The 288,358-nt window shown below is 42.8% G+C and overlaps 5 protein-coding genes and 1 pseudogene across 25 annotated transcripts; 4 read left to right on the forward strand and 2 right to left on the reverse strand.

The window, feature by feature from the left end:
- Nucleotides 1-20,112: 20,112 nt before the first annotated feature.
- On the reverse strand, nucleotides 20,113-124,363 carry SPAG9 (sperm associated antigen 9). Of its 5 annotated transcripts, XM_079797898.1 has the most exons (30): nucleotides 123,534-124,363; nucleotides 100,843-100,963; nucleotides 87,645-87,715; nucleotides 80,861-80,955; nucleotides 75,171-75,321; nucleotides 60,898-61,105; nucleotides 60,041-60,140; nucleotides 57,220-57,341; nucleotides 51,881-51,938; nucleotides 50,923-51,075; nucleotides 50,376-50,427; nucleotides 48,940-49,070; nucleotides 46,669-46,725; nucleotides 45,445-45,618; nucleotides 43,606-43,735; nucleotides 42,803-42,892; nucleotides 42,392-42,559; nucleotides 41,788-41,959; nucleotides 40,148-40,366; nucleotides 39,683-39,878; nucleotides 37,941-38,066; nucleotides 36,622-36,702; nucleotides 35,874-35,941; nucleotides 33,228-33,376; nucleotides 32,188-32,359; nucleotides 30,492-30,605; nucleotides 29,039-29,077; nucleotides 27,940-28,116; nucleotides 24,992-25,141; nucleotides 20,113-23,154 (listed from the first exon to the last, which is right to left on the reverse strand). In XM_079797898.1, the coding sequence occupies exons 1-30, from the start codon at nucleotides 123,834-123,836 to the stop codon at nucleotides 23,039-23,041; spliced, it is 3,963 nt and encodes a 1,320-aa protein (XP_079654024.1). In that variant the 5' UTR covers nucleotides 123,837-124,363; the 3' UTR covers nucleotides 20,113-23,038. The 5 variants fall into 5 exon arrangements, with proteins under 5 accessions (XP_079654024.1, XP_079654025.1, XP_079654026.1 ...); XM_079797899.1 differs by lacking the exon at nucleotides 29,039-29,077; XM_079797900.1 differs by lacking the exons at nucleotides 100,843-100,963; nucleotides 123,534-124,363 and adding an exon at nucleotides 93,824-93,898.
- Nucleotides 124,364-149,002: 24,639 nt separating this feature from the next.
- Nucleotides 149,003-153,858, forward strand: NME1 (NME/NM23 nucleoside diphosphate kinase 1). 2 transcript variants are annotated; one of them, XM_079797674.1, is made up of 5 exons: nucleotides 149,003-149,081; nucleotides 150,487-150,616; nucleotides 152,314-152,415; nucleotides 152,981-153,093; nucleotides 153,551-153,858. In XM_079797674.1, the coding sequence occupies exons 2-5, from the start codon at nucleotides 150,491-150,493 to the stop codon at nucleotides 153,666-153,668; spliced, it is 459 nt and encodes a 152-aa protein (XP_079653800.1). In that variant the 5' UTR covers nucleotides 149,003-149,081; nucleotides 150,487-150,490; the 3' UTR covers nucleotides 153,669-153,858. The 2 variants fall into 2 exon arrangements, with proteins under 2 accessions (XP_079653800.1, XP_079653801.1); XM_079797675.1 differs by lacking the exon at nucleotides 149,003-149,081 and adding an exon at nucleotides 149,230-149,354.
- A 2,676-nt stretch (nucleotides 153,859-156,534) lies between these two features.
- On the forward strand, nucleotides 156,535-160,304 carry LOC307114840 (nucleoside diphosphate kinase B). Its single transcript, XM_079797673.1, has 5 exons — nucleotides 156,535-156,693; nucleotides 157,046-157,175; nucleotides 158,092-158,193; nucleotides 158,907-159,019; nucleotides 160,052-160,304. The coding sequence occupies exons 2-5, from the start codon at nucleotides 157,050-157,052 to the stop codon at nucleotides 160,167-160,169; spliced, it is 459 nt and encodes a 152-aa protein (XP_079653799.1). The 5' UTR covers nucleotides 156,535-156,693; nucleotides 157,046-157,049; the 3' UTR covers nucleotides 160,170-160,304.
- Nucleotides 160,305-162,877: 2,573 nt separating this feature from the next.
- Nucleotides 162,878-163,549, forward strand: LOC307114842 (large ribosomal subunit protein eL38-like; annotated as a pseudogene). The gene has a single exon. The product of its transcript is annotated as a large ribosomal subunit protein eL38-like (transcript).
- Nucleotides 163,550-163,632: 83 nt separating this feature from the next.
- On the reverse strand, nucleotides 163,633-210,886 carry MBTD1 (mbt domain containing 1). Of its 15 annotated transcripts, none has more exons than XM_079797670.1 (19): nucleotides 210,423-210,886; nucleotides 209,428-209,491; nucleotides 205,376-205,473; nucleotides 198,265-198,440; nucleotides 195,745-195,884; nucleotides 194,333-194,447; nucleotides 192,282-192,364; nucleotides 184,066-184,183; nucleotides 181,279-181,413; nucleotides 180,913-181,001; nucleotides 180,475-180,709; nucleotides 179,815-179,870; nucleotides 179,374-179,478; nucleotides 178,366-178,513; nucleotides 177,387-177,469; nucleotides 176,707-176,941; nucleotides 176,130-176,207; nucleotides 171,613-171,804; nucleotides 163,633-166,821 (listed from the first exon to the last, which is right to left on the reverse strand). In XM_079797670.1, the coding sequence occupies exons 4-19, from the start codon at nucleotides 198,416-198,418 to the stop codon at nucleotides 166,703-166,705; spliced, it is 2,085 nt and encodes a 694-aa protein (XP_079653796.1). In that variant the 5' UTR covers nucleotides 198,419-198,440; nucleotides 205,376-205,473; nucleotides 209,428-209,491; nucleotides 210,423-210,886; the 3' UTR covers nucleotides 163,633-166,702. The 15 variants fall into 15 exon arrangements, with proteins under 15 accessions (XP_079653796.1, XP_079653785.1, XP_079653782.1 ...); XM_079797659.1 differs by having other exon boundaries at nucleotides 195,751-195,884; nucleotides 198,265-198,466; XM_079797656.1 differs by having other exon boundaries at nucleotides 198,265-198,466.
- UTP18 (UTP18 small subunit processome component) lies at nucleotides 210,859-236,952 on the forward strand. The gene is made up of 14 exons (XM_079797672.1): nucleotides 210,859-211,229; nucleotides 212,860-212,972; nucleotides 215,863-215,961; nucleotides 217,730-217,797; nucleotides 219,565-219,653; nucleotides 221,384-221,509; nucleotides 221,614-221,788; nucleotides 225,045-225,145; nucleotides 225,430-225,520; nucleotides 227,739-227,862; nucleotides 228,658-228,832; nucleotides 233,965-234,107; nucleotides 235,434-235,472; nucleotides 236,743-236,952. The coding sequence occupies exons 1-13, from the start codon at nucleotides 210,891-210,893 to the stop codon at nucleotides 235,456-235,458; spliced, it is 1,668 nt and encodes a 555-aa protein (XP_079653798.1). The 5' UTR covers nucleotides 210,859-210,890; the 3' UTR covers nucleotides 235,459-235,472; nucleotides 236,743-236,952.
- The last annotated feature ends 51,406 nt before the right edge of the window (nucleotides 236,953-288,358 follow it).

Here is a 288,358-nt window from a genome sequence, read left to right on the forward strand (position 1 = left end):
GGCAGAAGGTCTGGGCATGTGCCCCGAGCCCTTCAGTTGGACACAAACAAGCTGGTGGATTTCGAAAGCTATTTAATTCCTGGGTTCTGACACACCCGGTTCACCACCAGGCAGGATCTAGTGCCCACGGATCTGATGTCAGAGGGTGGCCCTGGCATAGCGCCATCCTTCCTGCCCGCATGCAGTGTGGCAGCACCAAGAGAGAGAGAGAGAGAGAGAGAGAGAGAGAGAGAGAGAGAGAGAGAGAGAGACCCCCAGAGCCTTCGCCTCTTGAGCCACAACCTTTCGGTTCATGCTAGGCCTGCAAACATCACCTTGTAAGAAATGATATTGTCAAAGAATAATAAGGAAAAAGTGAAGGTAGCAAACAAGCAAAACATTATAACCTTGTGTTTATTTTAAAACAACAATAAATGCACTTGGGCAGAGGGGGGGTGGACTGGAAAAACGAACAGTGACTATCTTTATAAATTTATCACTCAACCAATATTTACTGAGCACCTAGTATTTGTCAGACTGTTCTAGGTGCTGAAGAGACAAACCCTTAGGGATCTTATATGCTAGAACATTCACAGACAGTAACAAGGTCAATATGGAGTATGCGAGATGGTGGGAATTACAATGGGAAAAGGGCTATGAGGTATTGGGGGGGGGGTTGTAACGTTTAATAGATTTTTTTAAGAGAAGTTTTAGATTTACAGAAAAAAAAAAAAAGAAATAGTAGAGTTCCCCAACACAATTTCTCCTGTTAGTGACATCCCATAGTATGCTGGTACGTTTTTATAATTAACAAATCAATGTTGGTTCATTCTTGTTAACTACAGTCTACCGTTGATTCAGATTTCCTTGGGTTACCTAATTTCCTTTCTCTGTTCCAGGGTCCCCCTCAGGACACCACACGCTGCCCAGCTGTCCTGCCTTCCCGGGCTCTCCGGGCTGCGACAGCTGCTCAGACTTCTGGTGACCTCGGCAGTTCCGAGGAGTCCTGGTCAGGTGCTCTGGTCTGGAATCTGCCACATGGTTTTCTCATGACCAGACAGCGGCTACAGGTTTCCAGGAGCAAGATTACATTTGCATCATGTATCATATCAAGGGTACATGCCATCCACATGATGGATGACTGTGGATGTTGACCTCGGTCACCTGACTGCAGTCGTGTTTGCCATGTGTCCCCACTGTTAAGGTAGCCCCCGCCCCCAACACTGGCCTATGCTCCCCTCCTTTACTGAGGGTGAAGTAGCTACACAAATTATTTGGAATTCTTCTCCCCCACTTGTTCATTTAGCCAGTCACTTACTTCTAACAGATTCGTGGATGTTTACGTTACAGGTGGGTTATAATCCAATAATATTCTGCTTTATTGCTCAAGTTATTTCAGCTCTGGCTGATGGGAGCTCGTTCACACTTGGCTCCTGTGCCTCTTTGACATGCCCCCCCCCCCTAATTTTTTGTCAAATAAATGAGTAGCCCTCTCTCACCTCCTAGAGTCCCCTAGGACTGGCTCAGGCCGCCCTCCTCAGGTCCAACCAACGTGACTCTCAGAGTTCAGGCCCAAGTACATCCTGCTGAAGATGGGAGGGAGTCACCCAACGCTGCAGAGCCCAGTCACAGCCTCCTGCACATCTGCACCCCCCGTCAGGCTGAACCCCCACATCTTCCTGACGCCTCCTGTCTCCACGCCCCAGAGCCAGCCAGGCCCAGCCCCTTCCAGAACACCTCAGAACATCTCCTTAGTCCCCCTCTTCTCCCGTCCCACCGCCCCCTTTCTTATCCGCTCAATGTCTCCAAGGTCTCTGGTCTTCCCTCCAGTCTCACCAGAGGCCAGTTTCCACAGGGATCCAGAGCGATCTTTCTAACAAGTACCCCTGACCTACACCCCCTGGCCCCCCTCTCCCACTCCCCCCGTCCCTGCTTAACTCCCTTCATGGTCCTCAGGATAAAGCCCAAAGTATGGAGGTGGCTGCCTGGCCCCACCTCCCAGGCTCTCCTTCCTCTGTGAGCTGCTCTCAGGTCAGCCCAACACCTGCCGCCTCCCCCCTGGGCCCTCACACGGCCCCTCCGCTCCACAGCTGCCTTCTGCATGGTTACAGTTAATGGCGTCCTTGCCATCCGCCTTCCCATCCTGAGTCCTCGGTGCAGCCTGGCTGGCTGGCTCCTGGGCCTCTGTCTTGGGTCCTGGTTACACAGCGAGCCTGCTGGTCCATCTGGAGTTTATCGGGAGTGGCTGCCACGGGTGAGGGGTCGCTGAGGGAGGTCCCGGAGGGTGCTGAGCCCCCCTGGCCTCTCTCCGGGCACCACCACTGCTGCCCCGGCCCCAGCACCCAGACAGACTCCATGAGGTCTGGGTCTCGGGTGAGACCCACGAGAGGCCTAGGAAACGTCCCCTGACGGTTGGTGAAATGCTTGACTCTTAGTAACCCTGAGTGATTGTTTTTTCTTCCTGCATTTTCCAATCCTTACCATAATGCACGTCCCTCATTTTTTAGAAGAAAAAACAAAACCTTCCTTTGAAAAACCGTTCTAGCCCGTCCAGTGTAGCTCTGTGGTTGATCATCGACCTATGAACCAGGAGGTCACAGGTTCGATTCCTGGTCAGGGCACATGCCCAGGTTGCAGGCTCGATCCCCAGTAGGGGGCGTGCAGGAGGCAGCTGATTGATGACGTTTCTCTCTCATCGATGTTCCATTTCTCTCCCCCCTCCCTTCCTCTCTCTATAAAAAAAAAAAAATAGAAAATGAAAAAAAAATGAAAAAGATAAACCGTTCTTATGAAAACGTTGGTTACAGAGAAACACTTCCTGTACCTTCCAGAGCTGGGCAGAGGTACAACCGGCCCCAATACCCCTGCAGGTCTATACCCAATAGAAACGCGTCCACAGAGGCACCCGGCCGGCTGGGACTGGCACATGGCCCCCGCCCAGGCCCATCCACAGGAGAATGGGTGAAAATGTTACGGCAGAGCCATCGATGGCGAGCTACCAGCAAGGAGGACAGCTGCTCCCTATACGAGTGAATCTCATAAACATAATATTGAGGGGAAGAGAGCACGTGGGGGGTGTATGGCTCGTGTGCACAGGTCCCAAGCAGCAGAGGTAGCCTGGGGGGTTAGGTAGCCTGGGGGGTTAGGGGTCGGGAGCCAGGCTAGCGCTGGGGGTGATAGCTGGTGTCCTGAGGGGCCTTCTGGCTGTTGGCCAGGTGCTGTCTTCTCTCTGGGTGCTGGTTCCAGGGACCTGCTCAACTCGTGCCAATCCATCCAGCTGTGCACTTTGATTTTCGCAATGTTCTGTATGCACGTTTAATCCAATAAAACAGGTACGGGGTGGGGGGAGCACGCATCCTGGAGCAGGTTAAATCCCCCTTTTCTGTCCGAAGGGTGGTGGAGCGCAGGTGTCTGGGGTCCCTGGGTCATGTCCCAGAGTCTCTCAGTGTCCTCAGTCCCCTGGGGGGGGGGAGGCAGGGGGAGGCAGGGGGGCTCTCTGTGCGTCAGTATCTCCCACCCGCACCCACCCCAGCAGAAGGCGGGGAGCGGGGCACCCGCTCCCTCCACGCACAGGCAAGGGAAGCCCAGGGCCTCCTCTGACCTTGCACCTCACCCCCCCCCCCCCCCCAGATCAGGGCGCTGGGGCTCTGGGGGTTCGGGTTGCAGCCGCCGGGCGGGCGGGAGGGCAGTAATCAATCCTGCGGCAGCGCAGGGGGCGCGGGGCGCAGCCGGTTATTTATAACCTCGGGTCGGGTTACCGCCTGACCTTCAGCGGGGCCGGATCGCCGCCATCGCCTCTCCTCGCCACCCACCGCGAACAAACGGCCTCTGTGCCCGCCCGGCCTCCTCGCCGCGGGCCGGGGCAGGATGTTGACCGGAGGCAGCGCCCTGTGGCCCTTTCGGGCGCCCCGGCCACGTGTGAGCGGGGGCGGCGGGGGCGGCGCGGGGGACGGTGCGAGAACTCCCTTCGTCCCGCTGCTTCCCAGGTGGAACGTGGTCTCTTCCGGCAGGAAGTTTTCTGGGCCATGCAGGGCTCCAGGCTGGCTCTGCCCACAAGGGTGCCCTCGTCAAAGCCAGCAGGAGCGGGCAGTGCTGGGGCCTGGATGCCCCCCACCCCACCCCCACCCCTCAGGCATGGTCCCCGCCTCAGCCCCTCCCAGCTGAAGCTCAGAGGGGGACTGACAGGTCCAAGGTCACACGGCTCCATGGCAGACCCCCAGCTCCTGGCTGAGGGGCATCAACCGGATGCCAGAATTCCTGATGAGAAGCCAGAGGAGGAGACATCAGACCCATTTGGTTAAGCACCTACTAAGTGCCAGGCACCGTCCCAGGCAGAAATCCTTACCCCTGCGAGCAGACAGGCTCCCGCCAGAGTCAGCCCAGGAGCCTGGGGCCCCTTGACGGAATCACATTCTAGGCGGAGGGTCTGGAGTCCCGGGAGGGAGGCTGAGGAAGGGAGCCAGGGCCCAGGCTGAAGGGGCGCCATGGGACACAGCTCTGGGGAATTGCTGCGGGCAGCCACGGCCCACTGCGGGTAACGTCCCAAACCCACGAAGGCTTTTCCTCAACAGGGGCCCCCTCCCGGCAGCTTCCCATGACCTGGCACCCAGGGCAGAGGGTGAGAGCCTCACCCTGCCCCCAATCTGGGCGGTCTTCCTGGAGGAAGCCCTGGGATTGGGTCCAGCCGAGTGGCCAGCTCTGCCCAGTGCAGGGAGGAACGGAGCCAGGCGGCTTGAGGAGGGCAGGGGGAGGGCGGGAGGAGTCTGGATGCTTCCTTTTGTGCCATGCTCTCAGGCACCTTGAAGGAAGCCCTTGGAAGAACGTTGGCTGTGCAACGTGACCGTCCCCTTGCCCTCTCTGGGCCACAGTTTCCACAAATAAGATGGAAGGGAGTGGCTGGGATGGTCTCAGGTCCGGTTGCCTGGGATTCTGGTTAGGGACGCAGAGATCTGCCCACACTCCCAGTCTGGCCCAGCCCGAGTCCAGGGCACAGGCCCGGGTGAGTCGGGAGAGGCTGAAGCTGACTGTGGGTCGCTCGTTTAGTGGTGGCCAGCAGCTCACATCGGTGTGTGAGGAAGTTCCGAGTACACGTGTGCCTGTGTGGGCCTGCAGGCTGTGCTTGCAGCCACATATGTGTAGGAGTGTGCCCTTGTGGGTAGGTGACTGTATAAAACATTTGATACACAGGAGGGAGAGTTATCTTGTTGTGCTTGTATGTTTTATGTTTCGGGGAAAGGAGGCAGTGTGTGTACAGTGTGGTGTGTGGGGGGCACAGGTGTATAGGTCCAGGTATGCGTATGGAGGGGTGTGTGTGTGTGTGTGTGTGTGTGTGTGTGTGTGTTGGAGGAGTGTCTCGGGGACGGGGTTGACTTCAGAAAGCCTGAAGGTTCGCTCTGCAAACCTCCTCTGACCACATGGTCAGCGTGCGGCTGGCGGGCCCTGACCAGTCAATGAACTCAGGGTCTGGAAGAGTCAGCGGCTTTTGGCTTTTCCGACCTCTTTGCCAAATGGGTGTCAGCACTGGGGGTGCAGGCCGGGGAAGGTGGCAATGACTTCATGACAATTGGCTGCTGAGCAGCTGGGGGCGGGGGGAGGGAGCCAGGGCCTGGCTGAGACCAGGAATCCTGCCCCCTTGGCCCCTGCTCAGGGCAGGGCCTGGGGATCCAGTCTGGGTGGGGAAGCAGCCCAGCCACAGGCTCACCTTTCCTGGGGGCCCCTAGGTTCGTGGGGGCCATGGTTACTATGCCCGGGCCTCCTGGGAAGGTGGGCAGGGACCTCTCAGAGACTGACCCCCGATAACTCACAGCAGCCCCGGGAGGTAAGGACTCTCAGCCCCGTTTTCAGATGGGTAGACTGAGGCTCAGAGAGGCAGAGGGCTGTGCCTGAAGCCACACAGCTGGAGGAAGTGCGGACCTGGCCTGGGAGTGCTTCCCGCTCCGCCCACAGCCACATGGGACGGGTGGCAGGGCGGTCCTTACAAGCCCCTCTGAACGCCTGGAAGTGCAGGTATTGGACTTGGCTCCTCATCCACCCAAAAGGGCCTCCTTTGCGGGGAGGCCCTCCACACACTTATCTACAATTTGGGGGGCGGTAGACATCAGTAACTACGCAGCGTGGCCCCCAAGGAAACAGAAGCCTTGGCGAAGGTCAGGCCCCTTCTCCACGCACAAGCCCGAGGCGGGGCCCTGTGCGGGGCAGAAGGCTGGGCCAGGCCAGGCCTCCTTGACCAGCGGGGACCAGGCTGCTGCTGCTTCTTTGTGGGTTTGCAGAGGCTCCAAGATCCCAGACCTGGGGGTGGGTAGGCGCACTGTCTTTGCACCCAGAAGCTGAAATCAGCTTTTGGGGTGCTCTTTCTTCAGCCATTTACTAGTTTCCCATCATGATAATAACTAACCCTGCCTCGGTTTTATGGTTCACAAAGTCCTTTCACAAACATTCTCTCCTCTGGTCCTCACACGGGCCCTTGGATGAGGAGCTGGTAGGTCCATTTTATAGAACAAGGCGCAGAAGCTCGGGGAGGGAGGGAGGGAGGTCGTGGGGCTGGTCTCGGGTCACGGGGCCAGGAAGTGGCAGCCTCGGCGGTCCCGAGCCTGTCCAGACACCCCTTCCTCAGCAGCATCCCTCAGAGGAGCCCGACTTCTCCAGGAGCCCCCCACCAGTGGGCCCCCCGGTGACCAGGCCCTCTGCTGGGAGCAGCGTGAAGCCGTTCCCATCCCCCTTCCTGCAGATATTGGGGGTGGGGTGGGTGGGCAGAGGTAAGAAGCAGAGTGGCGGCTGCATGAGCCCACTAGAGAGAAAGCTCTGGGGAGCCCCCCTCTCCCCGCCTTGCTGGCTGCCCTTAACCTTAGGCCCAGCGGAGGAGTGACAGGGACCAGCAGTTCCTGGAACACCAGCCCATCGGCGGGGTGCCCAGGGCCAACTGTTGCTTGTGGCAAAATGAAAAGAAAAAAAATAAGGACAATATAGGGAGGTTTTCATAAAGCTAGACCTGCTCACTCTGAACTACGGCCCTCTTACCTGAGCTGTGTATGTGGCAGCAGAGAGAGAGAGAGAGAGAGAGAGAGAGAGAGAGAGAGAAAGAGAGAGCGAGCTTAGAAGGGCCTTTCCTTTGACATGGCCTTGAACGTCCTTAACTCAGCAAAATGGAAAGCTGGTGACCAGGTCCGGCCCTAGGCTGTTTTCGTGGAAATGTCAGTGACCTGCGAAATAGAAAGCTGGAGACCGCGGAGGGGCTGTTCTTAGTTGAGGGATGATATCTGAGCAGCGGGAAAAACCCAGGGGGAGAAGGGGTGGGGTTCCTGCCCAGACTCAGCGCCCACAGCCCCAGCGCCCAGGCATCCCCAGGAAACCTGAGCAGAAGGAACATTGGAGGAACCGTACAGGGAATTTTGAGAACAGCCGCAGGGCCAAGTCTAGCCACACACCCTCAGCCTCTTCCCAGCCAGGAGGAAATGTTCCCTCACGCCTCCCCTGCCTCCCCTCAAGGCTGCTTCCAAAATAGCCCGGGCCCCAGAGACGTCAGGGCTCCGGCTGCCTGCCCGCCCCTCTGCCAGGGCACGTTGGTGTTGCCAAAGCCAAATATAGAGGGACACAGGACACCGATGAGGAACAGGGCCTGGGGTGCCCCCCTGGCTTCTCCGTGCTAACCCACCCCCTCCCTTCTGAGAACCCCTAACCCTGGCAGCTGGGAGGCCAGCGCCTCCTGGCCTGGCCGACCAGCGTCCCAACAAGCCCCGATGCAGCCGGACGCTGGCCTGAGGGAGCGCCAGGCCTGGCTGGGTGAGCGGCTGGGCCAGCCCCTCGTCCTGGGGTCTCAGCGCACTGTTATAAGCATCCGTTTCCTCGGGATGCTCCTGGAGGTCAGGGGACAGAAAGGGAGCGGGGGTCTCCCAAGTGGAACCCCTCCTGCCCTCCGCTCTGCCCTCGGAGACCCAGGCCGTAAATCCGGGCTGTGGGAGGTGGAGGGGAGGGCAGGCAGCCAGGCCTAACCCCGGTAACTGCTGCTGGAATCGGATTGCAGATAGTGAGTCCTGATTGCCAAGGCTGCCTCCGCCCTCCACTCCCAGGAATTAAAGGTCAAAGGGCAGAGCTGCTGACGCAAATGTCAGGGGAGACGCGCGGTTTGGAACAGCTGGGATCTGGCTCCCCAGGCTCCGTGGCCGCCGGAGGTCGCCGGCAGCGCCTGGACAGGCAGGTGTCCCCCAGGCTGGTCCCCAGTGCACACTCAGAGAAGGGGGCTCCCCTCCTCCCCCCAGTCTCCCTCCTACAGATTCTAAGATCCACAGAAATCCCGTGAAATGGCGCTGCGGGTGCCTGGGGGAATGGGGAGATCAGCAGCTCAGCGGCTGGTGAGCCCTCCTGCTTCCCTCCCCTGAAAAGGGAAGAACCTCTGCCCTCCGTGTGTGTGTGTGTGTGTGTGTGTGTGTGTGTGTGTGTGTGTCTGTGTGTGTGTCTGTGTGTGTGTCTGTGTGTGTGTGTCTGTGTGTGTGTGTGAGTGTGTGTGTCTGTGTGTGTCTGTGTGTGTGTGAGTGTGTGTCTGTGTCTGTGTGTGTGTGTGAGTGTGTGTCTGTGTGTGTGTGTGTGTGTGTGTCTGTGTGTGTGTGTGTGTGTAGGGGGTGGGGGCTGGCTTGGTAGAACCCTCCTTGTCCCCCTGGGTCGACCCTACAGCGGGCACTCGGGTAGGTGCACTGTGGTCTGTGCACTGGTGGCGCCCCCCAGCGGTCAATGTGGGACTTGAACTTGGGCCGGGCACTGGCTGCAGCAGACGCAGCCGGGCAGCTCACCCCCGGGCCAGGTTTGAAGGTTGCTGGCAGTAGGTGCCGAATTTTCCTAATTGAACTGGATCTTGACCTAAATGTCCCCCTAGTAGCAAATCAGCTTCAACACCTCTAAGAATGCACTTGTCATCCTCCAGCCCCAAACCTGCTCCTCCTCCTGACTTCCCGATTTCTATTAATAGCACTGCCTCCCTCCCACTCCCTCAGGCTCCAAACCTGAGTCATCTTCAGCGCCTCCCCACACTGCCTCGGTGCGTGGTCCTGCCCCTCCTCGCGCTGCAGGTCACCCTGCCATCCCTCTCCTGGGTGCTCACGGTCACTGCCGTGCACGGCAGTGCCGCTGGGTCAGACCTAGATACATGACTGGCTCCCTCCACTTACTGGCTGTGTGACCTTGGGCAAGTTAATTAACTTCTCTGAGCTCAGCTTCCTCAGCTGTAAAGTGAGGATAATAATTACAGTCCCTAGCTCACAGAGCATTGCCTAAATTAAATGTAGGTAAAAACTGTGTCACCTAGGAGATACTCAATGCATGTGAATTATTAGAAACCATCCCGTCCATGTCCGCCATTTCACAGACTAGGAAACTGAGGCCCAGAGAGCTGACATGTGGCCTTGAGTTCCAGGTGTCTTTACAACGTGCTAAAGAGCAGGGAAAGGGAAGTTCCTGGAGTCCCGAAGCCCCTCCCCCACCGCCCCCATCACATTCTAGAACCCGGAACCAAAGGCCACCTCCTGAGTTGAGTGGCCCCATCGACCTGCCTGCAGGGGCCGGTATGTCAGGGTGTTGCGGCCACTCAGCCACAGTAAACAACTTCTGAAAGAGGCAACTGCAGGCCAGGTCCATCCATCGGCCCTGCGTCAGGGCCCCCCACCTGCAGGGTGAGGGCTGAAGTCCAGCCCGCTGGCCGGGCCCTGCCGCCTGCCTCGGGGCTGCTGGGCATGCAGGGGCCTGGCCACACGTGCCTCCTCCCCCAACAACCCCACCCTCGCATCCCGCTCCCAAATCACGCCCAGCCCACCTCCAGTTCCCACTGGCCTTGCCTGGGGGTCAGAGAGATGAGGGTGGCTGACTCAGCGGCTTTCCATCCGGGCGCTTTCCCGGTAAGCAGGTGTTCTAACAGCGGCTCCGTGAATGAGCACCTGGTGGCCCCCTGAAGGTGGGGCCTTGTTCCGGGGAGAGGTTGGCAAAGGGGACTTTTCCCCACGAAGAGGCAGCAGCAGGGAGGGCAGGGGCCCAGGGCCTCGGACACCTGTCGTCTCAGGCGGCGGCTCTCAGACAGGGAGGGTTTTGCTCCCGAGGGCATTTGGCAGCTCCTGGAGGCGTTTTTTGGTTAAAACTGGGCAGAGGGATGTGCGTCCTGCTGGCATTCAGTGGGTAGAGGCCAAGGATGTTGCTGAGTATCCTCAATGCACAGCACAGACCACACGGAGGCGGCGAAGCCTGTCTGAGCCATCCGTCCCGCGGGGAGCCCCAGCCCCCCAGCTGCCTTAGGGTCACAGGCGGTGATGCCCGTGAAGAAGCCCGACTGGCCTCGCGCCTGCCCCAGGCTGGCCCGGGATCCCTCTTTCCCAGGCTTTTCCAGGCCTGGGACACCCCGCTGGTGGGTGGGGGTGGAGTGGGCTCAGGCAGTGACCATCACATGAGAATCTTCTGAGACGATCTTGGGGTTTCTGTCTCCCCAGCTGGGGCCGGGCTTCCAGACTGGAGGCAGCCCTGGAGGAGAAGCCCACCCTCCTGGGAGGTGATTCTGTGGGAAACTGGGCCCCCCTTCACTGCATCTGAGAAAGGGGAGAGGGCTGGAGACAGACTCGGGGTCCCCCGCAGGCAGGAGGGCTTGTCTAGCAGCAGCCCTGCGCAGAGAGGCGGGGACGGCCGAGATGACCTCTGAACCCACCAGCCCTCCCTGCCCCTCAGCTCCGGCACCTGGCGCTCCTTAGCTTCAGCAGCTGCGGGCTCAATGTCTCCTCTAAAACACGGGTCCCCAATGAGTCAGCGCCTTCTCCCCAGGGACGGGGGCTGGTGTACCCAGATCAGAGGCCCCACACCCAGGCCCTGAGCTCTGCTTTGCTGGCTTACCCAGCTCCGGGATAATGACAGGTTACTGGGTTATGGTGGGAGGGGGAAGATCAGGCCAATGGACTGAGATGGGGCCCTCGGACCCCGTCCGGAGCTGCCTGGGGGATTACACCACCCTCCCCCTCTGGGTCTCCGTCTCAGGCACCTGTTTAATGGGGGGACACCAGCACCTCCCAAACGTCAGCAATGGTCAGGCTGGCGTGAGGGTGGGGCTCCTGTCTGCGTCTGGAAACCCAGCTGACCCGTGGACAAGCCCAGACACGCAGCTGTTTCTGGAAGGAAGCAGCCGGGGGGTGGGGTGGGGTGCGGGGGGCGGGGAGGGCGAGCAGAGGGGAGGGGAGAGGACCAGGGACTCCAAGGCCTGGCTGAGTACAATCCAAGGACCTAATAAAAGGGTCTGTGCAGCTGTGCAGACTCAGAGATAGGAGGACAGACTGACGGCTGCCAGGTGGGAGGGGTTGGGTGGCTGGTGAAAAAGGTGAAGACTAAGGATTACAAATGGGTAGTTACAGAGTAGCCAGGGGATGTAAGAACAGCCAATAGCAATCCCCGTGGGTGGTGTCAGACGGGTACTGGACTTACTGGAGGCATCACTTCGTAAGTTACATAAATGTCTAACCACTAGGCTACACACCTGAAACTAATGCAAAATATCGATGTAAACGGTGATTGAAAAAAATTTTAATGCAAAATAATAAAAATAAAAGGAACTGTTCTGAGTCTCCAGGTAGCAGCTGCCTCCTTCCACGAGGGCCTGGTCTGAGCCTGCTCCAGGGGGAAACATTTTGTCTGGATTGCAAGTTTCTTCCTGATCTTTACCTTTTCCCCTATAGCGTGGGGCTGAGCACGCTGACGGCACACCTCCCCGCCTCCCTGCCCCGACCCCTCTCCCTCCGGGGATGCTGGGAGCTGCAGGCCTTCCTTCTGCAGGGGCTTCCTGAACCCCTCTCCCCACCCCCCAAGGCCTGATCCCACCAACTTTCAAAGTCTTACACGAGGGCTAGACCTGCTCACGTGTGTCATCTTCGCCTTCATAAACGAAACTGCTTATGTTTATTTACTTTTCCCAGGGACTCACCCAGCACTTCTCCGGGGACTGTGGCAGGGAAGTCGGGAGACCTGCGAGTGGGGCAAGTAGCACAGCCAGGGTGCTTTCATTCAGTCCCACGTTTGACAGATGTTCATTAGCCGCTTTGTGGCGGGTGCTGTGCTTTGCACGTTGGTTTTACAGAAACAAAGTATTTGAAATGCCTAACCGCCTTGTACGTTTGGGAAAGGGGAGATGTGGGAGTGAAGAAAGGCAGAATTACTGCTCCAGGTCCTTGATGGCACCAGTAGTAGAACGCAGAAGTTCTCACTTTATAATCTGAAATAGCGACACACCACTAAGTGTGTCCCAGCCTGAAATCATTCGGCCACATTGTCATTCGGAGAAAAATCCTTGCTGGGTTTCCCTTCTTGATTTTGTGGGGGCTCTCCGGGTATAGGAATTTAGGAACAACGAGAGTGGAGTAAGCATGCAAAAGTCCAGGAATACTTTCCTTATATAGCAATGTCATGGGCTGAATAGAATATGTGTGCATGTGCAAACACACAATTTGTGGTGTTCCTTTAAGGACACCTAACTTCTGCAATTATCATCAGAGTGGTACCTGTTTTAAAAAATATATTTGGCATATGTTTACTGAGATAAGTACATCTAAATGTTATAAAGTGTATATATATATATATATATATATATCCCCAAATAATAATAAACAGGTTAAATAGAGGCAGCATAGAATTTGAGGTTTACCTACCATTAGATCTCAGAGTAGGTAGTTTAGAGAGGTAAAACATCAACTCTAAATATTTCCAATAAATACATTCCACCACGTGACTCCCACGTGACCCACTCCTGCCACCAAAGCAGGATCCTGGTCTGAGCCATCTGCCCAGCAGGGAACCCCTGCCCTGTAGCTGCCTTAAGGATCAAGAGCAGTGTATCTTGTTTATCATTGTCGACCCAGCGCCTAATCTGGTAGTTGTACAGTAAATATTTTTGAAAGGAGCGAATGGAAGGGAAGAAGGGAGAGAGATGTGGGTGGAGAGAAGCTTCTATAAGGAGAGGTCTTTACTGAATGATGCATGGCGGGACTTCCTTTTTTGCTGCCCCTTTAAGAAACTAAAAGACAAATTACTTGTCAGCGCTATTTAGTCAAATTTGTATTTGGGGCAGGAAAAAAAACAAAACGCAAGATCGAGAGACTTTATGTTGGCTACGAGGGTATATTCACGTTGAAAAAATTCATTGAGCTATAGACTCCGTGTGATTTCCACATGACCCCACATGACTTCCGGTCCACCTTTTGAAATTCTCTGTTCTTTTATTTATTCTCAAGGCATCAAAATTCTCTTCTGAGCATCTTAGGAGAACTATTTCGGACAAAAGATTTAGCTAATGCTTTTGTTCATTAGGTTCAGCGTTGCTGAATTCATATTATGTTTCGCAGCAGAAAAAGTATTTCCAAGTGTTGCCCGGCCGGCATGGCTCAGTGGTTGAACATCGACCTATGAACCAGGAGGTCACCATTCGATTCCCCGTCAGGGCACTTGCCCAGGTTATGGGCTTGATCCCCAGTGGGGGGGGGGGGGCATGCAGGAGGCAGCCAATCAATGACTCTCTCTCATCATTGATGTTTCTATCTTTCTGTCCCTCTCCTTTCCTATCTGAAATGAAAATATGTTTTTAAAAAACATTTCCAAGTGTTAAACTGAAGCAGAATCTCAACATGCAAAATTATTACCTTGTGCACCCAAGGCCTGACCCATCATCAAAGTTCTGGGCCCAGGCCCCTGAGGAGGGGGGCCAGGCAGCCCCACCGCCGCTCACCCACGGTTCCTCCCAAGGGCCCCGTCCCTCTGGCTGTTCCATCTCCCACCCAGCTGCCCTGTCCTTTTCCGATGCCACACCTCGCTGTCCCTCCCCCACCAAGCTTCTCTTCCAGGCCCTTCCCTCCCCCACCAGCTCTGCACGGCACTCCCCGCTGGTGGGACCTGGGCTGGAAGCTCTGAGTGGTGTGTGGGTGGCGGGAGTCTCCCTGTCCCCAAGGGGTGAGGGCCTGCCAGCTGGAGGTTGAGATGTTTATACCCACGTCAGGGCCTGGGAGCAGCCTGAGCCCTCTCAGGGCCTGAAGATGGCAAATGCTGTGAGCCGCCCTCCTCGCCAGGGCTGTGTGTGTGTGTGTGTGTGTGTGTGTATGTGCGCACGCGTGTGCGTGTGTGCATGTGCCGTGTCCTGACACAGGGCCACCTCTGGGCCTCAGCACCTGGAGGCTGGGGGAAGGTGGCGAGGGTCCCTTACCCTGTGCTCCTTCAGGCTCCCTGCCTACCCAGGTTGGCCTCAACAACCCCGCTCCCCCCCAGTTGGCCAGCCTTCTCTCTCCCCTCTGGACCCTCACTGCCCCCATTAATGTGCGAGCATCTCACTCTCCCCTCTCCCTCCCCCTCCCCCAACGAACTCTGGTGGGGGGTGAGGCAACAAGCCGTCATCCCCACTCGTTTGCTCCTAATGTTGAGTGGAAGGGGACCCTAGAACTCTTGTGTCCAACCTGTCATTTTACAGAACAGAAAACTGAGGCCAGCGAGAAAGCAGCCTAAGGCCGGAGGCTGCTCGGAGCAGCTTGGGGCGCGTCCGAGCTCCGGCCCGCTGGAACGCGGCCGCCCCCCAGGATAAGCTGTGGCGGGGCGTGTGGGCCAGGAGACTGGGGTGGACCGATTTATTCCAGTCACATCGCTTCGCTCCCTCTAATCCTCACCCCCTCCTTTTTTCCTTTCCAGCAGCAGTTATAAAATCCAGGAAATAAATGTGGATTGATGGCCTATAAAGGGCTTAGTTAGAGCTGTGACCTGCTGAGTTATGTAACTCATTTATTATCGGCCTTGGGTGAAGTTTCTATTGAAGCAGCTCACTAAGCCGATTCCGTGACATTTCCCTTCGCCTTGTTCAGAGGTGGGTGCGCAGAAACCCCCTCCTTTACTGTAATCCCCTGGCTGATGGCTCCCTCCCCCCACCCGCCCCTCACCTCAGCCGAGGCCCCGGCTCTGACCACCTGCCTTCCTTTTGGGCCCCTGGGCTACAGCTGCTTGGAGGGGAGGCTCAAGAGCTGTTTTCCCTGCTCCTGGGGAATGAAAGGAGAACTCGGGGCCACAAGAACCTGGGGGTGGCCTAGTAGAACGAGCACAACCAAGAGGCACGAGTTCTAGTCCAACCGCAGCTGCTGAGCAGCCGCTCTGGGCCTCAGCGTGCTTGTTAGTCGAGTGAACTAGTTCACCCGTGCAGTCAGATCCCGGGGCACCCTCTGATCTGGCTTGGCCTTTGCTGGGGTGACGGCCCAGTGAGAATGAAGGGGAGACGTGAGGGGCTGGCCGACTGGGTGCTAATACCGGCTCAGCACCACCACCCAACCCAGCACCACCACCCAACACAGCACCACCACCCAACACAGCACCACCACCCAACCCAGCACCACCTGTGTTCCAAAGGGAGCCGGACCCAGCTTCTCAGCAAGGCAGCTTTCCGAACAAGTGCATTTCCTGGTCCCCAGCCTCTTTTCTGCTCTGGGGAGGGGTGGTCTTGGGAAGCCTCGGATCTCCCTAATGAAGTGTCACCTCTCAGCTCTTCTCCCCCCCCCCCCCAGTGATGTCACAGGGGCCCTGGGGAGCAGCGCTCTCGAGCCTCAGCTGCCGTCCCAAAGCAGACTTTAGACTTTGGGACTTCTTCCCAGGTCCAAGCAGGAAAAGCTGGGCACCCAGGGAACTGCAGGGCGGAACTCAACAGCCTTTCTCCTCACTAGGACATATTCCTTCCCCTCACAGGAGGCGGCGCCTGATGCCTCAGGGACAAACTGGGGCTTCAGACAAAGCAGCCGGTTTGTACCAAGTGGTCAGGCTGCATGAATCTCCTCCCTTACGGATCTGGCTGGGCACGAGGTTATTAGTTCATACAACCCCAGCTGCACGTACGCCGCCGAGCCACCCTAGAATGCAACCCTAGAACTGGCCTGGCGCTCACCTGAGCCACGCCCAGCTCCCACCGATAAGGAAAGCTGCGGTGGGGGGGGGGGGGCGGGGGAGGACTTGTGATGTGGCAGGGAGGGGCTAGAACCTACTTCTTTATCAAGACTTGGCTTTTGAAATGCTGACTTCGGGCTCTTATCATAGGGTCTTTGGAAGAAAGGACTGTCCCCCGGAGGCCCCAGAAACAGCCTTACCGTGGGGCTCAGGAGGGTGTGATCAACTCCAGCTGGGTAGAGGCCAGGGAGCCTACAGATCCGCCCGAGGTCCGCTCCTCCCCAGCCAGGCTCCTCCAGGAAGGACGAAGGCTTGAGATGCCTCCAAGGGTCAATACTGGAATCTTTTCTGGGGAAGAACATGCCCAACTTTTGTTCCTTGTTTCTTACTTACAGGTCTCCAGGTCAGCTCTCCAAAACAGACAGACTGCCTGCAAAGGCCTGTTCCCACAGCAGCCTAACAGGCGAAAATGCAAACAGCTGAAAACTCACTCCAGCAGTTGTCATTTGGCTGGGCTGGCCGAAGGCAAGGGAAAGTAAGCTGGATGAAAAAGGGCAATAAGAAAAGAAATTGAGGCCCCACCGATTTGGCTCAGTGGATAGAGTGTTGGACTGGGGACTGAAGGGTCCTGGGTTCAATTCCAATCAAGGACACATGCCTGGTTGCAGGCTCGGTCCCCAGTAGGGGGCGTGCAGGAGGCAGCCGATCAGTGATTCTCTCTCATCATTGATGTTTCTATCTCTTCCTCTCTGAAATCAATAAAAATATATTTTAAAAAAAGAAGAAATGGAGGCCTCACTGGGGGAGGGAACAAACCTTTGTTACTGTGAATAAGATGCCGTGATCACAAGCCTCCCGAGGAGCCGTTTCTGAAAGACAGCTCCCCTCTGGGTGTCTGCACCTGGGCGGCCTGCATCGATCTTAACAGATGGGTGTGCACTCCTGTGTGGGCAGAGCAATGCCAAGTGTTTTAACCTTGTAGGAAGCCCATAACCTCTTTGCTACCATTCCACAACGTGCTGTGCATCTGTTAAAATATTTTATTTAGTTCTGCATGTCTGTTCTGTTTATAAGCAGTGACTAGGAGTGTGACTGTCATACATTTAGCATTATGAGCAACAGACACTGCATAAATATGTTTTGATGGCACCTAAAAATGTTGACCTTATATTTTCATGCTTCGGTACGTCCCTCTTTGTGCCTGCACAGAAACAAAATGAATACGGCCCCCTTCTATGTTTAATTTCCACGGGACACGCCTTGTTCTTAAATCAGGCTGGGGGGGGGGCAACAGAGAAGGTATTCCCTGAACGGTCTGAGGGGCGCGACACCTCTGCTTCCCACGCAGACTTGAACTGAGAACTGTCTGCGTTCAGTGAGCACGGAAGAGTTTCTGTTTTCACCACGTCACCCAACAGCCAAAGCAGACACCATCCCTCTCTCAGGTGTTCAGCCACTGCCTCCATGGACAGCCGTACACCCGACTGCAGTTCACATTCTCGTGTCTCCTTCCCAGTCTCCCTGAGGGTCTTACTCATCCCCACACCTGGCTCCTGGGAACCGCTGCTGCTGCCGAGCGCCTACGAGGGGCAGGCGGCGTGCTGGCTGCTCTCACATCACTGGCTCACAGAACCATCACAAGAGCCAGGCCAGGGGTTTACTCTTTTCACAGTAAGGAAACAACAGTCTAATGACTAGTGAAGGGCCACAAAATTAGACAACAGCAGACCCAGGATTCAAACCAGGTCTCCTGTCTTGAGATCTAGTAGTAACTGGTTCTTCTCCCCAGTGAGGACCTCGGGCCTTGACTCATCTCAGCTGGACCTGTTTACCCATGGGCAGGGCCCCTCCTGTGACCAGGCCTCTAGATCCCTGAGGATGGGCACACACTCCAAAGGGTAGCTCTGCAAATCACCTTTGAGTTTATGAAGTAAATACTTTGAGAAAAGTTATTAGATGTTATGTAAATGCAAGCTAGTCATGATAACAACTAAAGGGTTATGGCTTTCTTCTATGAATGGGAGAGGAAATATTCTCTTTTAAGCTTTTAATGTAGCAGTAAGTTCAAAGTACCATAAGCTTCAATTATCCATGAATCAAAAAGGAAAGGACACTGGGCTGAGCTTGGGGAGAGCCTGCTGGCAGGTCACCGTGAGCTGGCAATGACAGCTAAGAATGAACGAAGACCGTCTCCGGGAGAAACACATGTTTGTGCATCCATTTGGGCTGCTCTTCAGTCCCCAGTGCAAGAATCAGAATCACCTGGGTAATTTTTTCCAAATACACATCTGATAGTCCTTCGAGGAGAGAAAGGAGGAAATAATTTCATTCTGGAACTAGCTCCGGGTGCTTCAGGCCATACCCCCCTCTCCTGGCCAGGTTGAGAACTGTGGCTTTCAAACGAAGTTGCTACCACCCCTACCCCACCACCCCCACCCCCGCCTGGGACCTGGGCTGGTTGGTCCACCTCTCCTTTGCGGCCTCAAATAAAATCATAACTACTTTTTTTTTCCTGTGGGTGGGAGCCAATGTTCTGCTTGGTCATAAAACAAAGGAGCTAAACCATCTGGCTCCTTTGTACAGAGTCGTTCTGATAAATTGGAAATTCTAAGTCATCAAATCCCACCCACCCGATACCTGGGCCTCCTAGGGGACTGGGCAACCTGGATCTGCAAGCAGGTGTGGGTGGCAACTATGCACACAACACCCGAGGCAAATCGGAGCCAGGGCCACAGAGCCAGAGGACTAGAGCTAGGATTTATTTACATCATCTGGACGAGCCCCCTACCTTTAACTCATGAGAAGCTAAGGTCCAAAGATGTTCAACAGTATCCCTCCACCTGAGCCACACAGCACACTTCCCTCTGACACTCACGTGAGAATCCGATTCAGTAAGTAGGTCTGGGTGGAGTCTGGTGACTTTCTGGGTGACTCTGGGATGCTGTGTTAGTGACCTGTCTAGGGTCACTGCAGGGGCAGAGCCGGGACAGGCCTACAGCCTTCTTTGCCTCCATTCCACTGTGTCTGCACAGGAACTGACTTTAAAACTGAACTGCAGTCATTACCAAATATTTAAAGTTCCCTAACTGCAAAGCCTTTTCTAACTAGTTGGCCACCGCAGAAAGTTATGGTCCATGCCTTCTGTGATGGCCAGGGCTCTCAAGCCTACACGGAACAGGCCTGGGGTGGACCAGGAAGAGCTTGGGGGCCTGGGCAGCCGTTCCAGTGGCGAGAACAGCACTCTGTCCTGTGACCAGCAGACCCAGAATGAGCAGTTCCTGTCCTGCGATGCTCCCCTAGCTGCTCCCGGACACTGGCTGGACCAGGACGATGACTGAATGAGGTGAAAAGAATTCACCTGTCTCCAAACAATGACTCGGCAGGCCCCAGAGGATGAGGGGCAGGTAGGTAAGGTCAGGAATGAGCCAGGCTATTAATTATATTCTGGAGCATCTAACCTCACTGGATAGATGGCTGTGCCTTTGTCTAGCGAACTGCCCTCTTCACATGCCCATCAGGGCTACTTTTTAAAAAAATATATATTTTATTGATTTTCCACAGAGAGGAAGAGAGAGGGATAGAAAGTTAGAAACATCGATCAGCTGCCTCCTGCACACCCCCTACTGGGGATGTGCCCGCAACCAAGGCACATGCCCTTGACCGGAATCGAACCTGGGACCCTTGAGTCCGCAGGCCAACGCTCTATCCACTGAGCCAAACCGGTTCCGGCAATCAGGGCTACTTTTACTATCACGTCAGAAACTCCCATTTCTTGTACACAAAATACACTGGATTACTCCCAATACCACTGCACGGAACAGGGAGTCACACTGCGCTACCACGTGATTCGTTTTATAATCATCCTTCCTTCCAGAGTCTCTCCCAGGCCACGGGCCCTGAATAAGCACACCGCTCATTGCACCTGCTTATTACTACTGAGTGATCGGGCAAATGGCATGCCATAGTATCACGTGTGGGGTGTTACTCAGCACACCCACATTTCTAGAAAGCCCTAGTGTCTATTACTCACGTCTCATGTGAACACGTGAGCCAGCAGGCGTGTCCTTCGTGTATTCCCCATGGCTCACTTCCAGGTGGTGCCAAAAGGCGGCAGTCCCCCAGAAACGACATGTTTGATTGGGGAAGATTATCAGACTTTCAAATAAAAACCAAGTTCAGTCTCCTATGAAAGGCAATAACAAACAAAATACACCGGACCTCATACATGTTTCATATACATATTTATATATATTTCATGTACAAAGTTACATTCCGAACCCCAGGGATTCCATAATAGAAATAAATACTGAAATACTACATTGCTAAATGAGCTTTTTGCTCATAGAAATGAAGCCTCAGCCTCCAAGAGACAGAAAGTAGGACAATCTAGAACCCATTTTTTCAGATGATAGAGGCAAGTAAAATTCTGGATAAAATATCTAAGACAAAAAACAAATTCAGAACATAAAATGGTTAAAATATATCTTCAAATATTGAGAAATGTATGACATTGATAATAACAACTTAATTTTTTAAAGAGAAAGAAAAAGACATTTTGTGTTATAAAACAGCATAACCCTGTTAGAAAAGCATTTATGATTTCCACATTTAATTCTCTCTGCTCTTCCCATGTTACACACATGATCAGTGAAGAAGAGCCCTAAATCTGGTTGAGTCCTTTGGTAACGGTCATAATACTCACAAGGAAATAAATATTCAATTCCACAGCATTTGCAAGACACGCGTTCTTTAGTACAGTTATATTATATGACAACTGTTTTGCTTTATGTTTCTAAGGCAGCCATTGCAGAGGGTCTGTTCTCAGTGCCGGAGACCTTTACAAGAAAGGAACACTACAGCAGCCGAGAGAAGACATTCTAACCTCTTCCATGCAAACGCACTTCACTGGAAAAGTTATGTGCTGCATTTGTTGTGCTCAAAACCTTGTACACTCTCAGTAAGCTGCCGCTATTAAGATATTCATTCCTATTTTAAAATTTTAGATCCACAGGAATCCGAGAAAAATGCTCTCAAAACTGAGTTCCTAGAGAATATCCTCCCTTTGCCTCAGGGAGTTCAGCCTGCCTTTGCAGTAACGGAAGTGCCAGGCTGATGGGTATGATACGGCCATTCTTGCAGATCAGCAAGGGGCGATGACCGCCGTGTCACGTGGTTCAGCCTCACATATAACCGAAGTGTAATAAAATGAGGAAATTCTCGGAATCCCTTATTTCTTCCAACAGGGGTAATTTTTCTTTTTCTTTTTTTTTACACAAGACCAACCCCAGGTACTCAAGCTTTTCTGCCCTTGCCATGCACGCTACAGGCAGTTCACACCAACTGCTTTGCTGCTTGCAAGAAGCTTACTTGTTAGCATTTTCTCCCCCAGTTACCACCCTGACCAAAGTGAACGCTACAAGAATATAAACCTGTTATGGGGGGCAGCGGGGGGGAGTCCTGGAAAGGTGGCCTAAGTTTCGGTGCCCTGAAGAAAAGTATGTAGCTTAAGCAAGAACATGATCCTTTTAATACAGTTTTTACCAAGAGTTTTTTCTTCTAGTCGTCTACAGTAGCCACAATTTTACTGTGTCCACGATGTGCTCAGAGACACATGTGACAAATGGACCCAAGGCCTCCTCCAGATCACTGATGGCATGTATTTTACAACCCACCCTAATCATGTATATGAAGCAAAGACACGGGCGTACTTTTCACAACCACCTTTACATGACAGCTCAGAAAGCCAGTCCCCGGTGACAACTGGGACGGTCTGTCTGCTTTCTCCTCTTTGATAGTCCTGGTCAGAGGTCGTTATCCAACAGGTTTGTATTTTAGAAACAGCACTTACATTCATATTTAGCTTTGCTTAAAGTAATGAGTAAAAAATGGTAAAGCACACATTTTCAAGAAGCTTGAGAGGGGAAAAACTGCAGCATAATTGTTCTTAAAAAATCATATTAAACAGGGTAGACTCTACTTTTTAAATGGGCATCGAGGGTGAAAAGATGTTGTGTCAACGTTCACTCCATGGTATCTTGGTTTGTCGTCGTGCCCTTCATCGTTTTCCTCTTTGACGATGGCATTTTAATCTTGCAAGGGCATAAAAGCTCAAATGTGTCATTTACATATAAAATATCAAGTGCAAGCGGTTCTGTAGTTTTATACAGAACAAGAGAAACGGCGTTTCTAATCAAGTGCCTCTCTCAGTCCGTTAGGCCACGTTCCATCACCAATACAGCTTTCCTCCTATTAACTGGTTAGGGCAGCCCAAGAACAATTAGTAAACAGGTAAATTTTTTACATGAAAAAAACTCAACCAACCGCCACCATCCTCTGATACAAAGAATCCAAAACAATTTCCTTTTTAAAAAATCCTCTCACTGCTGATGCCTATCTTCTAAGCCTTCTAAGTATAAACTTTCAGACATATTAGTATGAAAATGAGTGAAACTAGCCTCAAAAAAAATTTAGCATATTCAGAGAAGCAGGCCTCATAAACTTTAGAGCTCTAATAAGTCAGAAATAGGAAACATTTATTTAAATAGTGTAGTCTTAATTTCTTTAATATAAAACCCCCCCCATCTGATGAAAACAAAGTTTTTATATATCATATAAACAAGATTTTTCAGACTTGAAAGTGAAAGTTAAGTCATTTACAGTTAGCTTGTAGCCCTCTTGGGACATTAAGATAAATCCTGATAATCCACCCGATATTAATTTGTGTCAGTTTTATAATACATTGGGGGGAAACTTTACGACTGTACTTAATGGTACAGTTTCACTTATCAAGTGTTTCCATTAATTCCATTATTAGTGACAGCTAAAAAGTGACCCCATCAAATAAAGTGAGTGACATTCGCTGTGGCAGAATAAACCACATCTGGATTGCTTTCTAGAATTCACCAGTTTGTAGAAAGTAAACACTCTTTGATTTGTTCATAACATACTGAAATTGCCTATAACACTGGTGCAGTAAAACAGCTAGTTCCTGTATTATTACAGTAAGAGATTTTATAATGTAAAGTTAACAGGGGGAAATGCTCACACATTATGTGGTGAACCTTTTTCACAAAGAGAGCAGTAAAGAAAGAGGAAGGGGAAGAACCATGCCGAGGAGACGGCATGCCCGTCTCCACTGCGGCCCACGGGCTCACTCACTGCCATACATCACTTGCCACACTATCAAGTGACTCCTTTCCGCTCTGGCAACAGAAGGTTCAAGTGGAAGATCCTCTCCCAGAAGCTCTGATTCTCCACCTTCATCACCTGGTGGGTGGAGGATAAGGAAACTCAAGTTAGGCTGAGCATGGAGTGTGCAGGCCGCTGTCCATCAGACATGCTGCTCGTGGTCAGTGCATCAACAGGACACACGCAACCTGTCTGACGCCCATCGCAGAGAACACAGTGAGAGCAACGCCACGAACCGGAGTCTTACCTGCCTGACTTCTGAAAAGGGTAGTTCACTTTCCAGACCACACCTTAACCCTGAGTTCTCTGCACCATGTTGGAGACTCATCCCAATATGTCTGCATACGGCAGTTCACAGAATGGGAGCTAAGAAGGCAAAGCTGTCCAATTCTGTGTTTATCCAAAATGGCCAGTCTACATTTGTCTATTTCAAACGAAGAACTGAGACTAATAGAAGTATAAATGTGAAAGCTGGGGACAGACCCCACAAACTAAACCCAAACCACTTCCTGTCAGACAGGAAGTTGTCCGGTCACAGGGAACCGACCCCAGCACACGGACACTGACATCATCTCCTTGCAGCACTAGAGATGGCAGATTCATCACCTAATATGCTGGGTTTCCCTCCCCATGATGTTCAAGTTCAGGGTGGGTAAGGAATTGACGGTGCACAGTGGCGATGAAGAAATGCGGCTGAGACACGGACAGACTAGGGCTGTTTCCAGGAGTAGCTCAGTGAGGCTGACAAATGAGTCCTGAACAGACACTGCTCTCGGCGCACATCCAGCGGTTTTGCCGCTGCCGAGCGGGTTATTCTGGCACAGCCCAGGGACAACTCGCCTCGTGGGCCAGATTCTTCAGCAGAACCCTACACTTACACACAAGGGGCAAAGCTGTGACACTGATCTGCTAGAAGTCTGTAATGTGTCTCACCTGAACTTCAGCCGGGCAAAAGGAAACACCAATACTGTCAACTAGAAACAGTGGAAAAGAAAGACCCCTAAAAACGTGCATTTCTCTCTGTAGGCCAAGCTCTCCTTTACCCAACCCCTTGTGGCTTTTTCAAAGTAATGTCCAACTGTAGAGAGGAGCATACTTTAAAAGGCTCAAGACAAAATCCAGCCCTAGCTGGTTTGGCTCAGTGGATAGAGAGTCAACCTGCAGACTGAAGGGTCCCGGTTTTAATTCTGGTCAAGGGCACATGCCTGGGTTGCGGGCTTGATCCCCAGTGGGGGGCGTGCAGGAGGCAGTCAATCAATGATTCTCTCTCATCATTGATGTTTCTATCTCTCTTTCTCTCTCCCTTCCTCTCTGAAATAAATAGCTATACACTGAGTGGCCAGATTATTATGATCTCTGAACGCATAATAATCTGGCCGCTCAGTGTGTGTGTGAGAGTGTGTGTGAGAGTGTGTGTGTGTGTGTGTGTGTGTGTGTGTGTGTGTGTATCAGAGGCCCGGTGCATGAATTCGTGCATGGGTGGGGTGCAGCCAGCCTGGCCAGGGGGAGGGGACATGGGCGGTTGGCCGGCCTGCCTGCTGGTCGAACTCCTGGTCGAGGGGACAATTTGCATATTAGGCTTTTATTATATAGGATATACACTGAGTGGCCAGATTATTTATGTGTTCAGAGATCATAATAATATGGCCACTCAGTGTATAAAAAAAAAAGACACAATCCAATTTCTGAATTGAAATATAATTAGGTAGTTCAAAACAAATACACTTTAGTATAAAAAGAAATACAAAAAGGAAAGAAGGAAGGGTGGATGGAAGGAAAGATATAAGAAGTGCTTTTCCAAGTAAAGAATTCAAAGAAAAGCTCCTAGAAATAGTTTATCGAGTGGTTTGTGGTTTACTCTGAAAACCCAAGTCACAGAACCCAGTGGAATCAGCTCCCGGAACCACGGACTTACCCATTCGGAAGTCAATGTAGCCCTCTCCGCCGCTGACGACCAGCATGGACTTGAGGGGCGGCTGGCTGCCAGGCTCCTGTGCAGACGGCCCTGCTTTGTCGCCTGTCAGATCTGTGCCACCACCGCCGCTCTGGGGGCTGACGACCTGACCTGTTACAGGAACAAGTGGGTATTACCTACCACAGACTGCAGTGGGGAAGCATTTTTTCTGAATATTTTCAGAAACTTGAACCAAACAAGCAAGTAAATCCTAATACAACCCAAGTGCTGGGGGTGCCAGAAGCCTCTGCATGAAGAAAACATCTGGAGAGGCCCTAAGAGCCCGATCTGAAAACCTAAATGAAGCCATTCCGTACCACACCAGGCATCGGCCCCAAACTCAGCATGAAATCTGTGTGCAGCCAGGCTGGTCTTAGCAGCCTGCTTCAGACTTTTACAATCTGCATCTCTTCATCTGGGGGACAGTGGAAAGGCCTCTCCTGAGAGGGCACCTGTGCATTTGTGTAAAAGACTAAAGAAAGTCTCACCTTAAGCCTTATGAGTTTGGGTATTCCTTATTTATATTTATATTTATTTCAAATCCAGTTTTCCTTTCATACTTAAGAAAGTATATCTTATATTTTAGATTATGCAAATAAAATTATTGGTAAATGTGTCATTTGCTCTAAAGTTTAAGTTCTAAGGTAAAATCCTGGAGCATGAAATGGTATAGAGAGAAATCTTAAAAAATTATTCACATTATAATCTCTATGACATCTTCTTGGAAAGCTTTGACTGCGGGGTATGTTTTTTTCTTGGAGAATCTGCTGTCGTTTGGTCAAACTGCACAGACCATGCCTCTAGGACATAGCAGGACACAATCCTATGGTGCAACACACTTTTAAAAAAGAAATGTATGTTGAAGGTGGATAGGATAGTTTGCTTTATTCCTACAGTGTCTCATTCATGCAATACTCAATGATGCTCTGGAAGAAATCAGGCCTGCTAGAGAAAACTACTACAGACTGGTTAGTTCTGACACAGAAGCAAGAGCACAGAGGTATGATACTAGGGCCAACCTGAAGGTTTAATCCTTAGGGCCAACTGGTCAACAATGTTGCCAATTCTACTTCCAGATTTATACCCAACAGGAAAGTCTTTCCCATATACTATTTTTAATAGTGGGGAGGGGGGAGGAAGGCAGAAAAGATCTAGAGGTCCATCAATAGGAGAATGGAGCACATTTATTCAGATATTAGAACCATAGTTAATTGAATAAACTAGATTTTTATGCATAAACATAACAAATCTCAAAATGAGAAGCTGCAAAAACTATATATTAACTAACATTTAAGTTAACTTCAAAACCACAAAAATACTACGTATTGTTTACAGATATGTCAAATATAGTAAAAGTCTAAAAACACGGGCGGGATAATGGTTACAGATGAAGAAAAAAGGGGAAGGGAATGGGACTAGAGGAATATAAAAGAGGCTCGAAGGGGACTCTGAGACATATTTTTTCTTTCTTTAAGAAAGCAAGAAAACACTATTTGCAGCAGATCCATTTCTAGGGACTTATCCTAAGGAAATAACTATACAAATACAAGATGTTTCAGGAGGCTCATTACTATGCTGCTAAGAACACTGAGTAACCAGAGTACCATGTACCAGCCCTGCACTATGTACACTAATCACCTAATCTTTGTTTGGAACACCTTGGGGGAAAAAAGTGTGATGGTTAATTTTATGTGTCAACCTGGCTATGCTATGGTGCCAAGATATTTGGTCAAACGTCGGTCTAGATATTGCTGTGAAGGTATGGCTAACATTTAAGTCAGCGGACTCTGAGTAAAGCAGATTACTCTCCATAAGGTTGGTGGGCCTCCTCTCTTAAGTTGCTGATCTTAAGAGAAAAAGATAGTACCCCAAGGAAGAGGGAATTCTGTCTCCAGAATGCTTTGTACTCAAGCTGTAATATTAACGCTTTTCTGGGTCTCCAATATGTCAGCTGCCCTGCAGATTTCAAATATATCAGCCTTCATAATCACATGAGCCAATTTCTTAAAATAAAATAAAATATCTACACTTCCCCTCTCTCCCCCTTCCTCTTCTTTCTCTCTCATACCCCCGCCCCCTCCCCCCCCCCCCGGTTGGTTCTGTTTCTCTGAAGAACCCTAATAAATACACTAAAACACTATGTCCAACGTGACACAGTGAGTTGGTGTGGTCAAGTCATATTTAAAATCTGTCTAACTCTTAAACTAGTCTCTTAAGGGGGAAAATTCAAAACATGGACCCTGCTTACAGGTGGTCAGCAACACCATTTAGTATTCCCAATGGGCAGAAGGCTTTCCATTGGGCATCACACTGTTACCTTTCATATCTCATGCACTTTACAGTCCCCAAAGCACTTTCATTAGTTTTCACAACAAATGAGGCCAGCAAGGAGCAGATACTAAAATCATGTCCCTGTAAGAAGATGAGGAAGTGAGTCTGAGGTTAAGCAACTTGCTCAAAGCGACCGGCGAGGGGCGAGGCGGAGGCCCCGACTCCCGAGCCCCTAGTCCACTGCTCTGGCCGCAGCACTGACAACGGGGCCAGAGCACCTGCCGCCTGTCCTCCTGCACCGAGCCTGATGACAGGGGCTTCGTTCTAGCCATCTCCTTTACTAGGCCAAGACCGTTTTTGGTATTCTGTGGTGATAAAATAATACACGGCTTTAAAGAGTAAGCAGGTTCGTTGCTTAAATAAAAATCAAGTAGTCTTTTTTGGGGGGTGGAGGAGATTCCAAAACAATTTCATTAAATAGCCCTACAGTGCTTTATTCTTACCTCCACTGTAGAACTTCTCATATATATTAGTGAAATGATCTGTAATTCTAGTACTTAGTGTTTGAGCGGGTAGTGGAATTAGGGACAAAAGAGAGACACTGACATACACCTTCTCAGCAGGATAATCAGCCTCACCTGGGACTGCCACGAAGAATTTCACAGCATCCCGATGCCCATGGAAGCACAGCTGAGCATGTGCCATTGAACAATAGGGTATAAACGTCCCTGGAGTCACTTTATCGCTGTTTTCATCACCATACACGCGGATCACACTTCCAGGGCGATTTCCTGGTGCTCCTGAGGTTTTATTTGCTGCAACAGAAAAACCAAATATCAACTATTTTCCCCTAGAAAATTGTAATGATGCAAAAGGTTACTGGTTAATCCTTATGACAGATATTATCTAAAAGCTACAGCCAGCTGAGATAAAACAAAGGCAGCAATGCCAAATCAAGACAAAGCTGGAAGAGGAGAGAGAGCATGCTAGTTATTTTTAAGTACCTCAGTAAATGGAGCAGGGGATTTTGCCAGTCTAGCAATAACTAAGCTCACTTTTTCAACACATCTAGTAATTTTTAAAAAATCATTTTAGTTAACAAAAGAAAACATATTTGAATCTTAGGAATATCTGTTTTGTTTTGTTTTTAATCCTCATTTTAGAAAACTAACCAGTACATAGCTAAAAGTAAATGGGCATATTTTAAAATAAAATTTTTATAGTTTATCTTCTATTTTTCTCCTCTGTGGTAAGAATATCTCCCTTGAGGGAGTGGTAAAAAGCTGTGCTTAAAAGGACTCACCCACTACAATACAGTCACTTTTACTGACACCAGACCAATGATTTGCTGGATTGTTTTAGAATGACCAGACTCACAAAACATCCCCATTCCATGGGCTAGTAAGTGAATGAAAGAAACATAACTGGTAACAAGAGTAAACAATGTAGATTAATGACAGTTTTAAGAGATGTTTCGTGTTTTTATTGGAAAGGAAAAAGTCTGAAAAGGAAGTTCAGCTGCAACAAAAGATGGTAAACAGACTAAGCTGCTGAGCAGTAGTTTGGTGGCCATGTAACAGACGTCAAAAACAAAAACAAAACACCTGCTGCGATGCAGTGACTGCCAGTGGGTGACATTGAGAACATTCAGAGGCATCTAGAGGCGTGAGACAGCCTCACAGTGGCTATGGGAAGCCAGGAGGAAGAGTGGGGAGGGGGATCAGGATCTGCACTTACCCCTCAGCCCCAGTAAACGTCCCTGGTGGAGGATTACAGCTACAGCGAGAGGAGGAAAGGGGACATGGAGAGGTGCATGACAGGGGGAGAAGAATTACTATAAGCCACCACGCTCGGCGTCTCCTATCTGGTAACTTGGTGCCCGAAGCGCCAACCAAATCCAACTTGGTATAATACCAAGTAACACTCAAAAGTTCTTAACCAAAGCCTCGCTCTACAATTTCTCTGCCCAAAAAATACAATTTGATTCACTGTGATTTTGTTTTTCTCAATCATAAAGCAATTGCAGTGTTTTATAAGAACTTAATTAATGGGGAGCATTTCCTAAATGCTAGTATTTCCCCTTTTTCATCAAGAAAGCCTGTTCAAAATAACAGTGCCAAAATGGAACTCTCTTTTATAAAGAGCTGAAATGAAATATCCTAGGATCTCTTAGGATATAAGTGGTCTAAGCATGTAGATTTTTAAGTAACTGATTAAGAACGTAGGTTCTTTAAGGCTCCAGATACACCACCTTCCAGCCCTCCTTCCTTCCCCTGAAAAAAGGTAGGGCCATTCTGAGGTGTTTCCTTATTAACTTATCTTATGGACTTATGGCACTTGTTTCCAAACCATTCCCTGCCTGTGACTTTTGCAACAAAAAACACTTATTTAATGAATGATCAATGTAATGAAACATAATGAGAGAAACACACAATGTACATTTTGTTCATAAAAATAATAATGGAACATAATATAAAAAACATACAATGTACATTTTGTTCACATTCTTTTCAAATACAGGGTAGATGACTTGTCTCCAGCATAAGGAAGGGCTTGCTGACCTCCTGAGAAACTTCCCCCGTGACTTTTTCTAAACCAAACAGAATCTCCTAAACTAACTGCCAGGGAGACATGAAAAACTAGAATGAATACTAGTAGTGTTTCTGGATACTGGTATGAAAAGCAGAAAGAAAAATGGACTCTGACCTTTATTTAAGAGGAAACAGGCGCTGGCTAGTGTGGTTCAGTGGTTGGAGTGTCAGCTCACACACCAAAGGGTCGTGGGTTCGATTCCCAGTCAAGGGCATATACCTGGATTGCAGGTTTGATGCCTGTCCCCAGTCAGGGCCCGTGAAGGAGGCAGCTAATTGATGTGTCTCTCACATCAATGTTTCTGTCTCTCCCCCTTCCTCTCTCTCTCTCTAAAGAAAAAAAAAGAGAAAATAGGACTGTTACTCCTGAATTGCGAAAAAGTGCCTCTCAGAATGAACTGTTACTTGCTGCAGTTCATAAGTTTCCATGGAAAGAGTGAAGGAACAATAGTTGGATCTTTGCCACCAGCTTGATTTTCTGAATTACCACCGAGCTGCCAATACCAGAGCAATTCCTTCTGCCTGAATTCTGAACAGGACCGCTCCCTGCAGCTCTCCGATCTGCACTGTGACAGTTTGGTGAGTGAAAATATACTTACTTTCTGTCAGTGGGATGGAGATAATGACACCGTTTCCCGTGCCCACCCACAAACGATTGCAGGACACCATGAGAGCTGTGATCCTCACAAAGGAGAAGCCCAGTTTTCCGGTACCTGCACAGAGGGGGGAACATTTCATTAAGAAGCTGGAGCAGATGATGTCCGAGATGCTAGGTCCCTCAGAGCAGTGGGTGAATAGGAGAGAAAACTCTCCTTTGGCTTTCATGCCTAATGGGAACAGAAAATTCTAAACGTGGCTGCCATCACATTATCATTTAGAAGGAAGATACTGTGGCGCAGGAAATATGACACAGGATTTAATTAGGGAGCTGCAAAACCAAACCAAAACAAAAAACCCTCAATAAAAACAGTGTTTACTAAATTGGGAAATTAAATGTCCATATTTATAAGCTGAAAGAGTTCTGGTTTGCCTTAAATTTCTTTGTATAGATGAAAACAATTTTTGTGAACAAAACCTACACTCTTCTTATTCAATGGCAGTTTAGAAATTTTAGGAAACCACAGGCATATAATTTAAGGAGAATCAATGCACTTGGTTATTTCAAGAGAGTTTTTACAACTGACTTTATTTTCTGGGATTTGAGGGGCAAAATTATTAAACAGATAATGCATTTAAAACAAACAGCATTTAGTCACTCATATTCTACTTGTAAGAACTGAAGAGTATGATCACAGAATCATGTTAGGAATATTAACTTTATTCAGAAATAGTCTTAGAATCTTCATAGTCTAACCCTATGGTCAAAGTCCACCCCTGAAATTAGTTTGTGCCTATGTGTACACAGGCCTGATTCCCGGGAGGGTACCTAGCTATCACCAGGCTTTCTGAGGACAAAGGCCCTAAAAAGGTTAAAAACCACTGGTGCAGCTCAACCTCTCTTCATAAAGGAATCCTTAATGAACGACATCTCTAACAGTCACCCAGCTCTGCATTAGGAGCTGAGGGTACAGCAGGGAGCAGGCCAGAAGTGGTCCCTGCCCTTCATGCGTTTAGGGTCTGTGGGAGAGAGAGGCAGGAGACAGGAATCACGTAATAGCAGTGCAACCACAATAATGAGGAGCCCATGAAGAAAAAGTATAAGATGACCTAAACCAAAGTGGGAGACAAGAAAAGGTCTCTTCTGGGTGTGACACCTAAGCCATGGTCTGAAGACCAATAAAAAGGGACCAAGAAGGACTTCTCAGACAGAGGATACAGTGCATGGGAGGCCCTGAAATGAGAAGGAACTTGTGGAGGTTGAGTCGGTGTGGGTAGAACAGAGTGAGTGAGGAGAGTGGTCCAGGCCACTTACATTCCTCTGCTCATGTCACTTCACCTAAAGGCAGTAATATTCTAAAATTACGTGGAGTGGGGATAATGCATCCTGGTTCCTATGCAGGGCACAGACTGGAGTGGAAAGAGGGAGCCCAGTGAGGAGGCTCAGGTGATCCAGGCAGGAAAGGATGGCCCTGGCCTACAGGGACAGGGGGAGAGATACGAAGTAATTGCTTGAAGATATTTTGGGGCAGACTTGACAGCTCCCACAGGGTAGATGGAGTGTCTGCCTGACACCTTCAGTAATAAGAGCTCACTAACCTCAGGCAACTTATTCACTGGTTCTACCCAGCATATGAGAACATTTAAAAATAAAACACTTTATTTAACTGACAGAAATAAAACACTTGGGAAGCTTACCTAACATTTTGCTGACATAAGGCTCAATGTCCACATCCTGTAGATGTTGATAAGTGTGCGCATGATAGAGACGGAGTGTGGAATCCAAACGAATGGAGACCCACACACCGTCACCTACCCACGCAAGCTGCCGCACCTGGCTCTCCTTCCTGGGGTGTGCATCAAATGATTTCTAGGAAAGATTGTTCAATCACAATGTTACTTTTAATATGTAGGAGTTTGTGTTTAAAAACTGCTAATTTGTACAAAATTTGGAAGAATATATATTAAAAGAGGAGCCTAAATAGTGTTCACTAAATATGATCATAGCTTTTATCCCAGACTTCAAAAGAAAAAGAAAAACAAAGAACTGAAGGATGCTGGATTTTAACACTGTACAGGTTATCGACTTATGGAAGTAATACTGGCACATCCATGTTATGTGTCAGTGTTCAACAAAAAGACTGAATTTGATCTCAAGATTTTGTTGGATTGCAGAGAAATTACATGAAGATCCTATTTATAACTAAACAAAAAGGAGCCTGCATTGTTGTGTGTGTGTGTATATACGCATGTATATACACACGTATATCTGCATGTAAGAAACAGATCTGAAAAATAAACACCAAATGGTTAACTTTAGGACTTTTAGGTAAAGGACAAAGGGAGAAGGAGACCTTCCACCTTAAAATTTTCCAGGTTTAAGTTGTCTTAAAAAGAAAAAATTACATCTGGTTGCAAAACTTTTTTAAAGAAAGCAATGCTAAGAGGTCCTCCTTCCCCTCTACCCGTACATAATTAAACAAATCCAGAACCATATATTCAAACACATATGCACTTATGGATACTCAGACACATTATTTCAACATTTGTGTTAATCTTCTTCCTTCAAAAAGAACTCAACACTTTCCATTCTCATAGTCAAAAGTGGCAAGATGTCATCAATTATCATTAAAACACACAGATTCAGAAAATAGTTTCTAAAGAAGCTGAACATAATTAGTCTTAGAATCTTCAGGAAATAGAAATTCAGTACGCAGAGAAAACATAGGTTAACTTGCCTCGATTTTCATGGCCTTTGGCTGAACCACATAGATTTTGTTCCGATAGCCACACCAGACTTTGTCATGTACCACAGTCATGCATCGGATGGAATGGTGTGGCCGCCCCAGATCTAACAGGTGATAGTTTGACAAATCCCACTGCCCATCTTTAAAATAAGAAATAGATTACTAGTTAATGTATACCACCTTTTACTAAATTTTAACACAAGAAACATTCTATCAGGGTGTATAATTAATTTTATTCATGAAGCACCCACAAATACCATGTATTCAGTATATCCCTTATTTGCAGAAACTGAGTTCTTTTATTTTATAAACTACTGACCACTTGGAAGATAACTCAAAGCTCATCCGGTCCAACCTGCCACTCAACACCTGGACCTCCATGCTCTCAACAGTAGTGATATGATAAATCAGTTATAAGTTACCTGTTTATAATAATACCAGAGGCCTGGTTCATGAATTCGTGCATGGGTAGGGTTCCTTGGCCTAGCTGGCGATCGGAGCCAATCAGGCCAGCCGGCAGGGGAGAGGGACAGCGGGAGGTATGCCGGCCACAGGAGGTTGGCTGTGGGAGCACACTGACCACCAGGGGGCAGCTCCTGTGTTGAGCGTCTGCCCCCTGGTGGTCAGTGCACGTCATAGCAACCGGTCGACTGGTTGTAAGAATCGCTTAGGCTTTTATATATATATACACCGTATTTTCTGGCATATAAGACAACTTTTTAACCCAGGAAAATCTTATACGCCCAGTCGTCTTATACGCTGGAAAATATGGTAATTGGGTTTTTTTTTGCTATACTGATGGATGAGAGATGATAGTACCGTATTTTCCGGCGTATAAGACGACTGGGCGTATAAGATTTTCCTGGGTTAAAGAGTCGTCTTATACGCCGGAAAATACGGTATATAGATTTTAAGAATGAGAAGGGATTAAAATTATTAGGGGGATAACATATCTCACTCACTTGCATTCTGATATATTTTCTTGTGTAGAAGTCAAGGGCAACTTTAGGAATCATGTATCCTATAATTTTAATGATGACAGAATACAAATGAGAGCCAATGCCGGAAGCTTGCTCTGCTTGAACAATTTCAGTGAAAGAAAACACACTGCCTCACAAAGCAGCTGTTCCATTTTCAAAAAGCTGTATCTGTCAACAAAATACTCCCCATACCTGGCTAAAGTCTGCCTCCTCATATGTAATCTCCCATTAGTCTATAGTTTTGTCCAATGGAAACAGAATAAATCCAGTGCAGCTTCTGTTACTGACCCATGTCTTCTCCTTTCAAAACCAAGCATCCTTGGCACATGTCTTTGGACCCTTCAGCCTAATTCCTCTTTGTCCATCCATGTCCATTTCATACTGTCTAGCTACCAGAGTGGAACCCTATTCTAATATCTATGAGATTTATGACGTTAACTAACTCATACTGAATTTGTAGTCAACCTTTAAGGAATTCTCACTCTTACTCTTCTGAACCCAAATGTGGAACTTGTCATTTCTTTATTAAATGTACTTTGCTTGTGTTGCTCTGTCAATATAATTTTGGATTCAGTACACTAAAGCATTTACTCTTTTTTTCCTAGGTTTTTCCACTTACTGAGTGACTAAAACATTCTGCCTCAGTTTCCTCATCTATAAAATGAGGATGACAACAGAATCTTCCTCATAAGCTCTGGTGACGATTGCACTCAAAGTCTGTAAAGAACCTGAGCAAGATAAAATAGAGGCCTTTCCTTCTTTTTGTGATGTCGTCATTAACCAGCTATCTCTAGGTGCCAATCAGTTATAAAGCCACCTAAGTACTCTCACAGACCTCACATTTCTCCAAAAGATGGTGGAAACACTGTTTTAAAGGGCAAGAATATAAATAATGTAACATGAAAATCAGTAAACCTTATCCAATTAAAAATTATTTTAAACTAGACGCCCGGTGCATGAAATTTGTGCACTGGGGTGGGGGGGGGGGAGAGACTCCCCTAAGCCCAGTCTGCACCCTCTCACAGTCCAGGACCCCTTGCTCCTTACCACCTGCCTGCTCGCTGCTCCTTCCTTAGCACTGCCACAGAGGTGGGAGAGGCTCCCGCCACTGCCACTACGCTCACGGTGAGCGTGAGCCCGGCTTCCCCTATGGGAGCGTACAGACCACCAGGGGGCAGCTCCTGCATTGAGTGTCTGCCCCCTGGTGGTCAGTGCACATCACCGTGACCGGTTGTTCTGCTGTAATGGTCACTTAAGACTTTTATTATATAGATACTTACCAAATGTAAGTAGATGCAAATTATTTTTTAAATACTGGACAAAGGAAAATTATCCTCTCACTAAATTTCTCCCAATTGAATAAGTACATGAATGAAAAGCCAGCACCTCCGTATCACATTATATAAGAGGACCATGAAATGTTAAAACTGCTTGCTTAGTATAGTAAACATATTTTCACTGAGATATACTATAAATGTATACCTCCAACCAGGCACTACATATTTACTGCTGTCACACATTGTTAGTATTTGGTTTAAACCTTTATTCTTTCTCCTATTAAGCATCACTTATTTAAAGCATAAAAAACCAATCTGTTCAAAAATGCTTTTGCAATGCAACAAGTGAGTACACTTGTTATCTATTCATAACAACTCACCAACTCCTCTGTGAAAGATAGCAAGGGTGCCATCTGCCAGGGCCACTAACACAATTCCTTTCACGTGTCTGCAAACAGGAAAGAGGATTTCAGAACTCTCCATCAGGAATACAGAAGGGACCACATGATACTGAACTAGTTCAGAGGCTCTCAGAGGGCCAGTACATGATAAATGAGGAGCTCACATCAGAAGCTAAATGAACACACCCTCTTCTTCATTGAGAGAGCTGTGCTATAAAAATGTCAGCTGAACTAGATAAACAGCATATGTGGTGACCCAGATGTTCACGATGGGGCACAAACTCCTCTTCTCATCACAGGCTGTTGACAAAAGGTCCCCAGACCAGAGACACACACCTCGAGTAGAACTAACAGAGGCAGCTCTATCAGTTAAGAGACAAACTGATTTTTGATCGTCAACACATAGAAAGGACTAGTAAAATGATTAGTCAACATATTCACAGAGTATAAAGAATATTCTAAAACAAATATATATTCACAGGTATTAACTGGTTTCTCCCACAGAGCACTAGAGAACTCATAGCATGATGAGGTATCAACCTGGCAAATTTTTCTATTTTACTTTCTAGTTTCATCTCACTCAACTTCTCTAATTCTATAAAGAAGGTAAAAATAATCTGGATATTGATTTAGTCATGAAATACATGTTAGCTTTAATAGTCTTAAAATCTAGTTTAAACCAAGATATAGTATTTTTAAAAGAAAGAATTTCTAAAATAAAACTTACACAATACTGAGAATCGAATCTTTAAGTTTAATAGAATGGAGACATTTCCTCCACTGGGCTACAGATGAATGGACATACAAACTGCAAGAACAAAATCAAGACTGGTAAGGCATAGAGAACATCAAGTCATTGCTTATGTCTAATAATAACCACAAAGTTCCTTCAGGAGGAAAGAGGAATAACATACACATTTTAGGGGAAAAAATGAGAGTATGGGTAGGCCTAAAGCAGAGAAATAGCTGCTTAAGCAAACAGAAACATATGAAGAATAAAAGCCAGAACTAGAATGCATTGTCAGTTTCAGGCTACCCCACACTTCAGAATCCTTGGCAAAATCTTTTTTAAAAAACAATCATCCTTTTCTACTAGACTGAACTACAAATGTGTGAAGACAGTGGTTTACATACGGCAGAGGCACTCCAAAGCCTGCAGGACACACCAGCCCTCCACCCGCCTTAGTACAGTTCATAAGCTAAAATGGTTTTACATGGTTGGGAAAAATCAAAGAGTATTTCATGACACGAGATTTATATTTATGCAACTCACACTTCTGTGTCCATAGGTAAAGTTTTATTGGAACACAGTCCCACTAACCCACTTACATGTTGTCAAAGTAATGGCTGCTTTTGCACCACAAAGCAGAGCTGTGAAGTTGCAACAGAGATCGTATGGCTACAAAGCCTAACATATTTCTTATCTGACCCTTCATGGAAAAAGTCTGCCCGTCCTTCATTTTATAGTATTAGACCACTATGAAAAAGATGCACTAGTGACCTTGCTTAACCTTAGGAAAGTATAATTTTGTAAGACCACCCCCCACACACACCACTAGAAAGTGAACAGATCATGTAATAATGTTTGTTATCACCTGCTAAGCTTTCAGACTGATCTGTCTGGTTTTCCTAGTAACTCTACTGAAAAGTTATGTTTGGATTTGGGTCTTCCTGCAGCCAAATACATTAGTTTAATCCTACATAAATCTCCTATATATGCATCAATAATTCTCTGTCACTGTGCTATTCAGGATCTTCTATTTCTGGATCACTCAGATTTTAAAATTTTATTAACCTCTTCTTCCAAGAATATTATATAAAGGGGACACCATGACAGAGAAACATGTGGTTTACCATTCAGAACCAATGCAAGTCCAGTTTATGAGACTGTTGCAATATAACCTTACAATTTATGTGTATATAAAATTCTTTGCTTTAATGTGTACTTTTTGTTTATACTTACGTGTACCACATTTTATGTATCTTTAGTTTCTAAAGGAAAGGTAAAAGACTAAAGATACTGATATTAAAAGAGTTGGCACCTACCAGCCATTCTGAGCTCCTAGCCACATAGTTGGTAAAAGGCTACTCATTTTCTGGGCTTCTTCTCTCACCAGGTCTTGTTCATTTGGCAACACTGATATTTGATCTTTATATGCATCTGAGTCATTACTAGGAAAGGTGGGACAAAAGGAAAAAAAGCTGAGTGTGCTCAGTTAGTTTTCAGGGATTGGGCATTTCTATACTTTAGTGTACAGTTTAAGAAAAAAAATCAAACACTAAAATTCCAGAAAAGCCAAAGTTAAATGCTTACGTTAAATATTTCAACAATTGTACCAGAAGAAAATTAACATACTAGTAGGACCAAGTTGCAAACATGGAGTTAAGAAATGGTAATGAAATATAGCAGTTAATATCCAGACTATAATTATGCCTATCCCTTATAGTTATTTTGAACTTTATCAGTTTCTTCTTAAAGGAGAAAACAGGAAGAGATGGTTTTTTTAAAAAACCACACACATACACAGAAAGGAGGGTAAAATATAAAGAATTTTCTAAAATCCTATATGATAAAAGCCTAATATGCAAGTTGACAGAACGGCGGAACGACTGGTCGCTATGATGCGCACTGACCACCAGGGGGCAGACGCTCAATGCAGGAGCTACCCTCAGCCTGCAGGCCCCAGGCCAGCCAAGGCGGGTACCACCGGTCGCCCCACACACCGGCCCTGATCACCGGCCAGGCCTAGGGATTCAACCCATGCATGAATTTCATGCACTGGGCCTCTAGTAAATTAATAAGCTTGCATTTACTCCCAAGCCTTCTTTCTTTTAGATTGCCACATATATAATAAAGAGATATAACTGGATTATCAAATTTAACACAAATAAATGTACTAATTCTAAAAAGATGACTATTCTCTTTTTAAATTTACTTTTAGAGAGAGGGAAGGAGAGGAAGAGAGAGATTGATGTTAGAGCAAAACATCGATCTGCTGTCTCCCGCACGCCCCCTATCAGGGATCAAGCCCACATCCCAGCATGTGTCCTGCCTGGAAGTCAAACTGGCAACCTTTCGGTGCACAGGTTGATGCCCAATCGAGAACCAGGGCATGACTTTATTCTTAAACTGACAATTAAATGTTAAGGTATTTAATTGTTCTATATACTAAGAGGGAAAATACTAAATTGTGAAAAAAATCCAGTTTAGATAAACCCCTATCTGCAAGACCTAGAGTAGGCAAGAAAGAAAATTAAAGAATTCACGAAATGGACCTAGATTAACCAACCTTTTAAAGAAAGAGCCTAAAACAAATTGTCTTTTAATAAAATGTTTTCCAGAGAACTAAATTCAAAAAGGTCATCCAAGCCCACATGGGAAATTGAAACAATGGCCAATTTCACTGCTGACTAGAGTGGGAGTGAGAGTAGGGGTGGGGATGAAAATAGCAAGAATTATTAATAGAATGGAAGACAGTGAATACAATTAAAAAAAAAATCATTCTAGAGGAGAAAATGACCAGAAAAATTTTAACTAATATATTTTATAGACAAGACTTTTTTTCATAAATTGGAAGGAAAAGAGAGCAAATGGGGGTGGGGGTGGGGGGGCGGTATCCAAAGACAATGAAGAGGAAGGAATAAATGACATAGTGGCAGTAAGTAATGGCATCTAAGTTGCCACAACAATACCAATTAGTGGGAATATTTTGGCTGTTTGAGGTTATTTTGGTTCCTTGTGTGTGTGCACTGATGTGGTTTCCTAAGTTATTGATCCATTTGAATACCTTGACTGATACACTGGTGAGAGGTCTTCTGGGATTTGAACTCCCAAAGGATCTGTAAAGACGTGCTCTGTGTACACGCCCGTTTGGGAGACATCCGTGTTGTCTTCAGCTGACCCTGCATTGCCTTCTGTGGCTTCAGTGGCTTCTTCTGCCGTTGGAACATTTTCATCAATCTCACCACTTTCTGCTTCCTTTTCTAAAAAATAAATAAAACATGCTAACCATTCTGAGTTTGAACTTTTCTACCAATAACTTCCTTGTACAAACCCTTGCTACAGTATTCCACTCCCCCCTCTGCACTATATCCTGACATTGAGAATTCATAATTTCATTTAACAATCATTGCAGCATCTTCTTTTATGTTCTTCCATTCTTATTACTTTAAGATCTACAATAAGTCCATTGTGAGGCATCTGGAGTAGGCTCTGGTGCTATACAGATGGTATGTAAGGAGGATGGCTATACCTGGTGGTTTTTCTGTCACTGGAGAAGCACCGTTGGTACTAGGGGGAGTGGCACCTGCTGTCACACCTTCTGCAGAACAACCAACCACTGTGATGCCTCCCAACAGGCTGTCTGTCTCTGCTGAGCTATTGCTTGTCATGCTTCCAGATAAAGATGCTTTGTCTACCTGTCCAGATTCTGAAAGCTCTTCTCCTGCGGGGTAGTCTGTTTCTCGTGCTCCTAAAAACACAAGATAAACCTTCTTTTAATGCTAAGTAAACTCATAACTAGCTTTTTCTCCATAAAAGCAACTATGGGTTTTAAATAAGAGTGTATAGGTAAAGACAAATAGTTATTTGAATATACTGCCAAAGATAGCTTTAAAATGTTTTTAAACTAACCTTCACAAAATGGAAAGCAGCTTAAAAATTTAAGATAATACTTCTAGTAATGCAAGCAAAAGAAAACATGAAAATGTCAGAAATTATGCTTCTGCTCTTAATATGAGCTCCTAGGCAGCCACCTAATGAGGTTAAAACCAATGAAATCTAAATGTATGTAAATTATATTTGCTATTTGAAATATGGACTTCTGCCTACCACTATTAAAAATTAATCACCCTAAATGTACACAGTGCCTTAAGTATTAGTAACACATTTAAAAACTAAACATTTGCAATATAAAGATAAACCTCTTCAGTGTTTTTTAATTTAGAAAGCTGTTTTTATTCATATCTCATTAAAAATTTTTTATTGTCGTCAAATACACACATATGCATAAAATTTGCCATCTTAACCTTTTAAAAATATTTTTATTGATTTCAGAGAGGAAGGGAGAGGGAGAGATAGAAACATCAATGATGAGAGGGAATCATTGATTGGCTGTCTCCTGCACGCCCCCTACTGGGGACTGAGCTTGCAACCCAGGCATGTGCCCTTGACCAGAATCGAACCCGGGACCCTTGAGTCCACAGGCCAACGCTCTATACACTGAACTAAACTGCCTTCACCATTTTTAAACATACAATGCAAATGTCATTTGTAATGCTGTATAGTCATCAAAACTATTCATGTCTAAAACTCTCCCATCACCCCAAACAGAAAATCTGTACCAATTAAATAATAATTCGGTTCCCCAACCCCACCCCTGCCTGCCCCTGTAATCAACTTCTGTCTTCTTGAATTTGCCTTGTCCAGATAGCTCACATAAGTGGGATCATATAATATTTGTCCTCTGTGTCCGATTTATTTTACTTAGCATAATGTTTCTAAGGTTAATCCATGTTGTAGCATGTATGAAAATTTCATTCCTTTTTATATAATATTCCACTGGGTAGATATATCACAAACCTATTTCATTTTTAAACCAATGTATTTAACATCATATAAGATTTAATCTAAAACTTTAGAAAGCTTTCCCTACTAATAAATCTAAATAATCCCTTGTGCTCTGCCTTCCAGTCATCATCTAATATTAGCACTATTTTATTTTCTTCACACCGTCTGAAAATATCAGGTTTAGTCATTTGTTCCCAGCTTATTTTTGGTCTTCCCAAGTAGAACACAACTCCCTGAAGGGGTGCATGACTATATCTCCAGTCGAATTAGGGCCTGCAAAGGAGGTGCTGAAGGTGGGAAGACAGGGGCACAGCTCACTCTTACCTGGTACACTTGCTATACACAGGACGTGCGAGTTGCAAACAGTGAAACTGTCTAGAATGTTGCCTGGTTGAACAGCATCAATAATAATCACTTTTGTAGCTGCATGAGTGCTAGTACAGATCCAGACTAGACTAGATAATTCTTCTTGATTTTTTAACTCCTTCTGCTGTTCCTGCAGAAACAAAGTAAAGAAATGAATATTTAAAATTAAATATGTGCAAACAGTCAAAAAGCTGTGCCCTTGCAAACAGTCAAGGGCAACACTATTTCAAGTTTACTTCCAGATTATTTGGAAGGCTGAAAATACAGCTGTCTTTTCACATTAATCAGCACATAAGAACTAGCAGGTAAAGCAGATCAGTGACAAAATCTCGACTGTGACAGTTGTTACATACTTGCACACATCTGTCCAAACTCTGGACTATAAACATTTCAAGTATACACTTTATTGAGTGTAACATATACCTCAATAAAACTGATTTTGAGGAAGAAGCAAGGGCATAGTAATCCCAACTAGAAGTTAAAACCAGAAGTAAGTTTTGGGCCAAAGAGCTAAACTAATAGTCTCAGGCACCAGGAGCCAAGCGTTCGTACACACACTTACCTTCAGTTCCTGATCAAGCTTGTCTAAACTACTCTGAGATGCACTCCGCTGCTGACTGCCTTCTGCATCCAAACCAGCAACATCCTTGTAAAATACACTAGCTCCAACAACAGAACCGCCATCTCTGGTCTTCCCACCAGATAAATTGACTCCAACAGCACACCACAGCTTTTAGAGTTCAAAAATAAAAAAGTATTAATTCACTTTTTCTCTAAAAATGTTTAGAATTTTTCACATTTTCTTTAAAATTCTAATGATTATAAACATAGGTCTTTAATATTCAAAGTATCCCAGTCTAAAATTACAAAATAAAAAATCTGATCCACAAAAGTAGGATTTAACAATTTTGTTTAGAAAAAAAATCCACCCAGATTTTAAGAAGTAGCTCCTTTAACTTCAAAACTTATTTACCTTCATTGATGTATCTTTTTCATCTAGAGGCCTGAGACAGACAGGCACAGGTAAATTTTTCATCTTATTTTCCCCTTGACCATTGGTTACCTAATAATTTGGGAGGGGAGAGAAAGACACATGAGTTAGCTTTATAATTCTTATTTGAAAAAATGAAAAAAATGAAGTGGCAATTAGGCAAAATAAACAAGATGCTATGAAATATCAGAAGACAGACTAATTCACGTATGTGGGGGAGTGGGGGAGAGAGGGAGGGAGGGAGGGGGAGAGGGAAAGAGGGAGAGAGGGAGAGAGGGAGAGAGGGAGAGAGGGAGAGAGAGAGAGAGAGAGAGAGAGAGAGAGAGAGAGAGAGAGAGAGAGAGTGTGTGTGTGTAAGCATGTGTTGAGTTTTTTTGGGGAACAGGCAATATGGAGTAGACAGGTTAAGTTCTTGAACACCTGAACTGAGTTTTAAGTCTAGTGTTTGAAAGGCTCCATGCCAATGGCGTCTTAAAACATTTAAATAGATGCTGTTTTTCAAAAAATGAAATCTTCAAATATTAAAACAGAGCTGGATACATAAGTTCATGCACTCGGCCACCTCTGTTGACCTGTCTCCCTCCTTAGACTCAGAGGCATTTCTTTTGAGCTCTAGGGTGGAAAACAGCCTGAAAACCACTACCTCCAACACTTCTCTCAATGGATGCCAAGTGCAAGCAGCTTAAAATGAGCGGGTTTGGGGTGTGGTTTGATTCCTTCATGCCCATCCACACTCCTGTCCCCGGCATTTCCCACTAGATGCTCTGACGCCGCTCACACGTTACCTGTTTGTACTTCTGAGGCAGGCTCCAGCCAAAAGCCTGCACTCTTCCATCCTCCTTCTGAACATGTGCCTTCACCTGACGATACTGTTCTCTCTTTTGTTCTCTGCGTGAGGCTAAACTAGCTTCAGTTCTAAAAAGAAAAAACATTCCTTTTAAAATTAAGTGATTAACAGCTCTCCTGCTAAAAAAAGTAAAAATAACACCACAAAATTTACATGATTTCAGATTGGTTTACTTCAGACTAAGATTCCTCCTTAAAAAGTGTTATACCATAGCTGGTCTTTTCAAGTTATGCAGTGAATACAGTGTCCAAGTTTTAACAGGTTAGTAAGCAGCCTATTATATTGAACTAGAGGCCTGGTGCACAAAATTCAGCTCAGCCTGCACCCTCTCCCATCCAGGACCCGTCGGGGGATGTCTAACTGCCGGTTTAGTCCTGATCCCGGGGATCGGGCCTAAACCAGCAGTTGGACATCCCTCTCACAATCTGGGACCACTGGCTCCTAACTGCTCACCTGTCTGCCTGCCTGATCGCCCTTAAATGCCCCCCCTGCCAGCCTGATCACCCCTAACTGCCCCCCCCCCCCCGCTGGCCTGGTTGATCCTCCAACTGCTCCCCCCCCCCACCCTGGCCTGGTCTCCCTTCACTGCCCCCCTCTGCTGGCCTGGTCACCCCTCACGGCCCCCCCTGCTGGCCTGGTCACCCCCAACTGCACCCCCTGCTGGCCTGGTCGCCCTTCACTGCCCCTCTCTGCTGGCCTGGTCGCCCCTCTCTGTCCACCCTGCCAGCCTGGTCACCCCTCACTGTCCCCCTGCCGGCCTGCTCACCCCACACAGCCTGCTATTCGATTGTTTGGTCGCCCCTCACTAACCTCCCTGCTGGCCTGGTCGCCCCATGCAGCCTGCTGTTCAATCATTTTGTCGGCCCTCACTAACCCCCGCCCCCCGCCAGCCTGGTCGCCCCACGCAGCCTGCTGTTCAGTCGTTACTGTGAGAGTGTCCTGGCCAATTTGTATATTACCCTTTTATTAGTATAGATCATATTTCTATCAGGTTTCAGATTTTAGCTATATGAAAGGGAAAATTCTTAAATATTTTTGCTTCATTTTTTTGGTTCATTCAACAAATATATACTGAGAATTTTCTAATGCAGGAAATGTGCTAGATAGGAGTGACTCAAGACCAATAAATCAATATCTTCTTAGGAAGATAACATAGGTTAACTTCTGGATCCCATTTACTTGTTCCAGAAGACAAATACGCAAACTGACTTGGTAAGCTTTAGAGCTGTGCAGTAAAATACCATGAAAATAATTTGACTTTCTCTGGGCCAATTAAATTTTTGTGAGGTGACTTGGTTTCTTATAGTTAACAAATCTACCTGTGTGTCAGACACTTTACAGATACTATAACCTATATAATTTAATCCTAACACGTCTGAGATAAGTTATCATACTCATTTCACTGGGAGAGAAACTGGGGCTCTAAGAGGTTCATGTACCAAGTTCATGTACACCTAATGAGAAGCAGAGTCAGGCTGAAAAACCAAGTCCTTCTGACACTAAAGGAAAGTAATATAAGCCTTTAGCATTTCAATTAGTATTTATCAATGCTGTCATACCAGAAAAAGGAGACATTAAAAATTTCCTTCTCTTTATGAAAACAGATGCAATATTCCTAAAATGTATTGACTATAAATAATTTACTTATAATCGCCAAGTTGCAGACATAGTTTATATATAGATTTATCTGAAACTTTACAGCTGAGCTGTTAAGTGGTGAGAATATCAGAACTGTTGACTTATTGAGGGCATAACTACTAGTCTGGAAAATACTTACTCTTCACTAAGGAAGTCAAAGGCTTTGGACTTATCCCCAGGGAGCTGAGATAAGGTGCTGCTTCTTTTCTTGACAGAAGGAGTAACATGAGAGGTGGGTGCGTTATACTTCAGATTAACAGGTGGTTCAGGTTTCTTAGTAGTATTACTTGAGGAGCTAAAAAGTCGGCTAAAACTAAAAAGAAAAAAGTGAGTATGTGTATGTCTATATATGTATGACATGCACTGTAAAAAAACAATCCATCATTTCCACAAATTCCAGAGTGCTTTTACAAGGCAATGAGTTAAAAACTAGCAAAAAAAATGTTGTGGTCACACAGTGCAGCCTTAGCAATAACTCACAGCCAAATGCAGACATTCAGGAAAGAGAAACTATGCTGAGCCTGGCAGATCCCTGTTCTTTAATTAGCAGTTCCCATAACGAAAGGAAGATGCTCCGAAGTACCAGGAACTGCTCGTAATAAAGACATAAAAAGAAGATGGCCCCTTTAGCCAGCTCCTGCTTGGTGCCATGTGAGAGTGGCTGTTAAAGAGGAAGGTTATGGCTTCATGGCTTAAACAGAAGCCTAGTAACCAGTTCTAAAAATAGTCACAATAAAGTACTAGAACATACATTACCATTTTTAACACACATTTTCTTATTACACTCAACTTAAATAACTATTTTCACACCCACTCAGAAAGACCAATAGTTATATTAAATAGGAGATTCATAAAAAGGGGTAAGTATTAAGCTAACTAAACACACAGTACTTCTAGCATGAACATAATTCAAGTCCAAAATCGACATACACTACTCAAACCCCACAAACACTGAATTTCTAATCTTCGCTTTATAAAGGTTTTTACAATCACACAACCAGTGAAGCACCAGTGAAGCAGCCATTTATTAATGGAGATCCAGGTAATTATCAACTCTTAATAGTTTCCTGTTATTTTATTTAACTTAGCAGAGGATTCCATCAAATGCATAACCAAAATGATGCGGCTTACGACAGCAATATTTTTGTCCTCAAGAACAGCCTTACCGAGGTGGCACACTACATATCAAAAAGAAAAAGTTCAGTTTAGCTACATATCCCAAATTTAAGAAATGTAGGCAGGAAGGAAGGGAGGGAGGAACTGAGGAAGGGAGGAGATACTAACTCATTCTTGAAAATGAATTTTGACTGTAATCTTGTCTCAAAGTGCTATCTAATGTCTTTATGTGTTTTTAGATACTTACAACTGCCAGATGCTTGACCTTTTTTTTTCCTGCATGGCTGGATTTTCTCTTGATGCTCTACATTAAAAAAGAAAAAAGAAAGAAAAAAATGTGTTATCAGTGAAGTGTTCTAGCTGTCTAAGAACCAAGGACCAAAGAAGTTCTGCTACGGCTACAACTGAAGTAAAATACCATCCCTCCCTCAGAGCTGAGTCTATTGATAGAGACAAGATTGTTACCTGTGCTGGACAAATAACCAACATGCCTGAATGCTTAATATTTAACATTTCTTGTTAAAGATATATCCTCTACTTCTCTCCTTTTTTATCAAAACACTGCCTTGTAAATCCCTATCTACACTAATAAAAAGAGAAACATGCAAATTGACCGTCACTCTGCTACACCCACCAGCCAATCAGGAGGGAATATGCAAATCAGAAAGCAAAAGATGGCGGCCCCCCAGCTGCTCCAAGCATGGAGTGGCCGGGCAGGGCAGGAAGCCCACTATGGGGGGTTAGGGGGGAGGGCGCGAAGGGATCTACAGGAGCGGCACTCCAGCCGCAGCGAAGACGAAGACTGCAGACTCTGGAGTCTGCAACAAAGACAAAGATGGCAGACTCCAGCCTGAGCAAAGGCCTGGGTCCTGGGTGCTGGAGGAAAACCAGTGCACGAAGCCAAGGGAAGGAAGGCCTATTGCACGAATCTCTTCGTGCAACGGGCCTCTAGACTTTACATAAAGATCCGTATCACCTTATACTCCCAGCTCTCACAGAATAGCTTGCAATTTTACTGTTTCAATAGGTTATTTTTCACAGGACTAAAACTTTTCCATCACTGAAAAGATGACCAAAGAAAGGGATGAATTAGATTGGTAGGTAATTCAACAAAATTTTAGAAAATAAGGCATTTCAAACTGATTCAGTAAGATGGTAAGGATGAAAAACTCCCCTTTCTCTTTCTGTAAAAGGCTAAATAAAAACATCGTAATTCAATAGAAAAAGTTAAAAGTAAGATATCAGATACCATTTATCTTCACCTGTTGACTGCCACTTTCTAGAATTAAGAAGAGCAATGAGCAGTGGAGCCTACCATCCTGGCTGGTTTGTCCAGTGGTTAGAGCGCCAAGCCTGCGCACTGGAGGGTCTCGGGTTAAATTTCTGGTAAAGGGCACAGACCTTGGCTGTGCAGGTTTGATCTCCAGCCTCAGTTGGGGTGCATGCAGGAAGAATCAACTGATGTGTCTCTCTCACATTGACCATTTCTCTCTCCCAGCCACCCCCATCCCCTAGCTCCCTTCCACTCTCTCAAAAAAAAAAAAAAAGTCAATGGAAAAAATATCCTTGGGTGAAGATTAACAAGAACAAAAATGGAGCCTACCTATATGCCTCGGTTTTTAAAATATTTATTCAATTATTTAATATCCATTAAATGCTGGAGTTACGAACACATTTCTTAGGACTTGTACAATAAATACAGATTAGAATACTAATCTCCTTCCTTCTTGGTAGCTATACACAATTAAAATTTTAGCAAGCTGTAAATATTCTATACAGAAGAATTCTAGTACAACATTGGTAGAGGATATATAAACTACTAAATACATGATATAATCATAGGACGATAAAAGTTGGAGACTAGAAAATATGTTCATAAACTTTAAAAGAATGTGTATGTGTGTACTATTACTGGTAAATCTGATGTAATAGTCCAAACTCAAAAATGTGGGCAAATTAGGGGGTGACTACAAACTTTTCATGAGCTCTTCCTAAATTAAAGGAATACTGTAACTGAGAATCTGACCATTAGATGGCAGCATTAGAGGTGAGATTTAAGATCCAACTGACAAAGATATCAATAGAAGTGGCATTTGCATGAAGTCGGAAAGGGAGATAAAATTCAGCAAGACCATTTTATAGGAAGACACTGAGTAAAAATGACTGTTTCCTATTGGCATATGAAATGCTTGTATTTCCTGACATTACTGCAAAAGCAGTGTCAATTTCTATATTCTTCTGAGAAATGAACACCATTCCTAAGTAATAACAATTGTGTTTAAAAGGTTATAGGAACATTCTCCAAGAGCCCTTTACTGGCCCCAAAGATGCCCATTTTAATCACATGCTGTTGCCAATTCCAAGTGTTACTTTTGAAAGTCTCTCCTAGTAAAGAGAGCAAGGGGCTTGGATCCCCAAAGGAAGAGCTCTTAATTATGAATGAAGGAATTTCTAGGAAAAGCTAAAAAAAACAAAAAACAAAAACTAGAAAAATACCAGAGATACTTCTCATACAAACCGAATCATCTCTGTCCATCGAACAGCTTCCTGAAGCTCCATCAATCTCTCTTTATACTGGTTTCTCTCCATTAGAACTCGGGCCATTTCTACTCTAGTAAACCGCTTCCTCTGGGCTGTGGGAATATCACTCTGTAATGAAACAAAGACTACAGATCACTCTGAGAGCCTCTACCTGTTTTGGTATTATCTCAGACATAAGGAAATCTTCAAGCTTTTAAACATTCCTTAATTTCTAATCTAATGGATCACTTAAAATGACCTTACAAAAATAAAACCAATAGCCGAAACCGGTTTGGCTCAGTGGATAGAGCGTCGGCCTGCGGACTGAGGGGTCCCAGGTTCGATTCCGGTCAAGGGCATGTACATTGGTTGCGGGCACAACCCGGTAGGGGGTGTGCAGGAGGCAGCTGGTCGATGTTTCTCTCTCATCGATGTTTCTAGCTCTCTATCCCTCTCCCTTCCTTTCTGTAAAAAATCAATAAAAATATCTTTTAAAAATAAAATAAAATAAAACCAATAGATATAAACAATAACTTATTAACAAAAAGAGGTAGACAGTTTAATTTCTGAATATAAATACAGATATTTGAACATAAAAGAAATAAAAAATAGTGCAGATTTTAAACTCTTAACCAAAAAAGTTCATTGATGGCCCTGGCTGGGTAGCTTAGTTGGTTAGTGTCGGTTGGGTTCATAATGTTAATTATAATGTTAAGTTACTATCCATAACTTAGTTATGTTACATGTATATTTTATGTATCAAATATTGTATTAAAAAAACAAATAAGAGATTGAAGGGGCACCAACTAATTATTCTGCCCAGGACACCCAGATAGCTCAAGTCTGAAACTCAAGTAGCAAGCACCTGTTACAGGAATGATAAAATAGCTACCAACAGAATAGCCTCGTATGCTAATAATATTGGGAAGAAGCTTATTTATATTTTCGTATTGAAATATGCTGATGACATTATGGGCTAGTGGCCTAGTATTAAATGCTAGACTTCATTTTTTTCCCATCACCATTTACCACCCCCACCTGTACCCTTCTCCATCTCTACCCACTCTCTTCCCTTCATCTTTTTAGTGTTTAATGCTATTAAACAATTTTTATTATTAATTTTTCATATTTCTAAGTGAAAACTTGTAGCCAAACCAAAACCAAAAACTCAAAATGTCCCTGTTGGTCCATGAGCTTCAACATGTTCAACATGTTCAACAAGCTCATGGAGCCCCAGGGGAGGATAAGCACTTCACATGCGGCGAGAAAATTGTCTGGAAACCACGTGGGAGCAGAAGCTACCCAACTCCTGACCACAAGCATGCCTTCTGGCTTTTTTTAATCTTTATAATGCTCTATCCGAAGTTTAATTAGTAAGACTTCCCGCCAATACAAAATTGTGAAAAGAAAAAGGCCCCAAAAATGTAAACCTACATCATCGTCATCTTTTGCTTTTTGCCTTGCATCTTCAGCTTCTGCACGAGCTCTAGCAGGAAAAAACACACAAAACATGTTTGTGAGTTAAGTTCACCTTTTTAAAGAATGAAAGAGTAGGCAACAAATTTTAACCACCACTAAATGACTATTTTTGTTTCCAAACAGAGTCTTTATTTAGGACAACATTACCACAGCACTGTACAAGTGGGCGGGAGGTGGGGGGTGGGCGGCGTGGGGAGGGAACCCACATATTAAAAACGGTTGGGTGAAAGAAAAGGATGTTTCTAATTTCCTTATTAGCAATATTTGAATAGTTCTTTTCACTTTTTTTCACATCATGACAAACACAAAAATGCTAATATTCAGTAAATGGGGGACCTGCTCACAGCAGAGGCAATCAGTTGACACTTGACCCTGTCCCAGGTAGCTCCTGGTCCTTCCTGGTTTGAGAAGGGTGACGGCATCAGTCTCAGGGCTCTCCTTATAACCGGTGGAGGCTCACTGGCTAAGACTGTTAGGTTTAGAGCAACACAGCGAAACTTACTTCCTCAGCTCTTCCTCCAGTTCTTTGTTCTTTTCCTCCAGCTTCAATTTGGCTTGTTTCACAGCCTCCAACTCCCCTTGCAGCACATCTTTCTCACAGGTCAGTTCATCCACTTTTGCTATCAGATCGTTCTTCACTACATTCAAAGCATTTCTAAGAAACACATTTCAAGTGCATCGTTACAAATAAATATTCTTTCCATCTTTCAGCTTATTCTTTTGCAGACTAAAGTATACACAATCGTAAAGCTGAATAACTGAGTACTTCAAAGGCATTCTACCTGATGTCGTTTGTGGATAAATGTAGCATCCATAAGGGTACTGTTGTTAATAAGTTCTGAAGATATTACCTAGTCAATAAAGTAAAATTAATTCTTATATTTACCTTTAATAATGAGAAAAAAGTCTGCACTAGAAAAAAAATCTGCGATCTATTTTCCTTTTGGGTACAGTGGACATAGGAGTTCATTACAGATTCGGTCTGTTTTGGATATACACAAATGTTCCAACGTTGCTCTGACACAACAAATTAACAATGTAGCCCGGTGTTTTTCACAACTCAGGACCCACCCCACTAAAGAAGACGCCAATGTGTTTGAGGGCCTAAGACCCACAGACTGTACCTGAGAACCTACAATTATAGTGGGAACTCAAAATAGGTGGGCTGGGTATAGAGCAAAACATTTTTGCAGAAATATTAACAGAAAGCCTGGATAGCTGTATAGTGGAAAGATAAAAATCTCTGCAAACAAACTGAGCTATGAAAACTACTTATCCGTGAAATTAGGTCCCATGACGTGTGTGTATGTGTGTGTACACACAAACCCATATACAGAGAAGGGGAATAAGATGGGGTAGTTAGGCGGCATTAGTGCTGTGTTGAAATGGAGACATGTCATTGGCTTAGACAAGAACAAAAGTCAGCATCTTTCCCTTATTAAAACTCTATATATACTTACTTGGTTTCCAACAGTTGTGTATTTTCTAATATAAGATTCTCAACTTCGCGACCCATTCCTAGGAAAAAAAAAAAAAAGGATAAAAACTTTGAAAATAAATTTATCAAAAATTATATAACTTACAAGCTATCGTTCCAAATTTTATAAAGTTTATCTTTAGTAATCTCATTTTGTCTATAATTTAAATTGATATATCTACTTGAGTGGATTATAAAATTATAATTTTCCATCACAAAACAATGCTAAAGATTTTGCTAGTCAATTCTTCATAAACATTAGTCTGTATTTTCTCAAAATATCTCAAAAGGATCAAGACTCTTTTGCCAAACATTACAAAATGTAGCAGCATTTAGGGGGAGAAAAAGGAACAGCATTAATATGGATCAGAAGTCTTTTCCAAATCATAGGCTGGTATTTTAGGCTTTTGCCGAAAAATTAGACCTTATTCATAGAGAACAGGCAGAAACAAGGCCAACGAAAGACGAAACCCCAATGCAGATGAAACCTTACCAAAGAAATTATGTTCTTAAAGCCCATGCATTCCATGTAAAGCAAAAACAAAGAACAAGAAACGTTTTGTATAAGAAACAACATGAAAATAGATTGTTAATCTGTAAAGTTTTATGCATGATATGAAAACCATCTGGAATCACAATGCCATGATTAAATGCATAATGATGTGCAAAGGACAGAAATTACAATGATTTCCTTCATTCATAAGGATGCTCAGATAGGTTAGACCTAAAAAATAAATGCTTTACCAATTCTGTTGCATAATAAAATGGAATATAATTAGATTGAAAACCCCAGATCAATAATATACGTTTCCTTCAAAGTGTTAATTTTAATGAGAACGTTTGGTTGTCACTTTACAGAACCGTGTTTAGTAATTTGGTGAGTCCTCTAAGGTAGGCAGGTAGAGCACTCAATGCAAGATCCAATGTAGTGATCTTTAAGGAGAAGAAAACTAATTTATTACTCATAAGAAACAGAAGAAATAAAAGAACACAGTAGGGAATGTATCTCAAAAAGTCACAAAAACAAACAAATAAAAAAAAAAGCAAAGAAAAACCCAAACTCATTGCTCACTTACCCTAAGCTAAGGTTAGAAAATTATATACAATGGGAGAAGCAATATACATAACACAGCCAAAGAGGAAGAAAATATATCTAAAGAAAACTATGTTAACATGTCCCTTTTTTTTTTTAAGGTAATACTTCAAATGACTTAAAGATAATTTAATATAAAACCAACCTCGCAATGCTAGAAATTCAATGATTATATATGGACTCATATTTTGTCCATATTATAATTATCTCAAATATTCTCCAAGATCAGAATACTACCACCATGAAGAATTAAGTATCAGAAATAGTGCTTGTTTAATTATCTTATGTATTTTCCAAAAACTGAAAATAAAGAAAATCTAAAAAAGTTTCTACATTCCAATTCAAAATGAATTTTGGCAAGATATGTGAAAATATTTAAACACTAATATTAACTTTTCTATAAAGCTATAGAGTCAGGAGAAATAAAGTTTAGACTTATTTTAAGAAGTTTATATAATGACCTTGTTTGCTATAAACTCTCAAGCATACAGGGAGATAAGCATAAAAGCTGAAAATATGTGTAGGACACAAAAAAATAGCTGAGCAGAAAAAAAATGATGAGAAAGCATTAAATGAGAACAGCAGCCAAGAACACCTTGCTTAAAAAGCAGTATATTAAAGTATTTAAAAGCATACACACCAGAATATTCTCCTGGGTAAGCAGCCCAAGAGAAAAATGAAAGAGAACTTCAATTAGATTGTTTTCAGAAAGCAAGATCTCCACTCATTTACTTCAAAATGAGAGGAGACAATAAAATTGAAAGATGTGTAGAAACCATTAACAAAACACAATAAAGTATAAATATTATAAATATGAAAAATCAAAATATGTGTTATATGGGAATCATGTCCTATAATGTAGGCCCTAAAGTTTACACATTCCTAATAAAGAATTCTCTTAAAATCTAGTGTATAAATTTAATATATCATCAAAAGAATTGTTCAAGATTTTTATTTTGAAATATATCAATAAACAGTAACTCATAACCAAAAGAAAAACGTAACTGGAAGTGGCCCCATTTCTATTCAAGACTTCAACCAAACATAAACTTAGGTCTAGCATATTTGGAAACCTTACCTACTAAAACAAGCAAAAAACTCCCTGGTAGTTTTCAAAATCATATAGACACCTCATTTGATTTTACCTTTGAGTCTCAAGTTGGGTCCATAGATGGGTTTCCAATTTATCTGTTAACCTCTTGAGAAAGTACACACACTTTTACCCAGTTCTGTACAGGCATTTCCCCAAAAGTACACTGATCTCTCCAGGAAAGGAGTTTTAACTCCAAAAGATGAAGACTCACAGATTTAGAGGTGAAACAAAACTGTTAGAACTACTTAGGAATCCATTCACTTAGCTGCTGTGCAATGTAGGGAAGACTCGACAATGAGCAAAAGACACAGCCGTCATGGCCACATTGAGCTTACTGTCTATTCAAGAAGAAAGGTACCAGGTATATAAAAAATTACAGTAAAATATGAAGAGTGGCATAATAAATAAAATGCAGTGCTATGAAAATATATTTCAGTGACAACTAAGATTTAACTATAGGATCAAGACAGAATTTCTAAGGAGGGTGTGCCATTTAAGCAGAGCCCAAATGGAGGCAGGTAACAGTTGTGTGTTTTTTAAAGAAAGGAAACAAACAATTATTTGCGATTGGTTGTAAGATAAGGAGAGATCTAGAATGGAGACCTGAGTGGATGGTGAGGTCGTTCATTCACTGAGTTAGTACAAGTTGGTATAAGAAGAGCCTTGGAGGACAGGACAATAAAGATGATGATGAACTGAGCTTTGGGCATATCGAGTGTAAAGCCCTACAAATCATCTCAGAGCTGTCTCTGGGCTGTTTGAATGAACAGTCTGGGCTCTAGAGAAAGATCTTAGATGGAGATGAAAACTTTGGAACAATCAGCCATGAAAGCCAAGAAACAACAACAGCAAATGGGATTTCCCAAACAAAGCACAGCCTTGGGGCAGGAACACTGGCAGCTGACAGATGGGCAGAGAAGGGGAGCCTGCAGAGAAGACTGAAGAGAATGCAGGGCAGTCTGATAAGTCTGATATTCCAGAAAGCCAGCAAAGACAATTTTAAAGACAAATGCTATCTGAGAAGTCATGTGAAATAACTGAGAAGGAACCATTGGACACAGCAAACAAGAGGCTGTCTCAGGCAAGGCAAGGGTGGGGGAGAAAACCACTCAGACTGCAGCCGGCTGAGATGCAAGTGGGACTTCTGCTAAAAGTAGCCACACTTCTAAGAAGCCTGTTTTGTTCACTGATGTATCATGGCATCAGGAACTGTCCCAAGCACATAACACACCTCATTGATGTTGCTGTATAAAAGTGTGACTAGAAATGGGAGAAGAGTGAGTGGCAGCGGGGGGTAGCAACTGAAGCTAGAGAGTCAGAGGAGGGCAGTGTTTTTATTTTTAAATAGTCAAGAACTGAATATGTTTCAATAATAACATAAAGAAGTTAGTAAAGATGGAGAAGTAGAAAATACAGAAAATCAAGAGAAAGAAAATCCCAAAAGAAGGATGTATGAATGTGTAATTTCCAAGTTCTAGAGTGTGGCTATGGGGAATAAGTGACTAAGTGAATGGAGAAAGGGTTCAATAAAAATAAAGTCAGGGGATGAGATACCAATCAAGATAAAGGACAAACCGTAAGGGATAGTTATCTCTTTTAAATTATTAAAATCAGAAAAAAGTAAACTAAGCACATATATGATTACAAAAAACTTTATATCCTCAAACTAGAGAGTTTTATAGTAATACGGTAACTAGACAAATGAATAATGAGTTATATAAATGGGCCATGTACTTACTTAACCCTGGGCCCATTAACGAACCTTGGGAAACCATTTTGTTAGTTTAGGTGTATTCCATTTAGCGAGCATTAGGCCTCAGTAGCTGTCACTGAACTGCACAGAAGAGAAGCCACGAACAAATATGTGCCTTGGAATTTCATTTATCATTATTGGCCAAAAAGTGTTCATGTAGGCACAAGTTGCTACACTTATGATAATATTTTTAAATCTCCTAATCTGAAGCTTTCTAGAAATAAATATACCAATATCTGCAAAAGGGAGAAGATAGTTTATAGACTATTTCTTTTCAAAGTGGAAAGGAAGCCACAGTGTCAGGATTTTGCTTTTAACCTATTTATTATGTTTTAATTTTCTGACTTAAAGATGAAAGCTTTCAGAAAATATTTGATTTGCATTCCAAAATTCTTCTTTCTAGCATTTTTTACATCTGCCCTTCAATTTTGCCAAGGAGTTAGTTTCTTAAACTAATCAAATCTTAAAGAACTTTTCATGCATAATTTAATGCTCACTAAAATTAAACCATAAATTTAAATGTAAAAATGGAGCATTCTTTATGAATTAATCCTTTAGTCCTCCATTGAGAAATGCAAACTCGTTCAATTACTCCCAATGTTTTCCTTAGATTTTAACAGTGGGAGTCTATGTCTAACACAGAACACTTTTATTTATATACTTTCAATCTCTCTTATTAGATAGACTGAGAGCTCTATTTATACAGAATTTATGTTTCCTTCAGAAAATACTTCAAACTCTCAAGGACATGACTGGTAATCAATAATTTAACGCAGAGGCATAGATTTTTAATACTATGAGGTTTTCACTTTCTGTAAGGTTTGAAGATATACACCAAAACTACTTCACATGAGTTATAATCATGTAATTATCACTGGAAGGGACTTTAAAGATCACCTAGAGCAGGAGCTGGCAGACTTTTCTGTGCGGGGCCAGATGGTGATACTTAGGCTTTTAAGCTGTGTGATCTTGGTTGCAGACTACTTAGGCCCCCTATTGTAGTGCAAAGGCAACTACAGACAATGAGTAAACAAATGAGGGTGAAGGCGGTCCAAGAAAACTTCCTTCACACACAGAGGTGAGCTGTGTTTGCCCAGCCCCTGAGACGGAGTCCAACCTCCTCCTTTAATACCAAAAGAAACGAAGGCCCAGAGTGGTTGATCTATTTGGCAAAGGTCACCAATGAATAGTGAAAGAGCCAAATGCACTATATTCTTTTCAAACCAGATGTTCTTCAATGACAAATTCTAAAATGATTACATTTCCCATAGAACTGGAACAGAATACTCACAGAAATCTCAGAAAAATCAAGTGTTAAAATTTCTTATTTTAAAAAATATATTTTTAAAACAGTATGCTACTTCTTCAGATAAGCCATCATACCTAGTAAATCTGCTCCTTCATCCACATCTCCAATTAGGCCTGAGCCAGCTGAAGACAGTTCTTCAAAGAGTGATTCCGTGTTGCGATCAAAAGCTTTGTTCTCTATGCCTTTGGTGGGAGTGCTATGCAATAAAAACAACAAAACCAAATCAACAAATACCATAAGGACTTTAACAGTCTAAATGAATACAATAGGCTAAGTTACATAGGAATTTTTTTTTACCTATAATTTACAAATAATGCAAAATGTGATTTTTTAAAACATTTCTCGCCTGGCTGGTATGGCCCAGTGGTTGAGCATCGACCCATGTACCAAGAGGTTGTTGGTTTGATACCTGGTCATGGAACATGCCCAGGTTTCGGGCTACATCCCCAGTAGGGGGCATGAAGGAGGCAGCTGATAGATGATTCTCATCATTAATGTTTTCCTCTCTCTCCCCCTTACTCTCTGAAGTCAATTTAAAAAAATATTTTAAAAGCAAACAGCAAAACATTATGTATAATGTAACCCTTTTTTGCAGGAGTGGAGGGAAGAAGGGATATACATGTATGTTTATACATTGATGTTATAGTAATAGGAAAACAAATTTTTGCAGAATTTCCAATTAAACATGGTGAATTGAACATAGTCATTTATCACTTGAACTTAGTCATTTAATTCAAAAAGCAATTAAAATGACAAGAAAGGAATTAGAAAGAACCTGCAAGGACATAAGGAATAGAAAAAGAAACTAGGGAAAATGAAAAGTGAACAAAATTCTGTAAGATGGAAAACAGACTGGCAAAGAGTAGAAACTGACTTAACAGACAAAGAGTAGAAACTGACTTAACAGACAAGAGAAAGCTGACACCTAAGCCAATGGGTTAGGGAGGAAGTCAGTATGCTGCCAGAACCCCTGAAAGGCCCGGGAATGGAAGGAACCAGGAATCTTTGGAGAGGAGCATCCATGGGGGACATATAACAGAAACTGGGCTGAAAGATGACACAAGAAACAGTATGAGGCCTAGGCCAATCCTCAGACCTCCCTTCTTGCAACATAGCTCCCTGAATAATGGAAACCAAGTTGAAATGTTATAGGGAGGACACCGGAGAATAAGTCATTTACTTCAGTCTGAGCAAAACAGTCGCAAAGCAGACATTTAAAGGCATCTCTATATAAAAGAACCAAAATAAATGGGTTATGACAGAGGCACTCAGAGCAAAAGGAGACAATGCAGGCAGCAGCAGGAACTTGAAAACAAAAAAAATTAGTTTTTCCAGGATAAATATATTTTTAAAATATTTATTATTGAAGGTATTACAGATGTCCTCTCTCTTTACCCCCTTCCCCCCCAATTTAGCCCTGCTAGCCAGCACCTGCACCACGCCCAAAATAAATATTGAAAACAAAAAACTTTTAGGGGGAAAAATATCAATGAGGGTTGAAAGGTAAAGTTGGATCAGTCCAAGATGTTCAGTGTCCATTAAAAGGTGTTCAAGAAAGAAAGAGGAAGAGAAAACAATAAGAAGAAATAAAGAGAAAATTTCTCAGAACCAGGAGATATGATTTTTAAAAAATATATATATTTTATTGATTTTTTACAGAGAGGAAGGGAGAGGGACAGAGAGTTAGAAACATTGATGAGAGAGAAAATTCTATCAGCTGCCTGCTGCACACCCCCTATTGGGGATGTGCCTGCAACCAAGGTACATGCCCTTGACCAGAATCGAACCTGGGACCCTTCAGTCCGCAGGCCGATGCTCTATCCACTGAGCCAAACCGGTTAGGGTGAGATATGATTTTTACAGATGAAAAATTTACTATATACAAGATACAAAAAAAGAAGACCCCTATACACAAGAACATCATCATGTTCTCAATTCTTCCAAAGAAAGTACATACATAGCTATTACTATTTTAGATGCACAGGAGTGTTAACACATCCATTAAATATATGAGATGCCTTAGCAGTGGTCGGCAAACTCATTAGTCAACAGAGCCAAATATCAACAGTACAACGACTGAAATTTCTTTTGAGAGCCAAATTTTTTAAACTTAAACTTCTTCTAACGCCACTTCCTCAAAATAGACTCGCCCAGGCCATGGTATTTTGTGGAAGAGCCACACTCAAGGGGCCAAAGAGCCGCAGTTTGCCGACCATGGATCTGAGGTATTATTATAAACTCCTTTTATGGATGAGGACACTTACCTCAGATTCAAATCCACAGTCTTACCCTAGGCTTATGCTTTTAACCACTACTGCACACTGCACAATGTCTAGAAATGACCAATAAATGGCGTGTATTTTTAATGGTAATTATTAATTAAAGGATAAAATTTATAGAAGAAATGAAAAGGTGGTAGCTCCTGTTTGACATTCTTGAACATCAATCTATTTCAGATGACCTTGGTTAAGATGCTATGTAAGAATTTTCACCACTAACCATCTCCCCACATGCAATGAAACACTTTCAATTCTGAAGGGAGCAGTCTCGTCTTCCTGATCTGAGAGAAGGAATTAATTTTGCTCAAATTGTTATTTCCCCCACGCCTGCTTCTATGCTTCCTTAAGTTCCCATATGTAGGGGATATCCTTCGGCTGTCTTTTCTCCCTGACCTTGCACATGCTCTAATACCTAATTCTGCAAAGGTCATATTTCATAAAACACTTAAACCATGTACAATGTCAGTTTCAACAACAGAAACTTGAAATATAATACCAACATTTCTTCAGTAAAACATGTGAATGCATTCAGTCTGGTCGGAGACCAGAAAAAACAGTGTACTTCTGAAAGAGAGGAAAAGAGGGATAAAATGTCTTAATCCGACATTTACAGCACCTTGAGCCTTTATATCCACTGAGATCTTTGTCCATATCCAACTCAGGAGTGGATTCGATGATCGCTTGAACCTCTGACTTCTCTTCATTTTCCGCAGAGCCTTACAAAAGGACAAGTAGACTTAATTAATGAATATATCCCTTATATAAAAATCTTGTCGTTTCTATGGTTGTAAATACATAATTAGATCATAAAAAATTTTTTTAAAGAGTATATTCTAGGAAACACAAGGTTAGAAAATATGTCATATACTCAATTAAGAGTTAATATCAGAAACTAATAAATAACCAAAGAAAGTTTTCATCTGTATTTCTTGGGACACAGTGCAATGTCTCCTAGGCCAGAACTCAGACTAACGATCTGAGGCAGGGAGAGAAAAACAGGGTCCTTTGACCTTTTAGGCTCTCCAACCCTCCAGCTCCCAACATTTTTCTCGCTAGAACTTTATTTAATCATCACCTCTTTAAGCGTATGTATAATTGATTACAATGAATTATTTATCTATTTCAGCGGTCGCCAACCTTTCATAACTCACGGACCACCGGTTGGCGACCTATGTTCTATTTTATAAATGCAAAGCATCAACACAATGATGAATTTTCTCATATCCACATCATCTGGATTTATTGAAAACATTGCCAGTAAGTAATGAACTAGGATGGCTCAGTTGATTAGGGCATCGTCTCTTACACCAAAAGGTCAGGGCACAAACCCAGGGTGCGGGTTTGATCCCCGGTCTGGGCGTGTGCGAGAGGAAACCAATTGATGTTTCTCATATTAATGTTTCTTCTCTTTCTCTCTTTCCTCTACTTCTCCTCTCTTAAAGAAAAAAAAAAAAAAGAACTAGGGTCACATACCTGTTGATACATTTCTAGTTTCTTGGGCTACTTGAATTTCAATATGCTTGCTTATGTCTGCCTTATCCGGTGCATCTGCAACTTTCACAAGTCCTTCAGTGTCTTCCTTTAAGGGCGTGTCAGTAGGAAGTACTGCCACATCTGAAGCAGCTGTTGATGCTGGAGTGGTAGCTTTAGATCCTCCTTGGCTAACATCAGAAAGTTCATCCTACAAATAAAAATAATTACAAAAAAATTTTAAATAAGTAATTTAAACCATTGTTTAAGTAGGTTAAGAAATAAACTTGCTGAGAGAAAATTCTATTTAAAAAAACAACAACCAGTAATAAAGAGTTGCTAATTACCAAAGGAAACCAGTAATCTCTCTAGACTATTCAAATAATTGGGAAATAAATTTAAGTAAAGCATATTTGTTCAGACATATATGATATTCTTTCAAACAGAAAATTGGAAGACAAACATTATACCTTAACATGAACCTCAGAGTTTTTAATGGCAGTTGTGATAATGAACAACCATTTGATAACAAAGACCTGCTTCAAAACACTTATGTCCTGGGTAGTAGCTACTCTGAAATAGCAGTGGGATAACAAGACTCTCCAATCTCAGGAAAGAGCTTTGTAAACAGTGCTGTTAAAACATCCTGCATATACAGTATATCATCTGAAGTGCTTATTAAAGGGAGGATTTGTGAAATCAGGTAATTTTCACTTTAACAAGAAACTCAGGTGGCCAAAACCGGTTTGGCTCAGTGGATAGAGCGTCGGCCTGCGGACTGAAGGGTCCCAGGTTCGATTCCGGTCAAGGGCATGTACCTTGGTTGTGGGCACATCACCAGTGGGGGGTGTGCAGGAGGCAGCTGATCAATGTTTCTCTCTCATCGATGTTTCTAACTCTCTCTCCCTCTCCCTTCCTCTCTGTAAAAATCAATAAAATATATTTAAAAAGAAAAAAAAAAAAGAATTCTAGTTTACAACATAATTTAAAAAAAAAAAAAAAGAAACTCAGGTGATTTATATACTCACTAAAACTTGATAACAATTACTCTAGAATCCACAGGTAGCTCTCAAACACTACATGCCCAGATTAAGATTTTATGCAGAAATTTGTAGACCATGCATTTTTCTGGGAAAATAATCTACAACTTTTCTCAGATTTTTCAAAGAGGTTTGTGACTCCAAAATAATTTAAAACAGTTGTCCAATGACTAACAATAATAGGCAGTTCTTTTAAAGCAAAGTAGCCAGAGCCCTGGCCGGGTGATTCAGTTGGTTAGAGTGTCATCCCGTACATATTCTTGAGTGAGAATTTTAAAAAACAGCATACCCTTGGGTGAGAATTTAAAAATAATAATAATAGTAATAATAATAATAATAATAATAATAAAGTAGCCAGGTATTTGGAAAAAGTTTAGTAGTAGTAGTAATAATAATGATTAAGGTAAATTTACTGAATTTACTATTCACTAAATGTATGACTTAGGTAAGTTATTTATTATTCTTTCCATACCTACATTTTCTCATCTGTAAAATAGGAATAACAGTACCTAATTCACAGAATTATTGTTATTCTGTATGAAGAATCACAATACCAGATTTCAAGTAATACTACAAAGCCACCGTAATCAAAACATTGGTACTGGCGCAAGAACAGGCCTATAGATCAATGGAACAGAACAGAGAACCCAGAAATCGACCCAAGCCATTACACTCAATATTTGAGAAAGGAGGCAAGAACATACAATGGAGTCAAAACAGTCTCTTCAGGAAATGGTGTTGGGAAAAATGCAAAAAAATGAAACCAGACCACCAACTTACACCATACACGAGAATAAACTCAAAATGGATAAAAGACTTAAATGTAAGTCGTGAAACCATAAAAATCCTAGAAGAAACAATACGCAGCAAAATCTCAGACATCTTTCGTAGCAACATGTTTACAGGTACATCTCCTAAGGCAAAGGAAACTAAGGAGAAAATAAGCAAATGGGACTACATCAAAATAAAAAGCTCTGCACAGCAAAAGAAACCATCAACAAAACAAAAAGAGAGCCCACTGTATGGGAGAACATATTTGGCAATAATAGATCTGATAAAGGGTTAATATCCAAAATATATAAGGAAGACAAACTTAACAAGAAAGATAAACAATCCAATCTAAAAATGGGCAAAGGACCTAAATAGACACTTCTCCAAAGAGGACATACAGATGGCCAAGAGACATGAAAAAATGCTCAAAGTCACTGATCATCAGAGATGCAAATTAAAACAACAATGAAGCATCACCTCACACCTGTCAGAATGGCTAACATCAAAAAAATCAACAGACAAGTGCTGGTGAGGATGTGGAGAAAAGGGAACCCTAGTACATTGCTGGTGGGAACACAGACTGGTGCGACCATTATGGAAAACAGTATGGAGTTTCCTCAGAAAATTAAATATGGAACTGCCATCTGACCCAGTGATGCCACTTCTAGGAATAGATCCTAGGAAACCCGAAGCACCAATCAGAAAGAAGGTATTCACCCCTATGTTCATAGCAGCACAGTTTACAACAGCTAAGATCTGGAAACAGCCCAAGTGCCCATCAGTAGATGAGTGGATAAAAAAGGCTGTGGTACATTTATAGCATGGAATACTATGCAGCGGTAAAAAAAGAAGACTCTCTTACCCTTTGAGACAACATGGAGGGACCTGGAGAGTGTCATGCTAAGTTAAATAAGTAAGTCAGAGAAAGACAAGTATCACATGATCGCACTCAGATGTGGAATCTAAATAACAAAATAAACTGATGAATGGAGTGGATCCAGAGGCATGGAAGCATGGAACAGAGTGCGGAATCTCAGAGGGAAGGCGGAAGAGGGTGGGTGGGTGGGTAGTAATCAACCAAAGACCTTGTATGCACATATGCGTAACCCATGGACACAGACAATAGGGTGCTGAAGGCTTGGGGCGGGAGGGAGTTGGGTGGGGGGGGGGGAGGGGGCTGGCTGAAGGGGGTCAATGGGGGAAAAAGGGGGGACATATGTAATAATTTCAGCAATAAAGGATTTTTTAAAAAGACATTTTATAGTTGACATAGTCGGCTACATGTGCTATGATGGGCAGCAAGCACAGGAAAGCAACCTCACGGACTTCATCACCTAAAATCTTAGTGTGTGTGTTTTTTTAATCCTCACCCGAGGATATTTTTTCTAGAGAGAGTGGCAGGGAGAAAAGGAGGGAGAAAGAGAGAGAAACATCAATGTGAGAGAAATCATCAATCAGCTGCCTCCTGCATGCCCCCTATTGGGGATGGAGCCCACAATCTGGGTATGTGCCCTGACCAGAAATCGAACTGTGACTCCTGATTCATAGATTGATGCACAACCACTGAGTCACACAAGCCAGGCAGTTTGTCTTTTAGACTCATCAATTTTAGGTCCAAAGAAAGTAAAGACAAAATTACAAAAGGTAACTTAGTCTCATGATCCCACTATAACACTTATTACCTTATACTTTAAAATTTTTTTTAATTTCTTTATTGATTAAGGTATCACATATTTGTCCTCATGCCCCCATTCCCATCCCACACCCCTCCCCACACATGCCCCCACCCCCCTGTTGTCCTTAACCGCTGGTTAGGCGCATATGCTTGCACACAAGTCCTTTGGTTGATCTCTCCCCTTTACCCCCACCCTCCCCAACCCTCTCTCTGAGGCCCGACAGTCTGATCCGTGCCTCCTTGTTTCTGGGTCTGTTCTTGTTCATCAGTCTATGTTGTTCATTATTTCCACTAGATGAGTGAGATCATGTGCTATTAGAAATACACTTATAAGAACCAAAAATGAGACAAGCAATAATGGTTATGGTGACAGGAAATGAATCAGTCTGTAGTATACTTTAAATTTTATGTTGACATTTCTTTCTCCCCAAGAAAAAGATAAATGTCTAAAGCAGTGGTGATAAACCTCTTTTGATTTACAACTCCATAGCATAACAGAATCACAAAATTCTATGTGTACATGTATTTTGTGGAATTTTATAGCTTCAATTTGATTCCTAACAGGAGTCTGTGATTCAAAGAAACAATGAGGACCATAACTCTAGACACAGCTAGACAAAATAAATCTAGATGTAAATTATGTTATAGGTTCAAGAAAATTCAGATTATTAAAGGAGATATGAATGTCCTAACCCTGAGGATATTTCTGAAGAAAGAGGACACTGTTTCACCTTACATCCTGCCTGCTGAAGGGCTTCCAGGCACTGGGTTAACCGTGACCTAGTGGTTGGAGATGTCTTATTTGTCTTTCTATCCCAAGCGCTCAGCATATTGAGCATAAGATGAAGTAGGCTCTCAACAGATGTTTGCTGTCTGAAGCTGAATGGGGCCCTGACTGAGGCTGAAGAAATCAGCGAGGACGCAGCCCCTGGTGAAATGACACACTGAGCAGTCTGTCTCCAGGATGCATGCAGGTTATGCACCTTCTGTCCTGAGCAAGCTATTTGTGCAAAGCATGCTAGTGTTCTTACCGAGCACTGTGTGAGTGTAAATTGGCTGCATTTCTACATGATTTACTATATTTTTCTCTCCCTTATTTCAAAATGCTGTCTTCAGAGGAGTAGTAAATTGCAGATTATAGTTAAAGCTCTGGCAACCAGTGTGAGGAAATAACTTTCTTTTATGTTTCAGTGAATAGCATTAGTAGTCTTCCAAATTGAGCACTTGAGGTCCCGAGAATACCAGCTGAGGAGTAACCAAATGATTAATCACTTTCGTTTACTTTTTACAAAGTGTTTTGAAACACCATTCTCACCTCCAGGTTCAGGACTAGTGCTGATCTGGTAAGAGGGAAAGATTATAAGAGAAAAGTATCATGTCATGTATTTACTAAATGTTAGCATAGTTCTAAGTATCTTTGACTTATACTACCTCAGGATGAAAAGACCCATCTTTCTATCACCAACTATGTTAAAATGAGGGATTGGGGGCTTTGTTTTATTTTGATTTAAAATCACACTTCCTTTAAGCCTTTAGTTTAAGCAATATGATTCAGAAGTCACCATGTGAATTATGTCTTACCTTATATTTTATCAATAAGCAGTTCATCATTTAACCCTTTTTTCTATTCACACAACTGTATGAAATCTTCCTGAAATTTATTCTAATCATCTTTTTTAGCATACTAAATATTCCAGGCTAGCATATATGGAAACGTTTACTGCACCTACCTTTCTCCCCTACATTGTTTCTGAAACTCCTAAATAAACACAAATAATCAAAGGGCGACCAAGATTTGTGCATAGTCTTTATTTCTATCTGCACACTTGCTTACTATGAGACAAAAGTATTTCTCTAAAACAGAAAGCAAGTGTTAGATATTCTTGGTCTGGAACTTCATCAAAGACTTTTTTTAAAATATATTTTTATTGGTTTCAGCAAGGAAGGGAGAGGGAGAGAGATTGAAACATTAACGATGAGAATCACTGATTGGTTGCCTTCTACATGCCCCATACTGCAGACTTGGGACTGAGCCCGAAACCAGACTTGTGCCCTGACTGGGAATCAGACCTGTGACCTTCTGGTTCTTAGGTAAAAACTCAGCCACTGAGCCATGCTGGCTGGGCTCATCAAAGGCTTTTTGATAATTCCCTCAAAAAGCCATAGATTAGTAAGACATGATTCACTTTACAGAGACCAGATTGCCTCTCCCTTAATGTTTGTTCATGTGATCTTTGATTTTGGATTCTCATCATCCTTAATCCTCTCAATTATTCATATAATCAAAAGTTAGATGGCTCTCTCTCTATAAAAATGAAAAGATTATGAACATTCATTTTTAAATGAAAAAAATGAAACATAATCTGCAGAAAAATACATAGAACATAAACCCATCATCTTCCAAAGACATTATTAATATCATTTTTGTGCATATATAAAGAAAAAGGTCTGGAGGATACGCCAATGACTAGGGAGAAAGGGTGAATTTAGGGTTGAAGAAACTTACCTTTTACTTTAGATTCTTTAGTACTATTTAAAATTGTGAAACTTAATATAATTTTAAAAATCATTAAACCTGTTTTTATAAACTATGTGGACTCTGGTTACCTTAGCAGCATGTCTAGTATTTGGCATTGTGCCTGACACAGTGGGCATCAACAAATATTTTTACATGCAAAAAACAAGGTCACTTTTCTTCAACAGGAAATATTTAAAGCTATTTTTCCCTATTCTAAAAGCTTGTTTAAACATTAAATGTCAATAAGTATGTAATAAAATTACGTGCCAATTACTTCAAAAGAAGCCACATTCGATACAGAAGCTTTAAACACCATCATATCTGAATATATTGTTTAGTTTTACCAATTTTCATTCTCAATAGACAATAGCATCTTTATCAACATATACAACCCAATAAATTCTTGCCAAAAGGAAAAACTCACTTATAAACACCCACTAAGAAAGAACTAATTCCATTTCCCCTTCTCTAAGCATGAGCTTAAAGGGAGAGAAAGTATATATCTTACAGTTTTATTTGTCAATTATACCTCAATAAAACTGAATGAATGAATGAATGAATGAGTGAGTGAATAAATAGGGAGAAAGTACAAAAAATTAAAAGGAGTAAATCTTCACCCTTTTTTTCCTTTCAAATCCCAACAGTCATCTGTGTTTGGTTTCTAAAGTTATCAAATAAAGATATATGTGAGGAAAGAAGTTAATATATAAAAATTGATGTTATAGAAGAAATTTCTTACCCTCTATAACAAGCAAAAGCAACATGAAATATTACAACATATAATCCATTTTTCTTAAAATTGTATTTCTATTTTACCCTACCTTAAACACTAATGCAAAACTTCAAAAGGAGGTAATGTATAATATATAAACAAATGAAAAACCAAACTTATGCATCAAAAAAAAGGTGCCTAGAAGTAACCACTTTCCAACCAACAAGCACACTTAGTGCCTAGATCTTGATTCCTAAATACCATTCTCCAATAGAAGGAACAAGGGCTCCTTGGAGAAGTAGTCCATTGTGGGGCTGGGACAGAGAAAATATAAGAGCTTGGAGCATCTTATGGTGGAGGTGGGAGGAAGGGAGGACTAACAAAAAAAAAAAAAAAAAAAAAATGGCGGGGCATGTCAAAAAGGTACAGGAGTCAATCTGAAAGAGCTCCTGATGCCCAAAGTTGGAACAATTAAAGCAACAAAATAAATGACAGTATTAGCTAACCTACATAATAAAATAAATGCCCAGGAGTACAAACAAGAAGGAAGGAACGAACAAAACAAGGAAGGGAGTGAGGGAGGGGGGAGGGAAGGAACACAGTACTCCCTTACCGAAGAATTTTGGTTAATAAATGTAGAAGATGGAGAAAATAGAAAAATTACCATTGGAACACCACAGTAATGACTGTAGATAAGAGCCACTAATGGATACTAAAATCAGTGGATGCAAAGTTTGGCAAACAGGATATTTGCACAGTCCTCAAGTATATCCACCATGAATATTTATTTATTTATTTTTAAAATATATTTTATTGATTTTTTACAGAGAGGAAGGGAGAAGGATAGAGAGTTAGAAACATCACTGAGAGAGAAACATCGATCAGCTGCCTCTTGCACACCCCCTACTGGGGATGTGCCTGCAACCAAGGTATATGCCCTTGACCGGAATCGAACCTGGGACCCTTCAGTCCGCAGGCCGATGCTCTATCCACTGAGCCAAACCGGTCAGGGCATATTTATTAATTATAAAACGAAAAATAGTAACTTTACAATGGAGAGATACGACACGCCCCAGATGAAATAAGTGATCAAGGTTAACATCACCCCTAAGGCATATTGCCTTTGCAGTATTCTTGCCAAAAATCCATAACCTCGATCTAATCATGAAAAAAACCAGAAAAGCCCAAATTGAGAGACATTCTACAATATGATTAACCAGTGCCCTTCAAACCTTAGGACATGAAAGACTGCGGAAATGTCACACAGTGGAGGAGACTGAGGAAACATCAATTCAATGTGGGATACTGGAACAGGAAAAGGAAAGTCGTGGGAAAACCAACCAACGCCAAATCAAGTGTGTAGTTTAGCTAATGGTATTGTACCAATGTTAATTTCTTAGTGTGGATAACTGTACAATGGTCAGTTAACACTGGTGGGTGCTGGGTGCTGGATAGATGAGAACTCCGGACTATTTCTGCCATTTTGCTCTAAGTCTAAAATATTTCAAAACAAAACATTTTTAAAACCTGGAAGCTTTAACTGTTTGAGAATTTGAAATTACAGATGCATTTTGTAAGAGGAATATTTAATTATAAAATATACAGGAATAAGGTTCAATTGCTATAGAGATTCAAGTTTGGGAAGACTATAGAAATAGAAACAATTTAAGAACTTAAGCACAAGTGGAGGAGGATGGAAAATTCTTCCGAACAAGAATGCTGGCTCTGCTCAGACATTCCCGTTCTGCATGCTAAGCACATCCCCTGAAGAAGGCAGCACCCACTGACTACTGGCTTTACATACCAAACCCTGCGAACCAGAGCTTCTCACAACAGTTCCACTAAAGTACTTCAAGTCATGAAAAAAACAGAATTAAAAGAATTCTTTAAAAGAATTCTTTAAAATTTTCACAAGTAGGTACCAAATACAATTGTTTTTTAGTTAAAATTGCTTTTCTCAGTTATAAAAGTCACATTCTAGCCTGGCCAGTGTGACTCAGTGTTTGAGCACTGACCCCTGCACCAAAAGGTCACTGATCTGATTTCTGGTCAGGGCACATGCCTGGGTTGCAGGATCGATCCACAGTGGGGCCATGCACGAGACAGCCAAACAATGATTCTCTCTCATCCATGCTTCTATCTCTCTCTCTCTCCCCTTCCCCACTCTAAAAATCGATAAAAACATTTTTTTAAAGTCACATTCTAATAACAATTAACCCAGGAGACTCTTCAAAGGAAACAATATACATTTTTTAGAGTATATACACACATGCATTCACTCACACACGTGTCTTTAGGCATGTGTAGGAACATATATATGTACAGATACATATTCACACAGATGTGTATATCTGAAACTAGATGAAACCTGTGAAATCATTGCCAAACTGATACCAAACAAGGTCTAGAAAAAGCATATATTTTAAATGATACTTAAATCACTTCATTCTCTCTTTCCATATTTGGGCATAAGGGAGGGATATCGGAACTCTAAACTTATAAAGCAATAAAGAATTTATACAGCATTGCTAGTGAAAGTACAAATGGCTACAATCCCTTTGGCAGGTAATTTGGCAATATCTACCAAGATCTTAAATACATGCTTCTACCCAGCAATCCCACCTATGGGGATTATAAAACACAAGTACAAAATTATGTACACAATTATCTACTGCAGCACTGTGAGTAATAGCGAAAGACTAGGAAAAACTGAGGTGTCCCGCTAATAGGGCAGGTATTAATTCCAGCTGGAATATGTGATCCTGCCCACCTGCCCTTCCTCTACTATTCTGATGTATCATCTTCCCACATACCCTTGTTTTAAATTTCTCTATCTATTGGACTCTTCTTCTAAGCCTACAAACAACCCAGACTCTCCCATATTAAGAGTACTTTTTCCTCCACCCTGCCAACTCAAGTTATCCCTTTCCTCTGCTCCCACTACAATACTTTTCCTGAGTAATCTATGCTTTCTATTATTTCCTTCTTTCATAATTCACATTCACTCTAGTTAATGGCCCTGCAACTCAAACTGCCTACACCTACAAATTCAGTCCTCACTCGACTTCTCCAGACAGCTGACGGCTAATAACCCCTTCCATTCTAAAACTTATTGTCCCTTGACTTCCAGGGGTGCTGTCTCTGTGGCTTCTCCTCGCTGGCACTACAAACCCCCCGCCCCTGCCAATGCCTTTCTCTCTCCCTGTACATCTTCTGTGTCTCCAGTCTAGACTGCCCCCACCCACACCCCTGGAGGATGCTGCATGAGGAAGCATCAGGCTTCCTCACCTGCTCAGACTGACACCCTATGCCTAGAGCCTTTCCTTAGGGAGACCCTCATCACCTTGGTTCAGGATCCGACACCCCTCCAGCCAGGCTGTCCCTGGGCAAGGATGTCCTTCACCCCGCCGACGTCCTGTCTACAGCAGGCTATCCTGACAAGGGTAGCCTCCTAACTTTGCTTGGGTTATGACACCTCCCCCTACCGCTTCCTTGGACACTTACCTTACTTTACCCTACCTAGTAATTTTAGGAATGAAATGTGCAGAAAGAAAGGAAGAAGGGCAGCTAATGCAATACTACACCACCTTAATAATTAATCTTATAATACGTCATGGTAGCTAGGAGGGCAAATTCTTGCAGTGACTGCTCTTCTTCAGGACTGTTGTGGGTTATTCTTGGCCTTTTATTCTCCAATTCCTTTATTTTCATCTTGCTCATAAATATAATTCAAATGGATGAACAACCCTACCTTAACATTTTTTGCTCATCCCCAGCCTTAACTTTCAAAATACATTTTAAACAGCACTGTTTTGGTCATTTTACATAAGACACTGCTTTTTACCAATTTCACAAGAAGCCCCTCACCAAAAAACTTTCTGTCAATGATGCAATATAAAACTCCGCTGCTTTTTGCCTTGAGCTAACTTCTGAACTAGACTTGAAGACCATCAACTGGGTATCAGAGGAGGCTTCATGTAAGCTGTGGCATTTAGAATGGTCTTGAAGGGTGGTATTTTTAGACTAGTGGTAACCTAAGCAGGATACAAATATTTATGTGAGAAACCCATAAAGAAAAGCAAGTTCAGGGAAGGAGTCAAGATTGGAGATTCAACTTTTTGAACATGGATGTGTGGGTCGCATTTATAGATATGGAACTTGAGTGACCCAGATTAGGTAGAGAGGAAGGCTGAGCTGTAAGCCCTGGGAATTCCAACCAACAATGGGGAAGGAGGAGCAAGGAGTAGTGTCCTGTGAGCAGAGTTGATAAAAGCATTTCAAACAGCAGAGTATTCAAATGTGTCAAATGCTGCTACAACGTAGGGTAAGAATTTTTAACTTTCCATTAGATTTATAAAGGTGATGTTTTGGGGGAACCCTGAGAAAAGGGATGTCGGTGCTAGGTAAGACTGGCAGTCTCAGAAGTAGGGTGAAGATAAAACAATTGTTCCTCAAATGTGCCAAAGTCTGTCCCCACCACAGAGCCCTCATAGATGCTATTTGATTATCCTGATACACTCATTCATCCAGACATTTCCATGTACGTACACATCCCTCAGGTCAATGTACCAGTCACCTCCTCAGAGAGGCCTTCCCTTACCATCCTAAAATAAGCACCCTCCTACTAATTACTCTCTATCCCCTCACCTTGCTTTCTTTTAATAATATATAACAATACTTGAAATCCTATTATTTCATTTATTTACTTGTTTGTATATGATAAATGAATGAATAGTATGTAGAAATACTTCTTTTTAAGGACAATGTGGACATTTCTGTAGGTGTATTATTCCTGGAAGATTTTCCAATACCGGAAGATATAACCTTATTGACTACAAATCTCTTACAGTGAGAAATTTTCGATATAGCAACAGATAAGGTCTATCACTTTACAATCACTGGCAAGTCCCTTTGACTGCCATTCTTCTGCCACAAGGTTTCCCACAGTTCTGTTTTTTCAGTTATAACCCATCATGTGGTTTTCTCACAGAGCATTTTCATCTTAACCTTAATTCACAGGAAAAAATTGTGCTGGTAAAATTAATATTAATTATAATTCTTACCTGGCATGCCCTAAATATACCTAGTCATTTCCCAAGTTCTCAGGGAGAAATGAAAGTCGGCAATGACTTTAGAGATAGTCTAGTTTCCGTCATGCACAGGAACCAAGACTAGTGGGTACATGCAACACAGTCCACAGGTGAACTCTAAACTGACTCCCAGCCTTTCACAAAGTTAGAGAAAAAGACATCTGGTTAATAACAGGGCTTGGGTAAATAATATAATATGTCCTAATAGACATACTTGACAAACTAGACTTTAAATACATACACACACACACACACACACACGCGCGCGTATATACATATATATTTATATATATGTATTTTTTTATTGATTTTTAGAGAGAGAGGAAGGGAGAGGGAGAAAGATATAAACATCAATGATAAGAGAGAATCATCGCTCAGCTGCCGCTGCCTCCTGCGAGCCCCCTACTGGGGATTGATCCCACAACTCAGACATGTGCCCTGACCAGGAATCGAACCAGTGACCTCTTGGTTCAGGGGTTGACATTCAACCACTGAGCACACACTGGCGACAAACTAGACTTTTGCCATTTTTTAATGCACCACTCCAGTCCTGGAAATCCCTATCTGTTGAGGCTTTTTCTTGTTTAGTGGCTCAGAGTAGAGTGAGACAGGACTTTAATTTAAAAACTCTCTGAGGAGTGCTTGCCTTAGTATCTCTGGGAGGACACACAAAACACATATGCTTAAGTCCCTATTAATAATCTGTTAATTAGTTTATAACTTGCCAGTAAAGTTCTATTATGGCTTGTCACTGGATTAAACCTACCAGACCTGAGGCCCTGAACCTAACTGTCCCCTATACCTGGGCTCCTGAGCATTAAAGAGAAAAAATCAACATGATATAGAAAAATGTTAGTTACATGAAAACAAGTGGTTAGAATAAGATGGAACTTGGAGACATTGTAGAAAATAGGTCTAGGCAAAGTACCAAAAATTAGGTACAGCGGTATAGCGGCAGATTCGGAGATTACCGAAAAATCGCTACATCAGTCTGGTAGGGTTAAAACAAGAGAATTACAACAATCCTCTCTTAAGGTGCCATTTTGATAGTAATTAAATATTGCTACCATGTGACATACATTTTTTATGTACTAAAAGTATCCCTCCTACTTAATTTTGTTTTAGGAAAGGGACACAGCAAGTAGGCGATGGAGGGATGGGTGATTGGGAAGATCTATTAATCCTACAGGCAGGCTAAAAAAGCCAGTGTGGCCGTAGGAGTAAGAATGAGAGTTTCCCGCTGGCATCACTGTGGACTGGTATCAAACAAGTGGGCTGATACTGAGCAGCTGCATGATCAGATTCTAGTAAAATGAACAACAAGCAAAAGAAAAGGGGAAAAGATGTGGTCAGTCAATGTTAAAAATAGTTTTCAGGGGAAGAAAAGCTATCAAATATTGATTGGCTGCTTAAGTGTTTTGAGCACATTTCAAAGGTCAATGGTATGATTCTAAATGCCTCCACCTTCTAGAACTGAGAAACAGGCTATTTATATTAGCCTACAAGTCTTTCTAGCAACTAAAAGAAATAATTCATTCAACAAACGTGTTCTAATTGGTCACTATGGGCCCGACACTTTTCTAAGTGGCAGGAATACAACAGTAAATAAACTGCATGGATTTTATGTTCTTAGTGGAGAGAAACAAAGTCAATAACTAAATGCCAACTTCAAGTACTTAAGAGTATGATAGGTAATTTGGAAAAAAAAAAGAGAGAGAGCAGGAAAAGGAGATAAGATGTAAATAACTCATGTGTGTTCGTTGTACATGGCCTGTTTACATTATGACAGAGTAGATTTTATAATGTAACAATATTCTTTTATAACTAACATTCCCTATATATGTATATAAATATTCCATGTTATAAGATAGATTACAGCTTTAATATTTTTAAAAACTAATTATTAGTATATCTCCACTCCTAGTGTATATTATTTATATATATATAGGTGTATATATATATATTACACTATATAATATATACTATATATATATAATATATGTAACTTATTGATGACAAGTTCTTGGTCAAGAATATAACCTATAATAAATTAATACCCGGCTTTTTAAGTGAAACACAATGTACTTTTGGATATTTCTTTATGAAGGGTTTTGAGGAAGGAGCCGGTTTTTAAAAAGTAAAACCCTACTGAATTGTAAACCAAGGATTTCAGGTGGCAATGATTTTCAACTTTAAAAAAACAAAATTAAGTTCACTAGTCCCCCGACCCTAAAGTCATATAATGTAGCCTAAATCAAATAGAAATGTTGGTCATTAGTATCATTAACAACTTGAGAAAGAATAGTAAAAACTAAAACTCCTTGGGAAGAGCTCATTTCCAAAAAAAGAAAAGACATTAGTTTTACAACTAAAATGTATAACTATTTCATTTTATTATGTTTTGGTTGTCTAGTACTTCAATTTTTACTCATAAAATATAAACTGAAGTTTTCAGCAGAATAAAGCTTACCTTCAGGCTGGTATGAGAACGTGGCTGACTTAATTCCTGAAATTTCCATTGCTCCGATCCAGGGGTCTCTCCACCTTTCTGAGTGTCCGGTGTAAGCAATCCGTCTCCCGCAGGTAGAGGGAAAAGCCCTAGTGATATAGGGCGTTCTTTTCTATATGGAGAGGGGAGAAAAAATTAAGCTTTCATTCATTTTTAAAAATTCTTTATTCATTATGACTATAAGTAATACTCCTGGGCAGTTATTACTTTAGAATCATTACTCTTAAATAGTATTGTCTGCCTATCTGAACAATCAGACTTACCAAGAAAAAATATAGGTCCACAGAAGTTTAAATTAGCCCGAAGCAATCAACTAAGAAAAGCAGTAAGAAGTGGTTCAGGAAACTTTATGAAGTACTGATGAGTTCCTGCCCAGAAAGCAGTTGGGGTGGGGGGAGGGGGGGTCTGCTTGCACAGAGAGAACAACTGCTAAGTTTTCACTCACGCTTAGGTTCATCCTAGAGAAACTTGTAACCTCCTCCTTTGGCAGCGATCCCAACCTCTGCTTCTAGACTTCCCAAGTCCTCACACTAACCCCAACCTTCTTCAGGGTATTCCTTTCCTGCCTAAAGGAAAATCAACATATGATCTAAATCAGGGCTACTGATTAAACAGTAAAAAGAGCTCAAAAGAGTTTTATCCCATAAAGCAAGAGCAGAACGAATGTATGAGTTTCGATCACAGTACATATGAAAAAAACCATTGTCAGTTTTTCCAAACAAGGAGGCCAAAAAATTCTATGAAAGACTGTAGAGTTTCCACTGCTTTGTGGGAAATTTCAATGAACAAGGGTTACAATTTCAATAATAATAGAATTGCAACAAGAAACCTGTCCTTTGCTGATGCACAGAAGATTCAAAATCAAAGGGATTTGGAAACAACCCTACCACAAGGTCATCCTAGGTCACTAACTCAAAAGTGTGGAAACCGGCAAGAAATGAGACACTAAAAGTTTGGAGCTCTACCTCTACTACTAAGACTGAATATAACTTAGAATAGAAACACTGAGGTTATAAATAAAAGTGGCAAAATATTCTGTTTTGCTAAATAAGTACTTTATTCTGTAAATTCATTTTTATACAACTTAAGCCACTTTTGAAATGTGCCCTCACTTAACACAAACAGTTTCGCTAATGACAATCAGAAAAAGATTTATAAAACTATCAGAAAACTTTAAGAAAGTTTAAAAAATGTTAAGAAAGATTAAGTGAAGCAAAGGGGTCCAGAGACTGCATTTTTAAAATATATGTATTTTATTGATTTTTTACAGAGAGGAAGGGAGAGAGATAGAGATCATCGATCAGCTGCCTCCTGCACACCCCCTTACTGGGGATGTGCCCGCAACCAAGGTACATGCCCTTGACGGGAATCAAACCTGGGACCCTTCAGTTCACAGGCCGACGCTCTATCCACTGAGCCAAACCGGTTAGGGTCAGATACTACATTTTATTAAGTTTGTATGCACAAGAAAATAAATTAGGCCTTTATCAGTTAGAGTTAATTATTCATCACTTCTTCACACTCGGGCTACTTTTCCTGTTTAATTTGGGAGGAAAATTCAAATGCAGGTAGTACACAATTAAGTACTAGATAATAATTAACGCCAAGCCCAAGTTTGTGACAATGAGCCACCAAAATAACCAAATGACAAAATTAAAGTAACTCGTCTACTATTCTGTTTATACTAGTTATTCCCAAATGCTGGTTCAGCAACAAAGTTTTCATAATTTCACTACAAAAATAGGCATTATTTATATCCTTAATGGATAACATAGTACATCCTTTACACATATTCATTTCCATATATCATAGAATCAGTTCTTTCTTGAGAATGACCCTTTTCTACAGCTCTGCTTCTTTGATTTTAAAATGCTCTTTCTTTCATCAAATGATAATGACAGTAATTGGAAAGTGATTTTTTTTAATGTCCATATTTGGCAAAACAAAATGTTGTTGGCTTGATGTTTATCCCTCAACATCAAGTTGAGGGATAATTTAAAGTTCTAACAGCTACTAGATGACCTTTTTTTTAAAACATCTTAATGACATAAACAAAAAACTGACCGGGAATTTAATAGATGAAATTTAATAGAAAGCTCTCTAACCCAAAATGCAAAGACAACCAGGAAGATATTAAAAACATCATGTAAACCCATCAAATTGCTAACAGAAATCAAAATACAGGCCAGTCATCAGAATTATCTTCTATATGAATGACAACATATTCATTTTCACACACATCAAATTCTACTGAAAAAGTGTAAAACTACTGGGGGAAGGAGTCTGCTGTGCATACAAATGTTACTTTCCTACTCCTGTTAATTACAAGAATTATTCACACCTCTTTATCTTGATTTTATTAATCATTCAGATACTCTTCTATAGGGAGGGAACTTTCTTCAGAGATCGGTAGCTATCTGTCACTATCTGTCAAGAGGGTTAATGATGCTCTGGGTTACATTGTGCCAACTCTTGAAAAATAATCTTACTACATATATCTTCTCTCCTCCTTTTACTGATAAATTACGTAAGAGTTAGGGGGAGGGAGAAGGCATGTAATTAATTATGCAAGCCAGTTAGAATCCTACTTTTGAGAAGAAACCCCGAAAGGTGAACATTAGTTCTGTACTATGTTGGTATGCATGTTTAGTACTCTATGTATTAAATGCTGCGGTAAAATTCACAGAAGAAACTATAGAATGGAACACATGTGGGAAAGTATCAAAGAGGCAGATTTAAACCTAAGATGTTTCAATGCCATTATTGTCTAAAAACAAAGTTATCATCAACTATCGTAAATCCTTGTTACATTCTTTTTAAACTGACTTAGATCAATATATCCATTTTTAGTTACTTTACATGCATAAATCACAAATATTCTTCAGTTATATTAACATTTAAAATAAATAATCATTAATAAAATCTACTATATATATAAAGGGGAGTAAAAAAAAATACATTTGTTCAGTACCATGTGGCAAGCACTGAAATGGATGATTTATTTATATTATTGATTAATCCTCACAAAGAAATAGGGATTATATTCCCAGTTTCCAGATTAGGAAAATCGATGATCAGAAACTTTAGACACTAGTAATTGGCAGAGATAGGATTCAAAGTCAGACCTGTTTGACTCCAAGGCCCATGTACTTTCCTTGAACTACCTGCTTCTTGACCATTTAATCTTCATATTGAAGACTTTGATATTTTTGTTCAGATTAACAGCAACTTTTGTGTCAAGGAACTTTTCAATTTAATCATGTTATTTGATCAATAAGATGGCTGGAGCTAAAATAGTTCTTCTAATAAAGGGGAACATATAAGTATAAATATTATTTACTTGTCTAATTTTTTATATATTGCAACTTATAAAGTATAAAATAATTATTTCACCTGATTTTTAAAACCACCCTAATCGGGTAAAAAACCTCCAAGGAGGAAACTCTGGAACAAAGAAATTAAGCAATTTGCCAAAGGTCTACCAGCTAACAACACGTGACAGAACATGTGTATCCAACTCCAAAGCCTCTTACCCTCCGTACAGCACAGCACTGACTTCTCAGACAGAATGGAAACCTGAGACAGCCTTTAAAATCAATCTCATTTTAATATTCTACATATTCTTGAGTTAAGGTGTATTTAATTTCCTAAAAGCTTATATATACATACACACACATACAAATCTTTTATATACTAAAATATACACAAGTAATGAGATTGCTCCTGATTTTTATAAAATCAGGAAAGGAAATAAATGACCAACCATAAAATTCAATTTCTGGGTCTTAAGCTAATGTTGAACATGAATTGACCTGTGAATTAAAAAGAATACATAGAAGGAATTTACTACTTTAATTCTTCTTAATTTAGTAGTTAAGTGTTTTAAACATTTAAATAATAAAATAATAAAAGCTATGCACTATGAACCTTCATTTAAAACCATAGGCAAAGTAGAAAGCTGAACAAGTCAGATAGTTTTAGTTTGATGAGTTAGAAACAAAAGAAATCAAAACCTTACATCTCTAAAACGTACAAGATGGTTCTTATAGGGTGCAAGTAGAGCGAACAGCAGAAAAGCAAAAGAGATTAATGACTACCCCCACAAGCAGGCACGAATATTTGTCACCCAAGTCTACAAAGAAAGGGCAACATCTGACTAAACAATAGTGAATAGGCTTTGTAAAGCTTTCACAACTTTGATGTGTAGATAATGGAGGAAAATGCATTTCTTGCCCTAAAAGGTTTATATCCTTTCACTTTAAAATACAATTTAGAAGGAAAATTAATTTAAATTGTCAGTTCTCATGAGCTGCTATCAAAATTTGCAAAAAATAATGACTGAACCTCTACCAATTAAAGGAAAATTGAAACAAAATAAACAACTACGGCCTGTGTCTAATAGACTGCAAGTCCCAGCATGAAAGCTATTTGCCCCTAAATGCTCAGGTGCTAAACCAGAGGTTGTATGAACTTGGACTGGAACTCGACTTCTGCTCTCCCCTGGCTCTTTCAACACCCTGCTTAAAGCAAACCACATTGACCTTGCACTTGCAGGTTAAGTACAATATGAAAACCCTTTTCCTAAGTCCAACGTTTCCCAACACAAAGCAGCATCCCTCAGTGATGGCCTACAAATGAATACAAATAAAAATAGAAATCCTCGCTTCAGGCCATTTTCCATTGTTTCAATCTGCAACAGAAATGGTTACAAAGCAGACCCATGAAGCAAAAAAAAAATTGAGAAAAACCAACTAAACAGGGGCTGCTAAGAGAGACTGGAGTACCTGAGTATCCTTGGTAGGTTCTGCGTCAGAGCTGGCACACCGGTAGAAATAGAAAAGTGCACAAGCAGCAAAACAGAGAGAGATACTAAGATAGCAGAATTAATGACCACCGCCCCGCCAACAAAGCCAAACACAAACAGCAGCATGCATCCAGGACTCATGGCGCTGTGCTGGCATGGTGAAACGCCCGAACCAGGAGGCCTACACGGGGGCCAAAGGAGTATCTTTGTAGTGAGGATCTGTCATTCAGCTGCTGCCACGAAAACAATGCCATCAGCAGCAGCTTTCCACTCCATCCTGCAGCAGCTCCGAAGCGATGACGTCACCCCGTTCTCCCCACCTCAAAACCAGAGAGCTGCTGCTCCTAGCATTTATGCAGCTATCCTGAGCGACAGGCAGCCTATTAACTACGTTCCTCTCCACCAAGAGTCCTGGCTTAGCTCATTGGCTACAATGCTTGGAGATCTACATAATTTATTCACACTCCTACATCAAACAGAAGTCTCACTAGCTAACCCTTTCAAATGTGCCTCTCTCTAACAAAAAGGACTTTAAACCAGGAGGATTGGGAAATTTTCAGCGTTCCCACAAATCAGAAAAAATTTAAACCTACTGTAATATACATTATTAGAAAGCAATCAAAATATCTCGACATGCTGCTTATATGGAATGGCTCACAATTTACCTCGGAAATAATGAAAGCTGTTTCTGTTTTTCGATGCTATTCTTTCCTATAGCATTCCAACCACAGTAGAGAGCTTTTGAAACAGCCTAACTATTGTTCCAGGATTAAAGAACAGAGAGAAACAGACATAGACAGGTTATTTCGCTTTTTTTTCTCAAGGCAAAACGTATAACACAGCTTACCTAATTCTACTATGAACTGCAGATTCTAGTTGTTCACTCCCTGAGAGCTGATGAAGTTTTGTCCTTTCTAAGTGTTCCATATAATTATGGATCATCTGTTTTGAAGAAAAAAAAATACACAAAAATTTAAAAATAATACCTGGAATAAAACAAAAAGAACACTTTTTTATACATTTCTTATTTATCAGATTATCCATAATTCCCTATAAAAGAATATGAGGATGAAAAAATTGGTGGGGGGGGGGCTCATGAAGGAGGTGGAAGAGGGCAAACGGGGAATAAATGGGAAGGAAGAGAGACTTTACTTTGGGTGATGGGCGCAGGATGCAGTATGCAGATGTTTGAGTTGTGCACTTGAAGCCTGTAAGGTGTGGCTAACCAATGTCACCTCAATAAAAATTTTTGAATGGCAAAGGAATATGCAAATGCTACATTTAAGGATGCTGTTAGCCATAAAAGTAGCCAACATATTGCTTAGCAAAAAAGCTATTTTTTACAATGTGGTGCTATTAAATGATATAATTTTGACATAAATAGCAGAAATTAGGATATAGACACTGGGGAGGAGATGATATAAGAGGTAAAATAAATAATAGAGGGCATCTGAGAAGTCCATTCAACAAAATGGGAAACAACAAAGAAATTAACATAACACTTGAGAAGAAATTGACAAGGAGATAATCTGAGATGTCCTCAGAAGAGCGTTTAGCTGTGAAAGTTTTTTGTTTAACAAAACCATACCCTTATGTGGTGATTCTCTTTTACAAAGGATTCAGAGTATGGATCACTCCATTTAATTAGGTAATTAAATTAAATGCCAATGTTTTTATTTCTTATTTCTACATATTTAGTTGAAAGAATGCTAATATATTTTCTCCTTTGATTGCTAATTTACTGGTATAACAACAGCACATTAAAACAAATAAAAAAATCAGAGCACTGTGATTTTGTGTCTTGGATACACAGGCTGAATATGGAAGTGAAAGCTTCAAGAATATCAAGTATATAAGTTGCCAAGAAATGCTACAGTCCTATTTCATTCTTGATAATCTATAGTTCCATCTTTAAGAAACCTAAATCTGGCATTAGAATATGTAAAATGCAACAAATTTCAATCATAAAATAAAAAAGGCTATTCTAGATACTATCATGATATAATAAGAAAAATTATTTTTAAAAATAACAAAATGTATGTCAGCAATTTAAAGGGATGTAAATATTAAGAGTAGGGCATAAAAAAAGGTTGATATCTTTCTTGGGAATATTCCCTGAATTCTTAAAACTGTAGCATAAAATATCTTTGGAAATTTCTAAACTTTAGTGGTATGAAGGTGGGTTTCAACTTTAGTAATTTAAATATTCATTGTAATGTATTATAAAGAAAACAAATGAAAGAAAAAAAATTTAACAAAATTTGTTTTTTAATTTTAAAACCTGCTTTTGTTGTAAAAATTTTACTTGGTGTTCATGTACCATCATTATATATAAATCAATTTGAAAACAGTAAACACTGATGCATGAATTAAGATGAGTAATTCTATTGAATCAAACATAAAATAAATAATTAATCAAGTTTTTCCCCACTAAGACTAATCCAAACAAAAAATCAGTCAGGCAAAGAAAAATTAATATAAAATTGCATGACTATGACATGTGAAAGTATTTTTCAACTTTTAAATTTATATACTTATTTTAAATTTACAGATTTTCTCTTTACCGCCACGTAAAGAACAGTTTTACAAAAATACAGGTTTTGTCTTTGTGTCAGCAAGCCAGAAATAATGAGCTGTTTTCTTCTTGTATCTGAAAGAACTTTAAGGGAAAAAATTTAAGTGAGACTAATATAACAAAATGATGTTTGGGCCAAACAGATAACAATTTACATCTTCAAATGGTTTTTAAAAGCCTAAGTTGAATTCTTTTATACTGATAGTAATCATATAAAATTGATTAGTTCAAATGGAAGAATCGAAGTTTCATTAAGCAATTCAGATGCATTGCTAGCTATGATCAACTATGTTCTAACTACCATTAGCTGGTTGGCTTTGGGGCCAGAATTCAGGTCCCTCTGACTCAGTCAACTGAGCAGGTAAGCATTATAGGACTCACCCTGTCTGGCCTTTTAGTCTATTCTGTAGGCAGGCAATAAGCTCATTGTCCTTTCTTCCTCACACCCACAAAAACCCCAACCCTTAAGCATTTCCTGACGTCTGAAATAAAATATGCACTAATTTTATAAATGCACAAGAGTAGAAAAAACAAATTATACAATAAAAAAATAAATTTTAATTATAGGGCTTCACAATGTAGCTCTGGTCTTCAAAAATCATGAGTGGGAGGGCTAGATCAGTGGTGCTAGATAGAAGAGGTAAGAGGAAAATGGGATATGCTTAGGCAAGCTACTACTGGGTCCACCAGCCCCATCCCTCCTGATCTCAGGTATGCTCATTTATTCACGCAGAGTCAGGTGTCAATTCCAAAAGCCAAAGCTAGAGTCATGAAGAAAGATTCCAAACACACTGTCTGGAAAATCCCAATCCCCTCCCACCTGGAAAAATCTTCACAGTAGAGGTGGACTATCAGCTTTAACTAAAATGGAAAAGCAAGGCAATAGTGAGGTTTTAGAAACAGTAGCATGGATCTCTTTCATCATGATGACCTTGAATTTTTCCATATGCAGCCCAAGAATCATATCTGCAGTCACTCTTCTTAAAGTTGTTGAGATATCATAAAGCAAAGAGTCACAGAAAAATTTCTAGTGCATTTAACATCCATTTATTCCACAACCTAAAAGCGTTACTAAAAATTCAGGCAATGGAATCAGACAGCCTAGGTTCAAATCCAGTCACATCCTAGCATGGGGTTTGGGACAAATCATATTCTCTTTCTAAACTTCAATGTGTAAAATGGGTTTGGTTAGAGGATAAAGTGAGAATACATTTAAACACTCCCTGATGTAACTAAGACCAGGGTTCAAGTTTTCGGTGAATAATACTAAGAGTACTAGGTGTACCGGTTAAAAATGTGGATTTTATAATCAAAGGAAACACGATAATTCTAAGAGAAACATCAAAAGTGCTTTATTCAAAGTAATGTCCATCGCTAGCTACACATTTCCCCCATCTTTCAGGTAACTTGTGGATACCATCCCAATAGAACTTTTCTTGTTTTGAGGCAAACCATTCAGAGACCCAATTTTCCACGTCTTCATACGTTTTGAAATGCTGCTCAGAAAGTGCATGTGCCATTGATCGGAACAAGTGGTAATCTGAAGGAGCAAGGTCTGGTGAATATGGCAGGTGGGTTAATACTTCCCAGGCAAGATCTTTTAACATGTCTTTAACTGGTTTTGAAGTGTGTGGTGGTGCGTCATCATGAAGCAAAATTACTTTGCCATGTCTTCTGGCACATTCTGGTTGTTTCACGATCAAAGCATGGTTCACATTGATTATTTGTTGTCGGTAGCGATCAGTATTGATGGTTTCACCTGGTTTTAGAAGCTCGTAATACACCACACCTTCCTGATTCCACCAAATGCAGAGCATTGTCTTCTTTCTGAAGCAATTTGGCCTTGCAGTCGTTGTTGATGGTTGACCTGGATCAACCCATGATTTTGTACATTGGGGATTCTCAAAATTAATCACTTTTCATCACCAGCCACAATTTGATTCAAAAAAGACTTTCTTTCGTGCCGTTGAAGCAACATTTTACTGATTGACTTCTTGGTTTTCCATTTGTCTTTCGTTTAGTTGATGTGGCACCCATTTTCCTTGCTTTAAAATCTTTCCCATTGCTTGTAAACGATCGAAAATTATTTGCTGAGCGACGTTTAATCTTTCTGCAAGTTGTTTTTGAGTTTGACACGCATCTTCATCCAATAATGCTTGTAATTGTTGGTCTTCAAACTTTTTCGGTTGACCTGTATGTTCTTTGTCTTTCACATAAAAATCATCACTTTTAAAGCGTTTAAACCAGCGTTCACAAGTATCTTGAGATGAAGCATGTTCACCATAAGCTTCCCAAAGTATACGGTAACTTTTTCTTCAAAATAAAGTAATGAATTAAAACTTCCCGCAAATGCTCTTTTTTGGCACAAAATTCGACATTTTTTAAGCGTAAAAATATCTATGATGTTTAACACCTTCAGAAAATTTGACATATGAAGTTTTGAAGCTTGCTGTCAATACAACAAAATAGCATAAATATCAAATCGCATATATATCAACAGATGTGTAACTTCATCTATTGAAAAAAATCTGCATTATTACCGGTACAGCTGGTATGTACACATGTGGTCAAGTGCCTCACAATTACTTGTTTATATTTCCTACACTGCCCTCTTCATTAAGCATGTGTTCTTTTAAACAAATTCAGTAATGTGTACAAAATTTTGGATTTGACTAGAGAACAAGTTATTCACTCACCAAAAAAGCCACAGATTTCCCCTAAGCAGCAAAAAGTGATATTTAAACATTTTTGTGCCTGTTTTGAAAGCTTACCTCAGTTGGTAATAATCATGAAAAAAAGGAGGTTACATCTTTTCCCTGAAGGTTTCCAGAATTTACCTTTAAAGGACACCTGGTTCATTAATATTGGATAGCTATTTATTTTATTATTAATATTGGGTAGCTATTTATTTATTTTATTGCTAATTGCATGGTATTTCTCCTACAGATGTATCAACACAGAAAATGGGGACTAGAGTGGAACAAGTCCCCATTTCAAAGCAGCTACCTCTGTGTTACATAAACCTTCCTAGAAGCAGAGTAAAATAAAGCGCCTACTAGTATCAGGGCAGAGGACAGAAGCTGCTTGTGCCAGAGGGAGGGGCCGGTGAAAAGAGCTGCCCTGCTTCATGTGGAATCAGCCTTGCTCACTGCCCGGGCCAGCTCTCTGAACTGGTATTTAAGATTTCTCCTGAGATCTTTATTCTTCCTGGACTGTCCTTCTCTGAAGGAACAGGACAGAAAAATTATTATAGCTTTTTATTTCAAGGTGTCAGGTTTTTCTGTAGCAACATCACTTTTATTAAATAAATATGTGAGAAAAAATATGAAATTTCACTCTACAGTGATTTTTCAAGAATGCATGTATTTTAAGCATGCTTCAATTTAACACATCCTAATTTAATAATCATCCATTATTACAAAGGTTAGAACTTCAATGGAAAATACCAAAAGGATTATTCATCACTATCAATTACTTCTGGTACATAAACATATTCCTGCTTATAATTATGGCATTGATAAGCACTACATACAGGCATTGTTCAGTCACTGAAATGAATGATGTAAAAAGCACCAACAGCCCTAGCCGGTTTGGCTCAGTGAATAGAGTGCCAGCCCACGGACTGAAGGGTCCCAGGTTCAATTCAGGTCAAGGGCATATACCTCATTTGTAGGCTCCATCCAGGCCCTAGTTGGGGTATGTGGGAAGCACCCAATCCATGTGTCTCTCTCACATCGATGTTTCTCTCTCTCTCTGTCTCTCCCCCTCCCTTCCACTCTCTCTAAAAATCAATGAAAAAATATCCTCAGGTGAGGTTTAACAACATAAAATTTAAAAAGAACCAACAATAGGCCTTTACCAATCAATTGTTTTTTAACAGTCTTGATATCCATCAAGTTCCATCTCATTAAAATGTGGACATTTTTTTCATTCCGAAAAGGCTGCTGGGAAGATGTTATTGTCTTCCCGGAGCTCTAAGGTTCCAGCCTCCTGTGGCCAGTCTTTTCCCTCTGCCACTGAATTCCAATTCTGTGACACCTCATGCTTCGTGTGTGGCTACATAAGCTAAGATAGTAATAATCCAACCTTATGTGCCAGGAAGAAATTCAAACCCCTCTCCAAGAGAGCGTTAAGCACATTATCCCAAAGTAAATGAAACTGAGTGCAGTGGGTTTTATCTTCCTAAAACAACAATCTATAGTCTCTACCAGAGGCAGGATTAGAGATTACACAAACTGGTGAAAGAAAAATGGAAGCGGGAGACTGGAACCATCTGTATCATGGGAGAGGTTGGACTAGAAAGGGAAAAAGAGAAATTCTTATTTTTTCCTTAAACAAATATGAACATTCTGCATGTTTAGATATGTGACCCTCAGACTGATCATGATACACCAGAAATGATTTTCACATTAAGGAGATACAAACAAAAGCCTGACAATCATAAAAAGAAGGTTATAAAAAAACAACAACCTCAAGTACATTTCCTAATTTGCTTTGGAGAGATTATGTGCTGGGGTTGTTCCTTTAAAATACTACAAATTACTAAAATTGTAACTTTAAATGTATAAGTGCTATATTTCATGCAGAAAACCTGTTTTAGAGTTATTTCCATTTAATACATTATAATTTGTGTTTATGTTATTTGTTATAAGCTTAATGCAAATAAGTCCTTTGTACTGGATTATAAGTGTAGAGACTCCTACACATAATTTACCAATCCATCATTTCTCAACGGTTAACAGAATAAATTAAATCAATTCTCTCATATTAGCGGTGTGTATACTTTTTATTATGCACACAGAAGCTTTTACTTGGTCAACCAAAGAAACAACTATTAGAGGCACACTAATTCATCAAATGAAAAGGTAATTTCAAATTTAAAAAAATTAAAAGTCAACATTTGGTAATTAGGCAAATGTTACATGAAATTTAATGTGTTCTTAAAATAAATTCCCAAGAAATATACTAACTGATTTTCAAAGAAAAATTCAGACATAATTTCTAAGGTTATTTTTTTATCCCAATATTAGCATATAAGAAAAACCCAGAAACCCACCTCAGTGTGTCTTTGATGTAATGCATTATATTCCTTCTTCAGTTCTGCTTCTCTTTCTTCAAGTCTGCTAACTGAAATTAAGATACATACACTTAATCAAAACAAAATAGAAGAAATTTGCTTGAAAATTCCATCTTAAAATCTTGGAATAGGTTATCTATAATCCTTAGCAACTTTAGGGCTCAGTGTTCCATATGGAATTCTTCACAAAGCTAGTAACCTCATTTTATCATCCCTAACAAATAAAACTTTCAGAGGGGGGATAAATTGGGTTTTAAAAAATTAAACACCAGATTGCTTTTCCTAATATCCGTTTATCAGGTCATCCCCCTAAGTAGGTTTTTAACATGATATAAAATTAAGTCTTTCAACAACACTTTACAAATCACCTCAAAGAAGTTTTAACCTGGGATCAGGGCCCAAATCACTGATTTCTAACATTATTCAAGCTCTTTTTCCCTACTGAGCCATATGTGAAAAAGTCATTGTTTGTAAGTACTTTTTCTCCTTCAGGTCTTAATTTCAGGGACTTGTCTTCTTTTATTTAGCTCCCTCTGCTGATGGAGTTTGTGAGTGGCACTGATTTATAGTACTACTCACAGAGTACAACTTTATGATATACATACACATACATACATATATATATGTATATATGTACATTTTTTACTAGAAAAAAAGTCTTTTAAAAAAGTTTTAGAATGTTGGGACAGGATTTCACAGGAAAGAGTGGCAATAGAGAGGACTGATTCTGATAAGAGGTGGAGTTCAAGCAGGACCACAAAGAAACTACAGCACTAAGACAGATGGTGATGAGAGTACTGGGCACTGTTACCACAGAGACGGGAACATGAAATCACGCTGTTGGTAAGACAGAGGGGAGACTGGCCAGCCTGGTGGAGCCCATACTGACTAAGAAGCAGTGGGAGACAGTCTCCTGGGAGAAACAAAACTGGTGCTAGCGGAGCTTGTAAAGACAGATACTCAGCCCAGGCTGGTTTGGCTCAGTAGATAGAACGTTGGCCTGGGGACTGAAGGGTCCCGGTTCGACTCCAGTCAAGGGCACATGCCCGGGTTGTGGGCTAGATCCTCAGTAGAGGGCGTGCAGGAGGCAGCTGATCAATGATTCTCTCTCATCATTGATGTTTCTCTCTCTCTCTTTCCCCCTTCCTTTCTGAAAGCAATAAAAATGTATTTAAAAAAAAGATAGATACTCATTTAAGTCTGTTTGAAGGCCTAATATTAATTGGACATGCTCTCTTGGTGTAAGGGTTGGCCACCTGCAAACAGGCAAGACTGGAAGCAACAGCCTGTGGCCGCATCAGAAGGCTGTAGCATTAACTACTATGAACGATCACAGCACACACACAAATGTTTTCATATGCCTAATGTTAACACATCAGAGACCAAACAACACATAGCGTGTGCTGTCGCTAAACTCGTGTTGGTTTGTATAGCTTTACTTGCCACCTTTGTTTGAATATTTTGAAAATATGTCACTAATTTGGAAAAGTGTAGCTCTAACTTTTGTTCCTAATGAAGCCTCTACGTTGGCTCATTAAATTTACACCTGAGAATAAACACACACTGTAGTTCCCATGGTGCACACTTCATTGTGCCAGGCAAGGGCTGAGAACATGTGCTACGCGTCCTGTGGCTGCGAGCAATAAAAAGCAAGCTTGTAATGCAGATGTGTTGTGATAGCACAATATGTACTGAAACCATTATTTTTAGTGCAACTTCTCCGCTTTTTATTTAAAAACAGGAAATCCAACAAATTGAGATATTCAGTAACAATTTCAAAATAAACATTTTCTACTACTTGTCAATTAAACTGATCTGAAATCTTAATCCTAAAACTACTGGGTAAACCTTATCTATTTTTAATTGAGCATACTTAAGATTTCCTTGGTATTATGCAGAAACAAAAAAACACCCTGGAGGCTGAGGCTAAAATAAAACCACAACTATCACTTAAAATCTTCAATTTCAAATTTGTGTCCTACAGTAAACCTTGATTGTTCTTGTCAGTTAACTTCGTATCAATTCATAAAATAAATTTATGTCATCTCTAACAGCTAACAGTAGTACTCATTACATTATGTACCATGCACTGTTCTATGTATTTTATACAAACTAACTTATTTGAGCCTGACCTTATGATGAAAGTATTATTGCATTCATTTTAAAAATGAGGTAACTGAAGCAAATAGGAGTTAAGTAACTTGCCTAAAGTCACACAGCTAATAAGTGGCAAAACTAAGATTCCTAATGGAGGAGTCTGGGTCAGACTCTGTTTTTATTTACCAGGCTATAATACTGCCTCTCAATAAATACTCTTATTAATCTGTTTTATATACTGGAGTATACCTTAAATTTTTACTTGTGAAACAAACAAACACGTGTATAGAGTACTTATGGAAAGAACCAGTTACTAGTACTTCAACTCAAGGGTATCAAAATGCCAAGTAAAATACGGACCCAACTTTATTCATAATGGAAATGCATTTTAAAACCAAATGCAACACCATTACATCCCCGTCAGAATAGTTCAAATGAAAAACACAATACATCAGATAAGGGTGTGGGGCAATTGGAACGTGAATATACTGCTGGTGGGAGCAAAAAATTGGTACACCCAATTTGAAAACTGGCAAGATATCAGAAAGTTAAATATGTGCCAACCCTCTGACAAAATAAGTTCATTTGCTAAGAAGTGCATACATGTGTCCACCAAAGGACATTTAAAACAATGCTCAAAGTAGTACTATTTGTAATAATCCAAACCTGGATTATTCAATAGCAGAATGGATAAATATTCAAGTACTAGAATACTACACAACAAAGATGAACAAATTATTGCTATATACAACATCATGAACTAATCTCACAAACAGGATATTAAGGGAAAGAAACAAGCAAAAAATGTAAATCTAAAACTAATGTGTTAGAAGTCAGGATGTTGGTTACCTTTGGGGAGGAGTCAGTGACCTGAATTTACTGTGTGCACAATCCCACTCCACCCCAGTTCAAACACAATGTGCTCCCATTCACACTTTCCTTGGCTTGAATACTCATTCTTTATGTCCTCCGGCAATTGCTATAAGTTCAACATATAGCACAGGATTTAATCAGACTACTTAGAACTATTACAAACAAGGTGTACTGATTCATCATTAAAATGTATAGGGAAATGAGGGAAAATGTTACTAGATTAGAGATTTAAAATAAGAAAAAAAAGATAGGCATCCTGGGAGGATAAATTGATATTCGTTTGAAGGTCATGTTGGTGATATCTGTTAAAATAAGCAATATATATATCCTTTGACGCAATACTACCATTCTTATTTATCCTACAGAAACACATCAATGCCCAAAGATATGAAAAAGGATGTTCTTATATAATAACTCCAAAGTTGGAACTAGCCCTAAATTTGTCAATAGTTGGTTGGTGAAGTGAATTATGATAGTCATACAATGGAACACAATGCAGTGACTTTGCTACTTCCAAGTTATATTACCTCAGGTATATTAACCTCTCTGGGCCTCAGTTTACTTATTTATAACTGACAAATAATGGCAGCATATCAGAGATGATATTAGGATTAAGTGAGTTATTACTTGTGAAGAGTATAAAATAGTGCCTCAACACACGGTTTTCAAATATAACCACAAAAGGTAATGTTAAAAGGAATGCATTATATCTACATGTACTGACATGGGATAGTGCCTAGAACTGAATGGAAGGGTGCGGAATATTGCTGCATCTGAAAATAGAAAATACAAAACCATTTACAATGTGATGCCGCTAACATGTCAACAAAGCCAAAACTGAACTGATTGTCTCTCCCAAACCTGTTCTTTCCCATAATCTTCTTACTCAGGCAAAAATCTTCAGCTATCCTTTAGCTCTTCTCTTTCCCCCACATAACATATCCAGTCTATCAGCAAACTGTCTGTTTTGCCTTCAAAATAAACCTAAAATCTGACCACTTTTTACCACCCCATCACATCCATCTCTTGCCTGAATTATTACAATTATCTCCTGACCAGTGTCTCTGCTCTAGCCTTTGCTCCTTTATATTCTCAAAATAGTAACCAGGGTAAAGTCAGATAGTGATTGCACAAAACCTTGTCACATTAAAAAAAAAATCCTTACAACGATATATATAGAGATAGACAGACAGATAGATAAGATAGATAGATAGATCGATCGATCTATAGACCCCACTCCTGGGCCTGGCCCAGTAAAACCATCCACACATAACCCTCCATTTCCTTTCCCCTTTCCCCTTCCCCCTTTCCTCCAACTTTGCAGCTGTAAGTCCACCAAAGGAGCTACTCATCTACGGGAAACATCCATTCTAAACGTCTGAACAAAAAATAACATATAACATTTGAGTCATTATATATGTTTTTTGTAGTTTGTGTCTGTTATTCTAGATGATTTTCTGACATTATTTTTCTCTCCAATCTAACACCTCCAGCAAGTACCTTGTCAAAAAATTGTCTATGTTGTAACATATTTCATGTCTTCTTTATCTATACTGTGGCTCTAAACACTAGTATTTAATCTTTTAAACTGTGAGTTAACCACCAAGATCAATTGTGATCTTGTAAGTATTTCTGACAATACTTACATTACTCAGCACAACGATGTTGTCAAAGGACTCCATTTTTTCAAGGCCTAACTCACATGAGATGTTATCCTATCTAATAAAAGAGTAATATGTAAAGTAACCATCACTCCGACACACCCACCAGCCACGCCCATCAGCCAATCAGGAGCGAGTATGCAAACTAACCCAACCAAGATGGCTGCGGCCACTAAGAGAGCAGGAGGCTTGGATTTCCCCGGCAATGGAGGAAGCCAAGCTTTCCGCACACCCTGGCCAGCCCAAGCCTCCACTCAAGGCTACAAAGTTTCTATTATAGAAGATAAATAAATCCCAACAAAAATGGCTGCAGCCATGGAGCGAGCAGGAGTCTTGGCTCCACTCAAGGCTACGAAGTTTCAATTACAGAAGATAAATAAATCCCAGATACCAGGGCCTCCGCTTGGGTCGCCAGGGAGTGTGGCCGGCCTGCAAACCACCACAGGCCCCTTGCCCAGACCAGCTGGCTCCCACCCGTGCACCAGGCCTCTATCCTATCTAATAAAAGAGTAATATGCAAATTAACCACTCCAACCCACAACATGGCTGCCCCCATGTGGACACAAGAATGCTGCCACAAGATGGCCAGCAGGGAAGGGCAGTTGGGGGCGATCAAGCCTGCAGGGGAGGGCAGTTAGGGGCAAATAGGCTGGCAGGGGAGCAGTTAGGCAACAATCAGGCTGGCAGGGGAGTGGTTAGGGGGTGATCAGGCTGTCAGGCAGAAGTGGTTAGGGGCAATCAGGAAGGCAGGCAGGCGAACAGTTGGGAGCCAGCAGTCCTGGATTGTGAGAGGGATGTCCCAGATTGGAGAGGGTGCAGGCTGGGCTGAGGGACACTCCCCTTTCCCGTGCACGAATTTCGTGCACCGGGCCTCTAGTAGTGTTATAAAGCTATGAGAAGTACCTTTAAATGCTGGGAAGAGCCATCTCTTCAAAGTCCTGAATGCCACTAAGTAAATGGAAAAGCGAAGGAAAGAAGAAAGGAGGAAAAAGAGGGAAAGACATCCCATCTGAGCAAGAATGGTACACATCCCTAAAAACCTCAAGTACTATAAAATTCACCTATGCCTCTGTTGCATTACATCTGAAGTGCAGTAAAAGACAAGTTTCTTGTTTAATTGTTCCCATGTGAACCCAAACCTCAAAATGATCTCAGGACAAATCCAAAAAAAAACCTTTATCATTTTACTCATCAAAATAGCCACAACAGGAGATTAACTGGAAATAAACAAAAATCTCTTCATCCTTCCTATCCCAAAACAACAGATAACTAATCAGCCATATTTTTAAACTGCAAATATTCTGTGGAGAAAATTTTTTAAAAATCAAGGAATCTTAAAAAGGGGAGAGGGACTAAGAAAAAATAAGAATCAAAAGACTAATAAAAATGTCCCCCTATAATAGCTAATAGAGATACTTCAGCCTCATTTTAAATGCTCTTTCTCTCTATCCCTCTTTCCAAAGAGCAAGAGGATATGATTAAGGCAGGAAGAGCTGCCTGCTCTACCTGCTCAAAATCAGAGCTTACCTCCTTAGAATGATGGCCTTTGCCAAGTTTGGAACACCTTCCATCTCTGATGTCTTCTGCCCCATCAGACTGCTGATAGGCCTACGGGGGGAAGAAAGAGAAACAGACCTGCTAGATCGCCATATCCAACTCATTATTTGCCTTCTCAAAAGGAATCTTCAGTTCTTACTAGTCATGGAAGGCAGATAATCCAACTGTTACTTGGCCTCAGGAGACTGACATTGGTCTTTCAGAAGCTTTTCCTTGAAGAATTTAGCATCAAAAGTCTCAATAGGTAAGCAAGAATCAAGTGCTGACTTACAAGCAAACATCTCAACAACCACATCAAAACAGTAATAAAACCCTCTCCTCTGCCAACTAAGTCCTTCACGGTATCTCTAAACTTCAAGAGATTTTCACACAGATATTATGTTATTAACCAATGGCACAATGTGAAATTCTACAGTATCCTCATGAATCAAAAGAGAGTAGAATAACTTCAGAGAATCCCAGTGGTAGGGGTTTCTAGCAATCTGATCTAGTCACCGTCTTGAAGATGCTACTTTGCCATACATAACAAAAAGGTGACCTTCTCTCCTCCAAGTCTCTGTGTAAGGTGAATCCCTCAGCACAGATTCCTCTGTATCACTTCCATAGTCAAGAAATACTTCCTTATGATCAACCAAAACCAACCATTTTCTCTAACTTAATCTGCCAAGATTACAGAAAAACAACTTGGTATCTTCCTTATCTATTCCTTTACATGCTTGAAGGGGTAATCAAATCATACTTACTCTATTCTCTAAGTTAAATCAGCATAAATTCTTTAACCCTTACTTATAAAATCACTTTCTATGAAATCTTTAGTTCTAGATATTATAAATTACAACCTTAAGGTTTTCAATATATAGCACAAGACTACAGAAAAGAGTCTAAATACAGATTATAAAACAAAGCACTTCTGAAGACCACATGGAATATTACCTAATGAAATAGTAATAAAATGTTAGGGTTTGTATAAATTATCTTGTGCCTAATTTTCTGCTTTTCCTCTCATATATAGGCTCTAAAAAAAAAAAAAGCAACAACACTTAAATGAAGTGCTTTAAATATACAGATATTCTTTATATATTGCAAAAAAGTAGATTAAAGTTAAATGGACTAAAAAGTAATTTTCTATATAATGAATTTTATTTTTATCATTTTTTAAATCAGAAGATATAAATCTAAAACTCCTAAAGCTGCCTTTCAATGAGAATATAATCAGTTATCTACTTTAATCATCCAAAAATAATATAGATTGCCTATGAGCAATATAAAATTTAAAATTCTCAAATTCTGAGAATATTAACATGAATTGTCAACTGCAAAGAATAGTAAAGAGGCTGATAAAGCCTTTTACTGGTCTGGAGGTTTTGGGTTTTTGGTTTTTTTTTAAGTGATTTAAAAATTAGTGACAGAAATATTTAGGCCCTTTCAACTATTAACTTTGATATAAAGTATACCTAAAAATGGATTTTCTTCTGTGTTGTGAAAGATCTCAGTGTATCAGTCACATCATTAACAGACAGAACTTGCTTGTAAATAATCCCCAAATGTACAGTCTATTTTAAGCCATTTATTCCTTTAAAATAAAAAATATGTTGATTATATGACTTCCCCATACTTTCCATCTAGTAATGTTTAAGTTCTTATAACCAAGAAATAATAAGTGTCTCTCTTACAATAATAAGTGTTTCAAAGTAAAGGCTTGAAGTTATCTTATTAGACTAAGATCTAAAACCAAATTTAAAAAGCAAATGGATGTTGCATGGGAAACGTAAAGGGTAGAAAGATCAGAATACAAGGCTCTACCCCAAATGTCTTCGCTGTCAAAAACATTTAATTTTTTTAAATGGGATTTTTTATTCAAAGGAAGGACAGAATCAGAGAAGAATCTATATAGTCCAAAATCACTGCCATCTAAATGTTGTCATCTTCTCCCACAATTCAAGGGAAAAGACATCTAATAGAAACTCAAGAAGCTTGAGGGAAAAATATTTTTCCCAAAAGAATCAATAGTAAGTGGTTTTATATCAGCTCTGGGTGCTAATGTTATAAATAATGATTCAAATTCATGTTACAATAAAGAAATAAAATATGCTACTAAATCTTACTTCTCCACTTCTGTTCACGTTAAAAAATGACCATACACTATTAAATACTAAGAACCACTAAAGTATTCCATAATTCCTTGACCTACTTCCTTAAATATATTCTAAGAAAATTATTGAGAGAGGGAAATCTATGTGTGAAAAATATGATTCATTACACTGGAAAAATGCCCAACCACCAACAGAAGTTTTTTGTATGTTTGTAATTTACCAATATTTATTTTTACTCTGACTCATTCCTTCAACCCACAAAGAATTTGAGATAGCTTACAAGAACATATATCAATTCATCATATATATATATAAAATGTGGATCAAGGAAAAAACAATTAAATACACTATTGGGTAAGATCCAAACCAGGCATTATGGTTGCACTTCTAAGTTTGTTCTGAGTTTATGAGTTAGCCAAGAACAAAACAAAACGAAGTGGCCATTAAATAATTCTCATTAGAGGAGAGAAGACATAGTCCCTCAGGGAAAACAGAATTGTTAATAGATGGCACAGGTTCTGAATGATAGGTATAAGCAGACATTTAAAAAAATTAATTATTGACTACATAGTCATTAATACTGTAATAACTATAAATGGTGTCAGATGGGTACTAGACTTATTGGTGCGATCACTTCTTAAGTTATATAAATGTCTCCTATGCTAAACACCTATAACTAATATAATATTGTATGTCAACTGTAATTGAAAAGTAAATTTAAAAAATAATAGTAATAAAGATTATACAACAAAGAAAATAGGATAATATTAAGGAAAAGATACAAAATTATATGTACACTCACTCCAGTGATATAAAAGCATGGTACATTTGGAAAAAAGACTAGAAGGTCATAAACATTCCCCCTGACCCCCCGCCAAAAAACACACACAAAAACTATAATTCTTTGACTGCAATGATTATATCATATTCTTCTATACCACAATCATACCTAGGCTGAATGTTAGGCATACAGTAGTAGTTTAATATTTTTAACTGTATCAAAATGTCTATATTTATATATTTACTTGATTCATTTAAGAAATTTGGCTTATAAGACAGAAATCCTCAATATACAACAGAACTAATGAACATAAAGTAGTTTCTGATGAAGAACTCATTACTGTCGCACTATGAGTGGCAAGGCTGAATGGAGACTCCTTACAGAGTTGAAAAGCACCAACAGGTCTTTCTCAATCCACAACTTCCTTATTCTATTCCATATATAGTTCAGATTCTTCCTCTAGGCTCACAAGATATTAACTACCAAGAAATGATATTGCTACTCCCAGATAAGAAATAATACAAGCATTTTTTGTTTTTGGAAAAAACGAAAGTATTTCTTACGTAGTTCAAATTTTGAAAACACAGCAACCAGAAATCTCCAAAATCAAATGTGACCACAAAAACTTTATGGACTCAACTTCTCAACACTGTGAAATCATGACAACCCGATATGACAGATTCCATATTATCAAAGGCTATAAAGTGTGTTCTTTAATTCAGTTCCTATTTCTTGACATTTTCTTGGTTCTCAAACAGCAAGTAACTACAACCAAAATTTCCCCTTTTAACATAGGAAGTGGTCTTCAAAGCAGAACTTGGACTTTTACTGTGGCTATTTTCTAAAAGGGATATGTGCCCTAACACACATAAGCCAGAATTGACAGTTTTTAAAATGCAAGACTCTAACATGTTTCTAGTATATAAATACTAGAGGCCCGTACACGGGTTCATGCACCAGTGGGGTCTCTCGGCCTGGCCTGCGGGGAACGGCTGAAACCGGCTCTGACATCCCCCGAGGGGTCCCGGATTGCGAGAGGGTGGACCCCAGCAGCAAACTAACCTACCGGCTGGAGCATCTGCCCCCTGGTGGTCAATGCGCATCATAGCAGCTAGTCGAATGGTCAAATGGTTGGACACTTAACATGGAAATTGGTAAGATGCCATTATATGGTACTAAAAATATGGCACTAATCAGAAAATCTATCCCTCCTTTACTACAGGTATTATCATCAGTTATTTCTGTGGCCTTAAATAAGTGCTTATTTATTTTTATTTTATTTTTTTTTAAAGAATAGTTTTTATTGATTTTTAACCGAGAGGGAGGGGGAGGAGGAGGGAGAAACCATGTTGTGAGAGTGCACTATGGATCAGCTGCCTCCTGCACGCCCCCTACAGAGGATCGAGCCCAAAACCTGGACACATGCCCTTGACCAGAATTGAACCGACAACCTTCAAGTGCATTGGACAAAGCCCAACCAACTGAGCCACACGGGCCAGGGCTTATTTAATTAGGGAGGTAATCAACCAAAGACCTTGTATAAATATATGCATAACCCATGGACACAGATAATAAATAGGGTTGTGAAGGCCTGGGTGGGGGGGTTGGTGGAGGCCCGCAGGCTGAAGGAGGTCAATGGGAGTGAAATGGGGTCATGTATAATACTTTCAACAATAAAGAATTAAAAAAAAAAAGAATATGAAAAAATAAAAAATAAAACCACATTAGGCACACTAAAAAATACATTTAGCCCTTGCTGGTTTGGCTCAGTGGATAGAGTGTTGGCCTTCAGACCAAAAAGTCTTGGGTTTGATTCCGGTCAAGGGTATGTACCTTGGTTGCAGGCTCCAACCTGCCCCTACCAGGTCAGGACGTGTGCAGACTCCAAGGTATCAACGGAGAAGGGAATAAATCCCAAAGCAGTCATAAAAGAAGGCTCCTTATAGCTTCAGCTCATGAGCCAAGAGATTTAGTGTTGTCAGTTTGGGGCAGCTGAATGGTCTGTTTTTCTTAACCACAGTTGTAAGTTCTTTAACTGTTATTTAGACACCAAGATAAGATATCTTATTTTTAAAAATTATTTTGAATTAAAATAGAAAACAGAAATCTGTACTTTAGAGAGAAATGATAGACTGGATACCACAGAACATGACAGTTCCTAAAAAGGTAGATAGGATTCACTGCAATGGTAACAAATCTTAACATTTTGTTTACATTTACTAAAAAGGAACAGGAAGTAGGTTTTTAAATGTTTAGTAATAAAAAAGATAAAGTATAGGTGAAAAAAATTACTAGCCCATTCCATTTGGTTACTTTTGTGAAAAAAGCAGCAGTTCCTTTGAATAGAAGAGAGATACTTTAACATACTTTCATCAAAATCAGAATTTCAAATGCAAAGTAATTCTTCCTTTAGTAACTCCCTAATCATAGAATCTGATTAATTAAAGTATAAAAGAATTCTAGACTAGGGGTGCCTTCCTTTCTAATAAAACAGTTCCTTATCCAAAACTTGGTAATCTTCAGAAACCAAGAGGAAAATGTAATAGGTCAAATAATGAGAGGTTGGTTCTGTCGACTGTGCCAGTAGTGTTTGGTTCTAAAATACTCCATAATTCCTGCTATGAAAATACAATCAAGGTAGGATTAAAATATCTCCAATAGCTAATTTTTTTCTTCTTTGAATAGAAAATGCTCAATTCTTAAAATATACCAAAAGCTTATAATTGCCACTAGATGAGTGGTACTCACAGTAATGTGACTCCAGGAGTGTATTAGTTAATGTGTGCACTGTGCAGTCCATCATACAGCTCTCTACCACCTCAAATTTCTATAGTAAAATCATAGAAGTCATTCGATGTATTCAGTGTTAACAAAGGAAGGGTACAGCAGTCTAGGTATCTATAAGCCTAAAAATACAAAGACATGACACATGGCTTATTCTCTATCACTCTAGTTGGCTTCTGTGACCAAATATCCTTTGGCTCCCTTCTATGACATCTGCTTGACAGCCATGTGAGTTCTCCTTGAATTCTACAATGAACTCCAGATTCCCAGCGATTCTCGGATTACCTATTGGGCTCTTCCCGAGTCCTAGAGGGAGCCGTCAGTTACCACACAGTTATCCAAGCCTGGTAGTGAAGATTACCCATCCTGAATGCAGCAGGTGTCACTATGCATCTTTAATGGTGATGTGGGAAGGGTAACTGCTGGCCATCTCTTGTTGAGAAGGAAAACTGGAGAGCACTCTGCCTGCCTGAATCAAACCTGAAAACAGGCCCTGAAGCCTCTCCCCACTTCTTCCTAATTTTGTCTCAATTAGGACCGCTTTGATTAGCCAAAAAGGGGAAATCATCCTTGGGATTTGAAACAGTAATTATTTTAAAATCAAGAATAATATATAGCCCTAGCCAGTTTTGCTCAGTGGATAGAGCATCGGCCTGCGAACTGAACCAGGGTTTGATTCCGGTCAAGCGCACATGCCCAGGCTGTAGTCTCGATCCCCAGTAGCCGGTGTGCAGGAGGCAGCTGATCAATGATTCTCCCTAATCATTGATGTTTCTATCTCTCTTTCCCTCTACCTTCCTCTCTGAAAGTCAATAAAAACACATTTTAAAAAATAATAAAATATAAAATTACATTAAAAATAAAATGATTGTGAGAAATGACAATCTGTTCCTCTAAATGCCCTCAGTTTTCCACTACAAAGGAACAAAAAAAAGAATTCAGTAATTTTTTTATACATACTTCAAAGCTAGAGTTTCTCTTACATTTTTAAATCCCAAAACAATACAGAAAACAATGAAACTTTGTGTAGTAAGATCCGCATGCACACACCACAGAATCCTGGTTAGTGGATCTAGCATAATATTAACTACAACAAAGGCTGAGAGCTAAATTGAAGAAGAGAGTCATATAGGTATTTTTAATTTAGTCATTTCTGCAGATATGGGTGCCACATGAAAATGTGAACAAAAGAGAACTAAAATCTAGCTCCCAGGTCTCACTCTTGAGTCTGGGATAACAATCTCAAGCATGTATTTGGAACCTTAATCAAATGTCAGGATGAGTCATTGCTCTATTACAACCCACTTATGAAGAGAGGTATTTTTACTTACTCTGGTCAGCATAGTTTTTTGCTTTGAGTTCAAGTTGTCTTGTTTGAGATTCTAAAGATTCCACTCGGGTCTGTAAATCCTTTTTTTCCTGTTCTTGAGAGTCTTCAAATTCAATGAATTTCTAGTAAAAGAAATATTTTCATTAGAGAAGTGAAAATTTTTTTAACATTATCAACTCCTGTGTTTCTTGATATCAAGTAGCACAGTTAGGCATTAACTACTCAAAAAGATACCAGAATCATGAACTTAGGTTGATTTTTTTTAGATTCTCTATAAAAAAAAAGTTATAAAACCTCCAAATATAGAAAAGCTGACAAAATAATCTGTTTATGAGTGTTTTCACATCATATAATAGACATTCAAAAGGAAATACATATATCCTACCCCCCACATACATAAATGGCTTTACTAGTATATTTGCATGTTCATCTCAATTCAAGATACAATTTTTACATAATTTTGCACATAACATGTACAACAAGTAGAGAACCAAAGGATGACGAAATAGCAATAAATATTTGTTAAATGCTAATTTGATTAATGGACAGTCTTCTAGATTCCTGAACCATAGAATTTATATTTTTTAAATAGAGAAAGAGAGGGAAAGGGTGTTTGTTTTTTGTTTTTATGCCAGGTGTTTTTGTTTTGTTTTGTTTTAATATATTTTTATTGATTTCAAAGAGGAAGGGAGAGGGAGAGAGATAGAAACATCAATGATAAGCGAGAATTGGTGACTGGCTGCCTCCTGCAAGCACCACACTGGGCATGTGCCCTGACCGGAATCGAAGTGTTAACACTCAACCACTGAGCCACGCCAGCTGGGTAAGAGGGAGTTTTTTTATTGACTTTAAAGACGAAGGGAGAGGGAGTGGCAGAGAGTAACACTGATTGGCTGCCTCCTACACGCCCCCTACTGTGGATGGAGCTGGCAACTCCTGCAGGGAATAGAACTGGAGACCTCTTGGAGCATGGGACAATGTTCAACCAACTGAGCCACACCGGCCAGGGCTGAACCATGGAATTTAAATTCCTAAGAAAAAGAGCATGTTCTAGAAATATCTCTACCAAATTTAATTTACTAAAACTGTTCTCATCAAGGAGATTATCATTGAATATAAGAATCAAATCTCAATCCTCATCTTAAAACCAGCATCATTTGACAGCTCATCACTGATTACTCTTTAAAATACTTTTTTAAAATTTGACTTCCAGGACTTCCCCTTCTTCTCCTCTACTTTACTGGCTGTCATTCTTGATTTTCTTTTCTTTTTCTTTTTTTTTTTACAGAGAGGAAGGGAGAGGGATAGAGAGCTAGAAATATCGACCAGCTGCCTTCTGCATGCCCTGCACTGGGGATGTGCCCGCAACCAAGGTACATGCCCTTGACCGGAATCGAACCTAGGACCCTTGAGTCCGCAGGCCGACGCTCTATCCACTGAGCGAAACCGGTCAGGGCTCATTCTTGATTTTCTTGGTTGGTTCTTCCTCTTCTCCCCAACTTCTTGACATTGGCAAGCTCAGTCTTGACCAACTTTTTCTCTTTGCTGTTTACTCTTTGTAGTCAGCTTTGACTTTTCTCTTTCTCTAATACCTTATATCCAATCCATCAGCAAATCTACCTTTAGATCCAACCACAGTTTCTCTCTCACTCCCTCTCTTTTCCTTTCTCTTTAAAGTACACAGGATGGCCCAGCTGGCGTTGCTCAGTGGTTAAGTGTCCACCTATGAACCAGGAGGTCATGGTTCAGGGCATATGCTCAGGTTGCAGATGTGATTCTCAGCAGGGAGTGCACAGGAAGCAGCCAATCAATGATTCACTCTCATCATTGATGTTTCTCTCTCTCTCTCTCTCTCCCCCCCTCCCTCTCTCCCTCCCTACCTCCGCCCTCCCCCCTCCCTCTTTGAAATCAATAAAAGAAAAAAGGTTATATGAACAGAAAAGCAGCAATTATATGCTACTAATAAAGTATGGGTAAATTATTTCAACATTTTTACCCGGGAATATAAGCAAAGATAGAGTATTAATAAGAAAATGTAACTATTTTTGGCATGCTTTGAAAAGAATGCTCCCTTAACTAACTAAACTGCTTCATCTGGGTAACTAGAAATTCTTATTTTAGGTTTCTTTTGTGCTATTAATAAAATGTTGTTTGAAAGAACATAGAGATGTTTACAAGTAATACTTAAAATGCTGTGCTACTAAACTCCTGATAAAAAAACTTTACCACTAATAGGGTTAGGGAGTAGGGGTGGGAGAAATGGGTAAATGTGGTCAATGGGTACAAATTTCTAGTTAGAATATGAGTAGGTCTGGGGATGTAATGTATAGCAGCACCAAGACTATAATTAACAATACTACTATATTGTATATGTTAAAGTTGTTAAGAAAATAGACATAAAAGATCTCACCACACAAAAAAATTTGTAACTATGGGAAGTGATGAATGTGTTAACTAGCCTTATTGTGGTAATCATTTTACTATATATGTAATCAAATTATTACATTGTACACTGTATACCCTAAATTTACACAATGTTATATGTCAATTATTTCTCAATAAAGTTGGGGGAAAACAATTTTACCACTATTCTGCCTATTCAGACTTTTCTGACGGAGAGAAGAAACATCACAAGCACACAGCTTTGTACCTGCTTTGTTTCTTGGCGACCCAGTCTGGCTACAGAAGGTCATGAATAATCCATAACTGTGAAGCAGTCACTACTATACGTTTACTCTGCAAGAATTACTTAGACCTATCTAGATGATTCAAGCTTCAAAAATTTTTGCATTTTATTACGACTATTGAGGCCTCATATCTATATTGACCACCTTAAGTAAATATGGCAAAAGGAAGAGAGATTTTTTTTTAATTGTGTGGCAGTTCTTGGACAGGCAGAGCTGTTTATCACCAAATGGCAATCTTTTGCTTCTGCGGTTTTCCTTCACAGGAAAGGACTATCAATAACGAAAATATTCCATGGCAAATGCATAATCCCAGGACTTCCCTTCCAGCAAATTAAAACATAAACTTAGAGACTATAAAACAAATTGCTATTTCTCATAAGGGTATGTTTTTTCCTTTCTTATTCTAAATAGTGGACTTTCAGTTTTTTTGGCATCATAAACTCCTTTGAGAATCCTTCTTTTCCCAGGCATGTAAATATATGAAACACAAAACAAAGCATTCCATTTCAATGCATCTTCAAGTTCTACAAGAAATCAAGAATGATTCCCCCATTTATAAAAACTGTAAATGTTTTTTCCAATATATTTTTAAAATTCTCTCTGCTCTTAAAAAATCCCAATTTTAAATGTGCACTACATCTTGGTTTAAAAATGTACAGTTGAGAGCTAATCACTATTACACAACAAAAACAAATATTCCTCAGTTCTGATAAGGCATGTTAATAGATCTTACAGGGCAATGATAGCCTAGTTAAATGAACACTCCATATAGCCTTCAAAGAATAATCAAGAAAAAGTAACCAATAACTGACATTTTCTAAATTGTTACCTAAGAAAAATACCTGCTAAAAAGGCTACTTTGGGGCATTGTTTTGAGAACTATCCCTAATGATATAATCACCTTGGGAACAGAAGTTGCTATAGGACAGACCAGCTCAGGAAAAAGAACAGGGATAAGTACAAAAAACTTCAGAAAACGGCCCAGCTCTATGTGGTACGTAACAATAATGTCAAAGTAAAAAATGCTGATGTAAGAATTTAGGGAAAAAAATAAAAATAAAAATAGAGAAGGTGCCATGAAATTCAATCGGACACCAATAGGGCTCTTGGCAGGAAAAAGGTTTGGATTCACGGCCCTAACAGGAGAGTCCCTTTTCCTGGGTGTGGGGGGGGACAGGCTATAAGGGAGGTAATGAGAACTGTGTTTTGTTTTCTTTCTTTTTTTTTTAAATGAGCTATTATTTTATTATTGTTCTGAGTCCTGTGCTTTTTCCAATACTTTGGAATATTTATATTATTATTTTGAGGAGATTTATAGCAGAAGTATCTGTTCATGGGAAATGTAATTAGACCCTCAGGGTAAATAAATTCATAGTACTATGCTGGTCTTTGTCAGATGATCTTTTATGATACATATGAACCTTGCTTAAGTATGTAAGAATGCAGGTTTACACATAAGACAGATTAATAGGTTATTATTTACTTTCTAAATATAATTATTTTTAAAGGAAAGGTTCCTATAAGGTCGATTTGAATGAAAAATTCCTGTGGTGCCTTTAAAGTATGATTAGTATACAAAAAATGAGTTCATACGAAACTTTTCAGAGATATGTTTATTGTACAAATGAAAAAGTTCATTTGCCTTGCTCTTTTTTTTTTTTGAATGATTTAAAAAATGTTTTAAATTATTATTGATGTTTTTTAGAGAGTGGAAGGGAAAGAGAGAGAAACATCGATGTGAAAGAGAAACATTGATCGGCTGCCTCTCACACGCACCCTGACAAAGGCTTGAACCCCAAACTTAGGTAGGTGCCCTGACCAGAAATCAAACCTACCACCTTTTGGTGTACAGGGCACTCCAACTAACCGAGCCACACCGGACAGGGCTGTTTCTTTTTTCTATACCTAACTCTCTTATAACTTCAGATAAAATAGACAATAGGTGTCAATAGTTACACTAAAAAATTTCTCCAACAAGGCTTTCCACTTCTATTGCAGGTGGGCTAGCAGCACGTGTGAGTACTGCTGAACCTCATTACTAGCTTTGCAGACTACAAACATGAGTGACTCTTGTTTTAAAGTCTTCTTAATTTACCTCAAAGAAACACATCTGCTTCTGCTCCTATAATTTCACCTTAACATACAAACTAACTGAGATAACATAAAACAGGAACATATCCCATTCTGTCCCTTTCTAGTCAAAGAAAAAATTGTGTCACAATTAAATAAAGCCACATACCTATTTACAATGACTGTTCTCCCGATGTCAGCGGAAGTACAGAACAGGCAGTTAGGCAATGTAAAGACATTTATTACAAACTACTAAGGAATATCATTCATAGATTTACTGTTAAGTTAAATAACATATTAAATATAAAACTAAAACTCTTTATCCACCATCTAGTCCAAGCACTTATTTCATGATAGCCATTAAAAAACACAGTAAACAGCCCTAACCGGTTTGGCTCAGTGGATAGAGCGTTGGCCTGTGGACTCAAGAGTCCCAGGTTCGATTCCAGTCAAGGGCATGTACCTTGGTTGCAGGCACATCCCCAGTGGGGAGTGTGCAGGAGGCAGCTGATCGATGTTTCTCTCTCATCGATGTTTCTAAATCTCTCTCCCTCTCCCTTCCTCTCTGTAAAAAATCAATAAAATGTATTTTTTTTAAAAAACAACACAGTAAACAGTCAACAATATACCAGGCTAAAAGTACTATAATGGAAGCAAGTATAAGGGGCAGTAGAAACAGAGTAAGTGACTAGATCTACTTTTTAAGAACAGAAGCCAGGCCCTAACCAGTCTGGTTCAGTGGATAGCGTGTCGGCCTGCAGACTGAAAGGTCCCAGGTTCGATTCCCATCAAGGGCACGTGCCTCAGTTGCAGGCTCCTCCCTGGCCCAGGCCCTGGTCAGAGTGTGTGCAATATTTCTGTCTTTCCCTCTTGCTAAAAATCAATGGAAAAATATCCTCAAATGAGGATTTTTTTTAAAAAGAAGAAGCCATTTCAGGAAGAAGTAACAGTATAAGCGAAGGGACAGAGGCATAAAGGTCATGGCATGCAGGGGTACATATAATTCAAGATTAAAATTTTCATAGTTGATGCAAAGGGTAAATCATTAGCTCAAGAATAAGTTGGGAATCTCTCCTCTGATTCACAAAGGGAGTGAAGTGGGGAAATAAGATTCCATTCATCCATCCTTTCTGCACACAACTTAAGTCCCTACTGTTCTAAGTACTCTATGGTGGTGGGAATGTAGTAAACTACAAGACAGCCTTGGTCCTACGCTTCATTGCTTGAAATTTAGCAGAAGAAAACAGACATTAAATGTGGGTGATTGATGAAAGATGGATTTGCAAAGATCTCAAATAATTCAAGTCACCTAATTTGAGGTGAATACTAATACAGGATGGCTAGTATTTCTATTATTGCCTAAATGACACCAACCTGGGACAACAGCATAACCTTGGTTTATAACTCAGTCTCAGGCTAGTATATGACACAATTCTTGCAAGACATTATGAAATAAGGACTTAGCATTTTAAACTCTGGATACAAAATAAGATTTTTTAAAACCACGTAGTTGCCTAACTGGTTTGGCTCAGTGGATAGAGCGTCAGCCTGCAGACTAAAGGGTCCCAGGTTTGATTCCCGTCAAGGGCACATGCCCGGATTGCGGGCTCAATCCCCAGTAGGGAGCATGCAGGAAGTAGTTGATCAATGATTCTCATCATTGATGTTTCCATCTCTCTTTCCCTCTCCCTACCTCTCTGAAATCAATAAAAATATTTTTTTAAAAATAGGTTCATTTTATAACATATTTTAAAGGTACTTACAAAAGAGTTTCCAATACAAATGAGGTTTCCTTTGGTTACTATAATTTGCATATAACAGTATTTTTGGGCAAAGGCAATAGTATTTTGGAGGCTCTGCCGTAGCCAGAGACTTTTTTTTTTTTTTGCCAGAGACATTTTGAAGAAGAAAAAAAGTAAACGAATATCCATAAGCAGCCTATTCATAATTGATTTAATGTGTCTTAACTTCTTGTTAGTAGCTTAACTTTATTAAGTTGGACACCCTCTATTACATTTGGCAAATGATGAGATTAGTGTACTATAAAAATCAAGGCTGGAAAGGGACAGTTTTTCAAACTATAAAACCATCCTTCCCCTGGAAATTTCTGGTTACTGCCCCCCAGCATGGGAGTTTGTCAGATCCCTCTGTATGTGGGTGTAAGGCGCACATCTCCTCCCAGCCTCCAGCCCTCCGTCTCTCTCTCACACACACACTTTTTAAAAAGTATTGGGCAGGGGGTGAGCCCATCAATGGACTTATTAGCATGTATGATAATCAGATCTTAACTAGATACCCCGTTTTCCTCTCAATAACTAATCAGCCAACAACAACAGTGATGTAACTTCAGATAGAACTCTCCTGGGAGCAACCAGACACTATTTAAAAAAAAAAAAAAAAAAAAAGCAGTAGACAATACAGACTTATGTCAGGATCTAAAAAGAATAAGCTTTGTGATGAAGCAAAATGGTTTCAAGTCCAGATGGCTTATAGGGACTGCTTTGCCCCACTGTTCTGGAGAAAAACAAATGAATACTTTGAAAAGGCAAGCTCCCAAAGTTTAACAAAAAGATCCCTAGAGGTTGTTGCTTATTGGAGTAAAGATGCAAGAGACAAAAAAGAAAAAGAAAAAAAGAAGAAGAAAAGCCCTTTAAAGTAGAAACTTTGACTACAGTAGCTGTCTAAAAAGTAATACCACCAAATAAAAGGCTGATTTATTGCTATGTATCCACCAAGATAGTATCCTCCTCTTATTTCCTCTGCAGAGATGGGGAAGGAAAATTTTTAACAATTATTGTTCAATTTAGTTAAGTCCAGTTCAATTGAATTGCTTATCAGTGTAGCATCTTTTAAGAAACTGAAGGACAGACCATATTAATCATGCCCAAGGGGTGTGGTTTCCCCACCCCTCCAAATCCAAAATGTGGAAAATTTCCTAATACAAATAATTGTTTCTTCAAAACTAAATAGCAAGAGAGGGGAAAAAGGAGAACTGTTACAGATTAAGAGAAACTTAAGAGACATATTTGACCAAGTGTAAATATGTGGACTATCTTGTTTCAATCCTGATTAAAACAACAAACTATAAAACTATATTTATGCCGAAACCGGTTTGGCTCAGTGGATAGAGCGTCGGCCTGCGGACTGAAGGGTCCCAGGTTCGATTCCGGTCAAGGGCATGTACATTGGTTGCGGGCACATCCCCGGTGGGGGGTGTGCAGGAGGCAGCTGGTCGATGTTTCTCTCTCATCGATGTTTCTAGCTCTCTATCCCTTCTCCTTTACTCTCTGTTAAAAATCAATAAAATATATATTTTTTAAAAACAACAAAACTATATTTATAAGGCTCAGTTAGAGCGTTGTCCTGCTATGCCAAGAATGTGGGTTTGATTCCAGGTCAGGGCACATACAAGAATCAAACAATGAGTGCATAAATAAGTGGAACAACAAATCAATATTATCTCTCTCTCTCTCTCTCTCTCCCATCTCCCATTTTCTCTCTAAAATCAATAAATAAAAATTTAAAACAAGCTATATTTGCCGAAACCGGTTTGGCTCAGTGGATACAGCGTCGGCCTGCGGACTCAAGGGTCCCGGGTTCGATTCCGGTCAGGGGCATGTACCTTGGTTGCGGGCACATCCCCAGTGGGGGGTGTGCAGGAGGCAGCTGATCCATGTTTCTCTCTCATCGATGTTTCTCACTCTCTATCCCTCTCTCTTCTTCTCTGTAAAAAATCAATAAAATATATTTTAAAAAAAAAAGCTATATTTATGAGACAATTGGGGAAATGCGAATACTGATTAAGTGTTATTAAGGAATAATCATTTATAACTTTTAGGTGTGATTTTTTAACTATCTTTTGGATATTCACTGGTAGTCTTTGATCTACTTTAAAATTATGGTGTAAATGCTGACGGGAAGTAGCAGAGACAGATAAAACAATATTGGCTTGATGGTGTTAACTGTAGAGGTTGAGTGATGGATACACGGGAATTTATTATACTATTCTCTCTACTTTAATACTTGGATATTTCCATCATAAAAAGATAATATATGAATTGGAATAGATTTATTAGTGGCATCTATATATATAAAAGGCTAATATGCTAAGTGTCTGACTGTCTGACCGGTCGCTATGATGCGCATTGACCACTAGGGGGCAGACGCTCAATGCAGGAGCTGCCGAGCTGCAGTGACTTGGCAGCTGCGTTCTCAGGTGACGCACCTAAGAACCAGAGATGAGGGAGCCCGATTCCTCATGGGGTCACGTGATTCTACCTTCGGCCATGGGTTATCTTGTTGCTGGGGCACTGTTGGCCCCGAATCTGGTTTACTGTACACTTGCGTTTGCGTTCCACACCCTGTATGACAGCATCTTTGCAGAGTGTCCTCTTGAACTCCAGGACCCCTCGGGGGATGTCAGAGAGCTGGTTTTCGCCCAATCCTCACAGGCCAGGCTGAGGAACCCCACCTGCCAGAAGGATCCCACTCACTCTGCAGAAGCCCTTCGAGCCCCAGTGCGTGCTGCCCGCCAGGGGTGGGCTGTGGGAGGTTGGCTCCAGGGCATGTCTAACCATCTTGCCCAGTCCCACCCCACCAGCTACCTCCTAATTAATTTCCTTTCAATGTGCACAAATCTGTGCACTGGGTCACTAGTTTAAAAATAAATGTTGAGCCCTAGCTGGTTTGGCTCAGCTGGTTTGGCTCAGTGGATAGAGTGCTGGCTTGTGAACTAAAGGGTCCCAGGTTCAATTCTAGTTAAGGGCACATGCCTGGGTTGGGGACTTGATCCCCAGTGGGGGTTGTACAGGAGGCAGCCAATCAATGATTCTCTCTCATCATTGATGTTTCTATCTCTCTATCCCTCTCCCTTCCTCTCTGAAATTAATAAAAATATATTTTAAAAAAAAGAAAAAGCTTTGTCTTTAATATATATATATATATATATATATATATATATATATATAGAGATAAAAAGTTACCTTTAAAAAATAAAAAAATAATGTTGATTTGCACATGCACAATACATCTAAAGCTCTCGCTGGCACCCATCACATGCCATTGTCATTGTCAATCGTGAATTTGGTTGTTTTTGTTGACATTCTGAAGCTGAAAGAAAGTGGCATCATCGACAGAATGTCTGAAGAACAGTCATCAACAAGTACTACCAATACTGGTAGGAACTGCCTTCATAGCGAAAATGAAATAAGAATGCAATTATCAAACGTAGTTGTGGTGGAATGACCGTTACATGTCAATTTTGCTATCACTAAATTTCTCCGATGAAAAACCATCTGATGGAAAATTTACTCAATGTTGTAGCAAAGGCAAAGTTTGTCCAAATGATGTAAATTTTCCAGAATACCCTGCATATTTAAAAAAATTAATTTTATCATTAATAAAGAAGATTCTGACAGTAAAAATTTCATGGAAAATATTTGTTCGATAAATAGTTCTTTTGCTTTTGCTTTAATGAGTGCAAATATCACATCACCACCAGGATATGGGCCATACTGTTTCAGAATACATAGTCAAGTTTATCACTGTACTGGAACTTTACATCCTTCGAATGGTATTTCTTGGAAGTTTGCTCAACTCTATATTTTAGATATGGCTGAAGCCACAAATAAAAGATTAGCAATGCCAGAAAACCAAGCTTGCTCAGAAAGACTCATGATCAATATCAACAACCTCATTAATGAAATAAACGAATTAACAAAATCATACAAGATGCTACATGAGGTAAAAAAGGAAGCCCAATCTGAAGCAGCAGCGAAATATGATCACTATTAAGATCATATTTAATCGCCACAGAAGTAACAATGGCGATTAAATATGATCTTAATAGTGATCCAGTAGATATCCCGTGTAACCGAAGTTGCTGTCATATTCATAAATGAAGATGGAGAACCTCCTTTTGAAAGGGACTTGCTCATTCATCGTAAACCAGATCCCAATAATCTGAATGCCACTAAAATTAAACAAATCAGTATCCTGTTTCCTACATTAGAGAAATGACGTATCCTATTCTTTTTTCACATGGTGAAAAAGGCTAGGGAACGGAAACTGCATTAAGACTCAGACCCGACAGTGTAATGGACAATAATACTAGATGAAATGTAAGGACGCCAGTCACACAAATGCAGTATTATGGATTTCATCTCTCCGTCTGGGACACGTTCAATCCTATTTTAAATGCAGGAAAATTAACTCAACAGTATATTGTCAATTCATATTAAAAAATGAAAGCCAGCCGAAACCGGTTTGGCTCAGTGGATAGAGCATCGGCCTGTGGACTCAAGGGTCCCAGGTTCGATTCCGGTCAAGGGCATGTACCTTGGTTGCGGGCACATCCCCAGTAGGAAGTGTGCAAGAGGCAGCTGATCGATGTTTTCTCTCTCATCAATGTTTCTAACTCTCTATCCCTCTCTCTTCCTCTCTGTAAAAAATCAATAAAATATATTTTTTTTAAAAAATGGAAGCCAATTGTATAAATTTCATTAAAGCAAACCAATCTAAGTTGAGAGTTGAAAAATATAGTGGTTTGATGGATTATCGCACATCTAGATCTGAAAGTGACAATGTGCCAATTGGTAAAATGATAATACTTCCATAGTCTTTTGAGTGTAGTACCAGAAATATGCAGCAGCGATATCAGGATGCTACGGCAATTGTAATGAAGTATTGCAAACCCAATTTATTTGTAACCATGATGTGTAACCCAAAATGGGCAGATATTGTAAATAATTTAAAATGCTGGCAAAAAAAAGTTGAAAACAGACCTGATTTGGTAGCTAGGGTTTTTAATATTAAGATGAATGCTCTTTTAAATGATATATGTAAATTCGATTTGGCAAACTAATAGCTAAAATTCATGTCATCGAATTTCAGAAACGCGGACTGCCTCACGCTCACATATTATTGATATTAGACAGTGATCCAAATTACGAACGAAAGATGACATTGAGCAGTTTCCCGTGATGCCAGCATTTGCAATGACTGTTAATAAATCACAAGGACAAACTCTAGACAGAGTAGGAATATTCCTACCTGAACCCGTTTTCGGACATGGTCAGTTATATGTTGCTTTCTCTCGAGTTCGAAGAGCGTGTGACATTAAAGTTAAAGTTGTAAATACTTCATCACAAGGGAAATTTGTCAAGCACTCTGAAAGTGTTTTTACTCTTAATGTGGTATACAGGGAGATATTAGAATACAGTAAGTTTAATCAATTTATCATTGTTTTTTATCAATGTTGTTTTTATATCATGTTTTTGTTGTTTGTCTTTATATCATGTCTTTGTTGTTATATCATGTTGTTATTGTTTATTAATCAATTTATATATTATTTTCATATACATTTTACTAATTTTCTTTCATCTCTGACACTTCTATTATAGAGAAAGGGCGAATAGCAATATTAAAATATTTCTTCTAATTAATTTCCTTTCAATGTGCACGAATCCGTGCACCGGGCCACTAGTCTACTAGTATATATATGAAAGGTTAAGTGACCAACCGTACATATGTCCGAGCTACCGGCCGGTACATATGACGCACACTGGCAATTTAAAAATAAACGTTGACTCGCACATGCGCAATACATATAAAGCGCTCGCTGGTGCCAATCTCATGTGTGTTTTGATCTGTCATTGCCAATCGTGAATTTGGTTGACACTTCTATTACAGAGAAAGGGTGAATAGCAATATTAAAATATTTCTTCTAATTAATTTCCTTTCAATGTGCACGAATCCGTGCACATGGCCACTAGTTTAAAATAAAATGACAAATCGCATGCACCATAAAGTCACTGATTAGATTCCTGGTCAGGGCACATGATTGGGTTTCTGGCTCAATCCCCTGTAAGGGGGTGTACAGGAGGCAGCCAATAGATGTTTCTCTCCCATATCAATATTTTTATCTCTCCCTTTCCCTTCCTCTCTCTCGCTGAAAAAAAAAATCAATAAGCCCTAACCGGCATGGCTCAGTGGATAGAGCGTTGGCCTGCAGACTGAAGGGTCCCGGGTTCGATTCCGGTCAAGGGCATGTACCTTGGTTGTGGGCACATCCCCAGTAGGGGGTGTGCAGGAGGCAGCTGATCGATGTTTCTCTCTCATGGATGTTTCTAACTCTCTATCCCTCACCCTTCCTCTCTGTAAAAAATCAATGAAATATATATTTTTTAAAATCAATAAAAACATATTTAAAAAAATAAAATGACAAAATATTGTAATACAAGTTTCCTATCATTAAAAGTCAAATATACATGCACAAAATGGCATGTACAAGGATATTCATTGAAGGGCTATTTGTAACAGTTTATACTGGAAGATAACTTAAATGTCCATCAATAGATAAGTGAATAAGTAAATACGATTGATCCATATCTTGAAAACTATTTAATTAATTAGGGAATTGGGGTGAGGGTAGGCTGAAAACAGGGGGGATGAATGCAAGTCTAAATGCACTAGTTCAGTGATGGGCAACCTTTTGAGCTTGGTGTGTCAAACTTCGCCAAAAAACTGAGCATAACTCGGGTAGTGTGTCACTTTGAGGAAAAAACATTATTTCGCAAATGTTTCATCCTCAGGAGCAGCAAATGTTTCATCCTCGGCATGCTGCCGCCTCAGAATTGAACCTGGGACCTTTCAGTGCTGACACGCGTGTCATAGGTTCGCCATCACTGCACTAGTTAGTAATATCCCTGGTAGGTCCCCAGAGCCATCCCAGAGCAGCCAGGTAGCCCTCTTTGCCTGCCCACACAAAAGATAGGAAGTTTGTTTCCTGAAGAAACGCAGTCAGAGAGACTCTACACTAGCGGATACCAGGCACAGCCAAATACAGAGAATGAAGTGAAAATCTACATACCAAACAGTAATACTGACAGCCCCCTTTCCCTTCCGTCCCTTACCCAGATTCCTCTGATAACTAGGCTTATCTACCACTCCCTCCCCCACCTCCAAAGAAGCTATCTTTATTTGGAAAAACTCAAATGTCTGGGTACAAAATCTGGGTTCCCAATAGGCAATAAGCTGCATCCAGCCACACAAAGCTTAGGCCTTCTTTTTTTAGTACCTCACTCTTAAAAAAACATGAAGGGATAATTAAGGGTGATCTGGTATTTGAAGCTCCAACCTGGAAGAGAGAGACCAGAAAAAAAGGGGAAAGGGACTCTGAGGAAACAGATAAAACAGGAAACAAATGAACACTATAATTAATATACTCAGAGACCAAAGAAAAGTCATTTCATCCATGAAACCAGAACGGTATGGTATTTTTTAAAACTGGGGATTTGGAGGGAGAGTAAGAACAAGGAAGAGCTCTTGGAACATAAAAGTATGGAAATTAAAGAATCCAGCACTTATTCTGTTTTTCTTGTACAAACTATACTTTGGGGGTAAATCAGTTTATAAAGGAAGCTCTCCTTTATAAGAAAATTTAGGTAATAAATGCTAAAGGATTGAGTTAGACTAGTGCCATTTCCCAATCCTTAATGAAATAACAGGGAATATCCAGTCACTGTTCAGGTTTTCCTGGCTGTCTCATAAACGCTTTCATACTCAGGTTCCAAACAAAGTCCATATGTTGCATTTGGATGATACATCTCTCAGGTCTCTTTTAAACTACAGATTCCCAAGTCCTCTTCACAGAGAGGTTGTAGCAGCCATTGATGATCATTAGGGAATACTATAAAGCCATTGTAAAAGTATAATTTAGATCTAGCCAGACATAGGTTGTTGCTAGTTATGAGTAAATGAAACTCAACAGGCAATTAACACAAAAAAGGAAAGGAGAATCATCAAGAAAATATGCTCAATCATACCAGTGATCTGAGAAAGGAAATTAAAACGAGAGGTTGCCAGGCCTGTGGGCTCCATCCCCAGTAGGGGTGTGCAGGAGGCAGGCAATCTATGATTCTCTCATCATTGATGTCTCTCTCTCTCTCCCTCTTCCTTCCTCAAAAATAAAAGTTACCCTTTTGGTTTTACAAAAGCCTGTTTATTTGATTCCACACTTCTGAGTAAACTGCTTAACTTTTTCAAAGGTATTTGTTTTTGAACAGGCAGCAGTAACCAAATAATGATGATGACGATGATGATGATGATGATAATGATAGGACAACAGGTAACTGAAATTAAATTTAAATTGAGAATTTGATTATTAAAATTAGAAATTTTAGCCCTAGCTGGGTAACTCAGTTGATTATAGCGTCATCTGGATACATACAACAAGGTTGGGGCTTCAATCCCTGGTCAGGGCACAGGTAAGAATTATCCAATGAATGCATAAATAAATGGAACAACAAATCAATGTTTCTCTCTCTCTCTCTCTAAATCAATTAATCAATAAAATTATACCATAACTAGAGGCCCGGTGCATGAAATTCAAGCACGGGGGGCAAGGGGATGTCCCTCAGCCCAGCCTGCACCCTCTCCAATCTGGGACCCCTCTCACAATCCAGGACTGCTGGCTCCCAACTGCTCGCCTGCCTGCCTTCCTGATTGCCCTTAACCGCTTCTGCCTGCCAACCTGATCACCCCCTAACCACTCCCATGCCAGCCTGATTGATGTCTAACTGCTCCCCTGCCAGCCTGTTTGCCCCCAACTTTCCTCCGCTGCCGGCCAGGTCACCCCTAACTGCCCTCCCCTGCAGGGTTGATCACCTCCAACTGCCCTCCCTTGAAGGCCTGGTCCCTCTCAACTGCCTTCCCTTGCAGGCCTAGTGCCTCCCAACTGCCCTCCTGCTGGCCATGTTATGGTGGCCATCTTGTGTCCACATGGGGGCAGGATCTTTGACCACATGGGGGCAGCCATATTGTGTGGGAGTGATGGTCAATCTGCATATTACTCTTTTATTAGATAGGATAGAGGCCTGGTGCACGGGTGGGGGCCAGCTGGTTTGCCCTGAAGGTTGTCCTGGATCAGGGTGGGGTTCCCTTGGGGCGTGGGGCAGCCTGAGCGAGGGGCCTTGGTGGTTTGCAGGCCAGCCACACCCCCTGGCTACCCAAGCGGAGGCCCTGGTATCTGGAATTTATTTACCTTCTACAATTGAAACTTTGTAGCCTGGAGCGGAGCCAAGCCTCCTGCTCGCTCCGTGGCATGGCCGGCAGCCATTTCTTTTGGGATTTATGTTTCTTCTATAATTGAAACTTTGTAGCCTGGAGTGGAGGCCTAGGCCAGCCAAGGTGTGCAGAAAGCTTGGCTTCCTCTGTTGCCGGGGAAACCCAAGCCTCCCTCCTGCTCTCTGTGGCTGTAGCCATCTTGGTTGGGTTTATTTGCATATTTGCTCCTGATTGGCTTGTGGGTGTAGCAGAGTTAGGGTCAATTTGCATATTACTCTTTTATTAGGTAGGATAGCCTAGTAGAGGCTTTTAACCAATATATATTTCAGTGATCAAGAAATAAATGTCTATTATTCTTCAGAGTAAATTTTTCTTCAAATATAAATGCTGTTTTAATAACCATTTTATTTGTTACTATAGGGTTCTACTTTTGTATCCAATTAGAAATGCCTGTCAAAAGATTCTAAACAGCCCTGGCTGGTGTGGCTCAGTTGGCTGAGCGTCATCCCACGCACCAAAAGGTAGCCAGTTTGATTCCCAGTCAGGGCACATGCCCAGGTTTCAGGTTTGGTCCCCAGTTGTGGTGCATGGGGTTGGTAACCGATCGATGTTTCTCTCTTCCTCTCCCTTCCTCTCTCTACAATCAATAAAAATATATATTAAAAAAAATTATAAGGCCCTAGCTGGTTTGTCTCAGTGGATAGAGCATTGGCCTGGGGACTGAAGGGTCCCAGGTTCAATTCCGGTCAAGGGAACATGCCCAGGTTGCAGGCTCGATCCCCAGTGGGAGGTGTGCAGGAGTCAGCCAATCAATGATTCTCTCTCATCACTGATTTTTCTATCTCTCTCTCTCTCTCCCTTCCTCTCTGAAATCAATAAAAATATATATTTTTTAAAAGATTATAAGCAAATAGTTAAAATTAAGTTTTGGCACTTAATCTTCATTTCCATGAAAAATTTACTCAGACAGACCAACTTATTTCTCAACCAGTAACTTAGAAGCAAATATCTGTGGCTAAAATGAATAAGAATACAACAGAAAGCCACAATTAAGTTTAAAATATTACAAGAATCATGGCACTAGATCACCTAGCCCAACCTTTGCAAATGAGAAGTAATCCCTACAATATTTACGACAGTAGTTCCAATGATCTTCATATTTCAGTTTTTATTTTATTTTTATATGTATATATTTAAATAAATTTGTATTGATTTCAGAGAGGAAGGGAGAGGAAGAGAGATAGAAACATCAATGATGAGAGAGAATCATTGATCAGCTGCCTCCTGCATGCCCCCACACCAGGGATCAAGCCCAAAACCTGGGCATATGCCCTGATCAGGAATCAAACCGTGACCTCCTGGTTCATAGGTCAACGCTCAACCACTGAGCCACACCTGACTGGGCCATATTTCAGTTTTTAAAATGCATAAATATTTATAGAATATCTACTATGCATAGGACAATGTAGGTGAAGTGTCTGCAGTAACTATACTCAGAAGTCATGGTTTTTCTGTATATGTGAAAGTCAAAGGACTTATTGATTGAAGAACTTTTTGGAAGTTTTTGCATAACTTGGCACCAACAGTAAGGACAACATCTTGAGTGCACAAAAGAGAACTTTAAATAGTGAGGCTTAGCAATTTGACCTTTAGTATAATTATCCATTCAGCCAACAAACCAAAAAATAGTATCTACTGGATCCCAGTAGTTTAGTAAGGGATTAAAGCAATAGGTTAGTTTGATGTAACACTGGAAGTTCTATGAGAGGGAAAGAAGAGTATACTGTGGGAAAATAGGAGATGGGCACAATCCGCACCTGGTGTTCATAAAAAGGACCCAGAATTAAAATCTGAAAGATGAATGATGTTAGCAAGGCAACAGAAGAGAAAGAGCGCCAAGCATACAGGCAGCTTGTAAGGCCTGGAAAGAATACGTTTCGCAAAACAAACGCAGTGTTCAGTATGGCTCCAAAAGGAAAAGATGAGGCTTGTAAGAAAAGGAGCAGCTGATTACAGGCCTTGTGTGTTAGGTACTTCAGTCATTTTAAGAACTTTAGATAGAGCCTCTTAAAGGCTTTAAGTATGGAAATGATCTGATCAGATTTCCATTTTGGAGAGCTGTGGGTACAGTGTGATGGCCAATTTATAGGTTGGCAATACTGAAAGCAGATAGATCAGTTATGGGACAGTTTTAGTTGTCCATTCATTTATTCAGAAATATTCACTGGGTACTTCCTATATGTCAGACATTGATACACAGTCAGAATGACACAAACTTCCAACTCTATGGAGTTTGGATTCAGGGCAAGAGATGTGGGTGGCCTGAAACAGAGTAGAAGAAATGGATTAAGAAAGATAAAGAGATTCCAGAAATATTTAAAAGATGGAAACAAAAGAAAGTACAATTGGGATGAAGGAGAAAAAGAGTTAAGGATGGTGACCAGGTAGATAGTGGTATTCCTCAGGAAGATAGAGAACAGAGGAGGAGCAGGCTTGGGAGATAAGTTCAGTATCAGACTTTCTTGTCCAATAAACAATATGGATCAGAAACTCCAGAAAGCGATCTAATCTTAAAGTTCTTAAGCTGTCAATCAGCTCCATGAAGAAAGAATATTGTGTGTTTTACTCACCACTATATCCCCAACGTACACAGGACATAGTTAACAATAAATACCACCCAGCCTGTGCGGCAAAGTGGCTGAGCCTTGACCTATGAACCAGGAGGTCACAGTTCAATTCCCAGCCAGGGCACATGCCCGGGTTGTCTCTCTCCCTCTCTCTTCCCCTCTCTGAAATCAATAAAAAATATATATATATTTTAAATAAATAACTGTTGAATGAATGATATATACATTTTGGAACAGTCAACAAATGGTAACTGAACTCACTAGAATGGATAATATAAGCTAGGCAGTGTGCAGAATAAGAACTAAAATGGATCTTAGAAAGAATGCCAAGTAACACCAAAAGCAATGTAAGAGGAATCCAGAGAAGTCAGAAAAGTAAGAGGAAAACCAAGAGATGCCAAAGTCACAGAACCAGGATATAATGTTTCTTAAAGAAGCAGTTACTGAAAGAGTCAAATGTTGCTGAGAATTCAAGTATGAGAAGGAATATAACAGAAAATAGAAGAAATGCATTTATGAGAGCTAGTTACTCTTTGGAATTTTCAAAAATAACGAGCAGGAAAAACTCTGACTACATATGCCTAAAGTTTAGATTTAAGTAACTACTCGAGATTATTTCCTTATGGGCAGCTCACTCTTTAACGAACTTGTTTGTTCCATCTAAAGTACCTCCCCTCTATCACATTATCTTTTTAAAATGCCTGGCATCTATCACAATCTGTAATTAACTGGTTCATTTATTCTTTATTACAATATAAATTTCAATAAAACACGGGCTACCTTCCTTGTCTGTTTTGCTTGTGGCTACATTCCCAAAGCCTAGAGCAGTGCCTGGCTCAATAAATATTTGTTCCTTCTAATTATCTTTCTATCAACCTATAGTAATGGGATAGAACTAGGTAGAAGATCATGGTGTTTCCTTCTAGCCCTTAAAAAAAATAACTGCAGGAAAAGCAAGTGAAAAAACATTTTAAAGGACAATAACAAAATCCAAAATAAAAAAAATCCTAGACCTATCCCTGATAGGGAATCCAATCAGCAGGACCTCAAATTACAAGTTAAAAAATAAAAAAATGTTTTCAGGCTCTATGACCCTAGTGGAGCAAGTGAAGCAGTCAGAAACAAGACATCCTGGAAAATATATGATAAGACTGAAAAAAAGTTACTAAAGAAATTGATGGCCCTGACCGGTTTGGCTCAGTGGATAGAACATCGGCTTGCAGACTGAAGGGTCCCAGGTTCGATTCTGGTCAAGGGCATGTACCTTGGTTGCAGGCACGTCCCCATAGGGGGTGTGCAGGAGGCAGCTGATCAATGTTTCTAACTCTCTATTCCTCTCCCTTCCTCTCTGTAAAAAAATCAATAAAATATACTTTTTTAAAAAAGATATTGATGTTTCTATCTCTCCCTCGCCCTTCCCCTGTCTCTCTAAAAGAATCAATAAAACAAAAATCACCGATTTGTCAATTGTTCATAGATTCACAAGGCTTACTCTAGATAGAGTAGACAAGCAAGTTCTAACTGAAGAAGTGAAAACAAAATTTTTAGATTATATTTTTTAATTTCTTTAATTATTGGTTTTAGACCCAGAGGAAGGAAGATTGAGGGAGAGAAGGAGGAGGAAGGGCGAGGGAGGGAAGGACAGTGAGACATCAATTTGTTGTTCCATTCATTTACGCATTCATCGGTTGATTCTTGTATGTGCCCTGACCAGGGATCTAACCCGCAACCTTGGTACATGGGGCCAATGCTCTACAGCTGAGCTACCTGCCAGGACAAGAAGTGAAATTTAAGCTGAGCTCTGAGGGAACAGTATGGGCAAAGGCATCAGACAGGACTTGGTTAAGGCATGAACAGGAAGCCCAAAGGGGCAAGTGATGAGAAATAAGGTAGATTTCTTGATTCATATTTGAAACTGGTCACACACACAAAATATCAACCCTCCTTTAGGTTGTTTTTAAAGACTCACAAAAACAACAGCTAAGTCCACACAAAAAATGCAAAGAAAAAGACAGAAGGTATTCAAATTAAGTAATATCAATATAATAAAGACGAAATTTCTGATTCCTTGATGGAATTCCTGCAAGCAAAAGATGATTATAGCACTTCATACCCCCTAAGACATTCTCACCATTTACATACCCTCCTACATTTCCACAAAGGTGCTCAGAATTTACTTTACACTTTCTGGTGATGGACAATTTCCATGCTTTCAAATACTTTTGCTATAAAAACCCTGAGGCACTTTTGCTATAATAGCAGTCTCTTAAAGTCTCCATATTAAGGCCACAAACAAAGCACTCACAGAAAATTAAACACAGAATTCTCTTCTGCATACTGACCTAAAAGAGACTGAATTTCTGGGTACCCAGTAATACTTGATTTATGATCTTAGAGAGACTGATAACAAGGTGGTTTTATGTTTGTGGTCTGGGAGTTGGCTCGTCTAGCATTTCATCAATGTTCTCTATTCTCAGGTCATGGCCCTTTGCCCAAAAGTTTCATAGAGAATTTACACGTGTTTGAAAAGTATAAACTACAAAAGAATCATCGGATAAGCAAATTTTAAAAAGCCATTTACGGTACTTTAAAAAGTACTTTAAAAAGTACACAATCTAGAGCCTAGCAGTTAGTTTTATTTTCTGATTCTGCAACCTGTGGCAGATGGTTTTCTTGGCCCGTGTGACCCTGGCATTTCGTCCATGTTTGCATGGACTGACAAGAGTTGAAGGCTGAAGAAAGCATTTCTTTCATCCAAGGTTATAGGTCATGCGGAGCTTGCTCCTCACCTGTGTATATGTACTTAATTTCCCAGTCTCTTCTAAGTACATCCACACACAGGCAATGGCCTGTCTGAGCACGAAGACATAGCGTGCCATTTCAGAAGTAGTACATGGCCTCTGTTGTACAAACAGTGCTAGTAAACTAGTGGATGTTGTGATCCCATCCTCAGATTTTTTGCAACCCTCCTTCCCTATAGGCTGGAAAATGCTCCTGAAATAAAGTCAACTTTGTTTGGCAAATTCAATGGCCTTCCTTTGAGGCAAATGGATCACAACATCAGAACTAAAAATCATCACTAAAGTCAAGCTTAAAAAGGAAAAAGAACTATTTGATCTGGCACCAAGGTATCCATGACAAAACAAAAGTTTAAATCATGGTAGTATTTTAAATCTCATATCCTAAAAACTTTTCAAGTATTTTTTGAAAGATAACATGTAATTCCTTCAATGAGTTATTTAGCTTCCTTCAATCACCATGTATTTAGCCAGGTGTTGCTAGACCCCCCAGGGAACAAAGATGACTAGGACACTTAGCCTGCATTAGACAGGTCCACAGAAATGATGCCAACACAGCCTAAAGCTAAAATCCTTGCCTGTCTCAAAAGCCGAAGACCTGTCACTGCACTCAAAGCTCCACAGGGTTCACAGACCTTGGTGAGGGTGCTGAGGTCACCGCTGAGGTGTTAGCACAGTTAACAATCGACCTAGTACACCTGGAAACTGCAGTCTGAAAAGGTTGTCAGCCGTCACTTACACCTCCTCAACCCCGCCCCCACAAGTCCCAGTATAAACTGAGGGTTTTTAAAGGGAACTGTCCAAGGTTACCACCTGATAGGGAGGACTGCTTTGGTGTGGGATCCCAATAAAACCGCACACTCTATACTTAGAGTAGTGCCATACAGTATCCAAGTGTTGACAAAGTGTCAACCAAAGCACGTAAAATATAAAAGGAAACCTCTTCCTCCACAGGGTGAAAACGTCAAGAAGAAACTGGCCGAAAGAGGGAGATCTCTAACTTCCCAAAGCTGTAACCCCCTGGGAAGGTACTGGACCGGCCAAAGTTACATATCCAGGAGAGAAGTGTTTAAATGCAGCCTCCCCCGACGGTAAATGTCTGCACTGACTATCCTGCGGGGGTCGGAAACTTCCCCAAAGTACAAACGGCGACCAGACACCCTAAAACCTCCGCCCTCTCCCAACCCCAGGTGCCCTCAAGCCAGGCTGCGCTTCCTCCCCGGGCCTTGCCTCCCCACCCCACTCCCTTCTGCCGACACTCACTAGCTGCCTCGGTTTCCCTCGCCCGCCGGGGGTCCCGGGAACCTCGCGCCGCCGGGCCGGGTCCCGGAGCCTCGGCCTCAGACCCGCCCCCACGAGGCCGGACGCGGCGCGCCCACGCTCCCGGGCCGGGCGGCGACCCCCGGCGGCCCCGGCCCCGCCCTCCCCGCGGGCCGGCGGCCTCACCTCCTCGGCGTGCTTGCGCAGCGCCTTCTCCCGCTCGTACTGGGTGATGAGCTGCTCGTTGTCGTCCCGCAGCAGCTCCAGCTCCACCTGGTGCTCCTGGTCCTGCGCGAACACCGAGTCCAGGTTCTCCAGCACCGCCACCACCAGCGGCATCAGCTCCTTCACCACCTCCTCGTCGTAGCGCCCGATCAGCCGCTCGAACTCGCGGTAGATGGAGCCGGCCAGGCCGGACACCCGCTCCGACATGACGGCGCCGGAGCCGCCGGGCTCCTCCTGGTACACCACCCCGTCCTCCAGCTCCATGGTGGCGGGCGGGCGAGGGGCCCGGCGTTGCCGACTGAGGGCCGGCAGGGCCCGCACACCGGCCGGGCGCGGACGAGGGCTGGGGCTGGGGCTGGGCCCGGCGGGGTGGGGGCCCGGGCCGGAGGGGTGGGGTGAGCGCACTCAGTCCAACCGCCGCTGCACCAACTGCCTGAGCGGCGGGGCCGCGCGCACCACACGTCACCCGCGGGGCGGGCCCCGCGCCGCGTCGGCCTGAAAGGGCGGGGCCCCGCGGGAGGCCGGGCGCGGCCAGGGGCGGGGCCTATGCGTCTTCGTGCGGGGGCGGGGGCCGGCGTCGCCAGCTGGGTGGTCGGTGCGGCCCCGCACGGGACCGGCCGGACCGGGGCAGGGGTTGGGGCTGGGTCCGGCGGGCCGGGGGGCTCAGGCCGGAGCAGGGGATGCGGGCAGCGAGCACCCTCATCCCAGCCGCCGCTGCACCAACTGCCTGAGCGGCGGGATCCGCGCCGCGTCGGCCCGGAGGGCGGGGCCCCGGGGAGGCCGAGCGAGACCGGGGCGGGGCTCTGCGTCCTCGTGCGCCGACGGAGGCGGGGCCAGGCGTCAACACCCGGCGCCGCGCGGACCGTGCGCTCGCCAATAGGACCGAGTGCGCGGGGAGGAGGGGGAGGTCTGCCTGCGCCGGGCGGGACTCGCTGGGCGGGTCCCAGAGGAAAGGGAGGGGTCCTGGGAGCTAACTAGCTGTGCAGAATTCACATAGCTAACATTCCTATTGCTTTGGACGCTCCTGTTCCTCACGACCGGCGTGGCGAGGTAGACGTTCGCCTCCGTTTTAGACCAGGAAAATAGGCCCAGAAAAGTTGTGGTTCACTCAAGGTCACGCAGCTAGAACGGGAAGGAGGCTGATCGGAGACTCAACCCAGTTCTGATCGAGAATTCCAGGCTCAGAGAAAAGTGGGAAACGGAGGGAGAGGGAAAGCAACCTTAAGTAGGACGAGGTCTAAGTGACAAGGGGGTCTCGAATAGGAGATCAATAATAGATCCCATACGGGGATAATGAGAGTAAGGAAGCCTAAAACTGAGGAAGCATCTGGAGGAGGGTAATATTGCAACGTCACATCTTGGCACTTCGCCAAACACTGAGTTTCTTGGCTTCTCCCGGCCAACTCGGGAGAGTGGCATTTCCTGGCCCCCGCTACCCTCCTTTCCTCTAGTCTGAAGAGGGGGCGGGGCGGGGAAGTGAGAGGGTTGAGGGGTAAAGAAAAGGGGGGGAGTCACTGGGGTGAAAAAGTCCCATGATACGCGAGTCTCCGTCGCCTGGGAGAGCATCACGTGTGGGGAATGACACAACACTTAAGCCTTAGGCGGGCTGAGTCAAGGGTCGCTTCCTGGTGTTCTTTAGTTTCTGCAAATGGAACGGAAGGCACTCCCAAAACCCCCTTCTTTCCAAGCAGGTGACTCAGGAGTTCTGCGGTCCGGTCCGACTGTAATTAGAACGGGGGCTGGGAGAGGCAGGACTTGGATAAACAAGGATTTAGTGGGGGAAGCAACCACCTCCCAGGATCATAAATATCCTCAACTTGGTATTTACAAGTTCAAGTTTTTCCTACCAAGCACGCACTAGTCCCCCAAAGTCTCTCAATCTGGACTCTTCTGGAGACCCACGAAAACATAGGGAGGTTAAACGAGGGCCAATCTATAAACACAGAAGGACAAAAACGAACATACTAAACCCTATGAGGTCAGACTGGACTGAACTTGTGGTCTGCACCATCCCCCTTTCTCACCTTTACCCACATCATCCATATATTATTTCTATGTCTGCGTCTTAGTAAGGCTGATCAGATTGCTGGGTGTGAGCTCCAAATGCCCTTTTTCTTCTAAGTCTCACATTTGAAACCAGAAACAAAGTCTTGCTCTGGATCTTTTGTCTTCTTTTCTCTTCCAGAGGGTTATCACCTATGCCATCTACATCGCCTCTATTTTCCTGGGAGTCAGAGGAGCAGGAAAACAGGGCAAGACTTTACTTAATGTTATCATACACACCAGAAAATTTAGAGAAAAGAAAATGTTGATTTTCAGGTATGCAGTTATAATAAAGCTAGAGGCCCAACGCACAAAATTTGTGCCAGGGGTCCGCGCTGCCCAGCGCCTCTGCCTCCCCCCAACCCTCAGGGTGGCTGGGGGCTTCTGCCGCCTCTGCCTCACGCCCACCGCAGCGGCTTCATCCAGAAGGATGTCAGGTCTAATTAGCATATTACGCTTTTATTATTATAGATCTTCATACTAACTTTGCTTCTTTTAGTATAAATTCAATATAGAAAGATATGAGATATATACTTATATCTAGATTTTAAGCTCCTGCTGGCTATCAGAGTTCACATTGTTTCTTCTTTTTATGTTTTTTATTTCAGAGAGAAGAAGGGAGAGAGAGAAAAAATATCAATGATGAGAGAGAATCATCAATAGGCTGCCTCCTACACGCCCCTACTGGGGATGGAACTGGCAACCCAGGCATGTGCCCTGGCGGGAATTGAACTGTGATCTCTTGGTTTGTGGGTCAACGCTCAACCGCTGAGCAACACCAGCCTCGCAGATCACATTTGTTAAAATAAAATTCAGCTCTGGCTGGTGTGGCTCGGTTGTTTGGAGTGTCGTCCTGTGCACAGAAGTTTGTGGCTACTATTCCCAGTCAGGGCACATACCTAAGTTGCAGTTTGATCCTGGTCGGGGTGGTATAGGAGGCAGCTGATCAGCTTCTCACATCAATGTTTCTGTCTCTCTCCCATCCCCTTTCTCCCTTTCTAAAATCATTACAAAAATAAAAGTTTAGCCCTAACTGGTTTGGCTCAGTGGATAGAGCGTCAGCCTGTAGACTGAAGGGTCCCAGGTTCGATTTTGGGCAAGGGCATGTACTTGGTTGCGGGCACATGCCCAGTAGGGGGTGTGCAGGAGGCAGCTGATCGATGTTTCTCATCGGTTTCTAACTCTCTATCCCTCTCCCTTCCTCTCTGTAAAAAATTAATAAAATATATTTTGAAAAAATAAAAAATAAATAAAAGTTTAGCTAAATACCCATTAACTATTGAATAGATAAAATACGGTTTATGCATGTAATGGAATATTTATTATTCAACAATAAGAAGAAATGACGTACATGCTACCAACATGTATGAACCTTGAAAATATTATGCTGAGTAACAAACTAGTCACAAAGGACCACATATGAAAGAGCAGTGGTTACCTAGACCAGGGGAATGAGAGAAAATAAGAGTGACTGTTAATGGGTGTGGGATTTCTTTTGTGGGTAATGAAAATGTTCTAAAATTGATTGTGGTGATGGATACATGGCTCTGAATAAACTAAAAGCCATTGAATTGTATACTTTAAATAGGTGAACTGTATGGTATGTATATTATATCTCAATAAAGATTTTTAATTTAAATTTATGGCTCTAATGACTTTATAGTAAACCAAGTAGAAGTACATAATTCAGTGTGATAGAGTGGAAAGAAAACAGTTTTAAATTGGTAACCCCATATTCTAATGTACTGATCATTTTAAACAACTTAGGTCAGAAAAATAAAGCAATAGTGACTGAGCACTGTACCTCCTGGGTGCCAGTCACTGCGAAAGGGACTGTGAGCCTCAGCTTCGTCTGCATAATGGTGAGGTGGGTTACAGAATCCTTCAAGACTTCTTATAATTCTATAATCCTAGGATTCTCCTTTGTAGGTGGGAGTGAAAGGCGGGAGACAAGGCCTTGGGATAGAGTCCCGTTAGTCAACTCCTGATTACGTCGGTGGAAATATTACCTCCTTTACTCAGCAGCTTGGATAAATTCCCAGCACCCACCTCTAGCTGCAAGGGCTGAGATTATTGTTTGAGACTGAGAGTTATTCAGGAAAAAAAGGTCATGTTATGGACTTCAGAGTAAATGTTTACACTTGATTCCTAAAAGGAAGGAAACTCCATTTTAAGATATTCTTTGGCCTTGCAGAAATTGTGAGGACAGTAATGGAGCAGCAGAGGGGAGGAGCTGTTGAGGGCAGGAAGGGAGGAGTTTCTGCCTAAACACAATAACTATAATCACTGGAAGACTGAAATTACTAGTCCTGTTTGTCTAGCCTTCTGGAACTTTTACAGTTATTTCGATGTGAATCAGTTTCTGGCTTCACAAACTACATTTTCCCACATGAGAAGAGAGGGTCTCTCACTGCTGAAAGAGGAAGAGAAAGACTCCTTAGTGTACAAGGCCCTCCACCTAAGTGTGAAACGATCATTGATTCACCCTTTACAAACTAGAATGTGTTTGGTATTAAGGAGAAGCAGTTACCCACCCCAAAATATGCCTCTTTGGGGTAATAATTATTTTAAGCTGATAATTTTTTAAATCTTCATCTGAGGATATGTTTTTCATTGATTTTAGAGAGAGGGAAACATTGATGTGAGAGAGAAACAGATCGGTTGCCTTCTGAATGTGCCCTGACTGGGGAATGAACCAAACCTGGGTATGTGTCCTGACAGGGAGTCGAACCCCAAGACCTTTAGGTACAGGGAACAATGCTCCAACCAACTGAGCCACACCAGCCAGGACTTACACTGATTATTTTTAAGTAACAAAAGACTCAATCTTTGACCTTACCCCTTCCTGCCTAAAAGAATTTAGATAGAGGACCTGCTCTAGGAAGGGAGTTATCATCATAGATAACATTAGTTTAATCTTTAGTGTGTGATAGAGAGGGACCTAGCCAGCCCTCCACACACACACCTTTTTTTTAATGTTTTTTTTTTTTAATTGGTTTTAAAGAGAGACAGAGTCAGAGAGAGAGAGAGAGAGAGAGAAACATCATTGATCGGTTGTCTTCTGCACATGCCCCGACCAGAGATCGAATCCAAACCTGGGTATGTACCCTGTCCAAAAATTGACCTTTTGGTGCAAGGGACTACGACGCTCAACCGAGCCACACTGGCCAGGGCTAGCCAGGCTCTTTTGATCAAAGTCTTGTCTGTGTCCCATTGTTAAAAATGGCCCAGCAAGCATTTATTCACCAAACATTTGCTTTTCCATTTCCACGTAAATTGCTTTCCTGCCCTTTGTAGTCCCAAACCACAACTCCCCCTTCTCCTTAGTTCAAGATGGCATGTAGGCCTTAACTTCCCGCTCTGTCCTCAGGTCCCACCTCCTTTAGACTTGCATTGAGTGGAAGAGGAGGATGCCCATCACCCATCTCAGTATACTTGTTACACATAAAGCTGAGGTTCATGCCCGGGTTGTGGGCTCGACCCCTCGGTAGGGGGCATGCAGGAGGCAGCTGATTGAGAAACATCAATGTTTCTCTCCCATTCTCTCTTTAAAAAAAAAAAATCAATTAAAAAAAGAAAATTTGGTAAATATAGAAAAGCACGGAGAAAATAATTAAAATCACTGACATAATCCTATCTCCCAGATATCACATGGTTAACATTTAACAGCCTGTAAGGTGATCCAGGACGTCTTCATTGTCCTTGTGGGAGAAGTTTTAAGTGCAAGGGGACTTGCTTTCTCTGGAGCGTAAGCATCCAGTGAGACTCCCCAGCAAAAAAAACCCCAGCCCTAACCGGTTTGGCTCAGTGGATAGAGCGTCGGCCTGCGGATTCAAGGGTCCCAGGTTCGATTCAGGTCAAGGGCATGTACCTTGGTTTCGGGCACATCCCCAGTAGGGGGTGTGCAAGAGGCAGCTGATTGATGTTTCTCTCTCATTGATGTTTCTAACTCTCTCTCTCCCTTCCTCTCTGTAAAAAATCAATAAAATATATATATTAAAAAAAAAAAAAACACCAAAAAACTGAATTTGTCCCTCCACTTGAGTCTTCTAAGTAAATAGATGAGAAAGATGTAGATTTGAATTTTAGGAAACATCAGACAACCTTGAGCCCATTTCTAAAAAAGTCTTTAAATAGATTTCATTGTGGATGACATTGCAAATTCATTCTAGTTTAGAAATTAATTTGACACACTTAATAACAGTCATTCTGGGAAAGGAATAGAGATAAGAAGAAACTGATTTTCCTAAATGCCAATTAGTTTGTGTATACGATTTTGGGGGATGGTCTCAATGACCCAAAGCATCACTTCTGAAATCCACCATCTTTAAGAACTCTAATTCAGCCAACACTTGTCACTTTTTTTTCCTTTTTTAAAAAATACATTTTTATTGATTTTAGAGAGAGAGGAAGGAAGAGTGAGAGAGAAACGTCAGTGTGAGAGAGAAACAATGATTGGTTGTCTCCTGTATGCACCCCCACCAGGGATTGAACCTACAACCTGGATATGTGTCCTGACTAGGAATCGAATGCGAGACCTTCCGGTGCATAGGACGACTCTCCAACCAACAGAGCCATACCGGCCAGGGCCACTTGTTACTTATTAAGTGCTATGTCCTGTGCTAGGTTTAAGATGAAGGTGCTAGCCCAAGGTCAAGATGAATCAGGCACCATATTTGCCCTCAAGATGAGCAGTCTAGTAAGGGAGGCAGACCTGGGAAGTATAAATTGTATGCAAGTGCAAGTGCATCTAAATATGTACAAGGATGTGGCTCAGTAGTTGAGTGTCAACCTATGAACCAGGAGATCACAGTTAGATTCTCGGTCAGGGCACATGCCCAGATTGTGGGGTACACAGGAGGCAGCCAATTGATGATTCTCTCTCATCATTGATGTTGCTCTTCCTTCCTCTCTCTGAAATCAATAAAAACATTTAAAAAATAATAATAAATATGTACAAGGTGCAACAATGATAAAGAGGAAAGAATGGTTGACTCTGTTTGTAGGTCATTTAGGTGAGCGCCTCCTGAAGGATTTTGCCACGGGGAAAGTAATCTAGGCAGAGGCTTGACTTAGAGGTTAACTGACAGATTCAGAAAAACAGAGAATTTTTTAAAAAATCTTCACCCATGGATATTTTTTCCATTGATTTTCAGACAGAGTAGAAGGGAAGGAGGAGGAAAGGGAGGTGAGGGGAGAGAAATAGTGAGGTGAGAGAGACACATCAATTGGTTACCTCCCGCACCTGCAACCAAGGTGCATGCCCTTGATCAGGAATCAAACCCAAGACCTTTAGGTCCACATGGCAACACTCTAACCACTGAGCCAAATTGGCAAGGGCAAAACAGAGAATTTTTATTTAATTTGTCTAAACCTAATCTGGTCTACTTTTAGAGACCTCAGTCACAGAGCAGACCTAATTGAAAGGAAAGTTTGGACTAAAGGGGATATTGAAACAGTCCCTTTGGGCCACAGGAGCAGTCTAGAATGCTGAGTGTTTGAGCTTACTTCTCCCCCTCCTGCTGCTCCCTGAAGAGTATTCAGCTATGGGAGAGAAATGTGTCTGCCATTTGATTGAGGTGGGTAAGGTGAATGGGGTCTTTGGATCCATGCAGAGATCTTTGCTCTCTGTCCTCTGGTCTCTGTGCAGTGTTCCTTGCTTTCCTGGTCTCTGTATATCTAGCTGGCGTTGAAATTTTGAGCTACTGGAACTCAGGGTCCGTTCTTTTGGTATCACTCCCTGTCAAGGTGTCCTCCTTTGACTCTGTTATATGAGACATCTCTGAAGCCTGGCTGTGATGGTAGCCTTCCCTGCAGTTCTCACTTCAGAGTTACCTGCTGCCTACCATCCACCCCGGTTAGCATAGGCAGGCAGGAGTCAACAAAAGAGAAGGGAGCTAGACTGGCTGGGCCTGATTGAGTCTGGAAGTTACACTTAATCAGACTTAAGTCTGGCACTTACAGCTTCAGATACCCCGGGGGACCACCCATCCTTTATCCTCCACCAAGTAGACTTAATCCCCGAAGTGGGTTCCCAGGAGGACAACCAGGCCATTAACCAGGATTACTGAGGAAGAGTTAAAAACAATAAAGGGGAAATTCCTCTGCTGGGTGCATGTGTAGTGGGAGCCAAGATGGCAACCATAAAGGGGAGGTGCCTAGCCTGGGAAAAGAATCGGATTGGATAAAGAACACAGAACCCTGGAAGATCTAGAAAGGGGATTGGTTAGGAGGAGGACCCAACCCAAGCACACAAAGAATTAGGAAAGAGATAGTTTCATTTGAAAGAGAGCGGGCTCTTTCCCAAGCCCAAGGTAATATAATCAAAGCTTAATCAAGGCCTCTCTGGGCAGCATGCATTTGCCCCTTTTCTTCCTCTGTTCACTTGCCTTCAAGCTCCGTAGCACCCTGTGGGCCCAGCTGCTGAGGGGCTGGCAGACATGGGCCCAAGTGTGGGCTTGGGTATGGCAATGCAGCACTGGCTGGAGGGCAGCCAGGAATGGAGACTAAGCTCACCAGGTGGGGACAGAGACTGAGCTGGACTAAGCTTTGGCATGGACTGAACTGAATTATACCCTGCAGATGCTGAGCCAATGGCACAGAATTTTTGGACCCTGCCCCTTCTTTTGGGCTTGGTGAAGACAAGGCTGAACTTCTTCCACAGCGGGACGGAGCTGAGCCACCTGCTGTGGATGAGACACCAGGAACCTGGGGCAGTCTTTTATTTCTACTCCAATAAATCTTACACTACACCTCATCCTCCTATGCTGGGTCACTCAAATGCTTTTCTCATGACTCTGGAAGAGCCCTATTTCCACTAGCAACACCCCCCGCTAAATTCCCAGGCTAGCCCAGCCTTGGTGGCTGAGTGGTTGAGTATCGACCTATGAACCAAGAGGTCACAGTTTGATTCCTGGTCAGGGCACATGCCTGGGTTTCAGGCTCGATCCCCAGTAGGGGGCATGTAGGAGGCAGCTGATCAATGATTCTTTCTCATCATCGATGTTTCTTTTTTTAAAAATATTTTATTAATTTTTTACAGAGAGGAAGGGAGAGGGAGAGAGAGTTAGAAACATCGATGAGAGAGAAACATCCATCAGCTGCCTCCTGCATGCCCCCTACTGGGGATGTGCCCGCAACCAAGGTACATGACCCCTTGACCAGAATCAAACCTGGGACCTTTCAGTCCGAAGGCCGATGCTCTATCCACTGAGCCAAACTGGTTAGGGCTCATCATCGATGTTTCTATCTCTACCCCTCTCCCTTCCTCTCTGAAATCAATAAAAATATATTTTAAAAAATAAAAAATAAATTCTCAGGCTAAGCTTATGTACCTGACCAAAGGGGTCCATTTGCCTGTCTGCATCAAAGCCCAATAAGACATGAATAGGAGTTTGCAGCCAAGAAAGTAAGGATTTATTAAGAAGATAGTGCCATGCCTGGAGTCATAGGTAGCTCACACTCAAAGACCTGTCTCCCCGATAGCTTCCAGAGGATGGATTATATGGGGGTCGGGGTGGGGGTGGGGATCATTAATCATGGTAACTAATAGAGTTAAAGTTGTGGTCACTACTAATTGGTGGTAGGGGTAGGGGTAATTGATCACAGCATTTGGTCTTGATGTTAGCCATGGAGTTGACTTGTTCAATTTCCCAAGGATTTGCTCTGTGGAATCATTCTACTTTCCTGGGTCAGGAGCTAAAGCACAACTGAGGCCAAGATATTATGTTTTGTTTGATTGAAAACTCGGTTTCAATAGTCAATAGACCCAGGACCTTGTTTCTAAGACTACTGGATGCTGACTAGACCTCACTGGACAGAACCCTGTGTTCTCCAGAGCTAGATACACTGTCAGATCCTTTGGCATTAGGAGAAATGAAAAGTCAACTGCACTGTCCGTGGGGCTGAGGCAGAAGAAATCTTGGCGAAAGTTCTGAAGGTGTGACAGTATGATTTACTAAAAAATAACTTCTCAGATACTGGAAACTTGGGTTTTGGGATCCAGGAAAACATTGATCTGGAGATCAGATATGTCCCAAGCATTGGTATCTATGGCCTGGACTTCTGTGTGGTGCTGGGTAGGCCAGGTTTTAGCTTCACAGACAAGAAATGCAGGACAGGCTGCACAGGGGCCAAATTCAGAATCAGCAAAGAGGCAGCCATGTGCTGGTTCCAGCATAAGTGTGATGGGATCTTCCTTCCTGGCAAATAAATTCCCATTTCTATCCAAAAGGCCAATAAAATGTTTTCAGTGAAATGTTAAGGAAAAAAATCTAAACTGTTTCGAGTTTAAAGCTACTGAAGCATTGTTAGGAATTGCTTTGATGCTGGGTTTTAAATTTTTTGATGTTGTTAGCAAGCATGTTAACCTATTTTAATGCCAAAAGCAAATTGTTTGCTATTCGCCCACAATTTATTTAAGAACTCTTCAGAAAAGGATTTGTTTGCCTTAATGAATACTGTTGGGTAAAAACACAGCATAATGAGTGAAATGGGCAGAAGCAAGCACTCCTACACCTAAGCAACTCCAAGAAGAATGAATGTCCACTTTCAGTTGGTACATTATGAAGACTGACTTTTCCTTAAATACAATAATGTTTTCTTTTTCTTTTATTCACAAGATTTCTAAGTATATTTTTCATGCAGAACAGTTTTTCAACCTTGATGTACAGTGACTGTGTAAAATTTTCCTTTCATTGGCAACCTATAATCTTTAAAATATGGTAAGCATTTTATCTGTTTTGAAGGGAATATGTCAATAAATCTACCAGATGAAAAATCCTGCCGGAGCCGGTTTGGCTCAGTGGATAGAGCGTCGGTCTGCAGACTGAAGGGTCCCAGGTTCAATTCCGGTCAGGAGCACGTGCATTGGTTGTGGGCACATCCCCGTGGGGGGTGTGCAGGAGGCAGCTGGTCGATGTTTCTCTCTCATCAATGTTTCTAGCTCTCTATCCCTCTCCCTTCCTCTCTGTAAAAAATCAATAAAATATATTTTTAAAAAAGAGAAAAATCCTGCTAAAAAGTAGAAAAGCTTTTCGTAATTTACTCATTGTGGTGGTTTTATCCTTTTTTTTTTTTTTCCTTTTCTCCCTTGGTCTATAATGAAATTATTACAGCAGTGCAAAATAAAATCCTATGTATGGAAAAAAAAAAAAAAAACATTGAGAAGCTTTGAATAGAAAGCAGAATGGGGGCACTGACCACACAGATGGGAGAGGGGAATGGAGATCCCAGAAGGTGGGAAAGAATCTCCAAAAACTAAATAGTAAAACCATCTTAAAACTGGGCAGGATTACTTTACAATTTTGTATAGGATGGGAGCTTCAGTGCAGATATGGTCAAATCCAAGAGCCACACCTTGCACAACCTATCCTAAAAATGACACAGTAATGGCCTCAAGCAACCCCAAACACAGCCCTGGCTGGTGTGTCTCAGTGGATAGAGCATCAGCCTACACACCGAAGGGTCATGGGTTCCATCATTAGTCAAGGGCATGTATGTACCTGGGTTTCAAGTTCGACCTCCAGTTGGGGCGCATGTGGGAGGCAACCAATCGATGTGTCTCACTTCAATGCTTGTCTTTCTCTCTCTTTCTTCCTCCCTCCTTCCCTTTCTTCCTTTCTCTCTAAAAATAATCAATGGGGGGGAAAATATCCTCTGGTGAGGATTAACAGGAAAAAAAAAAGAAGAAAGAAAGAAATCCTGATTACTAAGATATGAATCTCTTAAGGGGTAGACCCCAAGTTCTTTGCCAAGAAGCACAAGAAGGCTAAACACACCAAGAAGATGCAGGCCAACAACACCAAGGCCATGAGTGCACGTGCCGCGGCTATGGAGGCCCTCGTTAAACCCAAGGAGGTCAAGCCCAAGATCCCAAAGGGCAGCGGTCACCTTGCCTACATAGCTCACCCAAGTTTGGGAAGCATGCTGGTGCGCATCACCAAGGATCTTGGGCTCTGTCAGCCAAAGTCCGAGGCAAAGGCTCAAACCAAGCCCCAGGCTGTAGCTGTGGCTGCGGCTCAGACTCAGGCTCAGGCTCCCAAAGGTGCCCAGGCGCCCACAAAGGCTCTGTCTGCTGATGTGACGACAGAAGGAATGGTGTGACCCCTGGGCTGGTGTCCTCCTATGCTATTTGTACAAATAGATCTGAGGCAGAATCTATTACAACAACAAACAAAGAAACAGACCAAAAAACCCATTTCAAATTCTATTCCTCAGAAAAATACAAAAACCCAGTTCTAAGGACAAGGCCAATCCACCCGCAGAGAAAAGGATATAAACAAATTAAAACATCATAACATACTGTTGAATATGTTTTGTTTTGTTTTGAATTGTTTTCTATTTAAGATATGCAGCTTATGTAAAATAAAACAGAAAAAGAGGGGCTGGCTGAGAGCAAGTTGTGGTGTCTGGTCAGAAGGTAAATAATCCACAGAGCCTCAATGACCTTTGCCACTTTTTTCCTCCACGTATTCATGTATGAAAATGACTCAGCCCTAACACCAGTGGCTTATTTTTAGAAGGGGCAATAGAGCCAGTTGAAAACTTAAGCATAGTAACCATTGCCAATCCACAACCTCACACATCAGAAGCAGGGAACAGACACTAGTGTGTTCATTTCAATTTTATATGTGTGACTTAAAGGGAAACAGAGAGCCTGCTTCTTTCAAGCTGTATATTTGCTCTTTCCTTCTACCACTGTGCTAGAAATTCCTGGCAGGAGAGTTTCTTCTCTGGCCACGAGATTTCAGCATTAGGAGGTCCCTTAGTCAGCGTGGAAAGGAGTCCAATTCCCTCATTTTCTAACTGAGGAATCATCCACAGTTACATGTCAAGCTATGGCTGTGTTGGAACAAGTGTCTAGAGCTATGAACTCTCAGCTCAGTGTCCCATTCGACCTCCCTTTTTTCAAATTAGTAAGTCAGAAGCCAAATAACACATCTGACATAAGGCCATCGGTCTGGAAGAAGAAGACATATCCTGGGCTGATGTCCCATTCTAATGTAATGTAAATGTTGCATGCAGAGGAATAACATTCTGTTGTCCACGATCAGATGACCAGAAATCAGGGTTCAAAGGGAAGTGTTTTTGACTGCTTGGTAAAAATGTTAAGTTCAAAATCTCAGCCAAGCAGGAAGCAATAAATAACAGTGAGAAAGTACAAGGGGTCTGAACTGTGCTTCTGCCCCTTACTTGCTGTGATGTCTCCAGCAAGTTACTCTCCGTGCCTCTGTTCTCATCTGTAAAATGAGGTTGAGAATAAGAGTACACATTTCATAGGGTTGTTCTGAAGGTTCAGAGAATTAATACACATAAAGCACTTAGGAAGTACCTGGCACATACGTGTTTAATAAATGTAAGGGAAGATTATTAATTGTTGTAGAATTATTATCAAGGGGCCACGTCCAACTTCTTTCCTATGGGCATCTCGTCTTACTACAAGTCAATTTCAAAATCACATCCACCATGTCCACAAGGAGTCTGTATTTTCTTCTTGAGGTTTATGCAGGGATGATTTTGTTCCTTGAAAACGACAGAGGCTATGTAAGTTTGGGGGGAAATGGCCCAGTTGGGACTGGAAGCCTTGACATGAGAAGAACGCTTGAAGTCACTGGACATGATTACCCTATTGAAGAGCAGCCTTCCAGAAGATTAGTGGGGAAAAAAAGATTAGTTAACTGTTTTCAAATTAGCACGTCATATTGGGGGAGGACTAAAGGGAGGATTATAACCAAAGGTATATTTTTTTCTCAATATAAGAAGTATTTTTTTTAGTCCTGACCAGTGTGGCTCAGTTGTTTGAGCGTCGTCCATGCACTGAAAGGTCACCGGTTTGATTCCTGGTCAGGGCACATGCCCTGGTTGGGGGTTGGATCCCCAGTCGGGGTGCGTACAGGAGGCAACAGATTGATGTTTCTCTCACTCCCCCTTCCTCTCTTTCTAAATATCAATAAAAACATATCCTCAGCCCTGGCCGGTTTGACTCAGTGGATAGAGCATCAGCCTGCGGACTAAAGAGTCCCAGGTTCGATTCTGGTCAAGGGCATGGACCTTGGTTGTGGGCACATCCCCAGTGGGAGGTGTGCAGGAGGCAGCTGATCGATGTTTCTCTCTCATCGATGTTTCTAACTCTCTATCCCTCTCCCTTCCTCTCTGTAAAAAAATCAATGGAATATATTTTTAAAAAGAATAAAACAAATAACTTAAAAAAAAAAACACATCCTCAGGTGAAGATTTAAAATAATAATAAAATAAAAATAAATATAAATATAAAATCAACCAATAAATTTAAAAATGGCGCAAGTTTTCTTCTTGTAAAGGAAATTTCCATTTGTTAATGGTGTCTCCCTTTCCCCTAACCAGGAAGAGGACTCTTGACAACTCTTATTAATGGAGAAGGCTCCCATTCCTATTTGCATAACACAACTTACTAAATAACACGTTTACCATATTTTTCCTAGTAATAGTCCCATAACTTGCTTCTCCTGTCCAGAAACCCTAACCCCTTTTCCTTTTTTTAGCCTATGATGGTATGTAAGCCCAAATTCTAAAGTCACTCCTTTGGGTGGCTCATCACTGGTGCTTCCATGTGTATATGTGCCATGCATACTAGTATAATAAACTTCCACTTGTTTTTCTTTTCTTTTTTTTAAATTTAAAAAATATATATATATATATATATATATATATATATATATATATATATATTATTGACTTTTTACAGAGAGGAAGGGAGAAGGACAGAGAGCTAGAAACATCAATGAGAGAGAAACATCGACCAGCTGCCTCCTGCACACCCCTCTACCGGGGATGTGCCCGCAACCAATGTACATGCCCTTGACCAGAATCGAACCTGGTACCTTTCAGCCCGCAGACCGACGCTCTATCCACTGAGCCAAACCGGTTTCGGCCACTTGTTTTTCTTTTGTTAATCTATCCTTGGCTAGTCTAATTTTATAGGGTCCCAGCTACAGAACCAAAGATGGGTAGAGGAAAATATTTTTTTCTACAACTGGAAAGAAATATGCAAACAACAGTAATTGTTAGGTTGATAGTATTCATTTTTCTCACTTTTAAGTTTCCTTAAATACTGCTCTTGGAGTGTGTTTAATAAAAATAAAACCATGACACTAACATTCATTCTGCTCAGAACAAGAGTGAACCGTGACAGAGGAAGAACCACTTCTACCAGAGGGCTTGGGGCCCTTTCTGAGAGTATTCTCGTCTGACCTACATTAAACTGTCCGAGGGAGAGAGTGGACCAGGAGTGGCCCCGGACCTGGCTTCCAGAGGATTAGTTCAACCTGCTTTTATCCCTTCAGTATTTCCCCTTTTTTCATCTCACTCCTGTGAAAGAATGTTTCTTGCTCTTAATAACTCCAGTTTTAGGGGGTCTTTCCAGACCGCTCTCAGCTGGGCAGCTCTTGGAAAATGACTAGATGCATAACTAAGCATGGGGCTGAGGAAGAAAACATTCCAACCGTGAGGCATGCCCGTGAAAGGGCAGAGGCAGGGTCACCTGGCAGGAGATTAAACATTCCAAACAAGAATCAGATTAAACTATAATTTGTGGATTTAGAGGTAGAAGGGTAAAGTCCAAGGTAAAATGGATGAGCTGGGACTAGACTGGGAAAGGAAGAAAGAGTAAGGGTAGAATACATTCATGGGAAGAAGGCAAAGAAATTCCTGCTCACAGAATGCCACCTGATCCTCCATACTTCCTAGGTCCCTTAGAGTTACAAGGCCATTTGAATAGTTCTGGTCAATGGGCTGGAAGGAGCACTGGTAGGTGTCATCTCCAGGTCAAACCAACTATTTAAGAGCTTTGTGGCCCTCCAGCTCTCTGCCCTGTTCTGCTACACACAGGTTTTATACTGAGATGCCAGAGCCATACATTGGGAGAACTGGGCTCCCAGAATCAGGGCATGGGGGGGGGGGGGTGGGGGGGGGCGCTAACTGCAGGTGCTGACCCTGCAGCAGATTTTGGGTAAGTGTACTTTTGTTCAGAGCAATGTAATGAATGCTTATGTCCCCACATCCCCACCCCCAATTCATATGTTGAAATACTCAAGGATATGCTTTATGATTTTAGAGAGAGGGGAAGAGGGAAAGAGAGAAAGAGAGAGAGAGAGAGAGAGAGAGAGAGAGAGAGAGAAACATTGATCAATTGGTTGCCTCTTCTACATGCCCCAACCAGGGATCAAACCCAAAACCTTCGGTGTAGGGACAAAGAAAGCTTCAACCCACTGAACCACTCTGGCCAGGGCTCATATGTTGAAATCTTATTTCCCTGGGGTGGAGGGAAGGGAGGTGGGTGGAGATGGAAGAGGGTATAGGGGGGATAAATGGTGATGGGAAAAAATAAAATAAAATAAAGAAAACTAACTAAATAAATAAATAAATACGTTTTTAAATGAAGAAGAAAAAAAAAAAAAAGAGAGAGAGAGAGAGAAAGAAATCCTAACTCCCCAGATGATGGTATTAGGAAGCAGGGCTGTGGGTAGATGATTAGGTCACTAGAGTGGAGGTCTCATAAATGGAATTAGTGTGCTGCTAAAAAAAAAAAAAGACCTGGGAAATTCCAATGAGAAGACTATATGAATGAGGAAGGAGATTAGCACCAGACACCAAATCTATCACCATGACCTTGGACTTCTCCAGAAATGTGAGAAATCAATATCTGTTGTTGCCCTAACCGGTTTGGCTCAGTGGATAGAGCGTCAGCCTGCGGACTCAAGGATCCCAGGTTCGATTCCGGTCAAGGGCATGTACCTTGGTTGCGGGCACATCCCCAATGGGGAATGTGCAGGATGCAGTTGATCGATGTTTCTCTCTCATCGATGTTTCTAACTATCCCTCTCCCTTCCTCTCTGTAAAAAAAAAATCAATAAAATATATTTAAAAAATATATATATCTGTTGTTTATGTAGACAAAAAAGGGGTTCTAGCCCTGGCGGGGTGGCCCAGTTGGTTTGAGTGTCCTACACCAAAAGGTGGCGGTTCAATTCCGGATTGGGGCACATACCTAGGTTGCAGATTTGATCCCTGGTGGACGCAGGTACTGGAGGCAACAGATCCTTGTTTCTCTCTCCCTTCTTCCCTCCAGCCATCCCTCTCCCTTCCCTCTCTCCCCCTTCATTTCCCTAAACATATTCTAGGGTGAGGATTAAAAAAAGGGGGGAAGGGGGATTTGCCCTGGCCAGTGTGACTCAGTTGGGTGAGCCTCCTCCCATGCACCAGGAGGTCACCTGATTCCCAGTCAGGGCACACATTCAGGCCCAATTTGGAGAGGCTGAGAGGAGGAAGGAGAAACTTGCTGAACCAGTCTAGTATCATAATCATCATCAGTGAAGACAAAAGATACCAGGCCCATGTCAAAGACCCAGTAGCGGTCCTGGGTCTGGAGAGTCAAACCACATGAAAGCAAGAGGAAGATTAATGCTAAATCACTGCTCTGTGCCTCTTCAGTCACATAATCCTTCCCCCCTGAGAGTTTTAGTCTGAAAGACTAGACCAGGGTCAAGGCAAGTGGAGATTCTGTTACAGGCAAAGAGCCCATGTTTTTGCTAAAGGCTTTATTATATTTAAGCTTAGAAAGTGGAAACAAGAGGAGGCTTGTAAGAGAATGTAAAAATAAACGGGACTGAGGAGTTTAAGGAGAAAAGATAAGTGGTATTAGTGTCATTGTTCTTAGGCCAGAAAATGCAGGTGAGTCAAAGGAAGGCAACGTTGTTGGAATAGGAAGAAAAAAGATGAGTGATATGATTTGGATTGGATTGTGACCCTTAAGGTCTCACTGGGCCAAGGAAATCTATGATTTCTGGGGACATCATAGTCTATGGTATATAGTATGGTACTTAAGCATGTAAACTCTAAGCACAAATCAGATGGATTCACAGTCAGGCTCTGCCACTTACTAGTTTTGTGGCGTTGGCTAAATTGCTTAATCTTTCTGTGTTTCAGTTTTCCCACCTATAAAGTAGGAATTAGAATAGTGCCCAGGTTATATGGCTGTTGCACCAGACTATGTGAGTGTCTAAGGACTTCCTTCCCCAATCAGCAAATAATGCAGGTTTCCAAAAACACTCTCCCTCTCCTTCCCTCCTCAGGGATTAGAGCCTTACCCAGAAGACAGAAGAGGCAGTCTCCATGGGCATAGTCTAGAGCAGGCGTCCTCAAACTACGGCCCTCGGGCCACATGCGGGTGTTTTTGCCGTTTTGTTTTTTTACTTCAAAATAAGATATGTGCAGTGTGCATAGGAATTTGTTCATAGTTTTTTTTAAACTATAGTCCGGCCCTCCAATGGTCTGAGGGACAGTGAACTGGCCCCTGTTTAAAAAGTTTGAGGACCCCTGGTCTAGAGCCAGAAGCAGACTGATGGATGAGCTGTGTGTAGTTTTTGTGAAAGAGGCAATTCCTTCCCCCAAAGGTCCTGCTATTTGATTTGTTGTCTGACTCCGGAGTCAAAGGTGGGAGGGTTCATACTTCATTCTTGATTATGGGCCATGACGATCCCCTGGGGGCTCATTCCCAATTACTATTATGAATGTTCTCTCTTTGCCCTGCATCCCAAGATGCCTTTCTGTTTCTCACATGTGGCATATTGCATTAGTTGCTCTGACTCCTTAAATCATTAATAACAGGACAGTCATGACCTGGATCAATTCTATTCTTTGCAGGGTATGCGAGCTAGCCGTCTTGTTGGTCTCCCATTATAATTTCCTTGCACTCATGGGGAGTCCCTCACAGAAGTGAGACCTGGGAATAAAGCACTGCACACAGTCAAGCAGCACACGGGGTTTTGAGCTCAGGCTCTGGCATTGCAGGGATTGGCTTTCTACCTCTTCCAGGTGTCTGAACTTGGGCAAGTCACTCACTCTGCATGAATCTCAGTTTCCCCAACTAAAAATGTGGATTATACTAGGATTTACCTCATTAAGTAGTTGTGCAGATTAAATAAGTTATTATAGGTAAAGGACTTACATTTTTAAAATTTGATTTTAGAGAAAGTGAGGGAGAGAGGGAGAAACATTGATCTATTGTTCCACTTAGTTATTCATTTATTGGTTGCTTCTTGTATGTACCCTGACCAGAGATCAAATCCGAAACCTTGATATATTGGATGACGCTCTAACCAACTGAGCTTCCCAGCCAGGGCTAAGTAAAGTACTTTTTGCCTGGCACAAACCAATCTTTCAATAAACTTTAGCCATTATTATTAATTTATGTGTAACAAATGAATGGTAATTATTGCTCCTTTTAAAATATTGATTGAAAGGTCCCAGGTTCAATCCCTTTTCTGGTCAAGGGCATATACATTGGTTGTGGGCACATCCCCAGTAGGGGGTGTGTAGGAGGCAGCTGGTAGATGTTTCTCTCTCATCGATGTTTCTAGCTCTCTATCCCTCTCCTTTCCTCTCTGTAAAAAAATCAATAAAATATATTAAAAATAAAAATAAAATATTGTTTAGATGACCTACAGATCATGTTTTATGTAGATAATTCCCACTTCTCTCTACATAGGCCTAGCGTATCATCTAACTCCAAAATAAGTATCTTTAATTGATTACTATACATTTTCTCTCTTGTATCACCCACCATCAGATTCAATATGACACCAAATTCATCTTCTTCTGGCCGGAACTCTCTGGTCTCCCTTATTTCTGTTAATATTGTTATTGTTACAGTTTAATAGGTATAAAATTTGGTTACCAAAATCTAAAAAAAACCACCCAAACAGCTGACACTTATTGTTTACTGTGTGCCAGACACTGTTAGATTTTTAATGGGTTCCCTGGCTTGGTAGCTCAGTTGGTTAGAGCATCATCCTGACATGCCCAGGTTGTGGTTGGATCCTTAGTCAGGGCATGTACAAGAAGCAACCAATGAATGCATAAATAAGTGGAACAACAAATTGATGTTTCTCTTGTCCTTCCTCTCTCTCTAAAATCAATAAAAAATTAAAACATTTTAATTGGATTACTTTATATAATCTTCACAAAAACCTTTTTAAAAATATTTTTATTGATTTCAGAGGGGAAGAGAGATATAGTAGTAGAAACATCAATGATGATAATCATTGATTGGCTGCCTCCTGCATGCCCCATGCTGGCGATCGAGCCAGAAACCTGGGAATGTGCTCTGACTGAGAATAGAACCATGATTTCCTGGTTCATAGGTCAACACTCAACCACTGAGCCAGCCGGCCGGTCCACAACAATCATAGTGACAATCATTACTCCCATTTAGCAAATACAGAAACTGGGGCTTAGTGATGGCTGAGTAACTTGTTCAAGGTTACATAATTAATAAGTAACTGAGCCCAGAATCAAGCCCCATCCTTTGAAAACAGAGCCATTTTCTTACTATTGCTATGATATAGGTCCTCTCTATCCCTTGTTCATTATATCTAATCAACTCCCAAATCTTGTCATTCATCCTAGGAATCTATATATATAAAACCCTAATATGCAAATAGACCAAACAGTGGAACAACTGAACAACCGGTCGCTATGACGTGCACTGACCACCAGGGGTTGTGCGTGGAACATGGCAGGCATCGGCAGTAGGTGGCAGAGTGCAAAACATGGTGGGCATTGGCCACGGTGGGATGGTGGAGAGGTGAGTGGGGGCACCAGACCAAGGTGGGGCGCCAGTCGCTGTCAATGGGGCGAGCCTCAGGTGGTTACTGAAAATTCTTTGCTCCTGCACACCGCAGTCCTGCCGACACTCGCACCTGCTGCTGGTGCCAGCCCTGCTCACACCCGCTGCCAGTGCCAGAGCCACTGCTTGCACCTGCTGCCGGTGCTGGGCGCTGGTCCTGATTGCTCAGCGCCATCAGCGGGTGCAAGCTGCAGCTGCTGGCCCCAATCACCCCTGAGGGCTTCTCCACCTCCCCTGCTCCTGAGGGGCTATTGGGGCAGCAGCTGCTGTTTGTACCTGCTGCTGGTGCCAGCCCCAATTGCTCTGCACCGTTAGTGGGTGTGAGCAGGGTTAGCACTGTCAGCGCATGGGAGCAGTGGCGGCAGAAGCAGGGCTGCTGGCAGACAGGGGACCGGGGGCCATGCCAGGAGGGACCGGGCGGGCACATGGAGAATGAGCTGAGACTCTCCCCTGTGCCCACTGTAGCCTCACAGCCCACAGTTCCTTTCAAGGTGCATGAATTCGTGCACTGGGCCCCTAGTCTAAATATATAAAAGCCTAAGCAACCGTTAGGATGGAACGACCAGACAATTGGAATGACCGGTTGCTATGATGCGCACTGACCACCAGGGGGCAGATGCTCAACACAGGAGCTGCCCCCTGGTGGTCAGTGTGCTCCCACAGCAGGAGCACTGCTCAGCCAGAAGTTGGGCTCATGGCTGAAGAATACAGTGGTGGTGGTGGGAGCCTCTCCTGCCTCTGTGGCAGCGCTAAGGAGTGGTGAGAGTGGGGAGAGAGAAAGAGAGAGCAGCGAGCATTGAGAGCACTGAGCACCGCTGAGCCAGGCAGCGCTGAGCCAGGCAGCGCCCAGCTCGGGTTCCTCCCTGGCCTCCTGCCACTTCACACACTGCTACATCCTCCAAGGGGTCCCAGATTACAAGAGGGTACAGGCCAGGCTGAGGGCCCTCCTCTCCCCCATGCACGAATCCAAGCACTGGGCCTTTAGTTCTATTATAAACATTCCTTTGACCACTTTAATCCAGAAGAGCTGTTATCCTCATACCTTGATTATTGATGATGTCAACATCCTCCTCATGGGTGCCTGCTTCCAGTCTTTCCTTGTGCAATCTATCTACCCTCTGGAGTACAACTTGATTTTCTGCTGTCTAAAACAAAGCTCTCCATACCAGTGTTACCTTGATGAAATTGGGTCATCTCTTTTGGTCTGTTTGTATCTCGGTAAAGTGAGGGAATTAAATGGCTTTGAGGCAGGAGAGAAAGAAGTTAGGGGAAAATCCCCATGAGTGGAATGAGGAAGTAGGAGCTGACATCCTCCCGCCAGAGCCCCCACCTCCCAGCAGGATCAAAGATAAAACAGTTAATGGAGGGAAAGCCCTTCTATAATCTTGGAAGTCACAACAAGGCCCCTCCCAATCAGAAGGCGGAGTCAGAATGTAGTGCCACAAAGCTAGGAGACAACCCCCCTTACCCTTGGAAATGCATAAAATCCCAAGGACTAACTGACCACGCCCACAACTTTCGCTGGAGTTGGCCCTAGTTCACTGGGACACGTACTTTTTTGTACTTTTAGCTTCTTTCACAGAGGCGCCCGAGCCCTGCCCTCTTTGTTTTTCTCTACCTGAATAAAACCTGCTTTATTCTTACTCCAATTCTTCCTTGAATGCCCTGGCGGTCGCCTCATACGGAAAGGTCCCAGACCCTGTGTAGACAGGGCCAGCGCCCAGCAAGGAAACAGTCAGTAAATAGTTTCAACAGTTTTTTTTAAATTATTATTAAAAACTATATTTTATTGATTTTTTACAGAGAGGAAGGGAGAGGGATAGAAAGTTAGAAACATCGATCAGCTGCCTCCTGCACATACCCTACTGGGGATGTGCCCACAACCAAGGTACATGCCCTTGACCGGAATCGAACCTGGGACCCTTGAATCCGCAGGCTGGCGCTCTATCCACTGAGCCAAAACGGCCAGGGCGCAACAGGTTTTTTGAGTTCTAGAATTTTGAGATGTTTCTCATGTCACTGTCCTATCCCCCAAACGTCAGTGACTTGCCATTAACTACAGCCCAGGGTCTCAACTTTTTAGACTAGCATTCAGAGTTTGTCACTAACCTGGTGCTTTTATCTCTCACGGGTTAGCACTATGCTTTTAGGAGTGTCTAATCAGTTTCTCAGACATGTCCTACTTTTCCCGGCTTGCTTTCCATCCTTTGCTCTTAGTTATTTTTCTGGTCTCGTGATACACAGACTTATCTATTTACCATCTTATTTTTGTATGTTAAAATCCTCCTCCAAGGGAGATAGATCAACCAAAGGACTTGTGTGCTTGCATATGAGCCTAACCAGTGATCATGGACAACAGGGGGATGGGGGCATGTGTGTGTGGGGGTTTGGGATGGGAATGGGGGGGGGGGGTTTGATGACAAATATGTGATACCTTAATCAATAAAGTAATAAAAAAAAAAGAGAGAGAGAGAGAGAAAGAAATCCTACTCCTCTATACTAGTAAAATTTTCTCCATGCTCTATTCAGGCAGCCCAATGACCACTCTTCCTCTCTTTAAAATAGTTGATATCTTAGAGCAGTTCACTAAATATTTCTCATTATTGGCCTTGGCTGGGTAGCTCGGGTGGTTACAGCATCGTCCCAATATGCCAAGCTTGGAAGTTTGATCCCCAGCCAGGCACATACAAGAAGCAACCAATGAATGCATAAATAAGCGGAACAACAAATCCACGTTTCTTTCTCTTTCCCTTCCTTTCTCTCTCTCTTAAAAAAAAAAGAATTTAAACATTACTCATTATTATTTTTGAAGATGAATACATTTGATTAGCAGTTTGCTTGATTGTTTTTTTAGCAAGGGATGGGTGGAAGGCCAGTGATCTGATGTTTGAGGGAATAAATGCCCATTCTTGGCGCTTTCAAATAGAAGTGGAAACCCTTCCTAGGATTTCTGGAGAGGGGAATGGTCCATATGCCCATTAAGATTACTTTTAGTTCTAGCCCTGGCTGAGTAGTTCAGTTGGTTAAAGTGTAGTTCCTATAAGCCAAGGTTGTGGATTCAATCCCAGGTCAGGGCACAAACAGGGGTCAACCAATGAATGCATAAATAAGAGGAACAACAAATTGATGTTTCTTTCTCTCTCTCTCTCTCCTCCGGCCTCCTCTCTCTCCCTTCTTCTTTTCCTTCCTCTCTAAAATCAACAAATAAAAAATTTTAAGACGATTACTTTTAGCTCTAAATTCTTAACGTTGTCTGATTTAGTTTGCAGAAACATTTAGTACCAGTGGAAGCCTGGAGGGCTGGGTTGGGAAAGGAAGGTTAGGGTGGAGTCATCTAATTAGGATGGCTTCCCGGAAGAGATGAGACCTTCCTGTTTTCTACTGCTCATCCCCCTTCTCCAGCATCTGCCTGGGCAAGACCTTCCTCACCTGGCTCAGCCATTTAAAAGAGCCTGGCCCCCGCAGGTGGGTGTGGCTCAGTGGGTTGGGCGTGGCCTGTGTACCAAAGGTTTTTGGCCCCATCCCCGGTAGGGGGCGTACAGGAGGCAGCCGAACCATGTTAACCTCTCTCACTTGGATGTGTCTCTCTCTCTAAAAATCAATAAAATATTCTTTTTAAAAAACATGTTTTATTGATTTTTTACAGAGAGGAAGGGAAAGGGATAGAGAACTAGAAACATCGATGAGAGAGAAACATCGATCAGCTGCCTCCTGCACACCCCCCCACTGGGGATGTGCTCGCAACCAAGGTACAGGCCCTTGACCGGAATTAAACTATTCTTAAAAAAAAAAAAAAAAAAAAAAAAAAAAAAAGAACCTGGCTCTAGGACCAGGTCTTGTGGAGTCTATAAACCAACAGTATTGAAAGCAGCAAACTGCCTTAGCCGGTTTGGCTCAATGGATAGAGCCGGTGGACCAAAGGGTCCGGCGTTCGATTCCGATCAAGGGCACAGCCCAGGCTGCGGGCTTGATCCCCAGTAGGGGGCGTGCAGGAGGCAGCTGATCAATGATTCACTCGCATCGTTAATGTTTCTATCTCCCTCTCCCTTCCTCCCTAAAATCAATGAAAAAAAACAAACAAAACTCATCTCTCAGATAACCACCGAACTTGCCCCCTCACTTTATGCACATCTATTCTCCTGTCACCTCTTCAGAGAGAGATTTCCTCAACCAGCCTTTTAAAATATGGAGTTAAATCCTTCAATCTCCCACCTTCCCCTCCGTTGTTTGTTTTTTAAATAGAATTTACATAATGCCATATCCATTTCTTTATTGTTTGCCTTCATTCCAACCCCACCAGAAGTACCAGGAGAGTTATTGCTACACCCCCCAGGCTCTAGAACAGTGCCTGGCACACAGTAGGTACTCAATAAAGAAGTTATTGTTTGACAGACCGGAAGAGTTGAATAAACTAAACTAAAGCAAGAAAACGTGTCTACCTCCGAGTCAGGCGCGTTTCGACTTCACGCAAAGTATGAGCGCCACCTCGCGGGAAGCCAATTTGCTCCAGAAAGCAGGAAGTGAGTCACAGAGTCTTTAAAAAAAAAGAAAGATGGCGGAGGTCTGCCGGAAGAGCATGAAACAGCAGTGCCGGAAGTTAAAGATCGGAAAGTTGCTCCCTAGAATGACAACCGACTCACCGGAAGAACCGTGGGCTAGTGGTGTTCCGTAAAATGGGCTCTCCGGTAGCCGACTTGAGCAGAAGGGTTCCGCGCGTGCGAGCACCGGCAACCACGTGGGGCCGGGGCGCGTTTCCGGTGCGGAGGACTGGAGGCGGAGTAGAAGCTCGAACAGCTGGAAGGGTGAGAAGGGTTCAGGGTCCTGAGGGGAAGGGAGAGCAATGGGGTCGGGGAGCGGGGAGGTGCAGGGGTCCTATGAGATCTGAGAGGTGGCGAGGGGATCGGATTGGAAAGAAGGGGGTGGGGCAGCGCCGGGGGACAGGTGCAGACCTGTCAGCACACGCCCCACGCCTCGTGGACTCGCCTTTGTCGGTGGCTCCCGGCTGCCTTTTGCAATCAGGCCGCGACTGCAGGAGTTGGGCCTTATTTGTCTCTGGTCTCGGAATTGGCGCTCTAGTATGTGATTGCTGAATGAATGACAGGGGTGTGTCAGGGTGGGCGTGGAGGGACATTTATAGGCACTATTTCTGGCTTTTTAGCCACAGTTTCTCCAGGTGAATCCATGCTTGTCTCGAGCTTTCTCCAGTCATTGTGCTTTGTCGCTTTTTCTTGGAGGGGCAAGGTGATTATCATTTAAGACTTTTTTTTTTTTGCATTTTTTTTTTTTTTTTTTTAGTGCTAGGCCCTGGCTAGGTGCCAAGAACAGACCACAGACCACCGGGGAAGACAGACACACAAACATAAGATTCAAATGCATCGTTAAGGTGCTATAATAGGAGGTTAACTAAGGTGCAGGAAGATAGAGCCAGGAGGTGGCTGTTAACCACATTAGGGATTGTCTTCCAAGGTGAGGTGCCTCTTTTCTCATCTTGTGGAGGCAGAGTAGGTCTTGAATCGTCTCTGTAAAAGGAAAGATCTGGAATAGATGCTTTCCAGGCTTCCTTCCAGCAGATGCCCTGTATCAGATAATATTACTAATGGCTCAAGTTCTCCCGCAACCCAATGTTCATTGGTTAGTCAGAGTATTTGTTACATCTTATGATGTAACATAAATTGCATAGGGATGGGCAAATCTGGATTTTGGCCCTCATTCTGGTGCTCTAGATCTGTTCCCTCGTCTGTAAAATGAAGGGGATTGAAATGGAAATAATCTTTAAAACTCCTTACAGTTCTAATGCCATGATGTGCTAGTAGGTCAAACCGTATTTCAGACTGCCCTGTACCAGATGTCACTTTCACATCATCAGTGTCATTTTGCCTCATCTGGATAATTAAGATTGTCTTTTTTTTTTTTTTTTTTACATCCCCTACCTTAGTTCTGCCACAGTATTGGGACACAGTAGATGCTTAATATTTAAGTGTATTAAATAAAATGGGATAGAAATGAGAGCTCCTGCTTTTGCACTCTGGAATATTAGTTCATACATGAGAGGACTGAGGAGGGATTGGGTTTTTACTAGAGACTTGGAGTCGACATGACACATTTAAGCCAGATTTATGGGGTGATCTGCTTGAGAAGGATAATGCTGTAGGCAGGATATTCACTGCTGTTTCACTGTCCAGCACTGTTCCACTTGTCTCTCCCCAGGACCATGGCCAACAGTGAGCGCACCTTCATTGCCATCAAGCCTGATGGGGTCCAGCGCCAGCTTGTGGGAGAGATCATCAAGCGTTTTGAGCAGAAGGGATTCCGCCTTGTTGCTATGAAATTCATGCAGGTAAGTGGGCTTCATTCTTCCCATTTCTGTTCTTTTGTGGGATAGGGGAACATTGTAGGTGAGTCTCTGTTTCTCCCCTCCCCTTCTTCTTAGACTTCTCCATGTAAGGTCAACGCAAATGTTCTGGAACCTGGAAACTCTTCGGTGACCTAGCACCTTTGATCTTGAAACAAACCAAGCTATTTGGGACTTTAGAGAGTAGCCTCCACTTTCCTCAGCGATGCAGACTTCCATATTCACTGCAGGACTGTCATTTCTGGCTCAAAGCTCTGGGCATGTTTGACCTCTGCTCTTGAGTTTCCTGAGCAGATAAGTCTAGAGATTTTTTTTCTCTCCTTTGAGGGAGGTAGTTTTCACCAAGGAAATCTTTCCATCATTTACCACACACTTAGTGTCTCCCATATATTAGGCATCATCCACCATTGGGACATGTGGGGGCTAATTATGGTTTTGCCATTGGGTATGCCCATCTGAAACAGCAATATTTCAAAACACCTGCAAAGCAATATTTCAAAAAATGCGCAGGATTGATTGGCTAAGAACCCTTCCTCAAACAAACCTGGGAAAGGAGACTTAACATTCTCAAAAAAAGTATTAGGGGACAATCTTTTATTTCTATTAAAGAGTCAACTTTGGACTCTAGTGCATCTTAACTTTAGTTTGATTTGCAATTTAGTTCCTATGCGATGTTTAGAAAAACTGCTTTAATATTAAAGGGAGTAGACTGATGTTAATGCTGAGGGGAGAGCGTGATGCAATGACCGGAGCCAAGTATTGGACAAACAATGCTTTCCAGAGAGTTTGCATGTTATGTTAGGTTTGAAGGTAAAGTGACATCAAAGCATTGTTGATCGGACATTTACCACGTGCTGGGCACATGAGCTTTCTCACCCAGCCCTCGTGACAACCCTGAGAGGTACTCTTTCCTATTCCTGTGGTTGTTAGTGATGAGGGACCTGAGACTTGAAGGTTAAGTCATGTGGCTGAAAGCACAGAGTCAGTGATGCAGCTGGAATTTTAACTCGGGCTTCTCTGACTCCTAAATGCATCTATTTCCTCCTTTCCAGTTTCCTAATAAGGGTATGGGCGTGGTGAAGAGTAGGAGGAGATGTAGCTGCCATGAGTCTACTGGGTTATTTGAATCTGACATGGAGAAGGGAGGTGCGGGAAAATTTGCATTGTTAGATTTTCTTTTTCTTTTCTTTAAAAAAAATATATTTTATTGATTTTTTTTACAGAGAGGAAGGGAGAGTTAGAAACATCAATGAGAGAGAAACATCGATCAGCTGCCTCCTGCACACCCCCCACTGGGGATGTGCCCACAACCAAGGTACATGCCCTTGACCGGAATCGAACCTGGGACCCTTCAGCCCGCAGGCTGACGCTCTGTCCACTGAGCCAAACCGGTCAGGGCGCATTGTTAGATTTTCTTTCTAAAATGAGATGGCTGGACATGAATCTAATATTCTGTAGCTTTATTCTGATCGGTCAAGGCCAATAGGGGGAGAATTGGTACAAAGCTGAAGCACTTTTAGTCCTGGTCACTGCTCCCCTCTGGTCCTGTTGAGAATGAACTGGGTTAGAACAGAATTAATGAGCCGAGAGTTCACGTTTTAAACTGCAGGATGGGTGAGTGGGAAACAGCCACTGGTTTGTAGTTTTGGGGGCCAATTCTCATTCTCTGTCTTGTGGAATAGGCTTCGGAAGACCTTCTCAAGGAGCACTACATCGACCTGAAGGACCGCCCATTTTTTACCGGCCTGGTGAAATACATGCACTCAGGGCCAGTGGTTGCCATGGTGAGTGTGCCTGTGTGGGGTGTTGATGTGAATGACTCAGTTGAGAGTGAAGAGTGAGTGGTGTGATTCTTGCTTCTGATGCCAGGTCCTCATTGATGCAGAGAAAACTGGGGCTGGGAGGATTGGACAGTTAAGGTATGAGTCAGCTCTTTGATTCACTCAAGACAAGATGCATTTGCTTGCTGAACTGAAGACTCATTGCTGGGAGAGGTGGAGAGGGGTCTGCCTGATTATAAGCTTCTGGAGGGCAGGACTTAACCCAGAAATTCTCCAAATATGTGTTGGTAGTCATCATTCTGCCAGGCTCTTTCCTAGACACTGGGGATGCAGTCATGAATGAGACGAAGTGGGTATGTTCTCATAGCTTTCCTTGCCTACGCAACTTGAAAGGGGATGGGCAGGTAATGCAGAAACCTGTCTCTATCGCTCTATCTCTATATTTGCTCAATGAATGAATGTCAGATCAAGGGGGCTTTTTACCTTTCTTTCTTTTGAAACAATAGTTTTCAGATTTTCTGCTGGGATGGGTTTTCTTCCCTGACCATCTCTTCTTTTGTCTTTGAAGGTCTGGGAGGGGCTGAATGTTGTGAAGACAGGCCGAGTGATGCTTGGGGAGACCAACCCAGCGGACTCCAAACCTGGGACCATCCGAGGGGACTTTTGTATCCAAGTTGGCAGGTGGGAGTTGGTGCTTTTTACCCTTTTCCAAAATCTTGAGTTGCCATGGAATTTGGGTTCTTGTAGCTAGCGATATAGATGATACCTTACGCAGCACATTTTCAATCAGTTCAGTTTTCCTCTCTCTGAAGTTGGTGTTTGGCTTTATAGGCTCTCTCTCTCTATATATATGTCAATATCGCTGCGGTTGTGCCTCTGATGAGAGGGTAAAACCTGGTACAACACACTTTGCTGGCTAAAGTCCTTCCCGAAGGCTCTCGCTGCTAGCATCCATGTGGCTAGGAGGGCATTCTTCATCCTACATTCATGGTAGTCGTGGGTTTTTTAACGTGAACTAGTGACGTGAGCTTTGGCTTTTTCTGCTGCGGTGGGCTTTCTGGCAATGGGAATGAGGGGCACTTCTGGGCAGTTTAACCCTTGTGGTCCTGGTAATGTGGCCATCTCTTTCCCCATCCAGGAACATTATCCATGGCAGCGATTCCGTGGAGAGTGCGGAGAAGGAGATTGGCTTGTGGTTTCGGCCCGAGGAACTGGTAGATTACAAGAGCTGTGCTCAGAACTGGATCTACGAGTGACGTGAACGCCGCCGACCGTGCTTTCCCACTGCATTTCCTCTCCCTCCCACGGCAGGGGACCAGCCTGTGGCTGATCTACTTATCTCTGAGAACTTCCTTCTAACCTGGAGGGACACTCTTGGAGCTGTGAGTGTTCCCTGTACAGTGTTATATGCTACCATCAGATTAAAATGTTTCACCCTAACTAGGATTCATCGCGTTGGTTACTTTGTGTTGCTGTATTGCTTTGTATTCTTTTTTTTTTCTTTTCCCATCCTCTGGCTAACCTGAGCTAACAGAGTATAAATACTAGATAAATTATTTATATTGGCCTGAGAGGTCACATATACACACACATGATCTTTGCCTGTCCCTTTCCCCCCTGTATCCCATCCACTCTTGTCACTGAGCCAGTCAACGGGCAGGTTCGGAGGGTCTGCTAGGCTGTGTGGGGGAGGAAAGAACTTTCCTCTCCCCTCCAGGTCCTGTTGGCTGCTCTAGTCAAGTAGACATGAGACAGTTTAAGAAGAGGAAGTAACCAAATATAATTACATCCGTATGACAGCGTCAGAGAGCCCACATGTATGAGGTTCAAAGACAGGAGGGAAAATCGGTATACACCACATTGTGAGCTAGGGATAAGGTAAGGCACCTTGGGGCTTCAGAAAGTCACTGCAGGGAGAGCATGTTCAGGAATGAGTAGTTTGTCCTCCAAACAGGTCGGTCCAATGCGGTTATCGCTGATGTCTTCTTATGGACAAGGCCTTTAACTTCGTGCTAGGTAGATACGGGAGAGGCAGAGATTTCTCTGGAGCCCGCAGCTCAAGTTGCCTTTGGCTCAGAACTATCCACCTACCACAGAGGCACATCCTGGGGTAACTCATTTTGAACCCCACAGTTGCCAAGACTCTCCTGGGGGCAGAGGATTCATTGGAAATAAAAAGGCATCCTTTCTGCCTAGGCAGATAGTGGGCCCGGGTCCCTGGATGGCCTCAAAAGCAGCAGAAGTCTTGTAAGTAGCTTCGATTTGTTAGGGCACTGATTGGACTGTAACAGAGACAAGATAGAAATGTACTTATCTTTTTTTTAATATATTTTATTGATTTTTTACAGAGAGGAAGGGAGAGGGATAGAGAGTTAGAAACATCGATGAGAGAGAAACATCGATCAGCTGCCTCCTGCACACCCTCTACTGGGGATGTGCCTGCAACCAAGGTACATGCCCTTGACTGGAATCGAACCTGGGACCCTTCAGTCTGCAGGCCGACACTCTATCCACTGAGCCAAACCGGTCAGGGTGAAATTTACTTATCTTTTATTTAAAAGTCCACGCTGGAGATCTCCTGTACAGTGCTGTGATTATCCTATATAATAAAAGGCTAACATGCAAATTGTCTCCTCCACAGGGAGTTCAACCAGGGGGCGGGGCCCCTCCCCCTGGCCAGCCCCAGATCAGCTCCATGACCTCTAGTAGTTAATAATACTGTATGCTGTAATTTGTAAGAGGGTAGATCTTACATGTTCTCACTACACACCAAAAAAAAAAAAAAAAGGTAACTGAAATGATGGTTATGTTGGTGGTGATCATTTTACAATATATACAGGGATGGGCCAAAGCAGGTTTGCAGTTGTGAGTACACAAAAGTTAATTTTTGTAATTATTGTAATAATTATAATCTGCATGTCTTTTTCCATATGAACAACTGTAAACCTACATTTCCCCACCCCTGTGTGTATATCAGAACATCTAATTGTATGCCTTAAATATAATACAATATTTACTTATCAAATATGCCTTAACAAAGCTGAAAAAAAGTTCAAGTAGGTGAGTAGGGCCGGTGATGGTGCTAAGGCTATGACCCTGGGGGTTGTCCAGGGACTCGGTTCCAGGAAGGAAAGGAGTGGGGAAAGGAGAGGTTGCTCCTGACTGCACCAAAAGGAGGTGTCAGTGACTGGACCAGGGGCAAACAGCTCACCTAACAGTACAGCCCCAAGACCACTGGGTGATAATGCCATTCCCTGGTCAGCGTCAGCTCACCGCCCTGAGGACAGACAGACAGACACAGCGGCTCTGACCATTTGAGGGTATTGTCACTGCTGGGCGGGTGTCAGTAACTGCTGAGAGTAGGGGCGCGCGCGCGCGCACACACACACACACACACACACACACACACACACACGCACAGGCGTACACGCCCAACCACCAAAGGGTGGGGAGCGGGGTGGGGACTGCCTGCAAAGAGAAGACAGGCCTGATTTCTAGGAGTCTTGAATCTTGTCAAGGGTGTGTCTCCGGCTGACGTGGAGAGCCTGGCCGCACACTCATGCTAGACAGGGGCAGAGATCTTCAACTCTGGGAGGAAGAGCAGCTAGCTCCCAGGGGCTGGAGAGGTGGGGTGGGATGGAGAGGTGCGGTGGGCTGGAGAGGTGGGGTGGGATGGAGAGGCGGGAGACAGGCAGAGGGAGCGGGCACACGGTGGAGAGCACGGGCTGTCTTGCTAAGCGGTTGGAATACCATCCACAAAGCAGGCCAGAGACTCGGACGGGTGTCGGCGAAGGGGGCGCGGAGGGAGGCTCGGTGCGGGGAGGGGTCAGGTTAAGGCCCGCTGGGAGGCTGCCGATTTGAATGAGGAAGGCGGGGGGCTTGCACCAGGGCTCAGCGAGGAGAGGGGAGGGGAAAACGGGGTTTCACGGGTAGGAAGGATCGGGGCTGGTGGGTGCCTGAGCGGGAGGAAAGAGAGCCCAGTTCTGGGTGAGAGCAGAGGGTGAAGCCCCGACCAGGAGAGGTTTCCGTGGGTGACGCGCCAGTTTTCCTGGTGGGACCCCGAGGCGGGGAGAAGTCACTTCCTGCCCCAGAGCCCTCACTGGCAAACCCGGGGCGTGGACAAGGCCTCGGGCTGCGTCCGGCCTGCGGGTTGGGTGGCGGGCCCTCCGGGGTGTGGCCGCCGCGGGCCCCTCCTCCGCGGGCGGCTCCCGGCTCTGGTGGTCGCCACTGGTCCCCGCTCCGGCTCCGCAGCGCAGCCGCCGCCCGCCCGCTCGCTTCTCGGTAAGGCGACGAGGGCGCCTTTTCCTCCCTCCCGCCCTCCCCCGGGTCCCTCACCCGCTGCGTCGCGCAGGGCGATTCGGGGCTCCAGGCGCCCGTGGTCCCCGCGTGGTCCGAGCGGGCCCTCCAGGCTCTGCGCCCCCGGGAGCCTGGCGCGCCCTCCGCGGGGACTGGAGGGGCAGCGGCCGAACCGGCGGAGGCGTCCGGGCAGCCACGTGTCCCGCAGCTGCGGGAGGGGGGGCAGGGAGGGCGGCCGGGCGGGTGCGCGCCCACGTGGGCTCCCGGGCGCGGGGCGGGGACCCGGCGCGGTCCGTGCCGGCGTGGCCCCTGGACCCTGACCGACCGCTCGCCGCAGGACCATGGCCAACATGGAGCGCACCTTCATCGCCATCAAGCCGGACGGCGTGCAGCGCGGCCTGGTGGGCGACATCGTCAAGCGCTTCGAGCAGAAGGGGTTCCGCCTCGTGGCCATGAAGTTCCTGCGGGTACGCGCCCCCTCCCCTTCGCCCCCCGGAGCTCGGCCGCAGGGCTTTGTGCGTCCCGGCTGGGGCTTGGCCGCGGCTCTCCCGCTCGGAGGCCTCCTCTGCCACCTCCGCCCCCGCGGGGATCCCTGTGCCCTCCGGCCCCTGAGCCTCTCCCGAGGCCGGGAGCACCGACGCCCTTGGGAAGGTTAAGCGGAGGTAACGTGACTCCTGCCCGGAACCGGCTGCCTGCCCGCCGCGGCGTGGGCGCGTCGCCTGCCCGTCGTCGCTGGGGGGCAGCAGAGAGTGAAGCCAGCCAGCGCCCCTTCCCCTCCCACGTGGCCTACCTGTGCCCAGATGGGAGGCCTGGCATCCCCTGTGTTTTAGCTTGCAGCCGAGATGAGTGCGGTTTTAGGCGGGGTGTTCCTTCCTCCGCCCTTTCTCTGGGCTCCCTTGGAGGACGGCAGTAATTGTTTTCCACATTAAGTTTGGGGCACGCAGATCTGGACCTTAAGGGATAAGGACCCAAGTTCTGAAATGTTAACCAAGCTCATCAGTGAACAGGAGAATGTTCCCAGTTCACATCTGAAATGTTTAAAGGGGCCTTGTGAAGGGCCACCGGAGTCGGCTAGGGCCTCCATCTGGCCTATTTCAGTTGCATCCACTATGTCCCTAAGCCTTGGCCCTCAAACCGTCTACTTTATAAGGGTTATAACATCCATCCAGTCATTGACGTTAGGAGGGTGCCGTCATGAGCAGAACAGTCTTTTGGTAAAAGTTTCATGGTTTGGATGGATTTTTTTTTTTTTTAAATATACACACCTTATGTGGGCTGAAATACTAAATTGGCCACCATGGTAATAGGTTCTGAGACGGGGATGGAGCCATATTCGAGCCTTCCCAGTTTAGTCACTAATCGGTGCCCTCTCTGCCGTGGCAGGCCTCTGAGGAACTCCTGAAGCAGCACTACATTGACCTGAAAGACCGCCCATTCTACCCGGGGCTGGTGAAGTACATGAACTCGGGGCCTGTGGTGGCCATGGTAAGTGCTTGCCAGGGAGGAAGGGAAACCAAGGAAGATGAGGGCTGACAGTAACTGGCCTTGGTCAGTGACTGTGGCTTTTTTAGACATCTTCCAGTTTCCTTGTTTTACAGATGGAGCCTGCTGGAGTTTAGTTAACGGAGCAACTAGGAGCTTGGGAGGAAAAAGGAGTCAGAGCTTAGGGAACCTTCTGTGTACTCCCAAGCTAGACACAAAGCAGGCTCTTCCTTCCTGTGGCGTTAAGGTCCAGTTGGGAGTGGAAGTAGAGGGTACAACAGGGAGTCACGGAAAGGATTGAGAAAGGAGATCTACTTCCTGTTCCGTGAGGATGACCTTTTATTCTTTGTTCCTCCCAGGAATACACTTTCCCTTTTCATGTCAATCTTTGCCATCTGTTGCTCTGTTTTCTGGGATGCTCTTCCCACTGATCCTATTCCAGTTTGATCACTTTCTCTGCCCTATTTCGTGTTTGTGGCTGCATACGGATTCTGCAGTATTGTTTATCTCTACCGCAGCTAGACTAGAAAGTTGCCCAGTTGCGTAGACTTTTCCTCTGTATCCTAGATGGAATACTTCGGGCAGGCCCCCTCCTGTCCGCTGAGGTTAGCGGATACTCCTGTCACTGATGGGTCTGACTGATGGGTGCTGTTAGGGGTGTTAGTTCTTAATGGTCCTGAATGGCAGACCTGATGTTCCTTTTCCCTACTGTCAAGGTCTGGGAGGGGCTGAATGTGGTGAAGACAGGGAGACTGATGCTTGGGGAGACCAATCCAGCAGATTCTAAGCCAGGCACCATTCGTGGAGACTTTTGCATTCAAGTTGGCAGGTAAGTCCTGAGGGTCACTTATAAAAATCATTATTTGGCATATCCCAATTTTAGAAGAATTTGAAGTTCTAAATTAGGTGGTAATTATCATCGGATGAAAGTGTTTTGTTTTTAAATGTATTTTTATTGATTTCAGAGAGGAAGGGAGAGGGAGGGAGACAAACATCATCGATGAGAGAGAATCATGGATCGGCTGCCTCCTGCACACACCCTAGTGGGGACCGAGCCTGCGCCCCTGACTGGACTCAAACCCGGGACCCTTCAGTCCGTAGGCCGATGCTCTATTCACTGAGCCAAACTGGCCAGGGCACTAGTTCAGGTTTTGACTATTCCCATATTTTTCAAAATTAGAGAAGGAATGTTTTGTGGTACAGCATTCTTAGGATATGAGCACTATTTCTATTTTTTTAAAATTTTAACTTATTTTTAGAAAGAGAAACATTGATTTGTTCCACTTACTTATGCATTCCTTGGTTGATTCTTGTATGTGCTTTGACTGGGGATTGAACCTGCAACCTTGGCATATTGGGACAATGCTCTAACCAACTGAGCTACCTGGGCAGGGCATGAGCACTATTTCAAAGGGGGAAAGTTGGAAGCATAATAAAGTTGAACCAAGGGGTGTTTTAGATTAAGTGCTTTTATTTTTTTCCAAAATATAGTTTTATTGATTTCAGAGAGGAAGGGAGAGGGCTAGAGAGAAAATTCAATGAGAATCATTGATTGCTGCCGCCTGCACGCCCCCTACAGGGGGGAGGGGAATCGAGCCCACAACCGGGGCATGTGCCCTTGGCCGGAATCAAACCTGGGACCTTTTAGTCCGCAGGGTGACATTCTACCCACTGAGCCAAACCAGCTAGGGCTGGGTTAAGTGCTTTTATAGTTGCTTTTAAAGAGGAAATACTTTGGGATAGTTTCCTGATTCAAGTGGCAATTTGGCTGAAAAGACCTGCAGTGGTTGTCCTGTGCTTTACCCGTTCCACAGCCTTTTGCACTTCGAAACGAGGTAACTAAGTCTTTGTTCTTTCTTAGGAACATCATTCACGGCAGTGATTCAGTAAAAAGTGCTGAGAGAGAAATCAGCCTGTGGTTTAAGCCTGAAGAACTGGTTGACTACAAGTCTTGTGCTTTTGACTGGATCTATGAGTAAGAGGTGGACAAAGCATCAGTCCCCTTGGCTCCACTTGATGTGTCCCTGGACACAGCTCTTCATTCCACTGACTTGGAAGCTAAAGGATCCATCTTTTCTAAAGCGTATTTACCAATAAAGCCTTTGCAAACTGGGTGCAGCCTCCTGCGCTTCCTTGGTGCTGAGCTGGAAGAGGAGACTTGGTTTCCTGGCTAGAGCACGTTAGGTTAGCATTATCCAGAACTAATTAATCCTTCTCAGCACCTCAGTATATTTCAAGACTCGTGGGAAAGTAGTGAGGCTAACGGGGGGCCACATGCGGCACTAGTAGTGCACCTAAGAAACCCAGTAAGGAAATAGCATAATAAATGTCCCAGCCTCTTTTCGCTGATGTAGAAATGTACACTTCTGTACAAAGCTTGTTGAAACTTGATAGAGTGAAACATACTATCATCCAGATGTATACTTTATCGACTGCAAGTTGGGCAAGTTCTATATGAGGAAACAAGTCTCACGGCATCTGTGAACGGGGGTATCACTGCAAGGCAGGGGTAAGTGAGGCGTGAATATAAAGGAGTTAACGAGTGCCGGGCCCACTGCTGGTACACGCATTCTGCAGCCCTCTGGCTTTCTCTCCTCCCCGGGGTAAGATACTTACCATGCCTGTTTCCTGGATCAGAGCAGTGAGTGGTTACAAAATTCATCCTCTGATGCCAAATGGCACTGATCACCCGGAGTTGGGCTTGAAAACTGGAGATTATAGAAATATGTGGGTCTATGAATAACTGTGTTCTGTTAGGAAACTGATGAAAGCTAAATGCCACTTCCATATGAAAGACTCGGTGTTATACTTTTATTTTTCTTCATTTGGTTTTTCTTTTTGTTTTGACTTCAGCGTTACTTTTAATGCATACTGCTACACAAGACAATGGCAAATACACTGACAGCTTGGTGTAAAAAAATGCCAGGAGTCAAGAAATTTAACATTTTCTAAATTATTTTTCCATTTAAAATTTACTCTTGTGTTCACATGTGGTACATGCTTTCACCACATTAAGCAGTGAAGTTGGATGGTTAAGGTTCCCTATGCTGGGGCGGGCCTGGGATCCGCCTTTTAATGGGTGCTCCCCTGTGATTCTCATGCACACTGGCGGAGGTACTCTGATCCAAAGCAGTCGTTAAGTGCTAGCTTACTCTGGGCCAGGGCTGTTCTAAGAACTTTACACACATGAGTTAATTTTAATCTTCACAACACTTAGGTTGGTACTAGTGTCCCCATTTTACAAATGAGGAAACATCGACACCTTACGCGACTAAGAAGGGAAGGTGTCAGACTCCAATCCGAGCAGCTGGCTTCAGATTCCATATTCTTGGCCACTGCGCTTTACTGCCTTTATCAAAGAGACGTGAGCAAGTCCTGAGTTTGCAGGGTTAAGTGAAGTCAAATTTGGAGTGGTGAGAGCTGAGAGGAAGGAGTGGATGCTAGGACTTCATTTTGGTAGAAGTGAAAGAAAGGGTAGACTATGGTGAGATTGAAAGTACTGCCTCTGAGAGAATATAGTCAACAATAATAACTATGATGCCAGGTGGGTGTGCTGGAAACATTGGGCAGGCCACTTTGTAAAGTATATGATTGCCTAACCACTAAGCTGTACACTAGAAACTAAGGCAGAATATTGAATGTAGTCCTGGCCTGTGTGGCTCGGTTGGTTGGAGCATCATCCCATGCATTGGCAGGTTGTGGGTTTGATTCCTGGTCAGGGCACATACCTGGGTTGCAGGTTTCATCCTGGTCTGGGCGTGTGCAGGGAGGTAGCCTATCGATGTCTCTCTCACATCCTGTTTCTTTCTCCCTGTCTAGAGTCAATGAAAAAAAAATTGCATGTAAACTGTAATTGAAAAATAAAATTAAAAAAAGTACTGCTTTGGGAGGAAGGCTGGGTTTTGGACATAATCCTATATACCAGCTTGTGTGTGAAGTGGAGGACTCATGCATGTTTTCAATAAAGCTTTTGTTTGAATACAGTAAATGCATTATGGGTGGGCAAAGGAGGCTTACAGTTCTTCAGATGGAAAACAATACATAATAAACTGTTTCACGTACTCACAACTGTAAACCTGTCACCCGCCCCTGTATTTAAAATAATCACTTCTTTACATTCTCATCTATTTGTTGGCAGTAGGCAATCCTTATTTTTGCCTGCTTGAGAGGCCTGACACTGAACAGGCCCACAAGCGTTACTCTAGCCTCAGTAACAGTCCATAGAAAGGAAACGGTCACTGTTCTCCCAATCTCAGGGGCTGGATCAACAACACCGAGCTCAACACTGACTTGTTATGAGGAAGCACTGGATGCTCTTCAAACATAATCCTGGGCACAAAGCACATTAGGAAATCGTTTCCCAAGAGGCTGTAATGGTTTAAAGAACACATACAGATAAAAACTTAAAAAGAACATATATCAAAGCTTGTAGATAGTAAATATGACCCAATCTGGGAACTCCAACTTTCTAGGGCAACTGTTCAAGCCATTTAAGGTAGCAAACAGGGCAGAAATTAGGTTCCACATCTGTTTTCTTGGAATGCATTCTATTTTTCTGAAGTGTAAATAAATAAACTCCTAAAGAGACCCAAGCCATCACATTATCATCTTAAATCCAGAAAATTCTCTACGAACTGCTTTTGCACAAGTTGAATAATTTTCCAGAGTGAGTCGTTGGTAAGGGAGAGGTCCTTGTATTCCCTCTTAAAATGTAAACAGCACCAGCTGGCTGGGACAATTTACTTACATCCTATGAACTTTGCTTAAGAGGTTAACAGAGCTTGAAAAAAAGGTCCCCTAGCAGGCAAGTCAACCCTGAAACACCACGTTCCAGCTAATGTTGTGCAAGTCCTCTGTGGCCTCTTGGATGGTACCCAGGGAGCAGGGGGATAATCTGAGGTGCCTGCCTTGCGTTCTCTGAATCTCGGAGACAGGCATTGCAAAATGGAGGAAATCGGGAACTTCCTGCTCACAGCCAGGTGCAAGGATGCCGACTATGCCAAGATCAAGAAAAAGAGAGAGAATGTGAAGTTTGAAGTCTGAAGCTGCAGACACGTGTATAACCTTGGTCATCACAAAGAGAAGGCAGAGAAACTGAAGTGGTCCCTGCCCCCAGGTTTGGCAGTGAAGGAGCTGAAATGAACCAGACTCCCTGACGTTAAACATTAAAAAACAAACAAAAAACCCCACACAAATAAATAAAGTAAATCCCTCTGAGCGGTCCACACTCACCTCTGCTTCTGCTGTGGTCTGTAAAACCCCAGCTCAGATCATCCTTGTCCACTCTCCGCCTTCCTTGTTCACCTGCAGGGGCCGTGAGGAAGAAGCTGGGCTGACTCTCACAGGGGCCGCTGATTGCTTACAGAAGGCACTCAATATTCTTAATAAACAAAAAAAGCCTCCCAAAGACCAAAGCGTATTAAAGAATTGCTCAAATACAACTTAACTTTAACATTTTATTTTGTGTAAAAAAGGGCAAATTTAGTGAATTATTTTCATCTTGTACACAAAGTTATAATTTTAATGCTTTCACATTCATGCTGGAAATTTGCAATTTGGTAAAAATGAAAGGAACATAAATTTCTCCGAAGAATTTTTCACGCCATTATATACACTTCCTGAGAAAGTTTCAAATACTTTCTCAATGATCACAAGTTACCAAGAAAATAAAAGATTAAGTTTGTACAGATATTGGTCTATATATCAAATACATACAGAAATGATGTAAAAACCTTATGCAGTTTACTTTGACCTCTGCCCTCCAAAGACTTGCCCAGGGACAGATGCTTTTCTTTTGTATAAATGACTGTGGCTTTATTTAAAATATGAAAATCAAAGGAAGAAACCCAGTTTAATCACAGTATTTTTAAAATCCCTTCCCAATAGTAAAGGATCATTACCAAATATATAGCACCATAATACAAATATTGATGGGAGAGGGTATTCACATCACGCAAAATTAATAATAATAACAACAAACAAACACTGAAAACCCGTGTTAGTATCCGTAGAATAAGAAGTTGATAACAGCTTTAGCTTTCCTCATACACAGCAAAGAAAAGGTTAAAGAATTTAAACTACCAAAAGCCCCAAATAATCCTAACAGGGAAAAAACAAAAACAAACCCAAGGTCAGCAGTACATTTTGAACCGTAAAAGATAATGGGGCTGAGTTGTACAACTGGAGTTATGGCTAATACAGAAGTCTCCTCTGCATGAACTTACTTTCTGTTCACTGGCAGCAGGAGTTAAAGAGTCTGAGCAACAAAGCGGGCTGCAGATTGTGTTGAGACTGTACGAAGTCCTACCAACCTTTAACTGTGGCCATGGGATCAAGACAAGAAACACCTTCACGAATAGGTGGGAAATGAACACACACTCAGAGCCTGGCTTTGCTCAGAACCGGAAGCTTATAAACAAGTGAGCATTTCACAGAACTAATTACCAGGCTCCAAGTCAAATCCCTCCTGACTTACTCAGTTCCCTATTGAGCCTCTGAGCCCAAGGTACTGGAAGAGCAAGCCATGCAACAGGCTTCTTGTGCCCAGCTCATGAAATCGGAGTCCTGGGTTTAATTCACTGAGTCTGAGAATAAAGATGGTTTAACTCTTGCTTTGGAAGTCTTCTAGGCTTTAAGTTTACGGGAAGATCCTTAAAAGTTAAAGATTTGGGAAGTGTGAGGATGTCACATTTACAGTAGGTCCCTCTCAGTAATGTTGTTTAAGATAAACATCCAGTAATTTAACAGCTGAATTTCACATATATTTGACACATGAGGATCAACTTGACGTTGATATGATCTGCATTTATGCCCCTAAAGAGTCAGTATTAAGAAATGTTGACATGCGATTCCATACATTCTTACATCATAAAGCAACAAATTTTACTTCCAGTAGCAACTACAAAACCTTATGTTATTAACCCCTCTTGCATAGAATGAGGTAAACCTGTGCGTATTACCAATGCTATTATTCCCAAAAGTAGAGCATTATTTTAGAAAATAAATTGCTGGTTTTTAATGTTCTATGCACTTTAAAATTCAAACAAAAATCTTACCTAAACGTCTCCTGGGGCTTTCCATAACATTTTTTAAAGCATTCCATAGGTTGAAGGACTGTAGAGTTTAATCATTTTGATTAATTTCTAATGAGCCCTACCTATATTCCAGAGCAGATGCTCACTATCCCACTCTGAAGAGGCCAGGCTAAGACCCAGAAGCACTTCTAGAACAGATGCAGTAATTCCTGAGAGTTTAGTTTATGAACCTCACTGGTAAACGCTAGAGCTCTCTCATTCAGTCACAACTCAAAGTTAGAAAATGCAGAGAGCAAACCTTTCACCAGTTTACCCTTAGATCCTTTGTTGAAAGGAAGCCATACGAATTTTAAAATAGGGAATGTTCAAAATGGTCCAAATCAGTTATTATTGTTAAAACTAATCCTGAACACAAATAAAGACAGCTCATACTATATAGATATATATGGAATTTTAAGAAATTAAATTCTCTTTCAAATTAGTTTTCTAACAAATCCAGGATAGTTAAAAGCAGAGCTGGAATGATTTTGAAATCTAAACTTATTTTGGCTTTAAACAACTTTGAATTTGATTCTCCTGATAATACAGAACATCTGTTTTGGGGTGTGGTTATACCAAGTATTATCTCACAGATGGAGGAAGTGGCAGAGAACTAATCAAAATCCCTTTTGTGGGGTACTTTTTGGTAAGGAAAATAAAATAAACTTAGAACAATATTGCATTTTTCCCTACCCCTCAACTTGTAGAATGACATCCTGTATATCTGGTCAACCATTCCAGTTTAACACTTTAGTGTTAGGATCATTTTTATCATTTTTTAATTAAAGGAGAACATATAAAAGTATCCAGAGTTCTTCCAGTTTCATATAGAACTCCAAATAAATGTTCACAGAATGGAAAACATTTCTGTGCAAACATTTAAAATGGGCTGCGATAAAAATGCCGATAAGCAGAAGTAATCACCCCTCCCATGATCCATGTGGTGACGACCCCCCCCGGAGGGGGTTCAGTTGCATATTTCTGCAGCAAAGGAAGCTGGAGATGTGACTGGCCTAACTTCTAAAATCCCCAAATCTCCCAACAGGTACCAAAAAGGTTCATTTGTATTGACAGTTCACTTGCATTTACAACTATATCCTTCTTAAATCATTTCCTTCAGTCCTGCTACCTAAACTTTAATCTTACCAAAAAAGTTAGAATTTCAGTTCTTGTTAACAATGCACATAAATCCAAACGTGTAAAATATTACAAAATTCTTTCAAAAGCTTCAAATACAACACAAAAATTGTCCATCTTTATAAATTGAAAAATTTCCCCCCACGACTAAAATAGTTTCCCCGCCCACCTGAAAAATCTGGAACTGAAATTTTCTATGTTTAGCAAAATTTCCCAGTAGAATAGCCCCGCTGTACAGCTGGATTGATTACAAATCAGTCCTGTGTAAAAGTCTCCCCTCCCACCCGCAGTTCTGAGCCCCCTCAGGGCTCCTGTTTGATGTAGAAGTTGGCAGAGCCATTGCTTTCCTGATCAGATGCTCCTTGCAGGAAATTATAGTCCTCTCCATCTATCAACTCCTCCTTCAGCTGCAACGTAGTCACTGCGTGAAAGAGATAAAGGTACAGGATGTTACTAAGCCTTTCTGGGATATTCAGATTGCTTTTAATCTTTTTAACAGCTTTACGGTGAAGTACAAACATTTTAGTTTTCAAAATGTATTAGCAGTTAAGGAAAGTTCCAAAATAGAACAACACTGCATAGTGGACACTGCATAACAGATATCTTCAATAAAATAGTCAAGGTAAGAGAGCTCCCTAATTTGACTAGAATAATTAAAGTTTTCCTTATGGTTAAGTATTCACTTTTATGTCAATGTCTATACAAACAATGCTGTATTATCTTGCATGGTCCTGAGCTATATTTAAAAACTAACAACACAATAAATATGACTTCAATATAATCTTATTAATTCCAAGGAGTACCTTTATTAAGAAGACTCCCGGTAGAAAAGAGATATAAATCTGATATACAAATACAAAGTATTTCTATAATATAAATAGAATATGAAGTATATAAATAACATACTAATAAATAATAAACTGATATTAGGTAAAACAAAAAATTTATTGACATCAGCAATTTGAAAATAATTGGTGCAAAATAGCTAACATTACCAATGGGATCACTTAATAGCAGTATTGCCTGAGTTCTCATCTGATGACTTGCTTTTTAATGAAAAAACAAACAAAAAACAAAAAAACAAACCCTGCAGTATAGGCAATCCTCAATTTACAAATAGGTCACGTTCTAATTGGTCTTTATTTTTATGGAGAACTATTTTTCAGTTTCCAATATTTTCAGTGGAGTTTAGATTTCTGGGTAGCCACTCAAATCATGCTAGTCAGAATTTCTAGTGATAGAAAGGCTCTTTCTATTACATGGGCAAGGATGAAGACAAAAAAGAAATTTTTCTTTGCTGGGTCCAGCACTGGTCTTTTTTTTTTTTTTTTTTTAAATAAAAACATTTCTTATGGACCCAGCCCTGGGTCAATAAAATATTTTTTATGTGCCCGGACTGGGAACGAACCAGCAACCTTTTGGTGCACATGCCGATGCCCAACCAACTGAGCCACACCGGTCAGGGCCCAGCACTGGTCTTATGCAAACATTTTAGCTGTTCAATTCTGGGATTTTGCTAACTCTTTTTATAAGCCCCTCAACTTAAATGGATGTCCCTTGGCATAATTACCCAGTAACTTCAGATTGTCCTAATTCCTTTCCCTGAGAGCTACCCCCTACTTCCTATAGAACTCATCCCTTCCAAAAAATCACTTTCCCACTTTCTAAATAAAAATGACCTCAGTCCTGGCCGGGTGGCTTAGCTGGCTGAAGCGTCGTCCCACACACCAAAAGGTGCAGGTTCAGTTCCTGGTCAGGACACATACCAAGGTTGGGGGTTTGATTTTTGGTTAGGGTTCGTAGGGGAGGCAGCCCAGTGGATGTTTCTCTCTCTCTCTCTCTCTCTCCCTTCCTCTCTCTAAAGAGAAAAAAAGACCTCAGCTAGGTGTTAAAAATAAGTCTTAATAACAACCAACCTCCAAGAGATGTGTTCAGGTTTCTTAAAAAGTTATTGTTGAACCAAAATTGAGTTGGTCAAGTTTCAAAGAATTTAAAGAACAGGTGATCTTGTATAACATACTCATTGGAATCTAATCCATGGTGAGCAATGCTAGTTTCTTCACCCAGATCTGCTGAATCAGAGGTAACAAACTGTGCTTTCCCCATCTTACCTGTGTCCCTTGGTTCATTTTAAATTTGAATATTTTGAAACTAAGAGATTTCACACAAAACCCTGGCAACATGAGACCAGCTCTGGGAAGGCTCTGTGCAGGGGGAGCGGCTGGCTGCTGCTGTCTTGGCGGCAGCGGCAGCCCAGGCTCCCACACCCGCAGCACGATGCGCGGGTCACGGAGGAACCTGCTTGCTTTCTGCAGGCACTGGCTCACAGAAAAGGAAAAAGTGTCTGTATCCTCCATTATGGATCTTTGCGTTACAATGGGAGGGGATGTGTATATATGGATTGTAAAGTGGGAACTGCTTATACAGAAAAAAAGTTAATTTATGAGGAGAATGAAGGCTCTATTTAGATTAGTAAGCCAACTAAGTTTTCATAGAGGAGTAACTCGGTAGTGTCACCGTGTAGAACAATATTCAAGTGGCTACACTTTTAAAATCAAATAGTGTAGGCATAGAAAAATACCATGTCTTGATTTTAGTTTAAAAGATTAGTTTTAAAATTAATGGTCTTTGATATCTTATTTAATAATTTAAAGAACAATCATTACAGAGGTGCCAATTCATTTTATTTTACTTTGTTATTTGTTTTGGTAATGATGTTAAAAAACTCAATAGCCCAAAGACAGAAAAGTGAATACACTATACCCTAGTAATAGCAAAACAAATACCAATCAGACTGTTGAAAGGTAAAGCAAACAAGACTATGCAGTTTTCCTTTCTTTAAAAAAGCACTTAATAAAAATGCTTTTATTAGAATATCAAGTATATATGCTTCAAATCTAACCAACATGCATTAATTGTTAAGGACATCTGAACAATACCATGAAAAGAAACACACAAAAAGAAAAAACAACAACCCAAGTTTCATTAAAGGTGCAGTACCCACAATAAAAGGTTGATTAAAACAGTATCTTGTTATATGATGATCAGATGGCTAAATGAATGATAAAAGAATTACTGTGCTTCAAGACCAAACATGTTCCATTCAAACAGATGTTGATTTTTTAAATGCAAGAAAGGTAAGTTGAGATTCTAAAGCACATCCTGAAACTATGTGCATTTATTATTAACACCAAATTTCTGGATTATGCTTCTACTCATGTTAAAATATGGAAACAATATGCTTAAAAAAAAGTAACTCAAGATAAAGGTGAAACATTCACTCAGATGTGGAATGTTCTGATGCAGTTTTTGTTTTAATGGAACCTAAAATAAAGCCTGCCTGGTGTCTTCACATACTCATTCCTCCCTTCCAATAGCTGGCTAATTCCAGGTCTTATTCTCAATGAAGGATGGATGAAATAAAATAGATCCTGTGGCTACATTTCACTTTCTACACAAATGCACTTTTCCTTAGCTCTATTTTTAAAAGGAGTCACTTTGCTGACTCTAATCATTAACATTTCAGGAGATATGCTAATGGGGGAATCACGTTTTCCTAGCAAGAAGCCCATAAATATAATAAACTCAACAGCTAACCAACCGCAGCTTTTACACAGTTTAGACATCGTAGTCCCTCGTTTCACCAGAGTAAGACCACACGGGTCGCACAGATGTGCCCCAGCTCAGAGGACACTACAGACACTGGCGGGGGAGGAAACCACTGAGGCCTGCGGTTCCCATCCCAGGCATCTAGCTAAGTTCCTGGGTTTGAAGTCAAGTTTCATTTTACACGAACCAGTCACCGCTCACAAAACGTGACACCCATCTTCAAAATCAGTCTAATGCTTAAAGACAATACAACTAAAAGCCAATAAAAATTAGAGTACACACAGAGCTCACAATATCTATAGTTAATTATGTACGTTGAAGATGACGATTTCATATGTAACACGTACAAAAAGATAAAATTAAAGAGACAAGAAAGAAAACGATAATGTTCTTTAGCTGACTTTGAAGTTTCTTTCATTAAAGAGCAGATCAACTTGGGTTTGCAGTCCTAATTGATTACATATATATACACATATATATGTGTAATTTCCTCTAGCTATAAGGATATCAGAAAAAGCAGACTAGGAAGGGTCAAGATGACCTAATAACACCATTAGGCAAAAACTAAAGAACACATCTTAAAATGGCAGGGAAAAAAAAAAAAGGCTGATAACTAAAGGTGCCAAAATATTATCAACCAACCAATCAAATAAATAAATTAGCAAACAGAGGAATGAGAAGAAAGCAGGTATCACTCCCACCTTGGTTTTCAATGTACAAAAGGCGTTTTAAACAATGCTGGTTAGATAAAACAACCTGGTTTAAAAGCAACAGTTAGGACGTGGCAGAATATATGCCAAGGCAGACACAGCTGTGTTTTTCAGCCATCTGATCTGCTCACACCCACTATAGTTCATCCCACGCAAATGCAGCCTATCAGATATTCCACGATAATGTTTGTTCTTGGCAATTACAAAGGGCAAAGCCTTCTGTAGTCTTCCTAACAATCTACCAGCTTGGCCTAACCAATTAAACTCAAATGAAATACAACTCACTTAATCATTATACATAAACAAACATGAAATTATGGAAACAAATTTCACTCAAATTCAACACCAAAATTATACGGGTACTGTATTTTCAAGTCCATGTTACACTCAAGATTACGGTAAATGTTATCACCAGAACCAAGATTCCACTGAAACACATCCTTTCTAATGAATGAGATGCTATGGAATGCTATGATCAAAGCCTCATCTTTGGACTTGATTAATCAGAGCGATCCCTAATGGCGATTTCTCCCCCAGGTCAAGTCAAATAGAACTCTGTAATGCAAATGTTCAACTATTTCAATGGAACCATGAACTAATCCAAGTTGTCTCACAATGCCATAAACTGAAATTATAACTTTACCCCAATTTTACCCTAATTTGAAGCTCAGAAATGGTTTATAACAAAGATAAAAAACCTTCCTTCCCTGATGATTCATCTTTCACTAAGAGTGAAGTAAGTGACTATCAAGGAGGACTAGTGAAAATGAAGTTTTCAGTTGAAAGAAATGAAAAATTTAATGAGTCCGCACCTGTCATGCCAGACCTTGTCTCCCACCACCCTGCCCAGACTTGACCCTCGGTAGTACCTGAGGTGCTGATGTCACTGTTACCTGTTTTGAGGCTGGGACTGAACTCTCGGCTAGTGCTGGGAGGTGGGAAGGCCTCCAGGGCTGTCTGTGCTGGAAGGGTTCGATATGGAGGAGGAGTCAACTCTTCGTCACCAGAGAAGCTCCTCCGCACCCCACCTGTCATGGGCAGGCTCGACAAACTGACAGGCTTCTTCCCAACTGGCATCTTCCTCTCTAAATATCAAGTCAAACTAAAGTAAGCTTTTACTTACACGCCTGGCAAGAAAAGTGCATTATATAACTAGGAAAAGTCCTGCTGCATGGGATACTCTGAAATTCAGAGAACCAACTATGCAAGATTTGTATTTCTAAAAACGAGTGTGTGTGTGTGTGTGTGTGTGTTGGGGGTAGATAATGGGGGAGGTTATTTCTAGACTTTGAGAGTCTGGTGATACTGGTTCCTGACTCTCAAATAAATTTAACACCGAAGAAAGCAAAATGAACTAGAGAGAGCATTACTAGCATGGAGAATAGCTGGCTAATTTCCTTCACAAATATTTTAGCTTGAGGAGTTGAAAATTCTATGCGAGAGAGAGAGAGGGTTTAGCCTGGCTGAGTAGCTCAGTTGGTTAGTGTTGTAGTCCCGATACACCAAGTTTGCGGGTTTGATCCCCATTCAGGGCACATACAAGAATCAACCAATGAATGCATAAATAAGTGGAACAACAAATTGCTGTTTGTTTCTTTCTCCTTTCCTCTCTAAAAATCAATAAACCAAGTTTTAAAAGCCCAACTAGCATGGCTCAGTGGTTGAGTGTGTTGATCCATGCACCAGGAGGTCACAGGCTTGATTCCTGGTCAGAGAACATGCCAGGGTTTGGGCTCAATCCCCAGCAAGGGGTGCGCAAGAGGCAGCTGATTGATGTTGATGTTTCTCTCTCATCAATGTTTCTATCTCTCCCTCCCTCTTTCTAAATCAATAAAACTTGCTCTAGCTGGTTCGGCCTGTGGACTGAAGGGTCCTGGGTTCGATTCCAGTAAGGGCACATGCCTAGGTTGTGGGCTCCATCCCCAATAGAGGGTGTGCAGGAGGCAGCCGATCAATGATTCTCTCTCATCATAATGTTTCTATCTCTCTCTCTCTCTCTCTCCCTCGCCCTTCCTCTCTGAAATAAAAATATATTAAAAAATAAAATCAATGGTTTTCACGGGTTAGCATCTCTCTGCCTATATATGCTCAAACACTGACCTTCAGAGAGAAAGTTTAATACATTATCTGGATGGCAGGGTTTTACAATATGTGCTCCTCTAACTTTTGGTTTATAATAAAGCAATTTTAGAAAACACGTGTATTTCTTGGCGCCCTCTTGTGGACATTTTGAGAACACCACCATAGGGATTAGTTGAAATAGTGCCCTCTTGTGGACAATATGAGAACAGCACCCCAGTAAGTGATTACTTGCAATAGCATCCTTTTTAAATTATTATTTTTAACATCTTTATTGTTGAAAGTATTACATATGCTCTCCCTTCAACCCCCATTGACCCCTTATAGCCCGCCCTCGCCCTGGCCCCAGCCCCAGCCCCAGCCCCAGGCCTTCACCATCCTATTGTTTTGTGTCCATGGGTTATGCATATATGCATACAAGTTCTTTGGAAAACACTTGTATTTCTTATTCTGAAGAGCAGTTCTAAAATTTAAAGCATGTTGCCTGTAAGTTCTTAAGCAATCTAATTTTTTTAAAAAAATCCTTTGGTTATAGTTTCATAAGGAAACATAAGCCTTCAAAAATTTATACAATGTTTTCACTTATAAAAAATAAGATATTCTAAACTTTGTAAATACTGAACCAAGCATACTGCATTAGTCAGGTTGAAAGCTGAAGAATACTTACATACACTTGTGAATATAAATTGTATTTGTTTTCTTCCAGAGTATACAAATGACCCAGGCAAGGGCAATCAGAAATTATGCTTCACAAAATCAAGACTAAAAGATAAATCTAAGTCAGACAGTATTTCTCTTTAAAATGATCTGGAAACTAAGCTATTAGTGAGTACACATTCACCTCAATTGCCAAATTGAAATCACGTACAGCAATCACTTAGACTTCTCCTAATATACTACACACCTAGAGGTAAAAATGCAAGGAGAATCTCCACCTCTACTACTTCTAGCCCCTGAAGATGACACAGAAACAGTGCTGGTGTCCTGGCTCTCGAATGACTAAACCCTGAGGAAAAAAAGGCTTTCAGACTGGACGGAGCACATGCACACAACAGTCTGTAGGACCCTCTTGGCAGAATAGGACTTATTTCCAAAGCACTGGTTACCAGTTATCCTTTTATAGCACGGACACAGCTCATTACAAAACAAGCTGGAGTAACGAAGCCAAGCAACTGTCTATTTCTGTAAGACATAAGCACTACCAACCAATATACTGATGGATGATTCTGGACACACAAAGACCAAAGAGTTATAACAACAGAGCAGAATATAATCATCTGTAGGCAAAGTTCAAACAAATGAAAGGTTTTGTGGCCTATCTGCTATTGATATAAATCTGAATGCAATGGGTGACTTAGGTTCCTGGACCCCAAATTCTTTCTTATTTGGTAAGTCAAGTTTTGTGGGGAAAATTTCTAACAAATGATTTGTTGACTAATATAAAAAAACAAAAGGAGCAAATAGTTCCCTTATAATGAAGACTGCTTCTTCTTTATTCATATGGCACATTTCCTTATCCTCAATTCCAAAATTCCAAGTTTCTCTAAAACTTTGGAAACAAAATCAGACCTCATTTGGTGATACTATTTATAATCTTTATTTGGCCCATTTAATGTAAATATTTATATATATTTTGCTTCATAAAATGCTCCAGAGTCTGCAATGGGTGTTACATTAATGTATACTACACACACTATACTTTTCTAAAATCCAAAAAATTCTGAATTCCAAAACACATCTGGCCCCACAGGTTTACTAATAAGAGAGTCTGAGTCCATAGTTCTTCTCTTCTGTGTCCAAAGGACAATTTAAACACATTAGATAGAAAAAAAAAAGACATTAGAGATCATGTCATAACATGAGCAATTAAAAGGTTAAAGAACACATACATTTATAGCTCAATTCTTTTTTCCCAGCTAATCCAGCAATCTGATAGTTAAATGTCACTAAAAACTGGGGTACTGATATTATCACTTCATTAACTTCATATTTCTTCCTATGTTCCTAGCACGCTAAGCTCCATAAGCCAGAAACAAACCCTGCAAGTGCCACACTAGAGAGGCATATTAATAGTATATACAATACTCAGAAACTAGTTGTGAAAAATATTGTCATATAACCAGAGTAATAAAAACATTTCTGAAATTCAACGTCTTGGAAAGAAATTTCTGAAATCTCCAAGTCTTGCCCAGTAGAAAGGGAAAAGACCGCTAAAGCAGCCCACGCTAGTCAACCGTACAGAAAGCTTAGTGCTCACATCTACCGTGCTGGTCCACGCACAGTTCCCAGTGAATTCTCCCTAATCATTTCCAGATAAATGGGAAATCACTTTGGCCGGCCTGGTCTGGCAATGCTTTCTACAGTTTGAGTATCAAATGTGGCAAGCAGCTAGTAGGCAAAATAATTCTGGGCCTATGGGAAACTCATGCCTCCAATACAAAAGACAGGGGAAAGACAGGCCTGAAGGTATCACTACTGTGAGGCTGGTCTGGGTTCTGTGCTGGAAGAACACTAAGGTGCCAGTGCAGCGGTTGGTAGGAGTTTTCAAGTTCCCACAGGAAGAATTATAAGCTAACAACTATGCCCAGGAAGGCTAGGACATATTGATTTTTTTTTTTATGCTTCTTCAGTCTCCCGGTTGCTAATGAGACAGATTAGCACTTATTTGAACTTATGGCAAGTCAGCTGGGAAAAAACTGACTTAGCCTTAACCTTCAAATGTACTTTTTACTTTTAAAAATATCTTTACATGAAAATAATTGTATCTCAGAATGAAATATTTCTCTTCATGAAGAGAATCTATGGCTCTCTATGGTGGAGAAAAAAGATTTTAAAAGAATCAGAGCTATCAATATATTTGGCTATTAACCCCAGTAACCATTCATTGTAAGGTAAAATATAATATAGAAAGCATATTTTAAAAAATTTTCTCAAGTTTGACTTCGTTAGCCATCCACTTGAATTTCTTATAAGTACTGTTCTAGAGTTTTGGTTTATAAGAGTTTTGGGTTTAGTAGGCTCCAAGTCTATTATAAGCATCAAGCATCTGCTTTTAAAATTTCCTATAGGTTAACATATTATTTCAAGAATCATTTGTAGACTCTATTCTTTACCATATATGTTATATTATAATCATTTTTCTTGTCAATTAAAAGATGTGGTTCTCATTATTGCAAATGTTTGCCTTTTATGGCATACTGCACCTTTAAGCGTAATACACAACGCACAGTCATCAGCTCTCACAAGGGATATCACTTTCTGTGCAAAAATACCGTGACCCCAATTTGTTAACAATTTAAGAAATGTATATAAACACCACGTGGTGACCCACTTTTCTTATGTCCTTTGTATTGCTGGGACTTAGCCTTTTTCTTCTGTTTTGATGAACCTGATTGGCTTTCTCTTGTCGCTGAAAGATAAAAGGAAAAATTGGTACAAGATAATTGCTTACCACTAACCATAGGTACAACTTATATGAACTATCTTTACCAAGAACTGTTATACTTGTAAAATTACATGATGCTTTGAAAATAAGGGTGCTTGTTCCGATAAAACCATAAACCTCAATACCAGACAGATTCCACTATCTATTCAATAAGCACGTATCATATTCCAGTAAATTCTCAGCCTATAATTTTAAACTCATTAAAATAGGCCTACTTTCACTTGGTAAGTGCTCTTACTATTGTGTTTCTATAGTTACCAAGAAACTCACTATTGAGTTCGCATGGCCATGGTACACATGGTCTAATGCTGTGATACTGTTTTTGAGTCTTAAGATCTTACCTGGCAACCAATCAGACATAGGTATGTTCTTGTCCTGTGAGCTCACAAGATGATCATTGTGAGACAGTCCACTGAAGAACTGTGACTTTTACAAAAGGAGACCTTTCTGTATACCAACTTACACTGTGATGCTGGAGGCTGTAGTTGATATCCAGTTAATTGACACCACCCTACAGGATAGAGGTCAGGAGACTCACAGTCTACCCACTGGTCATATTCTTCTTCCCATCCATCAAAGTGTATCCTCAAGAGGCGATGAATGATTCGCGTTACTGTGGCTACACATATTAAACGTGGCTCCATGAGATCTACTGCTTCTAACTTCATTCCGACACGAAATCCGTGATTTGGAACATCCTGACATGGAGAAGCAGAACATTAATACTGGTGAGAAGACGAATGCGTAACTCCACTATCACTACGAGTGGGAAAGAAAGAAAGCAACATAACCAATGTGATTTAAACCAAAAATTCCCAAATAATTCTTTAGTTACTGAAACGTGTGAAGGTGAAGCATTTAAGAACTAGTTTGGCAATGTATTCATTTTTATGTTACTCAGATTAAAAATGAAACCCTGTTTGGAAACAAGCTTCACTTCCTAGGTAAAGGAAGTATTTATATTGTTTTATTACTCTCTATTTTTTAAAACATAAATCACTACCAATAAATAAATAAATAAAAGAAATAAAATATATAAATCTCCACTAAGAAATTCTAATAAAAGCAAAGATAGTTTATCAATAATGATGTACATTTGTGTGTACAATTCCACATAATCATCATGCCATCATTGAAATTTACCTTATTAAATAGTTTTACTGGTGCTGCAATGGAGCCAGTTTCCCTGAGGTAGTCAAACCATTTAAAAGGAAGTTTAGTGTAACCTGAAAGACACAACTGGTTTAAGTAGCAGTTCATTTAAAATTAGCATAATACTAGAAGCAGGCAACAAGTAACTCAGCACACGCTCAGATTTTATATGATAAACTTTTAATTCACGCTCTAACACTGTTGACTCTAATAGCTCCTCCATGTTATAAGGATTTTCCTCCTTTCCTAGGTATACCACTTATCCTAACGCAAAAGTGACTCTCCTTTCCTCTGTCACCACAAGAACTGTAGACTTCTGTCACCTCTGTCACCACAAGAACTGTAGACTTCTGCTTTCTCAACCCTAGGCTTAGAACAGTCTAGCATTTAACACTTTCCAGTGACATTTCTCTTTCTTTGCAAGAAAGAAAACTCACTGGACAAATACTATTTTTTATAGACATCTGGTTTTGCCCCCCCCCCCCCACCACCACTCACCCCTTCTTTTCTTAAGAGAAAAACCATAGGCTTAGGTATTAAAATCAGAGAAGTTGTTAGTTAAGCCACGAGAGCTATTTAAGGTTCTACCTTCTTTTAAAAAGCCACATGACTCTAAAAATGAAAACTTGACCCCTCAACACTAAAATATCTATTAAAAAAAGTTAAATGTATGTAATAACCTATTGAGCTTAATCACCATCTCAACAGGGCTTGATAATACAAATTCATATTATAAAGTATATGGATGCTCAGAAAAAATTCTATACTAACAATTTATTAAAGCTACCTGGAATACAGTGCTTTGATTTTAGACCACCTCACAGCTCTTGTTATGTGTGCATATATTCATATATGCAATATATACACAGATAGACACACAGCACCTAGGGCTGTGTTAAATGGTGTAAACAGATATCACATAAAAGGAAAGCAAGAATGAAAACCCAGTATGTGTATGAGGATGAAGTACCTCGAGGTGGAGTAAGTTCAATCATGTTAATTTCACAGAAACCAACAGGGAAAATAGAAGGGGAGGTTGCATGATAACAGAACCAGTCAGATCCATCTGCTGCTTCTGAGCCATCGATCCCAATCATTAGGAATCCGTCAGCCAGCACCTTTGAAATGAAAAGAATTCCAAGTATTTGAAATCAGACACCACTATTTTTAAAAAAACATACTGATTTTTACAGAGAGGAAGGGAGAGGGATAGAGAGTTAGAAACATAGATGAGAGGGAAACATCAATCAGCTGCACCCTGCACGCCCCCTACTGGGGATCCAGCCCGCAACCAAGACACATGCCCTTGACCGAAATCGAACCCAGAACTCTTCATTCTGCGGGCCGAGGCTCTATCCACTGAGCCAAACCAGTTAGGGCTAAACACCACTATTACAAAAATGACCCTTTAAGTTTAAGTGGCATACTAAAAGAAAGAAAAATCGATGACATAAAAGATTTCTCAAAAGTGAAAAATGCTTCCCAGGGGATTCCTAGGCCTGAGAACTGAGAACCACTCTTTTAAATCTTTTCTTAAAGCAGTTTCCGAAAAGAGGGAAAAGAAAAAAGAAATAAAATTAAAAAAGAAAAAGAAAAAAGGAATTACTACCTACCAAAAGCAAGGAAAAGGCACAAAAAGTTACACAGGAAACTGAAGATAAACTTGGCCTTGTTACAATTCTGTGTTGGACTAGTTTTGACCAGGAAGTAACTTAAACATTCTTCCTTTAATTTAGGATATACTTCAAACAAATAAAGGTAGTGGACTCAAGATGACAATCTTAAGGTATACAAAAGGAGAACCTCTGATAAGAGAATTCAGTCACTTTAAATACTCGTAACCGTCTTGTCTCCCCAGTGAAGATACACACACACACATTTTATGTCAAAAAGAATTCTATTAGGGGCCTCCTTCTCCTGTAACTTTAAAAACAGCTCTTATAATTGCATTCCTGTATTTTAAAACCCATTTTCTTACCTTTCTAATGGTTGCCACACATATTGTGGAAAGATTTAATGGGTCTATAGCTTCCAATTTCATTCCTTCCTTGAACCATTCCCCAGTCTGGTCCACTTCTTTTACCTAAAGAATTACATGAAAGCACATCACTGTTACAAATATTATCATTTTAATAATGAAAGTTACCAATTTGAAAAGGTTTACCAGATGGACATACCAAATGCCTTCTCCTACCTACCTAATATTTTAATGCAAACTTCCATTAGGGAACAGAGAGAATTCAGACAGACAGAATTTAAAAATAATTATAATCAATAGTTGTGACACCTATGAATTACAAGGTTTTAATCCTTTTAAGTGAACATATGTAATTGTGATTTCCATAATTTTAGGAAAAAAACCCCACAACCCTCTTTTAAACATAATTTACAAATGAGGGTTCTTATAAAAACTTCTTACCTTAGCAAATAAATGTGGTGGTGTATCAAAATGTCCATCCTGTTTCTTTGTAATATCTACAAGGAAAAGTTACATACTAATCTGTCAGCATTTGTGAGAAGACCAAAAACCACGTTTCTTTGAAGGTTTCACACTCACAAGGTATGTATATTCTAAAACATGGCAAAAATATATGCCTTCTACATTTATGATTAGTAACCTTTAATAGTCTTACTCTCTTCAGAGTACATGTGCCATTAAATACACTCAGCCAATTAGAATGCTGGTAATTCCCTAATGAGGGAATTATAAGTTTAAGTGTGTTTTAATGTGTTTAGTATTAAGTTTAACCACATGTAATTCTGCTATTTTGATTAAAATTGAATGGAAAGGGAAAGGATAAAGATTGAGATCTTTCAAATGGGGTGGATAAGAAAAATGTAAGAAAACAAATGTAGTTGTGACCAAAAATGCATTATTTTTTAATTGAGGACAAGTGGAAGAAGGAATTAGTTAGGACACAAATAGTCTGTGTGAAGATGCTCGATTACGGTAGGACAAGCTGCCCAGACAACGAGAATGCTACCTTTGACCTATGCTATTCTGTAGAGAAAAATAACCAAGTAGCAGACTTCAGCCTCAGTGACATTGCCAACAGGAGTTCTCATGACAGGTGCTTACCAGATCTTTTGAATCGATGGCCTATGCTTCGAGACCAGCCAATGTGATGGATGAGCGGGCTGTGCATGTGGCACCAGAAGTCATCTGTTTTATCTTCGCTGTCTTCATACACTAGTCTTAACCGTCCTCCAATCACACTTTCCACCACTGCTACTCGTGTTCGACACAAATGTCTCTTGTCAACCACTTCTACTCTCATGCAAGGTTTGAAAGGATACTGCATACTTTCTGAAACCTTGGAACAAAAGCAGACAAAAACTCTTTGGGATTCATGACAGAAGTCTACAAATTATTTTACTATTGCACTATTAAAAATAATGATATTTACTACAGCTCTGGCTCACTAAATTAACACAATTCCTTAAAAAATTGAAAGTTACTCCTTTTTACAGAGCGCTCATTTGACACTTCAGTCCCTTTCTAAGATCCCATCTTTACCTTTTGTGAGAAGTCGGGAGGAAGTGTTTTGGCACCAGTAAGTCGTTTCACTAGAAAAGCTTTCCAGTTCGTGTACTTATGATGAATAGCTAAAACAAAAGAAACAACCAGTTACACTTCAGTGAAGAGTGAATTGCTGCATAAAGTATTTGTTTAAAAAATAGCAACAAATTTCCTTGCAATTTAGACTATTAAGGTCCTGAAGAGCAACAAAAATAGAGAAAACAAATATGTCTTGCCAGCAATTAAGTTAATTGAAACCAAAAAATACACTTTTAATTTCTGTATCACCTTAATGTTACTATGAGTGAAGCTGCATGTAAGTATGTGCATTTACATTACAGTAAGGATAAGCAAACTACTTACTTCTAGGAGGGACAAGAGGTTTCCCACTGGCTGCACACCAGCCAACTGGACGGATGTCAGAACTACATATATTGCACCAGAAGTCCAGAGCAGAGTCGTTTTCAAATCCTTCATATCTTAAAAGGGCATTGTAACCTGAAACCAACAAATTAATCACCACATAAGGAGAAAATAAATGAAATAAAACAGGATCTAGCTGCTGGTGATGCTTGTAAAACGTTAGCGTGCATCTGCAACAGAAACACTTGCAGGGTTGAGAACAGACAGATGGCTAGGCCCCACCCCTGAGATTCTGATTTAGCAGATCTTGGGTCAGTCTGAGAATCTGCATTTCTAACAAGTACCCAGTGATGCTGCTGCCCCTGGTGTACGGATCAGACTTTGAGAACCATTTGTACAATACAATTAGTTTTACTGTTTTCAGAGCATGGCTTCCTCCTTAGAATATATTTCAATTTTATCCATGGTTTCTTAAATATTAAAACAGAAATTCACAGTGAAAACAGAGTTGGGAAAGTTCTATTAGAATGTGTAGTTTTGAAAATAAAAGAAAGAAGATTGTGTATGGTTAAAATCTTTTCAAGTCAGAGAAACACAGTTAAAGCACATTTCAAAGACATTATTTTACTCAGCTCAACAGGCGACCAATTATTCTTGGATAATTTGGATTTAGCTACTTCAAGAGTCTAAATTTTTCTGTCCTGTTTATTTGGAAATAAGACTTAAAAATGCTAGGTAAATAAATTCAATAAACACAGATAAAAGTCTGTGAAATCACTTAAAAAACTGTATGTACTAAGCAAATAGGAAGCTGTATTTTGTAGAAATAGAAGAAAGTACAAGATATAACCTGTTTATAATTTAATAAAATCTTATGTTGAAATAGATTAAAGTTTAATTTAAGGTGTTTAGTAGAATAAAAGAGGCCAAATAAACTTATATTTCAGGCCGGGAGCTACATTTAGTAAGCATTTACATGTTAATATCTATGATAAAAATTTATAGCATTACATCTTTAGTTTTAAAATGCAGTAAGTCACAGAATAATTCATGAGTTTGCTAACTGTTGCTGAGCTCTAGTTCATGATTAACACCAGGCTCACTTCTAAAACATCACTAAAGTGGCTTAGAATAAGATATATGAGGCAATTAAATAAAACAGAAATGTAAAATCAGAGATGGAAGGCAGAAATAATTCTCGGATATTAAATGCAACTGACTTAAACACCTAGGACAGAAACAACATATTGCTGTTTTAAATTATAGTGTAGAGGATAAGAGGAGCATTTAGAGAATGCTTACAAAGCAGGGGAAGCATTTCAAGGAAAAGATAGGAAATGAATTGGTTATATGCCAAGTGCAAAGCATGGGACATTCTTGTGAGAGTAAGCAAAGGCACAGAGATGACAGAGAACACACTGTATGAGGGCAGAGGAAGATTAATCTCTTTAGAACAGATCACTTATATTGGGGAGCAACAAAAGATTTGGTCATTGGTATACGGTGCAACTCAAATGGCTGTAAATGCAGACCATCTTCACCCTTTAAGGACAAAGAAGCCAGAAAGGTCCTGAAGAAGAGCAACAAAAATAGAGAAATGCCTATTCATTTGTGCATTAAAGACATTTAATTTGGAAAAATGGAATTAAGATCATTTTTAGGGAAGTTAAGTCTATTGATGACTGGGGGAGAATTTCTGGAGATAGGACTAGAAAGAGCAGGATAAGACACCTCTTCCAGTAATCTAAGGGTAACTTTTCTTATTTGAGTGGCTCTCCCTCCCCTAAAGTGCTACAGTGCCCTATGACATCACCACTCACTGAGCACCTGTCATGAACTTTTCCAACGTTTGGCAGATGTAAGCTCACAGAAAAAAAACAAGTCTTACACCTTTGCACATCACCTGCCTACAGTGTCTAACAGAGTAAATACCTAATGCATTTACTTCATGAGCAATAAGGTAATAAGGGTCAGGGTACACAAAGGTAGTGGAAATGAAGAAAAAGGAAGAACTCAAGATACATGAAATTATCAATACTAGTTTACTTTCGGTTGTGACTCTTCACTTTTTTTAATAGCTTTACTGTGTGTTACTTTTCAAAGCATTTTCCTCTCCCAGGGGTTGGCAAACTATATTATGGCTCACAGATCTGGTCTGATTTTTGTTGTTGTTTTAAAAAATATTTTTAATGATTTTTAGAGAGAGGAAGGGAGAGGGACAGAGAAACATCAAGGTGAGAGGAGAACATCGGTTGGCTGCCTCCTGCACACCCCCCACCAAGGGATCGAGTCTACAACCTGGGCACATGCCCTGACCTGGAATCAAATCCACAACCTTTTGGTGCATGGGATGATGCTCAACCAACTGAGCCACGCTGGCCAGGGCTGGCCTGATGTTTTATAGTCTGCCATCTAAGAATGGTTTTTACATTTTTAATGATTGAAAAAACAACCAAGAATAGTATTTCATAATAGGTGACATTTACATAAAACCCAAATTTCAGTGGCTATACATGAAGTTTTACTGAAACACAGGCATGCCTATTCATTTGTGTATTGCTACAGCTGTTTTCATGCTACAATGGTAGAGGTGAATAGTTGTGACAGACTGTTTTGCCCAAGAATCTGAAAATACTTGTCTGGCTTTTAACAGATAAAGTTTGCCAACCCCTGCCCTATTACCATATTTATTTATTTGGCAACATTTGCAAAATTTACAAGTAGTATGTTTCCTTAAAAGTTACAAACATAATCAGCATTTTCTAGAACAAGATGCGTGCTTTTCACCTGCTAATTTTACAATTCCAGCAATCCAGAAGACTTTGGTAGGTAGGCTGCAGTCTGTATTGGGAACTTCTACTCTCACATTTTCTGAGATATCACCCCAGCAGGTCCCCATAGGTGCCTGTCATATAAAAATTACTAAATTATCATCTTATTAACATAAAACCTAAAACATACCATTCAAAATTAAGCAATACTATCAATAATAAAAATATTAAACTAAAAATGCCATTTAATTCATTCACTTTTCTTTAAAAATGTAATTGTTATTCCCCTTTTCACAGAATTCTATTTGTAAAAATCCGGTGACAAGGTCAAGCTCAAGATGAAGAGGATTCACATATGTTAGAATAGATCCATGTCAACCAAAATTCAATACTGTCCTAATATAAGACGTGAGCAGCAATTTTTGTAAAAACTGAAGCACAACTTGAGGGACTTCACAGGATAAAGTTGACTTAAGAAACTCATTATTTTTAATATGCACTGAATAAATACACTTTAGCTTAATCTCTAATTTTAAAAGATCTCACTAAAGAGCAGAAAGAAAAATAATTCCCATCAGCAATGTGGTTTCCAATAACAAAGGAGAAACAAAACTTAAATATCTGTATTTTCTACTTAGTTAAATTCATAGAACAGAAATATAGCCTGTTAAACAGACATGTGGCAAAAGCACTGGGTACAGTTATTTAAAAGTGGGAGTTGAAGAGTTTTTGAAGATGCATACCATAGTAACTTGTTATATAATTTGTTATTTCTAAATTTCTCATGCAGGAGTTACTATAAACAAAGAGAAAACTTTCAATGTTAGAACCGATAATCAGTAGCCTCCAGACCAAAAGGTTAAAATGAGGATTCAGAAAACCAATCAAACAACTATCATGAAGGGATTTTCCAAAATCTCACATATGTTCCTAAATTACAATTTCTATTACATTTTAATCCTTATAACTTGAGGCCATTTACAATTATCTGGAGCGTATGCAATGGTAAATTAAATCAAACGAGTGAATTCAGGAATGTAAATGCTGATCATACTCAACAGTCTCTGTGGCCTTTGATATCAGCTCCATGAAATATAATTTAGAACCTTGATCATGATTAGGTGAGAGTATAAAAGACCTGATAATACAAGCAAATCAGGAAAAGACAAAATAGCTTCAAGGCTCAAAGATGAGTAAACACAAAGACATCTAGGAGTCACAGGCTCTAGCCAATTTGAACACTGGGCAATGTTTTCCATGCAAAGCCTTCCATACATTGGCAAATGCTAACCCAACAGGAGGATTAGCCTAAAACAGTACTCGAACCCTATCCTCTCAATACTTTATATGGAACTTCTGAAGGAGAGGAAGAAAATGTCAAATACCGAGCTAATACTGGCACCAAACACAGAATCAATTTATGGCTATTGCTTGAAGTAGCAAACAAACTTGAAGACAGTGGCCTATCTTACCTATGTGTGATTCTGGAAGGACACATGTAACTACCTCCCTGAGCTGTGCAAAAAATAAGACATCCATCATGATTACCTCTTTCTGCTTTTTTAAAAATGGAAATACTGGACTCTTTGGGTTCTGCTATCTCCCCCTATATCACTCTAGACTGTAGGGCCATCCCTATTGCCAGCAGATATGATCAGAAAAGGAGAGGCTGGGAGGAAGATAGGTAACATAGATTAAGCTAAGATAAATTAACACAAAGACAATGTATTCAATTTGGGAGGATGGACCAATTAGAGTAGACAGATGTAGTTAAATGTATGTATTGAATCAAGGTAGGGTAGTCATTCATCCCTCTTTGTTCGGCTGCCAAATCTTATGGAATGGGTTATTTTTCACTGACAAGAAAGAGGCATGGTATTGCTGAGCAGTTGGGGTTTATGTTGGCACATTGCTAAGTACATTTGGCAGACAGGACTCCTTTTTGCACTAGATATGACAATGTCATACTGATTTTTTTTTAAAGCCTTAACAATTGTTTGGAGAAAATAACTTTTAGTCACATTTTATTAAAGAAAACAAAGTAACAATATGCTCACTTAAAAAATGAAGTTCATGTTGACTTTAGCAGGGGACATTGTGTTCTGGTCCCTACAGTCTGGATTGGTATAGGAGAAAGTAGCAGAAAGTGACATTTGTTCTTGCCTGTAAGTTTGTGGTTCTGCTAGGCCCTCTTAAACCAATCCATATGGTTTACTCTAAGAAAAAAAAAGAAAAAAACAACAAAAAAGAGCACTATAGCCACTGCATAGTATGTGCTCGATGTGTTGAAATAAGGCAATTTTATAGATATATCTGCCCTTTTGTTTAAAATGAATATTCTTAAGTGTGGAAGACTAAATGACCCAGGGCTTGACAGCCATCTTCATCCAAGTCATCTGTCTTCTCTTGCTGGCAGGAGGGATACCTCTGAAAGTCCGGATTGGCACAGCATGAACTAGCAGAACCATAATTTACAGGTAACAACAAATTTACCTTCCAGACTCAGGGCGAGAGGTCCACCTCAGGCTCCTCCCAAACCAGGAAGATCTGCTTCACCACTTCCTGCTCCAGGCCGCTCGTGAGGCTATCTGGGAGCGACTCTCCTTCCCTGCAAGGTAAGCTATCATCAGGTCCTGCGGACACGGCCACGTCCAAATGCTGAGGGCTCCCCAGCACAAATGCATAACCTCCACCTGACTGTCTGCAGGAACTCATTCGACGGGAAGCCTTATTTTCTGCACTTCAAGAACATTCCCAGACAGTCCAGTAGCCTGGATGGCTAGTATTTAGACGCTCAGAGGGCGGATTCACTGCACATAAGACGATTCATGGCAGAAATACAGATTTCCTTCCATAGAGCTGCCAACCTATAATTTTTTTTTAATCCTCACCTGAGGATATTTTTCCCATTGATCTCTAGAGAGAGAGGGAGAGAGAAAAGGAGGGGAGAGGAGGAGAGAGGAAGAGAGGGGAGAGGGAGAGGGTGAGAGAGGGCAAGAGAGAGCGAGAGCGAGAGTGGGGAGAGAGAGAGAAAAAAAAACACTGACGTGAAGAGACACATCAATTGGTTGCCTCCTACACTCGCTTCTACCAGGGCTGGGGAACCTGCAACTGAGATATGTGCCCTTGACTAGGAATCGAACCCGCAACTATTCCGTCTGGGGATAGACACTCCAACCACTGAGCCACACTGGTCAGGTCCAACCTATAACTTTTGATAATCACACACAATCTTCAATGTTAACAGAATTTAAGTGGGCAGAGGTTAGCCTTTAAATTGCATATAGGTAATAAAAAAAAAAATCAACCCCAATGATGATATGGCAAATGTAGAAAAAGTCATCATTAGAATATCTTAAGACAAATAGGCATATGATTACTAAAGTGCATCAAGTAGAAAAAGATGAAATTTTTGGCTAAAAAAAGGGAGAAAACATTATAGGAAATTAACTAGAAAGAAATTAGAACTCCTAAATACTCTACTTGCCAGAATTAACCGGAAGCAGAAACAGAAACAAAAAAATCGTTCCCATTCACCTTTGATACTAGAATCTATTTTTTGGTGTGGTGGCAGCTGGGAGATGGGAATTGCAAGGCAAGTACAAAAGGAAAATGGGATGTTTGGGGTAAAAGAATTACAAATGAAAGAATGCCATGTGCACATAAAAAGGAAAAGCAGTGGTTACTAATTTGAAAGACATAAAACAGTACATAACTAAAAAAACACATTAAACCAATATTGTTTAAGAAAATAATCTAGATTACTTAGGTTTTCTTTAAAACTGATGATTTTTATTATATTACAGTTCACTGCTTTCCTGGAGAGAATCATTTGTGGCAAGACAATAGCTAACTCAGATGGGGCACTACTAAGTGCCAGACACTAATTTAAGTTTTATTTCCATCTAGGATGACATAATGAAGATTCTAACATTGTTAACCTGAATGCGAAGTCATATTTATTTTCAACTTTCAATGAGTAAGTGCCTATGTGTGATCAAGGTTAGGAAAAAATATTTTTTAATTGAAAGATATTATTTTAATAAGCACATATCTGAGAAACAGATAAGTTTTATTATAAACTAGTGTGTACATATACATACAAAAGGGCTTTTCTCTTATTATTAAAATTTAAAAATATAATTGTGATACATGCTGCAAAGAAAGGATTAGAAAATACCATGAAAGATATATCAGCTACTTTTGTGGAGGCAGGATGAGAAAGTATAGTAAACTCAGCTTTAAAGTTATGGCACACATGTAAAAAAGGACCTTTTAAAAAAATAGAAAAGTAAAACTATTTTCAAGGGGGAAAAAAGCAGGATGATAGCATTTCTGGCTTTAGTGATCACAACGACAAAACACCAGAGTATATAGTCCAGGGACCAAAAAAAAAGAAATATGAAACCTACAAACACATAACTGGAGGAGGAGGATTTTAGCTTTTGTGTGGTTCATGTACATTTGATAATGACCAATTTTGCCCCCTGCTATAATACTTAGGGAATGTTTTACTTGATTTTATAAGGCAAACCATGGGAAATAAGAGCGTTTCAACTTAAAAGACTGCAGTCTTTATGGCGACAATGCTCTAACCAACTGAGTTACTGGGGCAGGGCTGAACTAGATGATTTTAAAGATGACTCACAGTTTTGTGCCATATGACTTAGAATTAAAAGTGCTATTGTCTAACTCAGTGGTTTCCAACCTCAGGGACTGACAGGAAGGGGGAGCCAAGGGCCAAGGCCCTGGCCATTCCATTCCATCCCACCTCTTTTTTTTTTAATTAATTTTTTTTCTTTATTGATTAAGGTATTACATACGTGTCCTTATTCCCCCTATTTTTTTTATTGTCTAAAGTTTTACATGTTTCCTTTTCCCCCCATTGACCGCCCTCCCTTTCAGACAATCAGAACAGCCTTTTCTTTCTTTTTTTTTTTTAATATATATTTTATTGATTTTTTACAGAGAGGAAGGGAGAGGGACAGAGAGTTAGAAACATTGATGAGAGAGAAACATTGATCAGCTGCCTCCTGCACCCCCCCTCCACTGGGAATGTGCCCGCAACCAAGGTACATGCCCTTGACCGGAACCGAACCTGGGACCCTTCAGTCCTCAGGCCGACGCTCTATCCACTGAGCCAAATCGGTTTTGGCTGAACAGCCTTTTCTTATCCTAGCTATGTTTATTAGGGAAAAGGGGAATGCTGATGCTTAAAAAAAAAAAAAAAAGTCTGAAAACTACCACCTAGAAAAAATAAAAGATATATCAGAAATGTGGCAACCATAACATACAGATTTCTAAGTAGATATATTTAATGACAACTGAGCTTGATTTCCATTGCTAAATTATAAAAAACATCAAATGCTGATGTAATCGAGTATAAACCACTATGCATAAATATTGCAATTATCACACCACCCTGCCCCCAAATTCCTGGTTCAATCAGAACTCTGCTTCCACGTTACACATTGGATGTTGTTGTTTTTTTTTAAAAAAGTATATTTTTATTGATTTCTTTTTAGAGAAAGAGGAAGAGAGAGGGAGAGAGAGATAGAAACATCAATGAGGAGAGAGAATCACTGATCGGCTGCCTCCTGCATGCTCCCTAGCGGGGGATCAACCCTGGCATGTGCCCTTGACTGGAATCAAACCTGGGACCCTTCAGTCCATAGACTGACATTCTATCCACTGAGCCAAACCAGCTAGGGCCACACTGGATGTTTTAAAGGTTATGTTTTAATAAAGAATCCCCGAGCAGGGAAAGGTTCCCACCCTGTGCTCAAGTTGAAGACAAGGTGGATCTAGAGTCAGGAGGAAGCAGGCCCTGCTGATGCACCAGTGTTAGGCAGATCTCCTGTTTCCAGCTGATCCCGACAGTAGGTTTTCTAAAGCTAAAGCTAGTAACCCTCCTTGGAGACCTGGAAACCTATCTCAGGGGGAGAACCATGAAGAGTCACTTCTAAACAACAGAATCAAGTGTAGCATGAGGTGTGATCTCCTAAACCAAATGGTTTCAGATGAAGATGCTGGTTAAGCCACAAAGCAAACTCATTAATACTAATACGTATTTAGAAATCACCAATGTAAGTTTTTTCCTATTTGATAAGGAGAAGGCAGTAAAGAAAAGATGAGTGGAGCAGAAAGGCACTTGGTGACAGATGCCTTGCCTCTGCGTACAAAAGGAGTCTCCACTGTATTATTATTATTTTAAAATTGATTTTAGAAAAAAAGAAAAAAAATTGATTTTAGAGAGAGGGAGGGTAAAGGGGGAAACTGAGATACAGATAGACAGATAGAGAGAAACATTTATCGGTTGCCTCCCGAAGTGCTCCAACCGGGGATTGAACCTGCAACCTGGATATGTGCCCTGAACAGGAATCGAACCCACCACATGCTGGTGTATGGGGAAAGGTGCTCCAACCAACTGAGCCACACCTGCCAGGGCCACAGCATTCATTATTGATAACATGATTAAAGCTAGATGCTCTATTTTATATAACTAGAGGCCTAGTGCATGAATTCATGCATGGGTGGGGTCCGGCTGGCCCGCCCTGGGCCAGTCGGGGGTGGGGTGGGGGAGGGGATGCAGGAGGTTGTCGGGCCAGCCCCACCCCTGGTCGAACTCTACCCCTGGTAGAACTCCGGTCAAACAGACAATTTGCACATTACCCTTTTATTATATAGGATAATACTTTAATCTTAATAAAGCAAAGTTGAAAAGAAAATCAATTTCATTATTATAATTGAGATTTTCTTGCAAAGAATTTGAATATAGTTTTATTATTCAAAGATATGGATGTGAAATAAAACATGAAATTGGGACTTTGATATGCTATTTAAAAAATATCCTTGACTACTTACATAAAATAGCTAGACATGGCTTATGATATTGAAACATAAAAACCAGTATTAAAATAAAGATAGTAAAGAATAAAGGCTATTCAGGAGACAACAAACAAGTGTTCCAGGAATCTGGGATGAAAGACTTATTACAACTGAAAACAAACTAATTCTGAGCTTCTTAGTACCAGAAGGAACTATTCCAAAAGGACAGTTAAAGATTTGTTTAGTAATTCTCTTTAAAACTGCTGTTGCCATGTATTTAATAGCTCTCACAAATGTGACACCACTATCAACATTACAGTAAAATAAATCACCTACTTTCCACTGTGATAAGTATCTAAGATTCCACTTAAGTTGGTTCAGATAGTTACCATGCCACCAGGACTAAGGGCTTAACACTTGTACTTTCAAGAAAGAAAACCACCAAATGAATGAACTTGCTTTAAAATTTATATTTCTACCACTAAATTAATATGCATGGCCTTGATCAAGATCTTGTATTAGCCATGAATGAATGAAAATTTATTTGGATTTCCACAGCAAGAACTCAAACTCAGTTTTGATTACATGCTATTACTTAAAAGTATAGTCCTAACTTAATAAAATGTTAAGTGTAAACAAAATTTCATTTATTATTTTTCTAAATTCTCTTTTTTACAAATGGTCAGTAGCAGATAGAACCTTTATATATAAATTGAACTTGTAGTCAGGTTACAAAAGCATTGTAGGAAAAAAAATTGCAGATAATTTATCACAGGCTCTTGAATCAAAAGGAAAGAACTTATCATCAGATACATTTTTTTTTTCATCAGATACATTTTATACATAACTCTGAATTATTTCTGATGCTTTGTAACAATCTAATTGCTAAAAAAACATCTAGGAAAGGGTTATGCATGATATATATATCCCACATATTTCAGCCCACAATACTGTATTACTAATGGTTCCTTCTGTGCTCTGGTGCTTTTACATTTGTAGACAAATATAAAACTGGAAGAAAAATCCTTTCTTTTCTGAATTATCAGGTCAAATCACAAAGATTTAGGTAACATACATGATAGATGATTTCTATTGTTGAACCACATGACCTTGCCACTGTATAACTATTTTTTTATACAAAACCAGCAAGTTAATATAAAATTGGATGAGACTAGTATTTTTCCTTGTTTAAAATAATTTCAGATTGCGATTTCTTTACACAAAGCTTTTACTTATAAAACTTATAGAAGTTATTTTTTTAGCTATTGATAGGTATAATAAAAAAACATTTTCATTACAAGGTATAAAATAAAGATCTAAGGATAAGATGCTTAGGTGTTATTGTACCTCCAGATTTAGCAATAAATAAGCATTTCAATTTGAGGTGAGAAATTCCATACTCACATGTTTAAAGCAGGTAACTGGAGCTGCTATAAAGCTATTGCTATTGATGTAGTTACCCCAGCTGAAACCTTCCATGGAGACTACTGTTGAAATAAAAAGAAATTTAGATATATTACAATTCTCAAATCTTTTATCTCTAAAAAGGCTATTATTTTAAAACTAGAAGCCCGGTGCACGAAATTCGTGCACGGCGGGGGGTTGTCCCTCAGCCCAGCCTGTACCCTCTCCAATCTGGGACTCCTGGAAGGATGTCCGACTGCCCGTTTAGGCCCGATCCTGGTCGGATCGGGCCTAAACGGGCAGTCGGACATCCCTCTCACAATCCAGGACTGCTGGCTCCCAACTGCTTGCCTGCCTGCCTTCCTGATTGCCCCTAACCGCTTCTGCCTGCCAGCCTGATCACCCCCTAACCACTCCGCTGCCAGCCTGGTTGATGCTTAACTGCTCCCCTGCCAGCCTGTTTGCCCCCAACTTCCCTCCTCTGCCAACCTGGTCACCCCTAACTGCCCTCTCCTGCAGGATTGATCACCTCCAACTGCCCTCCCTTGCAAGCCTGGTCCCTCTCAACTGCCCTCCCTTGGGTGCCTCCCAACTGCCCTCTCCTGCTGGCCATCTTGTAGTGGCCATCTTGTGTCCACAGAGGGCAGAATCTTTGACCACATGGGGGCAGCTATATTGTGTGTTGCAGTGATGATCAATCTGTATATTACTCTTTTATTAGATAGGATAGAGGCCTGGGGCACGGGTGGGGGCCAGCTGGTTTGCCCTGAAGGGTGTCACAGATAAGGGTGGGGGTTCCCTTGGGGTGTGGGGCGGCCTGAGCGAGGGGCCTGTGGGGCGGCCTGAGCGAGGGGCCTGTGGTGGTTTGCAGGCCGGTCACGCCCTCTGGCAACGCAAGGGGAGGCCCTGGTATCTGGAATTTATTTTCCTTCTATAATTGAAACTTTGTAGCCTGGGGCGGCAGCCATTTCTGTGGCAGTTAATTCACCTTCTACAATTGAAACTTTGTTGCCTTAAGCGGGTGAGCCCGGCCAGGGTGTGTGGAAAGCTTTGCTTCCCCTGTTGCCGCCGGCAACCCTGGCCTGCTCTCTCAAGCTCCATTCTGCTGCCATTTGTTTGAATTTGTTTACCTTCTATAATCGAAACTTTGTAGCTTGAGTGGAGGCTTAGGCCTGCAACAGGTATGGAAAGCGTGGCTTCCTCTGTTACCTGGGAAACCTTGCTCTCTGTGGCTGTAGCCATCTTGGATTGGGGTTAATTTGCATACTCGCCCTGATTGGCTGGTGGGCGTGGCTTATGTTGCAGAGTGATGGTTAATTTGCATATTACCATTTTATTAGAGAGGATGTGAAATGATATAAAATTAATTTATCACCTTTAAAGGTGTGGTTTTTTGTAAAGATTGAACAACTTCTCTAGATGAACATGAATTTTGGCATCAATCACATTTGCAAACAAATAGCAGTTAAATATTTTTAATATACAACATATACTCCTCAGAAGTGAATTAAGAGCTCTCCAGTTATGAGAAGCAAAGAACAGCTGAGCAGGTGTTCATAACTAACATGGCTATGGCTACTTTTGTTTTCATTCCCACACAGTTCTTACGTGAACCTCAGGGCGAAGTCTATCCAGTATCTACCACCTAATAGTAGGGTTTTCATTACTTTACTCCCTATTTACCTCTCGGCCGGAGAATATTCTATTAGAAATGGTCCTTTCCTCTTAAGACTCGCTTCTACCCAATCCCTGCTGAATGTCCTATTTCTTTGCCAATTATCTTCACAATGCTCCCTACCATCCAAAACACTGAGAAACAGTACATAAAAAATACCAAACCAGATAAAAACCATTAATATAAAGGAGGCTGTCACAAGTACGGGACCTTCTAGAATATCCTCTTCTAGAATAATTTACTGAAATCAAAACCGTCATGAGCTAATAGGGCATAGAAATAGCTTAGTTTACTAGAAACCAAATTAGAATGTCATTAATTAAAACTAAATGAATCTATCAAATTATTCCACCTTTATTACATTCACCCAAATTACCTGCTTTAGTCTTTGCTTGATTTTGCAAGGTAGCTTGATACTGAGCATATGCGGCTAGTTTAGCAACTAAAGGTTGTTTCTGAAGAACTTTTGCTTTCTTTGTTGGAGGCTTACCCTAAAACAAGAAGAGTTAAGTAAATAGGATTCTTTTCACCTACCCCCCCCCCCCCCATAAAAAACTAATTTGATTGCATACTACTCATTCTGCTTAAGTAAACATCGAGGGTTTAGAAAATTATTAAAGCAGAGGGAACATACAAGGAATTTTAACATGAGAAATGTATTCTGGAGTTCTGGCACAATGTAGATATCTAACATGGGTAGCAGAGCTGGCATAGACAAAAATAGCAATATGCAAATTAATATGTTAATAAAAAATTACATCCCATAAGATGTTAAAATATAGGCTGTGGTGGATACTTGATTCTTTCTTTTACTAGATAAAACCAGTGGTTATTCACTCATGCAGGTTGCCAAGCATTGCTATTTATATGGTAAGAAAAGATAATTTAACGTTTAAAGAGTAAGTGACTGAGGTTTATACCTTTAGTGCTAACGAAAAAGATCAATGACAAAATGATCATGGGCCAAATTCACAGTGTGACAAACTGCCATCCATTTGGGTACAGACCAATGCTCAGGATCTTTAGGCACTGTCTTTCTGAAATATAGAAATACATCTAAGTGATGTATTTCCTTAATTTGGGGGACGTAAATAATCCTTTCAGTGCTATGTAATGATCACAGTAATAAATTAAAGGAGGATAAGAAAAATGTGATCACAAAAATAAAATATATTACAAAAATCAGATATGCAATGCCTTTAAAACGTTGTTTGTATGCTACAATAGTAAAAACTTAAGACAAATGGTCAACTCTCCAGTTATTTTGTAGGTACTGATATACAGAGAAATATGATTTTCCTTCTATATCATGAACATTTTTCAAAAAGGTTAGTTGGATTAACCAAATACATTTGGGCAAGGTATCAAATGGGTTGTTATCAAAAGTACAAAGCAAAAATGATGGGAAAATAAAACCAAAGTGAAATCATATCCCCTTAAATGCTGAAAGATTCTACCTTAACGTTAACTCAAAAGAAAATGAGGTAAAATGGCTTCGATTTCTGCATATAGAAAGGTATTTATTAAATTTATAATTATTTAGAAAAAGGGTTTTTTTTAACCCACTTATACAATTCAGTTTATTCTGGATACTATGCCTTATCTATTTATAATAGTTGTCAATTCTACAGACAAACATTGGAGCTGACCTATTTCCTAAAAATGTGGAGTGTAAAATGATAACTGACCAATGGGGCAGAGTGGAGTGCGGTGAATCACAATCAAATGACAGATAAACAATGAAAGCCATAGAAATAACAGATATAAAGAATAAGAAGGTTTCTGTACCGTTACCTGAAGTCTGGCCAAAATGCTTGCCTTCTTGGAATTAGACGAATAACTTCTTGAACATGAAACACTGCAGAAACGCTTTGTTTTAGAGTAAAAAGCATCTCGCACACCAACCATCCCACACATTTCACAGGTAGCTAATAAAAAAAATAAAAAGATTGGTGTCGTGATCACCTAATAAAATCAATTTTAATCTAACAGTTTAATAATTTCTCCAATTGCCTAAAAGTTTTAATTTAAAAATTTTCCTTCTCAAGGATAGAAAATTTATTCTATCTGTTGCTATACAAATGGTAGAAAAGCCTAGACAAAAGTTAAAGATTGGTATGATGCCATGGCTAGGAGCACCGAAGGTCTGAGAGGCTTTAAAAGGGGTCAAAAGACACAAACATTTCCTTAGTGCTCAACAGGGGCCAGGCATTTTCATCTACATTATGAGTTGCTGTGTTTGAAAGGATTATAAACAAAAGATGAAAAGTGTAATACAACTGAGGATTAATACAAAATATCGTGTAAGCCTTTAAAATATTGCCGAGATTGACACCTAAAAAAACCAGTTCTTGGAAAAATGCGAAGGGCAAAAGATCGATTCACTCAAGACATGTTCAGGGACAAGACAAATGGATAGGGCCGGAGCTTGAAGTATAAGCTCTATTACTAACTAATAAAGGGCAACAAAACTCCACTATTGTGCATCTTTTGTAAATTAGCTTAATGGACAATAAAGTGAAAGGCAGAACAGAAAGAAGAAGGGTCACAAGAACTGAAGTTCAAAAAAGATAAACAGGAATATACCCAGGAGTGGAACTGCTTAGTTATATTTTTCATTTTTTTTGAGGGTTTGTCATACTGTGTTTCTTTTTTTCCTTTTTAAAGTTTATTTTTAATTGAATTTAGAGAAAGAAGGAGAGAGACAGAAAGGGAGAGGGAAGACAGGGAGGGATGGATGAGGAGAGAAGAGGGAGAGGGAGAAACATCGATCAGTTGCCTCCTTTAAGCACCCTGACTGGGGATTGAACACACAACCTAGGCATGTGCCTGACCTGGAATTGAACCCATAACCTTTTAGGTGTAAGGGACGACACTCCAACCAACTGAGCCTTTAGGCCAGAGCACAAGATAGCTGAATTTAGTAAGTAAAAGCTTACTGAAGAGCTTCAAAGTCTTATACCTTGGTTTAAAAAAAAGATCAACCACAAAAGCACATGACTGGTTTAAATTGGTTTATTTTTTTAATTATCTGTAAATTCAGTATTAGTTTTAAAAAATGTTAAGGCAATTTTGTTGGCATGAATGGAAACATACTGTCCTGAAAAGAAGGGAGAGAAAAGACTGAACTGCCTTCTGCCCTAATCACACAGCGTGACCAACCATTTGCCTGAGGTATTTTCCAGGATGTGGATATTTCAATCCTAAATCCAGGACAGACTTGGACAAGTTGTTACCCTATTACTGCATAATCTAAAGTATCCCCAGAAACAAGTAAGCAGTATACTGAAGAATTAAATCACTGTGCTACTATGAGAAATGGCTAGGGCAACTAGGGTTACTTAGCGTAGAACTATGTCACCATACAAAAATTAGAATTATCTGTGTACCTTTAAAAAGCAACATTAAGCCTGGCTTAATGTTGCTCAGTGGTTGAGTGTCGACCCATAAACTAGGAAGTCACAGATCGATTCTGATCAGGGCATATGCCTGGGTTCTGGGCTCGATCCCCAGTAAGGGGTGTGCAGGAGGCAGCCGATCAATGATTCTCTCTCATCACTGATGTTTCTCTCTCTATCGCTGGAATCAATAAAAATACATATATAAAAAAATAAAAAGCAGCCCTAACTGGTTTGGCTCAGTGGATAGAGCGTTGGCCTGCGGACTAAAGGGTCCTAGGTTCGATTCTGGTCATGGGCATGTACCTTGGTTGCAGGCACATCCCCAGTAGGGAGTGTGCAGGAGGCAGCTGAATCAATGTTTCACTCTCATCGATGTTTATAACTCTCTATCCCTCTACCTCTCCCTTCCTCTCTGTAAAAAAATCAATAAAATATATTAAAATTTTAAAAAAAAGCAATAAGATCAAAAGATAAAAGTTAGAGCAAGGATAATTTTGGTTAAATATAAAGAATATTCACTAATTAGATACCAAACCACTGAAAGTATTAAAACAGGAAACTTGTAAGAAACTATCAGAGAGGAAAAGTCTCTTTCAAATCTATAAGTCTATTATCTTACACACTTTCAATCACATAAGGTTTCATTATCTAATCTTAAAATTTAAGTCCCCATTAAGTTTCTCAACTGCCTTCTCTTTTCATTTTGTTTTACTTGCTTTCCATCGGAAGGTGGTTGGTAGACAAAGAGATCAAGAACAAACCCAATGATCTACTCTAGAACTATAAGTTTCTTCAAATTGCCCTTTAAAAATTCTAAGGGAAGGAAATGACAGAAGATATGGAATCAAAACATCCCCTTAAAACATAAAGTTGTATAGCAGGTGAAGGCTGAGGCATTCATACTCACCCATGCCAGATTTGCCATCTGGGTACGTGTAGACTTGTCCATTGTTTTTGATAATTGGGAGATTAGAAGGTAAAGGAGCAACTTCCTCTTCACTCTCCTCAGAGCTGGAGCTGCTACTTGTGTCCTCACTGCAGCTATCATAACCGTCAAACATCCCGAATGAGTCTCTTCTTTTCCTTTGGGATCGTGAATAATGTTCAATCTTAAAAGTAGAAGAAATTAATAATACATGACACAGCACTTATATACTCACCCCCGCCAAAAGACCTTAGTTCAAAATCTGGCAAATGGGATTTGAAAAATGAAAACCTAGCCCTGAGAAATGGTAATTTTATTTTATAATGAAAAGCTAAAGGTTTGTGTCAAAATGGAGTCCTCTACTTCTCTGAGACACAAATTTATTAGCTACAATGTTAGCTAACAAGATTAACAATAATGATGGTAAGAACACTGACTGAATCAGAAGCTCATCCTGTTATTCAAGTTTTGCCATAAACTAGGCGTGTCACTTCTCTATAAAAGAGATTACATCAGTTGATTTAAAAAAATTGGTGCTAAAATACACACAACAGATGAGTTCTTAATTTGCTTTTCATCTCTAAAACTGCCAATGTCTAGACCAGCAATTTTCAACCAGTGTGCTGCAAGATTTTTTAAAACATGCAATACCTATTTAGTCATTGACCTCTTTTTCCTCAGACTGTCAAATTAAAAATGGCAACAGCTAACACAACAATAATTGCCCAGTGTGTCTTGGACCATAAATATACATGTGATATAACAGAGTAGCATCTTATTGGTCACGTTGTATAATAAGGTTGCATCTGATTGTTTAGTTCTCGGCACCAGAAATCCTTATATACAAGTATAGGCACCTGATTCTTTGAAAAGCCACTTGGGAGCCCTGGCCGGGTAGCAGAGTTGGTTAAAGCGTCGTCTCAATACGCCAAGGTTGTGGGTTCAATCCCCAGTCAGGGAACATACAAGAATCAACCAATGAATGCATAAATAAAAACAAATTGATATTTTTCTCTCTCAAATTAATGCATAAAATGTCACTTTGGAGCAAAAAGGGTAGGTCATTACTATTTTTTTTCCTGAGCAGTAGGTCTCAACAGGTTTAAAATACTCAGCAAACCATGTTATAAATAGATGTGCTGCCATCCAGGCTTTGTTGTTCCATTTACACAGTCAGAATAGGTTTAGCATAATTCTTAAAGGCCCTAGGATTTTCAGAACGGTAAATGAGCATTGGCTTCAATTTACACCATCTGAATTAGACCCTAACAAGAGAGTCAGCCTGCCTTTGAAGCTGGGCATTGACTTCTCTTCTCTAGCTATGGAAGTCCTAAATGGCATCTTCTTCCAATATAAGGCTGTCATCTACACTGAAAACCTGTTGTTTAGTATAGCCACCTTCATTGTCACAGCCAGATCTTCTGCACAGCTTGTTGCAGCTTTTACATCAGCACTTTGCTGTTTCATCTTGCATTTCTGTTATGGAGATGGCTTCTTTCCTTAAACCTCATGAACCAACATTTGCTAGCTTCAAACTTCTGCAGTGTCCCCATCCCTCTCAGCCTTCCTATACTGCAAGAGAGTTAGGGCCTTGTTTTGGATTAGGTTTTGGCTTAAAGGAATGTTGTACTTGCTTTGATCTTCTATCCAGAACACTAAAATTTGCTCCATAACAAGGCTGTTTCACTTTCATAACATTTGTATGTTCACTGGAATAGCACTTTTAAATTTCAAGACTTTTTCCTTTGCATCCACAACGTGGCTCTATGACACAAGAGGCCTAGCTTTTTACAAAAATATATTTTTATTGATTTCAGAGAGGAAGGGAGAAAGATAGTTAGAAACATCAATGATGAGACTCATTGGTCAGCTGGCTCCAGCACGCTCCATACTGGGGATCGATCCCACAACTCAGGCATGTGCCCTGACGGGGAATCAAACCTTAACCTCCTGGTTCATAGGTCAACGTTCAACCACTGAGCCATGCCAGCTGGGCAAGAGGCCTAGCTTTTGACATGCCCTTCTCAGTAAGCTTAATCATTTCTAGATTTTGATTTGAGTGAGAGGTGTGCAACTCTTCCTTTCACTTGAATACTTAGAGGCCATTGTAGGGTTATTAATTGGCCTAATTTCAATATTGTTGTGTCTCAGAATAAGGAGGCCCAGGGCAGGAAGATGAGGAATGACCCATTAGAACACACAATATTTATCAATTAAGTTTGCTGTCTGGCATAGGTGTGGTTGCTGGCTCCCTAAAGCAATTACAATAGTAATGTCAAAGATCACTGATCAAAGATCACAATAAATAATGAAAAAGTTTGCCCTAGCTTGTTTGGCTTAGTGGATAGAGCGTCGGCCTGCGGACTGAAGGGTCCCAGGTCCCATTCCAGTTAAGGCACATGCCCAGGTTGTGGGCTTAATCCCCAGTAGGAGGGGTGCAGGTGGCAGCCAATCAATGATTCTCTCTCATCATTGGTGTTTCTCCCTCTCCCTTCCTCTCTGAATTCAATAAAAATATGTATTTAAAAAAATAATGAAAAAGTTTGAAATGTTACAAGAATTACCAAAATGTGACACAGAGGCACAAAATGAGCAAATGCTGTGGAAAAATGGTTCTAATAAGCTTGCTCAGTGTAGGGTTGCCACAAATGCCCAAAATGCAGTATCCATGAAGCACAACAGAGCAGAGTGCAATAACAAGGTACGCCTGTATCTTTTATAGTACACTAGACATCTTTTTGTTACCTAAGCTTTTCTTTCAGATGAAATCCTCTGAATCACTCCTAATAAACTATACGCATTAACCTCATTCTAGTTTTTCCTTTCCGTCCCCTTTCTCTCAGGTAATTTTTTATTCCATTCTTTTGTCAGAACAGGTAATATTTAGGTACTGTTCTTCTACTTATCTCTACTCTTGATTTTAATCTTAGTTCAAAAAGATAAAAAAAAACTCCTTTTTTGCTGCATCTATGGTGAGGATAAAGACCATTCTCAGCAATCAATTGTCAACATTCCAGAAAATGTTGATCTCACTCTGAAGGGATGCAGTTATTGTGAAGGTCAATGTAGAACTCGGTCTTCTTGGAAGAAAAAAGAGGGTTGACAAGTGGTGGGGAACTAGAAATGAACTGGCTACTGTTCACACTATCTGCAGTCATGTATAGAAGGTGATGATCAGGGATGTTACACTGGTGTTACAAGATGAGGTCTGTGTATGCTCACTTCCCCATCAATGTAAATATTCAGGCAAATGGTTCTTTGTTGAAACCCAAAATTTCTTGGGCTAAAAAAACAAAACAAAATACATGAAATATTCACTGTCAGTCTTTTTGCAGAAAATTTCCCAAACACCTCTTCCTGATGAAATTGAGCCCTTAAATTTCCTCAGGAAGGGCTAGAGAGTACAGTATTCCCCGAGTTTTTGGCATATTCAAAATTGTTTTTCTAGTCTTGACACTCGAAGGACAGTTGACTGAATATAAAATCATTGGTTAGCATTTTCTTTCATGTTGCTCTACTGTTGAGTTTATCTTCTCGTATGAACTTTTGATGTTCAGATTCAGATCTTTTATTTCCAGAGTTTTCTTGGATGATAGTTTTAAATATACTTTTTTTCCTCTTTAGGGACAATAATTACACACATTAGATTTAAAATATTTTTATTGATTTCAGAGGAAAGGAGAGGGAAAGAGAGAGAGAGAAAAAAACATCAATGATGAGGGCAAATCATTGATCAGTTGCCTCCTGCACCCCTACCCTGGGGATCGAGCCCACAACCCAGGCATGCGCCCTGACCGGGAATCGAACCATGACCTCCTGATTTATAGGTTGATGCCCAACTACCAAATCACACTGGCCAGGCCACATTAGGCTTTTTTGGATCCATCTTCCATTTAAACTGTCAAATTAAAAAAATGAATCTCATTTTCTGGATTGTTTTCCTGTTTTTCTTCAATGTATTTTATTATATGCACATTGGAATCTATTGTTCAGTGGGAACTTTATTATAACTGAAGTCTTCATTTCTGACTTGTTTTTTCATCTTGTTTTCGTCCCTTTCTTTATACTTTTATATTTCTGATTCAAGGTGTTGCTCCCCTTTTACCCCTTCCCCATCAATTGAAATGCTTTGATTCACAGTTTCTTTCTTAGAGCAGTTCTGTACGGAGATGGTCCACTCTTTTCTCTTTCGATTCATTTCATGGTCAGAGTTCCTAGTCCATGAATACATCTTAAGTTTACTTTCTTTCTTTTCCTGTAACATCATTAATTTTTTTCCTCTTTTTTCTTTCTCTTAACTGCCATTTCTCCAAGTCTCCATATTTTCACCCCTTCCCTATGAAGCAATGCTTATCATTTAAGGCTATCTATTTTGGTAGATTATTTTCAAGTTCTTCTCTGTGGTTAGAGCTAAAAACTATCAAATTTCAAACCTGTATTCAGTATTTTGGAACTTAGTGTTGGAACTTTTTCTCTTGGAAGTAGTATTTTGTGCTTCATCTAAATCTTCCATGCCCCTAAACTCTTTCAGTGAACCTGTTAAGCCTTCCCTCTCCCACTCTTCACATCCACACTAAGAGCAGAAGGAGCTCTTAGAATCTGATTTATTTCTCTACTTATATGTAATCTGAAGGTTGTGCTAATCTGTTTCTTAATAACACTGAAGGCATGGGTAGGGTTTGATTTATGTGTGCTCTTTGTTGGTTTTATAGGTTTGTAGAAAGGTGGGTGGGAAAATTGGATGAGGCCAGATCTAGAAGTCTACACATGCATATCTAAGTAGTACATTAGAATATATTATTTTAGAAATATTGCATTTGTCACTTTCTGAAACACTTCACCTGTCATTAGAGTAATTTTTTGTATCATCTAACAGTTTTCCAGAGTAAGTCTTCTTCATTTTTATCTCATTTGGTTCAGAAACATAGTTTGCCCTATAGGAGTTTATTTGTAAATTCCATAACAACATCTTATAGGATTACTTTTTACGGTGATTTGTAGAAGGTCTCATAATTATTAATACAGTTAACATTTATAGGACACTTAGTATGTGTTAGGCACAGTCTAAGCACTTAATGTGTAGTGATATATTTAACCTTTACAAGTACTATTTACTCCCATTTTATAGATGAGGAAGTAGAGGCTCAGATAGACTAAGAAATTTGCCCAAGGCCATACAGCTAAAATGAACACTAATAATATGAGTCAAAGGAATGATCTTAAATCTGGGTTCAATTTTAACTGCTTTTCTCTTTTTTAAAAATTATGGTTCTGTTATTTAACATCTGCATGCTTCGAAAACAAGGATCAAATAAAACTGTTTCAGGTAATGTGACTTTTTGAACACTGCTTTTCAAAATAAAACTGAAAACTCATGTTAGGTGACTAAGTCCTTGAGTATAAGGTGACGGGATGACTGCAGGTGAGGAAACCTCACCTATTTTTGAGCATATATGGTAACTCTTCATCCAACACAGTGGAAGTAAAAAGAGAGTATCTAAAATTCATGCACTGAGTAATATAAACCTAATATTTAGAATAATAGAGGTAAATACTAGATAAGAAAGGTAAATGAATTAAAAGTAGTTGTCTCAAGAGAACTGAATTGGGAAAAGGACTGCTACAATTGATATTTTTTTTGGCAGTACTTTTATCAGTTTAATATTGTACTATCAAATGCATGTCTTTTACAAAAATAAATATTATTTTTATAAAGTATAAACTACTTTTTGAAAATTCATGAAACTAATAAAATTTGAGAGACATTTGGCATTGGCAAATTTATGCCATCTTTTTGGAATGCAACTTGGCATTATGAAAACCTTTTGACCATGTAATTCCATTTTTACAAATCTTCCTACAGGACACAAGAATCTATATGGAAGGGTTTCTTGCAGCAATAATAGTTAAAAAAACTCACCGTCATTAGGAGAATGATCAGCAATAGGTAAAAGTGAAAAACATAAATTGTAAGTGATGAATAGCACAACTCACTTTTTATATGCTGGTGTATGTAGAGATTGTTTGTTTATATATATGGATTTTAGAAAGATACTAGAAGGAAAAGCTAAACTCTTAACAGGGTGAGAATGGGATGGTAGAATGATTTAAACATTTTTATATATTTCATTTTCTTTTTTTAAACAGCAAAAAGTAAAACAAAATATAAGCTTTTATAGTGGCAAAATGTAAGGAGTCACAAATCAGTAGAATTTCATTTTCCTACTAAAACTGTCACACTGATGACATTCCTCCCTATAGAATCTACAAAGTATTTAAAAGATACAGCTATTAACTTGTTGGATAATCACACAAAAGTTCCAATGAAAGTCTAAACGTTTCTAGGAGAAATTTTACAGAAAATACTTGAGATTCTAAATGTATAAATATGCAACCAAGTAATAATAGTATAATTTTGATATGAATAAACTCATTAACAGCTAACATCTAGTACCCAAACCAGTAGCATCGCCCACATAATTTTCAAAGTTTTATATTTTGCCACGAAAAATGTTTCCTAAGTCCTTAAATTTGAAAATTGTATGTGAACTTACAAAATTCAAAATAAAAATTAATAGATATGCTATAATGACTGGACTCAGTAGAAGCTTAAAGAGCTATTTAGCTCTTATGGTCTCTTCCCCATTCCACCATAAGATGGAAAAGCACAGTCTAGCATAGTGATACAATTCACCAGCCTAAACAGATATGCCTTCATTCTTTCTAAGCTTACTGTTAGGAGGAAAAATAAATGGTAAGGATTTGGGATTACTGAGTTTTTGTTTCCCACAAGTTCAATGTGAAATAAACTCAGGTTAATGATATAATCAGGAGGAAATGGAAATTAATATCCTGAATAACCTACCTAGAGAAAGTGAAAAGTACCCAGGGAATGACAGGAGAGGTCGATATATTACATAACTATGCTCTAAGATTTAAAGTAACAGTGAGCAAAAGGAAGCTATTCCTTGATCTATAAGAAATACAAATTTCTACTTCTTTGGGTTCTGGTTCTATCACTCATGACTTTGGATGTTAACAATTACTTGGGTCTCAGTTTCCCTCTCTTCAAAATAAGGAAAACACCACTTACCACACAGAAAGGATGTATGATAAAATAAATAATTCACATGAATGGACTTTCAGTTCTTCAGAAGAAAGCTATGAATCCTTAAGTATGAACCTGAAAAGCTATTAAAAATAAGACAACCATGTCAAAATTAAGTCTGAAACATAGTAGCCTAGAGGGTCTTTAAGATCATTATTAGCTATCAATTTACCCAAATGACAGAATTCATACTAAAGCTGTAGTGCAAATGTAATCTGAGCGATCCAATGATAGCATTTATTAATACGTTAATATAGCGAAAACAAGTTAAACAGGTTATTCAGCATCATGCTGACTAGATATAACCTAAAAATATTAATGTAAACTCAGGATATTCTCTTGGTGCTTATTTTTTAAAAACATATTTGGCGCTAGTTGCTCAAAAGATATATCATCACTAAGCAGTAATAACTATGGGGAATTAATAATAAAACAATCACCCTGGCTGAGTTGGTTGAGCATTGTCCTGTGCACCAAGTGGTCACCTGTTTGATTCCCGGTCAGGGCACATAACCAGGTTGGCGGGTTCGATCCTGGATCGGGGCGAATACAGGAGGCAACCGATGTTTCTTGTTTTCACATCCATGTTTGTTTCTCTCTCTTTCCCTCTCTCTTTCTCTCTCTCCCTCCCTCACCTTTCTTCTCTCTCTCTCACTCTCTCTCTCTCTCTCAAAAAAAAAAAAAAAAAAAAGGTTAAACACCTATGGGTACACAGGGGGTTATTTTTCTGGTGTATAAAATAATCCGAAACTAACTCATTAAAGTTTTGAAACCTAAAATTAAAGTAGTAGGTGGTATTAACGAATACTTATTGAGTAATAGATACAAATCATTATGCTAAGCACCAGAAATACAAAGGAAGTGTTAGGTTTAATATGTCCTAGGACTAGACGGCAAAACTATGGCCAAATAGTGGGGAAGACAAGAAATGACTATTAATTAAGGAATACTGTATACAACTGTTTTTTTTAAGAAAGAAGTAGGAATTGGATAACACAGTGAAAAGGGACAAAGAAAAAGGAATCCTGGAAAGATAACATTTAAATTGTCATTTATAGCAGCTTACATTTTCTTCAACAATGGTCACAAATGATTAGAAATTTACAGAAACCTTAGGAAGGAGGGAGGCAGATTTCAGCCCACATTTTAGATGAGAAAATGAAGCTCAAGAGGTTAGGGAATTTGCCTAAGATCACAGGTCAGGAGGTGGCAGAGCTAGAACCAGGCCAGTTTGCCAACTCTGTCCAGAGCTCATTTCTACTATGCTAAGTTATCAATATTAAAGTGAGAACTAGAAGGGAGCTCAGAAATCTTCTAATGCAGTGCTTCCCTAACCAATGTGATACACTTTGTGGGACATGCATTAAAATCATATATTCCCAGACCCCACTACAAGCCTACTGAATGATAACCTCCAGGAGAGAGGTTTTGTATTTTTACAAGAAATCTAAGAGGTGATTCTAGTGACTAGCTGAGCTTGGGAAATACTGTTGCATATCTATATGTCCAATATGGCATAGATGCAGCTATTTAAATGTACACCGATTACATCAATGAAGTGGGGAAAAAAACAATTGGGTTCCTCAGTTGCATTACCTACCCTCTAAGTGCTCAATAGCCACATGTGGCTAGTGACTACTATACTGGACAGCACAGATATAGGACTGCAGAAAGCTGTCTGGGATGAGGAGGATTCTAGACCAACCCTTCAACTGTGAGGATAAGAAAACAGGCACAGGATCTTGTCTAATAAGTGCCATGAAGCTAGTTAGTGGCAGAACGGGAATCCTAACCTACTCTGCCAATTCCCCTCTTATTATATAATTTCATCTCACCTCAAATTCAGGATTTATTCAAATATAATTATTTTCTTTCCACTCTTGTGGATCCAGCAAAGCAAGAAGAAAAACTCTAAATTTGTGGGGGAAAAGTTCTAAAAATAAAAGGTTCATTAAAAAAAAAATCACAAAATTAAATCTAAACAGCTGCAATTACTGTATAAAATTAAAAGTAATCTTAGTTAAGAATATCCTAGTGTTAGGAGGCATATCCTAGCCTGTATGAACTATTTTAAGTCTTTCCTCTTCTAGTGTCATGATGTTTTTATCTTTAACTAGATACATTTCACAACTTACCTTAAAATTATAAATGTGAAATGGCTAAATCTTATTAAGCAAACAGTTTAAAGATGAAAAACTGAGGAACAAGTGGCAACCAAAAAGCTTGTCTAATTTTAAAATGTGGCCACTCAAACCACTGAACACTTCTGGCTTATAGTAATTCAGTGGTTTAGTATTTATGCCTTAAAACATTGTTTTCACTTCTAAGCATAATTTTACCTTTTGACTACTATGTCAGGTTATAAACCGAGTTAAATTGTTTTAGCTTCCAATGAAACTGAGAACGAGAAGCACCTGAACATCTAGGAAGGTTTGGATACTAATTAAGTGAACATATAACCAGCCACAAAATACAGCAATGTCTTCTTTAAAATAAAACCAGTTGTTCCTGTTGAGTATGTTTAGAATGCAAATGTCTCCAAAGTTAGTCAACTTAAGTCATGACAGTTCATGTTCAAAGCAAGCAGGAAATAACTTGGAGCTCCATATGACAGTTTTTGAAGCTTTAAAGACAGAATTATACAGCTCTATTAATTCCTCTTAGTATCTACTATTCATTGTCATGTTAAATTCCAGTGACTAAATTTAGAAATACTATATGTCAAAGTTTGTACAAAATTAAAAATTAAATGGTTAAAGAACATGACCCAAATAAGATACTTATGAACCCATACTTATTTAAGACAGTTTTTGCCATAATTTACAAGGCATCCAGAAGCCTGGGATGGGGTTCTATATAAATAGAAGCAATTTGTTATTCAGAGGAGGTGGTGAAAAAGACAGCTATTTTCTTTCTAAACACTCTCTGGTGTTGAGGTAAACATATGAAAAAACACACCATACAGTCTAAGCACACTAGAGCAGAGCAACAGTCTCTAAGTCATAAAAAGGGGAGAGAAGAAACTGTGTTCTAACATTTTAAACGGGACTGGGAGTTTAAAATGGCTTTTAGACCAGATTCATTACTTCTACAGTTTATCTGTTATGTGTTAACTCCCACTTCACCATATTAGGAAGATTCCTAAGCCAACAAAACTACTTTTGGTGGCAGTATAGCTCACCAAATGAAGGAGAACGTTAGAAAAAGGCTCAGTGACAGGCAATAGTAGAAACTGAACTCTCAACTAGCAAGTGCTCAATCCTGGCTCCTAACAACGTAAGGAGCATGAAGCATATTGCAAGCTCTAAGCAATTATTAAAGTGTTGCAAAAGTCTCAAATCTCACAAAAGAGTTGGGGAAAAAAAACAACAGAGACTGCAATGAAAGCATTGCGTAGGAGGGGCCCTGAGAAGGAAGACCAGCTTGAAAGGAACACGCAGGTCAAAAAGAGGGAAGGACAGGGGTCTTCTGATCATCCCTCTACCAGGAGAAGCGTGACAGCTGCACTCCTGTCCCCAAGAGGCAATTTTAGGCATCCTTGAGGGAAGTGGTTTAGGCAACAAGCAAAGCTTGGACTATAGAGATGATGCTCAACATTCTAACTTCCAAAAGATGCACTATTGAGAGACAACAGCCATGAACTTCCCCAGGCCGCAATTCCCCAGCTTCCTGTAGAAAAATATCAATCATTCTCAGACAGATAAACCAGCACTTTGGAAACGGACCCAGCAAAACTTTTCAGCTGGCCCCTCACCATGTCTCCGGCCCCCCTCTCTCCACTTCTCTGCTGTTCTTACCCGGCACACAAAATATAGGCCAACGGGGCGGTGGGTGGGTGAGGAGGATGTGAGAGAAGATTTGAGAAGTAAAAAAGGGAGCAACTTTAACAAGGACATGAGTGAGACTCCAGGGTCTATTAAGGGTAGGCAAATAATTAGAACTACTGAAAAACAAAAACACACAAAACACCGGAGAGGGCTTTCCTGGGCAGCAGGGAACGTGTGTGGAGGGATGGAAGCAGAGGGCAGACTACCTACCACTTGTCAGAGAGGCTGCGGAGGGGACGGCGGCTTTGGGTGACCTCTAACGCTTCTTCCGACTCTGAAATGTTAGGATTCTCATTTCACCAAAGAGAACGCAAGGGTCCTAGGCGCCCACCGCTCAGAACCCTTTTAAACCAAAGCGGCCGGGGCGGCCGCTTCCCAAACACCACTCCCACCTCTCCCTCCCACACGTGCCCACCCCGCCCCCTTTCAATATCCACCTCCACGTGCAAAATGCCTCGCGGCACTGCCCCGAGGCGGAGAGAGGCTCCTTCCCGAGCACAGCACCGCGACCATGCCCCCCGGGGGACCTGAGGGCGCCTCTCTCCCACCCGGGGCGGCTAAAAAAAGTTAAAAAAGTCACAAATCTAGCCTCCCCCCCTCCACCAGCCAGAGCCGAAGGGGGAGGGGACGGGGCGCAGAGAAAACTTTCTCCCCAATGTTTTCTTCCAGAGAAGTGTCTAGAGAGCGGAGAGAGAACCCCGACGAATCCAGGGCTGAGGAGGTGGGGGGAGGGGAACCCCCCGAATCGTTTAACGGCCGGTAGGGGGAGGGGAGCTCCGGAGGTTGAGGGGGCGTGGGATGGAGAAACAGGCCTGGGAGCGGGGTCAAAGAGCTGCAGGGGCTCCTGGGGTCGGGGAGCTGCAGGCGTCCCCCCCCCGCTCGCCTGGCACACAAAGCGGCTGCCGCGCTCGGCTCTCACCAGATCCTTTGTGTTTTCCATCAGGGCCTCATGGGTAGGGGGTTGTCCGTGCTCCCCAGGCCCGCGGCGCCCCCTCCCCGAGCTGGGGGCAGGCACCTCTCCCCGGGGCAACGGCGACTACAGGGGTGCCCCGGCTGGGCCCAGACCCGTGGCGGCTGCGGCAGCCCCCGGATTTCCCCCCTTTAACTAGGGTGGCCCCAGGATATCAACAACATTAGCATAGCCCTCCCTCCCCAGCGCGCCTGCGCCGTGACCCGCGCCCCGATTGGCCCACTTCCCTACATACCCTCCTCGCTCGCGTCCAGCGTGGGACCCTCGGCAGGCTCCGTACTCCAAGGGCCGTACCAAGACGGAGGGGTGGAAGACACAACAGGGGCTCGCGTTGAGTGGAGTGGTTAAGAAGCCAGGAGGAAGAGGAAAAGTTTCATTCAGCCATCTGAGTTTATGACCTGGCTTTCTCGTGCTCCTTTCAATCAGTTGCCGCTGCTAAGTTGTGTCGGGAAAAATTTTCCACTCCAGTCACGCCGCCTCCCCCTCCACCCGGAAGATTGTTCCTCCCCGAGGAACTCCCACACGGGAGGGGCTCGTGCGGGGAGTGGGCGTTACGTCGGGCGAGAGTGGTGGTCACGTGCTAGCCGGCTGCGCATGCCCCTTCCGGCCCCCGGGGGCCTCGGCCGCGGCAGACAGCGCCGTGCCTCGGCGCACGCGCACTGCGGTTCCACGTGAGCGCCTGCGTTTCTTCTCCAACCCAACGATGCCACCCGAACGGAGGAGCCGAACGAAACCGGAGCAGAGAACCGGCTCGAGGCCGAACCGGAAGATCCGAATGAAGCCGGACAGGAAAGCCGGAGCGGGGCCGGGCGGGCCGCCCCGAAAGGCTGCTTATTCATCCCAGCGGAAACCGCCGGCCGGGCCGAGAGCAGCGGCCGCTGCGCTCACGATCGCGGCGGCGGAGGAGAGCCGGCTCCGGGAGCTGAACCGCCAGACGCTGGAGGAGGACAAGCCGGCCGTGGAGCGCTGCCTAGAGGAGCTGGTTTTCGGCGACGTCGCGGACAACGAGGACGCGCTGCTGCGGCGTTTGCGAGGCCCGCGGGTGAGAGAGGCCGCGGCGCGCGGGCTGGGCGCGCTCGGGCGGGGCGCGCGGTGGGCGGCGAACCTCCGGAGGCGGAGCCTGGGCGACCTGCGGCGCCGGGGAGACCCAGGTGGGAGGGAGCGGGAGAACGCGGGCGCCGAGGGGGGCCTGGCGGAAGGTCTCGGGAGGGCGGAGACCGCGCCTTCCCCGCGGGCGTGGAAGCTGCAGCGCCTGGTGCCCAGCCGGCGCTCAACACCTATTTGTTTAGCGGACTGTGGTCAGCAGCATCTTTCGTGGTTCCGCCCCGCGTATCCTCATCCTCAGTGTTCCTCCCTCGGGGTCGTCCGATCGCCTGTCTCTGTACCTTGCGGTGATTCCGGAGTTCCACTTGGTTTGTGGAATTAGAATTCGTGGGCACGGGCCTGGGAATCTGCGCTCTAACATTTCTCCAAATGATTTTCTCTCCAACTTTGAGAATGATTACGTATTTGGCTCTTCAGCAAATATTTGGGAGCCTGTTAGGCGCCGGATATTTTTTTCCTGGCAATGAAAACCCTGTTTTTGCACACTTAAAAAAAATCATCTCTTTTATTATATATTTGGCTTTTTACTCGAAGATAAGGAGTCCCAGGCATTGTTCTGGGCACCGGCGGAGAAACAGCAATGGGAAAAAACGGACAAAAAAATCCCTGCCCTCCTGGAGCTTACGTACTGTGGCAGGGCCATAAGATAAAGGGAAGAAATACTGTAAAATTCTCAATGACAAGTGCTGAAGAGAAGGGAAAAAAAAAAAAAGCATTCGGGAAAAGGGAGAGAAGTGTGCGTAGAGAAGGGTGGCCCAGCAGGACCTCACTGATGATTGCAGTTTGCCAAATGAACGTGGACCCAGCAAGTGACAGCTGATTGCCAGAAACTCCTTTGGGTGCCTGTGGGAGAAGCTGCAGAAATCTAGTAGGGAGATAGAGAACTACGCTAGGAAAAATGCTGAGCCGTGTGACTGTTTCCTAGTCAGGAAAAGAAGCTGTCTACGTGAGGTGGGATTTACTGGATTTATGGGGCTTTGAAGGGTCGTAGGTGGGTAATAGCCAGTAGAAATAATTTGTTTATTTCTACCCTGTGGTTTGGGGAAAGCTCAAGCTCACTTCAGGAGGTAGTGTGTGGTCTAGATTTAGACATGATAGTACAGTATAACATTTCTTAAAAAGGTAGGGGGTCAGGAATGACAGAAAAGATATGGAGAAGAGGTATGTCTAAGAATACGAAATACGAACTAACTGTGACATCCAGTCATGTTATTTTATCTTTGATGCTAGTCTGCCTCTGGTCCCGTAATTTCTGTAGTTCTGGGATTTTTCCTGCTCTTTTCTTCATCTTGTTCTTGTCTTGCTTGGTCTTTTCCTTTGAGCATGTTGATGTTCTCTCCTTGTCTGTTCCATCTTAACCTCGCCTGTCCAGTGCGTGGTACCATTATCTAATTTCCTCATTTTCTATTTTTTCCTCCAGCATTTGCTGTGGTGACATTCTGTTTTACTATCTTATCAGAGGGCTGTAAAAGCAAAACATTCTACAAGCCATCTAACTTCAAGGTATATGAGTCTTTCACTGTGGGAAGTGAAAAACTTAGTGCTTGAGGGCATTTTTTCTTCTCTAGGTTCAAGTACAGGACGACTCAGGTGACTCAGAAGTGGAGAATGAAGCAAAAGATAATTTTCCACCTCAAAAGAAGCCAGTTTGGGTGGATGAAGAGGATGAAGATGAGGAAATGTAAGTTGCCACCTGTTTTCTTCCAGAATCTCTCTGAATACTTTAAAAGTTATTTTGCAGGTTTGAAAAAAGTTCTTTTTTACGAATATGTGATTATGTGAAGATTTGAAAAATACTGAAAGTATAGGAAAGAAAAGGTCATTCATAATCTTGCCACCAAGGTTAACGTGTTGGCACACTACCCTCCCTTTCTCTTCTGTGCTGTCTAGACCTGATTTTGCCTCCTTATTTGGCCAGTTCCTAACTGATCATTGGGTGAGTTTGGAACTACCTTTTCTCGTTTGTAAAATGGAGATCATGATAACTATATCAGAAGGCTTTTTAGGTTTAATGAAATAGTATATGTAGAGCTCTTAGCACAATGCCTAAAACTGAGAAAAGACTAAATAATCTATATACACAATATGTACTTTAGTAGGTGAAAATGACACTTGGAAGTATTTTTCCCCACTTGAAAAAGGGTTTTGTATTCCATTGTATGAATTTACCATAATTTCCATAGCTGTTAATGGATGGATAGTTTTTTCCCCCTTTAAAAAAATTAATGTTGAGATATACATTTGTGCATAAACATTGATTCACTTTTTAAATTAAGAAATATTATTTACAGTAGAATTACTTAAAGAACACAGGCATTTTTAATCAGCTTAACAATAACCCACAACCGTTGGACCAACTAAGAACACAGGCATTTTTAAAGGCTGTTGATAAATCCTGTATAATGAAAGCCTAATATGCTAAGTGTCCGGTCAGCGGTTCAACCAATCAAAGCATAATATGCTAATTATATGCTAAGGATGCTCAACCTGCTCTATATAATGTGCACTGACCACCAGGGGGCAGACAGTCGACTGGCCAACCAGTCGCTATGATGTGCACTGACCACCAGGTTAGCTTGCTGCTGGGGTCCCGCCAATCTGGACAGAGCGAGATGGACTGGACATGCCATGGAGCCCTCTCTCAGTCCCTCCCTGGCTGGCCAATTGCCCACATCCCTCCCCCGGCCTGATCATGCACCATTGGGGTCCCTTGGCCTGGCCTGCGCTCTCTTGCAATCCGGGACCCCTTGAGGGATGTCTGAGAGCCAGTTTTGGCCTGATGGCGGAATGACTGGTTGCCATGATGCACACTGACCACCAGGGGACAGATGCTCAATGCAGGAGCTGCTCCCTGGTGGTCAGTGTGCTCCCACAGCAGGAGTGACTCTCAGCCAGAAGCCAGGCTCACAGTTGGCGAGCACAGTGGCTGTGGTGGGAGCCTCTCCCGCCTCTGCTGCAGCACTAAGGATGCCTTACTGATGGCTTAGGCCTGCTCCCTGTGGGGAACTGCCTAAGCCAGCCGTTGGACATCCCCCGAGGGCTCCTGGACTACAAGAGGGCGCAGGCTGGGCTGAGGGACCTCCCCACACACCCCTCCCCTGAGTGCATAAATTTCATGCACCAGGCCTCTAGTACTGTTAGACTGAGCATGAGGTCCTACCAATTTATCGTCCCATTAAAAAGTTCCCATTGCATTTTGTTCTTGCAAGCAATGCTTTTTTCAGACTTTGTCAGTTTAATGGGTGGAAAATATATATTTAGTGCTGAGAAAACATTTTTCATTGGTGTTTCTTAAAATACCCTCTATTATATCTTTGTTTTATTTGTTTACTGTAGAGACTTTATTTAGTAGAAATTATATGTATTTAAGGGTACAACATGATATTTTGTAGTGAAATGATTGCTAGTCAAACTAATTAACATATCCTTCTCCTCATATAGTTTCCATTTTTTGTGTGTGTGGTGAGAGTCCCTGAAATCTACTCTCTTAGTAAATTTCCACTATACAGTGCAGTAATATTAAGTGTAGTCATTATGCTGTACATTAGCTCTTTAGACATTCATCCTATATAATTGCCATTTTGACCATCTCCCCCATTTTCCTCATTTCCCCATCCCTGATAACTACCATTTACTTTCTGCTTCTATGTGGTCTGCCTTTTTAGATTCCATATATAAAGAGATCAATCAGTATTTTTTTGTCTTGTTTTTTCTCTAAATATATTTTTGTTGCTTTCAGAGAGGAAGGGAAAAGGGGAGAGAGAGAGAGAAACATCAAGAGAGAATCATTGATCTGCTGCCTCCTGCATGCCTCACAATGGGGATTGAGCCCACAACCCAGGAATTTGCCCTGCCTGGGACTCGAAATGTGATGTTCTGGTTCATAGGTTGACACTCAACCACAAAGCAACACCGCCAGGCTCTGTCTGTCTTATTTCACTAAGCATAATGTCTCCATGTTCATTCATGTTGTCACAAATGGCAGATGAGATTGTTTCTTAATGATCTTGCTATATCAGCTCCTTACATGTTGAGAATTTCAAACCTTTATATGTCAAATTTATTGTAGGTTTTTCTCTGAGCTTTCTGTTTGCCTTTTAATGCTTTTTAAAATGTCTGATAGAATATTTAAATTTTTATATAGTTAAGTCTAGGAATCTTTTTCTTTTTTTTTGTTGTTAAAAAGTAAAAAGTTCACTAGAGAGAGAGAGCAATGGGTGCCTGTATTTTTCCTTCATAGTATTTTAAGTTTTTTAAAAAATTAATTTAATTTTTTATTTTACCTGGATTTTATTTAGGTGAGTGGCATAAGCTGTGTGTAAAGTCATTATGTATCTGAAATATTAGCTATTTAAAGGGTAAATTGCATAATCTAAAATACTGGAGACTTCTTTTTGTTTGTTTTGGGGAAAATAGAGAATGTGTGTCTCAGATGTTCCATATCTTATAAGTCTTGACCTATATTCTTCAATTAAATTACTAATAGTTTTCTCAAACTACTAAAGTCAACAGTTGTTTTTTATATTAGTTCTTCAAAAGTCAGTTAAACCATGCTATTCTGTTTTTTATAGGATTGACATGATGAACAATCGTTTTCGGAAAGATATGATGAAAAATGCCAGTGAAAATAAACTTTCAAAAAATGAGCTTCAAAAGAGACTTAAGGAAGAGTAAGTATCCTTTTTCATGTGACTTAAAGAGGAGGTCTTTATAACCAGTAGTTTATTTTGATTCGCTCAGTCTTTGGTTGTAATAGCTTCTTGGGTAACATGATTTCCATTTTGTAACAGTAGGAGCATTGCTATTGGAAGACATGATTAAATTTTGTCACCCAGATATCATAGTCAATGATAATGTTGCTTACTTGCCTGTTCGTTTGTATATGGTAAGCCATCTCTTTTTCACACTTTCCAAGCTCTTTAGTTGAAGAGAGTTAGGAAATGTGTGTATATTTTAACATAATGATTTCATATTGATTCTTCCAGTTCAAACATGCAGATCTTGTGTGTGTGTGTATGGACCGATAGTCCAACCAACTGAACTGTAGCGGCCAGGGCAAAACTTGAAAATATTGAAAAATATTAAAAATTTTGTTTTTTATTTTATTTATTATTATTATCTTTGTTGTTGAAAGAAAATATTTTATTTTTGTTTGTACTGACATTTAAAAGCGTTTCTAGAGGTTTATTGCATTATTTTTTAAAAAGTAGGTTTATTGAAGTATAATTTACAGTAAAATTCACTCTTTCAAAGTATCTTTATGAATTTTGTTAAACACATAGTCATGTAAGCACCACAATAATTAAGATAAGGAGTAAAAATATAGAACACTGCCATCACTCCCAAAAGTTCTCTTATACTACCCTTTATAGCCTACCCTCTCTCCTCAACTTCTAACCCCTCTAGTCCCTGATAACCACTGATATTTTCTGTCCTTACTAGAGGTCCGGTGCACGAATTCGTTTACAGGTGGGGTCCCTCAGCCTGCCCAGCAATCTGGGCCGATCAGGGGGGACCCTGACCAGGAATGGACCCGTGACCTCTTGGTGCATGGGTCGAAACTCAACCACTGAGCCACACCTGCCGGGCTGTTTTTTAAATTATTTATTTATTTATTTGTTTGTTTGTTTGTTTGTTTTTAATGACTATTAAACTTTGTGTTGGTGGGCAGTTAATTGGTTCAGAGATCAGTTTGATCCTTTAAAAGGTTTCTTTTTAGCTTTGTTCTAGAATAGTATATTATACTTGAGGCTGGGTTAGCTCCATTACTAAGGTATGCCGTTTTTGGCATCTCTTTCTGAATGCCCAGTGTTCAGTAAGGACCTTCTCTAATTGGTTAAAACTCCAGTGTCTGAGCTTTGGTATTGTGCAACTTATAGCTCCTCAGAAGCTGTTGGCCTCACCTCATGGAGTTTTCATCCTATGAGTGTGCAGCTTAGTATTCCGCAAAAGTGTCTGCCAACTACTGTGCAGGTTTCTGGAGCTCTTTCTCATCTACAGTCTACTGCCCCTCCAATGCTAGTTGTCCCAGCCTCTTTCAGGTCTGATCTTTTTCTCTGCCAGGGTTTTTAAAGAATTCCTTCAAGGGAAAGTCCTGGTGATGGTAGGACTCACCATCTGGGATGAGTCCCAAGATCTCAGATGTGTTGAAATGAGCAAATAAGACAACCATATAACTAGATGTAAATAATTAACAACAAATATGTATCCAGGTGTCCTGTATCCAGGACTAGTTTAGATAGATGGAGGTTCATGAAAGTTTCTAGGGTAAGTTCATTGGGACTATTTTGTGTGTGTAGCTCTTTTGTTCTTAAAGATAACTTATTTGGAAGAGAATATAGACATGATCTAAGGATGGTCTTACCTATATTTTTTAAATGTATCATGCTCTATGAACATACAGTGGTTACCATACAAATTTTTCATGTTTTTGCTTAGATTTCAGCATGCCATGGGGGGAGTACCCGCCTGGGTAGAGACTAATAAGCGGAAAACATCTTCAGATGGTAAGTGTTAATACCTTTGTTAGTAAAGAAGTTCTATTCCTGTTCTGTTATTATTTGAGCTTTCTCATGAGGCTCATTAAAACCTGGTGTTTTGTGCTCGCTTCGGCAGCACATATACTAAAATTGGAACAATACAGAGAAGATTGCATGGCCCCTGTGCAAGGATGATACACAAATTCCTGAAGCGTTCCATATTTTAAAAAAAACAACAAACAATAAAACCTGGTGTTTCAAATATGTCTTCTTTTTTTTTTTAATATCTGGTTTTGAAGTCTACCATTTCTCTGAGGGAAGCCCTTTTGCAATAATGTAAGGCTTACTTAGCATATTCTCCACTGTAAAGACATGATGGATGGATTTTATGGTTTTTTTTCTCAACAGAACTGTGTTGCATTATGGCATAGGATTAAGGAAAAATGAGTAGTACTGTTACTTCTTGATTCATAGTCCCTTCTGAAGACATTAGGCACTAATTTAGCTGACCAGTAGGAAATGGGATGTCTGCGTAAGGAGCAGGTGTCAGGTCAAGCCCAGATAATTAGTCACTTTATAAAAACTTACTTTTCAGTTCCATGTTTTAAGTTTGGTTTGTACCATAACTGTTTTCTGCTTTTTAGATCCTTGAGTTTAGATATAACTATGAATGGCTAAGCCAAGATCTGACTTCTGTGTTTGGAGTTATAAATTTTATACTTGGAATTGACCTTTGAAATCCTTTAGGGAGTCCTAGATAAGTCCTCCCACATAATTCAGGAGTCCTTCCTTAGCATCCTTGATATCTGATGAGTTTCTGTTTGATTACCACCACCACTTCTCCTTTCTTCCTCCACCTGTCAGTCCTCATGGTAGTAAAGTACACCTTCACCACACCCATCAGTCCTCATAGTGCTAAAGTACAGGGAGCCCCCATACAGAGGAGCTAATACGTTTTATATAATGCTGTTGGAAAACTCAACCTGTTATTAAATAGAAGTGTATCTTCTGGTTTCCAGCCAGATACTTGTAGAGGTTGAGGGAATCTTAGTGTTGTAGCTTACTTTATCCACTGCAAGAACCTTTTCTACAACATCTGTTAGATGATAATTTAGCCTTTGCTTAAACATATCACATAGTGTTGTACTCTTTCTTCCCCCTATTTTTTTAATACATATTTTTATTGATTTCAGAGATGAAGGGAGAGGGGAGGGGGGGGGGAGAGAGAGAGAGAAGAGAGGCATCAATAATGAGAGAGGGTCATCCATCAGGGGACAGCCCGTAACCTGAGCATGTGCCCTGACTGGGAATTGAACCGTGACCTCCTGGTTTAGAGGTCAATGCTCAACCACTGAGCCACAGCAGGGTGCTCTTAGCTCTCTTTGAAGTTCTGATACACAGTTTGCTGACATTGGTCTTTCAGTTCTAGTTCTTTTTCACCCAGGTTGTTAAGCTAGCTCTGCTGTCCACCCTATTGCTGAAGAACTCAATATGAATTCTTTTCAAATTAAATGCTGACTTTATTTCAACTTAATTTCATCTTGTTCTAGTCACTGTGAATGTGTGTCTTTCATTCTAGCGTTAGGCTTGATTTTGATTATATATATTGAGCTCTGTGTCATCCTTTTCCTCTATTTCAAATTTATTTTGCTGTTTCACCAGTTGCAGCTTAAATAAAGTAGTTAAGGTTGGGAGGCTGAGAAGGGAGTTGAGTTTTCAACTATAGACATCTGGGGTAGGTAATGCTCATCTCAATTATTCTAAAGATCAGCCTTGTGGGTTTGTTTGACTTAGATGAAAGTGAAGAGGATGAAGATGATTTGTTGCAAAGGACTGGGAATTTCATATCCACATCGACTTCTCTTCCTAAAGGAATCTTAAAGGTGAGAATCAGTGAAGTTGGGCCTCCCCAGCTAATCACCTCTGAAATTCAGTATGCTTCCCAGTTACAACTGTATGGATTCCTTTTATCTGTGGGACTAAATGTGTTTGCTGTCATTTTGCCTTTGTAAATACTTACGCTAGTTTTTCATCTGTTACAAAAATGATCAAGAAAATTAAATGATGTCCCTAAGAATCTTTTAGGAATCCTATTTGATTTTTCCTCTTGCATTTCTCTTTATTTCTCTTGGCACCAGCCTAGTTCATTCTGCTGTCTTTTGTCACCCCGGTTACTGCAGTAGCTTTGTAACTAGTTTCCCCACATCCGCTTTATTTCCTCCTGAACTACTCTTCATATAGTTGACAGAGAGATATTTTTAAAATAAAGCATTTTGTCATTTTCATTACATTTTGAAAACTTCTATATTCCTTTTCATGGTCTACGCTGCCCTTCATGGTCTGGCTTCTGCCTACATCCAAACTTCATCTCAGACCTTTCCCCCATATTTCCTAGTCAAGCCATGCAGGCCTTCTTCCTCTTTCTTGAATGAGCTGAGTCCTTTCTTGCCTAGAACTTGGTGCTCTTGCTCTTCTTTCTGCCTGCCTGTTCTTCAGGCACTGCTAATAACCAACCATTATTACCTTTCTGCTCAAACGACATTTCAGGTAGGTCTCTCCTGGCCACTGTATCTAAACTGGTCTCACTCATTGCTTTCTAACTCATCACTGTGTTTAGCTTGTTCATTGCAGTAACCAAGTGCCTACCCAGCACCGTGCTTCAGTTAAATATCTGTCACATGGACAGATCTCTCTTTGGCATGGATATTTTTCCCCACTATAAAACGGTGGCACGTGTATTTGGATGAGGAAGGGGACCCTATTATGGTAAATTATTAGGAAAAAGAGTGATTCTGTTTCCCCCCACCTTAAGACAATTCTTTGAGCTCCTCAGAGGGTGAATGCACCTCCACTGAAAATGGAGTCACCATAAAAATTTAACTTCAGTGGTTACAAAGCATACACATAATGCCTTGTTTTTTATGTAATTAAATTTTTAATACGGAAGGAAAACCCTATAAAAACAAAGAAATAACTGAAAATAGTTCGAATGATGCATGAGATCGTCATTACTATAAAATAGCAACCACACACCTGCAGAACATAAGTACTTCATGCTAATCATAGAACCTCTTATTTTGTGCAATGAATGCAAAGATGCCAGTTAGTTTTCAGTAAAATTTCCCTGGAAGTCAGTTTTCTAACCCAAATAGGGTGCATCCCAAAAGGTTTCGGGTTCAATTCCTGGTCAGGGCACATACCTAGGTTGCAGGTTCAGTGCCTCATTGGGGAGAGTATGGGAGGAAACCAATCAATGTTTCTCTCTCACATTGATGTTTCTCCCCCTTCCTCTCTCTCAAAAATCAATAAAAACATGTCTTCAGATGAAGATTTAAAAAAAACAAACCAAACCAATAGGGTACATTTGGAGAAACAACTGTTTCCTGGTGCTCCTCGAGCTTAACGATCTAATCCTCATTCGGTAGATACTAAAAATGAGTTATTGTATGGTAAAATGACCTGCTAGTTGGTAGCAGAGCTGTGGTCTTTTGGTACCATTCCAGTGGGCTTTGTTCTGCAAATAAACCATTTTATAATGTCATTCCTTCATGCTCTAAAGAAAATAATGTCAGCCCATTTGAGTTGATAAAATTCCAGCTTCATTTTTCCACAGATGAAGAACTGCCTGCATGCCAATGCTGAACGTCCTACCACTGCTCGGATCTCGTCCGTGCAGTTCCATCCTTGTGCGCAGGTGGTGATGGTTGCTGCACTAGATAACTCGGTGTCACTATTTCAGGTATGTCATTGCATTTTTAAATGAAGACTTGGAGTGAAAAGTTTGTTACCAGGATACAGGGTCTATGGAAATAACCAAAAGGAATATTTTGTACTTCCTTATAGGTTGATGGGAAAACAAATCCTAAAATTCAGAGCATCTATTTGGAAAAGTTTCCGATCTTTAAGGCTCGTTTTAGTGCTAATGGAGAAGAGGTTTTAGCCACCAGTACCCACAGCAAGGTGCTTTATGTCTATGACATGCTGGCTGGAAAGTTAATTCCAGTACATCAAGTGAGAGGTAAGGTTTCTGTTGAACACATAGCTGCTCATCCCCCCCACACCCCAGCCCATAGCTGAGTTCATTTAACAGTATTTACAGTCACTTAGTTTCCTCCTCATAATTTTAAGAGAATTTTTAGAGCCAAACTGGTGACTTATGCTGGGGAGCAAGATCTCAAATGTTCCTTCCCTATAGGATTCTTAAAAATAAGTTTCTTTAGTTATAGTATTGTTTAGAAGATGTCATTGCATTGTTGAAATAATATGTTTGAATGAAAATAGTGAATTGGCTTTGCATTGAGCACTTATTATGGGAAAATCATAATTTGGAAATATATATCCCCCTAGACCAGAAAAGCAGTTGCAAATACTTGTCTGGAAAATTAGCAATTAATGCAGAGGAAAGAGCATGAGCCTGGGAGGTAGAGGATGTGTGTTTCACTTCGTTGGACAAATTATTTCACCTCTCTGCTCTAGTTCTAGTGTTTGTTATAATAGAATTTTGGTTTACATTTAAAGGAAATGAAGTACTGCTTTTAGAGGTTGGAATGTATTTTAAGGCATGAGTTGCTTAAACATTAAACTTTTTATCAGGTGTAAATTTGTTTCCTCTACCTTACCCATTCTTTCCCTGTATTTCCCTACCCATTACCACAAAATACAATGGCACCTTCATGAATCCTTTGGGAACCCAAGCTCTTGCAGTAAGCTTGGCTGGGTTAACAAAAGTCCTGGGAGGCGGTGTTGGCTTATGCTGCAGCTCACTGGCAGTCTCCCTGTTAAACTGCGTGTGTGGGGGGCTGTGAAGGATGGAGTACCTCTGTCCAGCCTGTTTTCTGCTAGTGGTTGAAAGTGAGTAAGGCCAACTTTAGAAACATTTATAATGTTTATTCTCAGATTTATTTCTTTCCTATGTTCTCTAACGCCTTTAGTGATCCTTTCCAAGTAGGTTCTTAGTTTACCTAATTATGCTTTAAGCTGGTGCTTCTCAAATGTTAATGTGCATAGGAATCACCTGGGGATTTTGTTAAAATGCAGGTTCTGCCCTGGCCAGTGTTGCTCAATGGTCAGAGCGTCGACCCACACAGAACTGGAGGATCATGAGTTCGATTCTGATAGGGCATGTACCTAGGTTGCAGGTCCAATCCCCAGCTTGGTCGGGGCACGTGCAAAAAGCAACCATTTGATGTATCTCTCGTATCCATGTTTCTCTCTCTCTCTCTCTCTCTCTCTCTCTCTGTTTCTTCCCCTCCCTTCCACTCTCTCTAAAAATCAATGGAAAAATATCCTTGGGTGAGGATTAACAATAATAGTAATGGTAAATCAAATGTATTTTTTGTGATAGTATGCTATTGAACACTATTCTGAGTCTCATCATTATAAAACACTGTAAGTAACTCAAGAAACTAATTAATTAAGGACGTTAGCATAAGGGGGAAATGGCTGACTGGGATATGCAAGCCTTATATGAACGCAGATTTGAAAAATGAAGACCACAGAATTGTAGCATTTCCTTCAGTTACGAATGACTTGGACAACCCTTATTTTAAGAAGAGAACCATATGCTTCACCAATTTGCCAAAGGATGAGTGCACGGAAAAGGTTAAGAACCCCAGATTACTAGTTCAAACTCTAGAATTTGACCATTTGGGAATCAAATTAGTTGGTCAGGGAGCCACCATTTTGATTGTAAACATTTTGGTAAGGTAAATCTCTGAGCCTTAGTTTTCTCTTTTTGTAAACTCAGAGGGCCATAAATATTAAAAGAGATAATTTTTTAAAGCTCCTTTATTAGCACCTGCCACATGATAAATGCTAAATAAATGTTAACTGCTGCCATTGTCAGGAATAACATATAATCTATTGACTGATCACAATCTGTAGACTGGTAGAGTCAGACCCGACCTTGGTTCAGCAACCTAGGTACTTGAGTTCTAGCTAAGAAAGAATTCAGAGCCAAGACCCAAATTATGTGAAAGTTTATTTAGAAAGTCACAGAGGTAGAAGTTAGCTGTAGAAGGAATGGGCTCAGGACACAAGTTACAGAGGCAAAAGAAGGGCCCTTGAAGTTTAGGAGAGAGAAAGGTAAAGGTAATTCGCCTGGAGGCAAGAAGATAAGGGAAAGGCCCGAGTGTGCTCCCCGGAGAGGGGGAGGGAAAGCTGCACTAGACCCTTGTCTCGAGGGTATTTATTGGGAGATCTCTGGGGAGGATCTCAGTAGCTTTCCAGGTGTGTTCTTTCAATCAGGGTCTTGGTCTCCAGTGATTGGTTGGTGCCAGGGCAGAGGGTCATTAGTCAATTTATCTGGTCCTGATGTCAGCCATGGTATCTCTGTCTGGCTTTGCTGCTTTTCTGGTCCTGGAGCTGAAACAAAACTGAGGCTTCAATGTTATCCCTAGGGGTTAATGCTTAAGGGAGTGGTCATGCAAGGGTCTGCCTGGGAGTTGTCTTCAGCCCCTTGTTCCTTCTCCAAGGGGGTCTGTGTCTATGCATGACTAGTGACATGCCAGGGGGATAGTCCGAGCCACATGATAGTGATATGAAAGGCCAAGGGGTCTAAACCGAATGATCAGCTATATGCTAGGGGAGGAAAGGTTACTCTGGGGCGAGGTCCTTGTTTTCCCAGTTTTGCCTGTTGCTAGGCACCCGAGGCTTTCCGTCCTAATGACCTTCGATACCTGGCCACATGTCTATCTAACTGCCTATCACAAATCCACTTATTATACTATGGAAATTGGCCATCTCCTTTCTTATCAATTTGTAGCAGTTGACCTAAAAATCTTCACAAATCTATAAAAAGGTTTGTATTTGACATCGTTAAAGCATTGTATCTTTTTTCATTAGACCACATTGTAAATTTTATTTTGAAAGGTCCAGCATTTGTAAAGAGCAATTATGATACTGATATTAGCAGTTATCACTATTTTTTGTGAGGTTAAATGCAAAATGTTATATGTGTACATATAACTAGTAAAGAATAATTGTATTTTCATCCAAAGCTTACAGTATATTATAAAAAAAAAATTTTTTTATAATATTTAAAAAATATTATAAAAAAATTTTTTTTGGTTAATCCTCACCTGAAGATCTTTTTTCCATTGCTTTTCAGAGAGAGTGGAAGGAGGGTCAGACTTACTCAGTGTCCGAGGCTAGGTTTTGTTTAATTTGAGGTACTTAGATATTTTAAAAGATCAGAAACTCTCAATTGTCAATGAAGATCGCTTTATGGAAAACCATATTAATCCTTATTTGATTGATTCCCCTTTCTTTCTAAGGTTTGAAAGAGAAGATAGTGAGGAACTTCGAAGTCTCCTCAGATGGGTCCTTCTTGCTCATAAATGGCGTTGCTGGATATTTTCATCTGCTGTCAATGAAGGTGAAGCATTATTAGTTGTTGCTTCTTCTAGGATAGGACATTAGTGCAGGGATGGTCTTGAACCATAACTCATGGTGTCTGTAAGTCTGCATCTCAAATAGAGGAGCACAGTGGCACTTGGGGAGAAGCTGTGGGTAGTTGGGGGAGAACTTTGGAGTATAGGGGAAAACAAGGTTGAGTAGGTGCTACAAAATGGAGAACTGGGTTGTTCCTATGCTACACAGTGTGATTCTTCTGTGCACCTCCTAAAACGATTTGACAAGCAATATTTATTACTCTTTTAGACTAAAGAATTGATTAGTAGCATGAAAGTAAATGGAAGGATTGCAGCATCCACGTTCTCTTCAGATAGTAAGAAAGTGTACGCTTCATCGGGTAAGTTAATGACATGATCAGAAGTTTCTTTAAAGCTTAACCAAAAACTGTGTTTGATTTTAGACTTTCTTGTTTTAGTAAGCAAATCAGTTTTGTTTTTAGCATGCGTTTTTTGTTGCCATTGGCCTTCTCATTTACTAACTAATTAATAGTGAAGGGCTCGCCATTTAACATACACCGCTAACATGTTTGAGGAAAAGAGGGAAAGGAAGTAAATGCTTATTTAAAAGATGAGTCATTCTAAGACTGTCTTTCTTTTTGAAAGTTACGTAGAATCATCACCCCTTTTCTTTTAGCTCCTGTTGACTTGGATAATGTTTGGAATTTTCTTTATTGTTGACTGAAAGCAATTCAGATCTCCTCTTCCCTGATATTTCTGCAGCACTATTGACCAGCTCTTTATCATCCCCGATGTTCTCTAATCTTGTGCTTTCCTGCTCTTCTGCCTTTCTGACTGTCCAGTGTCATCTTTGCCTCTTGCTCCCTTTGCTGAAGGATTTTGAGGGCCATCACAATCTCAGGGTAGTCCATGCTGTTTGGTAGTGGGACATTTGAGTGGTTCTGCCCATGAGTGGCATCTCGCAGTCTCTGCAGGGCTTTTTAGCATAATTAATATAAGAAGGTCAGCAGTATCTATCATCCTTATTATGCTATGGAACAAGTACTGGTTCAGAGTAATAATCCTAGTGAAATGGCCCTTGGACCCTGGGAGAGTCAGAGTTGGGGAGAAGAGGTGGAGAGTCAGCAGGAGTACTGAAATTTGGTATATGAATTGGATGTGGATGTAAGATATTTACAAATTTGGTCACCATGGAGGAGGTCAGATTTACCATAAGAAAGGCCCTGAAAGGAGAGAAGGTGTAATCAAAAGCTGAGTCTTGGTAATGGGGGTTGCCTATATTTTACTTGTTATTCTCCCCTGTTCTCTTTCCTCTTCTTTTTCTCTTCTGAAAGAAGTAGTTTATGTGATTGACATCATATTGTTCATATTGTTACATATAAAGAATGTTTTGAGATAAAAGGATAATTGAAAAAAGAATTTACCTTTTCTCTTTTCAACTTTACCAGTTTTTTTCTTTTTCCTCATGGATTCATTGTTGCCTCTTTTGCCTTAAGTCATCAACTTGTGATCACTCTCTGGGTGACCTTTCTGCCCTTGATCCCTTCTCTTCCCATTTTAGTCGATTGCTAGCTAATCTTTAAACACCTTTCTTTATTGTACCATTACCCTGCAGAAAAACAAAGTTTTGAAATACGATCCTATTAAAATTTTCCAATTATATTTCCCTGCTACCTAACCTAAATCTGTATGCCAGCCTGGGAGATTTTATTTGTTAAGGAAAGAGTAGAAACAGGGAAATTTATTGAATTCCATGGGAAGGATAAAAGTATATAGAACCATGAACTTGAGAGCAGTATATACAAAAAAGGAAGAGCTGAAATAGGTGAGTGAAGAGCCATGTTTGAGATGCTTGTATGTTATTATAGAAATAAACTGATACTGGGTGTGGAGAAAAGGGTGATCATCAATACTGAATGCTGTAGGTTTGAGAAAAAAATTAAGAACTGGTTTTGGCAACTAGATGGCCATTTCTGTTATGAAAATATTTGTGTTCTCTTGAGATTTAATATTCTTCTTGTACAAATTCTCCCTTCTCAAAACTATTTATGCTGGTTTATATTTAGCATTCCTTATTATTTAAATTATTTGGTAATAGATAAATTGTGTAGTTTCTTAATTAAATTATAAACTCCTTGTGGTCTGGATCAGTTCATTCTTTACTTCCTCTGCTTCATCATCAACATTATCATCAGTCTGACATCTAAATCAACTAGCCTCACATATTAGGTGCTCTAATACCTGTTGATAGATGTTGGAAAACCTGGGCTGGTGGGTATTTTATTTTCTTCAAATTTGCTCCAGTAATCTGTGAAATGTAGAAGCTTTTCTAAAAGCTCAACTCAAAACAAGAGTTTGTGATTTTTCACTCTAAATCTAAAGATACTATTTATTAATGACTAATTGAGAATGCAGTTTTTATACATGGGAGTGTATGCAAGAAGTATTTTTAGGCCCGTTTTGTAGATCTAGGTTATTTATAGTAGGTATTCATTTGTAGTCCCTTGTACTGTTCAAGAGGGACTAAGATTGGTCAGTTCACTTGCCTTTCAAGTTTAAAACAAAATTAACCAAACCTTCTTTGGCTCTTTCATTCAGCGGATGGGGAAGTTTACGTTTGGGATGTGAACTCTAGGAAGTGCCTAAACAGATTTGTTGATGAAGGCAGTTTATATGGATTGAGCATTGCAACATCGAGGAATGGACAGTACGTGGCTTGTGGGTGAGTAAAGAGAGAATCACATTGTGGTAATGAGAAAAAATTAAATAATTGAATATACTAGATGGTGCTTAAATACTGTTTATAAACTATTCAATAATAGGAAATCAGTAAACCCAGGTTGTTTACATTTTGTTGTCTTAGTGCAGTGCCTCATAATATTATTGGTGGTTTATCTGTTCTTTAGCAAAGAAAATACTGGACTGCCTTGTTTCATTGTATTTTTCTTATATTCAAAATATCTATTTGATCACATCAAGTTTTTTATTACTATTTTAGTTACTTGTTTTAGCCTTAAAGGCACTTAGCATTTTTGCCTTCATCTGGCTAGGTGGTGTAAACCAAAAACACATATTCTTTGGAAACACTGTTTGTTAGTACAGTAGAAATTTTGAAAGTATTATCTAGGACATTATTGTGTGATCACTGGAGAACAATAGTTATTACACTGGGGAAAAGATGGCTTCATTCCCTGCTTGATTCCAAAGATCCAGGTTGGAAGGAGGAGGCATTAAATACTTACCTGTAATTCGTACCTACCAAACCACTAACCAGCACCTGTAGTTTTAGAACTTGGAGGAATGGATTTTTATGACTTCCTCAGCCTTAAACACAGTTGATCCCTAAAGAGATTTCAGTCAGATCCTCCCTGGGTAGGAGGCCCAGTGGGTCTTGCTGTCCAGAAGCATAGGCTGGCGGGACTAGATGTTCAGAGAGGCCCGGACCATCTTGGCCCCTTTGGCTTTGCTTTTCCCTTTGCTTGTTTTTGACCTGTCGTGTTCCCTTTTTCCTTTGCAGCTCTAACTGTGGAGTGGTAAACATATACAGTCAAGATTCTTGTCTCCAAGAAACAAACCCAAAGCCGATAAAAGCTATAATGAACTTGGTTACCGGTGTTTCTTCTTTGACCTTCAATCCTACCACAGAAATCTTGGCAATGGCTTCAGAAAAAATGAAAGAAGCAGTCAGATTGGTAATATTTATTTACCTTTTCCTTTTATCATTGATAACTTTAAAATTTTAGTTGAAGACATGGAAAAATAACAGGAAAGGAGAGTGTTGGATTATTTTAAAAAGAGTAGCTTCTTTTGATGTAGAAATTACTAGTATTGTAGCTTTTGGGTGTGGTTGTAGGAAAGATGCATAATAGCCACCACATTTGTATTATGTCAGTTCTTTTGGGAAAGCTGTGCTATTTTATTAACATTTCGTAAGTGGCTATTTTTCATTTCCACGGGTTTCTTTCAACATATTATTAAGGAGTATGTTTAAGGCAAACACTTCTTTCCTCTTCAGTTTTCTTTCCTCATCTACCTTCTGAGGCATGTTGTCTTAGTGGAGTGGAGGCAAGTTTTAGATTTTGAGAATAAGTTGTGTAAAAAGGTTGCAGTTTAGCCTGGCTGGTGTGGCTCAGCGGTTGAGCTCTGATCTAGGAACCAGGAGGTTCAATTCCTGGTCAGGACACATGCCTGGGTTAAGGGCTCCATCCCAGTGTGGGGTGTGCAGGAGGTGGCCGATCAGTGATTCTCTCTCATCATTGATGTTTCTCTCTCCCTTTCTCCTTCCTTCCTCTCTGAAATCAATAAAAATATTTTAAAAAATTATTATCTCTCATCATTGATGTTTCTTTCTCTCTTTCTCTCTTTTCCTCCCTCTATCCTTCTCTCTCTAAATCAATAGAAATATATTTTTAAAAAAGATTGCAGTTTAAATAGTAGTACTTGTGAATATACCTTTGTACTAGGAGTCCCCGGGACCCCTCCCAGATTGGGTGATTTTGTAGGAGGAACCACAGGACTCAGTATATAGTCATACTTATGGCTAAGAGTTGTTAACAGGGAAAGGATCCAGAGCAAAATCGGCCTGGGGCAAAGTCCGGAGGAAACCAGGCGCAGGCTTCAACAGTCCTCTCTTAGTGGAATCTCTGGACATGCGTAATTCCTCCAGTGAGATGTGACAGCATGCGTTAAGTGTTTTCTAGTGAAGCTATTTAGAGACTCAGTGCCAATGTTTTTATTGGGGTTGATCATATGTAAGGACCCTCTGTCCAGCATGTACCAAAGTTCCAGGCTCCCAGGAGTAAAGCAGGTGTTCAGTAGACCACATTGTATCCATGGTTTAGGCACAGTGTGCCCCCCTGGTCACTTAGAGAAAGTGTAGGGGGCCTTTCTAAGGAGAGCAGCCTCAGGCCTCTGTAACTCTTTCTGCCCAGTCTCAGAGCTCAGCTTACATGTCACTGCATCTCTGTGAAGTTTCTTTCCCCTTAAGCAGAATCAGTTTCTTCACTCATTTAATGGTTATTTGCTCTAGGCACTAGGCATACAGATGGCATAGAACTTTGGATGGTGGTATTGCATTGTGCTGTTACGTGTATATTACCAGGTGGAAAGCACTTCACAGACTGTTATTTTTATCTTTCACTCAGCAAAGAGTCTGGCATGCTTCATCAGCTTTGTATAATAGTGTATAGTTTACAAAGATTTACAGAGAATTCTACAAGAACCTTGAGACAAATAACAATTCTCAGAATTAACTTACTCAAAGTCACAGCTAGTGAAGGGCAGAACTGTACCTCTAGATTCCGTATTTTTTCTAGCACTTTAGTTGTTTTTTGACGGATTTCCTCAGAGCCCTAAAATATGTACAGGACTTCAGATGGCATGTAGGTCAAGGAGGAGGCCCAGCTCCCACCTGTATCCCATAGAGCAGCTTCACTCTTATCTGGTACATATTGGCATTCTGCATAAAGCTTTCTTTGAGGAGGAAAGGATTCTGCTAGAATAAAGTGTTTGAAAAATACAGCATTGTTTTATTGCCTCTGTTGATGAGTCATTTGGTAATCGAGAAGGTTCTAATTCAAGTCAGCTTTAAAATCTCTTTTTCTCTAATAGGAGTGGTGGACTAGGACATATTAATCATTGATCATTTCAGTGGTAGTAAATTGTTTTATAAAACCATGGGATCTATCTCATGCGGACATAATATATTCTGCAAAATGCCTAGTAAATTCTGCCTAGTTTGCTTCAGTGATCAGGACAGCATTTATGGTGTTTTATTGTGGTAGAATCACACAAGAAATTCATTAGTAACAGCCAAATCCCATTTTTTAAACGTTAGTCAACCATAATATCTAATGGAAAGAAGCCAGGCATAGCAACTTCAGAATATCTCAGTGAAACAATGTTAGCATCATTAAATGCATTCTCATAATGATCCAAACAGTTCTGTTATCACAGCACAGCACAGCGAATATAAATCTAAAGCATTGTGCCATTAAGAGACCAGGAAGTTAAATTGTTATTACATCTGTAATCTTGGATGTAGTAGAAAGTTGGAGAACTTCTTATCTATTAAATTAAGGATGAATGAGCTTTACTTGTTGAATTTTGATATCTGGGCCCTTAAATGTAATGACAGATGTGTGTTTGGAGATAAAGGGAACTTTCCAAAGTAAAGAAGTTTAGTTTTAATTAATTGTTCAATTATCCTATATAATAGAAGGGTAATATGCAAATTGACCCTAACAGTGGAATGACTGGTCGCTATGACATGCACTGACCACCAAGGGGCAGGTGCTCAATGCAGGAGCTGCCCCCTGGTGGTCAGTGTGCTCCCACAGGGGGAGCTCCACTCAGCCACAAGCCGGGCTGATGCCCCAAGCGCAGTGGCGGTGGTGGTGGCCTCTCCTGCCTCCTCGGCAGTGCTAAGGATGTCCGACTGATGGCTTAGGCCCACACCTTGTGGGTTCCTGGGCTGCCAGGGGGATGTCTGACTGCCAGCTTAGGCTCGATCCCCCCGGGGAGTGGGCCTAAGTCGGCAGGTGGACATCCCCTGAGGGGTCCCAGACTGTGAGAGGGCACAGGCCAGGCTGAGGGACGCTCCCCCCCCCCCCAAGTGCACGAATATTCATGCACCGGGCCTCAAGTACCTTATAATGCCGATAACCATAGAGGTTAGAGCCCAGCCACCTTCTAACAAGGTAGGGTCCTAGGTCTGAGGAAAGATGTGCTAATGCAGTGAGAGATGCTTGTTTGTTTGTTTTTGCCCCCAATAGCCAAGTCAATAGAGGAGATAAAATAAGAAAATAAGTTGTTGATAAGTTGATGTTCATTCTCCAATAGAAAGACCACACATGACCACTCTGTACGGGCGTGTAGGTTATTTGTTGCACGAAGGAACACATCTAAAGGGTTGTAAGTGTGTGTATTTACCACAGTATTTTGGTACTCTATTCTGTTGATTTAGCTACTAAAATACACAGCTACCTTCTGTTAAAAATTAGCTTTAAAAAAATTACTACACGTCTTATACCCCAACTTTTGTAGGGAGTTCCTATTTGTAATAAGCAGTTAAGTATAAAGTAACATGAATCCAAATTAGGAGGCTGTTTTTTCAATTTCAGTTAGAAAATAAAAAGGTAGTTTAATATACTTCTCTTTAAGAAGTCAAGTAGAAAGGTTGGTTCTGGTATATTTTGTTTTGGAAGAGTCAGAAAAGCAGCTCCCCAAACTTCCAAGTCATGACAGAAGAGTTAATGAGCAACTATATGGGCATAGTTTAAAGAGCAGGTTACATATAGGATGGAAATAAAAGTAAGGCATGGGGCAATTCTGTCCATGGCCCTTGCAGCAATTGGTTATCTCCTGATGGTCTGCTCCCATGACGCCTTGGATCACCTGTTCAAAGTTGGTGCATGCTTGGAGGATGCAAACTTAAACTAACTAAACAAAATAATTAAGAAGCCAAGCCACTTGCCAAAACTCGTAATTTCTGCATTCCCAAACCAAGTGTAAAACCTTTTGAAATATCCATATTGTGGCTTCTCTCCTAAAATACTAATGTGCTTTATTATGTACTTTTAATATATATATTTAAATTTTTCAAAGACCCTATACAGAGTGATATTTAAGAAGTTTAAAGGTTAAGATCAAATTGGGTACTGCCAACTTCTTAGCTTTAATGGGTCAAGACCACTTCTCATTGGCATTAATGCCTTTGCATTGATGCCATGCTACGGAGTTAGACCTGTCTTCTGGAGAAGTTGAGAATAATTGAAAATGACTTGGGAATTCACTACATACTTTCTTGACATATAATGGTCCATAGGTATATATCAGGGAGTAGGATCTAATAAGTGACTGACAAATGCATATATTACTGGTACTTGTCTATGAAACTCATCTTGATTGGATGGTTTAAAGTCTCATCTGAAAATGTGGAGGATGGCAGACTACCAAGATAACCAGCTGAATGATAACTAAGTGTTTGAATGTGAGGGGGCTGTATTTCTTGGAAAAGCTAGAGAACATTTGAAAGCGAGGGCTGTTAAAATCCTATTCTGCTTATGGTAACCGATTCCATGCTTGAGTTTTACGTAGAGTGTAGAGTTTGACATCTCATCTCTATTATCTAACAAAATATGCATTTTTCTACCATAAAACCAACTGGGTGAGGACTTGTCTTGCCTATCCTGGACTTGGGCTCCCTTTTCCCAGTAGACTCGTGGAGAAAGAGGCTGTGTGCCTATATGCTTAGCCTGGCCTTGAGGTGAGCTTTTGGCTCTAAATCAGAACACACTTTCACTCGAGAAACCAGGTTTTCATGATCCAGTCTTCCTTGAGGAGAGATGGCAAAAGGCAAAGGATGTGTTGCATAGTTGAAAAGTAAAAGCGAGAAAATAAATCACATGCAATTGGACTACGTGGTGTGACTTTGCCTAGGCTTCAGTCATGTAAAATCAGACACTTCATAATGTTCAAAGCATCCATTCCCTGTGACAGATTTTAGTATTCTTTACTGTGGTCATTAAGTGAGAGCATTAGTGGGTATTTCTATTGACTTATTCATCTATTTGGCAAGCATTTGAATCTCCCAGGCACCATGCTAGATGCAGCTTTAAAAACATCAAGAAAACGTTTTTTTCCTTCCCTCCCTTCCCTCTCAAATTTGAAAATCAAATTTTAATTTTGGAATGTTTTGCTACATTAATGTATACTACAGTGAAAATGAGCTTTTTGTTCCAGCTAAAAGATAGAGTGAAGATTAAAATTTAAGAAAGTGAGTTCCCAGGTGTTGAAATTTAAAGCTTTTTATTATTTCCTGCAGGTTCACCTTCCTTCCTGTACAGTATTTTCAAACTTCCCAGTCTTTAAGCAGAAGAATATTTCTCTTGCTCATACCATGGATTTTTCTCCAAGAAGTGGATATTTTGCTTTGGGGAATGAAAAGGGCAGGGCCCTACTCTATAGGTAGGTATTATTTATGTGTAAAAGTCAGAAATATATATAATCTTCCTTTGAAAGTGTGAAGAGATGCTATTGTTAACAAATTATATATAATTTGTTAATTCTGTAATCAATTACAATAAGTTCTAAGTTAATTGTAGAGTGTAGAGTTTGACATCTCATCTCTATTATCTAACAAAATATGCATTTTTCTACCATAAAACCATAAAATGGCACTAGCAGAAAGGTTCACCTGGGGATGTTTTAATTTAATTTTTTATTTTTTCAGTAAGCTATATTTTGAGAATGTCAAATTGAGGAAAAGTAGCCACTTTAATAATATTGCCATTTTGTTGTGCCTTATGTTGATTTGGCAATTTGCTATTTACTCATTAGATTTACATTAAAAAAAAATTCTTTCCCTGCAGCTGTAAGCTATAAATAAGGACATTAACCACAAAGATATCCAAAAGTTATGCTCTGTCCAGGGACTTTTCTGCACTCAATATACTTGGCTGTGGAGCAGGAACAAGTGAAATCTAATTGCATTGTTGCCAGGAGATTTCTGTGACAGGTGGCTCTTCAGGGAGAACCGCAGAGCTGGAGACCTGCGACTTAAATCACAGCCCCGCTTCCTGCTCCCTCGTGTTGGGAGTGGGTGCTGCATAGAAGCCTGTGTTTATGTTTATATGCTTTGCGGAAAGTCTGTTTTCGAAATAAAATGAAATCTGGAGTGAAGAAAAGGAGGCATGTAAATTGATTTTGAGGATATAGCTGTGAAAAGAGAATATAGCAAACAATAATAGGGTTTCAGGTTCAACTTACTTGGAAAGGAAAATGGGTTATACCTGGAAAATTGATATTTTCCATCCTCTTTTCAGATCATTTTTGGTGATTCTTTCAGTTTGGATTATATAAAAGAATATAGAGTCTTGTTGCACTTAGAAATTCTCTTCCTTTGGTTTATTATAATTGAAATTTTCGTTTAAGTAAGCCCCAAAGGCCATTAGCATTTTCACCAGAGCATTGCTCTCTAGTGAGAGTTTCTAACAAGTAGGTTGGACTGACAACATTTCTGTGGGGTGTGGCTGGTCAGGTATTTCTTAGACCCCAATTGATGCTTTGGGACAAGCTTAAGACTTTCATCTAAAATCTGAGGTATTAGCATTAGACTCCTTCAGAATGTCAGATTGAGAAGTCTCAACCTAGCTGCCTGGTGAGAGAATGATTGTGATTATACTCCACCCTCCTATCCCCTTAAAATATTCCTAAGTGCCCTTCTGTGCTCTGATTGACAATACTTTGGGTTATCACAAAGTTGTTTAGATGATTTGTCTTTTACTTTTTCAGGTTGCACCATTACTCAGACTTCTAAAGAGATCATTTGAAGTAAGAAAATCCTTTAAATTGCTTCAGGTTTTAAGGGTACACCCATTGCTGTCAGTGGCAGAGGGACCACATTAGCTGATCTTTGTTTCTTTGCCCCTGTGTTACTATACACTGAGTGGCCAGATTATTGTGATCTCTGAACGCATAATAATCTGGCCACTCAGAGTGTGTGTGTGTGTGTGTGTGTGTGTGTGTGTGTGTGAACCTGGCCAGGGGGAGGGGATGTGGGCGGTTGGCCGGCCTGCCTGCTGGTCGAACTCCTGGTCAGGGGGGCAATTTGCATATTAGCCTTTTATTATTTAGGATATACACGGAGTGGCCAGATTATTATGTGTTCAGAGATCATAATAATCTGGCCACTCAGTGTATATTCTTTTAGAGGAGTGGGATGGAAGGTAGATCAGGAAGAGCCTGGTTGGATGTGAGTCTTCCTTGGGAATTTCTTTTTCTTTTCTTTAAATCAATAAATATCAGAAAGGGAAGGAGAGGGAGAGGGAGATTCTCATACATGATGAGCATCATTGATCAGCTGCCTTCTGCATGCCCCACACTGGGGATTGAGCCCAAATCTCAGATATGTGCCTTGACTGGGAATCGAACCGTGATCTCGGTTCATAAGTTGATGCTCAACCACTGAGCCGCACCGGCAGCGCATCCTTGGGAATTTCAACAACAATCTGGCTCTTTTCTTTGGAGATCAGCTCTCTGATGTATTTACTAAACATTTAATCCACAAAGGAGAATAGACTGAACAGAGAGAGAAGTATCTTCAGATAGAATTAAAGCTTCCCTGAGCTTTAAATCCTCTTATTTTATACTATATGTTTCTTGAGAGATTCTAAGTGCTTGCCCTGTAGCTAGTTAATAGTGGGTTGTCATAGACCTAGTTAATGTCTGGTCATTAGTTTTGCTGCCCAAAATTTAAAACAGTAGGACATGCTGCTTCTCCCAGGGTTTGACCTTTGAAATGAGACATGGTAGACATGAGGCTGAGCTTTGCAGTGGGCCTGTTCATTACAATTGACTGATTTGAGATTCATACATGTTGGGGAGAGACTGGGAGAGCATACAGATTTAAATAGAGGAAAGAATTTTTGAAAGTAGAATAATATTGAGCAAAACATTAGCCGGGGCCGGGGGGGGGGGGGGGCACTCCAGCTATCTTGCCACTGAAAATTACATTGTCAGTGCATGTTGTTTGTTTTTTACATGTTTGTTGATGACCAGCAGTTATAAATCAGGTGTGTGATTTCTTCTATTCTTTCCTCAGATTGAGTTGAGTCACAAGAGAAGTCCATCCTGATAGATCTGAGAAACTTTGCAGAATGTGTGATAATGTACGGATAATGATTTTTTTGAGCCAGCTGTACATATTTGTTAATAGAAATGTATAATAAATACATGGCAACTTTTTTTAAAAGTAAATGTATGTGGGAGAACAGGGGTGGACTAGAAGGGGCTAATGAGGGGGGAAAAGGGGGACATATGTACTACTTTCAACAATAAAGATTTTTTAAAAAAATGTATGTGGTTCTTCCCTCCCCACCTACACACAGATGCACTAACTTGGATGCATTTCTTTTAGGACAAAACCTGAGCGATTGGAAACACCTGTCTGCAGCCAAAAGTCACATAGGCAGATGTTCGCATATTTCACACTGAGCCCTGATTAATAGGTCCTCCTTTCCCAGCATAGATCTCTCCATGTTTCAGGCTAACAACTAATAGGCTCTGATCGGCTTGACATGAGAGCGGTGAGATCTCATAGAATGAATTTTGAACTTCCAAGTGGTCCTGGAAAAGATTATGGAAATGAAAAGCCTTTTCTGGACTTAGTACTTCAAGTGGTTGTGATTAAACCTGTTATACCTGTCCTACTAATTATTAACCACTCCCCTTCCTGGAAACATTCCTTATCCCGACTTAAATGTTTCCATGGAGTTCCAAGGTTGGCAATTGATTTCATAATTCTTTAATTGTAATATAACTTTGCTTTAGGCTAGTCCCTACATTTTTTTTTAATTGATTTTTTTACAGAGAGGAAGGGAGAGGGATAGAGAGTCAGAAACATCGATGAGAGAGAAACATCGATCAGCTGCCTCCTGCACACCCCCCACTGAGGATGTGCCCGCAACCAAGGTACACGCCCCTGACCGGAATCGAACCCGGGACCCTTCAGTCCGCAGGCCGACGCTCTATCCACTGAGCCAAACCAGCCAGGGCGTAGTCCCTACATTTCTTAGGAAAACTGACACGATACCATGAAGTATTGGATGTGAGAAGAATTAAGTAGGTGTAAGAGCTTGCAATCTGCCTCCTTTCTAAAACACGGAAAAGTCAGGAGAGGAGGGAGTTTTTCCAGGGACATAAAACGACTGTGCCCGGGGAAGTAATAAATCCCACGTAACTATTCAAACAGACGGGTCAGGGGCGGGTATCTTCAGGCCTTTTCAGTCTAGAGTAGCCCAGTCGGTTCGGATTGTGTTAATGTATCCCAGCATCCTTCTAAAAGGAAATTTTCTGTTGAGCTGGGCTATTGCTGTGCAATTGTGGAGACCCTTCCTCTTGTAGCAACATTTTTAAAAGTAGATACTAATCCTGAACGTTTCAGATGCCTGACTCGCCTTGTTAATGTTAGTTCTCTCTCGAGTTGCTAGAGGGCAGCATTGGATTATGAAGGAAGGCTTTTTGTAGGTTTTTACCACCTTGTCTTTAGTTTCTGCCAAACCATTGTTTCAGAAACGGACACCAGGCCTTGTATGTGCCTATTCTGCATATGGTTTTCAGAGGCTGAAAGACTTACAGGAAGTTATTCTAGAGAAATCGATGGAACCAGAGTTTAAGTTTTAACTCTAACATCTCTGGGTCATTTTAATACTCTCCTAGGAGCAGAGCCAAGAATCCCCAGTTCAATCTCCTGGATAGATAAACGTGCTGTTTGTTCTACAGACAGAGATACTACCAACCCCATGTCTTGCCTTTTAGTGGTTTTTTCTCTCTGGGGAAGTTGGGAATTTGAATCAGGTTTTTAATACTTTTCCTTGTAACCAGTGCTCAGTTAACATCGAAGAGATGAGAGCCACAATCATGAACTCATTTACACAATTCTCTGTTGGCAGTTGCAAAGTTAACATGAATGTAGCTCATATCTTCGGGGGTGTGTGTGTGGGACTGCCTTGAGCTCTGAGGTGATATTTTGCCATCCAGAGCCACACAGGCTATACTCGGGTTTATTTGGAGTGATGAATTGGCAAGTTGAAGTCTGGTGTATCCCACTCATCTCTCCTCCCATTTCCATTAATACTCATTAAACTAAAGGATTATTAGTCTGTGGACTTTCTTTGAACAAGTTACAGGTGAGACGTCTCTTGCGTTCCTGTGTGTGTATTTCTGGTGAGGATACATAAGCCTTTCTAAGCCTGCATGGGGTGAGGTGACCTGCTGTAAGGTTTGTCACCAGCATTTTTACACTTGAGCTTGGGAATGGGGTGGAGGCAGGCAAATGCCTGTGAAAATGAAGTGCTTCCTGACACCTGCAATCAGCTCTCAAGCTACTTGGGATGTCATTTGAGTCCATTTCCAAGTTTGCCACACACAACAAAAAGCATTGTCCTGTTAGTCTTATCTGGAGGAAGTGGGGGCTGGGGTCAGAGGTGTGGGGAGGAGGGAGAATGGGAGGTGGGGACAGCATTTCTGAGCCCTTGGTGCCGTACTTGTGCTGATATGATACGTGTATCTCAGGAAATTCTCATTGTTCTTTTTCCCTTTTTATAGGGAAGCAAATGGAATTTCAGAGAGATGGAACATCCCAACGTTAAAGCCATCATCCTTAGGAAGACGAGTGGTCCTCAAAGAAGGGTGTGTATACTCATTTTAACTATTTTTCAATTGCAGTTTACATTCAGTGTCATTTTGTATTAGCTTTAGGTGTACAGCAGAGTGGTTAGGTAGCCATCTACTTTACAAAGTGAGCTCTGTGGAAGTTCCCTGAGAAGCCAGCCGCTTTTCTCCCTGTGCCTTTGTTTTTCTGATGCTTCCTCCTCGCCTTTCTTTTTGTGCCTTTCAAACTCGGCACATCTAGCAAGCCTGAGACGGACTTCTGTGATAGGGTTGATCCTCTTTGTCGCATTGTTTGCTTATACCGCCTTTCCATGTAAGATTGGAAGTGGCTTTCCAAAACACAGTAAAAAGGGAGAATACACGTGAACCAGGGCCTGGGGAAAACGGGAAATTAGAACCCAGATATGTAGGCCATATACATGGTTGCTAACGTTGAGCTGTGTATTCCCCACCCCACCCCCCATTGTTGGCCTCAGCAATACTCAAATGTAGCACTTGGGAAAATGGATGTTTTAGAAAGTGAAAGTCCTCTGTTCCCTCCTTCCCCACGGGACCCCTATTAACAGTTTGATGTATATCTTGATAGTCTTTTTTTTCTCTGCCGTTGTTGTTGAGTCAATTATGTGTTCAGATGCAAGAAACAGAACCTGAAGAATAGTGACTTAAATCATAAGGACGTTTATTGCTTAAGAAGTCTAGAGGTAGCTGACTGGCTTCACATCCATTTGGTGGCTCAACAACGCACCACCTCTGGTCTGTGTGTCTGCGGTTCTCTTTGCCGGTGTCTCATGGCTACAAATGGCTGCTGTACCTCCAGTCCCACGTCCTCACACATCACGAGAGCTTTCCTCATGGAAGGAAGGGGATGGGGGAAAACAGCTTCTTTCCTGGCAGGGATTTTCCTCTTTTATTTTTTTTTAAAGAATATTGCATTTTCTTTTAAATGTTTTTATTGATTTCAGAGAGGAGAAGGGAGAGGGAAAGAGAGATAGAAACATCCATGAGAGAGACATGGGTTGGCTGCCTCTTGCACGACCCCTACTGGGGATCAAGCCCCAAACCAGGGAATGTGCCCTAACCGGGAATCAAACCGGTGACCTTTTGGTTCATGGGTTGATGCTCAACCACCGAGCCACCCCTGCCAAGCAAGGCTTTTCCTTTTGATCAGAGGAGAAAGTCTGTCCTAGAGGTCACCCTGCAAACTTTCCCTCATGTTTCTTTGGCAAAAAGAACCAATTTTTCATAAAACCAATTTACTCTTCATCCCAGGGGCCTGCTGGCCCTGAGCCCATAGCTATCTGGCTGTTGCTCGAAAAAACTCTGGGCATTCTGTTTGCAAGGAGGAAGGGGGGGTGGGGTGGGGATGGCTTTGGGGAAAAACCAGCTGTGCTTACCACAGGTGCATGCGCGCATTTAAAAAAAATTATTTTGGTCTTATTTTTTAAACAGCACTGGGTTGAAATTGTATTATTCTCCAACTCAGTATTTTCACTTAATTGCACCTATCCAGCAGATAGGGCAGTACATATGGATTTATCTCATTCTTTGTTACTATTGCATAGTATGTGGTGGTTTCCTGTCTTTTACTATTATAGAGGATGTGTCCATTAATTTTCTTATACAGGTCTCTTTGTACACATGTGTATTCTCCAGGGGAGATATCTGGAAGTAGAATTGCTGGATAAACACACTGAAAAATTTGATTAAAATACTTGGATAAAAATCGTTCTCCAAAGAGGCCATGCCAGCTAAGCAGTGATAAAATGTCACCGATAGATACCACTATTTATAACCAACTAGAGGCCCGATGCAAGAAATTCGTGCACTCAGGGGGGTTCCCTTAGCCCAGCCTGCATCCTCTTACAGTCCGAGAGCCCTCGGGGGATGTCCACCTGATGGCTTAGGCCCATGCCCCATGGGGAGCAGGCCTAAGCCATTAGTCGGACATCCTTAACGCTGCCACTGAGGCAAGAGAGGCTCCTGCCACCGCCGCTGCGCTAGCTAGCCATGAGCCTGGCCTCTGGCTGAGCAGTGCTCCCCCTGTAGTGCACTGACCACCAGAGGGCAGCTCCTGCGTTGAGCGTCTGCCCTCTAGTAGTCAGTGCACATCACAGCGACCGGTTGTTCTGCTGTTCAGTCAATTTGCATATTAGCCTTTTATTATATAGGGTGAGTGAAAAATGATAGCTATTACTTTTTAGTTGGTTGTACTCTGAGTTTTATTCCTTCCATTGAAAAAAGGACAACAAAAGTTATATGATTGACGTTTTCCATAAGAGAAGTTAATACTCAAAGGGCTGGGGCAACTAGGGAGGAAAGTGCCTGGTGAATGCCAGGAGTTGTTAACCAAATATGTTATTGTGGAGAAAATGCAATCGTGGGACTGCTGATATTTTGCAGAAAATACATTTTATTTAAAATCTCTAACGGTGTTTTTTTTTTAGGGTAACTTTCAATCAGTAGGGGCCGCTCTGAAGTGCAGGTGGATGGCAGAGGGCACTAGAGGAATGTGAATGTAGTCGGCCCTGGCCATGGCTAGCCTAGGTCAGTGGGGAGGGCAGGGGGAGGGGGACTGGCTTACCAGCCCAGACTAGTCTAGAACAATGGCTCCAGTCCCAGCATCAGCTTCTAACTGGTCTTCCTGAACCCGTGCCTTCCTGCTGGGAGCAGTCCTCCATCCTGGAGTCATATACACATTACTAGAGGCCCGGTGCATGAAAATTCATGCACTGGAGGGGGGGCTCCCTCAGCCTGGCCTGCCCCCTCTCAGTCCAGGAGCCCTCAGGGGCGGGAGGTGACCTGGGAATCAGGTGAAGGTGATGCCCCATCACACTTCTGCTTGCGCCACTGCCAGCAGCGCAAGCCTTGGCCAGCTCTGGTTACCTGAGCCTTGGGCGGCCCTGGGTGGCTGGGGGAGAGAGGGGACTGGGGGACTTCAGAGGCAGTCGCATGGAGTGGCTGGGCCCACCTGCTGCCCCCGCGGTGCTGAGGGGACTGGGCGCCGCCATCTTGTGGCTGTGGGTGCCGCCATCTTTGAGGGAGTGGCAGCAATTAGCATATTCCCTCCTTATTGGCTGTGGGTGCCGCCATCTTTGAGGGTGGGGCAGTAAATTAGCATATCCCCTCCTTATTGGCTGTTGGTGCCACCATATATGCGATGGTGTGAGGGTCAATTAGCATATTCCCTCTTTATTAGATAGGATGTGCACCTAACCCCGCCCCCCCACCCCCCAAGGGGTAAGCGAGCTGATCAGTCCTAGTTAGCATTGGACTTGCCCAAGAAGATGGGACAAGTTCAACCTTGGAGGATGTAGCACGGTCATAGCGAGATTCCTATAGAGAAGGTGCAGGACGGAAAAGAGGGGCGAGAGCCTGGAAGGAATATCCCCATAAGGTCAGAGTTTGGTTCCAGAACGGAAACATGAGAGATTTTCAAAGGCAAGGTTGTGGTGTGGTTAGAGAGGAATCACAGTGTGAAGGCGGGGAGTTGGGAGTTAGATCTGAAGGCAGGCGGGCAATGCCCAAGCCTTTGGAGCCATGGGGAGGCCAAGGGGGTGTCAGGAAGAGTAGCCTGTGGCCGGGGCAGGGTGGGGTTGGCCAGGGAGAATGGAGAACAGCCTGGTCCAGGAGAGGGGGAATGGCCTAGGCAGGGCAGTCATGGGGGCAGAGGGGAGGGGCCGTTTAAGGAGAGTGGGCCGGGCGAGTGACATGTTGAATGCTGGAGAAAGAGGGAGAAGCCCTGAGACACAGGCCCCGAAACCTTCTCCCCTACAGCCACCGAGCTGGGCTTTAAAGGGTGCCAATCCCGAGACCCAGAATGGACTTGCTGTTCTCCCAAGTCCCACGGTGCACAAGGTGGGCTGTGCTTGCCCTCCTTCCAGTGCACCGAGGGGCCTCCTGCTCTCCCCAGCACCGCCTCCTCCTCTAAGTGAGTTGTGTTGGCATCTGTCTCAGACCTGGGCCCTCCCCAAGGGAAGGCGGCAGGGTCTGTCTGGGGAGAGAGGGCTCCTGTGCCTGTGCCATGCTGTCAGGCAGTCACTTGACATCTCAGGACAAAGAGTTGTGTGTCCAGATCTAACCCTGACTTGCCATGTATCCTCAGGCCTGTCCATGTCCCTCTCCAGCCCTCCGTCTCCTCATCTGTAACTGGGGCTGGCAACACCTTACAGGGAGGTGACCTCACAACACCCCCTCCAGCTAGAGCAGCTGTGCCTTCTGGATAGCATCAGCCCCTGAACCCTCCAGGGGTGGGGGCGGGGGGCTCAGGGAGGGAGGATGTCCTGCACCCAAATGTGGACGCAGCCCTGGGCCCCACTTGCTGCTGCACGGTGCCGGAATTCCCCCACCACCAACCTGGAAATAGAGAAGCTACATCACAGCTTGAGTCAGTGCCACCCCCAGGACAAAGACAGTCAGCAGAGAGGAGTCAATCATTTATTGCAGGATGGGGGGGGGGGGAGGGAGATTTTTTTTTCTGCCAAGGGCCATTTGGATATTTGTAACATCATTTTCGGGCCATATAAGATTATCAACAAATTAGCTTGCTATATTTGGTCAAACATTTAATTAATTCACCCCTAATGCTTTGACAGGGCCAGACCCAATGATTTCAGGGGCCTTATAGGCCCACAGGCCGGATGTTCCCCACCTCTGATTTATTGACTCTTATTGACAAGAAGTCAGTTCCCTTGGCACCAGGTTCAACATGTCTCCCCTGCTCCCCCACCCTCCAGTCGCTGGCCCTAGACCCTCAGTGCGGATCACGTTTGCAACCTGAAATCCCTGTGGGGTCTGAGAGGCACAGGGAGGCAGAAAGGATCCTGTAAATATGTGAAGTGCGACAGCCCACCAGACCCTCTGTGGCCCAGCAGTGTCGGCCCAGAACAGGTGGAGGGTGGAGGGGTGTGGGTGTGGGTGGGGGCAGGTGAAGCCACGAGGCCTCTGGAGTCCAGGGTAGAAAGGAACTGTATCACATTTCCGTCGGCAAGCAGGGTTTTATCTTCCGTAAGTTAGCGGTAACCCATTTGTCTGTCTTCAAGGCACAGCTCTTCTTGCCTCCTTTCATCTTGAATCTGTGGGCAGAGAACGAAAAGGACACCGAGTCACCAGCCAGGCACCGCACACGAGTCCCGTTGCCCCTCCTTACTGCTGGGTGCCCCTATGCTGCTGTCTCTGTAATGTGCAGTCACAGCATCAGACCCCTGGCGGGCTTACCAGGGGCGCACCCACGCTTCAGGGGAGCTTATTAAATGGCCTTTCCTGCACCTCTTTCCCTGAGATTTTCTCCGGTGCGTCATTGTGGAGCTGAAGGCTGTCAACATCCTGAGGATTAGCTAGCATGGAAAATTCCCCTCCTGGGAATCTTGGAGGGCTTCTCTGCTTCATCTTTCCCCGTGTCTATGTACATTAGGGACGTTCAGTCATTCTAAGGGTGTGTGTGTGTGTGTGTGTGTGTGTGTGTGTGTGTGTGTGTTTCTGATCTGGCCACCTCCTAAGCTTGGCCATGGTCCTAACAGTAGGCCAGTTCTGCCTCATATTATCTGGGTGATCTCAGACAACTCTCTCTACCTCCCTGAACCTCAGTTTTCATGATAATGAAAATAATGTGACCCCAAGATGATTAACCAAGACAATATACATGAAATTGCATTCTAGATACTGAGCGACGAGGTGATAACAACCCTGGATGCAGCTATGGTGTGTACTCCACCTCACAGGTAGGAGTGCAAAGGAGCACCTGGAGAATGCAGGGCAGAGTCACCTGCCCAAGGTCCCCTAAGACTAGAGGTTGGCAAATCGGAAGTCAGGAACTAACCGTGACCCCCTCACTCTTCTTACTGTGAGTAATACCGGGAGCGTGTAAGCAGTTCCTTCCTCTGGGCATAACCTACTGTGTTAGGATAGAATACTTGGCTCCTCAGCTCCAAGAAACCAGTCACTGCAGGAACACACCGGTGCAGGCGAGGACGCACGGAGCACCCTCTGGCGCCCACACTCAGCCCTGCACCCAGGTTTTAAAGGCCTCGTTCCCAGGGTTTAGAAACGTTAACCTGGTGGGACATCGCCATCTAGCGTCCGCTATTCTAATTCCAGTAGCGGTTTCTGTTCGCTGGAGGAGGCAGTCAGGAAGGGAACAGGGAAAGCACTCACATTATACGATCCTGGTGGGAGCAGGAGGAACTGGGGTTTCTGTAACACTGGATCCCCTTCAGGGAAATCGCTTTCCTTACAATTGTGAAGCAACAATTGGAAGACGGCACGTGCACTAGAAGAGAAACGCAAAAATGGTTTACATTTCGTCAACCTGGCTTTCTTTTCTCTCAACAGCAAAAACCACCCTATCCGGTTTAGCTCCGTGGATAGAGCATCAGCCTGCAGACCGAAGGGTCCCTGGTTCAATCCCTGTTAAGGGTGCAACCAATCGATGTATTTCTCTCACATTGATATTTCTGTCTTTCCCTCTCCCTTCCACTCTCTCTAAAAAAAATCCTCGGGTGAGGATTAAAACAACAAACAAACAAAAAACTCTTCCAGGACAGGCTCAGGCTTTGGGAGGGCCCTGGGGCAGCCACCTAGTTCTGTGTTTAGGCAGAGTCAGGACCCTGGGATTCAGATCTTAGCCCCCCACAAACCAGTGGGTGACCTTGAGCAAGATCACTTGGGCCCCAGACCTCCCATCTGTAAAATAAACCACTTCTGACATCCCACCAGTCGTGTGAGGTTCTGCCCCAATATTGGGGTTCAAGGGCTCTGGATCTCATGCTCTGGGGGCCTGGTGAGTCTGGCCCATGCAGGACAACTATGGTCCAAGAACCTGGGGCAGGATTAGACACCATTCAAGGAGCTCAAACTGAGAGAGGGACAAGGGAAGTCAGCTCCCCCGCTGGCTCTCACAATGCCCTGCTCCCCTGTCCTCAGCTCTGTCCTGAGCCCCCACCTGAACCTGCCTGTTTCTAACCCCCCCTCCCACACCCCCCTTCCTCCTGGTCTTACTGTTTACAGAGCCCCTTTCGTGCATTTATCATTCTCTAAACAGCCCTGGATGTTAGACATTCTCAGTCTCGTGTTAATGATGGAGAAACCAGTTTGAGAAGTAAAGTGACTTGCCGAAGGCTAGCGGACTCTTACAGCCCCAGGCCTGACCTCTGCCCTTTATCTGTTACATTGTGGAGGCAAGACCCAGGGCCCCTCTGGACCTCAGGCCTCCAGCTAATAACCTCACAGCCCCCTCCATCTGTCTGCAGGGTCTGGATGAGGCAGGGCCTCCTTTTGCAGGAGCGAGTGGCTCAGCTGTCCGTGGTTGCCCAGACTCCTGGTTCTCCTACGGGCCCTGTGCCCCACCCATTCCTCCTCTTCCAGAAGAACTCTTGCTGGAGCAGGGGAGCCGGAGGCAGGGAGTGTAGGGTGAGCTCTGTCCGCAATCCCAGGGTGCCTGCCCACGTTGCTGCCCTCCCCAAGGTGAAGCTAAGGGACGCCAGCCCCACTCACGGCTCCAGCTGTCCCCATCCTGCAGCCACGTCCCCACCAGCAGCAGGCACACCAGGGACGTGGTGGTGAGCTTCATCGCGGGCTGGCTCGGGTCTCTCTGGAGAGGTCTCACGAGTCTGGTGAAGCAAGTGTTCTCCGTGGCCCATCCTGCAGTGGCCAGGGCTTTTATGGAGCGAAATGGGTCCTCCCAGGTGGGGAAGTCACCAGGAGAAGAGGTGGGTACTCAGGTCCAGTGGCCGTGTTGACCACGCCCCTCCCCACCCCTCTGAGGGATGCAATGCGCAAGTGCCTGGGAACTTCCCCCGTGCAGGAGCAGATAGGGATCTTGAAAAAGTGAGTAGGAGCTGCCCCCTGAGAAGCTGAGAAGAGTGAGTGAGAGGAAGTGGTCTGCTTGTGGCTTCTCTGATCCCACATCTTTTCATCCAGGGATGCAGCCGCTGTCCCCAGCTAAAGGGCTCTGGACCAGGACTAAGACACATGTATGTTTGGTCCCCAGTTCTGTCAATCAGCAGTTGCGTAAACTCGCCCAAGTCACCTATCCAAGTGCTATGTGCGAATGGTTGCATATGACTCATTGTGGTGCGATGATGAAACAATGTTTGAGCCCTGTCCGTATATGTCCCATTTCAATGATCTCATTCCCCTGATAGCTTTGCTTGTTCCTCTGAGATGCACACCTGACTTCCAGCTCCTGCCCTTTGACTCACAGATAAACAGTAAAAGGCACCAAGTGTCAGGTCAGTGGTAGATGAAGGCGTCAGAGAGGCCTCCCAGGGAATGTTCTTCAAGCAGTCTCCCACGGAGGGCTGAATGGGAAGGGGCATGCCAACAGAGGAAGGGGCTGTGTATGAACAGTGAGGCAAGATGGAGAACATTCATTCAGAGATGCCAGGTGGAGCTGGAGTAGGGGGTGGGGTGTAAGAAGAGTGACAGGAGTGAGGAAATGGCTGGAAGAGAGCCACTGTGCGTAGTGCTTACAATAAGTAGCATGTAGTAGTTGCTCAAGAAAGAGGAGCTGGACTGAATCTGTGGGTTAAAACTATGAGGCCAGTGTGCACTCTATACTCATCCAGCGTGCACTCTGTACTCATCCAGCGTGCACTCTGTAGTCATCCAGCGTGCACTCTATACTCATCCAGCGTGCACTCTATACTCATTGAGTGTGGGCTGGGCTGATCTGCATGGCCATGCACTCTCTAGCTCACAAAGCAGCAGTAGGTTCCCATCGTCAAGTGCATGAAGCTCAAGCTGCTCACTGGTGATTCGTGGCTCCTCATGGAATGTCTCCTTGGGTTCCTGCATGTCTCAATAGTTGCGATTCCTGAACTTGCCACATGCTTTTCTGTGTCCAGGACTTTGCTTCTGCTGTAACCTCCACCTGCAGGGCCCTCTTCGCTGTCTCCCTCTGTGAACTTTCTGCCCGTTTCCAATGCCTTTGTCTCCTCGAAGACCCTCTGCTATTCCCATCCAGCCTCCTTTGAAGAGCCCCCACCCCCATGCCTGGACCTCCCCCATGAAGGTCTCAGATCTCTGCCACCCCTCTGCTCCGTGCATTCTTCAGATGAACACCTGGGTGGGCGTCCTGGCGTGTCAGAGTTGAATGGGCTTGGAAGACCATACGCCAACAGTGGCTCTGGAAGTGTCCTGGGTGAGCTTTTGAACGATGCCTTGGCCTCGTTTCAGAACCAGAATCAAAACTTAAAGTACCGCCCTGGGCCGGCGTGGCTCAGTGGTTGAGTGTCAACCTATGAAATAGAAAGTCACAGTTCGATTCCTGGTCAGGACACATGTCCAGATTGTGGGCTTAATCTGCAGTGGGGGGCATGCAGGAGGCAGCCGAACGATAATTCTCTCATATTGATGTTTCTATCTCTCTCTTACTCTCTGAAACCAATACAAATATATTAAAAATAACAAACTAAGAAAAACCAACAACTTAAGTACCTATACTTGTAATTCAGGCCCGAGAAGATAAGACTCATGTATCCAGCACATTCTCTTCATATTACAGATGAAAAAAAGGCGTCTCAGAAAGAGGAAGCTGACTTCCCAAGGTCACACTGAAAAGTCATTGCAGAGATGGGACTATGGACACTCAGGCCACCTGGACATCTGACCTCCACATCCATCAGTTCCCATGCACCCCGCCAGCTGCGGCCTGCCGCCCACAAAGTACTTGAGGTCGTAGAAATGACTAGCTGTGATCACACTCCTAGTCTCTTTGTCTTTAAAGATTGTACTTTTTAAAATTTCTTTACTGTCATTTGGCGGGGGGGGGGGGGGGGGGGGGGAGGGGGGGGTTGGGAGAGAAAAGAGACAAAGGTGTGTGACCAGTCTGCTTATGTTGTGACCGTAGGTCTTTTAGACTCACTCGGGACATGGGGAGGACGGACGTGGTCACCCAGGAAATTCTTCCTTTCTCTTGGGGACACAGCCGGCCCACTCGAGAAGGGGACGGGGCTGCCCCTCCAGAAACTCACTTCCCCTCCTCCGTCACTGGGAGCCAGGACTGGAAGGAGAGAACGGAGAGCTTAGTCATGCTTCCCCTTCCGGGCTCCTCAGCACCGGCACCGGAGGACCTGGTGCGCCACACACTGGTCTGCCCAACCCCAGCCTGGCCTCTTCCTCTCTAGCCCCGGCGGAAAGGTGAGGGCCAGATAGTAAGTAAATCAATGAAACGCGTGGACTTGAATGAGGTGGGCCAGAATGGCCTAGGATGGATCAGAGGCAACCCTGAGCCAGTTGTTTCCATGAACAACCCTTTACTTAGACATTTGAGAACCAGGAAGTGCCCATAGAAAGGTTTTCTTAGTAGTCATCTTTTATAAAATAGGTTCCCACCTCTGGACCAGGCCCCAGCTGCCTCCTGCAAATACAAGCCCAGCTCCCAGTCAGGCCCCCCAGCATGCAAACGCCTTGGGATTCAAAACCCTCTCTCACATTTTCCAGGGCCTCTTGCACTCCACTGGGGTTCCTTTGCCCCCTATTTTCTCTCTCACATTCAGCACTTTTGTTCTTTGGAGGAGGCCTCTCTTGTCTGGCTCTCAGCGACACCGTGAAGGGGGAATTAAGCCTCTTTTGTAGCAACAGCAAACCTTCAGGTGCCCAGAGAAAGTCACAGCGTGACAGTCATCAGCTCTTCATTGTGTGGACACAGCCTCTGAGCTAAGCTGACAACAACTCGGCCCCCTGTGCCCGAGAGGAAGGACAAATGTCCCCGGCCTACGCAGTCCTACACAATGCAGCCACACATGGGGACTTCACTCTCCCTTCTGCCTGAGATGCTCCTTCCAGCCTCATCGGGCTGACTAGCTGTAGGCTAGCCCACCTGGGCGTCCCCTCCCCTCTCTACCCCGTGAATTGGACTGGCTCCTTTGGCCGTTGTATTGCCTGATGGGCCACATCCCTCGCTTGCCTGCAGGCCTGTATGAGTGGCTCAACATGGAGCCAAGGCACGAGGCTGTGGGCCAGGCTTCACAAGATCCTGGTTACCAAGCTCAGGCCTTGGGACTGGACTCTCTTGGCAGGTCTTTTTTTTGCCCTCTCTTGGCAGCAGAAGGCCATTTTTAGAGAGAGAAAGAGAGAGGGAGAGGGAGAGGGACAGGGAAAGGGATAAGGGAGAGGGAGAGGGACAGGGAGAGGAAGAGGGAGAGGGAGAGAGAGAGGGAGAAAGGGGAGAGGGAGAGGGAGAGAGAGGAGAGAGAGAAACATAGAAACATCAGTGATGAAAGAGAATATTTGATCAGTTGCTTCCTGCACACCCCCTACTGGGATCGAGCCTGCAACCTAGGCATGTGCCCTGACCAGGAATCAAACCATGACCTCCTGGTTCATAGGTTGATACTCAACCTCTGAGCCACACAGCCAGACCCCATTTCCCACGGAGCAGGAAGAGCCCCTAGGAAGAATTGGGGTGGGCCATCTCACTTGAGAGATGAGGAGCAGGAGACCCAGAAAGGAAAAGTGAGCTGCCACATGGGGCCCCAGCAACGACACCCGGAAGATAAGTCCCAGGCTGGGCTCTGCCTCTGTGATTTCCTGGCTTCGTGCTCAGGTCCGGAGAGCTGGGCTGAAGCCCGAAGGAGAAGGTGGGCATGCCCGGGCCCTGAGGATGCCGGAAAGCCCTGGAGGATTCCCGCAGCCCATCTGGAGGTCAGGGCACGGTGCCAACTTTGCAGGAAATGGTGGGAAAAGCACCCCAGCCTTTCCACCTTACAGATCAGGGGCAGGAAGTGGCAGCAATCTGACTCTAACATATGCCCACCAAACCCAACGGGCCACCATGATTCAGGCCACGCCCACAGTCTGTTGGGAAAGTCCCCCAAGGAGCCCTTCTCTCTCTGGGGAGGCAGATGGACAGCCTGGGTCCCACCACAACCCACAGCCCATTTCCCAGTACACTCTGTTCCCACAGCCCTGGGTACCCAGGCTGGCCTGGGCAAGGGTGCCCTTCTCTCAGTGTCCCTCAGGCTGGGTTCCCAGGCTCAGCTCAGAGTTGGCCTACACCGAGAGATGCCACCATCACCATACGTGTCCTGGGCTGCGGAGTGAGCTGATCAGGCCACAGAGAGTGCTCTGAGCTTACACAGCTCACCCCTCAGAACTGGAGCTGGGCTCACCCCTCAGAACTGGGGCCAGGCCTCGGACATGCTGACATTCGGGTCCCCTGGCCATCACCTCTATCCTCTGGTGCAGGGGTGGGGAATGTCAGTCCGCTGGCCTTATAAGGCCCGAAAAATCATTTGGTCTGACAAGGCATTAAAGGGCGAATTAATTAAATGCTTGACCGAATAGAGCAGGCTAATTTTTAAGTTGATAATTTTGTATGGCCTGCAACTGATGTTATAAATATCCAAATGTCCCTTGGCAGAAGAAAGGTTCCCACCCCTGCTAGTGGGGCAAGCACTGGACTTGGGGTCCAGGCACCTGCATTTTATTTTATTTTTTATTTTATTTTATTTTTTGTACAAACTCTTAGTCTTTTTTTTTTTTTAATATATTTTATTGATTTTTTTTTTTTTTTTACAGAGAGGAAGAGAGAGGGATAGAGAGTTAGAAACATTGATCAGCTGCCTCTTGCACACCCCCTACTGGGGATATGCCCGCAACCAAGGTACATGCCCTTGACCGGAATCGAACCTGGGACCCTTGAGTCCGCAGGCCGACGCTCTATCCACTGAGCCAAACCGGTTTCGGTGGGCACCTGCATTTTAATCCACAGTGACACTTACTAGCACCTGGCCAACACCAATCACCTTCCTGAACCTCTGAGTCATTGTCTCTGAATCTCAGGATAGTTGGGAAATAACATGGAAGTATGTGTGAAGGAGTCGAGCATATGCCTGGCTCCTTGTTCATGGTTTCTGAGAGGTCTGTGTTTCCTCCTGCCCTCTTGGTATATCGGAGGCCGCTTTTCAGCTGCTCATAAGAGGTGATCTAAACTGGCCAGGTCATGTTGCTCAACTGTGGCTAAAAGACTGCTCGTCCCTTGCTGAAGCAGGTCCAGGCCAGGTGAACAGGGGATGGACCAGGCCACCTAAGAAACGAGCTTTCTCCACAGGACTGCCCACGGAGCCTTTCTTTCTGGCCTCCACATCTGTATGTCCGGGGGCAAACCTTGTCAACGTCTTCCTCCCCGTAAGTAAGTACACAGGTAAATGCAGTCTGGCTTTCCTAATTCAGGTACATCGATGGAAAGGCAAGTTGAATTGAAGACTGTTATTAAATAAACGTGGTTTTCTTACTTTCAACCGTAGATAATTCTTTCTAACAGTGTTATTGGGCTGGAGGTACTTCGAAGATAGGCTTTCATGGAGACTTTATTGGGATTGTAATTCGCAGAGCAATTGTGATCATTTCAAAGTCGTTGGAAGCAGATTAAACCCACGGAAGAGAATCAACTGCTCCAAAACACAATAGCAGTCTCCATGTACACGCCAGCAATTGCTGTGCCAATTAGAAACGCGCGGACTCAAACAGCTGCTGTAAATCTGAATCCTGATGCAGTATCGGACATCCCTCCCAGCAAAAAACTACTCATTCACTAAGTAAATAGATATTTAAAGGATGCCTACTATGGGCCAGGCACTCTCCCATGTGTTGGGAACCACAATACACAAGGCACTTGCCCTGTAGAGCTAACACCCTGGGAGAGAGACACAGTTTTCAAGCTAATTATATAAACAACTAGAGGCCCGGTGCATGAAATTCGTGCACGGGGGGTGTGTGTCCCTCAGCCCAGCCTGCACCCTCTCCAATCTGGGACATCCCTCTCACAATCCAGGACTGCTGGTTCCCAACTGCTCGCCTGCCTGCCTTCCTGATTGCCCCTGACAGCTTCTGCCTGCCAACCTGATCACCCCCTAACCACTCCCATGCCAGCCTGATTGATGTCTAACTGCTCCCCTGCCAGCCTGTTTGCTCCCAACTTCCCTCCTCTGCCGGCCTGGTCACCTCTAACTGCCCTCCCCTGCAGGGTTGATTGCCTCCAACTGCCCTCCCTTGCAGGCCTGGTGCCTCCCAACTGCCCTCCCCTGCTGGCCATCTTGTGGTGGCCATCTTGTGTCCACACTGGGGCAGGATCTTTGACCACATGGGGGCAGCCATATTGTGTGTTGGAGTGATAGTCAATCTGCATATTACTCTTTTATTAGATAGGATAGAGGCCTGGTGCATGGGTGGGGGCCAGCTGGTTTGCCCTGAAGGCTGTCCCGGATCAGGGTGGGGGTTCCCTTGGGGCGTGGGGCGGCCTGAGTGAAGGGCCTGTGGTGGTTTGCAGGCCGGCCACGCCCCCTGGCGACCCAAGCGGAGGCCCTGGTATCTGGAATTTATTTACCTTCTACAATTGAAACTTTGTAGCCTGGAGTGGAGGCTTAGGCCAGCAAGGGCAGGCGGAAAGCTTGGCTTCCTCCATTGCCTGGGAAACCCAAGCCTCCCTCCTGCTCTCTGTGGCTGTAGCCATCTTGGTTGGGTTTATTTGCATACTCGCTCTGATTGGCTGGTGGGCGTGGCTGGTGGGCATGGCTTGTGGGTGTAGTGGAGTGATGGTTGATTTGCATATTACTCTTTTATTAGGTAGGATATCATTTCAAATAGGATAAGTCAATGAAGAGATAAAACAAAGGGTCTGGCTAGTTGGCACCTGCGCTGAGACCTGAATGACAGGATGGAATACGCCCGGCAGAGAGAATGGTGAGTGCAAAAGCTAACTCAGTCTACACCGCCCTCTGAATAAGACCCAAGGCCTAGATTTCAGTGAAAATGGTTTACTGGAAAGGGGGAGCAAAAGCAAGATGGGGGAGGACTTAAGAAAGGATATGTCAATAAAAGATAATCGAGTCAGCTCCAGTGTAGGTGACTGAAATGGCATCGCCCAGTGACACTGGGAAACAGTCAGAGCCCAGCCCTGAGTTATCCCACTGGGAAGCACAGGAACGGGGGTATTTATACTCCAAAGCTCATCAGTCCTTGGTGAGGGCTCTCCCCAGCACCTCTGCCCACTGCTCATGGCAGGGCGTCTGCCATGGCTGAAGCCAGTTGATGGAAGGCCTGGCTGAGGGACGTGAGCTGGGTACTGGCAGCATCTGCTACATTCCAGAAGGGAAGTCAGTGAGAATGGCATATAAAACCTGTGGGGGCATGCGTGTAGGACATGACGTCTGTGAGGCAGGCAGGGACCAGCTCATGTGAAGCCTGGCAGGCCATGATGAGCTTAAATTTTAATCTAAGGGAATTGGGAAGACAGCTGAGAAACAGCAACAGAGAATGGAGGCATCCATAGCAGAAGGGCAGGCGGGAAAGAGGGTGGCTTCTGCCAGCACGGGGTGTGCCAAGGGTGTGCCAAGAGAATGGACCTGTGTTGTGACAGGACTGACATGGGTTAGGTGTTGGGGAGAGAAGAGGAAGTGTGACGTTGTGGTTGGCCTATGTCAGCATTGAGACAAGAGCAGCTGGATCGAGCCACTCAAGAACTGTGTAACTTGGGTCTGATCTGGGCCTCATTTTTCTCTATTTGGGGAGAAAGGGAGTAGAACTAACCAACTTCTAAGAATTCGTAACTCTCATAGTCTATGACTTTTTAAAAAAAGCAATCAAAACAATCTGTTTTTAAAAGTTCCAGTTCTTTTTAATAATGCCATAAACGCATGTGACCCATCACTCAAAACAAAAGCTAGCGCCTGGACAATAACCTACTTCTAATGTAGTTTCCCTCCACACCATTCTCCCTGACTCCTCCAACCCAACGTAACCAACACCCTGAATTCATGTATTTCTAAAATGTATGTATCTTTACTTTATTAAAAGGGCACCGTGCTCTTTATAACTGTGGGGACTTGCTGTTTTACCCAATAGTATTTTGTTAATATGCATCCATATCACTGAGTGTCACTGCAATTCATTGTTTTAACTGCTGAGTGATATTCCATCGATTAAGTATACTACTAGTTTATTCATCTGCTCCCTCTTGGTGGCATTTGAGTTTTTCTCCAGATTTCTGTCATCGTAAACAGTGCAGCTATGACCATTTTTGTATAAGCAAGACTTCTGTTAGGTATAAATAAACCTGTGAAATTTCTGGTTTAAGAAATTCACTGTTAGCCGAAACCGGTTTGGCTCAGTGGATAGAGCGTCGGCCTGCGGACTGAAAGGTCCCGGGTTCGATTTCGGTCAAGGGCATGTACCTTGGTTGCGGGCACATCCCCAGTAGGGGGTGTGCAAGAGGCAGCTGGTCGATGTTTCTCTCTCATCGATGTTTCTAACTTTCTATCCCTCTCTCTTCCTCACTGTAATAAATCAATAAAATATATTAAAAAAGAAGAAGAAAATTATTAAAAAAAAAAAAGAAATTCACTGTTATGAGATAGTTCCATTCATTTTCCAAAGTAGCTACATAAAAATACCAGCAATGCCTACAAGACCCTGTCGATCCACAGTCCCTCCAACACTTGGTATTGTCCGAGTTTCCTTTTGATTTCTAACCAGATTATTTTGAATTAAGGTATCTTCCTCGTCTGGATTTGGGTTTCCCTGACCCCTAATGAGGTTAAACATTTCTTTACTGGTCTACCAGCCACAAGGACCTCTACTTCTCCAAAATATCCGTTCCTGTTTTTTGTAATTTTTCTTCCATGTATTTTTGTTTTTCTTATCGACATCATTAGCCTGCTCCCTGCCTGTAGATGCTGGGGCTCAAGATCACATTATGTCCTGAAAAGTCAGCCTTATTTATTTATTTATTTATTATTTATTTATTTATTATTTATTTATTTATTTATTTTAAGTCAGCCTTATTTAATCTAGACTGGAGCACTTTGGGCAATACACTCTCTCAACAACTTTTTTGAAGTGTCAGTAGCTAAACTCACAGTTTGCTTTGAGACATGGCCCCTGCCCTCTCTCTCCATGTAATTTTAAGTACTTTGGCACTGCTAGGCTTTATGACATCCAGTTGCCTTTCCATGAGTTGTTTTGTCCAGCAAACAGGATTCCCTGGGACTGTCTTAATCTCCTCAGAGATCTTAACAAAGGGAGCAATGGCCATGCCCTTGATTTGGTCTTGACCTTAAGGCTGAGTGTTCATAGCCATGCCTTACGTTTTGAGCTTTGCCCTTAAAGCTATGCCCTATTTTGAGACTATTTTACAGTCCATAGAGGTTGAAAATGAGAGATGATTGTTCCTTTCAACATAGTAAACTCCAGGATTTCTAGATTTTCTATGTTCCCTTCCAGTTTCTATGCTTGCAAAGGAGCCAGTTTTTATCTGCCGTCATCACTTTTTCGTACCTTATGAAATGTAGTTAGTAACAACTAACTCACACTACCAATATTCTGTTTCAAAACTTCTTCTCCCAAAGCCATAAATTCAGTAGGTATATTTTCTGCCTTTTAATGATCACATGACTGTTTTACTAATCGTTTCACGACTGTGTAGCACAGGCTGCCATTTCTTCCAGCCCCTATGATAACTTCTTTGCTGTCTGCCACTTAGCCCCAAAGCCAAAACCACACATTTTATTCTTTGGTTAGCACAGTGCCCCCACTTCAAGGTACTAGTTTCCATATTGGTCAGCTCTTGCTGCAATAACAAGCACACCCAAAATATCAGTGGCACATGAAAGAAACATTTCTTTTTTGCTCTCAAGCCTGCAAGTCAACTGCATTTCTGCCTCAAGCTGTGAGTCAAGTCCTGGCACCATGTCTTCCCCCTCCCCGGCCCAGACTAACAGAATGGCTCTCATTAGGAGACATGTCATCCTTCAGGCCGAGGGTCCAGGAGGAAGAGGATTGGCAGACCCTTGCAGTGCTTTTAATACTTCTGCTGGGCACATGTCACATCTGCTCACATTCTATTGGCTCAAGAAAGTTACATGGCCATGCCCAAAGCCAATGATGTAGAGAAATATATTCTGAATCATCTCTCTCTATATAAAAGCCTAATATGCAAATTGTCCCTGTGGGAGTTTGACTGAGAGACCAATCACTTGCTATGATGTGCACTGACCACCAGGGGGCGGCGCGGAATGAAGGAAGGCCCTGGCTGGCAGCCAGAAGGCCCTGAATGGCCCTGATTGTTGGCCAGGCCTAGGGACCCTACCCGTGCATGAATTTTGTGCATCAGGCCTTTAGTTTTAAATAAGACTATAGGCCCAGCTGGTGTGACTCACTGGTTGAGCATCAACCCAGGAACCAAGAGGTCACCAGTTCAATTTCAAGTCAGGGCATATGCCCAGGGTTTGCAGGCTCCATCCCCAGTAGGGGGTGTGCAGGAGGCAGCCAATCAATGATTCTCTCTCATCATTGATGTTTCTATCATTCTCTTCTCCTTTTCTCTCTGAAATCAATATAAGAATATTTTAAGAAAAGACTATAGTCTCCCACAGAAGAAGCTCTTGATATATTCTTATACTAATCCTTTGTTAGTATGTGCGTGTAATATATTCTCCAATTCGTGGCTTATTTTTAAGTTGTTTTTTTTAAGAAAGAAAACTCATAAATTTAATACAGAAAAAATTTTATTAGTCTTTTATAGGCAATGTTTCTGTGTCTTATTAAATATTTCTATTAAGATTTTTTATTAAGTTTTTTTTAAAGCTTATTTTTAACCTTTCACCACCATCTGGAGTTATTTTTGTATATGGTGTAATGTAAGGATCCAATGAAATCTTTTCTGCCATATGGATTGCCATTTTCACAGGCCTAATTTTTGAAGTCTCATCTCTCCCCATTGACATGACAGGTAATTACATACTCTGGCTTCATCCATGTGTGGTTCTGTTTCTGGGCTTTCTTGTTTCTGGGCTTTTCCATTGTCTCATTGGCACAGAACTCAGAACAAGTCAGGGTATCTGGTCAAGTAAGTCCCCTCTCTGTTTTTTTGCTTGTTTATTGCTTGTTTTTCAACTGTAAGTGTTGCAAAGGCCTCATCAAACACTTGGCATTTCCTCTCATTCTCCTGTATGCTCTCAGCACCCAGCTCACCCAGGCAGGGCAGGGGATGGATGACAAGCCTGAGGCCACACAGCCTGGCTCCTCTGCAGAGTCACCAGCAAGTGCATGCTGTCACTTTGCTGAGGATTCCTGGTGACAGCAAAAACCATGCAGGCAGGCTATATCTGAGTCAGCTCATTCTCACCGAAAACAAAACCCCAAAACAACAACCCCCAAAAACAAATAAAAATAAGCAAGCCTGACACCTGGAGATGGTTCATATTGAAAGAATTCAGGCAGTTGGTCTCCACTATAGAGGAGTGTGCATGTGCTGGTATACACATCAGAGCCAGCTTTACTAGTATGTGGATTGATGCTTTATACCCATTCTATTCTTAGTCCTTGAAAGAGGAGGCAGTCTGACTAGTCTCTCTTAGAGTCAGTGAAACAAAGGGTTAAATGAGTTGCCAAGTCACTCAAGTTCTCCATCCCTTAGACAGTGGGAGTAAGAAAAGCAGTTCACTGGCAAGGGTTTTGAACACTTAAATGTCCCTATCCTGGTTGTTGGGCCAGCACATACCTGGGAACTTGGGCCCGAATTGAGTTTTAGTAACCTCTGCATTCATTAACAACCCAACCCCCATACCCAGATGAGTATGGTCCCTTAACCCTTTACTTGGGTGATTCTGGTGCTCCCCACCCTTGACAGGCTCCTCCTCCCCTTTACCGAGGACCCTCTCTGACCCCATGCGCTGTTGTCAAGGGGTCCAGCCCAGACCTCGGCGGGGGGTGGGGAGGGAAGGGGGGAGATGGTGAAACTGGACAACCAATGGGTCCGGGTTGCCTGTCACTATTTGAGCCAATTAAGCAGGGACAGGGTTGAATCACATATGAGCATTTATTCCAATACTGCTGGCAGTGTGGGAGAGCAGCAAGTCACCCACAAAAATCTGCTCTGCAGACCCCCATAAGCCAGCTGCTTATATTGGGTAGGACCAAGATTTCAAGGGGAAGGAGGGATTATAGGTTTGGGGAAGTAGGCAATGCGAGCTGGGGTGGGACTCCATTGTTTGGGCGATGAGTTTGTTAATCTTCCCATGATAATAGACAATTCTTGAATAAGACTGGACCACACTCCAAGTTGGATTACCAGGTCCAAGGTAGACTCCCAGGTCCCGGGGACGTACAAATCCCAGCCAGGTTAGAAGGTCCTTTCTTTAACCAACACAAGGCAATCATGGTTAACAGAGCATGATTAATATTTCCCATAACCATAGCTAGTCCCCATTATTCTATTTTTCCCCCTAACACTGGGAAGCCCTCCCCAAGCCACCCGACTGTGGGCACTGAGCCCTGGGTTCTGAGAACCCCTTTGGCCCCTGCAGAGTCACACTTCCTCCCTCCCACATGCAGATGGTCTCTGGAAAATCCCAGGGCACCTTTCGTGCTCAAAGTGGGTGCTCACAAACCAAATTTCCCCCCAAAAGTTGAATGAGTGAGGCGGCATTCAAATTCTCCCAGCTGTAAGGACTCTTGTCTGTCCTTCCCTCTACTTCCTGACCAAATAACCCACGGAAGACTGTGTTTAAAAGCCTGGGAACTGGAGTCAGTCAGACATAGGTTATCTGACTGGGAGCGAATTCCGTAACCTCCCTGAGCCTCTAAGAGGAAACAGTTACTAACTAATCATGACCACACAGTGGTGTTGTGAGAGTCCAGTAAGATAATGCATGAAAAGTGCTTAGCACAGGTCTTGGCTCAGCGTCGGTGCTCAGAGAAAGTGGAGGCTTGAAATGGAACCTGCCCTCTTTCTGAGGCTCTAAGAAGGGGGGGTGTTGTCTGGTGATCAAAATGGAGCAAGAATCAGATCAACTTGGTGGGGATGGGGACAGGAAGGAGACCAAGAGAAGCCCAATGCTGTGTCAGTGGAAGCTGGGGAGGGGACAGTGACTCAGACAGATGTGCCCACTCAAAAAATCTGCCAAATATTAACCACAGGAAGCAGATAGGGATTTAGGCAGAAGGACCTTCCCATAGTGGAAACACTTGGCAGTGTTCTAGGGAGCGGGTGGGTGGCACTAGCTCCTTCAATCCTCACAACACGAGATGCAAGTCTCTGCTAGTCTCTTGGTTTATAGCCAGGAGAACAGAAGACTTTACTGAAGCCTAGAAAAGAAAGAAAGGAACTCCCGTCGATCAAGCCCCTACGCTGTGTCCAGGGCCAGACTATATTAAGCTTTATCTCTGGATGCCTCTCGGGTCTCAACCCAACCCAACCATGAAGCCAGGGTGGGTAGGGAGGAAGGAGATTAAAACTAAGGCTGGAAAGCAGAGATGGAACCTTAGGACCCAGTATCTCCCAAAGCCCCAATGAACAAGATTAAAAAAAAAAAAAAAGGCAATACTTATACCAGACAAAATAGACTTTAATACAAAGGCTATGACAAGAGATAAAGAAGGATCCAGTAATTTAATTCCACTTCTAGTTATTTATCCTAGGAAACCCAAAATACTAAATAAAAAAGACATATGCATCCATATGTTCATTGCAGCATTACTTATAATAGCCATTATTTATGGAAGCAGCCTAAGTGTCCATCAATAGATAAGTGGATAAAGAAGTGGTGCATATATATAATGGATTGTGACTCAGCCATAAAAAAGAATGAAGTCTTGCCATCTGCAACAACATGAATGGACCTAGAGGGTATTATGGCTAAGTGAAATAAGTCAGACAGACAAAGACAAATGTCAGTTGATTTCACTTATATGTGGAATCTAAAAAACAAAATAAACAAACAAGCAGAACAGAAACAGACTCATAGATACAGAGAACATTTTCACAGGGTTGCTGGGTAGGAGAGAGGTTGGGGGGATGGGTGAAGGGATTGAGAAATACGAATTGGCAGTTACAGAATAACCATGGGGATGTAAAGTACAGCTTAGGGAATATAGTCAATAATATTGTAGTAACCGTGTAAGATGTCAGAGGGGTACTAGATTTATCGGGGTGATCACTTCGTAAGCTATATAAATGTCTGATCATGGGGTTGTACACCTGAGACTAATATACTATTGAATGTCAACTGTAACTTACAAATTCTTAAAGGTGAAAAAACAAGAAGGCTGGAAAGAGCAAGCTGTCCGGGACCCAGAAAGGACCTGGCTCAACTCCAGCAGAATGTGCTCTGAGCTCTAACCCCAGGGTCTTCCGTGGTCTGCGTGAGTGGGGACAGCCATCTCTTCTTCCACTCTCCCAAGAAAGTGGCTTCGTAGCTGACCCAAATCAAATGTTTACACTGTGCCAGGCTTGGCCCTAGCTCCTTCAATCCTCACAACACGAGATGCAAGTCTCTGCTAGTCTCTTGGTTTATAGCCAGGAGAACAGAAGACTTTACTGAAGCCTAGAAAAGAAAGAAAGGAACTCCTGTCGATCAAGCCCCTACTCTGTGCCCAGGGCCAGACTATATTAAGCTTTATCTCTGGATGCCTCTCGGGTCTCAACACAACCCAACCATGGAGAAGGTAGCCCTTGCATTGCATGGCTGAGGACCCCGTGGAGAAAGAGACCTCACCAGCTAGACAGTGGCAGAGCAGGGATTCAAACCCAGACCTTCTGCACTCTCCCATCCTTGCTTTCCTTCCAGGCAGGTAGAGCCTGGGCCTGTCAGGACCAGGCTCAAGTTCATACTTCCATGACCTGGGACAAGTGACTCATATCTCTGGGCCTGTTTTCCTGGATGTAGACCCAGGCAGGTAGTAGTACTATTGCCAAGGGTGTTGTGAGGATTGAAGGAGTCAAGCCTGACCCAGTGTCGGCACTTGATTTATGTCAGCTGTGGAGCCACTCAAGAGAGTGGGAGAGAGCATGGCCCCCCACCCCAATGCAGGCTGCAGTCGGGAGTATTGGGCTTGGGGCCTTTAGAGTTACCAGGGTTGTGACCTTCGACAAGTCACTAGACCTCTCTGAACCTCAGTCTTCTCATCTCTAGAGTGAGAATAATACTGACTGTGAGGGTGCAGGTGGGACATCAGTATATGACAGCACCCACCCTGGCTCAGAGTGAGCAGAGCAGAGGAGGCAGGGACTGGAATTCCCCTGTGGTGGACGGTTCTGATCAGCTGTGGGCAGTGTGAGGGAGAGGGGAAGGGATGCAGAGGACAGTTGTGATGCCCAGAAAGATCCAAACTTCCACTGTGAAACCAAAGGTGGGCCTTTCCCCAGCCACTGAGAGAGATTCTGACATGCATGGAGCAAAGATGAACGGAACATTATGGGGTTTGGGTCTTTACCAGACCTTTACCAGGTCTTTCTGTCATCTTTTGCTCAAGGTGGCCACCAAGGAGCTGACTGCCCACAGAGAACTTTTTGCTGTGTAACCCGGGTGGAAGTCACTCACCCACTCTGTTTCTTCTCTTTCTGGTGTCCACACTAAGAGAAAGTGAAGTTCACCAAACCATGGGTGGGAGGGATGAAAAGCCGATATTAACTACTGGAAAGGAAAGATTATAGAAGACCTCAGCAAAGAACCGCCCAGTGGGGCATTCAATGGTGTCTCCCTGGCTTGTGGTTGGGGTAGGAGGACTTCACAAGGTTGGTGTGACTGAGAAGGAGGACCAAGCCACAGAAACCAAAATTAGCAACAAGGTCAGGCAGGGAAACCCTTTGTGGGCACAGCTCTGCCTTTCCACCTAACGGCACTGAGGGAGCTGAGCTGCTGCAGAAAAAGGTGGGTGTGGATGGCTGCTCCTCAGCCCCCTTCTCTCTCCCAGCTCCCACCAGGTCAAAGTGGAACCAGCAGGAGCTGGGGATGGTAGGGGGAGGAAAGATCTGGGATAATATTCCAACGGTGGATCTTTCCAGCTGTGTGGCTAGAGGCAAGACTTAACCTTCCTGAGTCTCCATTTTCTTGTCTCTGAAATGGGATGATGAGACCTACCTCACTGAGTAGTTGGGAGGAGAAAATAGAGCTATAAGATCAGTACCTACTGTCAAAGTGCATGCTATATCATTAATCTTCACCACAACTCTGTCATGCTTTCAGCTCCATTTACAGAGAAGGAAACAGTTTAGTTAAGTGATTTGTCCAAGTCACATAGCTGGTAAACAGCAAGCTGGGTGTGAGACCCCTGATCTATGGGGCTCTATTCATGCTTTAGAGCCTGAGAAATAGTGGTTCATTCTCCCCTTCAAAATCCCTCCCTTGGTTCCTACTTCATCCCCAGTGGCTACCCCACTGCCACTGCTGGGTTTACTCCTTGGCCTTGGCCTGGGACCCAGGATTCCTGGTGCTGACCCCTGCCCCAGAGGCGGCCAAAGAAGAAGTCTAGGACTGTGATCTATTTACTCTTGACCACACCTGCTGCTGGCTAGTGATGCCTCAATCTGGCCCTACTCTCCCATACCAGCGACAGATACCCAGAGAGATAATTTAGCAGGAGGAAGTAGATGACCTGGAATGAACTTCATTCATATCTATGATCTTGAACTCAAGTTGCCTTAAACACTGCTTCTTCTGTCTGCTGTTGTGCTGAAGTGCAAGATTATGGTAAAGGAGTGAACTCAAAGAGGATAGAGTTGAAAGTGCTGCATCCAACAGTATATCAGGCCAGTGATGTCAGACCAGCCAGACCAGGGTAAGCAGAACCCCACTCAGACCTTTCTCTAGGCCTCAGATCCCATTCTGTCTTGAGCCATAACATGTCTACACCCTCAGGTCATCTATTTGACAAATACTTACTGAACACTCATTACATCCAAGCCATGTGAAAATGCCAATAGTCAACCATTTTGATCCACAAAATGGTTATTTTTTTATGGTGTAGCCTAGAGATGATTGTTAAAGCCATAGCATTGGATCAGATCACCAAAGACTGGATGTAGGCATAGAAGAAACAAGGTCCATTGGCAGCCCTGGCATTCTCCACTGTTTAAGTACCAAGAAGGTGAGGAGAAACCAAGAAAGACCACCAAGCAGAAATGGTGGGTGGGAGCGGGTCCATGAGAGACCAGGAGAATATAGTGTCCCGGAAGCCAAGGAGACAACGTACTTCAGGGAGGAAGGAGTAACTAAGCCAAGTGCTTTTGAGAGTTCAAGGTGAATGAGAACGGAGGCTCGACCTTTGGCTTTATCACTGGGGACCTTGACAAGAGTTATTAGGATGGATTCAGAGAGAATGGATTTCAGATAGAATGGATTCCAGAGAGAAGGGAAGGAAGGAATTGGAGACAGCAAGTATGGACAACTATGTACAGAGTTTACTTTTTCCTTAATACCAGAAAGGGCTGCTGTATTTGAGTTTTTGATGATAGGCAAAAAGCTGAGCATAGAATATTTGTAATAAAACTACACAGAGCAAGATTCCGATAATTAACTTCTAATTCCTTCTCACCAGCAATTAGCGAATCCCTTACTAAGACAATCATGTCTATGTATAGAGATCACCTGGATCCTTCTTCTCTGTCACCCAGATCTGTTGACACTAGGCCCAGACTGGTCTGATCCCATGCCAGCCTGAGCTGGGAAGGTCACTTCCATGTATCAACATGTTTCATATTAATTACAAAGATGGTGCATGCCGTTGTGCAACATTCCAATTTTAAGCAGAGTTCTTTCTGCCTAGTAAGAACTAGGCCGTTCAAGACTTGGTAGTCTTGGTAGTTCAAGACTCAGTAGTCTTGTATTTATCAAGACTTCCAAAAACACCTGCTGTTATCTGGAAAGACTGCTGTGTCTGGCCCTACAGCTCCCTCTGGGAGCTTGTAAAAACACCAAGACACGAACTCCTACCGACTTCAAGTACCCACGCCCTTTCCACTATGAAGCACTGGCTCTTGAACCATTCTTTGAGATCTTAGGGGAAGTAGCACCTGCAATGTAATTGATATGCTTCCCTACAGATTACTCTGTGCTCCCACCTTCCGCCCCGAGTCTTCAGATAAATCATGCCAGCTAGAAGGTGAAATGGAATTTTTACAACCACAGGAAATGATCGTTACTTAAAACAACTCATCTTGGAAGAACCAGGGACTTAATTACTCCAGACAGATATGGTCCAAAAGAATCTGATTCCAAGATCGACTGCCCCAAATACTGACACTTAGGGCTGACAAAATCCATCCTGTCCGTAGTAGGATGTACAGACTGATTTAAAGAAGAAGATGACGAAGATGAAGAAGAAGGAGGAGGAAGAGAAGGAGGAGGAGGAAGAAAAAGAGGAAGAGGAGGTGGAGGAGGAGGAGGAGCGGGGGGAAGGGGGGAAGAAGAGGAAAAAATAAAACATGTCGTCAGTATCAGGGCTGTTTGTTTGCTTGGTTGTTTTTTTTTTTTAAAGGTCATTGTTTAAAGGGTAGCCCCTATGGGAAAGAATGCATGAGAATGCTGATGAATTTTTAAAGCCTGTGACATTTGGACATCAAATGATATTTGAAAGTTCGCTTTCTCTGCTTCTGTCTGTCTTTGCCCCTGTCTCTCTTTCTATCTCCCCCAGATACTGGAAGAGAGAGTACTAAGTAATATATAATTATTTTTATTGTACCGGGTATTAAATTGTTAAGTTATACAGGAAACATGAGATTTAAAAAATTCCCTTTGTAGTTCCCCTTGATGGAGCTGCTGTTGCTTTGGGGTCCAGGCAGAGGGACCACTCCTTCCATTGCAATTTCCCAGCCCTGGAGGTTCAGACAGAGCAGGAGACAAAGGTGACTCAGTCTGCTTTTGCCTCCACTAAGCACAGGACTCCTGAGGTGGCCTGATTTCACTCCTGAGGATACCTAGACCAGAGAGTTCTAACTTGCTCACCATTCACGGAGATGCAATGATTTGCAGTGGAAAGAGCTCACACCAGGCTATATTTCCTAGCTCTACCATTACTGGTGAAGGGCCCTCAGTTTAGGCCCCCTTGTCCCCTGTAGACAGCGCCTGGGAAGGCACATGGGCATTTCTTTAATTATCGTCAGCTGAAGTCAGGGCAATAGGCAGAGCCACGCCCTGGGAATATGCTTCCCCAAGAAGGCTGGACATGTTATCAGTACTGACTTCTTATCTTTGCCCAAGTGTCGGGAGCGGGCTTTGATATGTAAGTCCAGGCAAGCACCAGGAATGCTCGGGCCTACTCAAGAATGCAAATAAGCTCCTTTGATGCTAAGTTTTTCAGTAAAACCCCTTTGTATTTGGAGGTATAAATAAATGCGCTTAGGTTGGCTCTGGGTCATTGTCCCTGTCTCTCCATCAGAGAGAACAGCGACCCACCCAGCCCCAGCCTTTTCTTTCCATTTTGTGTCTATCTCTTTCTTTCTTTTATTTCTCAATCCCTGGCCGCCTCCACTTAGAACCGGTCCGTTCATCTCTCTTACTGTGCTGGACGCAGAAAAGGGAGATCCCCACCATATCCGGCCCCCGCAGTCCCCCTCACTCATACCTGTAAAATAAGCATAATAATACCTGGGTGTTTTAGTTAAGACACTTTGGTTGTGACAGAAAGAGATGTCAATTTAATTTTTCACTTAGCACAGTGCTTGGTAAATATTGGGTACTCCATACAGATGTGTTAAATGAATGAATAACTATCTCAAGAAAATAGAAAGTGTATCAGAAAGACACTGGGGCATCTCATAGCATCAGAGCCTAGGAAAATCAGGAATCATGGCAGAGTCATGTCAAAGGCTGGGTGTGCCAGTGCCTCCAGCCATCCCTCTCCCACACCCTGACAATGCGGGAGGGGTATCCGTGTGCACTGGTTATATGAGATGTCAAAGCAAAACAGGATGGGACATAGAGGTTTCTTTTCAGGTCTCGGTTCCAATCAAGATTCAGAACAAGCACAGCTGCTAATTCCACCCCAAGACCATCTCCAAAGGAACCAGAGGGAATGAGAAAGGAAAAGACCGAACACAACCAAGATCTACTTTTGCCTCTTACATGGGACAAGGCTACTCGCATGGTCTAGAAGGGATAAAACAGACTGAGTTCTAAAACCTAACTCTAATTCTTTAGCAGGAGAATCTAAATGAGAGAGTAGCCCTCACTTAGGAAAAGGGTTCCACCCAAGTGCCCAGGACACAGACATGATCACAGAAAGGGTCTTATTTTATCCTGAAAAGATCACAGGCAAAGACTGACATATTAAGCATTGAAGAGTCCTTTTTTAACAAATGAATATCAATGCAATGGAATAGTACGAAACCCTCAGAACTCCCTGGTACAAAGACATTAAAAGACACACACACACACACACACACACACACACACAGACACAGAGGCATCTGTGAAACTATTCAGTGCAGAAAGCACACAACAAAACGGTGGGCAGACAATGAGAGGGAGATACAATGAGGTGTGTTCATGTCTAGCAAATATGGGTAATATTTAGAAACTTTCATTGAAGTTTATAGACCTTTCAACAGAATGTAAAATATTGAGGAATATAGCTATGTTGTACATTTATATTTAAAAAATCACACCAATGTGAATCTAATTCATCTTTCTTTTTGCAGAAAATTAACCTGACACATAGCCGTATAGATTTATCGTACCTATATAAAATACAGAAAGTCCCTTATGGGCACACCCATAGGAACTTACAGACGGTCAAGTGGATTTATAAGCATCACTGAAGTGGGAAGCGGTTGCTAATCAAGACCCCTACATGATTGACAGGAGGACCAACTACTAGTATGTGCCAAGTACTCTGCAACACTTTCCTATGGAACTCCCACACTATCCCTGCAAAGCAGGTATCCTAGTCCTGATCACAGAGAGGAGAATGAGGCTCAGAGAGGCAAAGTGAGCTGCACAGCTTGGTGACCTGCGGCTCACCACAAAGTGATAGCCCTGAATGGCCGGCACAATTGGAAACCAGGTGAGTGGGTTTTTAGGTTTTCCATCAGCCACAGCTCCTTCCTGTGCGAAAGGTGTGGCTCCCTGACTTTCCACCCGTTGGAGTGGAGCTGCAGAAGGGCCATTTCTGGTATTGGGGAGGAGACACTTAGGAAGAGATGAGCAGAAAGACAAGAATTTCCACATCTTTCTTGACCGATCTCCCGTGACGTGGAGAATCTGAGTTAGCACGCAGGTGCCCTGCCACACAGTGACAATCACACGTCTGTGGCTTTGGGTGGTGGAAATGCCATTTTAGCCACAGACTCTGTCATTTGTGAGTGAGAACTGATGGTCGATATGAGCGAACATGTTGAAGGGAGGAATGAGGCAATACCAGAGAAGATATCAAAAGTAAACATGGCAAAACAGGTTCTTTTCCTCAGGAGCGGGCGTCAGCCTGGAAATATTGCTGGGCACACAACATGGTCAAATTAAGCCATGACTATATATTTGTGAAGTGGATGGATGAATTATGGTTGTTTCCTGAATCCACACAAATGTGGCTTTGCAATCCTACCAGCGTATCAGAATGAATATGGCCTAAACCAAATTCATCATTTTCCCTTTTCTCCTCAAACCATCTCCCTGTCCTGCCTACCTTCCTCCTCATACCCCCCAGCAGAGAGTGGAGTCATGACACTCTTGGTCCATTGGTTACCCAACCAGAACCTAGCTCCCACCTCTTCCTCACCAGCCCCATCTCACCAGTCACCAAATCCTGGCAATTCTCTCTCTCAAGTACCATGAAACCCCTCTGCTTCTTCCCGCCCCTGGAGGCCACCATCTTGGTTAAGAGGCAGCATGGCGACTGAGATCATAGGCCAGACCGCCACCACATGCCAGCTTTGTGCCTTTGGTCAACCTCAGCCTCTGGAGCCCTCCGTTTTCTCCCCTGTAAAATGGAGGAAATCATAGTACCCACCTAGGAGGATGACTAGGAGAGTGAAATGGGCAAGCAGGCCACCTTCCACCTGCCTTCGCACAAGATCCTATTGCTTAGGCTCCCTGCTTCACGTCCTGACCCCTTCTTCGCGGAGCGGGCAGGGACCTCACTTGAAGTGCAAGTCTGGTCTGTCACTCTTGCTGTCTGGCAGAAAGAGCCTCATTTCCCCCTTTAAGTACCAGCATGGCAGCATCTCCTACATCCATTTGAGATGCTGTGCTTATGTCTTTGTTCTGAATCGCTTCCCTCTCCGTGGATTGATTTAGGAAAGCTAACTCCTCTGTGACTGGGTAACTCCTTGTTTGTGCGATTTATTTCTAATTTCATTGAACCACAGCCTCAGGATATGGAAGGCAAACTGTTTCTGTCTTTTTTTATTGAATAAGTGTCTTTGTCTCCTAGTAAACAATACATTCCATGAAGAATCTACCCAAGATTCTTCATGTTCAAGTTCAAGATTTGGGGGTTGCTACTCAATCCTCTATTGCCATCCCCACCCCAAACCACCGCTCACCCATCAAACATCCAGCCTTCACATCATTCCCCAGCGCAGGCAGGTGAAGAATGCAGCAGGCCCAGGCTGTGGGGAATAGCAGGTCCTTGGAGTTGCCTCCTAGATGAGCTTCCAATTATCCTTGTGCAACTTGTGGAGGCAAATGACACCTCCTCTGAGTCAATGCCCTCGGCTGGAGAAATCAGGAATGAAGACAGGTGTGCCCTGAACATTAGCGGCATCAGTTACCCAGGGTTTGCCTCACAGGATCAGACGGGCTTATTTAGATGAGCAAAGAGATTGGAGGGGTGCAGCACAGTCTTTTAATGGAATGGAGCTGGTGGGAGGTGGAGGTAGACATAAGGGTTGTTACTACATGGCTGCTATTGGCACATAGAAGAATAGGAGCATTAAGACACGAGCATTTTTCCTCTTCTTTGTCCCCTATCCAACTCTTCCTTATTTTTTAAAACTTTGCTCAGAGTTAATTCCTCCAGGAAGTCTTGCCCATCCACCCTCTGCCCCCATCCTCACACCATTGATTCTGGTACACACAGGTCACCTCGTGTTATCCCACTGTCACTGCCTGCTTCTTTGTGCCTCTCTGAGCTTTGGTACACTGAGCTTCTCAATGGCAAGGTCTGGGGATTACTTAGAGGAGAGCGACAAGGGGGAGAAGGATACCTGATATCCAGTAGGAGGTGTTGAATAGAATACTGTATTGAAGAGCATGCATAGGGCATGCATATTGTCCCAAGGTTGTGGAATGGACTATTTATTCAGCAGATATTTATGGAGCACTTACTAGGTGCCAAGCACTGGACAAACTGCAATGAACAGGCGTGGCATGACTTCTCTCTCTGCTGGGGGATATGGACTTTTAAACAGGCTGATGTGAAGGGGGGCCAAGCATGGGTGAAGTTCATGTGACAAGGCAAACAGAAATGGGCTCCGGAGGAGTAGGTCCCTGCATGGCAAGGCCACTGCTCCCAGGGTAGCAGTAAGCAGGAAGGAAAGGCAGGCTGGAGGGGGAGGCAGACCACGGAAGCAGAGGAGGACCGCGAGCATTGGTGAGCTCGGAGACCGTGAACTTGCCCAGCACCAAGGTGCATGGTGTGTGGTCTAGCTTCAGGAGTTCTCACCAGCCCAGGGCGGACTGAGGAGAAGGTATCCAGGTAAACGGAGTCAAATTGGAGAGTGCAACTGGAAGACAGTGGGGCAGAGGGATTGGAAATATTGGCATTGAAGGGGTGGGAGTCATATTCTGTGAACTCCGGACTGATTGAAGGGGCTGTGAATCCTCTATTGCCATCCCCACCCCAAACCACCGCCCACCCACCAGCGCCTTTACTGCAGGACTCACAGGGTATTATAGTCAAGATTCCTTCTGGATCTTCTCCCACGGGATTCCAGGTCACTCTCCTGGGGTGGGGGCGAGGGGAGGCTACAGACACATTACATTACTCGAAACAATTAGCCTCGGGACGGCCCGGACCCCTTGGGACACTCCCCAGGCCAGGCCCATTTGAGGGAAACATGAGCCTTTCCTTTATCTAAAGCTCCGAGGTCTTTGGGAAGCTTTCCGGCTCTGGTCTAATTGTAATCCCTAAGTGCATGTTCTACATCCCAAAGTCAATAGATGGAGTTAATGCGATGCAGGTCTGAATCCCCTAAGTCCCCTAATAGAATCTGACGGCTCGGGGCGCTGGATGCTTGCTCTTCCAGGTGAAGAGCGTCCAAGGATTTGTCTTGTAATGGCACCGAGAGCCCATCCCTCCTGAGCGATTAAGACGTGAAGTGTCGATCGCTGAAATTACCCTTTGATGAATTACAAGCAGCAAAGGTCACTAGAAGAGAGATTCCCGAGACGAATTTGAACTCCGGGAAAACTCACGGTAGGCCAGCCCAGGGGCACATTGGGTAAAGAGGTTGTTATTTAATAAACATCGCCGGGACCATTGGCTAATGGGCCAGGGGAGAGTTCATTTGAATTCACAGCGCATGCCGGTCAAGTTCAGCCCTATCGTTCGGTTCATCTGTGACAGACCCGGAGACAAGAGACCAGCATCGCCAACCTGCCGATAAGATAAATTCCGAGCTGTTGAAGAAATAGATGCCATCGGAGCTCTGATGTATGGGTTCAGCTATATAAGACTGAAGATTTTTGCACCACAGTGTAATATCAATAAATATCAAAAGGAAGGCGGCGGCATTCATTACGTCGGTCACATGCTCCTCCCCAGGCCTGATTTCTGCCCCAAATAGGTAATGGATGGGCTGCGGTGTGATTCCCCTGATAAGTGGTCAAAGGAGACTAAACAGAATCACACCAGGAAATGGAGATGGTAAATCACAGCGTGGACACCTGTGCCATCTTGCCAGCTATAACATAAAATTTAGATGCAAGCAACTTCCAGGTCCCATTACATGCCCATTAAAGCCACAAAAATAAATATGATACAACCCAAGATTGGCAGCCAGTGCGTGCGGGTCCTTCAGCATCCCTTTCTGGAGAGACTGGACCAATTTGCATAAGCAATCAGCATCATGATTGAGAGAGGCGCCGATGTTTAGACTCCCTGACCCAGTAATTTCCTCGTCCGTAACAAACCCCGTGGCGTTCGCCCCAAAGAAAGAAAAACATGTTTATCGCGGCCTTACCCATAATAACTAAAAATTGTCAGCGACCCAGAGGCCAAAGAAGCGGGGCTGACCCAGCAAAGTGAAGCGTGTTAACACAGTAGAACAGCGCAATGCCATCGCAAATGACGGGCTCGGGGGCTCGGTAACTTCTGGAAACGTTTCCATGCAATACGCATGGTCGTCATTAGCGAGCATATCAATGTCTTCCTGCGTATTGACAAAGAAGAGGCTCTGGATGGGATGGGATTCACTTCCATTTTAAGGCTCATTAAGATTTTATGGTGCGTTGGATGCTAATTTTAGTCACTGATTCAACATTTATTGAGTATTGACCACGTGTCAGAACCTGAGGATATGCAGATGAGGAAGAAGTGCTTCCTAGCCCTGAGAGCCTAGGGTCAGAAGAGAAGACAGGCAGACAGACTGACACGCACACACACACACACACACACACACACACACACACACTACAATCAAGTGTGGCAAACGGTACCAGAGGGGAGGGGTGGGGGTGGCCTCAGGGATCTTCATACACGGGATTAGGATAACTCACAGGCTGGGCAGATGGGGAAGAAGACAGCGTTCTGGGCAGAAGGAACAGCATTGCACAGACAGTGGCCCTGCAGGTGTGTGTGTGTGTGTGTGTGTGTGTGTGTGTGTGTCCTCTATCCCAATAGATCTTCAAGGCCTGAAGAGTCTTTCTTGGGACCCAGGATTGCTGTCCCAGGGCCAACTCAACTCTGTCATGTCCAGTCACTCAGCCCTGAAGCTGCCCCCCCCTTTCAATTCCACCTCACCCAGAGGGAAGATCGAATTGGTGATAACGTTATTGCGTTATGTGCTGTGATTATAGGTGTGGGTGGTAAATGTAACATGGGTGTACCTGCACCCTAATGACCAGTATAAATAGGGAGGGATTCTTATTTCACCTATTCATTGTGTTCTTCCTTAAAGGGAGACCTCAGGTGACCTTTGCCAGCTACCAGATTCCTGAAGGAGTTGGACACATGAACTGTTGTTCATAAATGGAGTAAGTGGGGAGAATAAATCAGAAAGGCAAGGCCCCTGGCTCAGAGAAATGGTAACAGATGCGTGGTGTGCAGAATGTCATACAGGAGAAATCCTGAGCGCAAGTAGCCACAAGCTGGCATTTGGATGTTGCTGTTCTGAGAGCTGTGGGCATCATTCTACTGCACCACGCAGTCTGGTTTAACAATGTACAGCGTGGCATTTAGAAACCAGCGTTGTGCGTGAGAGGAAAAGCTGGGGGCTGTCAAAGGGAAACAAGGACATAAATCAAGAGGTGCTTATGTGAGAATAATAAAAGGAGGGGCTTTGGCCCTGGCGAGTGGCTCCGTTGGTTAGAACATCGTCCTAAACATCAAAAGGTCACAGGTTCGATTCCCGATCAGGGCACACATACCTAGGTTTCAGGTTCAATCCCCAGTTGGGGCACATATGGGAGGCAACTGATCAATGTTACTCACATCAATGTTTCTCTCTCAAATAAATCAATAAAAACACATCCTCAGGTGAGGATTAAAAAAAAAAAAAGAGGGGGCTTTGTGGAATGATATGATCACCAACACATCAGCATGAACTCGTGACTTTGAAAAAATGTCCTCTCTCTGCAGAGAGGCCTGAACTGCCGCTGGCAGTGCATGTAACTAGTGCCGTGCATGTAACCAGGAAGCTTGCAAAGTGGCATCGCTGCAGTCACAGCCCAGAATGCAATTCTTCCCTGCTGTCATTCTCCCGAGACTGGGGCTCCCAGAAGAAGCGGCCTTTCCAGAGACAGATGTAGGGAGGAAAGCTGGGTCAGGAGCCTCTAGCAGTTGGATAGCAATGGTGTTGAGTGAGGGGCATTCTGGGCCGTGGTGGGGGTGAGCAAGGGGCCTGCCTGAGAGGAGGGACCCTCTCCTGGAAGCTGTCCTACAGCGAAAAGTAGGGCTTCAACTTGAGCATCAGGTGATAATCACCGCCCATTGGGTGTGCGGAGAGTCTGTGATTCACTGCCAAGGAATGTTAATGTGACGGAGCCGACAAGATGGAGCAATGGCCGCTGAAGTGTTGTTAACGGAAGTCCTGAGATGCTGTCCATCCATCACACTTTGTTATCCGAACCCATTCCCAAGTTCCGGTGTGTCTCAGAGCTACAAATCACAGTCTCCCTTGTCCCACAAGTTTCCAGATAGCCCAGGCAGTATAGTTAAATTTCACAATCTGCCCAGAAGATTCTATCAGGGTGTGTTCCAAGCATGCACAGTGCGTGTGTGTACCCCCGGAATGCAGGTCCCCTGCCTTTGCCCTGGAAACGGTCATGGTAACTAGTCAAGGGCGCCAGGTGAAACCAGCTAAGGGATGGCCTAGGAATGTCTCGGTGGAGATGACTGGTGGACCACCCTTCAGCCACCCCCTTCCTCCACGCTCTCGACCCATTTCCTCGGCTTCCTCTTCAAAGGGTCCAAGCTTGCAGTTTGGACAGGGATCGTGTGCCAAAGAATGCTCTCTGCTCACCAAAATCCATGTTCTCCTCTTCCTTCATAACTGGACTGTATTTCCCAGTCTCTCTTGCAGTCATGTGTGGCCTTGCGCCTACGTCTGCCCTGGCCAGTGGGTGATGAGCAGAAACATGTGCCACTCTTGGGACTGTCCCAGACACAATTCCCACCACCTGCTCTTTGCCGCTCCTCCTCTCTGGCTGGCTGAAATGGTGACCGGCCTTGGGTCCCCTTGGGAGCCCTTGGTTGAAGGTGGTAGAGCATCCAGCAGTCTGGGGCCCAGAGACCACAGGAAGGACAGCCTCCTGCTCCCGTGACCACGCACCAGTCTTGGAACCGAGGGAAGAAGTAGCTGCTATCACTTCCGGGCCATGCTACAATGTGGGGTTTATTTGTTAGAGCAGCAAGCATTATCCTAACCCACTCGGATGGCCAACAGAGTGAAAAGCGCAGCTGCCAATGGATGATTTCACTGACCCCTTCCTTGCATTTGACAATTGGAGGAATGATGTCATCAGCTCAAGGTTGGTCCAAAAGGGAGGGCTGGTGGCTGTCTTGAATGGCAGCCCCCTCGGTTTACAGAAAGAAAAACAGTCATATGTGCCCCAGCCGGCATGACTTAGTGGTTGAGCGTCGACCTATGAACCAGGAGGTCAGCGTTTGATTCTGGGTCAGGGCACATGCCCGGGTTACGGGCTTGATCCCCAATAGGGGTCATGTAGGAGGCAGCCAATCAATGATTCTCTCTCATCATTGATGTTTCTATCTCTCACTCCCTCTCTGAAATAAATAAAAATATATTTAAAAAACAAACAAACAACAAACAAACCAAAAAGACCAGAGTCACACAAAGTTTGTGGACAGGATGATCCACGCATGTGCTACCTGGGCCGTGACCTGCTGGGCCCGTGACGTGCCAGGGCGCCCCATGGGCAGAGGCCAGCTCTGAGCATCAGGGCGGCAATGGCAGAGAAGGAAGCTCCGGGGAAGCAGGGCAGCCACCCAGACAGCAGGTGCCATTTGCCTGTGGTTGCTGGCACACAGGGCTCCCGTCTTTCAAAACGATCCCTTTGGTTAAATGTAATAAATCTCCTTTTCAGTAACACACGGTTGGGCTTGTTCCTTTTGCTTTCAGGCCCCTGAAATTGGCTAAAAGACCAATTCACACGAGCCGCCAGGGAAGGGACGACTCGGATACCTGGATAGGAACCAGCTCTCTCCACAGCTGGGCAGCGCAGTAAAGAGGACGCTTGGGTAGCTCACTAAAGACTCCTCCAAAACCCAGGAATTCACGGACTTGCCTCAGACCCCAGCCTCACGGGCGGTTCTTGACTTTATACGAACCAACAGGAACACATCCAGGGAAGCCAACCAATGGCAAAGAGACAGGAAACTGAGCCATAGCCACCAAGTCCAGGGGCCGTTCAGTTGAGAGAGGGAAAGGCCCGGGAAGGCTAAGACAGTGATTTCCACAGACTGACGGCCCCCCAGGTGGGTCCCGAGGCCTGTGCTGTGAGAACACAGGGAGGTAGACCGAAACACGCGAGGTAGAAGAGAATCAGGATGGCCATTCTCAGAGAGGTTGTTTCAGGGGCTCCACTTGGTCTGGGGTAATGGGGGTGGGGAGTGTTTGCAGGACTGTCCTCCTGCTTCCGAGACAAGATTCTTTCCCCAAACAGAGCGGCATCTATTGCTTTGTGCTCCTCCTTCCAGTACCCACTCTCTCCTCTCGTGCTGTTCAATGCCCCCAGCATGCTTTGCAGCGTCCACCTCTCCCACTCTCTGCACTCTGAGACAAGGGGAGCCAACCCCAGCTCCAGGCACAAAGCATGCTAACTAAGCCAAAGGTCAGGCCATGGCTCTGGGAACAGGGATCCATTCAGGGGTGAGTAAGCAACTGGGTTAGTCCCAGTGGGTGAGGCAGGAGGTCTCAGGGAGAACATCGTTTTCTCTCCTCTATGCCTCTAAACAGGTCGGCTGAAACGAATCTCCTACAGCCTTCTTGCCCACACGTAGGCCTCGACGATGGAGCCATTGACAGAACTGGGCTGAGAGGCAGTGAAAAACCAGGTCTTGACCACGTTGCCTAAGCACCTGGATCCAGCCACACCTGAAGTCAGGAGCCTTTCTGTTAATTTATTCAATGTAGTCCGGGATGTGATTTTTTTTTTTCTTCACTTAAAAAATTGTTTTTTGGAAATAAATATTAGTACTATTTTTATTTAACTCAATATAGTAAAAAAATTATGATGTTGACAGGTAATCAATATACAATTATTAATCAGCTATTTCACAGTTGTTTTGGACGGAGTCTTCAAAATTCAATGCGTATTTTAGCATCTCTTTCAGCACACCCCAATTCTTTCTTCACTTTCAGCAGGAAGCGTGTCCTGGCTAAGGTGATGGGTTTCAATGGCGGGGTCTTGGGAAGAATGTCTAGGTCCCAACTTCAACGTCATCTCCAGGGAAGGCTGCAGACAGAGGAGAGGGGCTGTCCGCGTCTGCCCGGGACTCCCAAGGCGGGGCCGCCCATCCAGCCCCTCGCCTGCCTGTTAGCATTCTCCCTGGAAGCGCAGCCCAAGAAAAAGCATCCTAAGGCTTCAAAGGCATCCTGCAGGAAGCTGCTCTCTGAAGCATTACGGCAACAGTTAGAAATGGCAAGCAGTCTAAATGTCCAGCCATCAGGGGCTGGCCCAGTGAGCCCGCTGCCTCCAGAATGCCATTTGGGGAGTGTGTGTAATAACATGGAAAATATTGATGATAGTGAGAGTGAAATCGGGGCATGGAATTATACGGTCAATAGGAACTCCGCTATGTGAAAAGGGGAGAAAAATTACGTACAGGAAAAGCAAAAGAAGTAAATGTACCTCAAAGTTAACGCTCGGGTAGGAGGGTCATTCTTTCAGCCCAGCTTTCTCTTCTAAATTCTCTTTGTGCTTTTATAACGGAAGACAGTTTCGGGTGACGTTGCACATGGAGAGAGGGACACACAGAGACACACGATGACGGAAATAAAGGCAAGATGAGGGACATCGCGACCCCTTTCCCAGCTAGAGGCGGGAGACCCCGAGGAGGCAGGCAGATCTGGTCCCAGATGTTTTACTTGGCAGCTGGGTGACCTGTGGCAACTCCATTTTTCTCTCCGACCCCAGCATCCTCCTCCACCAAAGAAAAGGCCTCAGGCCCTAGCCGGTTTGGCTCAGTGGCTACAGCATCAACCTGTGGACTGAAGGGTCCTGGGTTCAATTCCGGTCAAGGGCACATGCCCCGGGGATGGGCTCAGTCCTCGGCAGGGGACTTGCAGGAGGCACCTGATCAATGCCTCTCTCTCATCATTGATGTTTCTATCTCTCTCTCCCTCTCCCGTCCTCTCTGAAGTCAATAAAAATATATTAAAAAAGAAAAGGCCTCAGAATAGATGTCCTGGAAGCGGCATCCAACAGGAGTCAGGTGCTCGGTCTCTCCACCCACAGGCTCAGCCGTACACTTGCTGAATGAGCTCCCCTCCCAACCTCAGTTCCATTGATGGGGACGGTCCACCCACTCGGCCTGCCCGTGGGCTGTGCACGTGGGAGGTTGTCTTCTCAGAAAGCCCTCTCCCGCTCGGTCCCGCTTGGCCCCATCTGCCGTCATCTCTGCCCACTCGAGCTAAGCCATCTGTAAATAGCAACAGCTTCCCTCCGATGGCTCTCCAGGCTGTGCCCTTGTTTAGCTTCCTCCAGCAAAGCATGCTTATCCGCTCTCCAGAAACACGGCTCACACTCCACTGGACTCAGCCCCCGGAGGGGAGCGTCCTGGCTTCCCAGCCACAGAGCCCAAGCTTGTCTCGCAGCAGAGCGCCGTGTGATACACACCCTAGAAGGCTGCCTTTTCCCAGTGGGTAGGATTGCTCCTGTTTCTTTAAAGACCGAGTCCCGGAAAGGGGACATGGTCCCAGCCGCTGATCAGAGGACGAGGCTGCAGAACCCACTTCTCAGCGGGTGTCAGCAGGAGGATGTGCAGGAACAGAGGAGGCGAGAACCAGAAAATTCCTTAGAGATGAGCTGGTCCGCCTGCTCCTGGCACAGACGGGGAAACCAAAGGCAGAAAGGGACCTGCCCCAGGCCTCACGGCTTGTCAGCAGCAGAGTTGAGGTTAAGTCCCAACTTTCCCTACGCCCTGCCCCTGCACTCACCCAATCAGCACCCCGCCTGGGCCCAGGGAGTGAGGAAGGGCCTGCCAACAGCAGGGGAGGCCAAATGACTCCCCCCTCCCCCCGGGGCCCTGTGCCGTGGACATGGAGGGCTTCCATTTGCCTGGATTCTGTGTGGAGCCCTTCGCCCTGTTCTCTGCAACTCTCAGGCAAGACGGGGAGTCTCAGGGCTGTGAAGGGGGGTCGTTCTAACAGCCCCAGCTCAGACGCCGTTCCTCTCTCTGGGACCTTTACGCTGCCTCTGGTCGGCTCTCTTGAGGCAAGCCTCCTGCCTGCAACCACCAGGGGGTCCCCACTACTTTCTGCTAACACCCAGCCCCTCTGCCTTCCCTGACAGGCAGCGCCCACCCACCCCTTCCAGCCACGCTGAGCCTGCTGGGTCTAGGGAGCCCCCCTTCTCTGTCACCCACACGGGGCCAGGCGTGAGAGTAGAAGGGGCTCCAGGGACAATGATGCCCGGACGCCTTGCATAGCCGGGGCATATCAGACACACCTGGGCCCGTGGTCACCCTCGCTAAGCCAGGTATTTTTTGTGACATGATTTGAACACGTTCCCAGCATCTGTTTCCTAATCTCTCCCCTATCTACGTGGCAAAGCTCTACGCATCCTTCAAGACAGTAACACATGTTCTCTGTGAAGGGAAGCCTTCAAACTGCCCCTCCACCCCCCTCCCGCCCCGGGAGACAGTTTAGTTACCCCTCGCAGCCAAACGGCTGGGGTAACACCCACCTTACAGCCCTTGATGCAGGTCTCTCCGACCTGGGTACTCACTGACATTTGGGGCCCGATCATTCTTTATTGTAGGAGGGCGTCCTGTGTGCTGTAGGATCTTTTGCAGCATCTCTGGCCCCTGCCCGCCAGATGCCAGTTGCAACCCACCCCCTCCACCTAGTTGTGACAACTGAAAACACTGTCTCCAGTGACCCAACCGCCCCGAGCTGAGAACCTGTGTCCAGTTGTGTCTTCTCGTCCACGACGCAATGGCTTTCCAGAGAGCATGCCATCTGCCACACTGGTCGGTGCCCAGCCCATAAGTAGGTGCTTAGTAGAAATTGCCAGAATTTCTACGAACTGCTGTTAGGAAACTGCGGAATAAACCGACTCAGAAGAAACCCAGAAAGGTTGTCCGGTTCTCCCGCTACATCGGGTCATTCCCAATCCTGACCACTAGAGGGCAGAAAAGGCCCGCCAAAAGCGCAGAGCTGGTGCTGCACGTCCAGCTTTGGGCGCAGGCTCCTGCCCTGTGCATATTTCTGCTCCGGGGCTTGGTCTCCCACCTCTGCTCTTTCCTATCGATTCTCCTCCTCCCTGGGCAATCTCATCCAGTGTCGGAGTTCTAAATACCGCCTGCATGCTGATAGCACCCAAGTTTTTATCGCCAGTCCGGCATCTCCTCAAATTCTGAATTGTATTCCAATCGCCTCCCTGAGCCTGCACTCGGAGATCTCATTAACAGGAATCTGGCTTCATATAGCCAAACCCAAGCCCCTGAGGGTCCCCGGGCTCCACACCAAACCCCACTCCCTGCATCTCAGTAAGCGGCTGCCCTGGCCTCCCGGGTCCCTGGACTCACTCTCTCCCCATCCTTCATCCAGTGTGTCAACAAATGCTGTTGGTTCTACCTTCAAAACAGCATCTGTCAGCGTCCAAGCGCTCCTTACCCTCTTGGACCCTACTACCTTGGCACAAGCCATCACCTGGCCCCCGGACCGCCCACTCGGGCCCCTGCACACAGCAGGCCCTGCCGTTTCTTCTCTCAACAGCCGGGGCGGCCCGTTTAGCCACGAAGAGGCGGCTGTTGTCCACTGAGGGCCCCCCAGTCTCCCAGACAGAAGTCAAAGGCCTTGCACTGGCTGACGGAGCCCTCCATGACCGGCTCCCTCCACCATTCTCTCTCTGACTTCCTCTCCCCCCACCCCCACCCCCACCTCCACCCCCAGTCACACCGGTCTCCCCGGCCTCCTGTTTCCTGGCTTTGTTCCTGGTGCTCCCCCTGCCTGCCTCACATGCACGGGGCTCACCCCTCACCTCCTCGGTTGATCGTTCAAATGCACCTTCCCTGAACACCTGCCCCCCCATCTTCCTGCTCGGCTTTATTCTTCCCCAGTGCAGCTCCCACCCCCGGAGGCACTGTACAGTTTGCCTAGGTGTTTGTTTATGGCTGATCTTTGCTCCCCAGTCGTGGTCTCACGTCCTCACAGCTACAGTCCGCTGTCGTGTCCCCAGCGCAGGCGCGTGTGCGTGCTCAGTAAACAGCTGTGGGATGATGAGTGGATGAGGAGGTGCGTGCGTGAGGGAACGAGCCCTGAGTGGACCCAAGAGAAGCTGGTCTCTCAGTGGGCTTTCCCGAGGGCAGGAGTGTCCATGGGAGAGGTGCCTTCATCCAGACAGAACACAGACTGTCCCGAAGTTTGGGAAAACGCGGAGGCTGGGAGACAAACACTTGTGGGACAGCCCTGATGGGTTAAGGCAGTGGTCGGCAAACTCATTAGTCCACAGAGCCAAATATCAACAGTACAACAATTGACATTTCTTTTGAGAGCCAAATTTTTTAAACTTAAACTATATAGGTAGGTACATTGTTATTAACTTAATTAGGGTCCTCCTAAGCTGGCCTTTGCTAAAATCTCAAGGGGCCAAAGAGCCGCATGTAGCTCTCGAGCCGCAGTTTACCGACCACTGGGTTAAGGGGACAAACTCCGGAGCGAACTGGGTGGGCTCAGGTGCACCCCTTACTGCCTGTGGGACCCAAGCAAGAGGATTAGTGCCTGTGCCTCGGGTCTACAGCGGGAAACAGGCCGGTAGTAACGCCAGCCGGTCGGGCTGTTGTGGGGTTTAAATGAGTTAGTGTATGTCAAGCACACAGAACAGCGATTGACACGTACGAACGGCCGCATAAGAGGTAGCTACTGCTGGCGTGTGCGCGTCACGCATCTCACTCGATGCTATGACAGCACTGTTGGGTCAGTGATATTATTCGCCCATTTTGCAGGTAGGAATGTTGAGACTCAGATATCTCACGGAGAGCTGATACACATTATCACTCATGTCAAGCATCCCGGACCCCACGGACCCCACACCAGAACTGGACCGCAGGAGGGAGGTTGCCCTCTCAGACACCCTGGCCCTGAACTGAGGTGGGGAAGTCCATAGAGGTGCCTCAGGCCAGCCTGTCCTCCTGGCCCCTCAGCTCCCTGCCCATGAGCCCACCCTCCCCGGCCCAGCATCACACTCTCCCTGAGGGTCATGACTGTCCTTTGCAGGCTCTTTCCCCACACAGACTGGGCCCCACCTGCAGAAGACGGAAGGATGAGTGGACGAAGGAGGTGAGTGAGGGAGGGAGGCCCCTCTGGAGGTCACCACGCCTGGCCCTCAGCCACCCCTGGCTCAGCCTCTCTTTCCCACCCCTGAGGCCAGATCCCCGCTGTGGACCGTGTGTACTTGGAGGCTCTTCCCCGCCAAGCCCCCAGACCCCAAGCTGCAGGCCCCCCGATCCCACACAGCAGGCTCAGGGGATGTCCCAGGCCCGGGCAGAGGTCCCCTAAGACCCGGGGGCTGAGAGTCCTGTCTGGTGAGGCCACCGCAGCCAGCAGCCGGGAGCATCTGGATGAGGGAGAGGCAGTCAGGAGTACAAAGCAGCCCATCCGCAGAGCCCAAGCCAGCGGAGCCTGGGACATCAAGCCTGCCGGCTACAACGCCCCGCGCATATTTAACAGCTGTCAATATTTAATTAGTGCAGACAGATTAACTCTGAAATCACACACTTGGGTTGGGCTCCCACCCTGGAAGGAGAGGGGGAGAGTTAGGAGGAGCGGGTGGCCATGCTCAAGCCATATGGGCAGGGAGGCTGCTCACGGTACCCTCCCTCCCCCTCAGCCCCCCGCCCCCCCATCCCCCTCTGAGGAGCCAAGGGGAAGGGTCTGCATCTCGGGACGGATCTGGGTGCCAGTGGGGGAGGGCACTGCTGGGCATTCCTTCTGTCAGCAGCCCTGGGCTGGGCCTCGGGGACCCAGCCCGACTTCCGGGAGCAGGTGTCCGTGTGTGATTGCCTCTGAGCCTTTGGCGGGCCTGCATTATGCTGTGTGTTTACTGCATCCGCAACAGGACCCGGTGTCTTCTATGCCCTTGGAGTTTCTCTGAGTTTTACCGCAGCTTGTGGCACGTGCTCATTTAATGGCGTTTCCCCGGACCTCGCCAGCTGGGAATAAGTTGCCGTGGTGGACGCCTCGTTTGATACCATTTGGTCAGAGACTTGCCAAGTGGCCGGCAGGCCTGGGCTCTGCTGGTCCATCACAGAGAGGGGCTTGGGTTGTTCCAGCCTGTGGCCATGCTGTATTTTCTGCCATGAGCATCCTTCCCTCTCTTTCTCCTCTGAGACTCACCTCAGGGGTCTTTCTCCGCCAGGGAGCTTTCGTTGACATCATCTGCTGACCTTCCCGACTTCCCTAGGCTGAGCTCCTGAAAGACAGGAACCAAAACTTCTAAACACAGAACAATGTGGGTTCCAGTTGGGCCACCCCTGCTTGCTGGCTGAGAAACCTCGGAGAGTCACCTGAACTCCCTGGGTCTCAGTTTCCTTGCCTGTAGAATGGGTGATCACAGAACCGCACAGCTGCTGGGGGCTTAAGCGACAGACCCTTTGAGATGCATGGTGCCTGGCTATTGAAGAGCTCAACAGGTGCTACTGTCATCCCTCCTTTCTCCCAAGCTCTTGAATCTTCACTGATTCTGCCTTCCTCTTCAAACATCTACATATATAAATTATTATTATTAAAATGCCTGCCAAGGGTTTAATAATTTCTTCAGCTAATTCCCTTCCGACCCCGAGGCCTGCGTCCAGACGTGGTGATTTGGACCGGGAAGGCATTACCCAATTCTTCTAAGTATCCTCTTTGCTACCTTTCATCAACTCTACTGACAAGGCTCTTGTCCCCTTCTAATTGCCCATCCCTTGGATCCCCCCCCCCCTTTCCCTTGTTAAAGACCAATTTTACAAAGCACTTCAGCGGCTCAGCCATTTTTATCATCATCATTAATTTTATTTCCCTTCTCATTTATTAATGGGCCCGGCAGCTCTCACAGATCTCTTTTCCCTGATAGATTTGTAAAACGCCCTTCTTATTCCCTTTGGTAGTCCCCAGACTCCCTGCAGCCTTTATTTCTTCCCTTTTATTTCCTGCCCCTCTGTTTCTCTGGAGCCTTTGCTGATTCCAGATCTTTCTTCCTGGGCCCCCCTCTCCTCCCCAGGCCTCCTATGGCCTTCACGCCCCCTCCCTCCTGGGGATCAGGCCAGGCCTCGGATGCTGTCTCCATTGTGAGGCCCACAGCTCCTAAATGAGCCGGGACATGAGATGATGGTGGTCCAGACAAGGGTCAGGGAGGAGGGATGGAAAGAAGTGATTGGACTCTGGATACGTTTTAGATGCAGAGTGAACAGAATTTGCCAGCTGGTTTCACGGAGGCTGAGAGAAAAAGAGAAAAGTGTTGAACGACACTAAGGTGTTTAGCCTGGGAAATAGGAAGAATGGACCTCCCGTTAACTGAGACAGGACCTGCTGCAAAAAGAGATCAGCAGCTCAGTGTGGGCCATGCAGCGCGTGACCTGCCCTCCAGACAAGAGGTGCCGAGGGGACTGTCAGATGTACAGAGGCAGAGCTCAGAGAGGGATTGGAATCAGCAGCAGCTAGCTGGTGTTTAAAGCCACGAGACATGAGCAGAATGGAAACCAAAGGACTATTTTATTAATATATAAGCCAGGCCTGGCCAGTTTTGCTCTGTGGTTAGAGTGTCGGCTCTCAGACGGAGGGGTCCCAGGTTCGATTCCCAGTCAAGGGCATATACCTCAGTTGCAGGTTCGATCCCCAGCCCCAGTTGGGGTACGTGCAGGAGGCAACCAGTTGATGTGTCTCTCTTACATCAATGTTTCTCTCTCTCTCTCTCTCTCTCTCTCTCTCTCTCTCTCTCTCTCAGATCAATGGAACAAATATCCTCAGGTGAGGATTAAAATACTTGAGAGCCTCAAGGTAGGTATTTCTGGGATAACTGAGTTGGAGAACGGGGCTGTGGCCTAGAGTTCTAACATGGCTTCTTATTTCCTTCCCCTGAATCTGAAAGCAGGCCTAACCTATCCACCCAACCTGGGGTCAACCTGGGGTCCAGAGGACAAGGCCTGATACTTGGGACCTGCCTTGTCTGCCTACCATCTCCATAGGAAACACAGAAAGGGGGGCTGGCCTGGGAGCCCACGAGGATGCAGGAAGCACCGGAGGGGATGGTGCCCCAGGGCGCAGGGTCCTGCCCACTTCCTACTGTTTCCACGAGAGTCCAGAGCTCGAGCCATCACGTCCCAACTCCTCTTCGCTCGTGGAGACATCAGCAGGGTAGGAAGAAGAAGTGGAGCATGAGCAGAGAGGCTGCAGGTGCTCCCCAGCAAAACTCTCTCAACAGGAAGAAGGGGGCAGGCCCTTTACCCTGCATGACTGGCAGTGATTGTGACAAGGCAGGGGTCCCCAGTTGTGGGGCACCTCCTGCTCCTGCTCTCTCTAGTCACAGCGTGACTTACGCATAGGCCCTACCCCCCTGCTCCAGGGACTTGCGCAGTCTCTCCGCCCGGGCTCCTCACCTCGCCCCATCCACCAAGAAATGCACGGAGCTCCAGCTCTCACGAGGTCGTCACGGTTGGGAACTCCTTGGGCTCCTCGTTCTCTACCACCTTCTCTAGTAGATTCTCTTAGCATGTGACACTCCTGATCTCGCTAGCATGTTCCGGACCCTTGAACTTGATTCTAGGCACCGAGCCTCCCAGGCCCAGGAACGTAGCAGCCTCTTACCCATGATTTGAGCTTTTGCTCCATCTAAATGGTTTCAAGATACCTTGAGGACTCATCATCTGTTCCTTCCACCCTTCCGCCCCTCCCCTTCACCTCCACCACCTCATTCCAGCCAGTGGGGTCTTTTCATTAGACGGAACACTATTCAAACCAAGTCCTAGTAACAGGTGCAGAAAGGCAAAGAAACACAATCTTGTGAAAGAACTATCTCCTTCCCCCAATTATGGAGTATGGGGAGTATAATACCTGTTCCCCTGCAGACCAAAAAAAAAAAAAAAAAAAAAAAAAGGCGATTAAATTTAAGCACCAGGGTTGAGGCATTTGAATTTCAAAGACTGTCTATGCTAAGCATAAAAAAAAAAAAATCCCAAGATTGAGAAGAGAGTTGATACAAATGATAACTGACAAAGTACAACCCCGTGGTCCTCGGGCTTTAGAATTTTGTCGTTCAGCAAAAATGTTAACGAGAACATTGGAGGATTTAACGTCGAGTTGCCAGCTTTCTATCCTGCCAAGTACAGCAACTCAAGAAATCAACTGTAGCCGGCCACCACACGTCGTTTCATAGATGAAAGGATGTTTTAACACCAAGAGTGTAGGAAAGATAATCCCAGAAAAAAAGGACAGTGCTATCGGGAATGAATACATTTAGCTGTATGAAAAACTCACTCATGTTTTTCTCACCTCTCCACAAGCGAATGCAAATGTTGGCATGGGGCGCTGGAATGCTTAACTTAAACACTTATTCATTCCCACAAGACATGCGCAGTCCCAAAATCACTTCACCCTCACCCAGACGCGGCCTTTTGTAATCTACATGCAAATGAGAGAGGCCCTGAGCGGAGGGGGCGGAGGAGAGCAGTCCTGTCTTGCCCTGGGGTCTTCCTTTCTGAGAGAGGGGCTCCCCTTAGTCCTGTTTTGAACAGCTGACGTCAAATAGTTCATTGTCATTCTTGGTCTTCCCAAGCTTCTCAACTTGGTTTTCCCATCACCAGGGTTCCCCCCAGGTTCCTGATAAAATCCAATCCCTCATTCTCAGAAGCTGATCGCTGGGTTTCAAGGAACCGCCGTTTCTCAGTGGACACCCGCTGAGTTTGGGATAAAGGGTAAGGCCGCTCCCTGCTGGTTCTGCAGCCGGCCCTGGTCACGCACAGGAAGCGCCACACGGAAGCCCTCCGTGCCTGCAATGCTTCTTCTGGGTCTGTTCCGTTTTTTCACCGCTCTCCAGGTGACTGTTAATAAATGTGGTCAGGACACCTCCCAGGAACATGAGACATAGTGGGAGTAGATGGTACGAGGAAGAAAGCTGCTTTAGAGTCTGCGCAAGTCCAGATGGCATAGAATTCTATGGTATCCGACTCAGGAAAACATGGGAAAGTCTAGAGCTGCTGCCGGGGCAGCGAAAAGGCACATGAGCTGAGAGACGAGAGAGGAGCCAAAGCAACCTGTAGATCCAGTGCAATTCCTATCAAGATACCAATGGCGGCCCAGCTGGCGTGGCTCAGTGGTTGGGGGTCAAACTATGAACCAGGAGGTCACAGTTCGATTCCCAGTTAGGTCATATGCCCAGGTTGCAGGCTCCATCCCCAGTGTGGGGTGTGCAGGAGGCAGACGATCAATGATTCTCTCTCATCATTGATGTTCCTATCTCTCTCTCCTTCTCCCTCTCCCTTCCTCTCTGAAATCAATAAAAATATATTTATATAAAAAAAGATACCAATGGCGTATTTCACAGAACTAGGACAATTATCCCAAAAACTTATATAGAACCACAAAAGACCCCCAAATAGCCACAGCAGTCTTGAGAAAGAAGAACAAAGTTGGAGGCATCGGGCTACCTGATATCAAACTATAGTACAAGGCCATAGGAATCAAAACAGCATGGTGCTGGCATAAAATCAGACAGATAGATTGGTGGAACAGGACAGAGAGCTCAGAAGTAAACCCACGCCTTTATAGTCAATTATATTTGACATATGAGGCAAGAATATACCATGGGGTAACAAGCTATTCAATAAATGATGTTGGAAGAATGGACAGATAAATGCAAATAAAAATGAAACTAGACCACACCATATATAAGAATAAACTCAAAATGGATTAAAGACTTCAATGTTAAGACTCAAAACCATTAAAATCCTAGAAGAAAACATAGGCAATACAACCTCAGACATTTTTCATAGCAATACGCTTTCTGATATATCTCCTCAGGCAAGGGAAACAAAAGAAAAAAATAATCAAATGTGACTCTATCAAACTAAAAAGTTTTGCACAGCAAAGGTAGCCAACAAAATAAAATGATGACCCAGTGAATGGGAGAACATATTTGCCAACGATGCATCTGGTAAGGGGTTAATATCCAAAATTTATAAAGAACTTATAAAACTCAACACCAAGAAAACAAATAATCTAATTGAAAAATGGGCAAGGATCTGAATAGATACTTCTACAAAGAGGATATACAGATGGCCAATAGACATATGAAAAGATGTTCAACATCACTAATCATCAGAGAGATGCAAATAAAAACCACAGTGAGATAGCACCTTACACCCGTCAGAATGGCTATCCTCAATAAATCAGCAAACAAGAAGTGTTGGTGAGGATGTGGAGAAAAGGGAACCCTCATGCACTGTTGGTGGGAATG

This window comes from Cnephaeus nilssonii, assembly GCF_951640355.1.
Source record: "Cnephaeus nilssonii genome assembly, chromosome: 19".
Classification (NCBI taxonomy): Eukaryota; Metazoa; Chordata; class Mammalia; order Chiroptera; family Vespertilionidae; genus Cnephaeus; species Cnephaeus nilssonii.

Bases quoted from the DNA above. Each gene is read 5' to 3' on its own strand.
- NME1 (XM_079797674.1), top strand. From the start codon at position 150,491: ATGGCCAACAGTGAGCGCACCTTCATTGCCATCAAGCCTGATGGGGTC. The intron at 152,416-152,980 runs GTGAGTGTGCCT...TTGTCTTTGAAG, and splicing joins CAGGGCCAGTGGTTGCCATG to GTCTGGGAGGGGCTGAATGT. The intron at 153,094-153,550 runs GTGGGAGTTGGT...TTCCCCATCCAG, and splicing joins TTTTGTATCCAAGTTGGCAG to GAACATTATCCATGGCAGCG.
- SPAG9 (XM_079797898.1), bottom strand. From the start codon at position 123,836: ATGGAGCTGGAGGACGGGGTGGTGTACCAGGAGGAGCCCGGCGGCTCC. The intron at 45,619-46,668 runs GTAAGTATCTAA...TTTTCTTTTTAG, and splicing joins AGGTCAAGCATCTGGCAGTT to TTTTAGCCGACTTTTTAGCT. The intron at 39,879-40,147 runs GTATAGCCATCC...TTTATTTTTTAG, and splicing joins AGTGACAGAAAAACCACCAG to AAAAGGAAGCAGAAAGTGGT.
- LOC307114840 (XM_079797673.1), top strand. From the start codon at position 157,050: ATGGCCAACATGGAGCGCACCTTCATCGCCATCAAGCCGGACGGCGTG. The intron at 157,176-158,091 runs GTACGCGCCCCC...CTGCCGTGGCAG, and splicing joins TGGCCATGAAGTTCCTGCGG to GCCTCTGAGGAACTCCTGAA. The intron at 158,194-158,906 runs GTAAGTGCTTGC...CCTACTGTCAAG, and splicing joins CGGGGCCTGTGGTGGCCATG to GTCTGGGAGGGGCTGAATGT.
- UTP18 (XM_079797672.1), top strand. From the start codon at position 210,891: ATGCCACCCGAACGGAGGAGCCGAACGAAACCGGAGCAGAGAACCGGC. The intron at 215,962-217,729 runs GTAAGTATCCTT...GTTTTTGCTTAG, and splicing joins CAAAAGAGACTTAAGGAAGA to ATTTCAGCATGCCATGGGGG. The intron at 234,108-235,433 runs GTAGGTATTATT...TTACTTTTTCAG, and splicing joins GGCAGGGCCCTACTCTATAG to GTTGCACCATTACTCAGACT.
- MBTD1 (XM_079797657.1), bottom strand. From the start codon at position 198,418: ATGTTTGACGGTTATGATAGCTGCAGTGAGGACACAAGTAGCAGCTCC. The intron at 184,184-192,281 runs GTGAGTATGGAA...TTTATATGACAG, and splicing joins CAGTTACCTGCTTTAAACAT to GCACCTATGGGGACCTGCTG. The intron at 178,514-179,373 runs GTAAGAAAATGG...TTCATTTCAAAG, and splicing joins GTGTGGCAACCATTAGAAAG to GTGCTGGCTGACGGATTCCT.